Below are 263766 nucleotides of genomic sequence, written 5' to 3'. Positions count from 1 at the left end.
GCAGGAGCACAGCAGCCCTTTCTCAACTTCTGTTAGTTTCAATAATTTCTCTTTGTGCTTTCCATTTTTTCCATTTTTGTGCCAGCAGTCAGTGCAGGTGCAGAGAGCACCATATCGCCCTGGCCAGGCAGTGCCAGCCCTGCTTCACAGCCTCCTCATTTTACCTTCTCTCACTGGAGTGACTTGGAGGGCTCTTGGCTTTCCCTTGCAAACTCCTCTCCAGCCCACCCTCTGCTAGCTATCAGCTCATATCTTGCATTAATAATTGTCCTTCTCTATTTCCAACCGAACCATGGTGCCTCCCCACAGCCAGTTCTCAAGCATTGGTCTGTGCATGTCCTTCCAGACCCGGGGCAGGTTTCCATCAACATCTGCAAAGCTCCCTCCTGAAAAACTGGCTCTTGCTATGGTACAGAGGCTGCTCTCTCCTGCTTTTCTTCCTGGGCATTTTCTCTCACTCTTTTTTTGCCTCTCACTGTAGCCGAGTTTCCATTAAGCAGTTGCAGGCAGGCATAGATGTGTTACGAGTGCGGTAAATTAGCAGTGAGCCCGGCATAGAGGTTAAAACTGCTACTGCCAATGGTGGGAAAAGGCACCATTTATAGGTGTGATGGACATGGCTGCTGATGCACGTGGCACTTTGCGAAAGGCATTTGTAAGCTCCTGATCATAGGAATAAAACCTGAGCTCTCAGCACCGAGCAATCAGGAGCTATGACAACAAAATGACAGCAGTGAAGGGGAAAAAAAAAAAAAGTATTTCAAACTAGATAGCAAGTAGAAACTCCCTTAGGATAACTGTTTTAATGGAAGGAATGAGACTGAGCAAAACCTCCTCTTAAGGGCTGCTGAGAACAAGCCAGACATGAACCACAGAATCACAGAATCATTTAGGTTGGAAAATACCTTTAAGATCAAATCTATGGCCCTGGCCCATCTCTCCTCATTCCCTGGGCTGCAGCAATGGATTCCCCCCATGCTTCTTCCATGCAAAGGTTTCTGTTAGCAATACTTCATAGCCAGCTGTAGGGTCCTACAGGCAGAGAGAAATACCACCTATGAAACAGTATGCATTGCTGGCCGTAACTGAGGCACTCACACTGCCCTCAGGAAAGGTGCTGGAGCTTTAGTCTCACCAGGAAATGCCCTGCTGAAGATAAACTGAACCAAATCTGACAGCAGCAGCACAGGAAGAGCCTCCTTCAAAGCTTAGTGAAGTCTATGGGGAATTCTCCTCTGAATTAATCAAGCAAACACTGGGATCTAATCTTGGCACTTTTGTCCACATTATAAACTTGATTTTTTTGACTCTTCTGCACAAATCATCTCAGTATGAAGTCTCCTCTCAGATTTTGTTGCAGATTTCCCTCTTTTCTTACACCAGGCTCTCTTCAGTCTTGCTAGCCAAATCTCTTCCAGGCACAAGCCTCTTGCAAGACCTGGTAAACCACTCTGGGGATACAGAGGCCCAGATCCACCCTCACCTCCAGGCAGCCCAGCTTTCACTCAGAGCTGAAAAGTGGAGGATGAGCAGGGAGTGACTGAATCAGCTTCTGCAATCTGCTGAGTGAGAAGCTGGGTCTGGGTTTTGTTCTTTCTGGATGTGATGCACCCAGATATTCCCAGTTTTATTGAGATTATATACTGACTAATCTCCCTTCATCCTCACTTCACTACGGTCAGTCAAGGTTTTACCATTGACTTGCAGGATTTCAGCCTTTCTTGGGAAACAATACTCCAGTCCAAGCACCACATGTATTTTAGGGCAGCTTTACTACTTACTGGTGGAAGAAAAAACACCCTACATGAAATGCTCCAGAAAGAATATGGTTGCTTAGGCAGCAGCATGGCAGCCTGGGAAGGATGGTATCTCAAGTGTACTTTACTGAGCTCAAAATAAGTTTATTAAAGGAAAACAAAGTCTACATCCAACAAAGACATGAGAAGGATAATGGCAAAGAGATGAATCCACAACAAACGGGACCCCTTTTCCCAGATTGTATGCTGAAACCATAGAAAGGGTGAGGTGCTGCTACTGAGAAATAAAATGTTTTTATCAACTAAGTGTATTATAAATAATATTCTCAGGAAACCCTCGACTACAGCAAAGTTCGCATTACCAACAAAGAATTAAAAGAAAGGGTTACATCATATGAGCCCTACTCATGATTGTACTATATTCTTACACAATTAATCCTTGTGCTCGGGGCTGTTCCTGTAGTCTGTATTTGAGCAAAGCTGTCCCACACTTTCCCTGCAAGGCACATCTAAAATTAGTCACATTTGCTGGGTAACAGTTGCACAATCTAGCCACAAATTAGCAGATCCAGTGGATGATGCTTGACATTGTCCAAAAGTCCTTAGTTCCCACTCAAAAATAAAGCTGGTCTGGAGACTAGAACTTGGCAGAAAAACAAGAGAAAACTCAAAATAGTATGTGGCTGCATGCTCTGAGTACGGAAAGTGTTAGCTAAATTATTTAATTAGCTTGTGTTAATGAAAAGCAAATTTTTAATACTCTCTCCTCCAGATTTTCATCTTGCCAAATGTTAAGATAATGCTTTTTCAGATGCCTGAACTCTTCTTAAACCCCACATAGTTGGAAGCTTCACAGTAGCAATAATCACAGTGTCAGTACTTCATAGTCCTTCCATCTTCATCAGTGCAGGTTGTTCTCTGACACCACTCAGACAAACACATGTTGGAAAGCAACAGAAGAAACTATCTTGGTCCATGGTTCATGGTTGCCATTTCCATTGTGCTCAGTTAGAAAGATCCTTAATGCCCTGAATGCAGCCCTGTTTCAGCCTCAAACTGCTTTTCAAAATCAAAGCTTCCCATGGAGATGACCCAAACTGGCCAGCTAGTTGACCCAGCTGTCCAGCAAAACATTTTTCTGGGGGAAACTCTTCCTGGGGGAAAGCAGAGGGGAGAACACCTATGAAAGTTCAATTTATATTTTATTTCAGTGAGGGAAACACCCATTGCCTGTCAGTGCTCTGCCTGCACGTCTAGCCATGTTTCCATCAGAAGTAAGGGAGGACACATCCCTTCCCACCCAGTCCTGTTTTATCAAAGTCCATCTCAACTTAAAACAAATTGGGAGAAAAAAAAAATTGTTTTCTTTCAAATTAAGCAATCTGCCCTTGTTTTTTTTCCTGTCTCTAGGAGCGTCATTCTGGATGTGTGTTAGACTTCTAGTGACAAAGGGGGGGGGAAGAAGGGCTCTTCTCTCCTGAAAGCAATCGCATCTTTGGTTTAAAATGTCCAGGCAAATATGCTGAGAAAGTAAAGCCAAACCACTACAATGGGTTAACCTTTGAAGCCATTCCCTTTGTCTGCATTGCTGCGTTGCTGATTTGATTTCTCAACTATATATCTATGTTCAAAAAAACACCTGGAAAATATTCTCAAGAGAAGCATTCATGCCAAAAGAGTATCTGTATTGCAGCCAGAGCTTCTTGAAATCAATACAAAAAATAAATACCATTGGAAGCGTTTCTGAAAGGAGACACACTTTATAAGACAACAACTCCATTTCATTTCTAAGTCCCAAGTCCCTCACTAGCATTCATCTATGACAGTAGATTGATGAGGGTTTTTTTTGACAAAAAAAAATAATAAATTCACCGAATTGGGCTGCTCCCTATTATTCTGTTCTGATTGCCCCTTAGGTGCTTGTTATTAATGGAGAAAAAAGATTGTCCTTTTCTTCTACACAGAGTACTGGAAAGGCAGAAAGTTTGTATTTTTGATGCATACCAAATTCAGCAGAACAGGAGAGAATTTGATTTTTGCTTTCAGGCAACTTACACTATATCACAGTATTTTCATTTATTTGTGCAAGCAGCAGCTTTGTCTTCCATACTCACGCTTTGTACTTGCAGTTAATGTAAAGCAGAGAAGAGAGACTGTTTTAAGAGGCTGCAAACAAATTTCATTAAATCAATTAACACATTAATGAATTAAAGAGTGTTACCATTTCACATTTCTTCTCCTTGATAATGTCAAACAGTTGAATTGGAGAGCAAAAATTTTCATGGTTTGTTATTGCTGTGAGCTTTGCTAATTATTTTTCTTATGTTGTTGTCCCAGGAAATGGCCATCAAACAGTGGTGAGGAGGGAAAACACAAAGTAGGGCTTATTCACCACATGTATGAGACACTTGGCAAAACCCAGGGAAAAGGAGTTCCAGATGGGAACCAATACACTGAAGTCCTTCTGGGCCCTGTCATTGCCCAAAGTGTAGGAACAAGGATAGTGCTGAAGAAAGCAGCTAAGGAGCAGGAGGGAGGGAAGGAGGACTGACTTAGGAAGAGAGGCAAAATAACTGACCAGCGCTTGTCTACTGTATCGTTGTCATATTAATGAATTCTACATTGAATAAGTCAGAGGTGAAAAGGGAGAAGGCAGCTAAGCACAGGGAGGGATGCGGAATTCCTAATCCAAACACAGCTCTTCCAGCTACTCAGTTTTCTAATGACAAGGCTGCAAAATATCTGGAGAATCATATTTCCCTTCACTTTCCATTTGACTCTACAGCTTCCCTCCATGTATTTCACTGCTAGGGGTAAGCAGTGGTAGCAGGAAACCAGACTTAAACAGAAGGTTATTGCTTCATGACTCCTACAGACATTTGGAGCTTGAGTTGGTTGGGGTTTTTTTGTCTTCTCATATTTATGATTTTAAATAAATAAATAAAAATTATTTCAGTGCTTATAAGAGAGTTGTTTCCAGCTAGATACCCTGATCAAACTCATTCAGTGGAGCATCCACAAATGTTGTATTTCAGCTGGAAGTAAGATGCAGAGAATCCAGAGGGATTTCACCACATCATAATGTTATTGTCATTTCAGTGGACATATACATCATATCTATCATACAGATAGATTCTCCCTATGGCATTGAGTAAGATACTTGCAAGAGTCAATGACCAAGCAGCTGCAGAGATCTCCAGAATACGCACATAATGCTCTTACAGCAGTAACACAATACCTTTGTCCATCCCAGAGTCAAGGATCAGATTATACACATGCATAAAAGTGTATTAATTCCCTTTTACATCCAGGCATTACCTTTAGGTCCCCGTTTTTGCTGAGTGCCAAACTCAGAAGGAGCCAGGAGCTGATGTGGGAGAGGTAGGAGATACAGCAGAAAGATGTGTGGGTGGCTGTGGGAACGGAAAAAGGGGGCAAGAGTGGTGTTCAACAGTGTTTAATTTCTTCATCTCTGATTAAGACGCTTCTAGTTTCTATTACAGTTCTTTTAAATGGTTTGGAAGCTGAGAAGGGGGGAGAAGAGACTTCCAATAGCTATTTTCTAAAAATGATGACTCAGAACTGTCACTGGGGAATTTTGATTGAAAATTCTGCATGGCATAGCAGATTTCACTCAAAATTACAAGAAGAAAACCAAATAGCCTTACATTATTGTAGCAAAGCACATATCTGGTCTAAAAATGCTTCTTAAAGCAAAAACTCCAAATGAGACAGACTCACTACATGACAAGGAAAACACCTGCATTTGTCTTGCAGGTCTCCCCAACTCTTAACAACCTTCTACTATTTTATGTTCTTCTTGGGATCTTAGATTGCAAAATGAAATTTCAAAGGTTCATATCTCAAGAATATTAGAAAAGAACTTCAGGATTTCATGCTAGCAATAATGATCAAAAGGTCACCATTATTTTGTTGTATTAAGTTCAGTAGGCCAAAAATAAGCACTTTTTCTCCTGTCCATGCTGCAAACATTTCTACTTGCAGTTGTATGAAAAGCCAGAGCACCAGAAAGAAACTGCCCATGCCACGAACACTGAAGGTTACATGTGGGTGGGAGGGACACATTGTTCCTTGCAGCACAGGAGGAGTGCAGAAGCAGAGGAGATGGTAGTAGCAAGCAACACATTTGCCTGGCTGGATATTTAAGGGGCACAAGCTGTTAATACTGAGATGATGCAAAAGACCAAACATAGCTACAAAGATAGCTATTAATAGCAAAATATAGATATAATAAAACAAAGCTATCACACAGGTTGCAAAAGATAGGAAGGCTGTTGTACAGATGGGGGAACCTGTCAACTACCACCTGCAGACGCAGCAGGACGGTGCTGAGTGCCCTGGACTCCTGCACCCAGCCTGGGTACCTCCACACAGCATCTAACATAACACAGGTAGCACAGATTCCCAGCTCTTTACAACTGCGTGCCCCAGGAGGTAAGTATTCCCACCAGCAGCACGGCCTGACCAGCTTTGGGAAGTGCCGAGCCCTGTGCACAGGGGCAGTTTGCAGGTGCTGCACGCAGTTTGTTTTTTTGAGTAACGCTTCCCGCATGGTGAAGGAGGAGGAGAGCTCCCCCCCAGCTATTTTGATCACAGCGGCAGATGGAGGAGACAGGTTGTACTTTCTCAGGAAATGCACTTCAGCAATGTGAGGAAGGGTGTGATCCTGACTTATAAAACAAGGAGCTGTTCCTGAGCTGCGTAAACAAGGGTAAGGAGCAAGGCCCCGTCCTTTATTTTAGCAGGGAAACAAAATGAATCTTTCTTACCATTGGCCATATTGACCCTTCCAGGTGAGCTAACAAACGTTCTCTCTCTTGCAGGGGCTTGATATTCAAAGGCTTAACACAGGCCTACTTTGATACACGTAATACAAAATGAAATCCTTTTGAAAGGATTAGTGATTAATGGAATGGACTCAGCACTGCAGAGACCAGGGAGCAACAGTTACACATCTGGGAAGGGGGTCCTGGGCTCCCTGAAGATCAAGTTTGGAACAGTCTGCAAAAAAGGCCGTTTCTTTTTTGCAGAAAGGACCGCATCACCTAAAGTATTCCCATATACATATAATGTAATACATGTATATAAAAATAGGGCCAATGGGGAGGAAAAGGAACATAGATGCTTCTTTGGTGAGGAGAATCCATCTCATGTGCAGAGATTTCCTTCCCTCCATTACCCTCTGAAAACTAGCTTAACGTTATGCTTATCTGCTCCACCATTAGCATTTTAGTTTACCGAGGAGACAAAAATTATAAAAGTGTGAGAAATAGTTAATCAAATTTAAATTTAATTCGTTAAAAATGAGCTCTGAAGCAAAATTGTGTCAATTACCCCTAACTTCTCAATAGGCTAAATGCAGAGATAATTGGTGCTACAGCCTGACCGGCAGAAGCCCTTCTAGAAACCTGTGATTAAAGGCCAGATCCTGCCCGTCACTGCCCAGTAAAGATGCCTTTGCACACAAACAGGCACAGCGGGACCAGGACAGCAGCAATGCTTAGTGCCTCTGCTTCCGAGCAAACACCTCTGGCAGGGTTTGGGGCCCCACAGCCTTGGCAGCCAGAGAGGAGCAAATGGGAATATTTGCTTTGGCTAAGCAGGCTGGAGTGCATGGGTGGCCCCATGTTTGCCAGCATACCCCCCAAAAAGGAAATCTCCTTGTTTGTGTTCAAAATCATTTAGTTATGCTTCAAAAGAGCAAATATCCAGGAGTGGAAGGCTCTGCTGGAAAGGGCAACATACATGACCACAAACAGTCCATAGTGCATTAGAGAAAGCCAACCGAAGATGATAAAAGGTACACAGGACTCTCTGGGAGCAGGTTGCAAGGACAACTGTGAGATTTTTTTGTTTTTCTTTTTTTGCCTTACATCTGGTTTATATCTTAGAGGCATGGAAGCGTCCTGTGTTAATGTTAATGCTTCCACATGGGGGACAAGGGCAGATCACAGACCTGCTTGTGCACACACAAAGATCCTTGCTATGCCTGTACAGATGATGCCTTCCAAGAAAATGAAGGCTAGGAAAGACATCATGGCTTTTTTCAAAACAAAACCGAAAAGCAACCAGAGAAGAAATTTAAGATCCACCCCAAAGTCCTCAAAACAAGAGGAAGACTTTGGTCTCACCTTTGGACAGGTTTAATTTCTCTTTGCAACCCATGGACTAGCAACCCATTTCGCAGCTCTCTGGGCTTTCACCACAGAGACCTCAAATCTTACTGATGCACATCAGGCTTTTTAATGGGTGAAAGCTGCCATTAGAGAAGGCTGAACTTGCTTCCACTATACAAATTTTGCAGGCTCCTTTTCCACACTTTCCTCCCAGTTGCATGTATGATGCTACACCTATTGTCAAGGCTCTTATTAATAAAGCAGCACTGTTTCAAGGCTGCACAGTGGGGTACCCATCTGAGCTTTTGTTATCTCACAGTCCCTTAGGGCTCATTAAGGTCTGAATTAGCTGACTGTCCATGGCCCTAATTAGTACTTCAGCTCTCTGGGAAGCAGCCAGGGCTCTTTTAACCATAGCTCCTCACCCGTGGCATCAGCTCCCTTCTGTGATTTGGAGCATGCAATCTGCAACAGTTTTGAAACTAACTGAGATAGGCATTTAACCCCTTGCTCTGCTGCACTGCTCTTAATTAATTGTAATGGCCAACCCTGGAAAGTGCCCAGTGAGGGTGCACTGCAGGACACTATGGAAATGCAACTTGGTTTTGGTTTGTGAGGCTGTTGTCCCAAAGAGCAGAGGGAGGTTGTTAGGTACAAACTCTAGTGTGGTACTTCATGATGGACTGGGTGAAATGTGAGAAAGGCTTCACACAAGGCTATAGAACTCAGTCCTTGCAAACTTGGAGGAGGAAGTATTTGATCTGTCATTTCTTGTGGAATTCATGGAAAAAGCAGCTCTCGTAACTCCGCTGCCATTGCTGCAGTTAGGCTGATCTGCACACACTGGGATATGGACCCTGAGAGGTTTGGTTGTTTGCTTTGAAGTTGAGGTATGAAGTATTAATTTCACTCTCACTGCAAAATTTTGAAGAAAAATGAAAAAAGATTTAATCTGTGTTGAATATGGAAAATGTTGAGGCTTCTCTCCAAGGCAACCACAAGTACAACATCAAATATATCAGGGTTTGTGTGTGTGAGCGCATGCACACACATAAAACAAGTACATAATTCAGCCTAGGAAACTATTAAAATTGATCATTGAATGGATCTTGTTCTTGTCAATTTGACAGAGGGTCTTAGCAGAAATACCTCATTGCAGATCTAAGCCTCTCACTGAAAGGGTAAGACCAGGAGCCTCCCATGCTCAGAGATCTATAAACTTCTAAAAAACCACATAACATCTCTGTGCCATGATAGAAAAATTAGGGTAATAGCTCAACCATGATGCAGTTTGGCATCCCCAAACAGCTGGTCCTGTACTGAGATTCCCAAAGTATCACTGTTTTTCAATGGATATTTATAGGCAAGGGTAAGCAATACCTGCTCATTGACCTCCACAGCACCTAGGATAGCTGGGGGACAGGGGAGTCCTACAAATAAGATGAAAATCTGTATCTGTGATCTCATACACTTTAACAACCTGGAGACATGCTGGTTTCCTCAAAAGCATGTGGCAGTAATGCAGAGTGCTAAGGAGAGAACTATGCTGGAGGTGTTCAGGAGGTCTGCGTCACTCATCAGATCCAACAGGATGACAAACACCAGCGAGGTAGCTGGGCTTTATACTGAGCACAGCTCCAAGGCTCTCACAGTACCATTTTGTGCTGCTTCAAAAAAGTGAACAGGCTGTCAGTATCATAACATCTAGAAACAGCAGCAACCATGCATACTCCCTGCCTGTGCTCAGGGGAGAAAAAAACCTGATGGTTGAAAATAGCCATCACGGCAATAGCAGTATTTCCTTTTGAAATACAAAGTTTGACTCAGGAGCTGAGCTGTAGGATCACCTGCCCTAGCACAGAGGAAGACGTCGGTCTGATCAGCAGCTGAGGAGTGGGAGCCATAGGATCAAACAGTGCTTCTAACTGTGGGGTCATCTATTTGGGTAACAGGCACCATTTGCTCTGATGACAGCAAGCTGCAGTGGTCTGTCAGCTGCAGATGGGGCTGTCAGCCTGATGACTGCTTCCTACCAGAGCTGGTGAAAAGAACAGGCCCAGGCTGAGTTCCATTTATTAATTTGGATGCAAAACCTTTCCAGTTTTGCCTAAATCACTGCTACAGGCAGTGACCTCATGGCGTACCTGGCAGCCACCCAACAACACATTTGCAAACTGTCAATCCAAGTGAACCGATGTGCTTGGGCACTCCAGGATCAGAGCTATGCTCTGTCCCAAGCTCTTAGCAACCATCAATGAAACAAACAGCTCCTCTACTTAAAAGCCTTCCAAGCTTATTCTTGGAAAAAAGTCTTCAATTCCCCAGGTCCCCTTGAGTGCCATAATCAGAAAGTGATCTGGTTTCATAACTGCACAGAAAACCAGCTGAGCACTCATGCCTATCACTGCAATGGAAAAAGTGCGCCTTGCTAAGCATTAGGCCTGCACTGACAGACTGTTAAGAAATCAGAAAAATATTCCATATGCCCTCTGTCAATTTGAGAAAAGGCCTACTGCAAATACTATTTCAGGAGGAATAAGGCTGGTCCAAACTTGCTTTTTTTTTTTTTTTTCTTCTTGACACATCTCTGCCACACCAGAAAGACGACAAGTTTTCAGGAAATGTAGTGCAACTCTGGCACTGCTTACCCATCTGAGAGGATGTTCAGATCCTGCTGGATTCATAAAGTTCACCAAGAAGTCAAAGTACCTTTTACTCAATACCAGAAACAAGTATGAATGAAGACCTACATCCACAATCCCACTTTCTACAGCAGCACTGAGAAATATCAGGAAATGATCTGGGACCAGAACTTGGCTTCTCTTGGCTCTAACACCAGGGTGAAGAAAGACATACAAATCAGAGATGCAGACTTTCTCCTGTCAGTGCTTATACTCCTGCCATTAACATGATCTCTGCAGATCTGTCTTAAAAAGAAAACATGTATACTCATTTTTGAAAATAGCCTTGGAGGCAAATCTGTGTGTCCTGTAGAGGACACATCTAAGTAGCCCTGGATTCTTCAAGCAGAACACAGGATCCCTTTGCTATGGATCTTACAGTGTCTGTCCCATTTGCCTGGCAATCACTCTCTTGCTTTTTCACTTATTTGTAGTGGACAGCTGAAGATGGGGGCACTACTAAGTAATGCAAATTATTTATGTCTCTCTCTGTTAACCCTCACCTTTGGTTCATGAATTCGCTCTCTCTTACGGTAACTCTCCAAGACAGGAACGGATTTTTAGTGCAGTGCTTGCAGGACTTCACAAGGTCTGGCCCTGTCTGCAACTGTGGGCGTCACGGCATTAGCAGAGGTCAGAACAGATTCTGGACACAGCTTGCAGCATATGCGGTCATGGGCTCACATTATGCATACAGCTCTGATTATCACAGAAGTCTAGGCCTTCTGCAATCAGGCCAGCTTATAGCTTTAGGCTTCCCACTTGGAATTAAGTTAAAAATAGTTGGCCTTTGTTTTACTGAAAGCTTGGGCAGTGGTGACCTTTTGCGTCTGTTAAGCATCTCCTGTGACATGCCCCTTAACATTTAGAAGATGCGGCTCTCAACTCCAACGAGCTGCTCTCACTCTGCTCTCCAGACTCTGATGGTTTGTGGTATTTTCTTTAGGACCAGCCCTGCTGTGGAGCACCAAGCAGGCAGCGGGGAAACAGTCCGCCAGCATTTCCAGCACATGCAGGTCTGGGTATGGCACCTGTGCTGCTCTCCACACCAGAAGCTGAGTTTTGCTCCCACTACTTTCTTCTTAGAGACCTGTCTTCCCATATTCTCCTGCAGTGCAGAGTTCCTATGCATCCTTGTAGCTCCATTAGGGATAAGCTGAGGCTCACACTACTGAAGAAATGTGTTTCTTTCCACACTTTGTACTCAGCAGAGGTGGGCAGTGTATGGCTACACCCAGGACAGGCACCTAAGTACAGACCTATAGACACTCCTCCCTCCTCACTGTAGGGTTCACCCTGCCCACCCATCCCTCCGCAAACCAAAGACCTCCCTAATGGGAATTTTCGGCCTTTTATTTAATCTGATCTTCAAGAGATGAGCTGCCATGCAGAGAATATTCCATATACGAGCTGTTAATATTTAAGGTTTGGCCAAAGATTGATGTTAAACTTTCTTTTAAAAGAGCATTGCAGCACATCAGATTTCACTAACAATGTACACACTTTTACTGGCAGCACTAAAACCAGATGAACTATCCCATCGAGGCAGGCAGGAAAAGCTTGTGGTCTCAGACTTCACAGGGAACCATTGAGAGAGTCAGATGGAGAACACGGATATGAACAGGAAGTTGAACCAAAACATAACAATCCTCTATTTTCATTGACCACAGTAAGTGAAATGCAAAATACAGAGGCACAGAATAGAAACTGCAGACTAACACCAGCCACAACAGTAGCAGATGCCTTAATTGTGTTATTTTAAAACATCTGTCCGTAAGAAGAATTTCCTCAAAGAATCCAAGTCAGAGCAGCTTTTATGAAAGCAGAAAATGCAAGTCAACTTCACCATGTCCACCTACAGCCAGATTTCCCACCAGCTTGCATCTACTCAGAATAGTAGTCAGCAGGGGAGACTAAGACATATAGAGGTTTTATGTCCCAGAGCAAACTAACCTATTGCTAAAGATGGTCCTGCTTTGAACAGCAGGATAGATGAGACAAGCTTCAGAGATCCCTTTCAACCTGACAACACAGTTATCTGGTGAGGCTACTAGAAACTTGGTCTTTTGCTACTTCAAAATGTTGTGCTTGTCCCATGTTTTTCTGTTTCTTCTGTGTCTGCCCTAATGATAATACCAAGAAATTTGGAGTGTTGTTTCCAAGTAGTTTATGTGCTTATTCTCCCATTTGTGGGAGGAGGTGTCGCAGCCATCAGAGAGAGATGGGAGCACTGCATCACTGTCCTTCAGAGATGTTTTAACTGAGTTGTCTCAAGACACATGGAAAATGAACAATGCAGCCCCCATAGCCAGGCTCCTGACAGAGCAGCTGAAGCACCCTGCCCCATTCAGCCGACAGTGCAGCAGCACCTGCAGTATTCACTGCTGCAGTACTTGTGAGTCAAAGTAAAGCAGTGAATTGGGAATGACTGGGAGAAGGATTATGAGTGGCTGCAAATGAACTAATTTTGCTGAAGATTGTTTAGCTTCTCCTAGTCATTTAATTTGTAATCAAATGCACTGCAAAACAGTTCACACACAATCTTTATGGCAGGTTGAATCCAAACAATTCAGTATTTTTAAATTCTTTAAAAAAAATAATCACATCCTGTCTTTGAATGGGATCCTGACAACAACAGTGGTGGAAATATATCAAGCAATTTAAGATAATTCCTTTCAAAGAAACAAGGGTCACTTCAGTTTCTAGAACAAGCACAGAAATAATTCTCTGTGGAAGAAAATGGACACCAGTATTTGCTGTCGTTGATGCAGAATAATTTCCACAGTTACTCATACAGTGCATGTCAGTCATAAGTCAGCAAACAGCACGGATCACAAAAGTATTTCTAGCATAACTTCTCTGAAGAAAGATCTTAGATTTTTTTCACTCTTAAGTACTGAGAAAATATAAAAAATAACAGTGCATCTACTAGAGAAAATAAGTGGAACATAATAAAAGCAAAAGACATTTGATTGTAAAAATAAAAGAATCTCAATTAATTTTGTATTCTAATAGTACTGTTTTTCAAGAATCAGTGACAATGAAAGTGATACGTATTACTAGGACAAAGGTTAAGGCATTACATAGAATTTACTTACTTTTCTTTCAGCACAGGAAATGATTATGGATGTGGTTGAAAAGACATATTTTTCTCTGTGGTCACCAATGCCTTGAACCATGGAAATGACAAAGTGTGTTGGTACAGCACAGCTGAAAGTGGACAGATGCATTGTCTCCCATGAGGCTTCCAAGCATGTAGAACTGCAGGGATCTGCCAAGCTGCAAATGAAGCCCATGCATGGGGGTTGGGTTTACACAGGACACCCTCACCAGCAGCTTCTGGTCAGCCTTTAGTTTGGGGGAAACCAGATGTCATGGTCCCACAATGACAGCAATCTCTGCCCTTGTGTTGAAAGACTCACAGGTTTCCCAGATCCCCGAAGACCACTACAGGGGGGATGACTATATGCCCAATTGCAGTAAGGATGACAGAAGGGGAGAAGGTAGGGAGCCCAAATCCTTCCTAGCTATCCAGAAAACCTTCTGAACCTTGAAGCGAGAGCTGTACCATATCATTTATGCCAAAGTATAGAAGAACACATGGATTGCAAGACAAATCACACACAAGCAAGCAACTCAGAGCAACAGGTGAAGAAGTTTTTATCACTTGTGTTAAGTACTGAGAAGTGCACATAGCAAAGGAGAAAAACTGAGAAGAGATTCAATTTGGTGATGCAGATTGGTTCTCAACTACCTGCCATAATCCAGATTCAATCACTTCCACAGGGGGAAAAAGAAAACAAAAAAAAAAAAAAAAAGAAAAAAGGTGGTGTTCTGACCTATACTGAAAGGTTGACCCTTACCTGAAGCCTGGCCCTAGACTGTTTCTGAGGAAAGATGTACTGACTTCTGAAAAATGAAAAGAAGGACTGAGAGGTACACAAGCTGCCTCAGTGGTCATCTAATATCCAGTAGGATTTATCACAGCAAGATAGACCTGGGGACAACTGAATTTGAGGGCCAAAGCACGAAGAAATGAAGCATGAAGTTGTATAAAAACAGATGGCAATGCCTGCAAAGGGGAATCCTTGGTAGGTCCCTTAACATGAAGCACAGTCTTCTTGGGCCCTCCCTGGGCATCTACCAGTTGTTTGCAGCAGAGAACGGTAGCCGCAAAAGCCAAGGGGCCATCCTTTGCTGCCCCTGCAAGGGCCACATTTTTGCAGGGAGATAGATGTAGAGCCACGTTTTGGTCGCCAGCCCTTCACACACATTTGAGGCAGCTTCCCTTTGACCATCAACTACAAAGCATGGAGCCCTTCAGCTCATTGCCCTGTTAGAGGAGATCTCATTCTCTTTTTTTAAGCCAATGTCATGATTTTTGGAGAGGAGTAAGCAGTGAAGCAGCTGGCCTGGAAATGCTGGTGGTGGGCAATACTGTATTAAAAACCAAATGCTGTTAAAAACCTCAGTGCTCTTACGTGCACCACAATTCTGCCACTGTGAAAACTGCAAGCACTCTTAACTATTTCCTTCATCCTTGGATGCTTACTATAACAGCTAGATTATAGAAATCAGTCACTGAAACAATGAATCTCCTGCAGCAAATATATATAGGACTCAAAAGAAGTAGGAGGGAAAAGAAATCTCTTTACACACATCCTCTGAAAAATGTTAAGTTCAGTTTGCCCTACAGTTCCTTAAGGACATAGCACAAAAGACAAATATTTAATTGCACTCCTAACAAAAGCCCTTCTTTCTACCTAATCCTTTTTGTTCTATTCACATCTATCTGCAATTTACAATGGTTTACTTATCTTATTGCAATACCTGCCTTTCTATAAGCATATATCTCCTATTGCCTTGGGAATTCTTGAGCTCTCAGCACACTTTGTTTTCCAGAAAAGGACGTGAGGATTTTTTCAGACTCCTCATAGACTGGTAAACAGATGATTTTTTCTTTCTTTTATTTCCAAAAATGACTGGTAAACACCTGGTCTTCTGTCTTCTGGCTGGATTTGGAAGAATTTCTTAAATCTGATCTGAAAATCTTAAACCACTACTGTCTGAAAGAAATTCTCATAATTTTTATTTCTGTTGGACATTATTCAGGAATAAAAGCTGCTCTCCCTTGTGCTCCTGCATGATATTCTGTGCTGAGCTAACCATGGGAAGAGCAATCACCATGCTGTGGTCAGCAAGGTTGTTTCTGATTCACGGTGTTTTAATTATGAGCAGAAACTGGTTGATTTAAAATGGTAAGACTGCATTCTTCTAGGAACACCTAAGTGGCCTGTCATGCAATCTTGTCTACTAATAGAGACTTTTTTTGGTTACATGCTGCCTAGATGTGTTTATACACAGTTCACTGCAGTTTATCTAGTGTAGCAACAGATTGAATTTTTTTTTTTTTAGTATTGGCCACATTTTCTTGGACTATGTTCCTCTTACGTGGATTAAGTTAAAATATAATTTAGAATTATGGCAGGTCTTTTCATTTTTATCATGCCCTCACCTTCCATTTTCTCAGCAAAACACACTAGGAATAAAGCTTTACCGAAAGCTGTATTAAAGGACGGTTTGTTTTGCTCCAAGCGGGTATGACAGTCATTCAGTTTGTCATTAATAAAGATGGTTTTATACATCTCACTGCACTTCTTTTCAAGGAGGAGTAGCTATGGTTACAGTTGTATGGTAATGGTCATTTCAGGTTATGATTGCTAGCTGCAATTCCCCTTCCTCCAAAACATCACAGTTTTCTCATTTCAACAGAGCCTCTCTTGACTTTGCTGTTTAATGAAAGACAAAGCAAAGAAAACCACTTTCTTCTCTTTGGCCTTTGCTCTGATCCACCACTGACAAATGGCTTCGCATTCTGTGCGACTACATTTTTTTCACCATTGACTGTTCTTTTCTAAAAAACTTGGAAAACAAAGATAGATCAAGCTCTGGATTTGAATCTGAATTGAGCAGAAGCACCTAAAAACAGCAGCAACGTTCAGTGCTCCTGTTGAGACCAAGAGCATTCGCGAGATCACCATGGGGATTCTAACATTTCTATATTTAACAGCGTGGTTCAGAGGTCAGATCTGGTTATCAGGTTTCTTGAGCTTGCACATCTTCGATTTAGAAATACTCTTGAACAGTAGACCTGGCCAGTGAGTCACGACTACTAATTCTCCTACTCATCCTTTAAATCCACCCATTAATCTCAGAGCTGTTAGCTCTTTTTGAACTCGCCTCACCTTGTCTTTACTAAAGGAAATTACTCAGAAAAATTCTTAAACATATAACCGTAGTCTGTTCTACAAGTTTCCAGCATATAACTATGCTATAAGTAGATAGTGAAGACCAGTTCAACCTACTGATTACTAAAAGATTTTGTGATATGCTCTGATATTTGTTTACACTTCCATGTCTTTTTCTAGTAGGGAAACAAGAAACTTCCTTGAAAACAGTGAACAACCTAAAGCCTAATGACAAACATAGCAGTCGGGCAGTCCACCAAGCTAAAAATGCTGTTTTGCAGGAACAACTGCACAGGTTTTTCTAACACAGCCACTGAACAGCACAGTCATTTTTAAACAGTTTTTGCATAAATCTCTGATTTGGTCTACTAGAGGAAACTCCATGAAAAAGGAAGAAAATACAAGGAAAGACTAACAGCTTGCCAGTGAGCACAGTGTAAATGAATAGCTCTCCAGTGAGCTGGAGATTTTGAGCACACCGCCTTAGCACACAGGTAGCAATGAGTCTCAGCTCTTTTAAGTTGTGTAGAAATTGGCAGAAGCCAGATGAAAATACATGCTGCAAGCTACTAAAACAGTCACCTAAATTATGAATGTAGGAGCCCTTCACCCCCATGCTGTCAACACCCCCATACTGTCAGTGAAGAGAACAGAATCTTAATCTATCAAATATCTGAATTCCCTTTGCAGGTGCCCATCTCTCTTGAGTGCCTCAGTTAAGTATCTAAACTTAGGTAAGAGGAACCTGGACCTTAGTAAAACAACCATCTGCCAAGGACAGTTAAAAAAAGATGTCTGCTCACAACGATCTTGCAGAAAAAATAGCCACAGGTCATGAAAGACATTCCCGCAGGTATTACATCATTACTATACCAAGCCGGCCTGTTGCAACAGTGACAACTACCAACCCTGAAGTTAGTTAGATTAAACCCATTGTAGGTTTGTCATCACTCCACTGCTCACACACATCACCACATACCAAAATGCCTCACTGTTTCAGTGTACAGCACCTCACTACACCCTCCTGAGGTAGGGTCAGCCATGTAGCTCTGGTTTAGAAGTGAGGAAATACGGCTCAGCAGGACAACCCTCAGGTTACACAAGACAGCCATGATTCCTCTCATGGACCTCCAAGCCTCAAGCCAATGTCCACTGGCCCATGCACCTCCTTCGTGGTGTCTGTGATGTCTGGGTCTCTGAACCCACCCTGAATAAAGTGACATGGGACAGCCTACAGTGGAGCAGAAGCAGGAGTGGACCTCAGCCCTCCTTGTCACTTAGGCAGGTGCCATAGCACCACACCAGCCAGCTCCTCCGAAAACCTCCTTCAGGTGGAGAATTCAAGGTAAAATTGTAGAATACTTTGTTTTTCACTCTCAAAAGAGATTGTTAATGGAATGTAGAATTGTACCCTTGGGGTTCATTATTTGTTGAATTTTGAATCAAACACTTAAGACTTCAATGTTCAGCATCCGAACTGGGTAACAGAAAGCCTGTATTCAGAGAAACACCTGTGGAGACATACAGCAAGTGTGCAGAGCACCTGACATTTCCACTGCAGCAGTTGGCGATCTGAATGGATCTGAAATTCCACATGGAGCCCTGAATAATATCAGGAAACCTCCTGAGCACTAATGTCTCCATTTCAAATGATGCATCATTCCTTCCCTAATAGTTTATAGCAAAAAATGGCTTTAAATAGTAGGGGGTAGCAGCATGGAGATACAGCAGTGTTGCTCTTTAGTAGCCCACAAAAAGTCAATGATGCACTGAGGGTCTAATTTGTGTTCATCAGAATATAAACAGATATTTGTGCCTCTCAGTCTGACCCATGCTGGAAGAGGAGGAATTGTAGCAAATATTCTAAGCAAAATTGTAGATTTAAGACCAGATATAATATAGAAGGTCAGCATGCATTTGCAAGTATATAAAAATAGACAACAGTGACTGAAATGTCTGCTAAAACTTTTTCTTTTTCTGCTAGGAAGCAGTTTCTTCAACAAAATGCTGAGATTTTGGGGATATTTATTTACTTCAAACAGTATGTTCATGTAGATTTTGATATATAACAATGAGGTTTTCAATCTAGGCTGGTCATCTAAGCTTTGCTCTCTAGAGAGGGCAATGGCAAAGAAAAGTCCTAGGTTGAGAGGCAACTTCCAACCACCTATACTAAATGTTGCTTCAGATTTTTGTATTCAGTGTTTTTAAAATTAGAACTGAGAAAGTAATACATCAAATATCTGACACATCAGCTCAAAATGGTGCTGAGGTCAATTAATATTTGTACACTTTCCTTTTAAATTCATTTCTGACCAGTGTTGGAGAGGATAAGTATATTAAGAGAAATTAGAGGACATTTGAAGTTGTCTGGTGCTCAGAACCATATGCATTTGCACTCAGTCAGAGAATAGAAATAGTAATGGGTGACCTAAGCCCCCACTCAATATTAGCCACCACAGCAGAAAATCTAAATATAGAACTGAGCAAGAAAAGACTGGAATTACTCATAAAATTTATCTGACGAATAACTGGTACCTCCCAGAAAAGAATGGGTGTATTTGAGAAAACTGCAAGCTGTTCACTGAGCAAATTATTCATTCATTCTGATTACATTGTTTGAACTGATGCAAAACTGTATCCAAGTTTTAAGTAAATGTTAATTGTGTCCTATTTTCTAGCTTCACTTTACATTTTGCTAAGAAATTAAATGTCAGAATGTCCCTGAATGTGCACTCTGAGAAATGAAGCTCTCTTGAAGTCCTTTAAATTCCTAATCTTATTGCACTTAAATGTTATTCCTTCAACTGAAGGAATAATTTAATGAAATACAGTATATTTCAGGGTGGCACATCAAAAATGTCTATTTCACCAATCTCTTCTTTTATCATGTCAATTTTCTATTCCACTTTATCTTATTGGAACACTGAAAGTTCAGCCACTAAGCCTCTTGTAACTGTTATCAGAAATCAGTCCTAAAGTTTCTCAGCTTCTTGTTTACTTTACTTTTTTTTTTTCAATCAAGCAACAGCATCTGAAATATTTCTCCTCTGAAGAAATCATTGAGTGCAGAAAAAAAACATGGTTTATCTTTTTTGCCAGCGTCCATGGATACCATCAAAATGTATTTATCTTCAGGGTGTATGGTACCAGGACTGGTACCCATATCATCTGCACTCTGGGCATCTGTATGGGCTGTCACACTTACGAACAACACCCCGACTCATTGAAGGATGGAAAACTGGTTCTCCTACATTAATTGATATCAAACTGACTTCAAAGCCCCCAGGACAGGTTTGCATTTCCACAAACACAGTGTCTAATTGTGCCACTGGTGCTACTACTGGTCCTGTGGTTAATCTGTCTATATATATGCATTCCCCAGTAAAATCCTTATTAAATTTTAAATGCTCACTGTGAACTGCCCACCTGGAATTACTGGAATATAATTTCTGTGTCATTCATTCAGTGCCACGTGTCTTAGGATCAAGCCTGATTTGGTTAATGCTATACGTATTTAGGAAAAAAAAAAAAAAAAGAAAAGAAAAAGGAGAAACACTATTTTCTCTATCTCATTTTTTACATCTGTTTATTTAAGTTGGAAAAATTAACCAAAGAAGAATGCCAGGGACCTGCCTTCAGCAACTCATTTTTGTACTGCAATTTTTCTTCCCCCTCTCCTCTCTGCTCCTCAGGAGAGATCATTAATATGAAATGCTAGGGGACAGGCCAGCAATTCCACATTACTCACTCAGAGAGAGCAATTATTTCTACTCTAATCTGTACCTCACAAGCAGGGCTTGGTTTGCAGGCGGGACCAGATGGTTGAAGGAACCACATGGCACAGGAAGGTGCTGGGATTTATTCACCAGCTGCTCAACTCCGCCCGAGTGCTGTGTCCCGCTGATGGGTGAACGCATTTTTAGTTGGTGCTCAGCAAACCTTACCTTCCCTCCAGCATTGCCCATGCCAGGGTACTTCATGGTGTTCCACCCCCATGGGTGAGAAAACTGAGGCACAAAAGGCTTTAATCATGCAGGTTCTCAAAGCTGCTCAGGCTGTGCTATCCACGCACCATGTCCTACTGTTGGATCTCTTCTGATCCAACATGATGGACTATCAATTACCAACATCAGTTAGAAGAAAGCAGGGCAGATGCTGAGGAGTAAAAGATGAGCTAAAAGCAGTTTGCTAATGATCTGTGTCCCCCAGATCACAAAATATCTGTGTAAGACCAAGATGCAAGTACAGTGACATGATCAATTCTGGTACTGCCTGGCAGTGCTACAGCCCCAGCTTCTGCAGGAAATTAATGGGGGCAATCTCAGCCAGCACATGCAAGTGCATGGGAATCACTTGGAATGAAAAGCACTGTGTCTAGAGAGCTCAGCATGACCAACTGATTATTACTTATAATTACTTATTATTGCTATCTTACTCTGAGTTTCCACAATATTGTCGTCATCATCATCTGGGTAGAAATTCACAGAAAAATCATTAATAAATGTGATGAAAAAGCACAAAACTGCATTGAAGCCTCTGGTTCTACCTAAGTGCATTATCAGTGGAAACATAACCACGTTTCAACTCCTGTAACCCTCAGGATTTCCATGGGATAAGTGTTTACACTCTGCCCTTTAGCTGCTTTTGACTGCTCTCACTGTGGGAGGAGGCTCTTTCGGAAGATGATGCTGCCAGACCACAGGAGCTCACCACAGGCACGGGGTGAATTAGGGCAGCCCTAGGCAGCAAAGCATCTAAGAGCAGTCCCAAGTCAGGGGGAAGGCAGTGATGACCTTTCTGTTCCTGTTTAAGAGCTCAAGAACTGCATAGCAGAAGTGCTAAAGGCCACAGGAAACTCGGCCTTTTAGAGCTAAGCGCTATACACCCACATCCCTGCCCAGTTATCTCTGCATTTACCCTGCCCTAGGAGTGCCAAATGCCCCACAGTGTCAGCCAAGACTGTAGCCTGCTGTCTGCGTGCAGCAGACTCCCCTTCCCGCCCTGCCCTGCCCTGCCCTTGCTTCCCTCCAGATTCTCCATAGTTCATCTGTAAAATATTTCATGCATTTTTTTGGATGAGTCTCCACCCCGTCCTTGTTTCCTTCAGAGCCACAATGGAGCTGTCCTCGCAGCCCTTGGAAGGAAACTGGCAGCTTCACAATGAAGCTTTATCAGACCCGGACATGTAAATATTTCTCATAAAATGTGACCTGATGTCAGTTCCCACACCACGCCGCTTGGGGCTGCACTGCCTTGCTCTCCTTCTCTAAGTCAGTTCAGAGGCAATTTTGGGTTGGTCAGCCACCCAAAGGGGCACTCTCCCTAACATGCCAAAATTCAGTGTAAGGCACATGACTAACAAAGCACCCCTGCCTAGTTACTTTATTCAGCCATGAAGAAGCAGGAAAAATGTTGGTTGCTGAAATAAAGATGAGCTAGATCCAAAATTCATAACCAGAGCCTGTGCATGAGGGGATGGGAAGTTTTTTGCTAGCTGTAGCTTAGCCACCATCACATCCCCCACTGTGTAATGCCAGGTCCACCCAGGACGGAGCCCATATTGCTGCTGTGGAGAGGAGCAGTGAGGGACACCAAAGCTGGAGGAGGTCCACACAGGCTCCTGCTTCTACCCTTACCTTTCCTCTCTCACAACAGGAGCTGAACCTCAGCACACATTGAGGTCCCCCCTCTGAAAGCAGCACAGACATTACCATTTATTCCCATGTTTGATGGCACTTCAAATAATTTCCTCATCTGTTAAATGAAGTCCATGGTCCTTAAGCTGGGAAGGCTGTCCCTGGATGTTTCTTCCTGGCGGCAAACGGGGATGCACTAGTTAATAGTGGCACAGTGATGGAATTGCCAGACAAACGGGAACAGTTCTCATCATTTTAATGATCTAGCACTACTAGCAGTGCAGGTATAGATATTTTTAAAATGTGATTTTATCATGATGCCATCGGTATCAGAGAATGTGTTTATCTTGAGGCTAGACAGTAAAGAAAGGAAGATATTGGGTTTCCTTGACTACCTTTCATTTGCCTTAAAAACTATGTTTTTCTTTTATTAGCTGGTTTAATCGGTTATCGCAAGTAAAAGAACACATACTCAACCCTGTTAATAACTTGTATGTTGGTGGCCTCCCCACCTCCTCTCTCCTGTCTCCACATATGGGGAGAATATTTCCTCCTCTCTGTGCTCCTGGTTTCCTGCCCCTCTCCATGCTCCTCTCTCCTCACCCACCTCCATGTTTTTAAGCAAGAAATAGTTCTTGTTTGTTTACAAGAAGGAGGGAGAAAATATTTTTCAAGCAAACAAACCTCAACCAGATAGTGCTCAGGTGATGTGCAGTGGAACAGATTTTGGCTAGTTGCTTGGAGGGGACTCGTCAAATTTCCTAGAACATAAATTATTACATTTCAGAAGGAGCTGGCCTGGCCCTGAGTGGTGGCTGAATCTCCAGACCTGAGCTCCCTTCCAGCCTGAATTACGCTGTGATTCAATCATCAGCCCCACCCCATAAAGCCCCTCTGTCTCCAGGACAGACCCATGGTGCTGGCTGCATCCTGCTTGGCTCCACTCATGGCTTATGTGGTGCTCAAGCATCACTGGGTGCTTGGATGTAATACTTGCCATCATTTAAAAGCTTTTGGGACAATTTTTTATGATTTTGACATTTCAGGGCTCTCTCAGATGCACACATCAACAGGGAAACACATCATTTCGGGCTCTGTCTTATTCCCCATTGCCTTCCACTTCCCCAAAGCAAGTGATTATTTTGCATTCAGTCTTTCAATACCAGTATCCTAAACCATCTGACAAGCCATGCTTGACTCCTAAAATCTGGTTGCTTTTGACATGAAAATCATCAACAGCTTAAAAGCAATGCTGCGTAAGGACTTGCCTCAAGGAGCAAAGACAAAATGTTCTCTGCCATCATTGGTGTGGCTGATAACAGGAAAAGAAGGGGAAGATGCAGCAAGCTATGTCCTGTTGGCACATACTGAGCTAATTCAACAATACTATTGTGCATACTGGAATATAAAGGTATAATCTATTTTTTTGCTGCTGTTTTAGATGCAATAGTTTTAAATAAACATTGTTATTGCCCTTACATAATCATTATCTCCCTTTTTTATGTCTGTCACAAAATTAAGCTACAGAACAGTGCAGGGGACATTTAGAGGTCGAACACAGAGAGAAATGTATTCATCCCTAGCTGCTGGCCAGGCACTTATCTATCTGCTGTCCAAGCCAGCGAGCTCAGACATGCTGTGTTCACGGGACAAAACGGCAGGTAGACTCCAGTAACCTGTCACGTGGGAAAGAATACTTATTTTTGTCCTTCAGCCTGCAGGAAGAGAATCTGCAGGTCCACTGAAAATTACTTTTCAGAGGGTCAGGTCCTTCACTGTCAAAATTCTTGATGTTTTGTTCATTTGGAGGGGTGGAAGCAAACATTGGGTTTTGTACGTGCTCTGCTAATGCCAGTGCACTTGTGAATCTTGTGAAAATCAATTTCTGTCTAAAAAGATAATTTCTGCAGTTGCTATCAGCTCCTGCCATATTTCATGTGAATGAGAAGGGGCTGTCATTGCTTTCCACTGGTCATGCTGGCTCTTCCAGTCCCTGTACACCTCATGGTTCCTGTTCAAGCATGAATGTTCCAGTCCGTTTCTCTAAATAACTCCTTGGTCCCTCATCTGTTTGGCTCCAGGGACTCCCACACCTTCTTTATTTCTGTAGATAACTAAAAAAAGGTGCTGGTTTCTCACACAAAGTTGCCCGACTGTCCAGGATCACATCAGTGATTCCCAGCATAATCTTACTCCACATGGCATTTAAAAACATGATTATTTATAAACAACACAAAAATGTAGCCATTTTTTAAATATTTGCTCCACAACAGTTACTGATGAATCAACATTTCCCATCCTTCCCCTTCCAGTAAGTATCTTAGATAAGAACATGCTGCCCTTCCTGCTGGAAATCCTGTCATGTCTTTGAAGACCTTGTCTTCTTCCTTTCTCTCCAAGGATCCATCAAGAATGAAGGAAAAGTTGTTAGGATAATGAAATCAAGTTTTTCTTCATGTAGGGTCTATACTTTAAAATTGATACAACACCCCTGAGCCATATCTGTTGAGGTTTTTGTGCCATGCTACAGAACAAAGATAATGACGTTTCCTACCCAAACAAATAGAAGTACCACATTGAGGAGCTCCAGGTGAACATAACCCAGCTGGCCTGCATCAAGATACACAGACACAACAGGAGCAGGGGACATCCCCTTGCTGTATCTAGTAACAAGATGAAACTTGGCTACCATCTAGGGAAATTTCGGGGTCCTCAGGGCCAGCAGTGCTGACTAAAACAACTTCTCCTTCTCCTGTATCCCTCGCTTTACACAACTCACTTGACAAGGTCATGTCATCACACTAGGTACTGTGGCAGTGTTTATATATGCAAGAAGGAAAGCTGCAGAAAGAGAATCAGTATATTTGGCAAGTGGATTTGCTCATCTTCAGTCTAAGAGCACTTTAGCTGTCAGAGGACTCTCCTCAAAGGCTTATATGGCACGTTTTATATTGCAGTCAAAAGCACTTCATGCTGATTGCCGTAGCACTGAAATGGTCTCACATGAATCACAAGATGGAGAAACTTTCCTTCATAACTCAAAACCTGATTATTAAAAGAAAATGTGATACAGACACAACTGGAAGTAAATACAGGCAGATTTCAAGCCAAAGGTGAAAGTTGCTGAAGGAACTCCTGTGGAGTTGTTTTTAGTAAGCAACTTTTCCACTCAGGAAATCCTCATGTACTTTGTGACTAAAAATAGGAGTTGCAAAGTGCACTGCAGTTTGTGTGGGAATGCATCATCCTTGGATAGGAGGCAGGTACAAATGCAGATTATTCTTTTTGTAATTCTAAGATGGTGTAGCACAATTATGCATTTGATTTGCTCTTTTTAAACTTCCTGAGATGCTTTGTTGAGACTTTATTGAAATGTTATTGAGTTTCATTTGACCTGCTGTCACTGTACTGTCACATAAATTGGGAATAAATCTGACATATTTAAAATGCTTCAGAACAGCTTCTGCTTTCTAAGCCTGCAATTCCTCTGCAAGGTGATAAAACAACACACTGAAATCTGTGTTAATTTTTTTTCAGGGTGATTTCATGTAGATGGCCTGGCATGCACATTTCAAGCTTGTGTATTCTTTGAGCTGTCACCTAGGCTTTTCTCTGCAACTATGATGGCTAGAAACTTCATTTTACTGCTAAATAAAAACTGAGACTCTCATGAAACCTCATCTCTCCAGAAACTCTCACTACCAGAAAAACACAAATTATCACAAGGCCCTTCAATAAAAGAGATCATCAAGAGCAATGTACTTCCCAGTGAATTCCTCATTCAGGGTTTGATTACAAATGAAAGCAAACAGAAATGGAAAAGAGAACTCTTTAGTACGTCTGTTGGCTAGCCAGGTACTAGTGCTCTGCAGTTTCCTAGAAGTATGTGGTTGGGCAAATACCCTGCAATTTGATTCCTTGCTCCAGTTCTGCCCCACATTCACAGGGTGCTGGGTTGGGCTATTGGCAGCAGGTACAAGGCTGGTTTGGGAGACCCTGAGACTTTTTACAGTTACTTCACCCATCAGCTGAACACACAGGAGCCAGCCCCATTCTCTTCTAAAGGCTCCCTCTAGATCATCTGTCCAGTTTGATGTAGAGAGAGAAAGCTCAGCTTTGGGCTGCTGATCTTCTTTGGGTTGTCTTTAATTATAATTTTCTGGCTGGTAGCCTCACTGTCAATGATAACTGAGGAAGCAATTTTCACAGAAGGAGGAAATCCATTCCTGTGGTAAGTACAGAGGTAATAGAGCCAAAAGTTTTAGGTTCTCTTCCAAACTGCACTATACATACATTTCCTTTTTGCAGGGCAAATCATTTAACCTCTCTACCTGTTTGTCCTCATCTCTAAAATGAGGAAGGCAGAACTGACCCAGTTCTTATTTCAAATGGCGAATAGTTTCAAAGCATTTTGAAGTCATTAAATAAAAGCATTTCAAAAGGACAATGCGTTGTTCCTGTCACACGGCTATGTAACACGTAACGAGAGGTAAAATATGAAATCAAGGGAAGCTTAAATCCCTCCTGAAGCTTATAAAGGTTAATGCTCTGCCTTCAGATTCAGATGCGAGAACTGTCCTGAACATGCTGCATGTATTTAGGATGAACAAGGAATTGAGCTGACAAAAAAGCAGTTGCCTGTCTCTTTGCTTATAGAAGTTTTAACATCGTGATAAGAGCTTTTGCCTTAGTGACAAACAGACACACACACACTGGGATACATGTAGGTTTGGTGCCTTTTATCAAGGCTATGTCAGGTGAGGATCTGGCTCGAGTCCTTGTTCTACTTTTTCTTTTTCCTTCTCCTGTTAAAACTGAAACTATTTCACCATAAAGCTATTAATACTTCAAGAGGGAAGGGTGGTGACGAAAAGGCAGTCTCGAGGTACACAGGATGTAAGTCAGCTTTTGGACATCAGAGCAGAGTTCACATGCATTTTCTTTACAGGGTGGATTGGCTGATCTGTCATGCAGGCACCACAGCCATGATGAGAAAAGGGGCACCTAATGTTCTCCTTCAGGTTCAGCCACATCTGCCTCCATTTATCTTAGAATGAGGCATTGCTGTTGCCACTAGAAATTAACTCAGGGATGCATGAGTGCTACTAAGATCAGGGTCTGGGTGTGACACCAGATTATTGCCTTTTGTGCAGGAAAGAATGTCCTTGGAAGAGTTGGTAGGAATTTGTAACTGAAGGAAGCTAAGAGGAGCAACCCCAAGAGCCAGATTTTAACCTGAGAATGAAATTAAATAATGTATGTTCAAATAAAGTTCCTGAAATTCAGGATCAGAGGCCACACAGATATTTACTGCAAGCCCTGAAAAGAAACTTAATGTGCAGAGACTTGGTGAAGCTGCTCTGCAACAATTTCACAGAGGGAAAAAGCCAGTCCTAAAATACGGAGTTTGTTCCTGTAGACATCAGTGGGGATCTGCTGTTCCTATGTGCTGTTATATTGCCCACAGGAACTACATTTCTGACACATGAGTCAGACTTGTAGCTCAGAGTCCAACACATACCATCAGCATGGAGGGGAATGCCAGCCAGAGGAAAGTTTACAGGACTTTTTTTGTCGACTCTTTGAATACACCTAATATTCAACCTGACTGCCCTGGTACCGCACCTTGCATATGGCATGAACCAACCCGCTTGGCAAGCTCAACCACTGACCCGTTGTTTCAGTTCCCCAGACACAGCATAGTGGGTCGGGTCAGCTACCAAGAAGGCTCCCTCGCAGCAGGCTTATGATTGTCCTTGCACATATTCCTACATCAGCCCTGTCTTTTCCTGTATGTGGTGTGGGGCTCCTGTCATTCGTACACTCACGCGCTTCTGTAACAGAGCAGAGTAATATGATAACAGGGTTTTATTTGGGGCCTGTCTTCTCACTGCTCCCCTCTCTGCACAACCTCTCCAAACTCCCCACTAAATCTTCTGCTTGCTTCTTAAGCAAGGCTAGATTCAAGATAAAGAGATTTTTACTTATTTTTGTAAGGACATGAACCAAGTGGCCAGAGACACTCAGAGACTCAAGACAAGCCTGAGTGCATGAGGATGACACACAAATTTGGGACATATGACTGAATGTAGTGGGATCCTGGACATGTCTCTTAGGGCTCAGAGTTGGCCAAACTCTGCTCAACATGGGGTCTGAACGGAGAATCAAAAGGACCAAACCTCCTCTTCTGAATCCTCCAGAGATAACCTGTAGTCTAAGTACAACTTCCATATGGACACGGACCCCAAATCTTCAGTCTCTTGCCTCTATAGAGCCAAACTGATGTTTCTAGGTGCATTTAGTCCAGTAGGATTTACATTTTTAATACAGTTCATTGTTCTCCTGACAGAGGTGGGATTTCTAGCAGTAAAGTGTCCACTGATCCCCAGGAAAACAACTGTCCAGAACAGAGGAAAGAAAATTAAATGCCACATTGATACTGCCCATGTACCTCTCTCCTGGAGAAATTGTGCCCATTTATTCTGTGAGAATGAGGTGTGTTTTGTATTAATGTCCTAGATCCAAGCCATTCTTTCAGAAGGTGCTCCCTTGTCTCCCACTTCCCCTCTCCCATTCTCATTTATCAGTCAATGTCTTGCGTAGTAAAACATGTTTTATAGGATTCTCTTTTTTCTTTAGTAGAGAGGAAGACAGGACCATTTTGACTGTCTATACAAGATTAAAAGCTTTTCCTGTGTATTCCTGTATTTAGCTCACAGGAGGCTGTTTTGTTTAGGCTTTGGCTTTTTTTTTTTTTTCCCAGGATGTTCTGTCTGCCACCAGGGAATCTTGCAGACTGTGGATCACACAGTTTAGGTGCTCTGAAAGTTGAGCTGGAGTCATTTGGTTCAAACCAGGGGAGTTGCTTTATCCATTGCTGAAAGGATGTGTCATATATTTATAATCACTCAGTGCAACAGCAATCCCCACCCTGTTCCCATCAGTAAACATGGAACGGAGGGCAGTTTACCAAACAGGACCTGCCAAAATATAACCACAAGGATGAGTAACCTCAAAATATGTTTTTCATGAGAAATTTGCACGGTGCTGGGGTTCATGGTCTTGTGTTACCTCCCTATTACAAGTTCTGGTTAGCCTATTTGAGACAGGGCAGGGACATGTTTGGAGCAGGATGGAGAATAGCTACAGTCCTTGGATGAGGGTATTTTCAGAGTCTGCAGCAAGTAATAGACCCTGTGTCAGACTGTAGCCAAGTAGAGAGTTCCCTGGACAATTTTAACTTATGTTCAAAACCACTTTGATGGACAACGCTTTTTCAGTCCAAATGATTATTAAATTGTTGAGACAAAGTGAGCAAAGAATCTCAGATTACATTCCTGGGAGCTGGGCATCATATTGGCAGCTGGAAATCTGGCTTCTTCCAGTTAGTGTCAAAGCCTAATATTTATTTAAAGCTAGGCTTTGTAGTGCTCTTTATTGTATTTAGAATATTTTCTTTCAGTCTCAGGGAAGCTGCCAACTCATCTTAGCCAAACATGACTCCTGCAACCTAAAACTATTGCCTTGTCACATTCAGCCCATTTCTGGGGGACCAAATTAGGAACATATCAACTGATCTATATATTGCAGAGCCAGCCAGTTATCAGCCAAGGTTGATAAGCTGCTCTGCCCAGCAAGTGCTAACAGTCATCTATGCTGAAGCCAAAATTAGGACAGAGCTCTACCAAGGAAACAGAAGTAGCTTCATTACACTCAGGGGAGCTGAAGCCTGAGGCTGGCTGAGACACACAGGACGCCCACCCATTGCTATGAACCAGAAAGTTTGTCCTATTAACCCCCATCCCATGGGAAAATGGAAGGAGGTTCAGTGAGAAATACAAGGCCCACAGTTCTGTGAAGGAGCTGGATTATTACTGCTCTGCTCACACTGTCTGAACAGTCTTCTAATAGTTTAATGCATCTGAGTCACCATTAAGCCAGGAATGACCTACTAATCAATAAGCAATAGCCAACAACAGAGATGGTGACCATTTGCTCTTGGTGGCTACTGGAGAAAAAGACTAGAAGACATCAGCTGAAAGTACAATGCTGGATGGACAGTAGAAAACAGATCTTAATGTGTGGTCAAACAGCAGAGTGGGTTGATGGGTGAGATATGAGTGATGTCTAAGAACAGATCATTCCGGACAGCTGTCAACCAAACTGCAGAGCCTGCCCTAGAAACAGCAACTGAGCTTGATGATTAAATGAATAATTGCTTAATCACCAACACTGCATGCTTATGATTAATGTGGAATATCATGAAAAAAATTGTGGGGCAGGAAACAGAAGATGGAACATGTAAGTGGAAATAAATCCTTATTATTTGCTCAATATAGGCCTTGGAAATCACGTGTGCACTGAGCGAGCATTACAGACATGTTCCATATCTACATACAAACAGAAAAAAAAGAAGGACTATAGAAATATAATAGAAACTTAATATACAAATAAATAAAAATACTAAATAATAAACACTAAATAGATCAAGTACCACCCTATGGTGTCAAGAGATGTGCTGTAGTTTTGCAGGACCAATCCTATGGCTGGTACAATACTAAAAGGTCTCTCTGTTTACCTTTAGTTATAAGGATGCTGCACTGAGGCCATACTTTGAAGTGGTCTCTCTTGAAACTCGGAGATGGGGTATTGTACTGGTACAACAGACCAAAATCTCATTGTAAGGAAGGTCGGAAAGTCTGTGACTGCTATCACAACTTGAAGAATTAAGTGTTTATTCCATCTCTTTTTTCCATGTCAGTGATAAAGTTCTAGTATGTTTTTGAAGGAAAAGGAATCACATTGCCCAGATCTCCTTGACTGCCTTCTGGTTTTGCACTCTGTAGTCCCACAAAAGACATACAGGCACACACATACATACAGAGGCTAGAATCTACCTTGAAAAAAACCCAAAAGCCTGGCATCATCATCTGGCACATCCACTTAATTCCAAGAGCTTGGACTTTAAGGAAAATGCACTATAGTTGCCAGAGTCACTAACCCCTGAACTTCAGCTCTCACACACATGTGAGTTGCCCAGACAAATCTAGGATACTCGAGGTCTCGTAAGAAAAACGCATCCAACCCTGTCCTTTCTCTCATGCTGGTGTGAAGCCTCACAGCAGCTTCTGTCACAAAATGCATTTTTTCCAGTTCCTTCTAAAGCTGTAGGCAGAGAGCACAATATGAAAGTATGAGTTGCACAGCTAATCTGCAGAACTCATTACCACAAAATGACATCCAAGTCAAGGGCTTAGCAGTGCTGCATGCACAAGGGGAGGACCCATGGTTGCACAGAACTGTGTAAAAACCTACAGTGATAAGGGAACGTTATGCTGTAAGGTGTCCACCAATTAGCATTTGGCTCAGAATCTAATTGGCTCAGAGAGCAAAGCCCATTACAGGCAGATGACTTCACAATTTTTACTTAATGGAGTTGTCCTTTTCCTCCAAAGTATTGTTACAATATACCAACAAAGGTAGAACACTGGATTTGATATTGATCTCAGCCATTACAGAAATTCCTTTGTTTCTGTGTCTCAACAAGAATATCTGTGTATGTCATTTGAAGAATATCTATTTTATTTATTTCCCATATTCTCATCCCATTCTCCATTTTTATAGATCTACTGGCATAGAAGTTGGATGCTTCAGAAAATGAGGTTAACCTCTGACCATAAATTACTGCTCCCTCAGGAGGAAGTGGTAATATAAAAGGAAACTGCCACAACTACAGTGGAGGACAGCAAAGGCAGACAGACCAAGGGTTGTACAAATTACAAAACCACCAGTCCCTGAAACCTATACCAGGACTAGCCATGTAAATAATAAAGTGTGACATAAACACACACAAAGTTGGACTGAGTTTGGCCAGAACAATCGTTCGTATGCCAAGAAAAATAAGCATCTTTCCCATTTTCCCTGGAGTTTCCTATATAATGGCTCTCCGGGCCTCTGTCACATCAGAAACAACATGTGGCAATAGACCACAGGCAGCTGAAAAGAGAAACGATCAAATCATCTGTAGCATTGCTTTTAACTATCATATCATACAAGAACAGAGGACAAGATAGCCCTTGGTAACGGTGGCCTGTCCAGGATAAATCAGAGTGAATGCATAGATGAATGCACTACCAGATGCCCATCGTGATTTCTGTATCAAGATTGTGGGCTCATCTCAGTCTGTGATGGGAATTAATCCATGTGAATTTACATGCTTAACCTGAGACCTTTTAAAGGAATGAGAAAGAGATAAACATCTTCTTTACGATCAATTCTTCTCTAAGGCACCTCAGGTTGAGCTTCTGAGCATGGAGGGAGCTAAAATCACTGCCATTTGGGGGAAAGTTACACAGGTCAGTTGTAAGAAGGGAAAGGAAAGAGAGAATTAAATTCTACAGGGCTGTGGCTAGCGAAGACAGTGTTTCCGAATGAGTGGTTTATGGTCTTTGTTTGGGGGTGTCATGCACAGGTGGCTTCTTAAAGCATTCTGGTGAGAACCAAGCACAAAGTGTGATCGTGGGTGAAAACAAAATCTGAACTAAGCACAGAAATAAACACTCACGCACTTAGGAAATTTGTCTCAGAAAGGCTCCCTACATTTCCTAAATAGTTTCAAGAGTGCTTTCTGCTTTCCTTCTCTTTTTTCTTGGCTGATGGGAAACTCTCTATAGTTGTCCTAGAATATATTATGGGTTTATGGGGGGACAAAATCTTCCCCACCTCAGCTGACTCCCATTTCTGCAGGCTTAGCCTGTCCAGCACTCCTTGAGGCTTTTTGTTCCATAGGTGCAGAGGAACTTATTGGTTCTTTTATTACCATCAATTTAGAAACTGATCTCCATTGGAAAAGGTTAAAAAAATTAAGGTGATACAGAACAGCTTCAATGCCAGGACTGGCTAAGCAAACTGTGAGTTTCCAGTCTGGAAAATAGGGGAGGGAGGGAGTGGGATGATGTGCGTCTAGAAAATCATGGGAGTGGCATGAGGAGTGTGAGGAAGCAGCAAGAGCTGCACTGAGAAACCTGGGGAGCAGTAATGAAACTAGCAGGTAGCATGCTGAAAATAAGCCAAAGAAGATGTTTCTGCGTGCATCTTGCAGACAGACTACGGAAAACCTTGCTGTGGGTACTAAAAGCACACATGCCCTCAAGAAGAGAGTGGTTAAGGTCATAGCAGCCAAAGACACCAGGAGTTATTAAGCAAAAAGATACCACCTCTCAGTCAGCATGTGCCCAGATGGTTGCAGGCTGGGAAACTAATCCTGGAAAAGACTATTTCCTTGTTGCCTTCTTAAATGCCTCCAGTTTGAACCACTGTCAGACATGATGATGGAGCAGACGAATCTTTGGTATGATATACTACGGATGGTCTTATGTTCTAAAATGTTTTTGTGCTAAATGGAGAACATACAGGAAGCTGCTTCTCCCTCACTTATTCCTTTGTGCAGTTCCCAACTGAGCATCCTTAGATATGCACTGCCTCTCTGCAACCATTTGCAGGCAGGCATTCCGCAGGTTTTAAACCTACCTCTCTTTCCCCTCCTGTGCAAAGAACAGAAGGAATGTCAGTGGACAAAGAAAAGATTTGCTGCCTTTGCGCTCAGAGCAGCCTAGTCTTTGCAGCCATGGCAGCAGCCCCCCACTATGGTGCGCGAGCCCACTGCTGGAGGCACACAGGGACCTGGCTGCTCCCATACTGTTGGCTCTCCTCCTGATTTCCAGCTGCTAAATCGTATTAAAAGAAGGTAGGACTGTAACTGAATAATATGACTTTTCAGTGTAAGCAAGTACCATAGTTGCCAGAGGGATGTGGCCCATGGAAAGAAGGAAGCCAAGATACTCACCCAGGGGGAGGGAAGTGTTCAGTGGACACTCACTATTAAAATGAGATCCATGCTTTTTTTCCTCTTCTAAACCACTTTCCCTATCTTGCTTTTTGTTTGGAGGTGGTGGAGGAGTGAGATCAACATTGCTATGAGACTGAAGCAGTAAATAATTCTTTATCATCATAACATTGCAAACCATTGCAAAATCTCTACTGCTGTCCAGGCCAACACATGTAATAAGCTACTGCCAAACAGGATGGCAAAAAGCAAGTATTAGCAGCTGACCCTGGAACATTTTCCTTGTCATTCAGGGGCATTGCTTTCTTGACTCAAGGAAGAGGACAAAGAACAGTCAAATCACACAGAATTGAGTTAATATCAGAGCTGTAAAAATGTCATGACATTACTTCAGCTCGGGTTTCCGGGGCTATGAAAAGGGATTTGAAGGATGCTATTATTCAGCCATCAAGCTGTAGCATTATTTTGATATTCATGGGACTAAAAGAAAAACTCTTCTAGAAGAATGCTATATGCTTTAACACAGGCTAATAATTTCAGTCTACAGTTCGTGACCATACTCCAACAATCTATGGCAGACAACTCATTTGTTACTCAATTACATGTCACAGAAGGACAGACAGTGTATAGCAGCATAGCTCTATTGATTTTGCCAATATACACTAACAGAGGATGCAGCTTATATATTTTTAAACAATTTCCATAAAACAGTGTTAGATTTGTACGGAACCTTGGTGGTTTCATGCCTATTAAATTTTAATACAGTGCATAAAATTGGCAGAAAATACCTTATGAAACAGTCTTTGTTACATCTCTTTATCAATTTCCATTTGCCAGATTCTGCTACCTTTATGCATTTTGAATAGTCCCTTACTCCTGAAACAGTCCCACTGAAAATGATGGGTTTTCTGAGACCACTGCAATGTACCTCTAATGGAGTAACAAAACCCACTGAAATGGAGTAACAAAGCCAACACTGCTAGGGAATAAAAAGGTGTGCTGAATCCTACCCCACAGGTACACCTCCAATACAATTATATTGTCTCCTTGCAATTTTAAAAACCTGCACCTTGCCTCTTTCCACACGAACTATCATCAAGAAAGTGGGAGTGATATTATTAAGAAGTATGTTCCCTCCAGTTTGACCTGGGTCAAGCCTGCTACTCCCTAGAGCAGGGTGCTGCAGTACGTGTCAAACACAGAATAACACAATGGCTGTAGTTTGCTTGTGATGAAACCCAAGTAGCACAGAGTAATAGTGGCACTGTGCAGGGACACAGTGCCAGGGACAGCACAGTAGCTAGGCATAGACATGCAGCATAACTGTTCAAACAAGCAAGGAGGGTGAAAGTACAGCACTACCGGTAACACTACAAGAAAGGCTGACAGGGTAGGACAGGCTGTGAAGACAGATCAGGGCCATGCTGAAGCAGGAAAGCAGCAGAAGAGCTGGTGGGGTGGGGGGTGCGCAGATTGGTGACAAAAGGGGAGCAGACAGGTCACTGTGAGAGCCAGTATAACTTGAAAAGAGCTGGGAGCACATGAAGGGCTTCATCATGCAAAAGAGGATGGAGAATGATGTAAGAGAACTGAGGGGAAGATCTGAAAACATGTGATGAGGCCATGGGGAGCTGTGGGAGAAATGAGAGAAAGTCTTTTTGCCTTTAGCTGATGTGAAGGCAACGGTCAAATCTTTCTGAAGAGGCTCTGCTGTCGGTGTTGGTGCTCATGCCAGTTGGCTCCAGCAAGCAGCATTTGTCAGGGGGAAATAGGAAGCTTGGTTATGAATTCTGAAGAAAAGACTGAAAGGACAACTGCTTTCCTTAGTGCTCTGGGATAATGCTGGGAAGGAAGAGGCAGCTCTCAGCCTTGCAACATCCCCACGAACCCACTGGTGATGTCAGGATACCTCAGTGGCTCATCTCCCAAGACTGCCTCTTCCTTCAAAAGAAGCTGCTAGTTTAATCCTTCTGCAGGCTAAAGATGTCACCAGTAAAATCCCCATATCACCTGCACGGTGTCAGTTTATGGACTGCAAATAAGTCAGTGAAGTTTGCTCCTTTAAAAGTCATTTATGATCCCGTAGGAATGTTATATGAGTGCACAACGTCATGGAGTAAGGGTGACACACTGTGTGGACAGAGAGAAGTGCAATTCCTCCCTTCCTTCCCAAATTTTTTTTGAGAGATTTGGTCCTTTTTTTTGAAATCTGAGTCTGAACTGAGGCAAACCCAAAGCAGTCCCAGTGGAGCTCTCCTTTGGTCCCTTCCTGCAAAATGGCCAAAGCCTCCTAGGTGAGCTCCTCCATGCAGCATCACTGCTGCCGTGGCAGCACAACCTGCCTTCACGCCAAGCACCCCCATCTTGGATTAAGCCAGTAGCAAGGGGCAATAAATCCGAGGATGTCCCTTGACTCTGGAGAAGATGATGAAGTTTTCTGCAACCTACTAACTGCTGCCACAAATCTATGGTAATGAGAGACACGTAGCTTCAGAGCAAATGCGCAGTTAGCTGCAGATGACAATTTCTCCAGCAGTCAGTGTGGACTCCACGCTGTGCAGAGAAATGGAGCAAGTCTGGCTCAAGGAGCTTAAAGCTAAAAGAAAAAAGATTAAGCAGCAGTTTCATGCTTTGGTTGCATTTTTAAAACAGACTGTGAGTTTAACTCTCATCTGAAGAAAGTACTACCTTACACACAACTAAAAACGTTGCTGTGATTAGAGATCTCGATCCTAATTGCTAAACACACCGGCCAAGAGACTAAAAGACAAGTACTTGTACAAAGAAATGATAAGAGAAGCAGAGATGAGAAATGCACAAGTCAGTCTTCAGAGCCCACTTTGCTGATTTTTAAATCCTTGTTTTTCCTATTGAAGGTCCTTGCTATTCCCACCTCTGTCTTTTAGTGTATGAAATAAATGCAGTCAGTATTTTTCATTCTTCCTGATGCCCAGAAGCAGCTCTGTATAAAAGAGCCTTGTGGCATTGTTAGAAATATTAAGGCTTTTAAAAACCACCTGCTTTGTTCTTTAAATTTTAGTAAACAGGCTGCGAGATGGCAGGTGCATGGTCTCCAGAAAACACAATGTTTTAGTTTTTTTAAAAAGGAGAAGTAGCAATTATTTCTCACTTGTGAACTTCACTTGTTACTGAACATTATGGGCAGAAACAAGCAGAACTCACCTGCCATGGGATACAGGCTTTACTGTGCTGCAGTTTCAATTCAGCTTGCCAGGTCCAGTCAGTCTCATCTCTATGCCATGCTACCATAGGGTGCTGTAGTGACATTCTTCTCCCATTTAACCCTGAAGTACATTCTCACCTCGCTAGAAAATCTAGTATCTTGCCAGGCTAAGACTCCTTGTTCTGGTTAACAACAGTACTCGATAGCTGGTGTTACTGCAGAGTCTGTAGCACAGCATTCATGAGACCCCCATGCCTTTAGGATATATACTTAACCCAGCTTTACAGAAAGCATTGGAAGGACAGAGATTAGTGACTTTTCTAGAAACATACAGGTGAGCTTTGGTGGAGGAGCAGTTTGAAACATGCTATTGAACCAGAGGCTTATGCCCTGACAACTAGATCATTCTTCCCATGTAACTCTGACATCCCATTGAGTTTAAGAGACTTCAAATGGAGAAGCTTGGAGAAGGCAGAGCACCAAACTGGAAGAATATATCTGACTTCATTTACAGGCAAAATTGCAGAGTGCAGTTGCTGAGAATGGCAAGGTCTTGCTAGCTTTTTTTTTAGAGGAAACAGCATCCAAGAAGTGTATACTTTATCTCTGAAATTCATAGCATGGATTGTGCTGAAACAAGGGCCTGAGCTGTGCTCCCTGGCCGGGGTGGTGACTCCCAAGAGACAAAGGAGAGCCTGTTGTCTCCAGCTCCACACAGCCGCTCAGACTCGCCGGTCCTGAGCGCTATTCCTGGCCTTGCGCTGACTCACTCGGTGACCTTGCTGAGAAAGACTCTTAGATCCAAGTCTGCCTGCCTGTAAAAAGCCATCACGGTCTCCTAAGATCGGATTCTAGTTGAAGCATAGACGGTGAACAAATATGAAATATTTCTTCTGCTTTCCTTTCAACAGCCACCCCTGGGGTGAGCAGGAACCGGACAGATAGAAGAAACTGTCCTGCCGTCCTCCTATAAGCTCCATCTGCACCTCCTTCCTTAATTTTGCAATTAACTGTGACAATGAGTCTTGTTTTAGCAGTGCCCTATGGTGCACCAAGTCCTGTCTGCAGCCTTGAGGCAGGTGCTTACTCTCCTGAAGCACTTTCTGTTTATATTGACAGCTGTTCATAGCTGCCCTCTGTTCTCTTCAGTGTGACACCTCATCCTTTCCAGGTAGTGGTGGCTGGCCTTGGTGAGAGGACACCAAAGCTGCTAGCATGCGGCTGGGCAAAGAGAGGCTTTCTGCTAGGGGAGCCAGGACAGGTTTGGGTTTTCTGCTTTGAGATTCCAGCCTGGCAGCTGATGCTGCTGACCTATGCAAGGACAACATGTGAAGCTTAGATCTCTTATCTGATGTGGGACATAGCTACCTTTTGGAAAAAAATGCATTGTAAACAGATTCCCTTTGTTATTTTACTAATACCACTCTGTTCTGTTCAAGGTGATTTTTAAAATCTAGTTTAATCATTGCTAGTTATGCTTCTTCATCTAGGTTCAGAGCCAAACCTCATTAAAGGCAATGGGAATCTTTGCATTCACTTCTATTCGCTTCTGTTGGCTTTAGCTCAAGCTTTTATTCAGTCCCTCTTGGCTTGGACAATGAAGATCAGTGATGGCAGTTTCACTATCAGTGCCTTTGTGCCACCATGTCTCATTTCTAAAACCTTCAGCACAATGTCCATTTGTCTTCAGCAACTGCTTCCTTTCAGATTTCAAAAATAAATAAGTCCATGGAAGAAACATTTCTTTTGGCTCTGCACTGGCTGAAAGCTCATTTGCAGACATTTTAATTTTGGTAGACAGTGTCTCTTTGATTCTCTCCATCAACTCAGCACACCAGCCGGCTATTTTTGCCTCTGAGGCTTGGCTGCACTGAGTCATGTAGCTCGCTCTGGTTTACTTTGGAGTTAGTGTAATAAGCGTAATAGTGGAGTGCTAGTGATAATCTCAATGCTCATCCTATGGAGTCAAGAGGCATTTGCTTGTGAAATCTGACACAAAGGTGGCAGCTCAATGAAAGGAGTGCTGAGCATAGTCTTGCAGCATATGCAACAAAAAGAAAAAACAGAGTCATAATTAATGACCTTCACATCACTGGAAGATTACCACACGCTCTCTGACGGCTGGATTGTGTAGCTTTGTTGGGGCCTTGCTGGCGAGTGGGACATCTGGGGCTGTCCTGGCCTCTCCCAACTGGCCTTCCAGGTCAGTGCTGAAGGGAACATCTCACCTTGCTCCAGATGCTAATCTATGGTTACTTCTATCACTAGAGGTAGCAAACAGGGTGAGAAAATAGTCCAGTACAGGCTGATCCAAAACTCCCACTAAAGTTTGCACTAGGCAGCATGAGGAAGGGAAGGCTGGAGCAGGGTGTACCATTTATAACACAGCTTTTAAAAATCTTTGAACTAAGCATCAGTACATGGTAGGTCTTAAACGAGAAACTGGGGCACAGTGCCCCTCTGGTAGCAAGATAAAAAGCTCACAGAATAGGAGTCCAGCCTTGTACTATTGGTTGAATTAACCCTAACACTTTTGTGATCAATGTGGCTAGTGTCTTGATTAATGTGAGTGCTCTAGAATCACCAGTGTTTTTCTGTCTTGCCACTGTCAAGGACTCTCTGTGCTTTTTCTTCCTCTAAGGCTTCTCTCCCTCCACTCCAGTTATTTGAATCAGACAGGTCTAATTGGGGATTGTGCTTTGGAGATGTGAGCAGAAACCTTCAGTGTAAAGGGAATGTCTGCAGAGTACCATGGATATGAACTGTGTTTCTCATTCTCAGTCTTAGTGGTAAGAAAATCCTGCTTTATCCCCAAAGAGAGAGAGAGAGAGTAAGAGGGAATTAGAATCCAAAGAAAAATAAATAAAATGAGAATTCTTAGTTGCTCACTCTGAGAAGTACAGCTGGATGAAACCCATTTTTCTCACACTTTGAAGTTCATATTCTGGCGAGGGAAAACCTTTCACATGAAATCTGGCCTCTGTCTGAGGAAGGTCACTGCAGAGAGAAGATCTGGATGAAGGTACCTCAAAGGGATGAAATATTTTTCTTACCTCAAATGCTGTGTATGGATGAAACCTGGCTCATGAATTTCTTCCTCATTAGGTGGATATCTTTGTCTTTCTGCCACAGACTTTAGCAGAACAAAAATAGTGATCAAACCCTGTGCCTGTCTCCTTTTGTTGATGGCTATTTATTTTCCTTAACATTTCTCTTGTTTTGTACTCTTGGCTCAGAAGTCTGTCTACTGCTCCAAACCAGTTAATTCTTCCTAAGAGCTGTATGGGCCCAAGGCCTAGATGATATTTATAAACTGTAAGGATCTCCCCAGGCAGACTCAGTTATAAAGGCTTTGAGTCGAACAGCTACAAGGAGATGCTCAAAGACAACCTCAGAGAGAAAACACAAAGAGATGGAACATCACACATTTCCCCCATGTTAAAGTTTAAAAAAAGAGAGTACAGTTCAAAGTGCTGTATAATGGGAGGTAAGTAATCTTGATCCTTTAATCTTCCATGTTTCCAGCAAAAGGATGGAATATTCTGCTTTCCTCTGGCATCTGAACACATGTGTTTAAGAAGTTTTTTTGGCAGGTCCACACATCTTTGCACCAGTGCTAGTGCAAGAAAGACTGCATGAGGGAAGAGCAGCAGGGCAGGCTGGGACTGGGGCTCAGACAGCAGCGGATGCAAGCAACGACAAGCCTTGACTGGACAGCGAAGGAGAAGCCTGTCAGGATGCTAAGCAGGGATGGATAGAAGGTCACACCAGAGAAAAACTCCTCATTTTGACAGTTTTTAAACAAAAATAAAATTGCTTGCAGTATATTACTTTACTTTTGCTTTGTTGTTGTTGTTAAAAGTGACTGACAGGACTCTTCTAGCTTTGCTTTGTGGCTTTGGATAATTCATTAAACCCTTCTTTGTCTTGTTTTCCCTTCTTGTATAAAGAAGAAAGTTGCACAGAAACTCTGTTAATGACTCTGTGTGCTTCCTGTCCTTCCCTCTGAAGCTGCCATCCCACAGAGGAGCAGCACGTCAACAGAAACGTGTCCATGACTCTGCTGGCCCCACAACTCCCGCTATTAGGCTTCTAATCGCCTGCGTACTACTGTGTATTTGAACAAAGATGTGCAGGAAATGTTTTTCCCAGCTAGAGTAACATTTTGTTCCCATTCTGTGTGTGAGCCAAATGGCGTTTTGTTGTGGCCTTATTTTCTGTTTTTTTCAAGACAAAGGAATAAATAAGCAAACATGTCTGCAAGAAGCTGAATGAAACAATCAAAGGACAGCCAATGGACTTGTTGCACCGAGGACTCCTGCAAGATGTGAGAGTACAGCTCTCGGACCTAATTCAGGCTAATGTCTTAAAACCAGACCTGGTACACACCAAGTTGCAGGCAAGGCTGGGATGGTGCTTTCTTTCCCTAGAAACTGTATCCCTACCAAAAGTTATTCCAAACTGAGACTTCCCACAGAAGCTTTCTGTTTTGATAACATGCCATTTTCCAATGAAAAATATTTTCATCAAAAAGTTCCCCACCCTCTTTTCTCACAGACTGCCAATGTTAACTTGGCTTTTGATCCCCAAGAGACTAGAGGATGTGTGTCTATAAAAGACAGTCTGACCAGATTGTGGAGAGAGGCACATCCAGCTATGACTTTGTAGCTCTGCTCAGGACTAAGGCAGCTACCACTGGCAATGCTACCATCTGCGCGAGGGGATGTGGGACTTGGGATGGACTATGTATCCTGCCAAGTAATGGATTTACTTTTGTTTACTGGCTTGGGACCCATATATAGCCAGCACCTTGCCTGTCTTGGAGGTCAGCATATGCCTCCAAGGCACTCTATACATTAAAAAAAAATAACAGCTGAATTCATGGGACATGCACTGATTTATCCCAGAACAATGCAGTCAACTGGAAGGCACATTTGCAGTGTCCTGCCTGTTCCATCACCTCTTCTGGGGGCTTGAATTTACGGGACATGGAAAGCTGTCCATCCAAAGAGTGATCTAGGTCCTCTTAGGAAAATTATAAAGAACTTGATACAGCACACTGCAACGACAATTTACTGGCTTGCCAACTTACTGTCCTTAGAGGTATCCTTCTCCTCACCTACCAAAGATCACTCACACAAGAAAAATGTCTTTCAATCCATTATAGCGTTCTGCTTGCTTCTCTTTCTGCAGGCAAAGCTCAGTGCTGGAAGCCCAAGCTGGTGCTCACTAGCATAGCACACAGTTGTGAATACCATCTCTCTCCAACTGAAAGAGCATGAGCTGCTTTGAAGAATACATCCGATTTGCAGAACATGCCTCTGGTCAGGACTGTTTCCCTCAATCTGATAGGAAAGGCTGTCCTGGCGTCCAAGTGCCTCTACCTGAAGACACAGGGCAAAATTAGCCATCTAAGATTTAGGCTTATAGGCTAAACTTGTCTCTTCCCTCTGCTATTGTTGAAGTTCGCCAAGATGGGGTGCGTCAGAATAGCCTATCTCAGCAGTCACTAAGCAGGGCAGCCTAGATGACTAGCCCAGATTAGACACTTAATATTCGGACAGCTGTGTTTCGGTTAGACACATCTGACTAAGGCTAAACACAGCATGCAGTAGAGTATGTAATTCCAGGCCATGCTCTGATCAACAGCCATTCCCTCTGCTATGCTTCCTAGATACATGCTTACTTATGACGAACACTGAGAGGAGCAAGACAAAGCGAAGGAGTTCCCAGCTCTGGTATCAACCCCTGCTAAGGGGATAAAAGGGAAAAATTAATGTAATCCTCTATGTCAGTCTGATGTCATAAAGGATGGAAGATACTCCAAGGGCTGGCCAGACAAGTCCCTGGGTCACTCTAGTTAGCGCAGGTCTTAGAGACTACACTGCCTTGGTCCTACAGAACACATAGTGCTTCATGGTTCATGAGGCCATAGCCCTGATAATCCAGCCAAATTCTTACAGGTTATTGCTTTCCATCCCAGCTGTCTAGTATTTCCACCAGACAGTGCAATCTTGACTTCCATGTTATTATTATTTTATTTAGTTATGGTCATACTGATACAACTGCCAGGTGCCTTTGCACTTCATTAGGAAGTGAAATTACCTTTTCTAGCCCTACTTCAATTCCCAGGAGTATTGTGAGGCTAAGATACTTGTTAATGTTAGTAAGGTGCTTTGAGTTCCTCAGACAGAATTGTCACGGCAAAACAAGCTGTACAATTATGAAGAGGTTCTAGTCCAGTTAGCAAACCACTTTTCCCATCTGTCCATACAGAACATGCTGTTGTCTTAGGGAAGTCTGCTATGCTTTGGAAAAGCTCTAACAGGTTGCTACAGGCATATGAAGATGCTCAGGAACAAAATGTGCCATTCTTACAAATGAATTTTTGATTTTGAATATTTTGAGGGAGAAAATAAAGAATTAAAAATAGTTCCCAGGACCATTTGGCCAAGTTCTCCCATCAAATCCCTTGCAAAACTACACAAAATAAGCATTTCATCTCCATTAAAAGATCAATGAAGTTTATCAACAGATAAAAGACTATCTGGGGCATTACACAAACACAACATGATTGCTAGCAGCTGGTCAGTAACCTCCAATGAATTCTTAAACACCTGCCTGTAAGTCAAAAATAAACTACAATTCTACAATTAAGCTAGAATTTTCATTCTTCAGTTAAGCTTCCTGTAAGATTGGTCTTTACTATTATCCATAACTATTCAGAAGTCTGTTACCGCAACACAGATCTGGGGGGAGTTGTATGTTCTAAAAATTAATTTTAGGCACAGAAAATGCATTTGTCATCTGAAGAATGATCTGGGCATTGATATGAAAATTAAAAAAGCATTACCTGGTGACATCATTTGATGTTGAGAAAAGTGTTCCTGTGCGTGAGAAATGATGCTTCTTGTTCGTAAACCTGGAAATATCTGAGGCTATTCTATGTTCAATTTATTGTTTGAATTTTTGGACATTTCTACACCAGGTATCAATTCCGATCTTCTGATATGCCCATTTTGCTTGCAGGATAACATGGATTTGTAACCCACAGGACCATACCTATGTCTCACTTTGTTCTAATGCACTTTAATGTAGCATACATATTTGTTACATGCATTAAGAATTTAGAAAGATACTAAAAAGAGTCGTGAAAAACTTCTTAATACCCCGATCAAAGTTCAGTTTCACTAAAACCCTTGATATACGTACAATATAAGGTCTAATGCACCTGCTCCTTTTGAAAACGAACTGAGCAAGAGTAACAAAAAAATGCAAACCCTGTCGTTCAGCCATGGGGACTGCCAGTGCTTTACTGTAAGGCTGTAAGAGGTCATTTAACCCCAGTGTCTCATTTGTGGCATTATTGGGAATGTCAGTCTATGTGGGCAGCTGTAGAGCTTCCACCGCTCTCTCATTATCACTATAGCGTAGTGGTTTGTGTATGTTAAAAGCCGTATAACTGGTATGTGCGTTGCAATAGCACAGAATAGCTCCCTCCCCGTCACCTGAGTACCAGCTGCATTTCCAGAAGGGCCCCTTACATGTACCAGGACATCTCCCAGGACGCCTGGCACGAGCTAAGCACAGTTTCTAACCCTCACGGCTGAGGCTGCGCTGGCCCAGGAGGCACCTGTGGCTGAAGAAGCAGCCCTGAACCTGGAAAAGACTGTGCTCTCCCAGGGCCGAGGCGAAAGGGGAAGCTACTGCGTGTCCCCTGACAAAACCACGCTGTGCCCCACCATCTGAGGAGTGCTCACCCCTGCTGAAATCCTGCCAGACATGGCAAGAGCAAGGGCATGCAGACAGGCTGGAAGCCTCCATGTGTGGGTGGATCTGTCTACTCCCAAGAGCCTGGAGATAATGCTCAGGTGACACAGAAGCAGCTGCTATGAGAAACCCATGAGAGATCAGAGTGGCAGCTGTGCTATATAAATAATAACACCATTTAGGTTGCCTGAAAAATCCTATTCAAACAAGAAACTTTTTCTGTGCCCCAAGAGCAAGAAATACACAGCGGTGGCTGCTGTGAGAAGGGAGGCAGCAGGGCAGGGACGATGGAGGTGGCATTCCAGCAGTGTACACTGAGTGGCATAAAGAAAAACCCAAACTGCTAAATAACCAGGGGAAGGAGGGGAAAGACAGCGCTACTACAAGAGAGTCTGTTTCTCAGGTGGTGTCCCTCTGCACTCCCCCTCCCTGTGTCCTGGCACCCTGAGCACCCCGGAGCCGGGAGGGAGATGCTGACACCCTGGCCACCCTTCTGCCTTTGGGGGAAGCAGGGACAGGACTGGGGGAAGATGTTGCCATCTGATGATGCTCATATAGCTTTGTCTTTTCAGGGACAACCGATACTGGGAGGCAGCGCGGGACAACCCGGTTCATTTCTTTGCCCCATCTCAGGCAGCAGCAACAGGAAATCCAGGAGCTCTGTGAAATGACAGGGAGGGAGAGAGAGAGAGTGAAGTCCCTTGCCTCGGCTGGTGACGTCTCTCCTTCCTCCTTTTTTTTTTTTTTCCTGTCCCTATAAAGAATCTCGGGCTCGCATCAAACTTCCCAGCGAAAGCAAACCAAACCCAGAGGGGTGGGGGAAAAGGGAGAGAGAAACACCTAAGGCGGGATCTGGCCATGCCCAAGCCCCACTGCCTGCCAGCTGCCTGCTCCAGGCGCTGCGGGGTGCCCCCCCGCAGGTAGCCAGGCTGGGGTACCTGGAAGCTCCCTCTCATCCTGCCTCGCAAACTCACTGAAGTTGAGAGATTTGTTCTTCCTCCTGATCTCTGCAGCACCTGCACCTCCCTGGATAAATACATCTAAGAGGAGGCTTTTCAGTTCAGCCACCTCATCCCAAACTCCAGGCGAAGGACTGCTCGGAGCAGCGACTCACTGACTGGAGGAAACTTTTTGCCAAACTTTTCTGGTGCTTTGCTCTGCTTTATTGACCCCTTGAGTTACTTTGCACCACCCAGATGGGCTGGGGAGCCTTCACTGCTCAGGCAGAGTAACATCCCCCCCCCGCCCCCCCAGGCACCCCATGAACTACAAGAGTAGGAGGAAACAAGGAATAAATTTATCGTGAAGAGAGGGGAAAAAACCCAAAAAGCCTAAAAACTTGCACCTCGAGAAGAAAGGAAGGAAAACAAAAACTGCAGCCCAAGGATGAAGCAGTGAATGGAAAGAACAATTTAACTGGGATCAACAAGTGGGAATTTCTGCACGCCGTGCTCGTCCCCTCCCCTCCCGCTCCAGCCCGAGGGCTGTCAGAAACTTATCGCTGGCAAGAAAACTTGTCCCCGTTTGCGGACTCCTGCGCCTCGCAAGGGATATAGCGGTCACCCGCTCCGGCGATGGGCCCCAGGCCGAGCGCCGCCCTGGCCGTCTACGCCCTTCAGGGGCTGTTCCTGGTGCACGGTAAGACCCGCTCACACCTGGGATTGCTCCTTCTCCCCCCGCGCGGCTGAGTAACGGGAGCGCGGCGGGACCTGCCGTCCTCCCACCTGCGCCACGCCCGCGGGCCGCGCTGCTCCCCGCGGCACCTCGGGCCGCTCTCGCTCCCCGCGGCGCCTCGGGCCGGTCTCTCTCGCCCGCCGCGGTGCCTCAGGCCCGGGGCCGGTCCCGCCGCGGCCGCTCCCGAGGCGGGTCTGCCCGCGGTGCCTCGGGCGAGGGCGCGCGGCGGGCGCTAGGTGGCGCCGGGCGCGGGGAGCGCGGCCAACGGGCGGCGGCCCCGGGGGGTTCAGGCCGCCGCTGCCGCGGGTGCCCGGCGGGCAGGTGCCGCCTCTCTGGCCGCAAACTCGCCGACGGTGCGGGACAGGTCCGGTTTTACACCTTCGAGGGGTCAGGGCTTCATTAAAAGAGATTGGGAATTAAAGGGGGGAGGGAATCTCCTTGAAGTGGTGTTGTGTTCAGAGGCCATGGAGCACCCCCCTGTGAGGACAGGCTGAGAGAGTTGGGGGTGTTCAGCTGGAGAAGAGAAGGCTCTGGGGAGACCTTAGAGCGGCCTCCCAGTGCTTAAAGGGGCTACAGGAGAGGTGGGGAGGGACTCTGCATCAGGGGGTGTAGGGGTAGGACGAGGGATAACGGTTTTACACTGACAGTAGATGTAGATTAGATATAAGGAAGAAATTCTTCCCTGTGAGGGTGGTGAGGCCCTGGCACAGGTTGCCCAGAGAAGCTGTGGCTGCCCCCTCCCTGGCAGGGTTCAAGGCCAGGTTGGACGGGGCTTGGAGCAACCTGGGCTGGTGGAAGGTGTCCCTGCCCATGGAACTAGATTATCTTTAAGGTCCCTTCCAACCCAAACCATTCTATGAGTCTATGATGACATTTTTTTTAGCCCCTTGAGGCTTCAGCACTTGGTTAAAAATAGCGGGCCCTCGCATCTTTGGGCCTCTCCCCAGCATGGGAGTGCTTCAACCCTCATTTGATCATTTTAAACAGACCTGAGGGAAAAAAGGCTTCAAAAGCAGAAGCTGTGGTGTGTCAGGGAGCATAGGGCACTATCTTGCTTTCTTCAGGAGGGATGAGTGTTCATGTCAGAGCTGTGTGGGCATTGCAGGCAAACGCTTACCTTCTTTTGGATATTTCGTTTCTAATTCACGTGGTGGTTCTCCACTGCATTCCCCCTCTCAGCCCAGATGCTAGGTTCTGTTCCCTGTTCTCCAGTACTCATTTTACCCTGCTGCAAATGCACTCTTCCCCTGGAGTTACTCCCAGTTTTCACTGATATCAGAAAAGCCAAGAGGCAGGTTAATGAGATTTAGAAGAGCTTTTCCATCTGCCGTATGACTTTTCATTATCTCATTAAGCATAAGGATTTTGCTGGATTACCATGCTATTCATTCATGACGCTGCAAATTGTGTAAGGGAGATGGTCTGTTATTTACTGGGGAATTCCTTCTGACAGTAATGATGATTTTTTTTGTGTGTGATAGTGAATGTATTTCACAGCACAAGACTGTTGCTTCTTTATCGTATTATAATCTTTTCGTAGTTTAGTATCAAGAGGATAGCCCCTGGAAACACTGTGAAGCATCGCTGTCCTTGATTTTCTTGGATTCATTCAGGGATTTAATGTATTCCTTCTGCAGAAAGGAACTGATTGGCAAGCACTAGCCCCAGTGAATTTTACATATGCCCTACAGCACCTTCCCCATGGTTACCTACAGAATAAGTAGCTAAACCTGAGACTCTGCTCCAAAGGGCTTGTCCAGCTTTTCCCCTACAAAATGAAGCAGCAAACCTTAAGGGTAAAAAGGACCCCCTCCACCACAGAAACCCTAGCAATGGGCGGTAGCAGTGCCCAAGTTAACCCTGGAGAAGGCAGTCCCAGAGCACACCAGCACCCACACCTTGAGCTGCACCTGGAGCAGCAGGGGAAGCTCACACAGCCCTCAGAGAATTCCTGTAATGTGCTACATCTGGCCAACACGTGCACTAGCAGCCAGCTGCATGCTATGTTAGTTTTAATGTCTGAATAGTCTGGAAAAGCTACCCATAGAAGGCATGTGACCAGAAATCTAGTGTGAATTTCACAAATGCATAAATCACCAGACTTTCAGGGATCAGAGAGAGATAGTAACAAGTATTCGATAGGAGGGAGAAAACATGTTTTGCCGTAAGTGTTACTGTGTCTCCAGGGTGAAGCAGACAGCATAGCCCAATTGTTACTGAGGAGGTGGGTGAACTGCCTGGCTAGAGATACTAGCCACATTTCAGGGCTGACTTGGGTACCTACTTACCAAGTTAGTTTCCTAATAACTTTGGAATTTGGTCCAGATTCACTTTTCCATCCGTGCCAGGCACAAAGAAGGCAGAGAAAAGGCAATGTCTGCATCCTGTGACAAAGAAAGGGAGGCAAGCACGTCACTAACAGTCCCTGTAGGCAAAGGCTGATGATGGAGCACCATTATGGATGTCAGACCTTTGTCCATCATTAGGAAAAGATAATGTGTTAGCACAGTCTCTGCGTGCCTTAATTAGGCTGGAAGCCAAACTGAAATAGGGCCAGGAAGTTGGCGGATTCTGGATAGCACTGATGTTATTGAGGTATTAACTCCTCAGCCACCTTTCCCTCAAATATCACCTCCAGCAGTGAATTCAATGGAACTTTGTTTGACCTTCCAAGGCACAAGAGGTGCAGATCTATTTTGTAGGCTGTAGGTTAAACCTTCTGTGAGATCTTTGTGGTCAAAATTAGGCAGAGTTGCCCTGAAGAGTCTGACTCTGATTCAGATCCAAACAATTTCCTCTGCAGTGCAGATGAAGACATTCAGTACCTGAGGTGCTGAGTTTGGGCAGTGCAGCTGCCCAGCCAGGGGTACCTCCCAGGTCAGGACTTCCCAAGTGCCCAAGTGAAAGGAAGCTCTCTCAGCTCATACCAAACCTTAGCAAAGGACTCTGAATGCCCTCTCCTTCTCTACTAGTAGTTGATTGCAACTGCTGTGTCATTACCTCTTGCATGCTCCTCAGCAGCTGGCCAAGGCTGCCTAGGGGTGCTGTGGGTACCAGAGGACAGAAGTTAACCATTAAATTCATCCAGGTCAAAGGATGATCTCATTTAGAGAACTCCTAATTTATTTGGTGCTTTTAGTCTGTCAATGTTTAGCAGGGGGAAGAGAGCATGCAAACATCATCCCAGTAATTTCCTGCCTTATTATAAAACACAGCTTCAAAATATCTTACGCGTCTTTAAATTTCCTAAGACAGTTCTATAAGTATAATTTCTTTTTGCTTATTACACATCTTATGTTCAATTCCTTAAGAGTACTGGTTAGGGTCTTCCTGATCCTGATGTAGTAATTACTGTGCAGGTGCCAAAAGCTCGTGCATGTTTTGGGTATGAAGTGAGTTGGTTAAAAAACAACCCTCTAAAAAACAATCTGCAAATAATTTTTTACACTAGGAACACCTTGTATCTTGCATGAAAAATGTAGTATCTTTTACCCCTGACAGTATAATCAAAAAGTTTCTAATATATGAGCAATCCAAATAACTTTTCAGGTATTGGAATAAACTCAATAATTTCAGTGATTTAATACTGGAAAACTAACAAGATTCAAGAATAAAAATTGGGTCCTGCCTGATCCCTTTGAAATTAAAGCAGGTTTGTAATTGAAAATGTCTTTGTTTCATTTTGCAACCTCTTCCACAAATAGAATATACTAGGATGAGCAATTTAGCTTGCCAACATATACATTTCAGTTATATCACGTAGCAGTAGCTAAGTCAAAAGCTTCAGGAGCTCAGACTCCTCCTGGTTTGCCGACTAGGATGCTCACAGCGTAGAGCTGGGAAGACTGCAGGCTCAGTGGTGCACTGTTGCAAAGTCAGTGGCATTAAGGATATGCTTTTGCCTTTCTCTGAGGCAAACAGTGCTGGAAAGTTGAGGATTGGATAAGCTGGCAATATGGGCTGTCGATCAGTTCTAGTAAACCAAAAATGTGTCTTTTAATTGGTGTTATTCCTAAACATTTGCTTTACTGTGGGAAAATGTTATAAAAAGCAGAGAAGACATTTTAAGATTGTGATATATGAGCCTCCTGTCTGAAGCTGCCACATTCAAAACCAACTGGAAATCTCTTTACACTAATTCATCCATTTAAGGCAAGGAAAAAAATGTGAATTATTTCTGAATACTCCCTGAACTTCTAAAAAACAGCATCGTACCCAAAAGAATACTGAGAATACAAATCAGATTGTTTGTTGAAGGTTTCTGTTACAAGAACTTACCATATTTTCTTTGAAAATTTTAAAAAATATTTATCTGCACACATTCCACCATTGGTCTGCTAATATATATCAATCTAAATAAGAACAATGAGGTACATTTGAGTTATCTCTGTCCTTTTATACATTCTCTGAATTGTACATTTTATGATGAAGTATTTGTACAAAGCAATAGCTCAATCTACTTCAGTTTGAAGTAATATATCAAGTTGGGCTGAATATATAATATTTATGTTGCTAGTAGGTTTATGCACAAGGACAAAAGGTTTCCAACGACAATAGGAGATTTCTTACGTACAGTCAGTGGTAGGTGATCTCTGTTTTTCATAACTTTGTCTTCCAAATTGTCAGCGCAGTTTGAAGGAGGGTGGAAATCTGCCCTATGCTATATACATTCAGAGATGAAACACATCTTTTGCTTCCAAAGACATTTGCAAAGTATATGCAGCAAGAGTCACTTGATCATCAGCAAAGGACACGAGAAACAAAGGAGCTGCTTTCAGTTTACATTGCAAAACAGTTTTCGGGGCGGCAACAGCAACCTGCATTTTTTAAAACTACACAGGAAATTTCCAGGAGGCAGCGTTTGACTTTCAAAGTGAGTATGAGGACACTGAAGCTTAGCCCTACTGAAGTTCACATGCTTAGTTTGATATTTCCTCTGATCAACCTTGCTCCACCTTTCCTTTTTTCTCTAAACCAGCTTGATGTCACTGGAATGGGAATTACAAGTAGAAGTAATTAAAATATTTTTGGAATATCTAAACAACAGATAGGAACAAAATAGATCTGTCCCTAGTGTTTTCCTTCAGAAACCAGCTCAGATGACCAACAGGACATGAAGGCATCTAAGTGCCAATAAAGACATTTCTGTTTCTCCATTCCTCACCTTTGGGCAGAGCATCTAACTGTACTCAGTCACAACGATCAAAAATAAATTGAGTACCTAAATAACCTGGCATAGAATGTGTGTAATAAAGAACTAATCTCCTCATCAAGTTAGGCACTTCTTTAATTTTTTCTTTTTAAGGCCACAGAGAAAGTAGTAGAAGCTGCCAAAATCAACCAGCCAAGGTTATTATCTGGAAATGGCATTTAATATAAGCGCATGTTTGAAGCTTGCCCCAGGGAGCAGAACTTTAGCAGCAGAGAGCTTGCAATCATCAGAAGCAAGGCAAGATTAGAACAAATCATGTGAATCGAGGTTTTCTGTATGAGAGGTGTGACCTTAGAGAGTTGTCCATGAGCTGCTTCCTCAAGTGGGGAAGGAGGAAGTTTCAGACAAGGTGGGGAGTCAGATCTCATGAGGCTGTGATGAGCAAAACTGATGGCTGCCCATTTTGTGCAGATTGCTCGCTGCCCAAGTGCTGAACACGCTTGCACGGGAAACCCCAGCTTACCTGAAACCAGGTATTAACATAAATTTGGAACTTGAACTAGGCAAATATTGTGACTGCCTTTACAAGCTGATCATATCTCCTGCATTTGCCAATGACTAGAACACAAAACAGGAAAGAATCTCTTGGATCAAGTCCAGTCCCCACTTCACAGAGCTGAAGCTGGTGCTTTTCTTTGCCATAGCTGAGACGGGGCTTGCAGCACATGCAGCCATCACTGGCATCATGCTGTATAAACCAAAGGGACTATCTCAGCTCTGTGCTTTCAAAGGCTTTGGAAATGTAAGCAGTGAATTCACATACTAAGGTCAGCTGAGCTACTGCCCTGTGCGAATGTTGTTAACTTTTGTATTAAGCTTTAACTAACAGTGTAATACAGCTTTGCGCTCTGATGGATAGTGAGTAAGTCTGTGGTCTGCTTCTGAGGCAGTCCAATTCCCTCATCTCCAAGTCCTTGGATTAGTCTGTCTTTACAGCACATACTTTTTGTCCTCAGTACATCCTACATCCCTCTCCGGCTCCCCCCCTCTTTCCTGGACGTCTCCTAAACTGCCCTCAGGGCTCAGGATTCCTTGAATTTTTACATTAGAAAAAGCCAAGAGGAATTTCTCAGCCTTTCCATAACAGGAGTCTGCATAGTCTCTCCTCCATGTACCAAAATGAATTTTGCCTTTAAAATTGTGCCTGGTGCAGAGATTTTGGCAAGACAAAGTGGGATTGCCTGAGACCTGCAGATGAATCTCTCATTTTCTGCAAGCAGAGGCACTAAGTCTTTCTACTGTCGTTAATTTTACAAGAAGCAATTTTTGCAAGCCTTCCCGCCCAATATCTAGAAATGCAGGAGTCACAGCTAGTTCGTGGTGTGTGTGTAACCAGTGTTCAGGGCTTTTGTTGCAGCTCTGAGCAGTAAAGCTTTTAGCACTGAGGAGTCCTTGACATTACTGAACAAGAAGAAACAAACCTCATCTAACCCTTTGAATGATGACATGTTCAACGAGCCAGTCTTCCTTTGTGCCCTGCAGGGAATGGCAAAAGCATATGGTCCTCAAGATTTCAAAATTCAGCCAAAAACTAAACTGAGGCCCAGAATGTAAAGGAAATATAGGGACCAGCCTTCTATTTTCAGATCACTTGCCTTTGTCTTCTGCATTTCCACATAGGTTTCCTTAGATCTTCCTGTGTTTTTCTGAACTGTGGGAACATGATTGCCAAGGAAGTAGAGAGGGGAGTTTTCAGCCCTGCTGGGATTGTTCTTGATTTGAGGGTCAAGGAAGTTTGACCTAGTCATTACCTGTTCCATTTTTTACAAAATCGCCATGAATCTAAAACACCTCAGCCAAAATGTTAGCTTCCTTAGAGCCCGTGGCTCAGAAGTTGCACACCTTAAATTCTTCCTTACAGATACACTAAGGTCAATTTGCAGGAAAAGCATCAACCACCATGGGGCTACTTTGCCTATTCCTCTATAGCAGTGAGTAAAATGGGACTCCTTGTAGGGATACTCCACACAAATACACAGAAACAGCTATTCTGTGAGGCATTTATCCTGTTTATCATTAACTCATATCTCATTAACCGAAATCAGTGCTGAGTAAAATAATTTAGGAGTTAGAGCAATTTTCTCCCTGTCCTCAGAAACCCACAGCGGGTGATGTGCGGTGGGGCCTCCCAGAACCCCAGTCATGACCCTTGATTCCCCCACAGCTACTGAGAAGGGCTCACTTTGGCTCTTTGTAGCCATGGGGATCATCCCTGAAAACTGACACTGAGCCTGGACTTCCCCAGCTTTTGGGTTGGGTTATGCAGGGGGGCGGTGTTTCAGACCTTTAATGTGCAGATGCCTACTACAGCGTGTCCTCCAGGAGTTATAAAATGGTTTTTTCCTCTCTGCTTCTTCACTTGTTCTTCCAGCTGCCTGAAGCCAGCTCCCCGAGGGGCCATAACATATGCCCACACAGTAGCATCTGGAAACCCTTCTTGTGGGCAATCCTAATTACAGTACGCCTTCATACAGGAAATGGCTGTTGGAAGAGATTGCCCAGAAACCTTAACAGGAAGACGCTGTGTTTGAAAGGAGGGAAGTAAAGCACTGTGGATTATCAGTTGCAAACCTCAAGGTCTCTGTCTTTCCTTGAAGAAAAATAAATCCCCCAGGTGCAGTGTTGTCCAGCACTGGGTCACTAAGTACATCCCCCACCTCCCCTCAGGGAAGGGTACCCACTCCATTCACTGCTGCTTCACTGCTGAATTAATACTATCATTGCTAATTTGCATGAGCATCCACTAGTTAAAAGCACAGTCACTACTTTGCTCCTTAACCCATGAGGAATATCAGAAGAAATGATAATGCAGCACCCAGGTGTGAGGAAAATGCTTTTCCCAGATCTCTTTCTGGATGTATATGAAGCAAAGAAGTTGTATCAGCTCTTGCTGCATGGCCCAGCAGGACAGAGCTAAACAGCAAATTTGGCTAGTTAAAAGGGTTTGTACTGTTACAATTAAAGGATGATTCAAGTCAATCTAAACAATGATGTCACCCTGAGAACCTTTTAAACACAATTTAAGCTATTACATGGTGCGAAGCAGAGAGAATCGGCTAGCCTTTTGGCCTGCCACATTTTTTTCTCTACAAATGGATGATGTCTGGATTATTCTCATTTCATGTTCATGCACTTGGGACAAGCTTTTCTCTCAGTTACACAGGTTTAAGGCTGTAGCTTGGCTGAAGACAATAGCCTGTCTTTGAATTTGCCTTTGTGTGACCAAGAACATTTATTTTATTATGGTTGTTTAGCCATTTTGCGGTAGAATCTGAGTGAGAAAAGAACTGACTGAAAGCTGGTCTCTCACTGCATGCTTTATAAAGGTAGAGATTTTATTGATCTTGCTGGAAAATCCTGATTTGTTCTGGAAGTGAAAATTCACTGTGAGAAAGCTAAATAGCCTGCTTACCTTCCTGTGATGAAGGAAAGCCAGTGTATGGCCCCTGCACAAAGACTGCAACATCCAGATGCGTGAGGCAGCACAACAACCCCTACTGCTATTCCTGAACACTCCAGTGTACACTCTCACTTCACATTTATTTTGGCTTTAAAGATCCCATTCTGCTAAGCCTCCTGGAGGCTCTCATGCTTAAAACAACTTTCCTTCAGTCTTGGCAAATTTTCTGTTGAGTAAGGACAGAGTAACAGCTAAGGCAAGAGAACAGGGTTTGGCCCAACAGGAATTACCAGAGAGAGTAATTAATCCCCAGAATCCTATGTCAGCATGAACCAAGAAGAGCATGCAATGGGGAGGGATTCCCTGGGGCAGAGCTTCCTCTGGCCCTTGAACTCAATGCAGTTGGCCCATCTCACTCTGAAAGAGCTGTGTGTTTGTCACAGCTCATCATCCCACTCAGTGATGACTTTTCCAAATATAATGACACTGTGGGTCTCTGGGAAAGTAAGGCCCAATTGTTACTATGAAGCTGCTAATGATCCCGTTAACAGTTTTATTACTTAATCCACTAATAGATCAGGTTCTGACTTTGTCCAGAAAGGACATAAACCAAGTCTTCAGTGTGATGTATTTATTTGCTCTGGGGTTTCTAGGTTGTGGTTGTATTTGGACTGTTTCCTCATGGCTTTCTCACCAAGTCAAATAAACATTGGTAGCTTCAGTTTCTGGGTCAGTTTGGGCAATATCACCTTGCCCTAATGAAAAAGAAGTGCAGGTCAAAACTAAAGAGACAGTATGGCACAACTCCTGGGTTGAAGGAACAGTCTGGGCAAGGTGAATTCAGGAAGACAGCAGGCTACTGAGCAGGGTATGTCAAAAGTTCCCCCCACCCAGCTCCAGACAGTATTGTACACTGTAATCCCCAGCCGGAAATTTTGTCATTACATTTGAAGAAGGATGTATAGAAGGCTGATTTCTTCTTAGTATCATGGAGACATGGGATTATTCTGATCTGTAGACTTTTCAAAAAGAAAGACCAGTAGAATTGGTTGTTTATATGCTATGGCTTATATCAGAAGAGCACTGTTAGACTAGAAAGAGGACCTAGAAAGACCCCTAAAAGAAATCTGGGGTTTCACAATATAGTAATTGGACTATATATGAAGGATAAAAATATTTGTTATAAATTAGCTATGTACTTTGCCTTTTTATTGTTGTCTACTTTATCTTTGAAATGTAATGTTCAAACCTAAATGGTGAAACGCCATTATTAATTTAATTTAATAAATCAGGAAGTAGTGTGCCTTCTGGTTACTGAAGCTGATCTCTATTGAATTTTGTGCATAACTATGGTTGTTATATTGTTATTAAAAATAAATTACTACCCTTCTTTTCCTAATGTACTATCCAGCATGTCAGAGCTGGTGTACAATATCATCTAGGGCAGACAGCCACAAACAGGCACTATGACATCCCACAAGTCTACAAGCGCAGACTAATGCTCCCAAGAGAAAAGGTCTCCTTTTCCCATCCCAAGAATATGTGCACAGTTTGTTTTAACATTCTTCATGACAGTATCTTCAGCTTTTTGAAGAGTTTCTGGCAGGACAAAAGAAGAGAAAAGGAGACAGTTTTGTCTGGATATAAATCTCAGTTCTCATTTACCAAACCTGTCCTGCACTTTTGAGAAAATCAGGGCAGTAAAGCTGAAAATTCTGGGCTCAAAGTGGGATTAGTAGAAAAGCTGAATCTGAGCTAGTTTTGGTTTCCATGGAGTAGAGTTTGCATAGCTGCCATTCAAGGCCATTTGCTCTTCCAGTGTGCAATATCAAGTATCACTGTACTTTAAAACATTAATGTAGACTTTCACATACTACATGGATTGGTTTCTAGCAATGAGCAATGCAACCTTGACATTCTACCTTTCTGTCTAGCTATGCCTGGGATGTCCCTCAGTCTGACCACCTAAAAATTTTGTTCTCAACATCTTCCTGATTTAACGGAAATTTTTATATAAAAATCTTGTTTTCAATATAGTTTACATTAAAAAGATAAACATGTCTTTCAGAAACAGGCAGCTATTTCTTGGGAAAGAAGGAATAATCACTGTAAGATAAATGACTGGGTAGAATCAGTTTGGCCAGAAATACTAGACACAAAGCTGACAGCATGAATCTCTTACCAGCATAAATCAGATCCACTTGTAAACACAACTAGTTGGTCCACGACCTGCAAGTGCCCTGAGCAGCTTGCATTGCCTGTGCAATACTGCAGAATGTCTTTAGGGACAGGTTTGTTACACAAAAAAGCCACTAAAGATTTTCTCCCTGTGCAGAGAGGGGGCAGAGGGATGTACACCTTCTCTTCAGGTGGCTGCTGCTTCTTTCCTGGGCCACACCTAGTGCAACCACATGTTGTAACTGATAAGGTGGAAAACACCTTATTGATGAACTAGCCCTTTGCCTGAACAAAAGGCCAAGTGTAATCTTTAACCCCGAGTCCAGTGCTTGACAATCAGTATGAGGGAAATACTGAAGGCTTTATTCTACAACTCTGCAATTCAGGTTGTCCAGCTTCTGGACATTTCTGATACAGTGGTTAAACTCTTTCTGTGCGTTTCTTTTGCATCCTTGGAGCAGCAATGATAGTTAATATTGACATCATTAAAGCCATCACCATTATGGTTCATGATAAACACTTCATCTTGGTGAATCAGGTAGGTAATTCTTTGCAGAGCCATCTTTTTGGGCTGCTGATTGTTTAATTCCCAGACTGAACAATATATCTGGTCTTGTCTGGTGTCATCATGCGCAGTCTCCTTAAATTTAGAGCTAGGCTAACCAGACTTAAAAAGAGACCGTAAAAGGGGTTAAAGAGCATCATTAGGAGAGCCCAGAACAGCCTAATCCCTTTAGTCATCTTTCCTGTTTTAAAATCTTTCTGCTTATCTTGGTTCTGGTCTTGACATCTGCTAGTAGTGAAAGCAAAGTAGTGACAGTTGGGTGTGGTGGGGGTAAGGATGGTATCTCATACACTGATCTTGCAGTGTATACGATAAAGGAATTGAGAGGAATTCTCAACGTACATAGAGCAAAGGTGTCTCTCTCGTGCTCTTTCATTTAACGGTTGATGTCCTTTAGTGTGCATTGTACTGCTAGCCTTTGAAAGGCTGCCTTTTTGTTTTGATTCTATATTGTTCTAAGTTAAATAGTAGGAAAAGAGAAATCTCTGCCACCATAACATTTTCTTATAAGTCTATTCATTATAGATCCCAAGAGGAAACTGAGAGTTCCCCTGCACAATGGTCTGATATACAAACGAGCATACATTAACTTTCTGTGGTTGTATAGTTCATTTTGGCTGCATTTCCTTTACATTCTTAGGAACATGAATTCAGGCATAATTTGGTTTGATGTCTTCCTCTGCCTTGAACTGCTCTCTTGTTAGACATACTACATGTCAAGCAGCCTCTCTGCTGCAGAAGCCTGAAGTGGAAGTGCTTCAAGCAGACATGGTGGTGTGTGGAGGGACACTTCTGGAGTGAGTGGGGGGGCCACGAGCAGAGGAGACCAGGCGAGGTCTGTGGGCTTTCGGCTTGTCTGGGTGGGGGATGCTGGCCAGATGCCACACTCCAACAAGGATGTCAGGTGGATTGGACATAAGCCACGATGTTTAAGTAACTCGACTTCAGTCCCCTGTCGTTTGACAAACACCTTAGGGGAGCTCCCTCAGGTCATATCTGCAATGGTTTTGGCAGCACTAACTCCAGAACAGGGGCTGCAACAGAGTATGATACAGGAACACCCAGAATCTCTTTATGGGAAATGGCTCATGCAATTGCAGCGGTGTTCACTGTGCTAATTAGTGTGGACACTTTGTTCAGGACCACACCTCAGTTGCTGCATGAACTGCACTCTTCAGTTTGTAGGTACTCACTCACTCAGACCTCTAGTGCTTTAGGTACTTTGGCATTGCAGTCCCCTCTGCAGCACAGGGATGTTCTCTGCTTTTGTGCCGCTGCTTTTCTGTAAATCAGGAAGATTAGCACTTCCTCCCTGGAGGGTTGGGGCGATACATGTTTTGAAGAGAAAAAGCAGCTCAGGAACTGCAGTAGATTTACTTCATCTTTCACTTCCATCACCAGGGAAAAGGCCATTTGAAGCTACAAAGATACCGAGGCATTTAAGGTTGTAAGGATTAGGACTGGGATACCATGGTAGTCTTGGCCTGAACTGTCAGAAATGAATCCCTCTCCTGCCCTCCAGACAGACTGCTATAGAACTTGGGTCTGGCTGTTAATCTTTTACACTGACATGTCATGCTCTCACTTACTTTGCATGGGAACAGAGCCAAGCAGATTAGAGACTAGATCAGTTGTTTGCACTCTGCCTTCTGTAAACACCTTTGCACAGACTGAAGAGCGTGAAGTCTGAAATGCTGCCTATCCCACTCAAAAGGTGTGTCTAACACCCCACTCCCTCCTAATGCTGGCTTGCAGACCCTGTTCACACACCTGGGTGCCACCAGGTGCATGGCAGCGATGCACAGGGCTTGCAAGGCTACAGTTTCGTCAGGTTTGTTTTTAATACAGAACTCCCCTCAGCCTCTTGGCCCACACATAGGCAGTAGGTTGGTAGTTTCCTCAGAGGAATAATGAAGTGCATGTATGTGCACACACGCACACACATGCATAGGTGCAAATGACTGAAGTGTCACTCTTTAAGTGCAACTATATTCCAAAAAGCCTCTTTGTTTTCATTCTGTCTTCTGGCACAGAGAAATTTGCAAAGCTAATTTTCACCTCCCATCTAATGGATTCCCCTGCTGAGTGTCTGTTACAGTTAAAGGATTCCAGATTGAGAGTTTGTTCTAGTCTCCCCTGTGCCCATCTGTGTTGGAGGTACTTCTTGGAGAGCTGGTTAATGAGCCTGGAGTGCGACTGAGTGTTGGTGCTGACGTTCAGGAGGAGCTTCTCCCCCTTCTTGGAGGAAGGTAGCCCTCATATCCTAATAACCCATTTGTTTTCTTACTGGTTTTACCCCAGTGGAAATAAGGTGATTATAAGTATCTGCCTGTGCAAGGGATTATTTGATTTATCAAAGTTGAGAAGCAAGAGGAGAAATGCCCCTCACTAGGAGCTCACTTGTTCTGGAACTGGAACACTTTTGGGGAGGAGGAAAGAGCTGCCGTTGAGCAGCGTTCAGCAAGGGTTCCAAATACACTGTTGCACTCTTATTTCCTCCTTGCCATTTGTGTTTGCCTCATTGGCCACCCTCAGAAGAGAGAGCACTGTCATCCACACCAGATATTGCACTAGTGCGAGCTCCTTCCAGCTCCTGTGGAAACCAAAGAGAGCCTTCCCCTGGATGATCCTGCAGCTCAGCACAGAACCGGGACCCAATTTACTTGAGCTCTAATTCCTGCCTGCTGCAGGCTTCCTGTATGACATTAGGTAAGATAGGTAGCTGTCTTCAGTTTCCAGCAGTATTATAAGAGCAATTACTTATCAACCTCACAAACATGTTGCAAGGTTAAATCCCTTTGTAAGCCATCTCATAACTGATCTTAGAAATGCAGACTGTTATGATTATTTTTATTATTGCCATTTTTTTGCTATGACATCTGCATCTACCCAAACCTACAGCTAAGGTTTAAGTATCAGTTTCCACAAAAGATTTTCTCATTTTTGGGCACAATATATAGGATCTCCACCCCCAAAGGCCCTTAGAGGGTGGGCATAGCCATGTAGAAAACAAAAGATGAAAGGGGGACGCACATACAGAAAAGACAACTTACTTTGTGCATCTTCTCATACCTGGATATTAAACCTCTAATGCTTATTTTAATATTCATTAAGATTTTGTCTTGAGGAAGGATGGGAAGAAGGACAAAAAGAGACATTATTCAACTTTGGAAAGCATTTTGTTCTTCCCAAGCAGCTGACCAGGCAGACCTTTAAGTATTTATTTTAAGTGCACATTTCTGTCTCCAGCTGGTACAAAGGCATCTCTGCTGGGGCATCGTGGTAGGACAGAAGCCAATGGGACAAAAGGAGACCAGGTGGGTTCAGTGTTGGACCTGGGCACTGTGTAGGGTTAGGATTAGGGTCAGGGCTGGGGTTAGGATTGAGGTTAGGAGAGAGAAGCACACTGCCTGAGTGGGTTGTGAAGTCTCTGGCAATGAAGTGAGGAGGAGGCAGCAGAGACTGGCAGAAAGATGCCCCAGGAACCAAAATGTCTCTGTGTCGTGGTCTCTGGAGGGTAAGGGAGGTATCAAGATGTGCTGGCCATGCCTAGCTGGTGAGGGAGAACTCTGCCTCACAGGATGACTGTCACAGACACCTCTCAGTGCCTAAAGACTGAGGACCGGATAGGTTTATGGATGATGGTTGTCATGAATTCCTCACTCTGAAATAACGTACCTTTGTGAAGCCTGCCCAGAAAGGCTACTAAACACTTAGCACTCATTCAGCCACTGCTTTGGTTATACGTGACCAATAATCTGGCTCTTTTTCACGTGTAGTTAAGCCATCTAAAACAGATCAAATTATTGAAGAGGTAGAAAGTTGATCTTTACTGCCAGGCTAATCTAGAATTACAATTGCTTAATCTTTTACTGAGTGGTTTCACTTAAAAGGGAACAGCATAAATGAGTTTTCACTGGAATATGCTATTCTGGCATTTTAATTAAGTTGAAAATATATAGGTAAAACAAAATACCGGGACATTATCAGTTTTCATGGCTATTACTCTATTTGTCAGCTGGGGCAATCCCTTTGCTGTGTGAACTGCAGTGCTAAGGGTATGGTATCTTTGTGCTCGAGAGCAACATATTCCCAAGCATGTTGTCTTTGGCATGGCCAATATTTTATCTGCCAGAGCCAACGTTAATGAAAAATTCCTGAAAAATTCCACATTTCAACACAGCAACACTCTGATGGGAATAACAATCTCTTCTGACCTCGATCAAAAGCAGATATCGGGCAGGATACAAAGCAGAGGTATTCCTGAATCCCCCTACCCAGGACTTTGAGTAATTTGTGCTAAGTTTGTGATTGCTTGCCTGCCTTTATAAGTGATATCAAGACTGTCAGGTTGGGTACTCCCCATAGTACCTGCATCCCAAATCAGAATTTCTCAGAACAGACATGCATGCAGTCAGAAACACCAGTTCGGTGAAACTAAGAACTGTCTTCTAGTTTTGTTGCACAACAGTCTCATCTCTTTGAAACAGAGTGATGCAGCAACTTTATAATGAGAACATGTCTGTATAGGAGTGGGTTTCGCCTTCTGGGACAATGCTGGTGAAGTCATGAGTCTTTTTGATATGGGGGTAGGAATATTTGTGATCCATTACAGCCAACATTAGCCTAGATGATTTGTAATGTATGGGTTCATCTCCTCATTGCATTGGACAGTCTGGAAAACTAAGGTCAAGGAAATAAAGCTGTGAAATAAAAGCCCAGTCATGAGTAAGGTGACCTTAAATCGCTGTCACTGACTGCAAAGTGGCAGTGCAGGGAAATGGAAGGGACTAGTTTACTTTGATTTGCATGAATTGAATTCACACAGCCAGTCATTTCCCTTAGGAGTTCAGAGTATCATGTACTGTTGTTGTAAGCAGGATGCTACTAGAGGTTAACTGGCATATGGGCTGTAACACAATGAAATTGCTGACTTGAACAAGAGAAGAGCCACCCTGAATTTCTCCTTCAGTCCCTTCACTTGAGCCTTGCACAGCCAGACCATCCTTCCTGCTCTGAAAAGGCTTCTGTCAAGGCAGTCCCCATGATGTGGGCAGGACAGGCAAGCCAGAGCTGTGGGAATTGTGGAAGATCCCAAGACAGGAAAGAGAGGTCATTCTCGGGAGACCTTGCAACGAAGCAGAGAGGTTTGCTGGATTTATTCACGTAGTGTAGGTCACTCAGTAAGTAAGTGGAGAAATAAGTGAGCTTGTCAACGAGCAAGGAAAAACCCATGTATACAGCCTGTTCACACACTGTCCTACAACTGAAACCTTTGTGTTATATGCACATTTTGTGGACCAGAACACAGAGGGCAAAGGAAAATCAAGACTTAGAGCTAACAGGCATCCAAAGTCAGCTTATTACACACACATCCACACCTGACAAAAGGCAGGGCAAGCACTGTAATTTACTCCCTGCCTGTTGTCAGAGTTCATGATAGCATCTACTATCAACAACTGTCTGTCACGCCCTAGAGACAGGAGCACCCCTGACAGTACACAGATAAGAGCAGGTGCTAATTTGATGCTGTGGTCCAGCACATAGACACAGTGCTGTGAAATGCTCTGGTTTCAGGCCCTGGAAGGTCCTCTCTTGCCAAATTCTCCCCTCCTTTGGAGACTTTTTAAATGGCAGCTGCTCAGCCATCAGTGAGAGCACACCATGTTCTTCCTGTGTAGACAACATCTTCGATGCTCTCACACACTGAGCTGCTACCTTTACTTCAGTTTGAAAGGGGATGCAAAGGGAGGGACAGGTTCTTGTCACTCACAGACTTTCCTAAATATTTATCTCTGCTAAAAACAGTTTAGTTTCTGGATTTAGCCCAGGGTTGATTCTGATGAGAGGCATCAAACACAATATACATGAATCAGGGACAGCACATCTGGCACTGCCTGTGTGCTGTAGAAATATAAATAAAAGAGCCAGTAAACTCCAGCTGGTGAGTTATTTGTAGTGCAACAAGGCTGTCAGCTTTCTAATACCACCACCCAGTGAGAAGAGGGTGCCATGAATCACTTGGGGCTGCTCTGTGGTCCCCTGTTGGCACGTATCTTCTTTTTGCATGAGAGGACTCAAAAGCGAAGGATCATAAACACTTTTTTCAAAATGGTTTGCAAGAGTGCCGAAAAGAGTGGCGGGCCAAGCCAGCAATGCTGCCAATATTTAGAACACGATGATATTTTATTTTTGGAAGTATCTGATACAAATGTTCTTTTCCTGGAAAGATTCCCTCTCCTGCCTGCCTCCCCCGCCTCCCTCAGACTGCTGGTGCCAATATTTCTGTTGCAACTTCCTTGCTCCCAGCCGTTTCCTACTATAGATTTTGCTCCCCTCTCTCCTGGAGCTGATGGTCCAGGTTGCACCCTGCATTGTTCTGCTGGCCTGGAAGGAGGCAAATGTCAGCGCTGGATTCAGCTGCCTATCCAGAGGCACCCAGTGCTGCTTGGAATGCTGGCGGGTAACCCTGCAGGCTTCTAGCTCATACTGTGGAAGGGCACAAGCATCACAGAGATGCCCTGTATCGGCCAGACAAGGGAAGATGTCTCAGACAGCCAAGTGAGGCCTTGATCTTCTTTATAGTGGGAGCAGAACACATTCCAGTGCTGCAAGGCCTGGCGGGTGCAGGGAACACCAGAGCTCTGGACCCACATGCATGAGGGGCACTTAAGTACATGCCGTGTCTCACTCCTTTTCATCCTCTCATCCAAGGGGAGCACTGCTCTCAGAATTGATAGTGCTCACTACTGCCATTTACTCCATTGCTCTGCAAGCTGTAAGTACAACCTTTAGTTGGGTAAAATTTGGCACAGAGACATGAACAGAAGCCTTGAAGCTGAGGGTTAAAAAAATTGCCCAAAGAGTCATTTTGATCACTTTAAACAAAATCATCATGCAGTGCAGCCATGTAGAGAGACTTATCACATTACTTCCCTGATTAGCCCAGGACACCAATTTTAGTTACTGTAAAAACAGTGGAGGTCAAATTTACTATGGAGGGCAAAGACCAGTGATTCATTTTTCCTTATTCTTTATAGTCACTTTTCACCTTGAAGAACAAAAGGGCCTAAAGTCAGAGAACGTTTGTTCTTGAGTCTTGCCAAAGCCTTTTTTTTTTTTAATAAACCATCATTAAAATCTGGGCCCATTGCCTTGACAGAAGAAAAGAATATATTTGTGTATACTTAAGAGACGGGAAAGAGACTGTGCGCCAGGCCTAGTCACAGATAAAGGAATTCCGGACATTATTCCTTGTGCTCCTAGGGGTTGTGACATGGGATTTCCTTTCAAAGTGGTAAATAGCCCTACGGTTGTATGACAGGGTGGGGTGATCATTGGTTTCTTTAAAATGGGGAGAGATGAAAGCACATTATGAGAAGAAAGACAGGCTCGATACATGTGCACAATGAACCCCTGTGAATGAGGGCAAGGGGTGCAAATTCATCCCCACCCAAAGCACCAGCTCAATGCTTTGCCCTCATAAGCTTCCCATGGTTAGAGGTGCTACCAGCTGATCTCTGCTTTGGGAAGAATAGCTCATGTCACAGAGAAACAGATTTAACTCTTAAGAGGGAGCGAAAATCCTGGGGCTTGTCAGCACCCTACGTGTTCCTCCTAGATCTGCGGGAGACAATGGAACTTGTGCAGAAACTGGTTTATCTTGGGGTGACTCCTGATGTTTCTTGCCTCCTCTCAAAGCCATACAGCCTCTCACTGCACACTGTGGGACACTGACTGCCCGTCCTGGCCTGGTATGGGAACAGAGAAGGTAGCGAGGGTGGGATACCATAGCTGTGAGCCTTAGGAGGAGCCTCACCATGTTTTGGAACATGTATCAGACAGTCGAGGTGTTTCATAATCAAAAGCACCTTTTTCTCTTTTGCTGAATCCCACACAGGATTCAGGTGAGCAGTCTTCTCTTTTAGGAAAACAGAAGAGCTAAAGCTGCAGATCTTATTGTTTGCATTTAAATAGAAAACCATAAAACTTTGTACTTGGATTACTTTTTCTATTGGACTTTGCAGTAAGGACTCACCAAAGTGCACTGGTTTTGCCATGTTGGGGGGAGTCGGAAGGTGGGAAGAATGTGAATTACTTGATGAGGGACAAAAGCAAGTTGATTTTATATTTGAATCTGAATACAAAACTATTTAATTTCCTTCTTCTCCCCGTGGCTGTCCTGGAGGGTCAGCAAAGACTGCAGATCCTAAATCTCACAGTTAAAGCAGGGCTTAATGAGAAGGGGAAAATTTGCTGTTACTATTCTCCAAATCCCTAGGATTCAATTCTTCAATAATAAATGTTCATTTAACAAATCATCAGTGGAATAGATAAATTAGCATATTAGAGAGGTTTGCAAATGGAAGTTTCCTACATGAGCCTTCTTATTGCCTTCTATTTTATTGCCATATATGTGAATTACAACTCCGTAATCGTTCTGCCATGTAACAACACACCTGCAGATTTATTTTCCCTTTAAACTACAATGAGATCTCATGTCAGTGTAAGGACGCACATGATAAAATTGTAAAATCCAGTTTGTAAACTTCATGCAAAGTGAGAATCTCTAAGAGGTTGAACTGCTGCTTCCAGTGCAAAAGTCAGTTTGGATCTGCTGCAGAGGATCTTGTTCCACTAGTGAGTAAGACCCTCAGGAAGGGCTAGAGAGATTGAAGTCATAGCTGCATTCAGGCCCTACTGCAGCTCATCTGCTTAAGACATTGTGTCAAGGGGGTCTAAGTTCATACAGAACACATGGAAGATTCTAACCAAGTTCAGAACTGGAGATCTCAAAGGCAAAATGACAAATTCTCCTTCTTTCTCTTTGATGCCTTCCTAACATCCCACATTTTTCTGAAAACAGGGAAAAGAGAAAGTTCCCTTGTTCATTGCAACAATAAAACAGCACATCTTCTAAAATAACTATATGGCTGGGCGAAGGAAAAACAAAGACATCTAAATGAATCATACAGAGAGAATCACTCATACATCCGCATTTTCAAACAGTAAACAGGTCATGCTTTGCATTGTTAACTCACAAGCACGCCAAGCTGTACAGTCCACGCTGCTGCTCGTGTGTATTTGAGGAGATCAGGAGAAAATCAGTTGGTGCGCAGCAGTAAAACTGATCTGAATCAGGCCCTGGAATTGCACTAAAACATCAACACTTCTACTCTGTGGGTATATGGGGCTGTATGACAGTCACACATCAGGAGAGTACCGTCTGAGACCCATAACAGCCTATGGAATCATGCTTTTTTGATATCTTGGTACAATCACATTAAATCTCTTAAAATTAACTATATTTTCATGGCAAAAAGCCAAACAAACAAAACTCTCTGAAAAATAAACAGAGGAAAATCTTTAGAAGGATATTTTAAAAGTTAAATAGATCTAATACTTGATTTAGGGACTTGTAATTTTAAAATAGCTCTAACAAATCAAATAGCTCTAATAAATTAAGAATACCAAAATTGATCTGCTGTCCTTCTTCCCAGAGGTGATGTGAGCACATGAGATTTTCTGTTTCCTTGCAGTGGAAACTGACCCTTAATTATGGTGCCATTACCCCATGTCGTGATGTCTTTATTTTGGGCTGCAAGGTGGAGTCAGCCTGGGCTCAGAGGACTATTCCCACTAGACAAGATGTTCATATCAACACAACAGCTCTTGTGAAGAAAGTTTGCAGGATTACTGCTTGACATACAGCTCTTTTTACTTTCAAATAATATTTTTTTTTCTCCCGAAGCTGCTTACATCCTATGACCTTGCACTAAAGCCCAAATGAAATGCCTCACAATTTTCTTAAATACTGTCTTTATTCTTATGGCTCCTGTATGAACCACTGCTATGCAGTTAATGCTGTGCAGTTGTTGCTACCCTAAGACCTTTTAGCCAAGGGTTTATAGTTTGGCATCTGAGGTCTCAGCCTGAAAATTCATCTTTGTTTTTGTACTCTCCCCAAGAGTCTGTTTTAAAAAGATATAAACATTTCGATAGCTTATGAGTGCAACAGAATGGTCAGCCTCCCTTTCCAGCTGGAAAACAAGTGAATTTCTTTGGGTCAAAGTATTGCATGTTGTTGGCTAGACTAGTGGTTGGTCTCATCTTGGCTTGGTAATGCAGATCCAGGCATCTGCGTACCCTTATGGCACATCCAGAAAAAAAAAAAAACATCCAACCACCTTTACTTGACTGTGTAATACTTGCTTTTTCAACATATCTGTTTCTCTGTAGTGGGAGTTGCTTTCCCCTCTTCTCCTGATATATATTGTGCACAAATACCACCGTACTCAGCAAGAAATGCTAGGAACCTGTTGATTTTCTTCAGCATGTGGAGAAATCCCTCAGTAACATCCTCACATCTGCCAGACCAAAATTCATATGCCGTGCTAAAATTGTACTTACTAATTAAGACAAGGGGGAACAGACCTCTGAAAGAAGCAAGTAAGGACCTCAGCAAATGCTTGCTCTACCTTGATAAGCTGTTTGCTTATTCTGCAGTGTCTCAGATGTGGATTTCATTATTGGGATTAGTTCTCTGAAATCTTAATGCAGCAAATCAAGGCTGTATGTGTGGATTTAGGATGGGAAGGAACCTTATTAATTGTCTGCATGCATTTATGTTATTCTTTCATCTCCCACCTTGGTACTTGTCTCCTCCTGAATCCAAATGGTGACATTTTTTTTTCTGGTGACGTAAAGTTTTCACTTTACTTTCATTCAGTGCTCACTTAACTTTTATGATTCTCTTTTTTTACTCATTTTCATATAGCTCTGTATTTCTTAACCGGGCTTCTGAGACTCTGCAAGAGGTAGTCAGGAGAGAGCTCCAAAAACAGGAGCTGCTTTTCTCATTTCATTACTTTCAGAGTCATATTTGTTGATTTTGTAAACTATCCAGCACAAGAACTAATTTTATTGTTCAAAGGGCAACTGCACTTTTTGTCCATCTATAGGAACTGCAATAAACTTTTGGGCTGAATAGGTGAGATTTTTAGGAAAAGAACACCGTGGTGTACTTTTTTCTGCTCTGTTTGAAATCAGTAGTAAAAATAGAAACAATTAGGGGTTTTATAACGAAACTGCTTTTCATAGAAAATTACACTGTGGCAAAATTCCGTGTAGAAAGTGGCTGGGTTAGATGCAGTTTTCCAGGAAAGGTTCTCCAGCCAGGATGGTGTTTCCAGTCACAACTCAACAATGCCATGACCTTGGTAGGACCTCCAGTGTAGGATGCTGGAGACATCCGTGGTGGAATTAAGGCTCTGAATCTGTGTCTCCCACTACCGGGGGCTGCCCTAAATATCTGGCTATTTTTAGATAAGTCTTTTTCTGTTGCTGCTTTTCATAATAAGAAAAACCTTTGAAGGATTTGCGTTTTATCCCTATGCACAACAGGAATTAAAATAAATAAATAGATCTTAAATATTTAGACACGAAGAGAAGAATTTCCTGCCCAGCTTTTGCTAAGCAGCGTAGGTGGCTTTAATGCAAACCGGGTCTGCTCCTGGGTACCTGGCAATGTTTTATTTTCTTGGAAGTGACTGTGGTAAAACACCTTTAAAAGCAAGATCCCACAAAGCAAATCTGCTGTTTCCAAGGTCACTGTGCAATCATCTCCCCCGTGCCATAATTTTTCCAGATGATGAACTGATCTACTGCAGCCTAACCAAACTCTTAGACAAGGAATTGCTCTAGCTAAGGGGCTGCAGCAGCACGGAGGATATAGCCAGCACTGGGGCAGAAAGGCAGAGGAGTCCTTTAAGTGTCTGACCCCCCACGAAGCCTCTCAAAGTCAACCCAGAAGTCTGGATCTGGCACTAAAGAAGCAAGCTTAGCTCTGGGCATCACACCTGATGTATCACCCACCTGCTGCTCCTCCTCTGGGCTTGCCGGGGCCTGGGCCCAGACACCAGCAACTTTGCTCTTCCTCCGAACCTCCACAGGTCAAGTGAGCTAAGCTGGAAACCTGAGGGGATAGAAGAGACTTTTGTCAACAGGCAGCCATACAATGCAGACTTGATAAATATGTGCAGTGCTAATTCGAAGCAGATTCCTGCTTTGCCACAAGCAGAATTCCTCCAAACCCTGTCATCAAAAACATTATGTCACAGCTGCAGAGAAGCCTAACAAACAGGGGAGAAGTTGGGGTCATGTCAGGGTAACAGTGCGGTGGAGGCTGTAAGGAAGTGATTGAAGCCCTGTTCCACGGCCTGATGGAGTTTGTCATTAAGAAGGATTTCACAAGTGATTTGCAGCCAGTTCCCTGGGTCCGATTGGTACTTTCCAGCTTAATGCAAACCAGTGAGGAAACCAGCCTCCAGACCTAGTCAGGCCAAACTACCCAGGGAGGTTGCAAACAAGGGATAACATAGCATCGCCTAGGGCTGTGGAAATGTAACTGAAACTGGGATTGGTTTTTAAGGAGATGGTTAGATTCTCTCTCACCATCTCGAGCAAACAGCTTTTATCTCGTCTCCCAAAATAGCAACCTCCCATCCTTCAAAACAAATAAAAAAAAAAAAAAGAGGAAAACCTCTTGAGACAGGCACATAGACAAAGCTGACAGAAGTGGAGCACAGAGCTGATCGAAAACAGATTCCAACATCGTCCAAAGTCAGTTTCAGCCCATTTCTTCTTAATGGGTTAAGTTAAGAAACTGAGAAAACAAAGTAATTACCCATCAAGCAGATTTTACGGACACTAAGCAGTTACACATTTCTGACACATACGATCCCTACAATTTGATTAAATCCATCTCTGTTTAGTGCGGTGCATAAGTTGAGTTGATCTTGGGAGGCTGTGGCCTGGGTTTTTGTTCTGCTTCACTCTGACCATACACCTTCCCTGTTCTGATTTCAACTCCATCCCCCTTGTGGCCTTCCCTTGGCCTGCTCCTTTTGCAGGTCAGCGATTCATCACACAGGAGGACACAGATGTTCTTTACAAAGAATTGTTTCCATGCAAGCTGATATTTTTCCTAGAAAAGATGGCTGGGGATGAGAAATATGATGGGGAAGAGGAATTCACTGCTGTGTATTGCCCAGTTTCTACCAAAGTTTTTATGATGCCTATATGACACACTAGCAGTCCCAGGGAGCAGGGCTGACTGCTAGATTCACACCAGCAAGGCTCCAAGTAGGAAACCTTGGGGCATGTGGCCTGAGAAAAGAGGTGGTCTCTCTGAGCAGGTAATCCATAAGTATTTGTTGGTCAGTGGTCAGTCATCTTGATTGATGGCTATACTAGGATTTAGCTGTGGAGCATGGTTCGAGGTTGTTTTGCAAAACATCCTCATCATTCAGTAGAACGTCATCCAAATTCCTCTGTCAGCTCTTGCATTTCTTAGAAAACAGCCACAGTGCTCTTCTGAGGTCTAGTTTGTGGACACTTTTTAGTCCAAAGCTGAGAAATGCCATTCTGCCTTTGAATCTCAGCAGTGCTGAGGTAGCACCAAAAAAGTTTGGAAAGGGAAGAGACCTGTACCTGAAGTCAGGCCCTGGTAGGCCATCTCAGCAGAATGTTATGGCCCTGATACTGCCTAAATGTGGCAGCTGAAGATCTTAGAGATTACTTCATGTAGGTCACCAGCAAAAGTTTTCTGAAGGACATCTCCTAGCACTTTCTCTCATCTAATTTTAAATATTCCTAAAGATAGGGCTGGCATCATTGCTTCCTCTGGGAGATGAATTACACAGGCTGATACAACTCAACCTTGGGAAGATTTTCTCTCCCTAGCCTCTTACCAGCTGCAACAGAAAAAGCAGATAAATAGCTGCCCTTGGTATCAGATCTCCCATGATTACAACTCCTCCTGTTAAGCACTCCAATTTACAAAAAATTTGTTATTGTAGTATCTAAAGACCCCGTTACAGTGTGCTATGCAAGTATGAAATCTATCAAAAGGGCTCTTGGTCTTCAGTTTAAACAATGTGGCAAATAACTAGATTAGCAGCAAAAGGGATGTGGGTTTAAACCATAGTGACACTTCGCTTGAGAGATGGAAAACTGGCAGAACACTCATACAATATTAAGGCAAAATTGTCTATAAAAGCACCCTTGAGACCTGAGATGTCAGAGTCAAGCTACAAAACTGACATCTGGTTGCATGTATTTAGTATCTTAACTGTTCCCTTTCTTAGATTTGGGCTACTGATTATTGACTGAATATCTAATAACACAGGGGAAATGATACTCTAAAATAATAACTTGCAAAATGCAAGTAAACTCCTGCTTTCTTAAAAGCAAACAGCTCTGTGGCACTGAAATATTTTTGCCTTCAGTGAAGTTCAGACACCAGCTTAAATGTAGGGACAAGTTTCCTTATTCTTCCTTATGAGGAAGAATATTCTGTCCTTTTGAGGACAGGCTGAGAGAGCTGGGGTTGTTCAGTCTGGAGAAGAGAAGACTCCGGAGAGATCTTATAGTGGCCTTCCAGTGCTTAAAGGGGCTACAGGAGAGGTGGGGAGGGACTCTGATCAGGGGGTGTGGGGATAGAACAAGGGGTAATGGTTTTAAACTGACAGAGGGTAGATTCAGATTAGATACAAGGAAGAAATTCTTCCCTGTGAGGGTGGTGAGGCCCTGGCACAGGCTGCCCAGAGAAGCTGTGGCTGCCCCCTCCCTGGCAGGGTTCAAGGCCAGGTTGGACGGGGCTTGGAGCAACCTGGGCTAGTGGAAGGTGTCCCTGCCCATGGAACTAGATTATCTTTAAGGTCCCTTCCATCCCAAACCATTATATATGCTATGATTCTTTGGGTTGCAAGCCACAAAACAGGTTTCCTTACTGAACTCTGTGTGCATTGAAGGCTCATGCTAGCGTGTTTAGGAATGTGTTGATCTCATCTAGACAGTTTTCACCAAACCAAAACAAGTGAAGGGCTGTGTTAGTCTTCCTCTTAAGCGTCATCCATCTCTAACGATTCAGATCACTGAAAACAAATAATTTCCGTATACAAAGATTTCCGGAAGGAATGACAGGACCAAGAGCGGATCCACATGGCATATCCTAATAATTCCCATCAGTTGGGCTTAAAACATCTTTTTTCAGATCTTATAAAGGTCACTCTGTACTGTGCTTAAGGATATGGTACAGCTAATTTGGGGGTTTTCCCAACAGTCTCATGTACAAGTGGCTGATGAGACAAGAAGAAAGACTTGGCAGTCACCAATGTAGTCTGCAGATGGTAGAGGCGGGATGTGAGTGAGCATCTTCCTTTCATTTGATACATACAGGCAGAGGCTGAATGCTGGCAGAGACTGTACAATGCTTTCAAAGAAACACACTTTTTGCTAAAGCAGTTTCAGGAATTTCATAACTTCTCTCTATGCTTCTCTGGTCACTTTAATGTCTCTCTAGGGTATCTATCTTATATTTTTCCAAAGTCTTTTACTTAGGATGAATTATCATCATAGTTTACTGTCAAAGGAATCAGCTGACATACCATACAATAATTTAATTGACTCAGTAGTTTGAAATACTGTGTCACTTGTTAAAATTACCTTACATTACAGGAAAAAAAATCTCTGTTAATGCATGTTCTGACTTAGAACTTAAAAAAACAGGCTAGGTGAATTTCAAAGTTATCCTCCCTCAACAGCTATGTAAATATATGTATATATGGCAAGTGGGATTGTATTTTGGGTTAATACTGGCCAGTGCTTTAATTTGTGTGGTATGGCCAAGTGAAACTTCATTTACTAACCTCTTTAACTTGAAGAACTTTCATTTTCATCTGTTTCCTTTTAATCTATGTGAGTACTATTTTCCAAGCCCCCATGGTACCAAAGCTGTCTTTCAGAAACAAGTCTGACAGCGCTAAATTATTACTGAAAGTTGTTTCATGATTCTACTTTAAAGATGATGGGGACTAATTAGGTCTATGGCTCTAGCAGTACACTCTGGGTGCCTGTACAACCAGATACCAGGTCAGATTTTCAACATGTGTGAAACAAGCATTGTTTTATTGAATTCTAGCAAAACTTCAATTTCACCACTCATGGTCGTTCTTGATAGCAATTTATGGAAACCTAAGGGAAATCCCTCCATAATATTTTATGATCCCAGCTTAAAGTCTGACCTCTGGTGGCAGTCGGGATGAATTATAAACTGATGCATATATGGGTAATTGCATTGCCTCCTAAACATTGAACTAAAGGCAACGTCTTGCCTTCAGAAAAATAAGCCCCCCCTGCATTCTCCCTGTCTCCTGCCTTGTGAATGGATTGACTTGCATGAAGCTTTAATGTTGCCTTGGTGCCCCATGTTCCCTCTACAGGAAGTGCCACCATAGTATCACTGTATGTATTTTCAGTCTGCCAAGAAGTATGCAGTAATGCTGTGATTAACAAGTGAAAAAAACCCAACCATATCATATCCACACAGAAAAGAAAAATGTTGGTTGTTTTTTTTTTTTCTTAATCTGATGGTTATTGTCTCTTCAATAGAAAAAGATGAGAAGACCTATTGAAAAATTTATACTACTGCTCTAACTTAAAAAACCTCCATTCTCGGTAATGAAATATCCAGCCTGAGAGCTTTAGTCTTATCCTGAGTATGGGTAGCCCCTTTACTCCAGGTTAAAAGTCCAGTATAATTGTTGAAACTGGGTAGGAACAAGAGAGAAATCCCTGCTTGCATCAATAGAGATTTACTACTTGTGTTTTCATGAGAGGACCTGGCTTATATCAAGATAGATTTCAACAGTGAACGATTCTTTCTGTGCACATGAGCAGGTTAGGGAATAGTTCTTGGAATAGAGTCAGCACAACTGCTTTCATTATTTGCAGCTGTACAAAACAAATAAGTTTGAGAGAAATCTAGAGAGGTGCCAAATTCAATCGCATTGATGTGTGAGTGAACACAGTGTTTAGTACTGTGCTGTGACACACATGAAGTCTCTGAATTACTGCTGTTGACTTTTCAGCCTTACATGTCACCTTTGATAAATGAGCTAATCTGCTGATAGCTACTCAAAATAATAAAGTAATCTAGTTAAAAGAGTTTTAAAACATTCCTTCCTTAGCATCTGAAAGTTTCTAAGTAACTTAACTCACTGCAAACAAATGATCCCGCACTGAGCGATTCTGATTAGATTAAAAGGAACTAAACATAGGGTTTTGACAAGCTGGAATCATAACTTGATCCGTGGTTTACTGTCTGTATCTATGAGGAACTGTTGGGCTGACATGCAATACAGATATCCAAAAATACACAAATACGTTCCCAGGAATTCACCTGTGGTGGTAATTCTTGAGTTGACACAGGGACACAGGGAAGCCTGGAAAGGACCCAGTGGAGGAAGATCTAGATGGCCTTCTACTTTCCCATTTTCCTACCCAGTACTCTGGAGAAAGGGGAGAATCTTGGCTAGATTCACTTCCAGATAAATGCTACATAAAATCTGATGGCTGAGTAGCAGTAAATCCTCATCTGCTGAGTCCTCTGGGAGGAGGTGAAGGGCAGGCAGAACATGTGCTGTGGTGGACAGCAATGAGAGTGGAGGGTGGACCTTGGGGCCAAAGCCACCAGCCAAGAGGTATGTCAGGCTCTGGCAGGGGTGGATCCCCATGGTGGTTCATCCTAGAGGCCATTGCATGCCCTTGTTCCTCCTCTGAAGAATGTGCCCTCTCCTCAGGATGGTCAAGTCAAGGAAGAATGAAAGCTATGTCTGGAGCGCCTATGAAGTAATCCTGTCTGGGAATCATTGGAAACACTTGCATCTGCAACCCTAAAGCTTTTCTCAGGAGACCACGTTGGGGGAGAGGCAAAGACAATTTCATACCTCACATTTTTTTGATTTTCTTTCCCCCTAAAGTCTTTAGCACATAGCATGGTGTCTTTTTTGTGTGTCTTGTTCCCACTGGGTCTGCATATTTGTTAATCATGGAGATGTGCCAGGTCTTCTCTTTCCCAGAGGAATTGACATAATTTGGATCAAGAAATAACATTCCCAGCCTTTTTTCCATTGATATGAGATTACTGCATTTCCTAAATACTTTAAATTGTGCTTGAGTGTATGGCAGATGATTGCAGATGTTGCCACCTCCTTTCCCAGATTTCGTGTTTATTTTATGACTGTAGATCTAAGTTCTCAACTTGTCATCCAGTTGCAAAGAAAGGACATGTCCCCTCAGTACATAACTCAACATAAATACAGGGTGGTGATATCTCTGTCATTCTTTAGGACTCTACACTCTGCAGAGGGAAAACAATGGCTCTGATTAATGAGCTGCTGCCACCAAAGACCAAACAATTTTGACCTAGAGTTGCTTCCTGTGACCTCTTTCCATAAATCTGCAACTGATACAGTGATCCATGTCATGGACAGCCAAGAAAGCACATGGCATTGTATGTTCAGGGAGTTGCCGTTGGGCAGGTGTAGTTGGATTCCAAAGGTTATGTTTTGATTACAGAAAACCAGAGAAAGGTTCCTGTTAACTGACACAGGGTTTTTAAGAGTCAGCATACAAAGTAATAAGGTGGCCTTGCTGAAGGGTTTCTGCTGATTATAGAAGGAAGCCAGAGTGACCCTGTGCCACTTCATCAGGAAATGCTGATGCATCTGTGGGTGAGGAAAAGCCTTAGAGGAACAAATCCCAAGAGCAGGGCCAATGTCTTATCTTATCTTTAAACACTTGCTCTACTTAGCAGTTGTTTTTACTGTGCTGTTGTTGATGTCTCCTCCCCTTGAGACTAATGATTTAATTTTTTGTTGTCACCAGGATCATTTACACCCAAACTCCTGTCTCTGGCTGAGCTACACAAAAGTTCTATTTGTTGCCTGCAGAGAAGGAGAAAGGGTGTGAACTACTCCCCTTTCTCATGAGTCAGCTAAACAAATACTAGCTTCTCTGGCTTGGAAAAACAACAAAACCATGAAGCTTGTTGCTTTACCAGCAGATACTCTTGGGTTAACACTAGCATTCAGATATCCTGAAAGAATCTCTAGCCATCTCTCCTGATGAGTTTGTGATTGCTAATTTAATTTTGGATTAACTTCTATAACTTCTGTAGGAACAGAAGCTCTGGCTCTGGCCTACAGGTTGCTAGTTCTGTGCCCACACAAGGCATTTCTCTTGCAGGACCACTCTGGGGGATTCCTGGATATTTCTAGGTGGAAAACAAAAGGAAGATACGCTTCTTGTAACCATTACCCTTAAACAAATGAAGAAAATATAGAATCTTTGAAAGCTGACGAACCAGTTTCCTTAAAAATAATTCTGCTTGAACGGCAGCAGTGTAGGCAAGGGAGACAATTTTGGCAAAAGATAGTGATGGGTATTCAAGGGACCCTGGGTCCCACTGTATGTGGACTCTTCGCTCTTTAATTTTCTCACCTAGATGTGTTGGGCTTGCAAGAGTCAGCAAAGAGGAGCAAGATCCTGGGTGCTTTAGCACTCTGGAAGTGGTTTCCAGGTAAACCCTGTGCTCTGCTCATGCCTGTCTCTGAGCGTGGGGGTGGGGGGGTGGGGGGGGTGGGCACTTGCACCATTCAGCAGTCCCATGGGTGGGTTTCCCAGCTGGCAGGAAAGAGGGTGGTTGATCAATGGCCAAGTGACAGTGAGATCCTTGTCTCTGGGCAGTGGTATGAAGAAGCAAGCTGCATATGGAGCATGAGCTGATTTCCTGGTGGATCTGCAGCCCATTTCCCACACACTTTCCAGGGACAGGCTTTTCAGGGACATTATTTTTTCCCATTACAGTCAAGCTTGCTTCTTGGGTCCATTAATCATCTGCTTTCTTTGTGTTTCACCCTCCAATTATAAGATGTATCACATGTCTATGGTTTGTATTCCTCAGCAAAGGTGGTGGAACTGTCTTATTTTTAATTTGCCCATTGTTTTGGGGTAAGTTTTCTTGATTTTGCAATTATCTTGGAAGTATCATGTAACTGAGATATCCAGTCTGGCCATGTGGAGAATACTTTGGCTACCAGCCTCCAGCACATGAAACACTTGTTAAAGTGGCATTCCTACCTCGTGTGAGACTAGGACTGAGACATGCTCTAAAGACCCACTCATCTCCTCCTCTAAGAAAAGTAGTTCAGCTGGGAATAAACCAGTAACCTACAAGGGTTTGGCCTGCATCAGCACCTGATGAGGAAGTCACAGCTCCTCCCCCACATTAAGCGCTGTAGAGATGCACAGGAAAAGATGAAGGGTTAAATCTTTACAGACAAGTTAAATTATTATCCTTGATATACACATGGAGGATTGAGTCTTAAGAGAGCAAATAACCTGGTCAAAACCAACTCCTTGAGCAAATCAGGAGAGAAATGAAGTGGGAGGGTGGCAATCAAATCCCATTAGGTCTAGAGGGTAAGTTACCCTCAAACAACCTTTTCTGACCTACACATTCCCTATCTGCAGCCCATCACAGGGGCCTTTGGCCTCTGTACTGACTTTGTACCTGTCAGGTGGCTTGACAGAGCTCACCAGCCAGCAGAAAAGAAGAAAATTGAGAGGTTTGTTTCTGACTTACAGCCAAGATCTTTACCACAAGAGCATCCCTTCTTCTTTGCTGGAAAAGTCAATGCTAACATTAATATTTCATTTAGAAAATTTTGATTTTGAATAGAGCATAAGTCATTAATGCCAGTGCATGAGGCTAGCAGAATCAAAAATTGTATGTCCTTCTCTCACCCAAATTCATAACAAAAAGGGAGGGTGGTGGGGTTTTTTACTTATTTGCTACTGTCTTTTTAAGCCTTTAAAATAACAGAAAATTACTCGATTATAACAAGTGAAAGCTGATTCCAGGAGCTAAAGACAGTAAACACATCAAATATTGCAAGACTTGTGATACAATAATGTTGGCAGTACTGTCATGTCTTCTCTTTTCATAGGGGGTAACCTTGAAATAAATCCTAAAATGATTACAGGCCATTGGTTTAAATACACACAGCTTTTCAATGAATCCTTGAGCTTTCTAATTCCTGTGAAAATAGGATTTCCTTGGGGATATAGTAATGAAAATACCCTTTAAAAAGGGTACCTGTTCATTTTTCAAATGTGCTCACACTGTGTTCTTGTAATGAGGTACCCTGGCATCTCAGATGAAAGTGTGTTGTCTCTCTCCTTCATGTCATTTACTGCTTCAGACACAAAGTCATTTGGAGAGACAGCTTCACCAGTTTTCCGAGGCAGGCAGCATAGGTAACAGCTCTTCATCTGCACGATCCATATTACTGGTGATCACCTTATTACTGGTGACCAGGGCCACGCATGCTGCTCATACAGACCCCATTGATTCCAGAGTGTTTTCAGAGCACAGATTTTGCTCCCAGTCTAGGCTCTGACTCAGAAATGCTTTAAGGTAAGCATGGCTTACAAAACTATCCCCAATCTATTGCTAGCAATGAACAAAACAGTTTTAAAATGTTGTATATATGCCTCTCCTCTTCCTCCACTAAAATCAGCCCTAAAACTCTGATTTCCAGTCCTTTCTAATGGGACCTGATGTGTCCTAGGGCCCAGATCTATGCACGAGAGTGACTTTACACACATGAATAATCCCGGAGTTCAACCATGTGCAAAAAGCGATTGTGTGCCCAGGCCCTTGTGGAATCCTGGCCTTAGTCTAACCTGCTTCATTTAGCTGTCAACACAGTATTCTCCGGTTTGCCTAGCAATTATTTCTTTGTCATCTGATGCAGAGGTTAGGTGCTCTTTGATATTGTTTGTTCAGCTTTCCCCTCCTCTGTCGCTGCAGTGCCCAGAAGGGATATGTGGATCTCTTAATCAGATATCATATTGACATTAGCTGTCACTATGTGTACGATACTTAGATACGTTTGGTCTTACAAGCATTTGTGAGTGCTCTTTTGGGGATAGCTACTGGGTAGTTACAGTGCCTAGAGGATGCTTGAAGGAAGGCTGTTACAATAAGAAACAGTGATTATCCATGCTTACTGATGGTCCTAGCACAAACAATCAGGCATTCACTTAGCATGGGAGGGAACTCCCTCAGCCAAGTGAGATGGAGTTAGAAATCATCTGACAGAGAGGTGAGGGAGGTCACACATTACCCTCTGCCTGGGGATCCTCCCATGTTTAATGTTGGCTGTACTGCAAAATCAGATTATCCTAGGAAAAACAGTTTTTAATATACTTTTCTTCCCTGGATAATGTATCAGTCATCCTTTCATATTTCACCCCCAAAGATTTGCGTGTTTGTGCTGTGTTTGGGGTTTTCACCATCAAGAGCAGAATGTTAAAGTCTAAACTGAAGCTAAGAATGAACCCTCAGAATTAGAAATGGTGCAGTGAGGCTCTGGACAGGTCTGTCCTGACTCAGAGCTCTTTCTAGGGGCTATCTTTAGCCTGGTGACACTCTTGAGTCTTGCTGTAGTCAACTTGAATTGGCAACAAGTAATTGAGGGCAGGAACCTAACATCAGATGCAATGCGTCACTTCCCAGGAGGAGCCCGTCTTTCTCCCTTGGTTTACAGGAGGGATGTTGTGCTAAGACCTATTTGTAGCTCTGCACAAGGCAATGGGCTCTCTGCTAATTCTGGGGTATTGTCACTCTAGCATCTTACCATAAATCATGCCAGAGGATTTAAGGAAGGATGCTGCCCCAGGTTCCTCACCCCAACCAGGCAGCAGTGTTAGCTTCACAAAGAAAATACCAGGCACAGCCACGGTACTGATGCTGTTCCCTAGGCCTTTATACATTGTTCTGCAGAACAGAGCCTGCCAAGCTGTTTGTTCCTCTGCAGAGCTTTGCTATGGTAATGACATGGTTGGCGCGAGTACTTGTTTTTAATTTTATGAACCTTGTAGCCCTAGAGCAGGACCAAAATTATTTAGCAGAGGAGAATGTTATTTTAGGCCTGGACATTGTAATCTGAGCTGTGCAATGAGAGCACATTAGCTTCAGCAGGACTTGGTCCAGCAGCATGGGTCTCCCACCCCACCCTGGGCAGGTTGTAGGTCCTGGTTTTATAACGTACTGCAGAGTACTATCTCAGAGAGATGTTCTTCAAGTCTGAGAGTTTTTATATAAAGTGCAGAGTAGCTGTGAAAAACTTTTTTTTGATAAGTGCAAGACATTTCTTGATTAAAGCCATAAAACCAAATTGAAATATATTAAAAATGGTGAACATTCACATTCATTCTAAGAAGGAAAAGCACAGCAACTAAGTGACATGGCATATTTAAACAATGCTTTTCTATGGGATGCCAACATTGGGTTAACTTTGCCCTTCCCAGAACTAGATCACACCTGCCTGTGTTTCACAGCTCCTGCAGTAAAAAGCTTACCAGTAAGTAATGCACACCATGTTCCAGAAGACTCAGTCTTTGTATAAGCTAAACAGTATTTACCTCTATACCTCCATCCCAGTTTCCCTGTCACCACTGACCAGTGTAAATGGAAATACAAAGCTAAACAAATGCTAGGGTGCAAGACTGTGAGAAACAAGGGTATGCACTGCCAAGCATGATGCAGCCTATGTGCCTGCGTTTCTCTGCAGGAAGCTTCTTGCTGCATCCTAACATGTTCCTAAAGCAATCAGTCTCCTCAAATATATAAAATAAATACAAAAGTGGAGTAAATCCCTTTCTTCTCATCCGACATGCCCCAGGGCCGTCCCCAGCTTTGCCTCCAAAAAAGCAGCCATGGGAGGTTAAAAATTTTGTGAGGCATCATCCTGCCAGTTTTGGCATTTAGGCATCCTGATGTAGCACAGCCTAACCTCTTCCCCTACTACGCTCTCAGTTTTGCCCTCAAACTTTCAGGTCCTCTCAGCTTTGGCTCTGGTGTGCCAGAAGGGGCACATGCTGTGTTTATATAAACCCTCTGTCACCTGGCAGCAGCGATCAAATGTGTGTGTGGCAGAGGAATTTTTCCTCTTGTCCTCCATGGGGTGGAAAAGCACTGAAATTACACTTTGCTTATTCTTTTCTTCAGCTCCTGAAGCCAAAATAAACTTTGGGAAAAAAGTAGCTCAGAAGTATAAACAGAATAATTGAAAAATACTTCTCTTTCTTTTAGCAAAAACAGCCTCAAATATCATAAAAGCCCAAGGACTGCATTGCTGTCTGGTCACAATAGCAGCTCAGGTCTAACGCCAGCTGCCTGGCACTGTACTCTAGACTCCTCTGACAGTGTCACACTTGCTCATGAGAAGTAAAATTCAGGCCTGTTTAAAAAGCCAGCTTGAGACATCAGCTAAACCTCCCTAAGCCCTAAGAACAACTTGAAGTCACAGGAGGAAAGAAATAAAGGATTATTTCAAACCCCAGGATTTTCGAAGTCAAAGCAGCACCTGGCTGAAGTCACAGCATAAACAGAGCAGATCACGGCAGTACCTGTGTCTTCAGAGAGCTACACAGGACCCAAACAATCCCCAGCTAGGAAATTAAATGACACTTGACAAACATATTCAAAGCTGTTAGCCATTTTTTGGATTGTTTTTGCAGAGCTCAGCACATGGTCTTAAGAGACTGAAATACCTCAGCATCATGAAATAACACATGCCAAAGTTCAGCCCATGCTCAGTGTGAACTGGTTGTTTCTAGAAACCAGAGGGGACCCAGAGTCAGGTGCAAGGGCATGCTAGACTGATAGTGTCTCCTGTAGAGTTTGGGACTTTTTCTCTTGATTCTTTGATAACATGATGCTGCACCATGCACATGTCATCCTGAATGTGTTTAGGAATAATGGTACTTCTCAAAAGAAACAGGGGAACTGAAGTGCTGGAACCCACTGGCTCTTTTGCTTCCACGGCACTACACATAATAGCAGTTTCTAGGTAGGGCCGTGCTAAATAATGTCATGTAGATGCATTGGAGGGAGTTTGTGTTGGCCAGAATCCAACTTCTTATTCTGCAAAGGACTTTGGAGATAGAGCTATAGTGTCATAGCAATGCAAAACTCGGGGGTGGTATGGGGCGGGGGAGATACCTCTGATGCTGAAGCAATGGCTAGGACAACTTTAAAGTCTACAATAAGGGTCAGTATGCCTTCGAAGGGACTCCAGAAACATGCTGTCTGGGCAGGATTCCCTTTGGGAAGGATTCTCTGGTGCTGTGAGATTAGCTGGTCTCCACTGAGTTACTGATGGGAGTTTGAATGGCTCATGGAAGAAGCCAGACTCTGCAAAGCAGGAGTGATTCACTCTCCACACTGAGAGAATATGTCAGGCTAAGAGCATTTTATGCAAATCCAGCAAAAAAGAGATGAGAGTTGGGAGGTGGGAGGCAAGAAAATCACTGTTTCATCCAGTTGAAAAGTTAAACCCTAATATTTCTTTTTTTGCTAGACATGTTATCTCCACTATTCTGCTAGGAATAATGCCTCTGTTATAAGCCCAGCTAAAGATTTCTGGCTTATCAAGTTCAAGGCAAAGAAGAAGATAGAGATTTGAAGAGTGGGAGGGTAAAGAAAACATACGGCTTTAATGTCAGAGCTTTGGAAACTGAGATACTTATCTGTTTTCTTCTTTCCTTGATTATGTTACTTTGAATTTGGACAAGGAAACCAGCCTGGCCAACCTCACTTCTGTTTCTTCTCAGTTTCACTTTCTGCAAACTCTGTTGTCATAGATGTACACTCAGATACACATCTCACTGAGGACAGTTTCACATTTAGAAGATACTTGTTGAACTGGGAGATGATGATGAGAGAGACATTTATCACTACTGTCATTAAAGATCATTGTCATCAGAGACCTGACAAACCTTGTCACACTAGCACCGATGATGGTGTCCCAGGCACCACTGCAAATTTGCCTTGGAGCATTACATCAGTACACAGCCATGATGCCCACAAAGCAAGTCGCTCGCTATTTACTTCAAATGCAGTATTTGTGAATGGTGCTTTGGAAAACAGCAGGTTTTTGATTTGCTTTTAATGTAGCAGATGCTTCACAGTTGTGAATCAAAGAGTTGCTCCCCAGAATTATTGTTTCTCTTCTTCTATTGATTAAAATGTAATATATGAGCTCACACATCAAATTATTTCACAAAGACCTGACTCTTTATGTTTTTATATGTGTGTAAAATCCTTTTTAAACAAATCTGTTCTCCTAAATCTGCAATAATTCAGTAATAAAGCTAGCTCTAAATAAAAGGAGACAAAGACTATTAGCAGAAATGCAGGTGCTCAGTGTTAGAAGAGATAAATAAAGGACAATAAAAACAAACTAAGGGGATCTCACAACTAACTCCACGCTCAACTGAATTGCATTGGTATAAATGCAAGCACTGTGTGGGCCCCCAAATTAGGAACTATTTACAAAACAAAAAGCTTGTCTCTACTGTATTGTGCCTGTTCTAGCCACACTGAATAGCCAGCCTAATGATGATTTCTTCTTTATTTGGGTCAGGTCTTGCTGAGGAAGAATTTTTTGAGAAACCAACGCTAAGCATTGCCAAAGACGACATTGTCATCTTACCAGGAGACACCCTAAAAATAAAATGCAGGTAAGGATTGCTCTGGCAATGCTGGGTTTCCTTGGTTGTATTGATTACCTTGGCACAGCACAGCTTCTGGGTAGGATAGAGCAAAGACTGCTGCACAGCCAGCTGGGAAGCAGTGCTGTTTACCCTCACATGCATTTCTGTGTGGAGGAGAATCTGACAGGCTGTAATAGAGCACGGAGGAAAGGCTCAGGTCAGCATTCAGCTTGGCCAGATTCTTTATGTTGTAAAGGGGCCCAAGCAAAATCCTGACTCAGCACATGGGAAAGCTTATGGGAGGGGGATGTACCATGCTTAAGGACATGGCTGGATAATCCTTGTCTGAAAATAGGTTCAGATTCAGCTCCTCTGCAGCTAAAATCACTCTTTCACTCCCTGTCCATAAGTAAATGACAAACAAGATCACCAGGGCATGTCATTAGCTCTTTACATATATATAGATGAGCTTAAACTGCCCAAGCTCAAATACCATCTAGCCTATAAGGTGGCAGTTAGTAAAAAGAAGTTAGTATGTGTACCTTCAAAGACCCGACCTGTTTAAACATACCATATTCTTTAAACCAAAGATAACCAGGACTCATAAAAAGCCAGACTGACGATATTTTAAATTATGGCAGCTCTCCAGTTCTTGCCACAATGTGTAAAAATTCACCATGCAAGAAACAAGCAAAATGTTGGTAATGTGTTTACAGGGAGATTCCTCTGGAAATGGGGGATATAGCGTTTGGTCACAGCTGACTGGCACACAACTAAGTAGCAAATACAAAGAGTCAGAGCACTTTCTGCTGTGTCAGAACATATATTAGCTTGCTCTGTCACACAAAAGGCCTCAGACTGAGATGTACGTAGGTGTCGCTTGTTCTGAGTGTGATTCATACGCGAAGCTACTGTGAGAGGTTGTTTTTTAATTTCTTCTGAGAGTGTTGTAGGAGAGAAGGCTTAAGGTGATACAGACTATCACAGTTTCTCACACACACACATTATTTTTACACCTTCTTGCAAAGTCCTCCTGACTGTAGTCAAGACATAGATGGTTTCTTGCAATAGAAATTACTAGAAACAGTAAGAAAAAGCAGTGGGAAGGTAAATCTAAGCTGTAGTTTATGCTGACACATATGTCCCTTCTGATTTTTGCCCTAGTCTATTTAATTCATTGTTATAGTGAAAAGTAAATTGACTCATACTTATGCTGACACATATGTCCCTTCTGATTTTTGCCCTAGTCTTTTAATTCATTGTTATAGTGAAAAGTAAATTGACTCATACTGTGTAAATTTGTGATGTCTTCTGGAGTGTAAGAAAGTTTTTTTCCAAATACCTCCAGCTAGCCATGTGGCTTATGAGGTCAAAACAACCTTAAAGTGGTATTTTTAGCTTGGCAAGAAGCAAGTATGATGGCAATAAAGTTTAAATAGTCCTTTAAAATCTAGACGCAGTGCTTCATAAAACACGCTATGTGGCCATGAGTTCGGTGTAGTGCTCCAGGCCAATTAAATCAATACTTTCCAGCAGTTCTCCATCCACTGCCTTTTTAAACTGTAGGAACATCCTATTTTTCTCTTTTCACCAGATGAATAAATAGATGATTATTAGCACTTCAGTCCCAAATTGCTTTATGGATGCAAAGCAATAAATCCACACAACAGATCTGAGAAATAGAAAGGTATGGTAGCATGCTGCTGTGCTAGCATGGGAACAGAGGCCCAGAGCACTTCAGTTCTGTGCCTCAGGTCACACAGGAGCTGGGAATAGAAGATAGAAGTGTCATTTCTGCACTTTGAGTACGAGAATCCCTGTATCACGTCCTCTGTGGATGTCTGCCGTCCTGCCTCCTCTGACACAGCACTGTCTGCACACTCACAGATTAGCTCTGGACTGGCCCAAAGAGAGCTCTGAAGTCCTTCGTACTTTCCGGGGGCATTAGGGCTGTGTGGAGCACAGCACAAGGCAGCAGACTGAGCAGGTAGCTGTGGTAACTGTGTGAACATCCCTTCTCCTTTAAACTCCATTCATTTGAGATTCTTCTCCAGGATTTCCTGATTTTTGGCAGCCTGGCCAAAGCTACTGCTGCAACTCCCCTCTGCCAGGTGTGAAAATCCCAAAACAATAGCCAAAGTCTTCATCTTCCACCAGGATAAAATATGCAGGAGGAAGAAGTGGGCACATGTAAGGAAGTGCAAGCGTGTGAAATCCCTGACCTGCTCTGCAGAGCCACTGTTGCCGATTTCCAGCCCTGATGGGACACCAGAGGTGACGGTAGAAGGGCAGGGACATGGTGATATGCTGGGAATTGAGTGCCCGAATGTGATGTGGTATTGTTCCATATTCTAGGCCAGGACTCCCATTCCTTGACAGAAATGGTCATTTAATGACGTTAGCAAAGCAGGGAAAGAGCACTGGGTAGGGACCTCCGCGTCAAAAAATGTCAGCACCCTGAAGGACAGGAAGCTGGTATGACGAATGAGGTGGGGTGGTTCAAGTCACCGGTGCTTCCAAAAGTGGGCGTGAGGCTGTTCACCAGAGAGGATACTCACACTTTTCCCAACACTCTCATTCAGCTACATGCTGGGAATAACCTCAAGAGTTCAGCCCCACGTCCACATCATCTTCAGGAAGGCAACAAAAGGACAGGCAGAAACAGGGGCCAAGAGGATGTTTGTTTAAGTGTCACTGAATTTTCTGGCAAATGCATACCCTTATTGCATCTACTGCAACACTACAAAGCCACTGGCACAGAAAGAGTAGTTAAGAGTTATTAGCTAACTGGAAACTTCGCACAGCTTGCTTGTTGGATACATTCGGTATTAGCACCTCTATACTGAATTGATGTGTCTAGACCGGATTTCTCCCTGGCGACACTCAGTTGGGGAAATCCAGAGGTTCTTACTCCTTCCTCAGCTCAGCAAAAGTCATTGGGTCAACAGGGATTCACTGAGTGTGAAGGGTTGAGTCAATCCCCTGTCCTTTTGAAGAGTGGCTTCTCTCTGCAATCACATACAGAACTGCCTCCCTCTAATATTAACTTTTTCCCCAGAAAAATCCATGGATGATTACCCCCATACCCCACTATTTTCCACTGTGACCATCAAAAGACCATGACGAAAAGACCATAATCTTCATCTCACAAGCATGTATAGTATGTACTAGTACATCACCAGAGTCCTCATAGTGCAGCCCAAGCAGAAGAGAGCTCCAAGAGTGCTGGAGCTCTGTTTCCAGCACAACAGGACTAGCGCAGCCAGTGCCTGTTACTGAGCTAACTCAGATCAGTTGAAAGCTCTCTCTGAGTCCTGCAACAGGTTATAAAAAGTCCTTGCTTTTTGTTGGTGAACTACGTAGAATTGCATTTGACATTAGCTGTGATCATAGATAAGACAACAAATAGGTCAGGTGGGTGAAATGGTGTATCATCTGCCCTGCTAGTTTTATGTTCTGACTGCCGTGACAAGGCAAATTGAAAAAAAAAAAAGTGTCTTGAGCAGATATTCTAAGATTTTTAATCTGATTAGTTCCAGACCCTTCACAAAAATCAACATTGAGTCACTGCTGATTAAGCAAGCAAGGTGATGTGAAGTTACATAAATGTTCTCCTCTCTCCATGCAGCCTTAGTATAAGAAAATATTAGTTAATTTAGCTGTTAAAATATGCAAGGTCCTTAGGTAGGAAGAAATATATAATTTTATCTGGTGCTGTCTAACATTTGAAGTGGCTAAAATACAGTATTATAAAACCAAACTTATGGTCAGGAAGTCTGTGAAAATAAAAATTAATCTTTCCTCCAGAAGCTAGCTCGCTACAGTTCCCACAGACTATTTCAGGAATCTCCCCTGCTCTGGGGAAAAGTGTGGGGTGATCCACTTTAATTCCTTATGTGTGGAAACAAGCACCCAGCAAGCTTTATTCTTAATTTTCAAATAACAAGAGTGGGAACATTGAGAACATCAATAACAGTTGCCAGAGGGAAGCCCAAATTTTGTCTGAAGTCATGACTCTATCTTACTTTTACTGTGTTATGTTGACAGAGGAGCAACTTCTGTAAGCTGGCTTTTGAGGGCGGACCAGAAGGAAGATCCCCGGGTGTTCATAACTAATTGTCGTAATACCACAAGGCAAAGCTGCAGCATGCTTGTCATCAGGAAAGTCATAGCTAATGACACCGGTTACTTCACCTGCATTTATGATGACTCCCCATCTAATGAGGATCTCATGGCCAAGATTTATGTGTTTGTTAAAGGTAAGAATTTCACTTCTGTTATTGTGGCTTTCTGGCAATATAAGTTGTTTTCAACTGTGGGATCTGTCCTAGGTAGAACAAGCAACCCAATTCAGGTGCTTTCACACATACCACCGCCCCAGTGACCCAGCGCTGGAGCAAGCACCAGCTTTGACATTTTGAAAAAGCTGGATATATTTGGATTTTCATGACAGCTGAATTCACAGGGACAGAGATGTGAGAACCAGAAATTACCTATCTTGTTCAGTTCCAGGACTTGAAAACTAGATTGTCCCATCTAGTTTTGTGTTCCAAATAACAGATACACTGATTTCTTTAAACCTCTTTTCCTTTTAAGAATAAATTCTTTTATTCTGAAGGGCTTTGCTATCACAGTGTTTTTCCTAAGATTCATCCTGAATACCCAAGTCCTCTCTCTTTCCCTTCCTCCCGAGACATGAAAATCCCTGACAGCATTCTTTGCAATTCCTCCCTCTCCTACACATTTGTATACTGCTTTGTCCTTCACATCTGTGAGACATCCAAAACTGGATGACTGCATTATACAATTTTATTGTAAAAAATGGCCCATTGCTCATTTTTGTCCTCTTAGAACTGCCTCTCCCCCATGTGTTGGAATCATTGAGTTCAGAGCCAATAATAAATGGAAGCAGAAACTTCAGAAGAGCGTGGTCCTCAGTGATTAAGTGAATATGACATACTGAGCAACCAATTTTTCTTAGAAGAACATTCCCCCAAAATGCTGAATTTTTTTCAAATCTACTTGACAAACACATTACTAAACCACTGAATCATTTTGGATCTTCCAAGCTGAGACTGTGAGTAGTCAGATAAAGGAGCTGACTTTCAGTGCCTTTAATAGGGGATGACATGAACTCCATTGGTGCTGAATAGTCTTACTATTCAGTTCCCCACAAGTACTCATGAATGAATTAATTTAATTTTTCTAATAAATGCTAAAATGTGATTCTTTAAATCCTCTTACTAAAACAAATGCTAGAGAGGCAATGAGTTTGATATTATTTGAATAGTTCAGCAAACTTACGCATGCAGAAACCCCATGTGTTTGCTGGACAGCTCTGATAGTCTCATGGTATTGCTAATGATGGTGAACCATCATGAGGCGTTACTCCCATCCCAAGGGGACTGTGATATACCCACACAGCTAAATTCAACTTTTGCTCTAGTAGGTGAACACACCTGTTTGATTCATGTGGATGACATTTTCCTGTCTCTTTATGTCTGTTGAAAATAGTCCCTTTCTATCCTTTCCCTGCTTTCCCAGCAAGCCTTCCTCTTATTGGAAAGTAGTTTTTTGGTGTTACTTGTTAGTTCCTGAAGTATTTTTTTTCTCCCTTTCTATTTCCTTTTTTAAAAAATTTTTCCCTGTTACTCTAAGCCCTGGTTGCTTTATCCACCCTAGTTCTTGTGCTGAGCTGTTTCCTTTTCTCATTACACACTGCTCAGATGCCCCTCATCTAATATTGTTAACCCAGCCCAATGCCTACGCTTCAGGAAATAGTGCACTGAAAACTCAATTCTCTATCCTGATTCAGTGCCCTGGCTGGCTACCCAGGTCTTCATTACTCTATGGTGGGAGCACGTGCAGGAAATGTTATAGATCTTTTGGGACTGCCTGAGCATTTTCCTTAAGAAAATATCTCAAGTTATGAAATGCTTGCCAGCGACGCGCTTGGAACAGTGCTAATCTAAAAAAAATCGCAGGATGTCCTTTTGGTTGCCTAAGACTGCTGTGCCAAGGTTTCCCTGAAAACCAGCGCTGGATGGCTGTTTTATCTAAATCACCCTCCAAGACTGTCCTCACTCAGACACAATTTAATTGTGTCATACGCCCTCCCTGCTCTAAAAGCTCTTACTCAGACTCCTGTGCTTTAAAAGTTATTGAAGGAAAAGTGGGTAGAAAATGAACCAGCTTGGACTATGCATTCGGTGGGTGAAGTAGTGAGAAAGGCAAGTCAACAGGGATCCCTCCTGTCCATGTCCTAGCGAGCCAGCTGCTCATCCACCCCAAAGCAGAGCTCTGCCACAGCAGTTCAGTCCATAAGCTTGCAAGTGCCTGCTGGGATCTGGCCTGCTGGTCTGAGGATGCTGCTTGGCCTCAGTGAAATGAAGCTATTTATACCTCAGCATGGATGCTGTCCTCAGGGCGCTCTTCCTCCCATTCAATTCCTGTGTATATTTGTTGAAAGCCAGAAGGCTCTTTTGGGGACAAGAAAGCTGTTCTTCAGTGAGGGCTTTACACATTGTGGAGTTAAGTAAGGCATTCAGAAAATACCTACAATTTTGTTCAATATTTAAACATGCCTTTTTAAGGAAATTGGTCTGACAGTGTCTGGACATCACAGAGAAACCCATCAGTCGTCTTTAAGTGAAGAAGTTCACAGTTCCCTGTGAGTGCCAAACAGGGGTGAGGTCCAAAAGACATCTCTCCAGACATTTTGTGGAGAGAACAAGTGCTCAGCAGGGTGTTTATGAGACTGAGCCAGGTGGAGTGAGAAAATGTTGAGCCAGACCCTGAAGGCTGGAGATTCCTCTGAGGTTACAAGCCATTATTGCCAAAAAAGGAAGGGGAATGGTATTTTTTCCCTTCATTCCTGGCCTGCTGCTTGACACTGAAATGAGAACATGATTGTATCGGAAGCCCCGCTTATTGGTTATTATTTCCTGTGCTTGCTTCTGTTTTTACAGCCTCCCCAGTGGAGTTTCTAAGCTCTGTCAGAATCTGGCATTCAGCAGCTCTCCCCCCTGGTGCAATTGAGCTGTGACCCCTGCACATCAGTCGGATCATAAGGGACCCGAAGGCAGCAGGGTCAGCTGCCATGCCTCAGCTGTGCACTGACAGTCTGGAGGGAGGGAGAACTCAGGATCTTAATCCTGAATAATTGTTCCCGAGGCCTTTTCTGCTTCCCGCTGCAGCTGCAAGTCCCAAGTATCGTAATTAAAAAGCAAGACAACTCCCTCCTCCTGTTGCCCATCTCCTTGCTGGAAATACAACGTAGTTAAGGGCTGCAACAAAAATAGTTGGGCATTTTTTAATGGCATTGTTTAACTTCATTGCAATTCTGAGGGATAATCTCTGTAGCGAGATGCAGCGTCTGGTCAAACAGGGTGCTGCAGTGCTGCACAGGAAGAGCAGCCAAGCAAGCCTCTCGTGGCTGCTGTCAGAGAAAAGGGCGAACGGGGAAGCCCACCCTCAGTCCACAGAATAGGCAGTCTGCTGAGCCAGGTCTTGACCAGTAGCAGTAAAGATGGGTCTTCACTGCAAACTAGCTGCCCACATAGGGGCCCACGTCATAAAGTCTCATGTGGATGGCATTTCCACTGCAAATGCTGCCAAAGCCAGCTAGCCAATGTCATTTGCTTCTATCTATCTCCTGCAATTACCCTTCCCAACCAAATGGGTACTTCCCTGTGAGGAACATACACATTTATTTCAACCTTTGGGATCCCGGTGCCAAAAGAAAGGACAGGCTGTCTATTTTGTGTTAAAATATAGAGAGCCCTCTCTACAGTGTTTCCTAGGGCACATATAAAATTTAACATGGCTTAGAGGAGGAGGAAAAACAGATAAATCAAGCAAAGATTTGCTCCACCTTCCCAAAGGGCTATCCCAGACCCCAGCCTAGACAGAAGTCAGGACTTGCAGCTCTCAGCTATTTGAAATACTGTTACTGTCAGCAAAGCAACTGTCTCAATGTATAAAATAGTCCTCGGGGCATCAGCTGGAAAAGCTCTCTGTATCAGCTGAAACGCTGCCTCAGCTTTCGCAGTGATTTCCCCTTGCAGTCCTCAGCTCTCTGTAGCAGTAAGGGATTTGCTACACCTTTTTGTACCACTCAGTCAATGCATCAGTAGGAAGAAGCATAAGCTCAATTCTGTTTGCTTCCCTCCATCAGCAACTTGTCTGACATTCTTACTGTGGTAGCTGGAACTGGCCACATCTTGAGTGTCTATAAAAGTTCATCCAAGTTTCCATGTTGTGCTTTGATTCCTGTCCACACACACCAGTAGTACTGCTTTGCTAGAACTGTAGGGCTAAAGGAGGCAATCTCCTCGTCGCAGACATGGGGCAAGCAGGCCAGCAACAGACATCCTCTACTAATTTTTATGCAAAGCAGGGCTGTTATTCAGTTTCTTGAAATAATTATGGCCATAATGGGGCTGGTTCTCAAACACTTCAGGAACACAGGAGTCCCACCTCCTCTGACCATGATACTGTAATTGGCACAAAATTATGTATGTGAACCCAGTACATCAGTGTTGGCTCTCACACAAGGGCCCAAATACACTGGGGTAGCATCACCAATTCCTGTTTGGGCCTCATGTGGTTCACTCTCTGAATACATAGATTGGTGGATATTTTAAGTGTCTTCCCACACGGAGCAATTCATCTGCTGGTGTTTCACCATCTCAGTGTTACAGTGTGTTAGGAACATGGCAGGACTGAGGGAGTAATTTGTTTACAGTGTAACAGAAGATACCACTGCAGAGAATTTGAGTTCTGGCTCCTTTCAAAGTTCATATGGACACCATGAAGCACCAGCACTGCAGGCAGCACTGGAGGCTTGAGCCATAGTACAGTCCTGCCAGGATTCCAGAGCACAGGAACTGGAAATCAAGTTTGAAGCAAGACAGACTTTTATATGGGAACACTGGGAGCACAAGTCCTGTTTAGGCTGTTCTGAAGGAAAAAGGGGGATGCATCCAAGCAGCTTGTCCTGTCAGAGCATGCATCTCACTGCTTGTCAGGTCCAGCAGCAAGGCATCCCCAAGGAAGGGTATGATCTCTCCCTTGCTATTGCAAAGAATGAGAAGGAGAGTGGTACAAGTACTGCACGGGGGCAGAGTGTCCATCAACCACTGTCTCTTCTTTATCAAACTGTACAGCCCAGAGATGTGAAGCCGCATTTTCTTCATCCCTTCCCCACCAAGGGAAATCTAAAGAGGGTGGAAGGTGCATGAAAGCACCCCTCACATGAGATCATATTTTGGTTCTGATGTTCTTTGAAGCTGATTTCTGCCTCCTTAAATTCTCTTGACAGTTCACAGAGATAATCCAAATGTGAGAAGCAGAAATGCAGGGCCAGGGTGACAGCCCTGACTTGGGCTTTGGCTTGCTTTCCAGAAGATATTACCAGTGAGAACAGAGTTGGAGCTGCATTTCTTCTTTCTTTCATGCTGGAGACACCGAGACAGCTACACTTGCTGCCAGACACTCAGCAAGCTGAGATAGGCAAATGCTGTCCTGTCTGCTCAGCATGGAGCCCAGCAGATAAGCTGGCTGTCTTGCACAGACTGGTGGAAGGGTTTGGCACCATATCCTAGCTAACAGTGTTTAGGGCCACATGACATGGGAATACAGGCTATGTCGCTGTGCAGGACCCTCTCTGTTGATCCTCAAGTATTAAAGGCTGGATCCAAAGGAAAAGGAAGATGCTTTCCATTCTGAATCAAGACCTTCTGTATCTTCAAATCATATCCTAAAGTGTCACTTTTAAGTGGAGGAGCCTTATAAGATATGATGGTGAGAGAGCAGCAGAAGTTCCTGGCAGTAAGTCAGCAACAGCACTTGACATCCCTGCAGGAAGAGGTAATGATCCTCTCCTCCTAAATGAAGGCCTGGCAGCCAAAATCACACACACATTTCCCCCACTTCTTCCTTCCCATTTCTTATCCATTCAGTAACTGCTCGTTGCTGAACTTTACTCAAGGTCTGTGGCTGTCAGCAGTTAATGTGAGACCTGTTCTTAATGATGGTAAAGCTGGTCAATATTTTCTACAAAGTCTATGCCTGCCTAAAATCTAGTGTTGTGGGAGTCAGAATTTATGAATTCTTCTGGTGCTTGAAATGTAATTTCAGCCAAAGTATGGAGACATTTTTTAAAAAAATAAATCCTTACATGTTGGCTGTTATTTGTTTGGCAATGAGAAGCATTCTGCTTCCACAATTTTTGAAGTAACACTTTTTAAAGTAATATTTTTCTCTACAAATATTCCTGTGTTTGTAACAGCAATCTCTGGGGGAAGAATGTATTTCATTTGACCAAAACAGAATGCTTCGTGTTGACTCAGAATGTCTTCTGGGGGTTTTGCAGTCATTTTTGTTTTGCCTAAAGATTAAATACTCTGTTTTCTGTTTAATCTAAACATTCCACCACCAGTTCTTTTCATTGGCCTGCCAACGTGAAAAGTCCTTTATTTTCAAAGATCCAGTTTCAAAACAAGTGACTTTATATAAGTTACTCCTGTACCTAGAAGAAGCTTTGATGGGTTACCAGGAGAAATACAGCAGACCAGGCAATTGCCTTGTACAGCTTCCCAAAATACTCTGACCAACGTGTCACTTAACTGTTAATTGTCCTGTTAACATAAAGAACAGATTATAAACCTCCTCTCAGTGTTTTTGACCTTGATGAAGACAAACTTCATGGCGATTATGTCAAAATGTGAACTTAACCTGTGAAACTCTGCTCAGGCTTCCCAGCCAAGGTATGACAGAATGAAGAAAATAAATAGTGAGGGTGAGAGAATTATCTTTAGAAGGAACAAAGGAAGAAGCAAAATGAGAATGTTCAGGAATTTCACAGACATACATAGCTAAGGATGACTGTCCTCAAAGGCCATTTAGTGCTTATCATCTCTGTGGGCTGATGGATAGTATCTGAAGGGAGAGGTGATGTTATCTCCACAGCTTTAGTATAATGCAAACATCATGAGACAAATCGCCATCAAGGTGTATGAAACATGAGCAGCAATGAAAAGCACCCAAAATCCTGTACAAAATCCTGTCCCAGGAGGATGTTTCAAACACGCAGGCAGGTGATACGATGCTGAAAAGTAAAGAGTTGTAGGAGAGCTGGAGACTACAACATGCTGAGCTCGTGGGGTGCAATGCTGAGGGCTTTTAAGTCCCTTAACTTCATCAGCTGGCAAGATGGGACCCATAAGCACCTTTGGAGAGCGAGATTCAAATGGCAAGTGAGCATGACATAACTACAGACCTCCACCACTTCCTGGTAGATAGTCACCAACATTACAGATAACACTAAACAAAAGAACAGATGTCACCACGAGGCGAAGGAGTCCCATATCTGTGTTCGCATGCTGTCACTGTGGAGTCTTGAAGATAGAACTGCACATTCCCCAGGCAATTGCTATTACACTGCTGAGTTAAAAGGGACCCTCCCTAAATTCATCTCAAGCAGCAATTAATCTCCACCTAGACAAAAGAGAATCTAAACATGAAGGGCTTCACCGTCTGAAGGTAAACAATGTTCTTGTAGGCACTTGACCTTTGAGTTGCTTTTGTGTGCGGCATACTTGATTTTTCTGCCTGGCTCTGTCCCTATGGCTGGACAGCCGGCCCCCTTCCCCTCCACTGTCCTGCTGCCTCTGCTTCCTTCACTTTGCTGTTTGTGTTCCCTCTTGAGCTGTGCTGGGTAAACAGTAACACCCTGGCCTGGCTGCAGTTTCCTGCAAACTTCCACTGACCTGGAGAGCTAGACAGCCAGTCTGAGACCAAAGGGAAGGGGCCTTTCCCTCGCCTTGGAGCTGGTGGGGAGCTGATAAGTCCCTAACGTGCTACAGCTCTTGTCTTTCTTCACATATAATGAGCTTTGCAGCCCACAGTAAATTATTCTTTTTAATTATCCTATAGGAATTGATGGCTGCTTATGGGTAAGATTCGTAGGGCATATTACCTTCCCAACTCAGGAGGAACAGATGTGCCAAGCTATAGGGAAATACCCTGTTTTCATAAAGTGTTTCTTTGCTGAGAATTTTTTCACTTGGAGTTCAGTGCTGGTAACTGCAGAGAGGACGGCACCTGCATTTCCCATGCCTCAGCTCTCCAAATTGCAACAGTTGAGTGCAGCTGATTTACACCATCTGGAAGCAGAGATCTTCCTTGAGACTAAGGTTATCAATTTTAAAGAAAAGTGACCCCGTCCCTTTTGTTTCAAGAAGTTCTGTCTCTGGGAGACTTTTTTACAAGGAGTTAACTGATTGCTGATTAACTTAAGGTGGTGAACATGTTTGTAAAGCTGGCAGTGACACTCCCGATGTTCCAGCAGATCATTTTTCCATGCCACAGTCAGTCTGAACTACTTAGGAGTTTCATGAAGGATTCAGTTTTTTGTCTGCACAAACCATAACGAAGGTATCAGCTGACAGTTGATTAGTTCCCTATTCAGTATTTATTCTTTGTCATTTTGTTAAGATCCAAAGCTGAGCCACTTTATATTTGCTTATCTGTTAAGTGAACGCTCCAGCTGCCTGGAAAGTGCTCTTGCTCAGAGCGTCTCCTTCCCAATGCAAGTGGGGTTGGCTTGTTCCTGCTTATGTGGGATTTTAGACCAGCTGGACTAAAGCACAAGCAGGCTGCAGGATGCGTTGGGGTTTCCTCCATTGCTCTGTGTCCTGGTACTCTTTAGCACTTGATGATACTATTTTTGCTTTCGCACAGAGTTTCACAGTTAGGGAGACAAAAAAGCTTTCCTGGCCTCACTGACATGCCCAGGGTTACTTAGTAAGTGCTTGACCTTCACCTGCAACTGCCTTTTCCTTTCATTCCAGTCACTCTCCACTTGATGGCCAAAGTGTAGCCCTCACCTCATGTTTAAACTCTGATGTCAAAACTGTAGCAGTTTAGCCCTGCAAGTAGCTGCCACATTAGCATCTTCACTTTAAGAGTTGCTTCACTAACTCACACAGGTATCCCACCCTGTTTAGGAGCTCCAATATTGAAGGTTGGAATAGGGAGGAAAGGAGGCCTTCGGCAGATAGAGAACTCTCTTTAGGCTAAGGCTATAAACAGGATAAAGCACTGGGATAACACAAATTATAGCCATCTGCTTATTGCACAGGACTCTAAGAAACCTCACTTACTGTAGGAAAGAGAAGGACCCATAAATTATAAACCCTTTTCCTCTTTTTTTTCAAAACAGAGTGAGAATAATGCCCATGAGACCTGACATCCACTAGAGATTAACAATCAATTGCAGCTCAAGCCATCCTCCCCTTTCCCAACCTAATCTTTATAACCCAGAAACTGCCTTTTGCTGTTGTTAATTGCACATCGATTTTAAAACACTATCTAGATTTCAAATACTGGTGGTAGAAGGCTAGATTTATATATTTTGGCTTCCAGTTCAGATTGTAGCTTATGATCTGGGATAGTGTAATTCTAGCTACTGGCTAGACATATGGCAATTCAGGTGCAGACTGCTATTAAAAATCAATTAGGAATGAAATATAGCTTCTGCTACATACACTGTAAATTCATGCGTCCCATTTAGATGTTCTTCAGTAGTTTTGTACCACCATGATGAGTATTTGTCCTATTTACAGATGAAAAAGTAGATTATTTTTAGGTCTGTTGTGAATCTGAAAATGTGGTAGAGGTCAGTCTCAGAGGTAGGGAGAGATGATGGAGGAGAATGGGATTAAATAATTGGTTTCTCTCCCTGAACAGCAAATATTTTTGAGAAATGTTATTCTGTTTTGACTAAGATATTTCAATCATTGCATAATTCAATATTTTCTGACATTTTAGGATTATTTAACTTTTGCCTAGCTGCCTTCTTTTGATTTATGTTACTTTTTAAACAAACAGTGCTATTCTGAAATTACCTCTAAAAATATTGGCACAAATACTTTTAAATCCAGTGCTCCCATCTTTTCAGTCAAAACAATTAGTTAAAATTTGATCCAAATTTGTGAATAGTTTGGTATCAAGAAGCTACTTTTTCCACAGCAAATTTCCTCTTGCCCTATATTCTTGTCTTATCCCCCTGTCACATGGCACATTAGTTGTTCTTCCTTTTTCTCCATAGACCTAGAAATAGATATGAATACACTTCCCCTGACACCTTTTTGCACTCCCAGTGTTTGTTGAAAATACACAAAAATCTACTTTCTCTGCTTTTTCCTATAACAAATAATCCAAGGATCTTCTTTTAATAATCCAGGGTCTTCTTTTAAGTAGAAAGGCGTTTCATCATTTGCACCAGCTTTAAAGTTGGCTATAAAAATATCATCACATTTGATACCTCCAAGTATGGTTTAGCTGGAGAGAGCAAGACTGCAGAGGTATTAAGCAGCATTAATGCTCAGAGACAAACACTTAACACATTTTTGTAATGTGACTCAATAGAAGAATTTAGAATACCTGTTTGGGAAAGTGCATAGAACATTGGATTGACTAAATATTTCCTATTAGTTTTAGGGACTGGAGCAAGCTAGAGTTGTGGTCCAGAGATCAGGTTTCTCAGATCAAGGCTTGATTAGAACCAGTGTCTGCCTAACCAGAAAGTTCAGATGTGTACATGGAAACTTCCTACATGTGAGGAGATTATACATCTAATTTTTTAATTCCAATTAATTTCTCTCACATACTATTTCTTGTAATGCCCTTACTTCAAAGTATATGCTTTTTTGTAGACCACACCAGTCAGAATTAATCAGTGGCATGGCATAAAAGCTGACATGAAAAGACATTACTAGAAATGATAGACATCATCCACATTTCTGGTCTTTATCTTCTGTTTTACTGCCTCATGTTCAGTGCTACTGATCAGTTCCTTGTCACAGCTCCCCATGTGAAGCACACATCTCTTGTACTTGCATAGTGACCCTAGTGCCTTTTGTAAAACATCATCATAACACATGTGACCTTTTTGATACACACAAGGAGCTCCAACCAACATTTGGTCTCATCATGATGAAACATGTGGTACATTTTCTCTGCTAAGAATCCCATTCCCAGTTCTCAGAACTAAAAATCAGCTATCAAAAATACAAAAGGCAATGGTCTCAACCTCTGCCTTTCACCGTTAATTTTTTTGTGAGTGAAACTGGCTTGGGTTGTGGAGCAAAGGAACTCCAACTCTGCACTAGTTCTTTGAAAAGTAATTTCAAGTGACAGCACTTACGTATTTCCATGACATTCCTGAAGCGAAGACTATTGTTATTAGCCAAGAAATGAACATTGATATCCCCAGATGAATGAACCTGTTCCCATATGAGTTACCAGTCATGGTGAAATAAAGACAAAGCAAGTGAGATAAACCAGCTCTGTGTTTTCCTTTGTTAGTGGAGCTGTGGAAGAGCAAATCCAAATCTCACACTCCATGTTCAAACTATTCTGCAGGTCACCAATAAGCACAGCTACATCACTTACTTACATATATACTTCTTACCCAGAAAAATTCAACATAAATAAGCACTTCACCTACTGTTTAATTACAGATCCTCCAGCATGGAATACACAGCTCCCTGCTAGGGTCCAAAGGATGAACATTTGTTTTAAATTGAAAAATGGATCCCCACTGATTTGAAGCAAAAGTCTGTTTGCTAGGAATAGAGTATTGGGAAAGAAGAAAATTTGGAGAGTTTTAGTTTTAGACTCTTTATTGAGAGTAGGCAAAATGGCCAAGGAAGACTTGGAATTTTAAAACTCCGTGTACAGGATTCTTTTCCTCACTAGGTAAAGAAGTTAGAGGAATGTTTTGCCATCTTTTCATGGAGATTTTAGAGCTTTCACAGTTTTGCCAACAGATGAAGGGGGGAGAGAAGCCTGATACAGTAATGCAAGGATTAATGGGATTAATAGATAGTGTTACTGCAGAACACTTCAACTGGGGCTTTCTTCAATCGCCGAGCAACTGCCACAACAGTCTCCCCATATAAAATGAGAGTATGCATTTAGGTGAAAGGATTGGGGCCAGCTGGCCTGACACATTGGTGCTAAACCAATTGGTGGATCACACCATTCAGGCTCTTAAACACAGCCTGGGGCTTTGATTTTTGTCTTTGAGAGGTACCTGATCACAGCTGAGGCTATACGCAGCCTTTACTGGAGATACTCTCGCACCATGCTGCAGAGTCAGACCAATGCATGCTAAACAGAGGGGCTGTAAGACAGGAAGGGTGCTGGCTACTGCTGTGACAGTGTTTTGCCCCTGCAGAGGTACAGGTCATAGAATCACAGAAGGGTTTGGGTTGGAAGGGACCTTAAAGACCATCTAGTTCCACCCCCCTGCCATGGGCAGGGACACCTTCCACCAGCCCAGGTTGCTCCAAGCCCCGTCCAACCTGGCCTTGAACCCTGCCAGGGAGGGGGCAGCCACAGCTTCTCTGGGCAGCCTGTGCCAGGGCCTCACCACCCTCACAGGGAAGAATTTCTTCCTGACATCTAATCTACATCTACTGTCTGTCAGTGTAAACCGTTCCCCCTTGTCCTACCCCTACACCCCCTGATGCAGAGTCCCTCCCCACCTCTCCTGTAGCCCCTTTAAGCACTGGGAGGCCGCTCTAAGCTCTCCCCGGAGCCTTCTCTTCTCCAGCTGAACACCCCCAACTCTCTCAGCCTGTCCTCACAGGGGGGTGCTCCAGCCCCCCGGGCATCTTCACGATTTCCTCTGGACCCGCTCGAGCAGGTCCCTGTCCTTCTGATGCTGAGGGTCTGTCCAGATCTCTCTGGATGGCGCATCCCCTTCCTCCAGCGTGTCGACCACACCACACAGCTCGGTGTCACCGCCGGACTTGCCGCGGGTGCTCTCCGTGCCCCTGGCCGGGTGGCCGCCGAAGCCGCCGCGCAGCGCCGGGCCCGGTGGCGGCGGGGGTCGGGCGCGGCCCCGCCGGGAACTGTCCAGCACAGCCCGGCTGAAGCGGCGGCTCCTCGGCGGCCACCACCGGCTCTGCTCTCCTCGCCCAGCTCCCCCGCCGGCCCCTCGGCTCTGGAGAGCGGGAGGGCTCCCGATGATCTAGAAGTAGCATTGCTGTCTTGATTCGGTAGTGCGTGGAGTTTTTCATGTATTTGCACAGAGACGTTCCATTCTGGGCAATTTCTGGATGAACAGTGGGGTTAGATCCACAAGCAATAAGTATTTTATTTTTTTGCCTCTAAAAAATTCCTTAATATTAAATCAGAAATTAGAGATGAAACATGGCATGAGGATACAAGGGTAGTTCAGGAAGTACTTTAATGTTCTTCATCAAGAAGGACACTTTTCCTCATTATACAACATCAGAGAACAGGTTGCCTACACTATAGGTGTTTCCCTTTTCCAAAGCCCTAAAGTGTTGGCCATTGTTGAAGGCCTCCTACAGATCCATAGCGATGGATGTGTCAGCCCCAGCCAACTGAATTCATTACCAATTTAGCCCATTTGGGAGTAGCTGCGCGTTCTATTGAAAACTGATTTTAATTTCCTCATAGCACATCCATTTTTAAAGTACTGTCAGAATACTGTAGAGCACCATTTTGCAACCTAGATTGTTCACAAACCTTTCCTGTCAGCTATTTCCCAGGCTTTAGGTGAAGCCATTTCCAAAATATAATTGTGTAGAGGCAGGTCCCAAGCCAAGGATAAGTAGGTTGAGGCTATTGTACAGGGTGCACATCCTTTCCTGTCAACAGTATAATCCAAACCAGAAGTGGCTGACTACCTACACTGTGTGGTGTAGTTGCTATTGCATCAGCTGAATGGTATTTGAAACTTTATACCATAAGAATATCAAGTCAAAGCTTTTTAGAAAAATCTTGAAGGTTTCAGGACTTCACAAACATTATTTTAATTTTCTGATGAACATCACTGTATTCATACGATGAAAAATCAGTGAGACTCAGAAGCTTTATTAAGTTAAACTATGTAATTTTTTTATTTATTTCTCTTGTATATGTATATCCTGTCTGATTTATTGTGGCAGATCTGTAGAAAATCCCACAGTTCCCCAAGAGTGTGACCAACTTAATTCACTGTTAGGTTAAACAAATTATTCTTGCCTGAATTTGAATATGGTGGGTCTACATTCCCTTTTTGCATGCCTTCTTCATGTTCAAGAGGTCCTCACTTACAGGAAGAAGCTTTTTTCTTTTAATAGATTTACCTTAACTGCTGTAAACCTTTTGTAACACTTAACTGCTGTGGAATTCAGGGGTGCTGCAGTATAATATCACCTGTGAAAGAAATCCAGAGCACTGAGGCTGCCATGAAGACCAGTGGAGATGATTTATTAACTTCATTTTTACAGATGGAGAAGGGATAAGAAAAGGAATTTTTACAAGATTACACTGGAAACTGCTAAAATAGGGGTAGAAATGGGATATTCCGATTCTTGGTCATTGGCTATAATCCCTATATGACACTGACATTTGCAAACAAGCATGATACAGTGAGCAGACACTATGGGCAATTAGCTGCTCAGATTACAGTGATCTTCTGGTCATTGATCAGTAAAGGAGCAGTTTTGCAAATCAATGTTATTTTCCCTGCAGACTACAGAAATCCATTTGTGGAGATTCACCCGGAACATCCCGAAATAATCTACATTTTAGATGCTAACAGAACGGTTGTTATCCCCTGCCGAGTTACCTTGCCAGATATCAAACCTAAGCTTACCCAGGTAAGTGACTGTTTCAGAGAAACTCAGTCAATTCAGAGGTCTGGGCTGCCAACACAATGAGTAAATATACAAAACAAAATGTATGAAGCTAGGTAAATTTCAGGGAAAAAAAAACCAAAGATACTGAATATCCAGAAGCACAGTCCTGCTCTTCCCATGTATTACTACTGAACTGTGTACAAGAATGTTTTGGGGATTAGGCTGAGTTTATCACATATGTTTCTCATTTTGTGGCTTGATGTTCCCCCATCAATTGGCAAAGATAGATGACAATGCACTATATTTTTTCAAAAGTCTTTGTATAACACCTGGTTATTATCTATCCTCATGAAAGCTTCTCTCTTTTATACCTTGAACCTCCTCAAACAGTTGCCCGTTTTTGCTTGATTTAATAAATTTAAAACAAGTTTCAGCTTTGAGAATAAATGGCTACAGCATCCACCCCTTTGGCAGCAGTTACATCTGAATGTCAAGGTTACAGAACAGTCTGTGGAGGCCAAGGCCATTTTGTATAATAAAAATGGAAATTTAAGGTCTGGGTCTTCCTCAATTGATGGAGATCTAGTCACTTATATAAAGGGCTTTAGAATTGCTCTATAAAGAAGCCTATCATGGAGTGAGGAACAGAACATAGGTCTCCTGGCTCCAATCTTGCCTTTTACCTAATAGGTTATGTGCCTTTCCACTCCCCTGCTAGGCTGCCTGCTTGAGCTGTCCTAATGGGAACCAGAGCTCATCCTCTGCCTTGGCTCTGTTTCCACAGCCTGTCTGGACAGGCTGTGAGAGATGAGCTTGTTCTGCTGGATATGGTGTGATAGCAGAGCACCACAGACAGGCTGATGCTGTGCTGGTAGAGGGATCTGAGAACCTCTGCTCCTCTTTGCTGTTAGATGTCTTAATTGTTGGATGTCTCCTCCTCCTGGGAGACAGGACTTGAAATCACAGAGGCCCGAGACAGTGCTCCAGCTCCTGCTGAGACCAATGGCAAATTTCCAGTAGACGTGCAGAGGGACAGCACTGGACTTATTGCTTTAGCAGATCTCTATTTTTAAGTTTTGTTAGTAGGGATTAAAGGGGGGGTGGGGTGGGGGGGGAATAAGGCTCCTCTCCAGTTATAGCTTATCACTTTAGCCTGGATAAGTGTTATCACCTTCTCCTCCTTGGCTATAAAAATGAAACATCTCATCTTATTTTAGCCTACTTCAACCAAATTCATTGCTGGAGTACTGCTGCTGACTTCAGCACAGACACATGAGCCTAAATGGGGCCTTGGCACCTTGCAAGGTGCAGACCTCCACATTTATCCCCTTATTTATAGGGAGCCCTGCTCTCCCTGCTTGCCAGCTAAATTCTCTCCTGGTAATTTCTTCAAACACAAACTGAAGTCCTTTACCTTGCTGCAAGCCGCTGGTGGAATGAAATCTCCACTGAAATCTCCCTTTTGAATTATGAAGAAAATTGTCCCTAAAAAGATTTTTCCCTTCAAGAAAGAGCAGCCGGATTGCAGGGCAGGGATGTTGTTGTTGAGTGTGGCTCCCCAAAGGAACCCCTCTGAGGCCATGAGCTGGAGAGACATTACTACTCAAAGGAGTAGCTTCGGGAGGCGTGTGTTGGCTTCGGGTGCTGCCAGCCCTGGGCTCCATCTATGGAAAGTCACCGCTTGTTTTACCCTGTCTGGGAATTTCATAGCGCCCTGTGGAGCCAAGGTGGCGGCTTCCTGTGCGAAGAGGAAGCAGGGCGGGAGAGGGGTGGAGGTAAGGATGGGGGAGGAGAGGTGAATAAGGCGATCAGACAAATTTAGAACATCCTCTTCTTCCAAATTTAATCTCCAATAGACAACGAACTTCAAAGGGAGGAAAGCCACTGTGATTTCCTTCAAGCAGCACTGACGCTTTTGGTTTGATTGTTTAAATATATATTTTTGAATATTTTATGAAGATGTTTAATATGTGTGCAGTGTTGAAAAGGGCCTCCTGAGTAGGGTTATTTTTTCTTTCCCCTTCCCACAGCCATCAGGGAGCAGAGCTGCCAAACCATGAAGTTCAGCTTTATCACATTTTATTATTCTTGTAGAAAAAGTACTTTTTTCCACTGTAAATTAAGTTCCTTATGTTACCATTATACTTTAAAATCATTGCACTCTCTGGCCTTTAAATATGTATGGGGAAAGGTACCTCTTGCTAATACTAAACAGCTCCCAGCTAATGCTACATATCATCTTTGTTATTAATAAACCCATGTTAAGACACACAATTCAAACTTTTAATTTTGCTTAACATGATTTTAATTCTGGGCAAAAAAAGCATTTTCAGTCTTGTCAGATCTGTTTACTCACTGATCTGGTTCAGTGTGCATTTGCCATTTACAACTTTGACCTCCATGGGTGTTAAAGCATGATTAAGCCTCAGGTATCAGATCTCTTTCTGTAATTTTTCTGAATTTTCCTAATGGCTTTGAACAGAGATGCCACAGCTTGATTACTTTGAAAGTATTTACATGAAACCCATGTTTCCTATTACTGTCAGAAGAGAACTGCTGTTCCAAAAGCAAGCAACTGTCTTACTGTGCCTCCTTCCCCACAGCAACATCACCAGTCACTGACCCATGGTCAGAATTCCTTTGTCTTTGGTCTGTGCTGAAAATATAATAACAAGTGACCTAAACCAATGCCAACCTGATCAATTTTGTATTCATGTGAGAGGTATGAACATCAGCTCTCAAAGTCGGAAGCTGAAATTTCTTTGGAACAGGAGTATTATTTAAACTGAATCTCGTTTAAGCCACACTGCCATACAAGAGTACAGTTTGTTTGGAGACAGAAAAATAAAATGCATGCTGCATAACAACTACCAATCGGGGAAATTCCCACTTGTAGTCCCCAGTGCAGCCCTTCTCTTGGTTAGCTTCAAAAGCTAAAACAAGGTAGCTCTGAAAAGAAAAATATTAACTTGTGTCATGTTTGAGAAGCCAGTATCTGATAAGAAGGAGGGAGAAGCACTGTGGAAGTGAAGTTAGTTATCATGTGGCAACTGCAGGCAGAGTGAGGTTTGCCCAAATCCTTCATTTTTCAGCTAAAAGTGATCTGAGCACTCCTGCAGCACATCCTCAGTCCTAAAGCGCTTTCCTATGTCCTGCTGCAAAAGTCAGACCTACAGCCTGTGCCTCCATTCACCTGCCTGCAAATAGGCTGAAATGGGTGAATTTCAGTCATCTGCTCTTTTACAGACTCCTGAGCTATTTTTCTGCATTTAATTTCATATATTTCTTGTCTACATTATAATCCAGGATTTTCAAAATTATTGGAAAGTAAATTGCATTTTCTCTAGCAAATAGAGGATTTCCCTGTGTGATAATAATAATAATAATGATAATAAACAACTAATTATTCTCACCACCAAAAGCTAACCTGCTTGACATTGGTGCTGTCCAAGAGTATATTGAGGGTTCATTCTTATTAAATGAATTTTTGCTCTAGTTTATTTTCCACATTCATCTTTTGTATCCTCACTTCTCCCTCATAAGCAGAACTTACAGATACTACTTTTTCCAGAATGTCAGAACATTACAAGTGTTTATGAATTTAGGACAAAAAAAGTCTATGTTACCAAGTCCCCTTCTTTCTGTCATGCTATGATTTACCATCTCAAGTCATCCAGGCTGCTTCTGTGCTCAGTGGAAATCAATAGGCTGCTTTGAAAGTGTCTCATCCCTTTCTGTGATATAGAGACAATCTGATGACTAGCCATAGACCATAGCTTATAGATGACTGCCACCAGGTGAATTACTGACATGAATAAATCTGATCTTTTGAGGTCTAACTTCACACATTTTTAAAGTACTGTGAGATCTCAGGAAAACAGGTGGTAGCATTAGGAGAAGCAAATTCTGTTCTTAAAAACTTTCAAAAATATTACCCTGCAAAATTCATATAGGATAGGCATAATTATTTCCAGTAAAGCAATGAGGAAATAGGACCTACAATGGGTAGCATGGTATCTTGCCTAAGGTCTGAGAGGACTGGGGCTACTGAATCAAAAGCTCCAGTTATGATGTCCAAGTTTTGAATTTCAAAGACAGTCATACCTCAGGGAGGGCTCTTCTATTTGCTTATGTTGATGTTGCTTCAGATATGTGTGGAATGAGACCACCAACCACTCTGAAAGGTCAAATATCTACCCTGCCTCTAAAGCAGAACAGTCTTGGCTGGTTGCCTCTATGGTCTGAGGGGAAAGGGAATGTCTCACAAGCCTTCTATCTGTCTGTTCTCTTTCAGTATCCTCATTCTGTAGATGTGAACTACAAGGGGATGGTGTGGGACCCAAGAAGAGGATTTGTCATCCCCTCTCATTCTTTCGTTTACTCTGGAGTAGTCACATGCACTGCAAATGTCAATGGGAGTGTGTTCACCTCCTATTACCTAACACAGAGATTGGGTGAGTGACTGCTGTGTGCCAAGGAATGAACACAGTGTTTCTATTTCATAGCTAAGCCCTTGGGTATTATTTCTTGGTTAGCCTCAATTATATTTGATATATCTAATTGGTATGTATCTGTAGCAAGTCCAAGCTGGAAGACTAAAAGCAAACTCATTCGTCCCCTTTTTTCCTATTCAATAGAACTTGGATTTGATCCACTCCTGGTTTTGAAAAATTACCAAGTGTTGAGGTGGTACAAAATAAGAGTATTTTATGCAAATCCCCTCAAGGCTTTGTTTGCTTGGATTGAGCTATATTTACATTAAAACAACTGCTGGTTTAGGATAAACCAAACAGTAGCTTTCTTTTTGCTTCTGGTCATTAAACACATAAGATCATGGTATACAAAGCTCATTAAACTGCTAATTCAAACCTTTGCTTTTTTATACAGTTTCTCCTGGTGATTCACTATACCCTTTCCCTTGTATTTACAGTTGAGTTTCAGCTCAGAATTAAAATCTGAACTTGAAGCAACTAAATATTAAATTTTTGAGTGCTGGGGATTTATATGAAGCCAATTATAATTTATTTTTCCTTTGTTTTCAATGTAAGTTCTTTCTTTCCTCATTTATTGTATTTTTGACAGAGGATAGTTTACTGTGACTGCATTCCTATTAAATCATGGCATCCTTCTATACAATTAGCATTCAGCTTTAAACAACAGGGTTGTAAATTTGTATGGCAGCCAAATAAAACTCCTGTAATTCTCTCTCTCTCTCTCTCTCTTTTTCTTCATTGTTGGTGTAATTATTTTTTACTATAATCATGAATGCAAAGCTAAAAAAAACATTAGGTTATCCCTCTCTAGCCCAAAAAGACACAGGCAATACCTTACTCTAGAATGTGTTACTATACAGTGGTCAGATGTGTGGTATGGGACACCATAGGCATGATACAGGCTTCTTTCAGAGTTGATATATTTAGGGCAACAACAAATATATGACCAATATTTGGGGATCCCATTCAGAAAGGAAAGGTAGCTGGTTGTCAGAGAGCAGGAGAAACGTGTTTCATATTTTACAGGAATTAATCCTCTTGCAGATATGCCAGTGTTGAGGCACTCAGAAGGATGAGTCACTTTTGAAAAGTGTTTCTGAGAATGGCTGTGGAGCTGAGGAATGAGGGCTGGAGCCAAACATGGCAAACACAAGAAAAGCAATTAATAAATTACTGTATCCATATATGATCAGTTAGCTTGATCAGATGTTCAGGCGTATATACAACTGACCTAATGTTTCCATGTGTGGGCATTTCCAACGATTTACATAGAAATGACAGAAGAAGGTGAGCTGTTTATTTTGGAAAGGGTGAAAGGAACAGATGTTGGAGAGGCAAGGGGGGTGTGGATTCCATCTTAAATGTCATTGATGTAGAGTGTGCTGTGTGGTTATACCTTTGATTTTTTTCATTTCAGAGGTCAGAGCACAGAACCTGTCTCTGTCAGCAACTCCCAAAGAACTGCTGGTTGGAGAAACTCTCAATTTGAAGTGCACAGCAGAAACCTTCATCAACGGGCGCATTGAGTTTGTATGGACATGTCCTAATGGGAGAGTGAGTTGATGAAAATTCAGTATTCTGCTTTCATGCAGTCCCCTCCTACCCAAAAGAAAGATCTGTTCACAGGGCTGAGTAAACCCTAGCTGCTACTTATTCTGAAATATAGCCAACCATTTGTAAGCCTACAACTGACTGTATTTTTAGTCTGGATGAATCTAAAACTTATCTGACCATACTGAACCTGAAAATTAAACTGGAAATCTCAGGCTAAATATATGTTTGCAAGAAAAGCTAGGAGTGTATGTTTCTTGTTGGGAAGAATAGCTGTCTCATTTCTTCTGGCCTGTTGGTTGATCCCAGCTCACAGTGGCAAGTCTCAAAGGCAGCCATGAAGGTTGCAAATTGTCAATCTGTTCATCCAGCTTGGCATTTGCTAAGTAAGAAAAAGTGAAACAAAAGCCAATTGTATCTGTTGAAATCCCCACCAAAGAATGAAATTTAAATTCTGAGTGTAGGTTCTTGAGCTTTCTGTGGAATGTAATACAAAAATGCCAAATTTGAAGTAGAAACATGTAAGAGACTGAGCATTTGCTCCTATGTACTAAAACCTTTCAGTTCTCCTCAGAAAAAACAGAGGGAAGAAGGGGTACTTTCCATATCAGTTCATTTATCTGCGATACTACTCACGGTTCTATTTGATGCTTGGAATTAAAATTATTGCGCGCTTTTTTTTTCTTCTTTTTACTTCAGCAAAATATACATTTCAAAGAAGCATCTAAGCCTCTTGGAAAAGTGTAGAATGTGATTCCTAAAAAATTGATTATTTTTGACTTATTTTGTTTACTTAAAGAAAGAATGTCTAAATTTGTTTTAGTGAAGAAACTACAGAAAATAGAACATAGAATTTATAGAAGTGCAAGCAATATGGTGTTACTGAATTTCATTTCTAAAACCCCATATGACGGAAGAGATTTGTTTTTTTATGAACCCTCCTTAGATTTCTAATATTATAAATGTAAAATTTCTTGGTCAAATCTCTGGGATCAAAAATACTATCAGAAGTGATAATGCTTTCTAAAATTCTCCAGTAATTTGCACTGGCACTTGGCTGTCATGGTATATTGTATTTCTTTCATATTATATTTCTTTTAGAAAGTAGGAGTTTTTTAAGACAGAAGAATACTGACTGTGACCACCACCAACAAAAAAAAACCAAACCAAAACCCAAAGCACAACTCTGATCCTACAGGTGCTAATGGCAGTTTTGCCCTGAGCTCCCTGGGATTTTGTCGCTGAGGAGGGCTGATCTGTGATGCATCTCCTTATTTACCTGCCTGCCCAGATTTCAGTAGAGAAGTGCCACAGTTCCACTCTGTGTCTCTCTCTTATTAGACTTGATAATGAAAGCTCACACAAGAGCTCTTACTGCTGATTTGTCTTTTATATTATTTATTTCAGTGACAGGAAGATATGATAATTTTGATATAAATCACTGCTTTTCTTTACTGGCAGACTTTGAAAGGATGAACAAAATAATCCAGTTTATGCTGCTTTTTGACCCCTTTTTTTCTGACTTTCAGCACCCTTATCCTAAAAGAACAATGGACCAGAGTGATACGGTCTATAAAGTCGGCAGTAGCTTCAGAATTGAAAATGTCACCATGCAGGATGGAGGCCTGTATGTATGCAAAACACTCAACGTAACAAGGCTGGAGGCCAATGTCACAGTTACAGTATACGGTAAGTTCTGCAGCTAAACCGGAATACCCAAGAAACAAGATTGTTAAGCTTAAAGGATAATGCCACATTATTAAATCTGTTGATATGCAGATGGCATTAGGAAGAATGCCAACTAGTTAAAACTACCATTGATCATCTATGACCTCTAATATATCTATGGGAGAGACAGCACCCAGCACTATGTTTTCAAAGAAACTTTAGGGAGTTGAAGACTGAGACATTTTGGAGGACATGGATTAACTGGGAGCAGAACTGTTTTGAAAAAACTGGCACCAAGCGTTGCTGATGCCCTGGAAAATCTGGCCTGCTGGCATTCACATGGACGAGAGATACCCCAGGCATTTTCACACACTGCTCCAGGGGCAATGCAGATGCATACTCTCTGCTTTAAATATAAAGTCCTTCATTTGGAGACAGACCTTCCTGGCTGCAGCTGAGCTTTGCAGGGGAACTATGGTAACAGATTGTCATTCCCTTTGGTTGTCTGCAGCTTCTGCAGATCTGTATTGCAAAAAAAACAGGGTAGACACAACACAGTTCAAAGATGTGAGCACCGTACTGTGGCAGATCTGCCATTACTTGTCTTCATGTTCATTTCTCTTTCCAGACAAACCTTTCATTAAGGTTTCACATAAGAAAGGGCCTTACTACGAGGTTACATCAGGACGCAAGTCACTGAAACTAGCTGCAAAGGTGGATGCCTTTCCTCATCCAAACGTCACCTGGTGAGTACCATCATCTTAAGCAAAATCACGCATATGCAACTTTCTTCTGGGCTCCTGCCTAGAATAGTTTTTCACTGTTCCTTACCACACAGATAGAAGATGAGAGCTGGGAATGCTCATAGCTGTGGTGTCACAGTTCAGAGAAGATGTGACTCCTTTCTGTGCTGACATATGCTCCATGAAGCTGGCAAGACATCCCTCTTTCCCATGCTGTTTTTCTCTCCTAGTCATGCAGAAAAGGTCCCTACAGGAAAAAATGGGGATTTCACTTACCCTGGACACAGAACAGTTTGGGACATTTAAGTAGAAAGCTATTGAGGAAGGGCTGCCAGTTTAAGACCATTAGTGGTGGTCAGTCTGCAAAGAGGAAGTGCATAATAGAGGGCTGCAGGACACATTCCCAACATGAGACATTGTTTCTCTTCATAACTTTTAAATAATTTCTCCAATTTTGTACCACCAGCAATGTCAGATCCTTGCAGACAATGCAGTGAATCCTCCCAAGCAAACTAAAGGCTCCACCAGAACTGTAACGGATCAGCCTAATAGGAGGAGCAACATGTCAGCAGCTCCTGGAGATGTTAATTTCTCTCTTTACCCTTTCATCTCTTGTCCTCTCTCTTGCTACTTTTTCTATGCTTCATTCTACAGGGGGTCTTTAACAACCCCATCCAACACCTTATACATCTTTAACTGTAAGAAATCCTGTACGACAGCTGGCATTGGTTTGCCTGTCCTGGCAGAGAAGGTGGCTTGGGTGAGTTAGCACCTGCACAGTGCACTTTTCCTTGGCCAGCTGAGTGCCGCTCAGGGGGGCCTGGCAGCAAAAAGTGTTGGTCAGGAATGGACTTGCTGCATTTATTTAGCAGTGAAATAACATGAAATTCTGTAATATTCAGTCAAATCAGTGGAATCGGTGCTACCAGGAGGTATTTTAATTGTTGCTGCTATTTAGAAGATGGAAATGTTTTTGTGAATTGAAGTGGGGACCATCCCCCTTTTCTCTGCCAAGGCTTTGTTCTCGGGGCTCAGCGTGGAGCTGCTTGGTAGCTGCCTGGGACCACCAGAGCTGCCTTCCCTGCATGTTCGAAGCTACAGCTGTTGATGTTGGAGGTCTCTCAGTACAGTTGTTTAAATGACTGTAAAGGAGGTTTCCAGCATTCACAGGCAGTAGGACACATGACTCAGCTTCTCCTTCCACCAAGCCTAAAGCTCTGTGTGTGGCAAAGTCTGGCCTATTTCATAATCATAACCCAAATCTGCATATCGGATTAGCAGTGAAGAGGAGTCTGCTCATGCAGAAGCTACAATCCTACTCTTTAGCTAGTGAAGGTCCAAGGTTGTGAACTCCTCACTGACCTTCCTATCAACTGTAAATTCTTCAGGTCACAGACTTTAACTTTTTCAGAAACAGTAAAGGGTCATATATACATATTGAAAGACAATTCTGCATAATTATTATTATAAAACTGATAACATACATTTTGGCTAACCAATGATTTTCTGTATTTAGTATTGCACATGCAGCATAATTTTGGGGGCATCTAGATGTACATTTCTGATGTACATGAGTTGAGTATGTGAGAGGCATTGTCCATTCAGATCCATTAAAATACCTTTTTCTTGTTTGTTGGATGAAGCCATCCCAAGAACTGCAGATGCTACTCAGTTTTAGTGTGGAAGGATAAAAGGAATGTGTTTCCCTTGCTGTTTCCAAAGCTCTTTATCCACCCTAATATGCGTAACAGTTAGGTTTTCTGAGGGCTAACATGCGTGCATGCACATGATGAACCTTGATGGGACTTTCAAAACAGGTACAGAGATGGCAAACTGATCAAGGATAACCACACTTGCTATGAGCTAGATCCAGTGAAGTACAGACTGGGCATAAGAGACGTGAGACCAAAGCATGCTGGAAACTACACCATCGTCTTGAGCAATGAAATACATGGCCTGTATAAGAACCTCACCATGCAGCTGGTAGTGAGAGGTAAGGACTTGACGTTTATGACTTCTACTGGGTTCTTTCTCATTCTCTGTGGATCCTACTTCACCAGTTAGCAGGAATGGGTGACATCTCCCCATGTTTAGCTGAAAAGAGCTGATACAGCACTCCACATAGATTACCACCTTACTTAGGAACAACTGAAGGTCTACCTCATTTCACCACATTAAATCAAAGCAACAGAATGAAGAGCTGGTGTGAGGAGTTAGTCTGAAACTAGGTCATCTAAAGTTACTTTCCAATGAGATGTTGCACCTCGGAAATAGCCTGCAGGACCTTTGTGTCAGGACAGCGTCTCCACAGAGGGAAGCAGAAATGGCTTGAAAGTGAACAAACTTAACAGGACTTAAATTTTACTGGCAGTTTGGGAGCATATCTAGTAGTGAGGTCTTAGAGCTAGGGGCACAGTTTCCCAAGAGAAGTGATGGAAGTTTTATCCCTTGAGATTAAAAACTAGCTTGGGCAAAGCACTGGAGAACATCTGTTGGGACGGGAAAAGTCCCAATAGGGCTGATGGAAGGAACAGATAAGCTACCCTGTCCTTTATGTCTCTCCATTGTCCTGCTAAAAAATACTTTATCAGTGTGTATTTTATGTGTTCTCATTTATCTGCTGGGAGCACTTGAGAGACAGGTTCATTTTCAGGGGAATCTGGAGAAAACGGAAGTAAATGGTGGTGTGCACTGAAGCAGGTTCTCTTGATATAGAGGGAAAATAGGTACTGGAATCACATTAATATCCCTTGCTGGGATAATGGAAGACAGAGCCACATTGTCTCTTTGCACATCCATTGCCTCTTTTAATCCATTGAATTCGGCAACCGAGATTGAATCATGATGCCAAGTAGGAGTTCAGCAAAAGTTAGTTCTGCTTCCCTTTGTATTTCTTGAGGTTCACTCAGGCAGTGAGATAGATAAAATTATTAAAATAGGTTTGCTTTCTTTTCTGTGGTGAATTTTTTTCTCCTGATCCTCTTTACACCTAAAAAAATTCTCACTTGTCCTGTTTTGTATACTTATGTACTGCTGCACCATGTAACATCCAGCACTTGTGTTTTTCTCATGTCACCTTTCACCTTTCAGAAAGGAATAATGCCTAACAAATGGAGAACTTGTCACTTAGGCATATGTGGCCTATTAAAAAGGCTAAATAAGATACCTTAATACCACCTTAAACATTACATAAACTAATGTGTGATTTAGGAGTAGAGAGAGCTAAAAACATGCTTATGGACAGGTACTGCAGCTCAGCTGACAAGGAGAAATGTTTTAAACTGTGGTAATCTGTTCACTTGAGATTGTTTATCCATACAATGGTTGTGCCCTCTTGTTAAAAGAACAGAAACATTCAAAGGAAGAGAAAATTAAGAATGATAATAAACTATCTTGTCAAGGTAAATATTGGTGTTTGCATGCAAAAAGAATGTTTACTTGAAAAGCAGCCATTCCCCAAATAGGCATATAAAAAACAAACAGACTTTGTTTGTATCAGCAAGATGCTATTTCAGGATTAAACCATCCCATGCTCTTAACTACAGTACAAGCCTTTCATCTTTATTATATGTGCAAGTATGTGGTATTCTGTCTCTCACACACAGTGCATGCCTAGCATGGTGCTCACTGTTAGCTTTTCTGAGAGATCAGCCCAACAAAGACTTCAATCAGAAATAATTATTTAATTGCAAAACCACCATTTCTCAGGAGTCTGCAAAGTCCAGCAGCTGTAGGAATGTTACTGACTGGAGAAGGTGTTGCATGGTGAAACACAGGAAAAATGAACAGCAAAGTGTTTCTTTTCTCATAAAAGAAAGTCATCCCAGAAATCAGAGCAAGCAAAAGACAGTATCTGCCAAAGACTGCCATTGTTTTCTAGGTAAAGGCTGAAAACAATGAGGATATTTGCCTTGACTGTAAACAGGACTAACACAAAACACCTAGGAAATCTCTCTTGCCTTTGCCAGACTCTTCTCTACAGCACTTACCTGACATGCTGAAAGTGAAGCACTCAGCCCTAGGAGAGGGTCATTCTGCTGAGATGCATGTGGGTATAGACCAAAAAATGCAAATTTTGCTCTTGAAGCTTATCCAACAGCAGCAAACTGCCTTTTTTTCTTGTGCTTTCAGTTATAGTAGAGGGACTGCTTTTTAAGATCTGGGCATCATTTTCTTTACTTTCAAAAGAAATTCTGAAGCTCCAAACTGAATGCAGATGTGAATTTTTCCCTTAACTCCCCAACAAATAACCTGACACTTTATCTCCAGTCATCATGACTGATACCCTGGTATCGCACCTGAATAGATTAAATTGCTTGGAGTTTCAGCAGACGCTTAGACATGGAGAAGGAAACCAAAACACACTTTTAGCCATTTTATGCAGGGATTACCTTGTCCACAACTGAAACACAACCACCTCTGAGCTGGGAGGGGTGATTAATGTCTTTGCTTAGAACCATAGGCAGTCTGCAATTACTGAAGCTGGAATTTGAACACAGGGATTAGCAGACTTGATGGAAAAAATCCTCTTGGGCTTGCAAGTGAACACAGTGGTAGGAGCATCAGTTTTGTATCATGTCTAAAATGTGGAGCCTGCAGCAATTCAGTACCCGATAAGCCTCATGCTGAGTATATAACCATGTACCAGCTCCCTATTACCCAGCAGTAACATCTCTTTCTGAGTAACAGCATTGCTCCTCAAAAGCCAGGGCCAGTCTTTTAAATTTCAGAGCTGCATCTGTGAAAGTGAGAGAGTTCTGATCTACACTATTAAACAGAAGATGGAAAATTATTTAAATAGGCTTCTGAATGAAAAGATAAATGTCATTTGCATATGTTTACTCTTGCTGCAAGGGGACACTGCATTGAAGAAATTATAAGTAAGCATACAGCCCCCTCTCCTGTGAGTCTCTTCAAAATATTACATCATTAATGTTCCTGAGCATCACAGATAGTATAACTGGCAGTCATCATGCTGTGACAAACCCACCAACTGCAAATTTGAACTAGATGTAGAAGAAGTTTAAAGTTAATATTGTTGTGAACTGTTGTTCACAAACAAAGTATAAATAGCAGCAGGACTCATTCATCAAATTACACTGTATTAATTTTTGCAGTGTGTTTTATTCAATAATAATGGCAGAAGAAGAGAACCTTTTTAGCAGGATGAGAACAAGATAAGAATTTACCTACTTGAGCCCTGCGGGACTGGAGCTTATATGCAGCGTATCTCCTGACCTGTTAGAAGACCAGCACTGCTGCAGGCTTTCCTTGGAGTCACCTCCCATATACTTAGTTGGTAGCAATCACAGTAGTTCTGACATAAAACATACGCTGTATGGGCAAGGTATTCCACTCCATGGTAATTAGTCAAATATTAGATATTTTCCCCCCCTCCCCCAAGCTTGATATGGCCATAAAACTGATGAGTATCTGCAGAGTGCAGAGGTATCAGTTGTCTCACCTCCACAGAAGCAGGAAGGAGAAAAATGGGCAAATAGCTCCCAGAGCTGCAGGGTGGGAACTGATAGCAATGTCGGCCCGAGGCAAGGACCGGGTTGACAATATGCAGGAAGGAGCATGCTGCCTGGCCTGGAGGAGAATCACGATGCTATTCAAAAAATGTCTCTTTAAGAAGTGGCTTAGCTGTGCCTCTGGTCACCCGTGCTCCCACTGCAGCTGGAATTTAATCTTGCAGGAGCACATATCTCCCTTGTGGAGTCACCTTGGCTCATGGTAGGACTCAAGTCCCCAGGAGGTAGCTGATTGCATTTTCAAAACACTCCTTCTTTACATATTTACACATCAAACACTGTCCAAGAAGCGGCGGGTTGCTGTGGTTTTGTTTTGTTTGATTAAATTCTTATTGAGAAAAGCTTCAAGAAAATAATGTCCTGAAGAATTTGGAGGGGAGGGAGCAAGGAGAAGGAACAATCCTAGCAAACAGCTGGTGGCTGCACATCTGAGCCAGCCAAGAAGGAGAAATGTGGGAGAAAAGAGTTATTCCAGGCTGGAGTACAAAGCAGTTTCAGAAAAAAACATAAATAAAACCCCTCAAATCTATTTATGGCCAAGCAGGCTGCATTTCATTCTCACCCTTGTACAAGTCATGTATCAGGGTTCTTGCTGAGCCCTTATGGAGCAGTCAGCGTGCTCTGACCACCACGTTGTGAGTGAAGATTGTATTGAAGCATAAATTAATTCAAAAATGGGATGAATAATCTCCTTCACCACTTTGCCTTTCTTCTTTGTCCTAAAGTTTCTCTCCTGTGCTCTCTCAAGACTCTTACAGTAAATATTGTTTGGGGTTCCAGCCGCTCTAGTCAATTGAAATTACATTCCCTCATAGGCTTCTTGATCCCCCAAGCTCTTGTGTTGTATCTATTAGAAATGCAGGATTAAGTGCTAGAAATAGCCTCTACCATAAGCAGTAGTAATTCACAGGCTCCCTATGAATTCCCTCTCTCCTGGGCAAGGACTGGAATGAAAGGGGTGCATGGAGAATTCACGTGTGCATTGCTATGTGCTCCTTGTTATGTCAGCAAGATGACTGGCTATACCTCTGTTTGTTACTAGGGAGGATTAGCTCCAGAGCACTTAACGATGCATATGTTGCCCTACTCTGTAGTCAGGCCAGCTCTTCATATTTGGTTTAAAATCAAAGGCAAGGGGAGCTCTGTGCCTGACCTACTTTGGCTTGCAAGGGATGAGTTGACATTGAAGGAGGCCCCAGTGATCTCCATAAAAGTTAATAAATATGTGGTGATCATGTTAACAATACCTCATCACCTCAACCAGACCCAGAAAGAGTCTGAAGAGGGAAATGAGCCTTCAGGATGAGGCGGATATATTTGGGCTGTGCCAGTTCAGAGAAAAAGTGCTCTCAGAGTGATGGATCTCAATTAAAGCCAGTTGAAGACAGAGAGGAGACTCCCACAGTCTGTTGTGCATGGAAGGGCCACTGAAATCTCTAAGTTGGACATGGTTGCACTGTGAGAAACATTAATTTATTTGGATTATTAGTGCAACCCAACTGATGCCTAGGCTAAAGGACTGAGCCAGATATGAGAAGTGGGGCTATGTAAAATGATCTACCTTCACCTTGCCTGCATGCTTCAGTATCCTGCCAGGACTGGTTTTCCTTTGTGTATCATATCCATCTTCTGTGTAGCTTCTTGAAGGATGACCCATTCAGGAAAACTCAAAATAGAAGATCTAGTTTTCCACCTCCTGGGCCAGCCAAGCAAACTGGAAACCCCAAAATAAAACAGTCTGTCTCCATCCAACCGCTGCTCCAATATGTTCCTCCCCAGGCCCATTGCTTTGTTATCCTCCTGGGTACTAGCAGCAATGGTTGTGGCCAGTGTTTGGGTGGGTGGGATGCTCAGCTGAGAAGAGCAAGGGCAAAGAGATACAGGGCTCCAGTCTATCTCTCAAGTCTCATTTATCAGACACAGGCGAGAGAGAAACAACAGACTTCTGGAAGATAATTGAAAGAAAAGAAAGCAATACAAACAGATTGCAGTGGGTCTTTCCGGCATACTAATTATTAGCAAATTATAAAGAATTCTCTCACTGACATCATGCAAACCCTGCACACTTGCAGCTTTGCAGTCCAGTCTCCACTCAGCCTCTATGTGCTCCCAGGAGAGCCCCTAATGAAAAAATCAGATGAGCTATTTTCATTTTGTTGGAAGTAGCCAAAGCAATTTTAGGAAGAGGAAGGTGGGGGCCCACTGGAGTTTGCCAGAAAAATCTGAAGCATTCAACTCACGTCTTTGCAGCAGCAATCTCTCTCTGACAGACCTTAAAAACCAGAACGGTGGGGGTAAGTTGGAAAGTGGCAGCATGTGGTTCCCATGCTATCTTTCAGCCAAGCCTGCAGGTATATTAACTGTTGTTTTTCTCTTTTGAAAAGCAGGCAAAGGGTGCAGAGACAAAAATCCTGGAAAACTCCGTGCTCTGCTAAAAATTAAGCTCATCATTACCCAGTTGCTTTTGAACTCTGTTTAGCCACAAAAGATGGAGAGAGACAGACAAGAGAAAACCCTTTTATTCCCTGAAAGCTTGGCTGCCTTGGGGTTGAATGACAGATCTGGGAAAGGTGGTAGAGGGCTGGAAGAGACAGCTTTCTTCCTACAAGGATCCAAAAGTGACAGTACAAGGTCAGAAAAAACAAAACCAGCTGCACTGCCAATTTAACAACAAAATTCCCTGTAGGGTAGTTCAAGTACCCTGTCATTTTTCTTAATATCTGTTCATACAGTATCCAACTGCATGGTTTCTCTTCCATTTGCTTCCACCCTGCTGGCATTCCCAGCCCATAACAGCGAGTTACAATGGAGTAGCAGGGTGTGTGCGCTAGAGATTAGGTAGGCGACTGATAATTGGTGACCCTAATTTTATTCCTGGGCACGGTATTGACTCATGGAGAGATTTTGGCCACTCATTTCATCTTGGCATCTGCTTCCTCAGAAGTACTGTGAGGACAATGGCATGCACCCATTTCACTGCAGCCTTGTGTGTAGTGCTGCGCAAAATAAAACAAAAAAGCAAAAAGAATGAAACAAAGAACCCGAGACAAAATCAGCTGGGGTCAAACAATGTTCTGTTCAGCCTGAAACAAAGGTTTTGTTTTCAGGTCATTTAACTAATTTTTTCTTTCTTTCCTTTCAACAAAAAGAAAAAAAACCTCCACACACACACAAAAAAAGAACAACCAAACCACAAAGATCACTTGCAAGCTGAATATAGACAAAATGTTTTTACTTTGGGGGAAGTTTCATCCTCTTTTCCCCATACTGTTTGAGTACTGCAAACTTGCATTACTGCATTTCCTATATACTTTACAGAATATTCACCTAACTCACTTGCAGAGCTTATATTTCCATTAAGTACTGTACAAACATCAGATGAAAGACTCTAAAGTGCAAATTATTACAGCTTTTGGGAAACAGAAAGAATAAATAGAAAACAAGTTGCCACTCCATCAATATTTTTAACGAAGCCCCATGTCCAGCAAAGTACATAAGGTTGAGACTAAATGCTTCACTGGACCACTCTATGATGATGTTCTTAATGTGAAAAGATTTTTTGAAACCCAGTTTAAATGGTAGTGGGGAAGGTACATTAACAGCAACTCAGTCAGAGGTCACTGAAAATAAACCAAAGTTTTTTTAAAAAAGGCAGGGAAACTTCCTATGTGTTGTCCTCTGTATTTGGATGTTCCTTTGGGTGACACGTGTACAACCCCATAACATCTGCAATGAATTTAGAAATAGAAGAATATATTGCAGAAAGGGTAATGCCAGAGGGTTAATGTCCTAATCCTTATACGTATTATTTGGTCCTAATGCCACAGACTAAAGATAACATTAGAAAGTAAGGTGGAATTTACATAATGCTGATCAATTTGGAATTTACAGTAAGCAGAACTGCTTTTTGATTGCATTTCACAGTGCAGCAGCAGCAAAGTCTTTAGTTATTCAGGTCAGCTCTCACACCAGCAATTGCACCTCTGCAAAGCGAGCTGGGGATACAATCACACTTTAAGCCAGAGAGGATGAAAACCCATTTATTTTGACACATTTAAAGCCATCTGAACATTGTGTGTTCCAAACGCAGCCAGAGACGAGAAAGCTTTTAAGGTTTGTTTGGCTTCTGCTTGAGAAACCTCAGCCTGGGGAGGGCAATGGCCGAGGGATGGAAGATGGAGGCTGAAAGTAAGCAGGCAGATCTTGGTGTGGGAGGGAGTGGGAAGCAAGAAGTGGGATAGCGAGGGATACTTCAGGTCAGGAATGAAGTGTATTTAAAGATCATCTCTTGCAGTTCAGCACTACTGTAGCTGGCAGGACTGCAGGCTGGGAACAAGGCTCTACAGGAGGGTGTTCCATGAGCCCAAGACTAGGATAGCAGAGGGTGCTCTAGGTCAGGCTCTCCACACAAGAGCTTCAAGGAGAAAGGAGGACTCTGCACTGCACTTGCTGGAGAAGGTAAGGTGTATTGCAGGGTCTGTGCAGAGGCAGCTTGCTTGTTTACTCAACTTTTGTACTGCCATTAGTTCAAGGCCTGCTAAAGCTCTCCATTCCCAACAGTTTGGGGGTTTTTTGCATGTTTAAAAACCAGCAATACATATGCAAATGTATGTATGTTGATAAAATCCACTAGACGCACAATTTAAGGTGCAACCAGAAATATACTTGGATTTCGGCAGTGCTTACAAATGGATTTGTACTCTAAACCTTACCTCACACCTAAACACAAGCAAAGATAAATAATTTTGTGCATAATCCACCATGCTGCTTAGTAAGCAAACATGAAAGAGAAAGCAAAGCATTGTTTGGAGGAGGGAGAGAGTTATCTGAGAAATATGCTATGAGGTGTACCTTAGATAAGCACTGGCTTCAGGCTAAAAACTCCTCATCACACCAATGTGGAGAGCTTTTCTGCAGGTGAGACTGCTGCAGATGTCAACCCACTGAGCCAACTATCTAGTTATAGTGTGAGCAAATCTGAAAGGCCAGTACCCACCACAGAAGCCAGATAACTTGTTTCTATCACTGATAGATGCAACTTCTGTAAAGAGGATTTGGCCCAGCAGCCAGCAAAGTGAATGGAAAAGCTTTGGTTGCCTTCAGGGGCACAGTAAGCGGTAAAATGGCCATGACAGTGTACAGAGGTTTGGAAAGTTTTCAGCCCAAGAAATATTCCCTGGATGAGTACTCCACATTCCATATCGCAAACCTGCAGTGCACTGGGGCCAGTGCCAACACCCTTACAAGCACAAAGGTGGTGCATTCAAAACTGTGGAAGGGCCTCGCCCCCGCTGCGGTAGCACCGCAGTTAAAGAGTCATTTGCAGAATGACACCTACCACCATTACAACCTTTGCAGGGAAAAAGAGAGAAACTTATTAAAATCGCTTCAATTTCTGAGTGTCATGCCCTTAGTTTGCTATGACTCCACACTAACTGTGTTATAAGGCACTGTGAAAGAAATGATGGGGAGGCACTTTTAGCTAGCCCCTCAAGTTTTAAGAAAATAATTGCTTAAGACTCATAAATAATAATTTCAATTGATGAATCATTTTGACTCATTTTAGGTTTCAAGTAATATTTAATAGTGCCATGCAGTAAAGTAATTGTGGAATTAAGAAATCATTCGTCACTCATGTATGTTCTTATTTGAATTAGATTAAGTTAAAATTATTATTTTTTTTAGAAGGATAATTTAAATGACAGTCAACATGTTCATCATTTCACCAAGGGTATAGAAAAATTTACTATTAAAAGACACTAATTAAACCTTGTCCCCCCATTCTCTTTCACACATACAAAACCACACAAACATACTGTCTCCCTCCCCAAGTGTGTAAAGCTTTGTTCTTACAGCCCAGAAAACATAACACTTGAGTAACTTCTCACATAACACTTGAGTAACCTTTCACACTGAACTTAGAGTCTCCTTCTTCAAGTGAAAATCATGCTTTTGAGGTCAGTCCAGACATGCTGAACACAGGATTTGAGACTGAAAAGAAAAATGTCCAAGATAATGAAAAATGTGCTTCTCTCTCCAGGGAGTTTTACAAAATTATTTTTATAATCAGAATAGTTTACTGATGGGAAATTAGATGCCAGTTACAAGGAAATTCAACATAAGTCCCAGTAATTTTTCCTGTGAATTGCTCACAAATCTCAAAGCACTTGACCAGTGATACATTGCGTAACCCAGAGTGATGTGGTGCAGGAAACCCTGTGTCCATGTAATAGATGAGGATGTGAGTTTGAGAGACCCTAACCACAGTCTGAAGTACTCTCCCATTTGCTCCCTTCTTCATCTTCTCCACAAAAAGACAATCCCTGTCCCCCTCTGAAGGGACAAAGGAGCAAGATGATAGAACATCATCTGTAGGCAGATGGGAAAACAACACTCAACCAAAGGGGATCAAAAAAGCAAAAGGGAACACAAAAGCAAAAGTTGTCATTTGGATTTTTCAAGTGAAATGTTAATCAGGACCTAATGAGGGTTCTTTAAAGCAGCTAATTTTTTACATAGCATGGGAGTCAGGATATGGCTGAACCTACAGTCAATACTCCTTTCATGTGGTGAAGAAGGAAATGCTGATGTATTTTCAGGCAATGATGAGGTCAGAAGACCTTTCAGAGTCTGACCTGGCAGCCATGAGAAATGGAAAGTGAGGATCCCACCAAGACATGGGATCAGCCTGGTCAGTCCTCTCATACGAGTAGAGGGCTGGAAGGGAAAAAAAGAAAGAAAGGGCTCAAGATTGATGAGGTGGGCAGTAGCTCATATTTACATATCTGGGGCCTCCTTGACAGCAGAAAAAATAAGTTAACCTGAAAAATAGAAATCTAATCTACATTCACTTCCCAACTTGTCAAAAGCTCTCAGTGTAAAGCAGCCACACTTGGCTGCACAGAGGTGTTCCACAGAGGGACCCTGACCAATAAATCTGTTTGATTTCCTGTTATGAGAAGCAGACAAAGAGATATGGCTAGGGATGGGCAGAGCTGTCTGCATAAGGGAAGAGATTCTGCTTTCACCCCAAACTCAAACCCACCCTCTCTGAGGTTAGGAAAAGTTCAGTTCACTTTGGGGATTTTTTAGCATTATTTCTCATTTTCGCATGTTCCCGTGGGAGCTGGAAGTAGATGGGACAAAGCATTTCTTTCCTGCTGGCAACAACCAGCCCTGAAAGTGTCACACAAAAGTTTGTTCTTGAGAGATTTCCAGTCCAAGGGTGTGATCTTGCAACCCCACCAGATGTGAATAATGCAGTGACATTTTTAATGGTTTTGTTGGTGGTGAGAATTTCTTGGCATTACTCTACAAGTGTTTTCTCCCTACCACTTCTTCCTTGCTTTCTTCGCTCCTTCATCCAGTGCACATTACACATAAACAGAAACGGAAAGCAAAGTTTTCAGATCAAAAAGACTTATTTTTTCAAAAACCCTGGGGAGAACCTGCACAATGGTAACAACATTGCAGAGCAGCAGCTGTTTGATAAGGTTCCTCTCAGGAGGTGACATCAGAAGCTGAATGCTATTTTGCCCACAGTACATAGACTAACAGTCTGATCCTGCAGTCCCTGACCAATAGATGTTTCATGGCATAAAGTTCCCAGAAGTATAGCAGGTCCACAACAACATTTGAAAGCAATTAGGATGAATGTGGTAGCATTTCAATGTATTTTCTGAAACACCACAACTAATACCCATGTTTCTGCAAATACACACTTTCAGTACTGCTAATAATTTCCCTACAACTGCAGTAGCCTTACTAAATCTTCACTCAGTGATCACAGTGACAAGTTTCAAAACCTTGATGAAAACAGGACAATGACCACAGATGTAAATTTGCTCATTTGCATTTATCTTGTTGCTGTTTTTTTTTCTTTAGAGAGACCCAAAATCTATGAAAAGGAAACTGATTTTGATAAGATTGTGCGGGTGGAATTAAGAAGCAAACAGAAAATCCAGTGCACCACTAGCGGCAATCCTGACCCAAAGATCGAGTGGAAGTGGCAGCCCTGCAGCCTCACAGACACACTGTAAGTGGACATTCTGACAGATGAACATGTTGCAAAATAGTTCAGCAGTTTCAAGCTAGTTTTTCTTTCCAGTACATCTTATTTATCTTAGTTAAAAATCACAAGCAGTGATTCCCCACTTAAAGATCTCAAGGGTTATGAACTCAGCAGACATCTAGTTGGGAGTTATAAGCACCTTCTGTATTATCAGAATTGTGTCAAGTAAGTTTAAACTGACTAAAGATCAGGCTTGAATTTTCTTTAACTTGACCAGCAATGTCCCTCTGACTTACCAAAGTCTTTTCTTACACCTCTTGTATGCAGCCTAAATGCCTGACAAAGAAAAAACAGATAGGTGCTTTCTGTGTAGAGGTAACATGCTTTTTTTCCCCTGTAAGAGCTGTTGTCAGACAAACCTGCTAAAGGCTTGGCTTCATTTAGTTGCCATATGGAATTTATGCCACTTCCTAGGGGCTGCCTTCACCAGTGCAAACGGAGCCTGGGCTCCTGTGGCAGCATCTGTGTTGCAGAAGCAGGAAAAGGTAGCCAAGACTTCACGCTTTACTGAGGGCCCTTCTTTGCAGGAGGCAGCCTGAGGTGTGAAGACACAGAAGCAAGTCACTGAGTCAAAACTGTCAGAGAAGAATGAGGCAATTTAAAACATAAGATGCCTTTTGAGATTCACCTTATAGAAGCAGACATTTTCTTTGCTCCCGCTGTTATTAGAGCAGAGTCATCTATAGAGACAGGTCTTGGCTGAGGTCTGAATACTTCCCAGGGTAGCCCCAGGAGGCATACAGAAGCCATGTATAACATTTCTGCCTGCACTTCAACCCTTCCTGGCAATGAGAGGGCTGAAGTCAGGTGTTCCAGCCATAAAAAAATGAAGGTAGGTCTAGGAAGCAAGAGATAAACTTGCAGGATGGTTCCTTATTTTCTCACCATTCCAGTGCTTTTCCAAATGCTGTGAATGGCAAGCCATGAGACAGAAAAATCACAAAGAGAAGCTCCTTTCCCAGGTCCTCTGCTGCAGCAGTTGCAGTGCTGTTTGGAGATCTAGTCTCAGGTAGGGACTAAAAAGTGACCTTGTGTCCCTCCGCAAGGGAAGTAGCCCATTACCTCATTTAGGTAGTTACACTGCTCCTGAAGGAATAAAGTGGCAGAGATTTGTAGGCTTAGGTAGGGCTGTTATTATCACTGGTCAGCAGAAGGCACACAAGCTGCTGTTCAACAAGAGCAGAATGGAAACACCATAAGGAAACAGGTTATGCATTCTGTAGGAAAGCCACAGAGACGACCTGAAATCTTTTCCAGACCTTTCTGTTTAGAGGGAGAGAATTGGTCAAGAATGCCGAATTAAACCAGATTTGAACCAGTGACCTGGTGGCAAAAGACCTCATATAACCCTTGTTCCAGCTCTCTGACTTTCTGATCTTATCAATTTAAATACAATTGCAGAGTGGCGTCTACCTCTTTTGGCCTCCGGGGCAGCCTTATCTTTTTCCAGCAGAAGCTGTAGGAGGATTCCTGTGGGAAATGACACAGACCCCATTTCCTTCTGTTGTCTCACTTCCTCTCTCTCTCTCTTTCTCTCCCCCCTCCTCACTAGTGCACTTTGAATCCCAAAACACTATCATTGTTCCTTATAGCTGTGATGTGATTTGCTTCCTTTGAGTTTTTTCCCTTCATCCTCAAGACAGGATTGTGGCTTGCAGGAAGTCACTCAAGACATCTTCTAATTAGGCTCTTTTGAGAGCTATAAACCCTCCCTTGAACCAGGGTGTTACCCATGCATCTTGTGTGGATTTGGCAAAGTCACGGCTGATTTATGGATTAGTTTTCTGCAGCATCAGCCCTTGGTCATCACCTATAGAAGTCCATATTCATTTTACCTTTTATAATCCTAATCTACTGTGGTGGGCTCCAAGGCTGCTGGGACTGGCTTTGGGAAGCGCACTGCCTCTGCTGAGGCAGAGGAGGCAATATACACACTTTCCTGTCATGCACTGAAATGACTTGTGCAAGGTGTGACTGCAACTAGTTGTGGAACTGAAATGACTTCACTAACTTGCCATCACAGAGCCACAGTTTGTAACACCCAGCCATGCTGGACTGGAGCTGCACTGGCAATTTTAAAATGAAAGACTTCCTCAAGTTGCACAGCTGGCTGCGCCCACAGCCAGAATGCCTGAGGCTCCGGCCCTGCTGAAGACTTTGCTCTCCTAAACATGAGAAGACCTGCTCATTTATTCCAAGGACTGTAGTTAAAGAAGACAGAAAAGTCTTTTACCTTGGATGGTGCAGATATAACTTTCTGCATTATGTGCTACATACACTGCTCTTCGCCCATAAGTCAAAAATGAAGGTCAATAACTGACAGAGATATGGTTATCTTCTGGAGAATATGCAATATTAAAGGAGACTTCTGCTATTGTTATTCCAGTATTTATCCACTCTGCTCCCTCAGCCTGCACTTCATGTTGGAGAGCTGAGCAGATAGACAGACACACTCAACAACATTCACCTCTCCACAGTTTTGAATGACTAGCATTTTGAATTTTGAAATGCACTGCAATTGCTAAAAGAGCACTTAAGAAGCCACAACTGCATTGAGTTGGAGTATAACTCATATTAGCCAGATTAAACTCACATGATTTAATTAGTTGTCCAGTATTTTATATTTTCAATCTTTAGAAAGTTTGAGGGGTTTCCTTGCTGGTCATATACTGATCTTTGTCTACCTCTGTCAAGGTGCTTTGTAAATAAATTTGAAATGTTGGAATGAAGGAATACAGTAGTTTCATGAAGAGGTAACAATCTTCAGCAGCAATAGCTTTTAGGAGTTTTTAAGGTCTAAGATTATTGTCTAAGCCTGACATTATCTCTCTTTAATAATGCCTCCCTGGGTTATCTGCAGTCGGGTTCTTGAACACCATCTTTGCTTTTCTACCTCCAGATGCAACCCCACTGGGCAAAAAATTGTGGTTCAGGAGAATATGTTCACAGGCAACAAGATCAGAAGCATTGAAAACATAATCATGAAGCATGGGGATAAAAGAAAGGTATGTGTTTGATGAAAATCTGAGCAATGATGTCATGGAATAGCAGTGGGCTTTATGGAGGGGACACTGCGCTCACACGGAGCTCTCTCCCCACAGTTCCCAAGCTGCCATGGGTTGTTAGCATGCTTTAAATTCCACAGCCCTGGGATCATTTTCAGATCTCTGCTGTTTATAAATGCTGGGATTCTGGCAATGATGTCACATACACTGTTTAAAACTCTCCAAAGACTTCTGGGTCAAAAACCTGTCCGTCTCCCTCAGTCTTGAGAAAGTGTAAGACTGGTTCAGTGCAAGAGGGGTCCTGTGAAGCGGACACAACTGATAAGGACTCTGAGCTCATTAAAATGCTTAGCACTTAGAAAGCACTTTGTACTGCCGAGCCTTGCATACTCTCCCAGTAGCAGGAGTTAAACAGCTGTGCAATGTAAGAGGCCTATGGTGGCCAGACATAGCTGGCCTGATTGTCAGAGTATGTAAATGCCTGCAGTACCTGCCTGTTTCGGCTGGAGTTATCAACATTTCTTTAACCATTTGGGTTGCCAACCATGTTACCGAGCCAGTGCAGGTGGGAAGACCTCCTTCCTTTTACACTTCCTTGCCTGCTTCCCCTTCCAAACAGCACCAGGAGCACACTTCCTGCATGAGCTGCAAAGATCCCAGCCATGAATTATCTGTTCAGTGCCTCCCGGGTACCTGTGGTGATACTGACTGATATTGTTTACACACATCCATGCTAATCCTTGAGAAATTGCTGCAGCTTTTCTACTGTAGCTTCACAGACTTTTCACTATGCCTTGGAGAAGATGCTGTGGTCTGGCTCAGACAGTTGTTTTAGCTCTGTTGGACTTGCAAAGGTTTGTGGCTTTGGGAGTGGTTTTGCAGCTACAGGTTTCAAGGTGGATGCTCCAGATAGTTTAGTGCCCAGTCCTTCAAGGTGCTGAATGTTGTAGTTCATATGCTGGTACACCTTTAAGCATGTGGTAATTCTTGGGCTACTCCCATGCTTAAAGTTAAGCACAAAATTAAAGTGCTTTTCTGGATTGGGTCCAGACTAAATCAGCATCTGGCAGGATCAGTACCTTAGCCATCTGCTCTTTCTCATGGAGACTTTCCAGCTCTAAACATAATCTAAAACAGAGCTCTGAAAACATGGAGGTTGGTCTGGGAAGGAGAAAATCAGTATTCGCATTTCATTCCTGAGTTTTCCCCTTGCTGGAAGATATTTATAAATTGGATTTATTTAGACGATACAGTGCCCTTTAAGTTCTGATTTTAATGTATTCTCTAAGAATTTTAGGTTAGGTAAAAGCAACTACCTACAAAGTGCTAATTACTTGTAAGAAATGGAGGTTGGTGACATGTACCTACAAATTTCTTCCTTTTCTAAGACTTTCTGGTTGCTGCATGGACTGACAACAAGTTTTACAGCTCTTATGGTTATTTGTTCTCTCCATATATACAGTCTGTCTAAATATAAGATCTGCTGTCCAAGAGCTTAGTTTACATCTGATGATCAGTCTTAAAGTTATGTTAGTCGCCATATAAAAGTGAAAGTTTTCACAACTGCTGTGGTTGCTGAATTGTCATACATGCTGGGATAGTGAGACACCTCAACAACACAAAATTAGAAACATTTTTCTTTGTTTTATGCATATGTACATCACTCCCATTTCTTCTTCTACCAACTTTGCTGAGGCAAATACGCATCTGGGTGAAATGTAAGTCTGCTAGTGGACTTAAGATGGGATTTAGCTGCAGTCTCTGAATGAAGTGGTTTAGAAATGCCACAGAGCTCCTGGATCCGGTGGGGCACACTAAACACCTCCTCTGTCTATGTTGGTGCATGATTAGGGACATCCCAGCTTTTCCCTATCACCTAGTTTTCCCAGAAACAAAAGGTGCACTAATCTCCAGGTACAGCAATCAGAGGAGAAGTAGTGCTCTGTGCCCACAGAGGACACCAGAGCACCTACCCAGAGGTCAGTCCTGACAGCACCATGTGCCTGAGTTTCCTGCTTGTAGAACATAGTGGACACTAGAGTGCTTGGAGGAGGGAGGCATAACTGGGGAGATGCCTAGTGGAAATGAGGACTATAGGGGAACCTCGGTACAAGGACACCACACGGTCCTCAGAAGGACTCCTCTTCTTCCCAAAGAGCTTTGCTGCTGCTCACACCTTGAGTACCATAAACAGCCCCAAGGCTGCTCCTCACTCTGCCCTGCACTCCCAAGCATCCTGAAGTGTTAATTTTTTAGACATGTTCAAAAGCTTATCCCACAGCCCTTTAACTTAAGCTTTTACATATTTCATTATTAAAGTTTCATAATGGTACTTCTTTACACATTGCATAATTTTACAATTTATAGTATATTCATTATTTTCATCTACTGCTGATCCACTGGTGGAAAACACATTCTGAGGTGTTTCCTAATAATGTTTATGTCTTGATTAAGATTTATTCAAATTAATAAAACTAGATTTTATGAATCTCAGGTTTCAGCACTTTGTCTCCCTTCTTACATCAGCAGACAAGTCCTCTCCTTCCCCCTTTCTGAAGTCCAAGGCTATCTGTGTTAAGTGGAGTCTTTAGATAATAGAATATAATTCAGCAAAAGACACTGATGAAAACTCATAGCCTTCAGACTTTTCCTTGGTTTTTATCAGTCGTTATTCCCACCAGAAATGGAATAGACAGGGAACAGCCCAATCCATTCCCAGCATGTCCTAGCAAGTAATTCATCTGCATTGACTAGCCAGATGAAATAATAAAGATGTTGGAGTCTGACTGAGCATGGCTTTTATTGACTGTGTTATGAAGCTGGGATTAGTTGAGATTGGTTACTTTTCCTGTGTGATTTGAGCCTGTCCAATGATAGCTGGAGTCTCAGAGCAGAAGGTGGAATTTACCTAGTCTCTAAGATTTCTCAGCATCCCTAGAGTTTACCCTGGAAGAACTATAGCAATACATGCTGGTTCAGCGACATATGAAAAAAATGCATTAACTTTTTAGAGCTGCTAATAATATGAGAACAAACCCTCAGAAATTACCAGGTCCAGAATCTTGCTCAAAAGCTACCTCACAGGGCAGCAAGCAAGGATTTTTCCAGCAGACCACTGATTCTTGATGTGCTATTTGATCTTTGATCACATCAAGAACTTTAGACATCTATTTGACAAAAGTGGCATGTAAAATTGAGGTCTTTTGTCATCTCTGTCATAATGATTATTCCATTATTTTTCCACAGTTAGAGAAGTAAATTTCACCCTCTCCTGCCTTCTAAAGGCTGAGTCTCATTCCTTAAAAAAGCACGTAGTTATTGTTAACATTACGATGTACTTCACTGAAATTTTGGTGAAACAGTGGTTGAGGCAATTGCATCGTGCTAGTTTAATTCTCCCAGTGGTTTTGAGTCAATATTGAACTTTTCACTTACTGATTTAAACTACTGTGTAGATCTCAAGACTGCTTTTTAACACCAGGTGAAACACTCATGATGGCATGAATTGCCTGAATTTCCTCTTCAAGCTGCAAGGAGCTCGGTTGCTATTTTCTTTTCTTTCCTGTTAGTGTAGTGAACATACTGGTCTGAGCTTGGGAGAACAGGACATAGCAGAAAAGGAGAGCAAGTTCCATACATAATTCAGTCCTCACTGAGGGTTCTTTTCATCTTTTTTCTCCCTTTCATGTGTATGTGAGAGTGTGGCCTGGCCATGTAGATGATTCATACATCTCTTTTGCTAGTTAAATTCATAACCACTCAAAAAAATTGACCCCAAAATTCCAGGTTTAAACCTCTTGAAGGAACAAAAAGACTACAAGAGAGTAGTGGGATGCATTTGATGAAAAATACGTGAGCAACTCAGTCGGGCTGTTTAAATCTGTCACCCTATGTGGGTGCCCATTTCAGTGAGCTTTGTCACTGCAGCCTCTAGCAGGGGAAGGTGAACAGTCAGGCAGATGGGTTTCTGAACAAAGTATCCCCCCTCTGGGACACTATCCCAGATATTTCAGGCACTACCTAAGCACAGGAGCACATGGAATACCACAGTGTCCTTGGAAGGTTTAGAGAGCCTGGCTAGCAGCAGGGACATAAGAATGCATAAGAACCTTCCCTGCCCTCTTCAATTCATTAGCTGCAATCACCGAGTGCAAGGAAAAAGCATGAGGGTGGTAATTGCTTATGACTAGCCAGCACCTGCCCACCTGCCTGAGGGCCAGACAGTGATTAGCCTATAGATACTAGAAATGTATACTGGTTCCTCCAGAGGCACCTCAAACCTCTGGTTTTCCCCAGTTCCCTGCCCTGTCCAGCACCTTTCCTGATCACACTGTACTAGCATCAGCTCTGCCATACTCTGTGAGGAAGGCAATGATTGTTCTCATTTTACAGGGAGAGAAGCGCCCCCTGCCAGAGATGAGAGGAAACCCTAGAAGTTCTCAGTCAACTTACAGACTACTCTTGTCCTCAGTCCATCCTTTAACATGTTTTGAATGAATGAACTAAGATCATGGATCAGAATTGTCAGGCTATAAAAATAAGTGTTATTCTGTGCCATTCAAGTAGATGGATTGGGAGCTAGATGAATAATTTTTTTGTGGGGTCTCTGGTGAAGTTCCTCTAATTTCGTCTCCCTCTAGCCACCTCCACCTTGGCTCCACTAGAGTTAGACAGCTGAGAAGTTTTCCACCCACTTTTTCTACTCCTCGTTCTCGCCCACATATAGCTAACGAAGTGAAAGAGAGAAGAATTGTTAACTAAAGCCATTGGAGGGAGGGATTAGACAAAGAAAAGAGAAAGCAAGAAATAACAAGATATATTAATTCATGCTGGCTCCAGGTTAAAAAAAGGTCTTGCTGCTCTGTCCTTACTACAAGATGTCTTAAAACACTCATGGTATATGGCTGTGGAATGTTATTTGGCTGCTTCTAAAATAGCTTGTTTTTATCAGTTTGGGAACATTACAGTGCAAGACATATGGACTTTATTGAGCTATTCCATTATGAATTTTCCCAGCAGAAATCTCTATTTACTTGTCGTAGCTGTTCTTCAGAGATCAGTCATTTTATTTCTTTTCTTATTGAGTTTTAAACTTAGTTTATTCTTTTATAGTAATTATTTATTAGCTAATAATCCCTCCTTTGGCCTCACAGTACTGGGTGGCCTTTAGGTTAAGTAATAGGAAATGGAGCCCTTTACTTCCAAATTCAACAGAGGCAATCAAAACTGGTCCAAAGGATGTTTGGTGTTTGGTATGCAGTGAACTCACAGGATCCCAGTCCAGTTCCCACTAGGAAGATGTCTAGACATTACATGCCAATAATTTGTTATTAATTACCATTGGTTCCAACACAGTCTGCACAGAAGCTAAGGGCTGAACAGCCACATAGTTTGTGCTTACCACTTGTGGCTGGACTACCTTGGCAAGGGTTAACATGTCATTTATTCTGAACGGCTTATGACTAGGATATGGACTGGAGGATAAACTAAAAGGTGCATATTTCCAGGCTGTAAAGAGTTCATGAATAGTAATTTCACTGAAGAGAGAGAATGTTTCAAGGCAATTGCAGATTTCATAGCATCATTATTGCAATTGCAGATTTCATATCAGCATCATTATTTAGGCTTCGCAGAAAGTGCTGTGGTCTGTCTGGGAGCAGAGTTTTCTGAGTAGAAGGCATGAGAAACAGCTTTGATGTGAGCCCTGCTTTGAGTAAGAGGTTGGACAGGAGATCACCAGTGGTCCCATGTACCTCAGGTCTTTCTGTGATTTCATGAGTCTAGATGCAGCAAATGCCAACATCTTAAACTTTGCAGAATATCCTGGCTCTGATTCCAGGAATGGAAAATACTTTGTCAGGTGCATGGACTAAGCACACAAAGTAGATTATCCCCTCAGAATTTTTTCCACTCTATACTTAAAGGTCCCCAAATGTGGGGACTGTGCCACTCCACTGACAGAGAAAGAAGTCTGCTGACAGTTCTCACTGTTAATAATGGGTAAAGATTCCTGTGTTTGATTACTTTAGTTCAAACCATTTTCTCATTCAAACTTCTTTTAAGAGACTTTCCTTGAAATGGCTGCATTGAAAGTATAGGGATGGCATTTAGAAAACCAAAATCTTTATCCCTACCTGCCACTATGACCAAGTACAGACAAATTTCAAATTTTCAAATTTTCAAGTTTGTTCAGCTTGGGTTGCCTACAGAAACAGGTGATGAACAACTGCCAGCACATCAGCATTGCAAATACTATGGGGTTTAACACCTGGATTAATAGGGGTTACTTTTCAGTGGGAGCTCCTTGACTGATTTCAAGGGGATATCTTTGACCTACAGATACATCAAAAAGCAGATACCACTGCTGGCTTCCTAAATTTTTCTTTCAGGTTCTTTTTGGTAAAAGACAAAACTATGTGGTCTTATAGAGTGAAGGAGGATTTGGATCCCCTTTGGTATAGCATGTTAGTGTTATAAAGCATCATTCAGTTGAGGACTAAACCAGAATTAGGTTAGTTTGGCAACTGAGAACTTTGTTTAAGATGCTGGAAAGATAACTGGACTCCCAATCTCAGGGATTTACCTGGGAGCACACAGCTAGAGTGAAAGGCTGATGCATAATTATGTCAAGGGATTCATTTTATTACATGAGAATTACTCAAAAGCCTTCATTTCCAGTCCTGAAATCACATATATTTCTCTCCTGGATGCTGCTGCTTTAAAAGACACAATTTGGAGGACCCTGGGAGGTGCTAGTTCTAAGACAAGACAGTAAAGCACATTAGCTCTTGTGCTCAGGTGTGTAGCAAACTGGTTATCCAAGTGCAGAAAAGTGATTTTGAGCATACAAACAAGAAAATTACTTTCTTTCTTTTCCTCAGTAAATTTTTCCCAAGAATTTATCCTCAGATTGTATCCCACCATCATTTTAACAACTTTCTCACCCTCACATCTAGGCACAGTTGAGATTAGCTAAGATGAGGTCTCAGTATAGGTATTTCCGTTTGGTTGTTTTTGTTTTTTTTTTCCCACTACCATGTCAGACTTTTCTTGAGTTATGAAGTTAGAGGCTTTAGCATCTCTGTGTGTTCATGAGCATATGTGTGTGTTTACCTCTGGGCCACCAAATGCAGCTTGAGGCACTGCATCAGTTTTTAGAAGAGTTACAGTGTCACCCCTAACACTTTGGATGTATTCCAAGAGGAATCATTGCATTCCCCTTTATAATTTTAACTGGCTACACAGTGTTATCCTCAACTTCCCTTCTACAGCTGTCACTTAGCAAGACTAATAGCTGTTAAATAGCTATCCAAATTTATCCCCTTCTATCCTCAGCACATATATTTGTATTGGCTTTTTTTCTATTCCCAAATATAAAATTCTAAGATCATGAGAAGAAAGATCTTGGTCCTGATTCAGCAGTAATTCAAAAGGCAGTGTCTACTGCTTAAAGTCAGGGGTAGTGCTCTAAACATGTGCTTGTTAATAATCTGTGGCATTAGGCCCACTTCTACAGTAACAGAAAAAGGAGGAGGAGCAGACTGCTTCTCTGGGTGATTTTACATCCAAGTTAGAGCTATTTTCACATCATAAATAAAACAGAACTGCACAGCTCTTTCTTTGGTGGACACCAGAGGGAGCTGGGTTTTACTGGTCCCCTGTTTTCACCCCTGCATTTGGTTTGTTCCTACTCTTGGTTAATTTCTGTGTTTGGTGCCCATGAAAAGTAGAAACTTTTCCACTTATTCTGCTGAAAATGGTCCCCATTAGAGTGTAAACTGCACATGGGATCAAAACCTTTGAAACTCATTTCCCTACAGGATTTAAAGTGCCAAAGCTCAGAAAATCTTAAATAACTCTGACGATACATCCCGCACAGCTACAGACACATTCATGGTGCAGCTTTATGAGGGGTAAAGGAATGTCTTGTGTGAGTTTAGTTTAGGATATTAAAAAGAAAGTCCAGAGATGCTTTTGTGCACTTCAAAGTGCTCTCTGGAGATAAGGACAAAGGGCCAGAGGGTGTTACAAGTTTCGATTCGCAAAGTCCTTAGAGAGGACGGCAAAGAAAGTGATATTTGTTCCAAATGTGAGGGCTCAGAGTTCCTCAGGTGAATGGCTGCAGGGGAAGCAAAGTAATCTTGCAAGAACATCTCTGTCTTGGTGGGTTAGACCCTGCTGTTTACTAGCAACCCAAAGGAAGCACTAGAAATAATTAAAGCCATGACCTGTGGAAAGCCTCCATGGGCCTGTGATGTTGCATCCTGAATGGGACAGGGGAGTGCCATATGGCTGGCTCCTCATTAAGAAGGCCCTATACAGAAGCAGGGGCTTAGGATGTTTAAGGACACAAGTTCTTAAGGATGTGTTTAAATTCAGCCCCATGAGTAACTGAAACACTTCCTTTTTCTGTGTGAAGCTCAGGACAACTGTTCCTTCCTTCTCCTTCATGATCCTCCCTTTCTTTCTGCATTTGCCAAGTCTCTTAAAACAGGCAGCTTCTCCAGAGCTTCATTACTTACTGCACAAGTTCTGGTAAGGCTCTGAGGAAGGATTATGGAATCAAGGGGTTTCCAAGCACAATTTGTAAGAGTGAGCTGGGGCCCAAAGGAGCCACATCCCTTCCCCCCTTCTCTGGGTTTATAGCAAGGCAAAGCAAAGCAAAATCCTGCAATGTTCTTCATACCACATCCATATGAATGACCTGCTTCCCATGCAAATGTGGGCGTCCTGTTACCCACAGAAACCATAACTGAAAAGCAGAAAAAAAAAAAAAGAGTGGATGTGGGGCTTCATTTCCCGTGTCTTAGATGAATCTTCCAGGTCCTTCACTTTAGCTTTTTGCTGATGTCACACAAAGACTTTGGCAGTGTGTCAGAGGGAAACCCTGTTTTTCATGGGGAAGACAGGAAGAAAGGAAGGGGAAGGTTTAGGAATGAGGAGAGAAGAGACCCAAAACCTAATGGAAGCACTTGTCTGTTTGTAAGCTTCACTCCTTACTAGAAGCTCCTTTGTCAGCCGTTTTTCTACCACAAAATATATCCTTATCCACTACTCTCAAGCCTCTCTCCTAAGCCTACACTACACTGAAAGCCTTTACTTCTCTCTTTGTTTGGCAGATTGTGAGCACACTAACTGTGGAAAACAGCAGTGCATCAGGAATCTATTACTGTGTGGCTTCCAACAAGATCAGCAAAGAAGAGAGGAGCATTGAGTTCTATGTCTCAGGTAAACAACACAAGAGACACTACACAAAAACTAGATGCTGATGACCTGATTTACCTTAAAGTTTTATATGGCTGGTGAGTTCTTGTTAGAACTTCTGAGAATCCCTGCACTCCCAGTCACACAGTCCCAGGCTTTTCACCACATGAAAAGTTGGGTCCTGCGTCAGTGCACAGCGGAGTCTGACATGTCCAGCACCAGACCTGATGCCCCTTTTGCCCTCTTCCAGCTGCAGACACAGGCCTTGAATCTAGCTGCTTGTGTCTTAAAGTAACACTCATGACATTTGAGTGCTGTCCTCATGAAACCTCTATCAAAAGCTGAGTCCTTTGTAGTCTTCCAAAGGCCTGAAGCTTCTCCCTGACTCAGGAGAATGGTTGGTCTCCAATTAAGCCAGCAGACATAGCAAAGGTGAGCAAGGCCAGTATTCAGACCTAATCCAGGGCTGATATCACTGGGAGTTGTTGTGACATTGGATCCCTGCCCGAGCAATTAGCCTTTCCAGTGCCCTTTAACGGGGGAGGAGGTGGACATGCTATTTCTCCAAAGAACACAAATCCAAACAAATATCTGCTTAACCTTTCAACACAGAAATTCTTTAGTAGTGAGATCAAGACCTACATAATGCTTTTAGGAAAGATGGGAGTTTGAAAAAAGAGAAGAGTCCAAGGGACAGCCTTGTTCAAGTGCTTAAGTAGAACAAACTGAATCATTTCTGTACTTGCTTTCTGGATGAGTGGATGTTGGCTGATAGAATTTGCAACAAAATAACAATTTTTAGAACAAAGAGTTCAGAAGTGTCCTGGAAGGTAAATGTCTGATTCTCACTACTTGGTTTCTTCCCCATGAAGCAAGTTCGAGGGCAAAGCTCACTTGTGGCAGTGTTCTGCACTTCTCTGCCTCTCTTGCATCCTGTGTTGTTTGACTCTATTTCTCATAAGTAATTCAGCACATTTCAAATCAGGCTAACCAAGAAAGGGCTCACTAAACATTGTTACCATTCTTATTACACAGAAGTACTAATATGAAAAATGTCAACCACTGATAATCTAGCTGTTACCATATGGGGGAAAGGTTTCACCTCCATTTACAGCTTCTTTGTGCTACCCCAGTGCCTTATCAAGACAGAAGAGGGTTTAAGCCTCCAAAAGATATTTTCCAAAGCCCTTTTGTTTACTTAGGAAAAAGCCCTTCAAGGTACACTTTTAGGAGATACAGCTCAGACATCAGAGGTCTTCAAGATGTCCAAAGCAGGCTGAAAAACAGCTATTGATTTTACACTTCACCACTTCCAAGTGTTGAGTCTTCATGTGGGTTTGTTTCTGCTCTGAATTCTGCCAGCTATTATGTTTGGATGGGTTACTCAAAGCCGTATGTTCCCAAGCTATTCACAGTACTTTATGATACTTGGTGACTAAAACCAACACTGCAGCAACTAAATAAGCAACTAGCTGAAGGTCAGATTCAAAGGGTTAGAATCAATCCATGCACCTTTCACAACTATGTTTTATTTTAATAATAAAGTTACGTCGGGTTTTTTCCCCTGCAGTGAGCTAATATTTCAGATTTTTGATTTTACAATCAATCTAGAAATGTTTTGAGACACAAATGTTTTAATCATGTAATTTCAATTGTGAAGGAAATGAATCACTGGACAAAATTACTGACAGCAGTTACGGTGGAAATGCTTCCACCAAAACAGACCAGGAGGTGAATAGAGCTTGGCAAGACAGTTACATTCTTGTTTGTGAAGACTGTGAGTCTGGGCCATTCTGGGGAAGAGGCAGATAGTGAACGAGCATGACTGACTTTTTTAAGTGCTGTTTAAAAATAGTGGTGTTTATGGATTAGAAAGAAATGAAAACTTTCTAAATGCGGCCATCCTGATCCTGAAGTAGGTCATGTTGCAGTGGTAAAATAGCGGCAGAGTGACCTGCTGCTGGGTTTCTTTACGTGACAGTCCTCTGCTGAGTAATGCATATTACTACAACAAGTGGTCACTGCTATAAGAGCTGCTGCTGCAGGTCTGCCTCACAGGTGGAAAAAACCCACTGTCTTCTACTGGGGGCACTTGGAGGAGGTGGAGTGGCTGCCAGGTTACTGGCACCAGGAGTTGCCTCTAGTCTCAGTGTTGGAGGGACACTCAGGGACAGTTTGTGAGGTACCAAACAGGAGAAGTCCAAAAGCATAAGGCTCTAAGCAGGCCACTTTGCAATTGCTAAGCTGATTAATTTTATGCAGATTGAAACTAAAAGCTGAGATAAAGGTTGAGTTAGAGACGAAGAGCTCACAAGCACTAAGTGAGCCTTTAGGACAACATCTAGCAAATGTTCATAGCACTTCACAGTGCTGTTCTCTGCAAAACGGTTGCTAGTTGTGGCATTCCACAATCAATTCAGCAATTTGTTGATTTTAAAGACCTGATCTCCCATTACCTCCTGTCAACAAACAAGCTGGTGGATCCTGAGCTGCTTTCAAACATTTTGGCTGAATTGAGCTTAATTAACTTCTCCCTGGTAAGAAATCTGAAGATGATACAGAGCCTAAACTCAATTCTTCCCTCAAAACCTGTTCCACTAGGTTAGGGTTGAAATGTTTTGTCAGGACATGGCAGAGTGCTACCAGGAAACTTCATCAGGTGTTGCCTGGGCTGCACCTGCTTTCTGGTGACATGCCTTACTTCAGTCTGCTGTTTTCATCACCACCATATTAATTTCAGAAAAATGTATTTATCCCAGTGGAATAATGTCAACAGCCATTTTGTTCTTCCACTGCACAGCCCCCACAAAAACTCCCACAGACACTAGAAATAGAACTAGTATCTATTTTTAAATCATTTCTTTGCCAGCAGAATTCATTTCAGTGAAGGGTCAACAGGGTTTGGAGGTCACATTGAAACCAAACCATATAAGGGGTCCAATGTGATGAGAAATCTTAGCATTCAGTGACAGCCCTGAAGCCTCTCTGAGCTCTTTCTGCAGATGTCCTAACTGTCAGTGTCCCACTGAAGGTCTCCTAAATCTGTTCATGGCAACAGAAACTCCCATAGCAATGCAGTAGCATTTGTTATCCATGTTATCCATCATGCCCTGGCCTAACTCTTATTCCAGTATTTTTGTTTGGTGTAAATCCTTTTTACTGTTTCTTGCAGAAACAGAATCTGTCTCCTGCCTATCTTGTCTACCATAGTTTTGACAGATGTGTTCCCATTTAAGTCAGATGACTATTTTGTCATGGGCAGAGGCAATGCAGGCGAGACATCAGATGCTCAGAACTGTCTCATGTCATTGCCCACCACTGGTTACACACCAAAGGACAGTCAAGGCAGACTGCAACCTTCCTAGTGCAGTGAAAAGCTGACCTGATGTTTCCTGGAGGTATTCTCTGCCATGAACAAGTGTTATTTACCTTCTAATCTCTGGTCTGCACCTTGGAAAGGGCAACTATATATTACTGTAGGTCCACGGTAAATCAACTTCTAGCCTTTGTATGACTGTACTACATACAACAAAATATGATCCCACCCATGTAAAACCTCTGAATGTTCTTGGAATATAAATTAATTATGATAAGAATAACAAATTATAACAAAAGCCCTTTTTCAAGGCCTTACCTGATTGCAAAAACACAGAAAAACTGAGTTAAAGATTTCTACCAGTAATAAAATATTATATTTCAAACATGAGATAAAAATCTGCTATCAGATACTAGAACAATGTATGAACTGGGCTGTTCTACAACTGCTTGCCACTCTCAATTTGCTTATTCGTGACATGTTTACAGGATTTATGAAAAGGTCTGTGCTTTTCAGATGGTAGGGCTCACCCTTTCTTTCTCTCACTCTCCCTACATGCATATGCCTGATGGCAACCCCCCCACCCTGACAGGCACAGGGATGGAATTTGGGAAAAAGCAGAAGTTTTGAATTACACAGATTATTGTGCAAAGCACAGGAAATTAAAACCAATTAATTCCTTGTAAATACAAATGGAGCCAGACTTTCTTTTGATTTATGCTGACTTTTTACCTTCCCCCAATGGCTCATTTCCCTATTTTGCCATGGAATCCTGCACAGTTGAGAGTAAAATTCACGGCTACTACACTGTAATACAATATGAAAGACAAATGTTTGGTGACTGCTGATAAAAGAGAAAAGGCCCCATGGTGCATTCTTTTAGCCAACTTATTAGGAGTCTTATAAAACAGTGTATCTGTTCAGAGAGAAGGAAGTTAATAACTGCTCAGGTTCAAGATTGTGTAAGCAAAGTAGTCTAAGAGATGAACTGACTTATAATGTGCTCTCAAAGCTGCAGTTACTCCCCAGATAATCCAGGTAGGAGGAGAAAAGAGAGAGGAGAGCAAGAAAGACTTTTTTTTTCCCCTCTCTCTTTCCTTCCACTGCAATGAAAATCAATGAATATTCTATTGGAGCTGAAAGAGCTTCTTGAAAGGCTTACAAGATGGAAGAGAACAGCACAGGTCCCAGCTAAAAATATTCAAAATGCTAAATAAAAAATGTCAGTAGAAGAAACTGTAAGAAAAACAAGCCAGCCCTCTGCTCCCAGAACATTAAGATTCACCTAACACTGGTGAAATCCAGCAGCAAGGCAAAACTATCAAGCATCCTTCACAATTTAGGGCTTGGAAATTAACACATCAAATTAATTGGAAATCTGCACCAAAATGTCTAAGACCTCTGGGTGCTCCAGCCCATGCTGTCACTGCCATACACAAGCCAGTGCCTTATCCCAGGAGATGCAGTGTTTCCCCTGGGGTGGGCTTTCTCCCACATCCATTCAGGGAAACTCACCCTGCAAAATAAAAGGGGCTGCAAGTTGTAAGAAGAAATTCTCCTGAGAGGCAGAAGCAAGGATAAATGGGGCTGCCATCCTAACCGCTTAGCAGGTTTACCTTGCCCCGCTGATTTGCAGGGGTTCACTGTGTTCTACCCTGGGTAATGTGACCAAACTCCTACCTCATCACTTTACCTGGGATCCCTTTATACTTTGACTGAGACCTAGACTTAGGATCAAAGGATAATTCAGGATAGAGGGGATATCAGGAGGTCTCCCAGACCTTTGAGCATTTTAAAGAACTGAGTCTAACCGAAGATCCATCTACCTTAGTACTATAACTCTTGCTGGAGCAAATAGCAAATTTGCTTAGAAGAGAAACTAAGAAAAAACACAAGTTAAGAGGGCACTTTTTCCCTATTTTGGTTTGACAGATTCAGGAGAGATGCTGAGATGTTGTTATTCCACATTCCAGTATTTTCACTGAACCTTAATTGTTCCTGTTTAGAGAAGTTCTGCTGGCCTCAGACTTTGCCCCCTTTTTGATAGACATTATCTTGACATGCTGGAACCACAGGACATCAGATGTGAAGAATGGATGTATTACACAAGTCAGTTTGAGTGTACAGCTAGCACTAAGCAAGAAATAGAACAACTGAGCCTAACAAAATACTGCATAAAGTAAACTGAAATTTCATGAAAAGGAAAGAAAAGGAAAAAAGCAATTTCCACAGTTGTGGCCTGAGGGGTCTTTTCTCTTTTTGGTTCTTTTGTAAAACATTGATACCAGTCTTTAAAAACCATGAAACAAAGCTTATTCGTTCTATTCCAGATGACTTGTGAAGAAGAGAGACTTTTAATCATATCTGAAAGATCCTTCAGGGCTCTCTATATAATATATGGCTTCTTATAAGGCAGATTGGTTATTTCAATAGTCTCGCTATTTATGCCTAACTATAGCTTCGGCAGAACTTTTTGCAAGAGTTTGCAGTATGAACCTCTGGCCAAATTCCAGCTCCCATGTGGAATTTGTCAGATTGCAAGTGCAATGCAAAATTGCTCCCCTTTAACTTCTATCCTTCTCAAAGTACCATCCATTTCATCCTCACTTGAGAAAGCATCTTACTAACAGCTTGGTACTGAAACAACAATTTATGAGATTTATTGCAAACACTGTTGATATTCAGAAGGTAATCCAGAGCAAGTCCTCCCAAAGTGTCCCATCTCCGTACTACACCTGGTAAAATTTGTAAGGGGTTCCTCGTGACTCTGAGCTGCTTGATAATCCTGACCTAACAAACAGAATAATAATTCCAGGTCACTGGTTATCGGTGCACTTTCATTCAAGTCTGCTGGATGGATAGATCACTGAAACTAACAGAATAAAAAGGGTAAATAATATCTTTCAGACACAATTTAATTGTAGGTCTCTGGTGGCTAATGCAGTAATAGGAATGTGTCTGTAGGCCAGACTCTGGTATTCTACTCAGAAACATTTTTTCTTGTCTTCAAATGGATTCAGTTCACCACTTCAGGAAAATTGATTTTTTTTCTGGAGTGAAAAGTTACTAAATATATAGCAAGAAATAGCTTACTCTTCTATGGATAGATTGGATTCATGCCTCAGAGTATTTCTCTGCTAAATATAAAGGCCTCAAGGACTTACACATCATTAGATCAGTTAATCCATTCAGTGATCAAGTAAATATCCACCAAGACACATGTGATAAAAATAAATATTGGCATAGTTGAAATAAGGGAATTAGGAAGATTGTTCTGTTGTGAAGAAAGAGAGTGTTACTTCTGAGAAATAGGAATAGGTTTCTTTATTCTTATAAAATTATGCTTTCAGCCACTGATTGCAGATAGAAAGATAAGAGCTCACAAACACATTTGTCTACCTGAATAGAAATCTCTCTTGGTTAAACACTTAGTCCATTAACTACTTCTATTAACAAACTTCCAATTCATTACTTCAAAATGGAATTAGAATACTGAGGGATGGACTACCACAGGTCAGCACTGGGACATGAGAGGTACATTCAGTTACTTAATTCACAAGCACCAGTGCCTATTTACACATGCAAATGTGGGTCTCATTAAAATTGGCTTATTCCATTATGGCTGGTCTTTGAAATCTGACCATCAAGTTGCAGACGGACAGCCAAAGATTGTCTCAGTTGTGTCTTAATTGCAGACATGTTTTCTCTTCCTCCTAGATGTGCCGTTTGGCTTGAAAACAGAGCCACAAGTCACAACCATCGTGGGGAATGACGTCCAGCTGACCTGCCGGGCCTCCAAGTACATCTACAATCACCTGGCCTGGTACTACCCTTCCTCAGGGGTGGCTCTCAGTGACTCAGTGATTAAGAAAACTGACAACTATTCCATTTCTTTGACACTGGTCATTACTAATGTCACAAAGGAACAGAGTGGCCTCTACAAGTGCAGAGCCCAGAACCAGCACAACAGCACCGACACACTAGAACAGCGCACTCAGCTCCTTGTCAGAGGTGGGTCCTGCCAACGGAAAATGGCAGTGGGACATGCTGTCGTTCTGCTACTGGAGCAGAAATGCTGCGCATCTGGCTGCTCCCTTTGAAGCCTTTCAAAGCAGAAGGTGCCCAGCATTTCTTAGGGACCGTCCTAATATAGACTTTGTGCTCTGGTTTAAGGTTTTTTTTGCATTGCTGTATGCAGATTGACACCTAGCCATACATATTACTCATCCAGCCACTGCTGTTTTTTTTATAAAACATTTGCCTTGCACATAAAGGTGATTTCAGCTACATTTTATCTTTCTAACGCCATGCTGGGTGCAGATATAGTGTTGACTGAGGAGAAAAGGCATCACCCACCATGTTACTAACAGCACAACTCTTACCATTTGGGACTGTCACCCCGGATCTATATGATTTTGGTAGAAAACTCCACCCACTTGCAGCTGCTAGGATGATACCTAAATAGATTTGGACGCAGCAGGTGTAATCACAAATGTGATTAAGTGCATAAGATGGTCACGTGTATAATCAAGTGACATGTACCATTTATTCCGGGTAAGTGGGATTCTCTTTGTTGTAATAACAGTATTTTCTTACTTATACCCAATTCCCCAACTCTTTGTTCTCATAAAAATAGTAACACTACAGATCCTGATGCCTGGTTTCTTTGGCTATGTGAATATAAAGGGCGGGACACTTTTTCCAGTAGAAACTCATTGAAAATTAGTGAAGTTTCTTCTGCTTCACAGTGAAGAAAGTGAGTGATCAGCTCTAAGCCTTCTCAGAAGAAAAAGTGCTGCTGGAACAGGCAAATTTATTAGCCTGTGAAGAAAAACCCAAAGCACAGAAATGCAGTTGAATTGCGATGAACAGCAGCAAGCGAGGGTGCAGAAGACAGTCTTTCAGAAGCCAAATTAGACAGTGATTTTCAGATTGGCTTCTCCACTTACATTAATTGCTAATGAGACACTGAAGGGACAGCTATGCTGCTGTAAGCACTTGTCACTTTGGTAAAAAACAAGCCATGAAGCACTGGCCTCATCCTTGTTTAAGTGAACGAGCACATTCCCATGGAGTCTCCTACCCCATGCAGGCAACAACACTCTCAAAGGCCCTTCCCCCTCCATGCAGGCACACACACAAGGAGAAAATGCTCACCCACACCACAGCTGTGGCTAGCACAGCTCTGATACCTGAGTGGGAGGTGATTTATTTTAAGAAATGTCATGAGCACCTGCCTCTTCCTGAAGTGCGGAGGAAGGGAAAGAATCTCACCCTGGTATTACAGAGTGCTAGTGGTTTGGCTTGTCCCCACAGTCAGCACCGGAGCCACCTGTCAGCATCATCTGACATCGAGGCACTGGGCTTTCTCTGCACTCTACATTCAGGCAATTCACTTTTCTCTCCCCTGACAGATACTTTTATTCATTTAGTCAAATTTCCACCTACACAGACACCTACACATGATGGCTATGGGAAAAACACAGCTAAACTGGGAATACATCCATAGGAGAATTGGAATCTTGGTCACATTCTTCTGAAAATTACTGGGGTCTGTTATTGGCCTGGCATGGTCAGAGGCAATTCTTTTGGAGAACATGAACAGAAATGCCCCTCCAAACCAGCCCTCCTTTCCCTATACAAACAAGGTCTTTTAAATATACTAACACCCATCAGCTACAGTCCTTATTGTGGGTTTTATTTATTTTTTATCCTGCGCTTGTGATATTATTTGTTGCTTTCCTGTACCTTTTATAAATGAACATAAAAAGGAGATAAACATGCTTTGTAGTAAGTAGATAACTGCACTCATGATGGAGGACACAAAATTCTTAGAACTGTTTCCTCTTTGCTTCCTCCTTTCTTTTTCTGCATTCACTCTGAATTTGCTCTACCCACTCACTGTCCTCTGTTTTCTTCAGAGGATGAAAAACTCAGGGAGGTTCAATCTGAAGCAGAATCTAAGCTTTGTCAGTTTGAAAATAAGCCAAAAACCTCATCCGCTCCTCCCACAATCTTTTGGGGGATTTTGCTACCACTCATCAACCAAATGTTTGTCATTTCCAGCCCAGAGAGGCCATGCAGGTGGACAAAAGAGAGAAGATGGCAGAGCTGAGGGAGGTGCCTTCTGAAATCTTACTGTGTACTATTTTCCTTTGTGACTGTAGCAAAGGCAGCACCGTACGTGATACAAAACCTCACAGATCTGGAGGTTAACATCAGTGGCAAGATCATTCTGGAGTGCAAAGTCAGTGGAACACCAGAACCTCAGATTACATGGAGGAAGAATGGCTACCCCATTTCCGCAGCATCGGGTGAGTGTACTTGCTTCCCCAGCATGCCGCAGTATTGTATGTTACACAGGATAATGGACTTGCAGGTTCACCACAAACATAAGACCTACAACTTCACAGCTACTGCAAGCATGGTTGAGTCAGGATGGTATACACGACCTCAGGAAACACATACACAAATCCAAATACATCACACCACTGCAGTAGTCTCCAGCTTGGACTCTGAGTTCAAAGCTGCCAACCAGTTGCAATGCAATGCCTTATGCAGCTTGCCTTCCGCATGTGGCAGTGTTTGTGTCTCCAGAGTCAAGCAGATAAGCTGCATACATTAGCATAGTATTAGTAAGTCAAGGAGTACAGAGTGCTGCTGTTCAGTCTGCTTGTGTGAGACAAGAGTTTGTGTACAAAACTGAGACAGAGAGTGTACCTGCTTGTCAGGTGGGTCTGAAAACACACACCTGAACTGTCAGATGTCCTTGGGGCCTGACCAGAATATATTGCAGCAAATTGTGGGCAGTGACCTAACAGTCAGGTCCAGGGCATGCCATGGCATATTACACATCCGTTCTTTATCTCCCACCACATAATAATGAGAATGTGGTCTCAGATCACCTGGTACAGGTACAGTGCTACCATGGGCAGGGAGCATGAGCTCCCTTACCTGAGCCTGGAATTCCATTGCTGCTCTCTGTTGTGAGATCTCCTATAAATCACAGAGAATCCCATGTCAGTAGTAGTCCTGTGACTTTAATTTTGCATCTTGAACTAGGTAGGAAATCTAGGATCATCCATAATTCAGATCAGACTGTTCTGAGAGAAACTCTTTATAGCTACTGAAAATTTATAAATAATTCTAAAGGGACAAGCATGTAAATCATCCAACCAGTGGAAACATAAATAAACTATTTGGAAAAAACACCTCAGGGTAAATATTTCAGCACAGTGCATGGCAAGTTATGTGCAGTACTCTTGTTAACAACAGGATTCATAGGCAGAACACCCAGAAACTCAAAATGTCCTTCCCTTTTGCATTCAAAGCCTGACCTCTTTCCCTATTTCTGCCCCAAACATATCCTTAGTGAAACAGATGAGCTCTCAGTTTTGTGCCACAAATCAGGAAAAATTCAATTTGGAAAATTAATCAGGAAAATTAAATGTAGAAAAGCCTCACATAGATCATACCTAGGCAACCTCCTTCCTGCTCCACCTCTAATCCCCAGCTGCCTGTGAATCTAGGATTGTTCCACGTAGTGCTTTTTCCAGGGATGTGCATAACCTGATTTCCATGTTGCACATGTTGGAACTCCCATCACTTCCCACAGGCTCCAAGGCATCAGCTTTCTCCAATAATTTCACTGAGTTCTCTTTTTTCCCAGTGTATCTTATTGCTATCAGAAAACATATCTTCCCATCACTTCACTAACTTCCATAGAAGTTTTCCCAGGCTCTGTCTGCTCATAATAAATTAATAGCCACATTTGCTGTTGGATAAATGATCCCCAAGCAATTTACACAAGTATTGAGGAGAAAAAAATGTCAGGGAAAGGTTGTTGTCAGACCACAATGAAGAGCATAGTATTAAAAACTGTCTCCTAACAACAGTGCATACCAGGCCTGCATGGATGGGAGCTGACTTTTACTTCTCTGTCTCCTAAAAGCACTTGTAGGCAGGTAGGTTATTGTGATAAAATTAACTAAAATCCCTTACAACAGGAATTTCCATGGAGAATAATACCCTGGTCATTGAACGAGTGAAAAAGGATGATGAAGGGCTCTATGAATGCAAAGCATCCAACGACATGGGCCAAGACAGCACATCAGCCTTCATTAAAATACAAGGTGAGGTCCAAGCCAAGGCAAAACGCATATATTCTGTTGGACTGAGGAGAACTATTGTTCAGTCATGGACTTCGGCTACATTTAAAATTGGATTGTACATTTAATCTACAGGTTTTGAGGAGAAATCCAACATTGAAGTTATCATTTTGGTCTGCACTGGTCTAGCCGCTACCCTCTTCTGGCTTCTTCTGACCCTATTCATTCGGAAACTGAGAAAAGTAAGAGAGCTTCAATATTGCTCAGAGGTTCTGGGACTGGGCCCAGCTTATGTGTGGTATCAGAGTTTAGGGCCCGAATGCTTGGGACAGAAGGTACAGTACAAAGGCGTGCAAAACATTTCTATAAAACTTCAGTCCAAGATTTCTGCTGATAGTCCTTTGAATTCTTGAAGGATCCCTTGCACTTGTGCACATTTTCTATCCACTTCCATGGTATCATAAAATCAGGCTCCTCCCTCTTTATGAATCAAACTGGCTTGCAACATTAGGAAACCAAAAAAAAACCTAAATCACCAAGGGCTTGATTTCAGCACTTGTCCAATACGATTTCTCTCAAACACAGGTATTAAAGGGGGCCCTGTTTTAAGAAAGATCCTAGGATCTTTGCTCTAGAAATAAGCTCAAACAACACAGCTTATTTTGTCTCCAGGTCTGGCTATTCTTTCATCTCCTTTTTGTGACTCAAAAAGTAAAGTCTCAGTAAAGTTCCAAGGAATTTAGGTCTGTTTTTCCTAAAGCAAACAGTAAACAAAAAGGCAACCACAGCTCTCTGCTCTGAAGCTCACCAAACTACAGTTCCAGTGATGATCCCTAAATTTCCCCTGCTATTGCAAAAACAGTGATTATTGTTTTCCTCTTTGACGTCAGTTTAACAGAGTTGTGGACAACAGTGAATTTCCTATTACAGTTCACACCCATGCAAGTCTGCTCACAGGACCCACCAAATCACAGTTTCTCACTGACCAGCATTAGAAGTAGTAGTTTTCAGCAGCTTTAATTTTAAATTATAATAAGCAACGGCCATGAGGTGGATAACTTTGGAGAATCAAGCCTGCAATACGAAATACTATGAAAATACCAAAATGTTCCATAGAGCACCAGGAAGTGCAGCTCGCAGAGTTCCCATAGAAAAGCACTGTTTTCCTTTAATAGATGTAGGTAGAAGACACTGATAGATTTTGTGTCCTCAGAGTGTTTACCAACATTAATCAGTGACTCTTCCCAATACCTATGAGTGGCAGGCATACATAAACATTTATTTCTCAGATATAAAAAAAAGAGAAGCAGGAAGCTGAAGTGATGTACTCATGGTTCAGAATAAATTTCAGAGCTAAGTCTGGAATTCAGGGAACTCCCCAGCCAGCACTCAGTCTTGTAGACGACAGCTCTCTCCCATTGGAATTGCAGGGTAAATACTGTGAATAATTTCTCCACACCCTGTTTTCAGCCTGATGCCACAGATATTAAAACAGGATACCTGTCAATTATAATGGATCCAGAGGAAATGCCTCTTGACGAGCAGTGTGACCGTCTTCCCTATGACAGCAGTAAATGGGAGTTCCCAAGAGACAGACTGCGGCTGGGTGAGTGGTTTGGCTATTAATGTTGTAAAGAATGGTGATTTCTAATGCTCCTGAATTTCAGTGGATGTGTTGTATAACCTAAGAAGCAGCCTGTCATTTAGTGACAGTGTATTACCATGCTTGGGGAGAATTGGCAGCAAGTCACAGAATTCGGGATCATCCTTAATGGGGGGTGAAGCAAAGGATTTGGTAAGCAAAGCAAAAATGTTCACTCTCTCAAAATAGCTACCACCTGGTTTTCTTTCTTGGAGAAATGAAGCCAAACTCTTTACAGGGAAGAAAGGTATCTCCAGGTATGGTCCCTGCCAAAAGTATGGTTTCACACCCATAGAAAAGTGAAATAGAAGTATATCTGAAAGGTGACAGTCTTTCACTGAATTTTATCTTGAGGAAAACTAGCAAATAATCAATTCCTTGTCAATCTTTTGAACTTAGCATTGAGTTGTAAAGAGCTATCATGAAAAAATTAACCAAATTTCATTCAACAGCTCAGCTCACTGGATGATGGAATAAGAAAATGTAAAAAGCAGGTTGTGTTTGCATAGAGAAACCACAACATCTGTGTGCAATGATGAGTGTAGGGAATATAACTGTATTTGTGTATGCTCTTGGTGCTTTAGCTGGAAATCGTGGAAGAAGGAGGAAAACAGAAAAAAATAACAAAAAAATGAGATGATGGTGGGACATGGGGTCAAACTAGCAGAACCAAAAAAGCCAGACCATAATGCCCAGTGCACTCTGATGCATTGTGGGTCAGAGCCCTCAGGGCACACTAGGTAATACAGGCATGAAAACTCAAGGGAAAGAGAAAGTAAAGAAAGACTATAATCCTAAATTCCATTTAGTATAGCTTTTAAATCAAATAAATGTCAATAACTGAAGGGTTAAAAGGTTCTGACTGCCTGAGTGCCGTTGCTGGCTATCTCCATGACTGTGATTCATGAGACATCAGGGTTCCACAATACTATGCTTAACCCAAACTCTGACCTTTCTGGGCTTCAGGACAGCTATATGTAATGTTTTTACCCTTAAGCCATATATATGTATTCAGCCTTGCCTTCAGCTGAATGCAGATTTATTTATTCTACTCTGTTCTATCACATACTGTATTGCATTAAAGTCATATGGATATAAATCATACTATTTATACCCATATACTGCAAATATGTGATACAGGCTTCTATTGACTATTGGTCTACGTCTACGTTGTGCCTGGGCACTGGAGTCTTGTATTTCTTGCATAGCTGAGAATGCATGTTTCCCTCTTATCTGATGCAGACTGTCGTAAGTCCCCTTTGGCTCATTCTTGACTCTTGCTTCTCTAGGTAAAACACTGGGTCATGGTGCTTTTGGGAAGGTGGTGGAGGCGTCTGCTTTTGGTATTGATAAATCTTCAACCTGCAAAACAGTTGCCGTAAAAATGCTTAAAGGTACATATCCCTCTGAGATTCTCACAAGACTCCTCAGGGAACCTGGGGGCAATGAGGTTTCCAGTTCTCAGCTCCAAACCAGTCCCAAGTTCATTGTGTTCAGAAGGGAGTGGATTTGTCATGTGGGAGCAATTAGTCATTATACAGTGGATGTTAACATGTAGGAAATGACAAGCGGGCTCCATGCTGTGCTGCTGATTAAGTCTTGTATTCCTAAAGGAGGGAAACAGCAGCTTCCAGGTCTGTGGGGTTAGGAGGGAAACAGATTACAGAATGTAATTACATTAGATATTCTGAAATTGGATCTAAGCCTTCGATCACAGCCTTTCCAGATGTAGAACAGTTCAAGGGGTTGAAAAAGAAGCAATGCCAAGGGAGTGAATTAGAGACAACTTGCTTGCAATTATTGAAATTAAGGAAAGCTTTTACCATTCAATGGTGGGGAAGGGGGGAACTTGGAGACTATTCTTCAATATTATATTTACATATAAAGCCTCTGAAGGCAGCTTATGAATAAATGCATCAGCCAGTACATTGGGTTGGAGGTTTTCAACTGTTCATTTAGGATATTTTCAAAGGTACAATCAATGCTCACTGGATGGCTTTTCATAGCCCACATTGCTCTGCATTGCTGCTGCATGACAGTATTAACCCCTGCAATGCCATGATTCAGGAAATTCTATCATGGTATTTGGCTTTTGTTGCTAGCTGCCTCTCCTGATGCTCTGCTACTTCTCATTTCTCTGAAGTTTCAAAGATATCAGTTTATCACCTGTCTTGACCTCCTCCAAATCTGGTCTCCCTTCTCTGCATTAGTAGATCTTCAGATCATCTTCTCTCCTGCTCTTTCTTCTGTTTCATGCCCATCTCCAGATCCCTGAAATATCCTAGAAGCCCCCAATCCAGAGACACTCCCTTCTCCATCCGAAACTTACTGCCCTGGATAGCTCTGGGTTTTCATTCATTTCAACACTGCTTCCCAGCTGATCATCATGTCAACTCTAACCTGCCTGCACATATTCAGCAAACTATTTGACAGTTTCTCCATCATTTTACACCTTCCTTCCCCAGTGGAGGTAGCAGACTCCTGCCCTAACCTGTCCCTCCCCAACTAACAAGCCCATAATTCATCACCTGCCTGAATAAAGCAGATTCTCTAGTATGAGTCAATCCATTCAGGGGAAAAAAAAAAAAAAAAAAAAAAAAAAGCTCTGGAAGTGTCTGAATTTCTGTAATTCTAGCATTATCTGTCATTTCCATGAAGTAGGCTGGTATCAGTTCTGGGTTGAAGGCTAAAATTTAATATTTAAGATTATCTGAAACACTTCTGGGGCTGTTCTGTTTAGATTTTGCCAGACATGCTCCAGCTCATGCCAGCGTAAACCAGGAGTAATATCACACATGTACACACCCATCTACAAACATTGTTGGCTGAAGAAATCCTGGGCTTGGAATAGCTCCTTCTTTATGACACAACTTGGTGAAAGATTTTTTATGGAGAATTCTGTGAACAGATAAAGAGGTTACATTTGTCACATGAAATGATATCTTATATAACTGTTTCTTCATATTTAAATCTTATGTGATGCAAAGGCAAAACCAGAGGAAACAGAGCATGGCCCCTTTTATTAAAATACATCATGAAAGTTCTGGAAAGGCAGAGGAAACAAGCCAACATCTGAACAACGTTCTGGTCTGAGAGTGCCTTCCTTAGCTTTGGCAGCAAAAGAGAATGAAACTACAGTATAACTAGCTAGCCAGAGCTTTATCAAGTGTCAAGTTCATGGTTCACACACAGATATGGCCCCTTCTGCTTTGCTGGAAAATGTATTTCTCAGGTTGATGAGATCTCACGGGGCTGAGATTTAGTAATGCTGTACATTCTCCAGTACATTTTGGGACCCATCTTAAAGATGTGTTGGATTCCTCCATCACCTGCAGTGGAAAGTCACTCAGTACTGTGGAAAAATATATTCTGAGGTATTGTAAAGAATTACTACTAACGTGCACATCACCATTGTAGATGGAGGAACACGCTCTTCTGTGTGCTATCATTGCTTGGAGTTGTTGGTTGTTCCTTTGCTAAGCTTGTAAAATTCAGTCCTTGCAAAGGCTCTCTGGTATCTGATTTGGGGGGAGGGTTCTCCTACGGGACAGTTACCTTCCATAACCCATGCTAGAGAAAGGAAGAGTCACCCAAAAGATAAAGTGTTATTCCACTTCATAGAGGTCAACAGACAATGAAACGGATGAATTATTATCTGTTTAAGAGTCTGAAAAGCAAAGATACTGCAAGTAACCTGGGTGGTTTTGGTTTTCAAGTATAAACAGGATCTTGCTGTGTCCTGTTAAAAATATCCTGTTGTGTAAAGATGATATTTTTCCTGTTTATCTTAAGCAGAATGTGCAACTACTAATGAATGTAAGGCTTTAATGTCTGAACTGAAGATCCTCATCCATATAGGACATCATCTGAATGTAGTCAACCTGCTGGGAGCCTGCACCAAAGCTGGAGGTAAGAATTCCTCAGTAAATAAGGAGCAAAGAAGAAACACTTTTCAGATACAGTGGTGTTTTGGATGTATCTATGGTGGAGTCCAAGTCTCATGCACACGCAGTTAATGCAAACAAAAAACATTTCATAGGAGAGCTTCCGTTACTGCAGAATATGGCCACATGTCATCAATGGTTTCTGAACATCTTCTCCCAGCCAGCAGTGTCACTTGCCTATTTTCTTTTTCTCTGTCCTTTGTAAGCTTGATTACAAAAGGAAATATGGACTGAAGGGAGGCAGGATCCTTAATTACAATTAGGTGCCAAATTCCTCCACACAGGCACAACTGATAGTTTCAAAGGTTCTTCTCCCTCTTCTTCCCTGCCTTATCAGGAGGATGCACCAGGCTGATCACTTAGCTACTTGAGGCCTCCTCCTTTCCCAAGCACTTCTCTCTTGCCAGGCAAATGCAGACATATTTTGTGTAGTATACAGGAAGCCTGAGGCAGTCCAAAGCTGAATAGAGCGACAACATGGACTTCCAAGGGGTTGAGCTGACACAACTGCCTCTACATCATACAAAGAATCTGTTGCAAAGTGCAAACTTAAACAAAGGACTCCATAAATCTTAGACCTTTGTCACTAAAGCATCCCTTCCCATACCACTATACAAAGCATCCTTGTCTGTTTACTATACTGTGCTTTAACTTCAGGGTAACAACCCTCAGAGATGCCTCTTTACTGCTTACAATGAACCTTCAAACAATCCCCAAAGGATGGATTTAGGAGAGCTAAGGACAAAAACCCCTGAGTAAAATAAATGAAGGAGAAAGAGCAAGAGAGATGGTGCACACTTTTGTTGTCATCTGAGACTCTGAAGTTATCACTTTCCCAAAGAACATATATTTGTCCAGTCATGGGGGAAAAAGAAAACTTCGGTGAGGTAGATTTGGTAGGATGCCAGGAAAGAAATCTTCCATCTAGGAAGATAGTCCCAGTTCCTCAAGGTGCCGTTAGCAACCAACAATCACAGATACTGCTGTAATCTGGGAGCTGTGAACAGGGAACTTGCAGGAATTGTAGCACTACAGAACCCAAAAGCTTGTATGGGAAGATGGCCAGCTTTAGCTGGAGGATTTTAAGATTCAGATGCATAAGCAAGTAGCCTTTGCTTGGAACTGTGAACACAGGAAAAGTAACATTATGCATGCTAGTGATTCTCCTTTCCCGTCAAGTCAATGAGGTGGCTTAACACAAAGAGGTGCCTAAAACATGGCAGCATTACTAAGATGTCAATAGTTTTTAACCAAAGCACTAATTCAGCCCCTGAGCTCTAGTTACATAGAAAGTTGGTTTCTCGTTCTCCATCCTGCTCCATCCTGACTGCCCTCCTGGGTAAAGAAGAAACCCTCACTCTTCCCTGCTAGTTGCTTGGGAAAACCACTGACTGCTCTGGGGAGCAGTGGACAGGGCAGAGCAGTGCAGCACGGCCTTGCAGGGCACTGAGGGGCTGGTTTGTTTACCTTTGAGCAATGCAGCTGCAGACTAAAGAAAAATAGCCTTGAGCTCTCAAGACAGACACTGGGATAAGACTTACTATTAAAATGCCACTTCAGAATACAGTGCTTTCTCCTTCCTTGTTAGTTTTTATGTAACCATATAATGCTATTCCTGATAACCATATAATAATAATACCATATAACAGTGTTTTAACACCTTGGCTGAGTGTCTGATGTTAAGTAGTTCAAACTAACGCATAGCATATGCTTTACAATGAGGAAGTAAAATACGGAGAACCCATGCCTAGGAAGCATTTCAAAAACTTGAATAAGTCACTAACTGGAGCCTTGAGGCTGTACTGGAATCTGCATTTCCTCAAATCATCCATGAGCGACATTCAACTTGCGGTTCTTCAGAACAACGTCCCCCAGAGATCTCTTGTGCACTGCCAGATCCCAGCACTGCTGCCTTCCAGCCCAAGTGAGCAGTGTTGTGTGGTCAGCAGGAGAACCACTGACAGCTCTGATTTTGGTCCAGTTGTGTTTTTGCAATCACTGGTGCAGTGTACTCATGTGCTGAACACGTTGGAGCTGTAGTCAAAAGGAACTGGAAGACCTGAACAGCCTGAAGATGTGTATTCAATCTGGCAGTGCTACAGGACTTGTACAAATAAAGAGCCTGGCAAAAATATACAATGTTATTATCAGCAAGCTATTGGTTATTATTGCTAGGATTCACCAGATCCCTTTTAATGAGACAATCTGCTTCCAAACAGTATTTGTCACCTGGTCTCAGACAGGATGCAGCAATCAGAATCTCTAAGGTTCACTCTTCTGTCTTCAACCTATCCGTTCTCCCCGACAGCCCTGCTCTCATCCTTTTCACTCAGTATTTTACACTTCGGACTGGATCAAGGGGACAAACTGCGGTACAAGTCTGTGTGCACATTTCTGATATAGCCAGAGAGAAGCTGCGTCCTTCCTGAGTGGCCCAATGCAGTTCTCAGTACTTTTCCTTTGAAGTTCAAACTCCTAAGTCTGAACTATGGACCTTCTAGACAGAAAAAAGTTTCTGGACGTGAAAGTCTGGTCGCTTAGGATACAAGTTTATATGCATTCTAGTCCCATGATTTCCCCTTATCTTACATTTGATGAACATTTGATGATCACAAAAAGCAGTGATTATGCTAAAGATAGAGAATGTAGCTTTTTCCTTTCCTAATAGCTCACACTGAAACATAAAAGCATTTTCAAGCAGATCTTAAAAATATTCATAATTGTATAAAAGCAGCAATTGCACTGAACTCTACAGTAGTTTGCACAGAAATAAGAAAGGAAAAAAGTGATAGGACTTTCCAAGCTTTCAAAAACCTCAGACTAAATATTTTTGGAACTTTTAATTTATATCTATGATTGTGTATACTTTTATTGCCTGTAGTGGCATCAGCTCCACCCAAGACAAACAATTGTGAAAGCAGCAGAGAAAAATTAAGACTGTTCCATGCTATGGATCTATGTATTGCATAAAACAACCTTAATAGCATGTGGGATTGTATATTCTTATTTATCATTCTGAATTTTTCTTTGTTTATAAATAAGGAATAAATACCACCTGTTAACCATCTTATGAGGAAAACTAAGATCAGTACTGTATTTCCTTTTCTCCATATCTACTACTGATTGTGTGCTTCTGGAATGCCACTTCTGTTTCCTAATTTCCTCATCTGTATAATAGGAATGACAATATTTACTTATTTTGAAGAGGATTTGTGATGATAAGTTAGTATTAAATGCTTTGTAGTGCTTCAAAACTCATTTGACTTTCACTGTCTTTTTAGGTCCTTTAATGGTCATAGTAGAATATTGCAAATATGGAAATCTGTCCAACTATCTAAGAGGAAAACGAGGAGATTTCATTGCCTACAAGGTAAAAAAATGACAGGCTTCTCATAGTCAACAAGGCAGAGAATTAACAACCACTGACCACAAGCTGAATTTTTTTCTGCATTGGCACTGAGACAGTCTGGTATTTATATTTTCTCACCACATTTCAATTTGTATGAGCAAGAAAAGGAAACTTTTTCCCTGTAGGATCTCTTTCCCATCCTCTTCTTTCTAGCACCTAAAAAATTAGTTGCAAATATCCAAGCAATCTAGTGCATTTGAGAGAGAGAGGCAATTACTTGCAAGATATTACCCAGCACAAGGGGGGAAACCAAGTAGTAGTGAAAAACTGGTATTATCTGAACTAGAAGGTGAACCCTACCAAAATACAAGTCCAGTTTGAGGATTTTTGTTTCTAGGCCCAGCCCCACCCCAGCTACTGAAAGTAGCTCACCCTTCCATCATCTGCTCATTCCTATCTTCTGTGTTCTTCCTTCTTGTGTGCCAGCCTAAAAGTCTGTGCTGTATGCAGCAAACTGAATCATGAACATGGTCTGTGTTAAAACTAACCAAATTATTTTGGTTTCCAAATGGTTGTCTGCATCCACACAAACATTTGTGCTAGCACAAATTGGGCTAGGAAATGGGGGAAGACACATGAGGCTGGAAGTCAGTGATGGGGAGAGGATGGGACTACCTCCTCACTTGAACATACAGCATTGAAAGGGCTCTCTGATCTAAGCCCTGCCAGAAACTGGAGCCTCCCCAAGATTATTCTTCCAGAAGATTCTATTATCATTGTTGTTATTATTATTATAGCTATTGTGTACAGGCACAAAAGTACATAAGGTACTTTGTATAAGAGAAGGAGATTCTCCTGTTATAGTCACTCAGAATTTCTTTTCTGACCATTGTTTTCATGAGTTGCAGGGACAGGTTATGTCTCACTCCCCAGTACAGGGTGAGACGGATGCATTGCAGCGCACATCATGCACATACCTTGAACTCTGATTTTTAGCATGGTTTTCTAAGAAAGCAAGAGGTACAGAATTACAGTATCTCTCTGCTCATCTATCAGTCTCACCTGTACAGCTTCCAGCTAACTTTTATGTTGGAATATTGCTATCAGTAAAATGGAAGGCACTGTATTAATAAATAGGAAACCAGGCTTCATTAGTTCTGCTCTTCGGGGAACATCACGTTCAAACATGTTTTGAGCTCATCTTCAAGGACACTTTCTCCATATGCCGTTCTGTTACATATTTTGAATTCCCAGGCATTGCATCATCCAAAGCTAAAAATCAGTTTTATACCATTTCTAGTCCCAGGAAAACTCTGACCAAGCAGAGAAAAGTCTGGATGAGTCCAGCAGTGATTTGACCGAACTGATCAAGAGGCGCCTTGAGAGTGTAGCCAGCACAGGAAGCTCTGCCAGCTCAGGATTTATTGAAGATAAGAGTTACAGCGATTCAGAGGATGATGAAGAAGGTAAAAGAAACCTACCTAATCCCAGATCTTTTATTGTAAATATTTCTGTCACTTGACTAGTGCCACACACACACTGTCACACACTTTACAAGCCCTTACTCAGCTTGACTTGTTCCTGAAACTGCAAATTCCTTCTCTCGCCTGTGTCCCACTCCAAATTTCTCACAAAAAGAGATTTGCAATAATGTATGCATATAAAAGCTGCTCCTGTTGTGTAAGAGGAATAATAGCAGTATTTTACCAGATTTGTGGGGCCAGTCTGTCCCCAGTTTCATCACTCGCTTAAATAGTTTCCCTCGCTTTTATCCCCAAGATGTTATCTTCCCCATAGCTAAATGACATGATTAATGTTGGAGGGAACTTTTTAAATCATCTGATCTGCCTGCCAGGTCAGTGGTTCCTAAAATGGAGTTGTAATCCTAGCAGAGAATTCATGTAATGATACTCAGATACAGGGCTGGGGTCATCAGCATACAAGTGGCAGCACTGCCAAAAAAGTTCAGAGCTGTTGCTCTAGTGTTTTGCCATGTCTGTGATCTCTCCTAGATGCTGAGGATCTGTACAAGCGGCCCCTGACTTTGGAGGATCTGATTTGCTATAGCTTCCAAGTGGCAAAAGGCATGGAGTTTCTCGCCTCCCGAAAAGTGAGCTCATTAAAATGTCAGGGCTGAACTTCTTTCACGGAATCATGAGTATCTGATATGAAGAAATCCAAATATACTTTTGAGCCTGAGTAATCTGTTTTCTGCTCTTATATTAAAGTGTTGGGGATCACATTAGCTCTGGTCGTTAAGAAATAAGTAGCACTGAAGGAGTTGTAAAGGAATATCCATCATGTTCTTGGCTACAAGGACTGGCATCTGTAACATGAGAGTTTAGATAGAAGGAGTGAATACAAATTGTAAGACAATTCATGGAACTGTCTCATAAATAAAAGCAGAACAGGCTTCTCATAGAGAAAAATCCTTCTAGTGTGGTCAACAAAAGTACTACTGAAAAATGAAGAGGGAGTATCCAGCTATTTATTTAGCTTGTCAGCAATGTTGGAGACTATCAACAGAGTTAGCAACTCCTCTGGATACCAAAAAAAGTATGTTTGTAGCCTGTGGAATGCCTGCTTTTCAAGTAATTGAATGTAATACACATGCCAAAGTACAAAAAACTGAGAGCTTGCACTTAGCACACAGCTACCAGGGTAGCACACACAGAAATCAAGGAGCACAGTTACCCCAGTCTCACACACACTCATGGGAAGCTGCAGCCGCTTTTTGACCTCTCTCAAATTTCCCGCAGAACTATTAACTGGAAAATGGCACTACCTTCATCTCGTCATAACTGTGGAAGTTGTTTCACACAGAAAAATCAGAAAACTAAAAGTAATACTTGATTTGTTCCCCAAGTTGTTTTCTCTTTGGTGTATGACAGTATATTTGTGGCAGATTCCCACACATATTTTCCTTCTCTAACGTGCTCACATAAAAAGTTCATTTATGTTTCCATTTCCAAAGAAGGTCTCATGCTTTAAACTCTAGCAGGAGCTCGTTGTCCAGGCAGCCCCTCTGATACTGCTTGTCCTCATTCCTTCACAGTGCATTCATCGGGATTTGGCAGCAAGGAACATCCTTCTTTCAGAGAACAACGTGGTTAAGATCTGTGACTTTGGCCTAGCCAGGGATATTTATAAAGATCCTGACTATGTACGGAAAGGAGATGTAAGTGGAAGAAACTTGAAATGTTAATCTCGAGATTTTATTCCACTAGGGCTTGGGCAGATCAGTAAAAACATTTCTGGCAACATGTTGTGTCTTCTGCATTCTTAGGCCAGACTTCCACTCAAATGGATGGCTCCAGAAGCTATTTTTGACAAAATTTACACAACGCAGAGTGATGTATGGTCTTTTGGAGTGCTGTTATGGGAAATATTTTCTCTAGGTAAGAATGGTTTAACACCCTTTTCCCCCCTAATTTATGGCTCTATTGCTAAGAAAAGCTTTTAACAAAATGTGGTAACATGGTGCCATGTTTCTATTTCAGTTAGTACAAGTGCACAGTGCAGATCAGGTGTAAAATAAAATCACTGGACTGAAGTCATTAAGAACTCGACCTAGCAAAGTACATGAAGACAAGTGAATATTAGGGAGGGGGGAGGGAAACCAAAATACAAAATGCTGGACCTAACATTTGTAATAACTGAAACCAAGAGAGCACAGAGATAATACAAACGCCTGCTGCTTGGGAGTGAAATACTTCTTTGAGAGCAATGAAGAAGTTTCCCTGTCAAACCATATTTTCTGCTAAGCAGCCTGCTTCAGGAAACCACACAGCTCAAAGGTTGCAGAGGATTCCACTGCCGTTGACATAGTGGTCTGATGTTGCTAGTGACAGCCCACAGAACACAAGGGAGTTCACCCACATGACATTTTATCCCAGCTTGATTATCTTCCCCACAAAGTCAAAGTAAGATTTTCTAAGTAAGAAAAATGTATTGGCAGCAGCTGCCATCAGGTTGATACGAGAACCAGTGCTAGACTCTGCGTAAGTCATTTTGGCAGCAAACAGGTAGAATTCATACTCTTCTGGCCATATCATTTGTAAGCCACAACATTTTTGAAAGAATAGTAATAGTGTTCTTTATGTACTATAGATTTCATCTTAGAATGCTGTTAGAAATCCCAGCCTCACTGAGATCTGGTTACTGTCCAGCAGATAAAGCCCTGAAATTTAGACAAGCAGTGTTACAGACAGTTGGACTTTGCCGCTCTCAGATTGTCCTTGCAGACTGGCAAGTTTTGTTTTCCTGAGGGAATTGAGGCATGTGAGCTCTGGCTTTTTAATCAGCATTCACAGACAAAAGGAAACAAGAACCACTGTCAACTTAAACTGCTGAATTTTAAAGCAAACTCTGTAATCTTCTACTGCCTTTGGTTCATGGATCTGCTGAAATTAACAATTGGGCTCAAGATGCTAAGTCAAGATCTGGATGCTAAGTCTGGAGCTGTTTCTATCCTAATCTTATTTAGGGCTGGCTGCAAAGATTACAACCTGATTTCAGTCTGAGCCTTTCATGTGGACTTTTCTCTAGTTCATATCAGCATGCAAACCAGAAAGTTCACACTCAAATGGTTAAAACAAGTGGCAGTTACTGCTTTCTCCGGAGTTCAGTCCCATTTATTTAGAGTTTTGTTATTTTGGTGTAACACCTCCATGGCTCTGTAACAGCATCACCTGCTGCATGTGTTTTGAAACACAACAGAAAGACAAAGCTCCAGAAACACCAGCAATGCCCCAGCTCTAATAGATTATTCAAGAAGATGTATTAGCATTAGCATGCAGAGACACACTCAGAGGGGACAGTTTCTCCATTGGGTATCTCCAAGGAACCAAATGAACTGAATACTGATGAGTGGCAAGGACCACTGCAGAAGGCAAACTGTTTATATCATTCACAAAGGTCCTGACAGAGTTTTATAGATGTGAACTTTGCGTCATTGGGCTTTTAATACTGAAGACCAATAAAAATTTAAATACAGGCACTGAAATTCTGATTTTAACTATTTAAAAAAATAATTTGTCTGGTTTCTTTTCATTTTAGATAGTCTCTTTTCTTAATGAAGGTGCTTACTTGGAACAATAGACTGTCCTCTTCTGAGTTCAGAGGAATCTACTAAATTACTCCAAGGGCTGCCATCCATAGAGCAGCCTCTGCCCTTGCTATGACGTAGATCACAAACTACTTTCTTCAATCCATGGCACAGATTCAAAAGCAGTCATTTTCTCTAAGAGGGTTTTTCATACAGATCATCCAGGCATGTCTGTGGATTGGCACTACTCACATCTGCAGCTCACACGATAAATATTTAATTAAGGATTTGTGTCACTGATTGAACTCTCTTATATAAAAGTTTTACAGATCATTGAGAGCCAGGGCATGGAAGTTATTTGTCATTGCTACAGGGTATGTTTTGGCTCCCATTTACAACTGCTGCTTTTTACTGGGTCCCACAGACTTAGCACCCTCTAAAGAGGAAAAGATACTGATAAGCAAAATGCACAGTTTAGTTTGGACATGGGTCCTTTCAGAGTCAGAAGCTGAATGAATCACAATAGGCTTCCCCCAGAACGGCTAGCAGATTGAATTCATTTTCCACAGGGAAATCAGGACTTGAGAGGCTGTTAATTTTCATTTGGGGCTGAGTTTGCATTGAGCTTTGCATTATTTAAATGAGGTCAGCACACCTCGCGTCAGGTAATGCCAGCGGTGTTTAATACATCTTGAAATCACTTACATGGCACATTACAGAATGTTGGTGTCTCCTGAAATTTAAATGTGCACTGTTCAAAAAGCAATCAAAGATAATTATGTAAACAAGCAGTGCTTGGTAGTATAACATCAGCATCTTATTATCTTACTGAAATAAAATTAAGATCAAAAGAGTGCTACCATATCCAATGCATGCCACATCTTTGAGCATTTTGGAAGAGATTTCCCCTTAGGAAAATGTCATGTGTAGACCTTATACCACATGTTTCAGTCTACATTTTTTCAAGCTGTCTCAGCATCCCAAATCGAAGTTATTAGGTTTATCACATAGTCCAGATGAGGTACAAGGGTAAGTGGAGGTGCAAAAGGGAGAGTTCCTTGCTTTTGTGATCTGAGCTGCCTTCACCTTGTAGGAGCCAGCACCAGTCAAAATATAAACTATCAAAAGATCTTGCAATTAAAAATTATTGTTCTTTGCCTTCCTGTACTTGCTCTCACTAACATACTGCAGTTGATATTGATATGATCAATGATGTAATCAAAGAAAGATAACTCCAGTTGTGAGATCAAGTGGAATTCCCCATCCCTCCTCACCCAATTCTACTGTGTCGCCCTTAAAGTCTCAGTCCCAGCTGACTAGTCAGTTCCAAAAGACTAATTCTTATCAATCACCTCTGCTGTGCTCATGAGCCAGATCCAGCCAGTGATACTCAGCAAACTGAGGGGTTTCTTTTGCACATCAGAAAGGTCAGTGTAAAATGGCCATTCATCAATGGCATGACTCCATTCAGCTCCTCCTAATGGAAATCAGTGGGCCATGATGGCACAACAATTGCATAATGCAGTCAGAAATGAATGAAAAAGACTATGCAGCCCCTCTCTTCTCTAATGAGGGGGGTTGTTTTCAGTGTTGCCCCAGTACATTGTCAGTCCAGGGCTAACTAGATCAAGCAAGACTTATGCTCACTTCTCTTGAGAGTCTGTGCTGCTGCTAAACGGACAGGAAATCAACTGGGGAAGTTGCAAATGTTTTCATGAAACCTCAGTACCTTGTAAGAGTTTGTAAAGATAAGCCTGTACAGATGAAAAGACAACCTAGCGAGAGTTCAGGAGATGTACATGGACAGCACTTTAGCAGCTTGGACAAGCTACTCAGTGCCCCCAGAGACTGTTCCTCTCCTTATCATTTAGTCACAGTGTAACTGTGGGAAAGTGACATTATAGTTTATTCAGAGATATCTTGTGAGTTGATAGAAGCCTGTTTTGAGATCTTTGCTAATGGGTGATCCCATGTGAGCTGAACATTTAACTACCAGGTTATTATGATCATAATAACAGGCTAAAGACAAAATTAGGAAGGAAAATTGAGATATAAAGCAGAAATTATGCTACTGACTATTTCCGATCTACACAACTCCAGGAAACACTCTTAACGCTGTGATCTGATACTTGCACATCAAGGGAATTCAGATGGGCTGTGGCTAAGCATCCTTGAGCTCTGAATGTCATCAGAACCTATTTGCTGTGTTGGGATGCCCTCTTAGAAAGCTGCCAGGATCTTTGCTCCCCAGTGCATAGTTTTGCAGATTAAGCGGTCAGATTCACAGAGTAGAATAATTCTGGAAACAGCCAAATTTTGGCACTCTCTTCACAGCTTTTATCCAAAAGACTTCTACTGTGCTTGTTGTGCCCCCAAGTGCACAGCACATGATGGTGTTTCCAAAATGGAGGAAAAAAATGCGGGAAATAGGCAGGAATGTTACAGACAGTAAATCATACACAGATTCCCCAAGGGCTGGATACAGATCCAGATTCCATTCAATCCACTACATTAAGACTTGATTAAATTTTTTCCAAATTCACCATCCAGCCTCTAGGATGCCAAAATGTGAAAGATGAGAGTTGCACTGCATGTGAAGCCTTTGCTGAGAAGGAAGGGAGGAAAGCTTACAGATCTTTTAGGTCTATCCACAGTAGGTTCAGTAACCTTTCAAACTTCACTGTAGACATCTCTTGAATTTTACCTATGAGGTTTGGATAACTCAGATGCCAGAGCACTTTCTCAAGTTATATATTTGTTCCCCTTATTTATGGTGCATCATAAAGTGCAGGTGTCATACAACAAAGATCACAACCTGTGAAAAGCTCCCATTCACTCATCAGTTAAAAAACACATTCAATGCATACAGACATTTATTATAGTCATTCCTATGAAGATAACCATTTACGCAAGAAAGTGAAATGTCTTACTCCTCCATTTTGATGACTGCTAGGCCAACTTTTGTGCAAGCTAATATAATACTACCAGACCCTTTACAGAAGCCTACCTCTCAAAAGCAATTACAGTTGCCATGAACCGTCCTCCCAGGTTTCACACTAACAATTGAGTGGCCCTGAAAATAAGAAGTATTGAACAGACACTCAGAAAAGAAAACGAGGCTAAAAATTTGGAATGTCATTTTTCAAGGAAATTTTACCTGTAGGACTGCATAATACGTATACAGTACTAAATTGGTGAACCAGGAGAGAAGGACTACAATTCCACACCTGAGGTTGAACTGCAAGGTTCTCATGGCCTTCTGGAGGAGCCAGATGCCTACAGCTTTCTCTTGCACTTACTGAGGCCAGTGAGGCCAGAGATTCTAAATCAGTTAGTGATGAGCAGGACTTATTTACTTCATGGGTATTCACTTAGTGCAGGATACTGGCAGACTGACAGTTTGGAAAACAGTATGTAACCAATTGAATGAGCTGGAACTTTTCTACTACTGACCAAGAGATCATTTAAAGTCTCAAACTAATAAAATTCATTTCTCTTCTGTCATATTTTACCTTGGAGTGGTCCTGGCTATATCACAAATGCAGCAGAGACAGTGTGATTGAAATCTCTAAAGAGACAGAGTGAGTCTGTAACAGCTTTTGAAAAAACCCACATAGATAGTAAGTGACAGCAACCCCTTCTTTGCTCTAGCTTCTTCTACTGTCAGACGCTAGGTAATCTTGGATGCTTAGCAGAAATCACCAATATGCGTTTAATTCACTGGACTGGGAAATATGAATTGTGCCATACTAGAGCCTCTTCCTTATTTCTCCCATCAGGTGCCTCACCATACCCTGGAGTGCAGATAGATGAGGACTTCTGCCGACGGCTCAAAGAAGGAACCCGGATGAGATCTCCAGAGTACTCTACTCCAGAAGTGTAAGAGCTCCTGGCTTTGTACTGAGAACTGATACATGTCATTTATGTATTACAAAAGAGCTTGTATTTAAGTGCGGAGGAGGAAGGAGACCTCATCAGATGTTAGCTATATATTTTGTATTTTGTTTTCAGTAAATGTTGCAGTTGGGCATATCTTGGGTGTCCTGATATCACAGATGAATGCCAAAGACAGACCAAGTCAGCTTGACCTTTGTCAACAAGGTTAACAGATCTCCCTATGTCAGTTATAGTTCATGAATTTCAGTTCAGGAGACTACTGCATCTGCCTTGATTTCCAATTCTGTGACTAGAAACTAGGCATACGTAACTATGACTTATTTCAGCAATATCAGTGGGGCATAGCAGTCAAATGTTAAGTTAAGTGAAAATAAAAAAGTCAGTTGAGGCAGGAATATAGCAGGGAAAAGCATCCCACATGGAAACTAGAATAGAATTTCAGCACATGGAGATTTGAATCTGTCTTAATCCAAAACTATCTGAACAATGACCAAAACAAGCAGCAGCTGAATGGAACAGTTGGAAGCAAAGCTCGTATCCTTCTCCTTTCTTAATACCTTGTTTTTTATCTAGCTACCAGACAATGCTGGATTGTTGGCATGGAGTACCCACAGAGAGGCCTACTTTCACTGAGCTTGTGGAGCGCTTAGGAGATCTTCTTCAAGCCAACGTACAGCAGGTACAGCAATACAAACATTTCTTCAACAAATGTAGATATCAATGTTTATGTATGTGGATATGTGTATGCGTGTGCACAGATAAAGTCTGTGTTGAGCAGTAATATTAGATTTGACTTCATAACAGAGGTCACAAGGAAAATGGCTCCTGGGATGAGAAAAGAAAATGTTAACTATTCAAAGGGGATTATATTTTAAAACTAGATGTTTATCCATCCATAATAAGCAGAAACTTTCATTAATTAAAAAAATGCTCAGCTGTCCCTTAGAGAAACAATAGTGCTTTATCTCAAAAACAATTTTAATTAGATTCCAACATAGTAAACTGCCAGTAGTTGGTCTGAACTTTCTCTCTCATTTTCTGAGCTTATGTTCATCAGTGCTCTTAGGAGCTTTAGTGATGCAGTTTAAAGCTCAGAAAGTCAATTACATAATTATTAATTTCATAGTAGTTAAATCAGTTGTTGTCTTCTTCAGTAAAAACAACCAGACTAGTTATGTAACTGTCAATTTAATTTAAGAAGAAATCAGATATTCTCCTCCAGCTCCTTCCTGTTTGTAAACAAATTTAGTGAAGCTAAGTTGAACAGGGCCCAGTTTGCATTATGAAGAGCTTGTGAGTTTTATCCTATAACCAAAGTAAATTAAGGAGACATAAAAATCATGATAAGGGAATACAGCACTTAACTGCTTCTCAAAATTAAAAAAAAAAAAATCAAGCAAAGGGAAATTTGGACAAATAATTTTAGGACTTCAAGGCAGAGTCATTTCTGAAGATTACTGCAGGGGTTTAATGACAATGCAGAGCTTATTAGGATGTGTACTGAATTCCATTAAACTTGCAGCGTCAATTTCTCGTGAGGACAAGAAATAAAATCCTTTAAGGCTACCATTTTAAGGACCGACTCTTCCTAAGCTGCAGCTCCTTAAGTTGAACATAAGCAAATAGTCTATACATAGGCAATATTCTTTTACCAGTTCCAAAAATCTGTTAGCCTTATCAGCCATAGGGGCTTTGTGACTTCATGCTACATCCTCCTTTCTCCCAAACACATGGCTTAGACTTGGATTTAGGTCTCCTTGAGACTGGTCCCTTGGAATTCCCAGAGGCCAGCGCAATGACAATATATAGAGGACTGCTTTCCTGAAGTACAGATTGGTGAAATTCACTGGGGCAGAACAGCCACACATCTGGAATGTAGTAATGATCACAAAGAAATTGCTGCAAACTCATCAAAAATGCTGCTGTGAAAGTCAGCAAAGCCATCTACTTTTAAACCAGATGCACATATACTGACACCCTCAATACAACCGTCGCATTGCTGTGCCGTATGCGAGGGACATTTACAAGTCTTGTAACTACTACAATGATCGGTGAAGCAATAGCTCAGGCTGAGATGCCTGGAACAGAAAACATGGTAACTGCAGATGAGTACTGGAACATTAGAGACCATTTTCAGGCATTCTACGTTGTAGGTTGCCCAAAGTATACTATTTTCCACATACAAAGCCTCCTACACAGTAAATGTTGGGAAAAGCTATACATTCTAACTTCCACATTTGTAAACATTATAATTACTCTGAAGAAACATCAGAAAGTAAAGATAAAATAAAATCTAGTCCTTTCTCTGTGTAAAACTCTGTAGAATATAATAACCTTTCACATCTTTAATGAACTTTACCTGCTCTTTGACCTTTTATGTTATTAATTATATAGGATGGTAAAGACTATATTCCACTGAACATTACCTTGTGTCCTGATGGAGAATCTAACTCCAAAACTTGCCCTGTGGAAGAAAACTTGAACAACTGTGTTAATCGCTGGAGTGCAGTGGAAACTGGGTAAGAAAAATATATATGGGGGCAGGAAGGAAAGAAAGATTTGATGTAGCTGGGCAGTGTTTGTTTTCCTCTCAGTATGGCTGTTTTAAAGGAGTTGGACAGACAAATTTGTCAGGGTGTTGTTTATTAGTTACAAGAGATGAAAAAAGAAAACTGGTCCAGGAAACTGAGCTGTGTCAGGGATGTTAATTGAGCTACCAACTGGTGCAGCATCTGCTTGGATTTTATGCTGACCCCTCAACTTTCTTGCTTTCAGTAACAACAGCAAGAAGCGACCACTGAGTGTGAAGACATTTGATGAGGTGCCAGTGGAAAAGGAGAAAGTGATGCATGAGGTAAGTGAGGTGATTGCATCCTTCTCCACCAGGTTCACAGATCACTTGTCACCAGCACCAGAAACGCTTATTAGCACGTTTGAAATCTGTTTGGTAAGAAAAAGCTTTAAATCAAGCAGAAGATTTGGCCCTGGCATCTCACACATACGTCTGTGTGACAACAAAGAGGGACCTACAAAACAAATAATTTAAAGAGAAGCTCATGCATGATTATCCTGGCTTTGATCAGGCCAAGGGGCTTTATATTACATATTACAATATGTTTTTTCCACCATAAGAAAATGGCAGCTCATTGAAATGGAGCTGTTTGAAGGAAATATGTCCAGAACACATTCTGGCTGGCTGAGACAGCCAATAACTTGGTGGTGGTGAGGGTGTTCAGTTCTGGATAGACAAGAACAAGATTCAAGTTCCTGCTTTACTTGGTTCACACAGAGGGCTTTAACCTGGGATTTTCCTCACCCTAAGTGAACATATTTGTTGCTAGTTAAATGGCACTGCAGGGAGGGAGAGTGTTGAAAGGTTTCATTTTTACTCCAGTGGAAAACAAAAGCTTGTTTTGTAACAGAATGATGGTTCTGCTTGTTGTTCTACTCTGAAATTACAGGTTCCAAAGGTGGAGGGGTTTTTGGTTTGTTTTTTTTTTTTTCTTCCTTATTTTAAAAACAAACCCCAAAACCCCAACTAATTTCCTCTGTGGTTCAGGTACTCAGTGTCTGCAGTGCCATGTGCAGTCCACACCACTTGCCTCAATGACAAATTCTGTGCCACTAAGGAGGGATCTTTGTGACACATGCATGTTTGAAGCAGATTGAACTTTAGCCAGGAAGCATGAAGACCTCAGGAAACCTTCTAAGAGGAACAAGGCAGTCATCAGGTGGCTGGAAGCAGCAAAGAAAGATGTGTGCAGTTTTATAGAAACAAGACAGTCTGTCTATGCTGCTAGTCAGGGAACTGTCCCCCATGGTCCAGCCAAGGGTCTCTCTTGGACAGAGCCATTCCTCAGATGAACATTCTTGGGAAGGGTCAAGTCTCTAGCCACAACTTGTCCTGGACATATTTCATGTCCTTGACAAATAAAGCATATTACTCAACTGTTCTCTTGCTAGTATGAATTGATGCCCGTTATTCCCTAGTATTTTGCCAGATGTAATTTCTCTGCCTTTATCAGAGCATCTTAGGGATTAGAAGGCTTAGAATTTTCTCTGGGTCCTGCATCTTTCCTCTTGCAGGATAAAAATCTGTTCATCTGAATCACACAAAGACATTTATTAGATAGATGTGTTATCAGTAAGAGATTACTGCTGCCAGTATGAGCATTATTTTCCTAAATGCCCCCTCTTCGTGGCATTTTAAAGTTGTTACACGAAGGGGGAAGTTTCAAAAAAGGGTGATAATGCATTAACAGATCAGAAATAAATGTGATATTTCAATGAGGACCTTTTAAAGCAAAATTATGGTGTGATCTACTTTTGGACAAAGTAACTGCACTTGGGTTACTAAAATTATCTTAAATACCAAGACATTAATACTGATTAGGTCATTATTTTAAATAGTTGCCCAGGAATTCTGTAAGTGCTCTACCACACCTTCCTGCAATTGTGCTACTTATCTGTAGTCTCTGTTGACAGTCTTCTAACAATCCTTCTGTATACAAAATGCAAAGGAGCACTCAGATAAATTGTTTCTAGACCACACATTTTAAGGGGAAATGGTCAAGATAAAAAACAGAGAAAAAAAGCTGGATTATACGAAGGTTTTGACAGACCTAATTAATTTAGGATTTTACTTTATACTTTGAAAACTATTTTCTAGACTGATCTTATTAATAACTGATATATTACCAAAGCATTTATAGAAAGGCTTTTGCTTTTTAGTTGTTTGCTGGGATTATTTTTTCTGTTTTAATCAGTTTCACTGGTAAAATAAGACTCCTAGAGTTTCACTTCTCATGTTGAAGTCTTTTGCTTTCTTGGTTTTGACAGATAGACATGCAAATTTCCAGCATCATAAAATATTTCAAATGCAAAGGAACCCCCCCAAACACTAAATATTTTTTAAATTACTTAAACCAAGGACTGTGCATGTCTGTGAACTTGTGTAGCACTTAGTACAGTAACAGCTTGATCTTAAATACAACCTTGAGACTCAATTTTAAGTGCAGCAGAATCACAACCTCAACTTTTAAACTAATCAAGACAGTTTCATTGGACAGCTCATTAAAAAATCCATAAACAAAGTATAACGAGCCTTTTAGACTATATATCTTTGTAAAGCACTTGAATTTGCCAAAATGATACTGAACTTCCACTTCCTTAAAATTTCAATGCTTCTAATAGTGGATTTCTAGTAGGTATTTAGGGTACTTTTTCTCTGAGGAGCCAAGCTGGTATTATTGGATATATTCTTTATGAATTTCTGTCTATTCATATCTCAGTTATCCTACCTAGACGGTATCCATATGTCATGATTAATATCAATTTCAAGTTTGAAAATGTCAAATTTTTTTTTGATATGTTCATTTTAAGGGTACTCTTTCAAAATACATATCAAAAACTTTATCATCACAAAACCAAGGCAAATGTTCTCAGGCTAAATAGCAGCATTATCAGGAACAGTTTGACAAAAAACGATAATATAGGCCCTGATAACAAAATATTCTGAAGAATGAGCTTAATGTCATTCACCAACTGGACATATCTATGTGTTAAGCACTTAACTAAATAGCATACAATTGAGAGTTTTGATGCAAACATTTGCCATCCAGGTTGTTTGTTGGAATCTTGTGATTACGTAGAACAGCTGGTAGCTCCTACATTAGTTCCAGTACACAAATATAAGTATGTAACACCTATAGATGGCCACCTTGTTGGCAGTCTCTCCCTAATAACACCATAGACAGGGATTCCCAACCTCTACAGGCCACCGTGAAGAAGTTGCATTCTCCTGCCCTTGCTTTGTCTGCTCTGTAGCTGGAGACAGTTTTATAAGGTGAAATTCTATCAACATGCCTAAAAGCAGTATCATCACAAAATAAGATAGCCAGAATCTGGTATTCTAACTAGCCTCTTGGCTGTCCTTCTCTACTGACTTTAACAGTGGTTTAGTCTGACTGTTCTCCATGCTCTCCCCGTGGAAGCCATTTCTAAGTTAAAAGTGCTGTCATGATCATTTGTCACTTTGCTGCTATTCTCTTCCTTTTGCTACTCAGGAGTCGGACAGTGGGATGGTGTTGACCTCAGATGAGATAAAAAGCCCGAAGAGGCTGGAAATCCGTTCTTGGCCTTATGGGATCATGGCTCTAGCGTGAGTACTTTTTGGTATATCTTTTTAAGATAGTGTCCTGTTCAGAAAAATGCTTTCAAAATTTTCGATTTTGTTTCTGATTCCAAAAGGAAAACTGTTTGACTATCTAAACAAGCTAAAAGGAGAAGCAAATCTGGATTTCAGTCCTATGGCTGAAAAATGTTGATTTGGTGAATGTTGAAATGGTGATAAAAATGAAAACTCATTTCATCAGCTTTGAGCACATAATGTCTTGTCAATCAATTTAACTCTTTTTCCAAAATGCCAAGTTTCCTTGTGATCCTGAATCACATTCAAAAAAACCAAGAGAGTTCTCTCCAGTGAAGCTGGTGTCTCCTGCTCATGATCTTATCTCCTGGGGTAGAATATTCTGTACATGGCAAATGACAGGAGCAAAAGAGCTAAGAATATACACATCTACATTAGGTGTTTCTTGACTGCCTCTCCAGTGTTCTCATTTACTGATGGAACAAAGTTTGAAGAACTTGGTTTATTAATCCAGAAAATAATGCTTAAAATTATACCAGTGTCTAACAAAGCTATGTTTAACTTCAGACATACAGAAGCACTAGCACCTTTGCAACTGATGGAAAGTGAGAAAAGTTAAAAAGGCATGTATAGTAAAGAATAGTGTAAGCACTGCAAAGCACGTACTTCCACCAGAACCATGATTTCCACATTTGCTTTATCATAGCTATGAAGACAGTACTACAGAGAAGTCCCTTAATCCTACCACCTTCATGATCCCATGAATTACAGTGTTCATATTTGGTTTACAAATGAAGGCTGCAATAGTGTTTACTATATGTTTACCCATTCATGGTGCAGACAATCACAGAATAATAAAAGGAGGTATTTAGCTGTTAGCTAACAGTTAGCTCACAGTTCTGTATATCTCTGTAGCAATGAGGCACAGGCAGCTTGACTTACTGAAATTGGTCTTCTCCACCTTCCTAGAAAAGTATAACAATAGTAACCCATTTTGCTGATTCAAATGTCAACTTGTAGAATTTCAAAGAATAGCTACCCAAAATATTAAAAAAGAAACAATTCTGTAGCAAGGAATTCCATGTCTATTCAGTTATTTAAACTAATTGGACTTTTAGTGGATTGCCTAGTTTTCTCTGAAATCTATTGATGAGATTACTATTAGTTTCCTCTGTATTAAACTCTATGATCTTTCCCACCAGAGCAATTGCTTGTTCTATACCAAGTAATCATTTTTCTACATTAAAGAGAAATGATAGATGAGAAAAAAACAGTGCAATTTCTGCATAATATAGGAGAGTTCACATGAGAGTGCATAGTCAGAATGTAACAGTATTTCAGAGGGGCCAGCTCCTTCACTCAAGAGACAAAAACAAGATGCCTTCTCTTTTCAGGCTTTAAAACCACAAATTCTTAGATGTTTGAAGGTAGGAGAGGAGAAAGAGCTAGAGGGAAAAGGTTACAAAAGGAAGGCTAGAGAGCCTTGCAGCACTAAGAGTGAGCATTCAAATGCCACAGATTCTGCTGGATGTGTGACTTCAGGAATAATGTTGTTCGGCAGCATTTCCCCTGTAGTACTGTCCTGATGTTACACCTATTGGGGGATTAGGAGTGATCTAGATATGGTTCCATGTTTTTTATCCTATGCACATGCTGAGAGGATTTCGTCACAGCTCAGTGCATTGCTATGGAGACCAAATGGCACCAGCTCTTAAAAAAGATGCTCAAATGTCAGGAATTGCATTACTATGATGCTTTACCTGGCCTGATTTACCTCTCTTTTCTGCATGATGTCATATTGACACAAATCTAACACATGCCCACACACAAACAGCCTCCCTGGAAGGATTTATCCTTCTAAAGATTTCTGTCAATCATCTCTGACTTCTGTTTCCCCTACTGCATTTCTCCTGTTTGGATAAACAGTTGGCAGAAAAAGGTTTTCTCTCTCACCCTTCCAGGCTTTCTTCTGAAAATTAGAAAAATCAACATCCAGCCAGATGTAGAAACACAAAAAATCCATAACAGCCTGTTCTTTCGAGATTTCCAGGAAAACCTGAGCTGCTATCAGGCCCACTGGGAGTGAATGTGAAGTAACACAGCTCTGCTGGGTTCAGTGAATCTCTGCCTGACCTGCACCATCTGGGGCTCTCCCCATTTACAGTCAACACTTCCATAGGGATTCCATTCATTGCAAGATACCTGATACTTTCTGTGCCAGCCAGACTGCGAAAGACCATTTTAACAGACATCTGCTATAAAAGCAAACCCTGCAGCAAGCTGTGTTTGTTGTCTCCTTATTCCCAGGACCCTAGGTACCATTGAATGGACAGAAGTGTGTTTTTTCTTGGCCAAATCCTTCATTGAATGTTTGAGGTCCAGCTGAGAAAGCTATTTTGTCAGCTTCTTTTTTTTCTAATCTTGCAGACTATCATTGGCACAAATAACATTTTTAACATAGTTGCAGAGCATCCTAATGCCCTCTCTTTTGAGGACATGACACCCCTTGGCGCTCCTGCACTGCTAACTTGGAAAACAAGCCTCAAAATCATATAGAACAGTCTAGGAGAGGTCAGAAGAGAGTGCTGGTTTAATAGGGGAGATAAAGTCACCCTTGTTAATTGTGTATCTCTCTCTCTATCAAAAACATTTACCCTGGATCCTTTTCAAACAGACTTTCTTTTCTAAAACAAAACTGTTCAAAGGCTTAGCATGTTTTCTAAACCAGGGTGGCTACATTTATTATTTTTGCCAAAATCTTGCTGTTTATTTATCTTGCATTCATTTCTCTGTCAAACTTAAAATCTGGCAATACTCCACACCATGGAGTGTCAGCGTCAAGAGTTTATTGAAGATGAATCTGATACCCTGGGACTGGGACCACTGTTAGACTAGGCTAACCATTTCTGAGCTCTAAGCATTTTATACTGCTGAAGTACAAAGTCACAACAGTAGCTGTAATGAGAGACAGAAATATTGACTGGGATAATGACACTGGAGTTACCATTCAAGGAAGCACATTCAACATAGAGGGGGTTTAATGATGGGATGACTCTGGTGTCAAGTTTCATCTCACAGAATTAACAGGCTACTGCCAAGCACTGCTTTAAAATTTTCTCAGAGACTCTATAATCAAGTCATTGTTTAAAATTATAATAGGTTTGACATCTGCTCAGTTGTCCTCCCTCCATCCTTCCCTTCTCCCCCCACCCCAATTACCCTCAGTTGTTCAGAAACTACTTACCTGGTTTGGCCAAGTCCCATGACATCAGCTGACTAAGGCTCAGCTGATGCACTCTGGGCTCTAGATGCTGCATCCTGATCGCGTCACTGAGGGCTCTGCCTTTGCCAGAGCCAAACTGGGCCTAAGGCCAGTCAATAATATTGAAATAAACTGATTTTGCTCATGAGCATCAGGCACTCATGACCACATGCAAGGTGCCCAACAAAAATGCAACCCAGCTGATTGGTTTGGAATCATTTTGCACCATATCAGAGAAATGAGGCATGGAAATATGTTTGCTCCATAGAATAACTTAGTTTTAGATTTTTCTTCTATGATGAGCACACTTAGTTAGCAAATATACTTACTGTTGTGTCACGCAGCACCTTGCTCTAGGACCTGACTTGAGCTCTCCAAAATATAAGTAACTTTGAGTAGCTACTCCTTATGTTAGTTGTACTTTGTATTTAGAAGTGTTTCAAAACAATGAATTCTTGATCCTAGACTACTGACAAACTGTGAATCAGTCATAACTATCAGAAGAAAAAATAACCCTTTTATTTCTTTCATTGCAGAAAAATTTAAAAAATTTAATCACTCTTACTCTGTGCCTCTTAGACACCTATGAAAACTGTTATAAAGCCCTGAAGCTCCTACATGTTATTATGAGATGTGGTCATTAGACAAACAGCTGTACTTGGCCACACTCAGCCCAGTTCCTCATCCTTCCCTAAACACAGCTTCTGAACAAGGCCAGGATTTCTACATGGACACAACAGTCCATTAGTTTTTCCTATTAAGGGCAAGATACTTGGGCAGCAAATTGCAAAGGAGTAAGAGCTGCTTCACAGCAATGGGAATAAGTGCTGTACTTGATACTGTAGTTCCTCACTGGATAGGGTGATTTTCTTACAGTCATCTCTCTCCATGCTCCTCATCAAGTCATTGACCTTAAGTTTTAGGCTAATAAAAACTGGTTCCCTCTCACATAAAATAAACAGCCCCAGTAATGATTTCCCAGCTCTTTGACGATTTCAGTATTTTTCCACCTCTAACCAAAATCTCTGGTTCATACAGTAGGATGAAAAATTCTCATTAGGTCACTTAGGCCTTCTAGCTATTACAGGATTATCCTCTGCGGTATCTTCTAAACAACTTTGACACCTCTCCAAAAAACTTAAAAGAGATTGTGAAAGATCACTTAATATTCAGGCTAACTTCTCCTCCATCTAGTTTAATTCCTAGATTTTTCAGCTTCATCTGTACCAGGAAATCTGACATAACACAGTAAAAATGGAAACTGTTAATGGCTCTCACTACCCACAGTACCACACTCATCCAAGCTTGTGTCTGGGTCATGAGACCTACTAACTACATTGTGGCCCCACACAGACACACTACACGTGCATGCAGTAGCATAGAGCTCAAGCTCTGTGATAATCAGGCTGGTTGACACAGTCCTTTTTACAGACCTGTCAGGTCAGTTGTCAACACTGGGTCCACACAAGTAGGTTCCTCCACCTCATTTGGTTTCACATCTAGCAGACCCAGCACTGGCACCAGGCTCAGGGACACTACAGAAATACAGGCTGAAGTGTAGCAGGATTTGCTGGTAATTCTGAATGTCACTCTTAGTTGATTTACTGCTACAGATTTGCATTCTTCTAATCTTCTAGTATTGATTCATCCAGTGCTTTCATCACTTTCACACTTCCCCCCCCCTCTAAAAAAAAAACCAAAACAACCAAAACCAAACCTCCCTAGCTTGTAGGTATCTTTCTGAAAGAGAGAAGTCCAGTGCTGTGCTTTGGCCAACTCTATTCTCAGCCTATGAAACAAGACTGAAGCCAACCCACCACACTCTCCAAAACATGTTTCCCCAAACAGCACTCCACAGAAACATGCACATTATCTGTTTGAGGTCAGGAAATGGCAGTGTTCAGATTCTCATCTTCCCCCTTATCCTGCCCCAAATGGCACACATTCTTTCAAGGACAAACAAGTTTCCAAGTTGGTCACTGTAAAATGTACCATCTTGAGTCAGTGAGCGAATGTGTTTCAGGTGAATGTCATGATATTCACATGCTTAATCTTCAGCACTGTGCTGTGATGAGAATACTAACAGTCAAGGGGGACTGGGATGAGACATTCACAGTTATGAGCAGATTTATCAAAACTGAACATCTCTTTTATCGCCTCCTGCAGCTGCAGCACTCAGAAGTCAGGCAGAGGCAAAATCAGTAAGGAAATACCTTTTGGGGCAGCATAATGCCAACCCAGGAGAAACACTGAACCAAGTAATGGCTAGCTTTTAATGAAATTATTTAATTACATAACCATTATTAACTTCTGTAGCTGCATAATTGTGTGATCAATCAAATCTAATGGCTTCAGTCAGAAATTGTTTATTGGTGGGACTCAGGGAGAATGTTTCTATCTAGTACAATTGGCTCGGAGCATAAAGGGGTTTTTGCTTTCCTCTGAAGCATCAAGTACTGTCCACTGCTGGAGGCAAGACTGATGTCTGATTCAGCGTGGCAGTTTCTATGTAGCAGATGAGATTTCAAGGACAAATAGAAAAGGGATGTTGTAGTCTTGTTTTCCAATATACAGTCCAAGCATATATACAGTTCCCTGTTGCTGAGCATGAATGGAGTAGATTGAAATGTCAGTAATATAGAGCATTAAAGGGAAAAATGCTAAGAGCCTTGGATAGCTTTAATTTAGGAAATGCATTTAGATGAAAGGAATAGTTCTGAAATTTAATTGCATTTTGGTCTGCCGTGAGACAGCTAAAGACAAAACTTGCTTCTGACCTAACTCATCAGCTTTCTGTCTTTGGAGCAAGTATTAGATGTCAGCATTTAAAACTCCTTCTTCAAACACCAGCATGATTTAAGCGATAGGCAGTGATTCCCAGATATCCAGGCTCCTCACCTACAGGGGCAGAAACTTAACAAGAACACGTGCTGGGGGTCTACATGGGTCTGAAAATTTCCCATTGTGTGACCAATCTAAACCCTAATTGCATTTCTTTTTCTCCAGCACTCTGAGGTATGCAGGCTGGGGCCAAGTTAAACAGATACTTTCAAGTGTCCCTTTGTCTCCAGTGAGAACTTTAATACCTGGCAAATCAGAAGCCAGAGCATCCATGGAATTGTCTGACACATGCCAATAGAACTGAACAATAAAAAGAAAAATACATAAATAAACAGTGAAGCAAAGTTGTGGCTCCATTGCTCATGCCAGGGAAGAATCTATCTACAAAGAAAGTGTGTGTGTATAGAAAGGGACAGCTGCCAAATGCATAGTATACAGACAAAGTTTCCACTCACATTTTTCTCTGGACAATGAGGAAAAACTTAGATTGTGAACTCAGAGTGTGCTACATTTTTGTTGAAGTTCTCAGGGTTACTATTTATTTTAGAATTTCTGCTTTGTCACTCAACAGGTTTGGTTTCAATGCCTTGTGCAGGTCTAAAAGCACAGTAACATGAGCTTTAATCTATAACCTCTGTCTTTGCATTTTAGAAGTCACAGAACCCAGGTTTATTCTAGACATGCAGGACATGGTGCGCTGGCTATTATAACTCAGGGGTCCTGGATTCACTTCCTAGAGACAAAGGTGGAGATGCAAACATGCTGTGGAAAGCCACCACAGCACACTAAAATCAGGCCAGTTAAGTAGCAGCCAATCTCTCACTGCAGCTGATTAGAGTTGTAGCTGTTTGTTGTGTCTGAATTTATCTGACTATGATATGCAGAGCATCACCTACTCCACACAGTCCCCCAGGAAGAGAAGTACGGGGATAGATAATTTACAGATGGACCCTACAGGCTGTTCAGTGTGGTTGTGCACAGATCATAAATGTTCCGGTCTAGCCAATGCACTGCATACTCATGACCTTTCCAGAATTAGCAAAAATTTCAAGTGAAGTTACTGACAATAGTTCTGTCAGCCAGAATATCTGCAGCTCGTGGGAAAACTTTTGACAGGTTCCAGATTCAGAGGCAAGATAACACAACTTCTAAAGCCACAGTAGTGTAACCTAGCAGGACATATTTACCCTTTTATAGTTGAAAGAAGCTGGGTCTACTGTATATTCCAATTCTGTCATGCCAAGCATCACCCTGCTCTTAAGCCTGCAGTGGTTCCCTCTGCTGTAGCATCACAAAACCATGACAGTGCACACAGTTGGTGTCTTGGATCTGCTGCATTTCATTAGTTTTGTTCCTCTTTCTCCAATTACTGTAACTGTCTTTTAGCTATTGTTTTGTTTCCTGGATCAGGAACTGGATTTGCTTTCTTTCAAAAGCACCCCACTCTACATCCATGATCAACTACTGGGGACTGTAAGCACTGCAGCAGTACAAATACAATTAAGTGTAATGAATTATACAATTATTTGATGAACTGATGATTATTCAGATTTGGTTTAGGGTCATTAGAACATAGCTTTATGCTACTTTAAACACATACAAAATATACACAGAAAGTGCTTGAGCACTGCCTGACTTTAAATTCTCCCAGGCACATTCATAAGCCATTCTGAATTGAGACATGAGCAATGCCATAATCAGTCAATGAATGAAGTTTATCCCAAAGAGATGCACATGAAAATGTCCCTAAGCAAAGTGGAGAAGCTCTAAAGCCATTCTCACATTTGGATCCTTTTGAGAACCACCCCTAAATTATCCAGACCTCTTCCAATTAATTCCTCAGATGGAAGAAACTGGGCTTAACAGAACATTTTTAAGGCAGCCTGTGACAGAAAGTACCTTTTTTCTCCACACCAGTTGCAGTTCCTCAAGGTTACCTTAAGATACAAATCCTCTCCAAGGTTCTCCTACTTTTAATATTGAGGTTGCTTCATGTGATGCAAGTTGCTTCTCCCTCACCACCTTCATCACCTATAATAAGGAAAGACAGCAGAAAATTAAAGCTGGCTCCCTTTCATAGCATCAGTTACAGGCCAGCAGTTGTAACGTTGAAAACTGCTGCCCTTCACTAGCATACCACTCAGTAATTATAAAGGGCCAGAGAATGTAAGAGAGATTTTGCCCTATGCTGCAAGTATCATTTTAAATTAGTCTGTCATAGATTATTCATTATTTCATCCTTTATTATACTTAAAGAAGTCATAGCCTTCAGTTCTGCTTTCAGAAAAGTCAAATTTTTACTGGCTTGTGTCAGAACAATGAGAGGGAATATTATTGTATGTATAGGATAGATGCATTTATAACTGAGATATATATAGTGCACTGAAATGTGGTAAGCTAAAAAGACAGGGCAGCAGGACTCCTGGATTTACCCCAACATCCACTTTTAAAACACCAACTTATTTGAAATACCTAATTCAGTTCCCTTATCCAAACTGTAAAATGTCACTGTCTTACAGGATGCTGCAAAGGTAAATTGAAATGCTTTATATATATATATATATATTTATTTTTTTTTTAATAATTTTAACCATTAATTACACAGAGACAAAATCTTATAGAGACATTATACTGTTTGTTCTCAACAGGCGGAGAGCTGTTAGCAAGAGCAAGGAATCCATATTATCTGATCATGAGCGTGAGTCTGTCAAATACCAGCCAGCAGTACAGGCAGAAGAGGACACCATGGACTTTACACTGGAAGACTCTGTTCTCCTTCCTATGGATCCAAACCTGGAATGCCACAGCCCACCTCCAGATTACAACTCCGTCATTCACTACTCAGCCCCTCCGGTGTAATCAGCCTAACCTGACACAGGGCACCTTGCACCTCTCAACTATGCTAGATTCTTACATGCCTCCATGTCTGGATAAAGAGGCTGGGTAAAATCAGAAGGGAAATCTGACAGGACAATGGTTCATATGTTTCTTCTGGCACATCTATGATGTGAATAGAAACATTTTAAGAGCATCTTCTTTGCTGTCTTGAAAAGCCTATTGCAACATATGCAGTAAATCAAAACTCTGTCTATCAGAATTGTAGGTAGGAGCTATAACCCAGAACTGCTTCCATGCTTTCCTCCCCTAGCTGGGTCTATTCATTGGCATTTCCAAATATACAAATTATTTTACTCACATTTTACTTCATAAATGTCACCAAGAGTCATATCACGCTAGTTGTGAAAATGAGATTCATTCTACTGGTCCTGCACACATGCTATAAGGGATCAGTTGAAAACAACAGCCATACACACTAACGTTTTGGTATTAGAGAAAATCGAAAACTGAAACATCATTCTTAACTTGGGATCTCATCTTCCATAAATATTTCTGAAATATTTTGAAATCCAAAATACTTTCATTACAATTTGTGATTTAATAAATTCCACTGCCTATATGATACACTCCTAAAAATGCTAAGGCACAGAGAAAGCAGATAGTACTCATGTATCAAGAGCCAGGCTGGTCTTTTGGGACATCAGGGCATACAATGTGGTTAAATCTGTTTCCCTGTGTTTTTTCCTTGCCATTTATTTTGAAAACATGCAACGAGGAACCTTGATGGAGATGCATCTGTAACGATTGCAAGGCAAAATCACTGCCTCAAATAAGAACCTTCTTGAGCTTAAATAGACAGAATTTCCCAGCCCACATGCACATGATTGTGTGAATCTGCATAAAATATGCATTAACAACATGAGAGTTACACATAAATGCACATACACCCTTGAGGCACCAGCAGGGTAGCAGCATTTTTATGTTTCCTTTCTGCACACAGGCTATTGACTACAAAGGAAAAAAAAAAAAAGAAAAAAATAATTTCCTTTGGATTCTGTGGCAGATGCCCAACAGTTAGATCCTGGGTATACTAGCCATGCTAAACCATAAGCATATGTGGCACATATTTGTCTCTGACAGACTTGCCAAGGTAAATATTGGTATGATATGCAATGCCCTCTGCATCTAAACTGTTCATGAGTTCACGGTAATTCAAAGCTTGTTTTGCAGCCTAATCATGCAGGACTGAATGGATCACAAATTCTCACATTAAGAATTTCCATGTGTATTGCCCTCCACCTAAAAGTTGTGTGTGGCAGGAACTGTTGGTCTGCAAATATGTATACCCAAGTCCCATGCATATTCACAACAACTTCAAAAATAAGCAAATAATGCTTGTCATTTAATGTGCTATTGAACAATCAGAGTTGACTTCAGAAATATAGGAAGGGAAAAAGTATCTAGGTTGCAAGCAGAAAAAACAAGGATGAAAAAGATACTCATTGACAGTCAAAACGATAACCTCCTAAGTTATAAACCTAGATCTGTAAATGAGTCTCTGTGCGGTTTCTTCCAAGGTCTGCACAACCCTTTCCTTTTCTTCTTAGACTTGACACCGATTTGAATTCTTCAAAGAAAAAGAATTTTTCTTCATGATTACAAACTAAAAGGAAAAAAAAATCCAATACCTGCAAAACAATTATATTACTGATCAGTTACAATTATTACTGATCAGTTACAGTTGGTTACATTGCTGTAAACACAAACAAGCCTCAGGTATTATCAAAGGGGGAAACAAATCTTCAAACCCCACACCATGTTAACTGTGAATGCTAAAGCATCTGAAGTACGGGCTCTTGGGAAATGCACTTCTCATTCTCCTTGACTTCAGATTCAATGTATTAAGGAAATCACCTGCAGTAACTCACGAGCCCTTTCTTCATAGTGGACCTGCTAGATAGCTGTGGTCTGTAGTTGCTTTATGGTCATTTTTGCACTTCTTTGTATTTTAGAACCTATGTATGAAGTAGAGCTGGTTATATAACAGAAGAAACTACTCAGAAATAATTCATTTGATGATCCCCAGAAAGCTCATTGGAATCAGTTTTTCAAACAGTAAATTATCTATAGCTCTGATCAAAAACTCAATCACTTCTTTTGCAAATAATTTATTTACACTGCAAAGAGAAAAAAGGTGCAGACAGTTTGTCTGGCTCTACTGTTAACGGCAGCAGTGTAAGATGGTTTGTTATTGTGCCTTGTTCTGTAGGGTAAGAAAACAATGATGTTTAAAAACCTTTGCTTATAAACTTTAAAGTATATATAGGGGAAAAAAACCCTGCAAGTATGCTCTCTATTTTGAAAAAGAATGGGAAACACTGCTGGGTGAACTGTCTGCTTCTAAGAGAGCCAAGTAGATCATCTTTCCACTTTATCAAAGCTGAACTGTAGAGGTTTCTGCGAGACCAGAGGAATATAAAGCATGTTTCCTGAGTGGGACCCAAGCGGACACTCGAATGGAGGGCTGGTAGCCAGGTGCCCCTCTGGCTCCCAGTAACATCTGTCAGCCTTTCTGCATTGCACGAGATGATGTGAAAACGGAGTGCAGGCTCAAGTGCTCAAGACACATGTTAAAACACTGGTTGCATTGACAGCCCCCTGAAAACTGAGGGCTCCTCTGCAGTGGGAAAATCAACAGCTGTCTTGAGGGGTATCAATGGCCATTTCTTCAAAGAGCAAAGATAACCTCCAAACATATGATAATGGCCTTCAAGTGTTCTGGAAATGGCAAGTGACTGATATTTGGGCAGCTCTGTTTCCAATGTTTATTCCGGTGGATGATTTTCTTCTCCTTATAGTAAATGTAATAAGCAAAAGTATTGCCTGAAAAGTATTATTGAACATGTCTTATATTTTATTTACTAATATTTTGTTTGTTCTTTTCTCTCCTCCCTTAATTTAATTATTGTTCTTTTCATACAATGATGTATATAGTTTACCCAGTAGAAACAAATATAGTGATTCATATATATGGTAAAATTTGTAACATTTTAGTCAAAAGAGAGAGATACCCAGACATAACAGAGTTAAGTATTGTTACTAAACATTTCACTAATGCGTGCAGGCCAGGCTCCAGTTTACAGACCCTACTAGTGCCATTTCATAGCAGTTCTCCTCTTGGCTGCGAGTATCTCTGGCTCTCACTTATTCTCCACGTTATTTAGTTTCAGTTAGGAAACAGGAATGTGGAGGAATCTGGCAGGTTTATCTCATTCCTGGAAGTGTCACCATGCAGCTCACAGTAAAGGTGAAGAATTTCCACTGCCTCTGTTTTAATTGAAGGCTGGTGTATTGGCTAGAGGATCAGAAGGGGCCAAATTATTTAAATGATGTGATGTTTATTATTTTTTTAAACTTCTCAGGGATTCTTACTCGACTCCTGTCAGCCACCTGCTTTATCTGACTGAGCTCAGTGGTATCTGGTATTAACATATACCTTTGTTTTCTTTAATGGTGCTTACTCCTACTGGGTTTGTCCTCTTGTAAGCCCAGAGAATTATGGCAAAGGAACTCAGAGCTCACCACAGAAATGTGTTGTCTTCTCTCCAACAATCACCTGCCACGCAGGTGTCCAAGGATAAGTGCCTTCACCTGCATGTTATTGTTCAGGCTGGTGTTTTTAACAGTTTGGTTTCTTAACTTCTCTTTTCTCTACTTTTCATCTATTTCTTGGTATTTGTTCTTCACAGTCCCTCTGGATTGCTTTTCTCTGTCTTTTGAATGAGATCAGATATAGACCTCATTTCATTGCTATTTCCTGTATATTCTGCGCTTGCAGAACTAGAAAATCTAAAGCAAGCTATTCTCATATTAAAAATGTTTTTATATAGACATGGGAAACTAGTTTATATTGGTTTGTCTGGAAGACTCTGTATCCTTCTTTGAATGAGAGAAGCTTTTTAATCTATTGATTTTTCAATATTAGTATTTGGAACAAAACAAAGGTTGGTGACTATATGAATCTTATCCTTCTCCTAGTCCTTTCTCAAACAATGAGGTTTCTCTCAGGTTCTTCCAAGATATACTCACAAGAAGGGGGTCCTAACCAGGATGCTGAGCCCACACCATCTACTCAGGATATCAAGGAAGGTCAGAGAAAAACCTAAAGCCTGAGTAATAGTCTCAAACAAAACCACTGAAATTTGAACCCACTGAATGCTATACATGTAGATCTACACATTCAGGGCTGCCTGCAGGCATACACTGCTCTGCTTAAGACATCCCACTAATACCAACACTACTCTTCAGTTAGACTGCTTGGCAAATTCATAGGATGACCTAGAGCGTCCAGGCACTTCTCTCATCGTATTTACACTTTGTATACTGTAGAAATGTTAATCACCATGTCAGCTTGTAACTGGCCAGTCAACAATTTAAGACATCTTCTCAATGATCCTTCATGCAGAGCGTTGGCACTGCCTTGTCATGTCCTATCTTGCTTTACAAATTCGATCTGGCCCGATTCCAGCTGTGAGGGTGTGTGTGGTCCTGGGTCAGTGGTCTCTAGCTCCCACCAGCACCAACTGGACAACATCAGGAAATGTTTGCAGGGAAAAATCACTAGCAAATAGCTACATAACATGATAAAGCATTGTTGGGTTTTCCTGAACACAGGAGTTAGGCAGAATCAGTATCATGCTCAGAGATCAGTCTGTATTTTTTTTTCTTACCATAAAGTCAACAGAAAATACAGAAGGTAGCAGTAATTCTTTTGTCCCTCCCTGCAAATAGTAATGGCCAAGCCCTGGGATCCATTTTCCTGGTTTATACTATGTCACAAAAAAACAGAAAGAATTTTGCCAAAGTAATGACACCAGCACCATCTTACACAAGTAAAATTCAGGGAGGAATTTTGGATTTGACCCTATCAAGAGTCAATCACTGTACAGGATGTAAGTGTTGAGTCCAAGCTCTGGCTTGTTTATTTGACACGTGTTGTTTTCATATTGTGTTAACATAGAAAAGAAAACTTGCTGGACTGGGTCATTTGGGACCTCAGGCAAATACGCCGTAAGGGCCGTGGTTACAGGAAGACTAGTGTGGTATGCACTGAGCAGCGTCCCGTTGTCCTGCCTAATAGTCCTGTGCCACGAGAGCCAGCACATCCTTATTACTCAATTCATTTTTCCTTAGACCTTGAGTTGTAAAAGCAGCGAATGAAAACTGGGAAAACCCAGTAACTTAGGACTTAAAGAAAATAAACTAAGCACCATGTAATACTCAAAACACTAAGGAATGTTTGTCTGCCATGTTCCTGTCTGTCTGAAGAATGTATGCACTGAAAACAACGCTTTCTTATGTAGTCAAAAATTGTACTGTATCTATTAACCAAAAAAATAAAAAGATTCTATATTTATACAGCCCAGGGCTCCTTTGTGTCATCTCTTGGCTTGAAAAGTATTGTCCTTGAAGCAGAATATAAATAAATAATGCAACAGTTCTGAGAAATTTTTACAAGGCATAGATCTCATATGCATTTCTACAGGGTGTTCAAAACTTAGGACATAAGCCTGTCACACTCTCATTGCTTAGAGGTATCTAACCATTACATTTGCTTAAAAGATTCACAGATCTTGGAAAATGCTGGCCCAGTTTACTGAAGAAATACACAAATCTAGCTGCCACCAAGAACAGTCCATGAAACAGAGACACTGCTGTCTTGTTAAATTTAAAATAAATAAATGAGACGGAGATAGAAGATAGAATCAGAATTCTACATTCTACATTATACCTAAGACCCATGTTCACCAAAGCATGTAAGTACATAAGTCTGTGAAGATAATGTGCAAACATTGTAGCATTTGGGGGTTGTTCAGATTCAAAAATCCATAAATTGTGTTTCATTACTATAATAATCTAAAAATAACGCAATTAAATAAATATTTCCCAATACACAGCCACAATGATGTTATTGAATTCTCACTTGAATAAACTCCGCACTGTTGAAATTTAGAATATTCCATGTTCTTATTTTGTAGTTAAGGTCTAACATCTAGAAGACTGAGGAAAAAAATCTCCCAACAATAGTCAAGTGCAGCAGGCATACCATTTTCCTTACCAGATGGCTAATCTTTCTGAAATACTATTTCCCATTCCTCTTTCCATTTTGGAGGCACAGCAGGTAACTACTGGCAGAAAAAATATGAGATCTATGAAGATTTTTACAGACTGACAAATATTAGTTTCTACTTACGTCTTAAAATAAATACTGCTATTGGAAAAGTAGTGTGTTAGAGTTTAAGACATTCTTCCATTAGCACAATCTTAAAAGTTACTGGTCTGTGTATTTCACCAGTCACATTAAAAACTATGAAGCACTCAAGTCACTTCAAACATTTTAGTTTCTCTTCATTCCCTGTTCCAAACAGTCCTAGAAATAAATGTCTAAATTATACATGTCATTTGAAATGTAGCAATCTCCTTTCATCCACATAATGAGCAAGAACATTCTTCTCTGCAAACTATGAAATGTTTTAGTTACTTATATAACACATGAGTCACTGCATGCTAGGCAATATAGAGTCTCCTTTATGCGGAAACTAACGTATTAAATGGTGGAAGGAAAATATACAAAATTAACTCTGAATTGCTTTTAGCACAAAATGTGAATTATTAATCACATACAGCTTGAGCTGCACTTCTGGAAGGTACTGTTATGGTATACCTTGGGAAAGAATCTTGGGAAAAAAAGTATAACACTAGGAATCAAGAAATGTAAGCTTTTCTCTTATGTCTTGGCAAGGGTGTATAACTTTTCTGTCCCTGAGTTTTGGCATATATGATGTAAAAGATTTTTGGTTTTACAGCAGCAGCATATAGAGATGCAAGACCAAAAAATCTCAGTCTAAAGTATTGTAACTTGGTGGTTTGAGGTGATAAAAAAACAAGAAAAAAATAGGGGCTAGCAAGAGAAAGATTTAAGAGTGAGATAAAGAGATTTTGTGGTGGTCACATTAGAAAACTGAGAAGAGAATCCCGCTGATTTCCAGTCAGGTCCTTTTTCTTTCCTCTCGTAATGAGACTTAACTTATAAGGGTTTGAAAAGTGCTTTGAAAGAGCAGAAAATACTGTTAAATTTATATGCTTTCTACACAGTGAGGCCCTTAAGCAGTAAATAATTTTGTCTCAAAACCGATGAAGTAGCCCAGGACTTTCACAGGATCTCAGCATTTTATTGCTGGCTACTGCCTGTTTGAAGTGACATACTGAATGTCCCCTACTGACTGTACTGCAAGTTCATTACTTGCTCTGCATAAAGAGTAGATGAAGCCCTACCAGGGCCATAAATATAACCATTATTTTCAAGAGTACTGAAATCCGTTATGATTAGTCACAACTGTTACTATAGCCTGATGAGTTAGTATTCATTAAAATTGAGAGAGGAGAAACTAGTCTCTTTAAACTACTTCATTCTACAGGGACTTAGGAAATCATAATTCTGGTGGTTCACTTCATCTTTCCTCATCCACACTGATGAACAAAGTGAGACCTGTTTCTTCCTTTCCTCACTGCAGAGTCAGTGAATACTTACTCCATATCTGCACAAACCACAAGGGGAGAGTAACATGGCTTCTGAATATTCCTATTCCATAGTTCTTTAAGTGACCTTTAAGATAGGGCTGCTGCTCCCAGGCAGTAATAGGACTGAGGGGCATTTCAAAGTATAACCTATCATAATATCAAATGCCAAATGTTGAGGTAAGGCAATTAATGAGGAGAGCCTCCCATATTCTTCCTACTCATTTGTCACTGCTGGTACTTACTTACTCTGAATATATGATCTACGCAGAATCCCTTAGGTCTGAATCTAGCCTGTTCTTCACTGAGAAGAAATGATACCCAGTAAAGAAGAAATATTTCATCTGTGTTTAAGCTGTGAACCTTCTAGGTCCAGAGATTTTTCTTCAGAGTTTGGGCTGACCACAGAGGAGATAGAGGTGGTTAGTCTGTCAGCCCTTCACTGGCCAGTGAGCATATACATAAGTAGCTTTAGTTGAAATGAGAACTTACAACACATTGTGAAAAACAAGTAATGCATGTAATCCAGTGTAGGCAAATGCAATTGCTTGTCTTGCTTTAATGGCAGGTGATTAAAGCATGATTCTACCTGTCCTAGAAAGGGTAGGAATATATGTCTACTGGGTGCCCTTGTCTAAATCTATGGTAATGATACTAAAGGAGTAAATTTATCACTTGCATACTTTCTAGGGCAAACTGCAGCTACACAAGTGGTTTACTCAGTTCAGTGATTTCACTCAGAGTAGGCTTTGACCCTAACAAACAAAGAAAAAAAACCCCACTATTTCAAATACTAAGAATGACATTAGGAACCTTATGAAATTCAACAAGGACAAAACCTGCACTTGGGAAGGACTAAACCCTTGAAGTAATACATGCTGGGGACTGACTGGCTGGAGAACAGCTCTGCTGAAAGTCCCCTGTGGGTCTTCGTAGACATAAACTGAATACAAGCCAGGCGTGTGCGCTGGCAGCACGGAAGGCCAGCAGCATCCTGGGCTGCATTAATGGGATCATGGCCAGGGAAAGTGTTTATCTCTCTGCTTAGCACTCATTAGACTACATCTAGAATACTGCACCCCCCACCAGCACAAGCAAGACACTAATAACTGGACTGAGTTCAGCAGAGGGTCACCAAGATGGTCAGGACTCAGAGCACTTGCTCTGTGAGTAGATGCTGACGAAACTGAGCTTATCCAACCTGGAGAAAGGACAGCTTCAGGGGGACCTAGAAGCAGCCCCCACATGCCTATGACGAAGCTGTCAAGAAGAGGAGCCAGGCTCTTCACAGTGGTACATGGCAGGAGAAAGAGAAATGAGAGACAAATTGAAACAAGAGAGCTGCAGATATGGACATACAGAGGAACTTTTTCCTCCATGACAACAATCTAGAAGTGAAGCAGGTTGCCCAGGGAGGCCCAGACTGCTCTGTGCAGGACAGTTGACTACAGACCTCCTGAGGTCCTTTCCAACCTGAATTATCCTACAATCAAGCCTGACTCATCATTCCGTTGTACTGCTTGTCTATACAGTCAAATTACCAGCATAAAACCTCCACACCACACACATCTATCCTTTCAAAGTACTGATTAGTTAGTGATTAGGTTAGTGATTCACCTTGAACCTCAGCAGAGCTCTGGAACCATAGGTAACATGGCATCTGCCAATAGCTAATGACCCTTTTTTCTGCATCAAAACAAAAGATGTGGCAACACTGATCTCACATACAGAAGTGAAACTAATAGCATTCTTCTTGTGTAAATGTAAGCATAAGCTGGCTACTCTAAGAAAACTTAGAGGCAATTTTATCTTATAACTTCATATATACACTTTCGCATTTTATTTTTTCTTAGTGCTACTCCACTTGTCAGATAACAAATAGTACTCAGTGTTCTCTCATACCATAATTTATCCATTTATCACACCTAAATAGTGACACTAGTCATTAGCTAATCATGTCCACTGTATTAATTGTGAACTGTCCATTTCCTTCTTTCAGGGTCACATTCTTATCATAATCCTCTGAAAGGGAAGTCTCCAAAATCAAATCAAATTTCTAAAATCATTATAGAAAGTTTTTAAAAACCTTCACAAATGAAGCAGGAATTTTATTTCCTCCAGACTGTGTGGGGCAAAGAGGACCATGCATCTGCCAATAATATACTGTTCCTTAACTGAGTCACTTATGATGTTTCTCCTTTTTCCACAATTTTTTCTTTCCACAGTTGTTACTGTGAAAACTTTGTAATTTATAGCTTTTCTCTTCTAGCTTTTTTTCTTCCACTGTAACACTGCTAAGGAAAAAATTCAAACCTGGCAGCAGGTAAGATCAAAGAGACCAACAGCATAATGAAATCCTTGTTCTCTTCCTAAACAAAAAAAAAAAATAGCCTAGCAACTCCCATATGTAGCCTTCTGCCCTTCCAGGCTGTAGTGGATGAGCAATATTAGCATGACTTTTTTCAAAGCCAGGACTACATGTTTGGTGATCCTCAAGGCCAGCAGAATAAACCTGGGCACCTCTGGACACTCTGCTTGGAGTAGCAGTTGTTTATTTTTAAGCTGGACCATTGTCACAGTGAATTCCTCAAAAACTCAAAGGTTAATTTGCTTTTCATAACTATGTATTAAAAAATAAAAAATAAAACCACAATAAATTTACTCTTTCCTGGGAGAGTTTTGACCTTTTATTCCTGTATATTTTTCAAATCCTGTCTTCCACTGTTTATGCCCCAAGCTAGAATGTCACAAGCCATCTTAGCACGGAGCAGAACCACAAAGACAAGCAGGGGTAAGGCAAGGAGAACAGGTGGAAGGGGGTGAGAATCATGAATGTGGTGGATCAAGGTAATGGGCTTCCTTAATCACGTCTACTATAACATCTGGGATGTACAGAATTACTTTCCCGTCTTTCACCAAAGCTTCTGAAACAAGCAACAAACCATCTTCATGATACAATGTCAAGACAGAAGTGTAACATGACTTCACAAGTGAAAGTATAGGATGGTGGACTGAAGTATAAGCCGAAGTATTATCTCCCCAAGCACTAAAATAACAAGATCAAAATCTGAACATCACAAATTACTTATTTTCTATCTGAAATATTGTTTCTGAACAATCCAAGTTGTGCTGGAGGTTACATCAATAATTCATCATCATCATCATAATTCCTAATATTCTTAATAATAACTAATAATCATTATTAATTCCTAATATTTTCATGATGACTTGTAAATGGATCTGAAACCTATTGATTCAGCATCCCTCCACTGCTGAATGGTATTTTTTCTGTGCCGATGCAACACTGTTTTGCCTTGATGCTAATATTTGAATCTGTGGGATCCCAGATGTCTTCAGGATTTTGCAATAAATGGGACATGCCAACAGATTGCAAAGAAAAACTGAAGTAATCTTAATCTTCATTCCTTCCCTTTGTACCATTATTTCCTTCCAGAAAGGAAAAGCTAGGAATTGAGAAGAAAATATGTGCTCTTTTTCAAATGATGCTAAGGACAGTTTCAGAGCTGGCCGTGATGCATTGCTTCTCTCTGTTCTGTGAGTAAAGTATCAACTTTTTACTGTTGCCAGGTCCTGCACTGCTGCATCAAACTTCCTTAAGGGAAATAACTTCCACTCAAACACAGAGCAGTACTGATTTTGCAGTTCTCTACTCTTATGTTTCTGATAGCCTACATACAGTTCAGTCAAGGAAAGAAAGAATATCCCCAGTTGATAAAGATAGAAAACTAGATTCCAGATGTACCCAGGACAAAATTTACTTACTCAAAATAAATTTTCCCCAGACTTGAGCAAATCACAGCTCTTTAAGTAAAAAATGTGATGTAATACTGCCCTAAACCATGTTAAGCAGTTTCCCCCTCCTAACATTATCCCAAGAGTGGTACAATTAACAATAATTTATTTCCTAAGACTTCAGTTAGTCTTTAGGTGTCACGGAGTTTTTTTATTTAAGTAAGACTAATGACTATCTTTCTTTCTGTTTTAACCCCATTCATTAAAGAGCAATATTTTTAATAGGCTTAAATACTAACTACTAACTGAGTAGTCTGTAAGTAAAAAGATAAATGGAACAGAGTATGCAAAACCTGTTCACACTGCCCCATTCCAATCTGATACAATGGGAAAAGACCTGAAAAGGGAAAGCAAGTACTCATGGTAGCTTGAAAATCTATGCAAAGGTAGAAGAATCTTGGTACTGTGACACTAATAAATTTTGTTTGCATCAAGGATTTAGTTAAGTCCCCCTGACACCTAACAGACCAAGCTGCACTGATATCTGGATTAGTGTATAGTCAGACCACTTGATTCTCTCAGATGTAGTCCCCAGTTTGTCCTTCAGAAAATTTACCCCTTTTCTGTTTCTATGCAAAGTGCTCAGCAACAAGGCTACAGAAGAAGGGATGTAATCTAAAGCGAAAACCAGAAATATGTCCCAACTATTTCCTCAGCTGAGTATTCCTTTCTGGTTTGGTCCTCCTTGTCCAATAGCAGGGCCTTCAACTTAAACTGATGGCAGAAGTTTCCCAGTGCTGGCCAAGGACAGTGAAAAGTACTCAAAGAGCGGTTCAGAAGAGAGTACACATAAACAGAACCAGAGCATTTTTCCTGTTGGACTGTGGGAAAGTAAGAGACCAGCAACTAAACTACAAAAACAAACAACAAAAAATCCCAAACCAAAAAACACATTCATGCAAACATACTTATGAGTAAGTGGTGACTAAAGCTTTTTAGTTTGTGGGGATCTGTATGGAAAATTCTGTGGCAGACTTGTGCATATATGTCAATGTATAGTACAACAGAGGTTTAAGGACACTGTACAAAACCAGAACAGTATAGGGTATTCAGTATCAAGGCACCATTAACAAGACGAGATTGTTTAGTTTATCATACATCAGGAAACAAGAAAAAAAGCCCATTAGCTCATAAAGGGCCTTGTAATTTTCTCTAGAGAGCATTCATTTGAGATGAATGAATCTTCTCTAGAGAGATTCATTCTCAATCCAAGTCCTCCCATGCCCATCTCCATAAGCTTAAGGACGGTTTGCAAAAACTTACTAAGGGTACTTGTTGGTACATCATTATATGTTGCAGTTTGTCATGGACTGTATGAAGTTTCCATAGGATTTTGTTGTTTATTTTACTAAACAACATGTAAACATTTGACAGTGTTCTCAGGAATGTGCCAATTCAGACTGAGTGCAACAAGAGACACATAGGGGAAGATTACACAGTCCTTTTTACAAGGCAATTACTATTTTTTCGTTTTCCAACCTATAACATGTAAATATTCTTGTCCTGATAATGAATAACTAAGTTTTGTTTTGTTCTGTAGAATATTGTTCTTTCAGAAACTGAATTATACCACCACAGCATGCCACTACTAAGACAAAACAACAAAGAAAGATTTAAGTGAGATTTATAAAGCTCCAATAAGGATGGGCCCTATTATCCCCAAAGTAACTAGTATCCCTGTTATGTAGCATAGCACTTAATAACAAAGAAGCTCAAACTCCATCTCTGCCTGTCTATATTTTGTAAATTAAAACAATGGAAGACCAAGTACCTGGTGGCAAGTATCTGGTCAGCACCCATTGAGTAGATCTCTATATCCAAAATGTGAATACAAAACTATCTCTGCAGTTGTTATTGTCTTTAAAACTGCCAGCATAAACATGGAAAATGCAAGCTGAGGCCACTGTGTAAATCAGTTCCTAGATTTTCTTCCTGGTGTTGTTACTGGGTCTGGGGAGGTAACCACTTTCTCCAAAGTATATGGCAAAGATCACAATTGGAGGAAGACTAAAGACATCAAAACAAAGCAGATTATTAGACCATTTCATTACTCTAGTACCCTGCCATGTATTTGGGGGTTTAGGAAATTCAAACCAAATGACTATTGGGATGATGACTAGTAGGGAGCATACCTGATTTGCTTTAAAGGCTGCAAATCATTTTGTAAGCACAATACAAGTTATGTCGAAATGTGTGAAAAATTTCCAGCAAAGAACAGCATAAATCCCAAGAATTATTTGAGACCCTCCTTTTGTTTTTGAAGACTCTTCAATGGGAGCCTGAAATGTGGGAAGAAATACTGTATAGGCTGCATTTCATGAGAGTGTATTCACTGGTGTTTACATTCCCACACTTCAGATATCATTTCATGATTCCCAGTTACTCTGAGTAACTTGGGTCGGGCTAGGTCTCAGCTGTTGCTCTGGAGGGATCAGGCATATTTTTGGTTATTACAAACAGTTAAAACATTCTCTTCTGAACTGTGCTGATATTTCAAGCAAGTAAACTATATATAATACATAATCCGTATTCACATGCAAAAAAAAACCCCAAACAACCCACCAACCCAGGCATAGAAAAGTTTGGGAGGTTAGGAAAGACCTAGACTGAGGACAGTCCATTCATGACACAGGTGGCTTTTGGAACAGGTACAAACCAAGCTTTCAAAATACTGTCACTTCTGATGTGCAAGGAAGTTAAAATGCCTGAGGGCTGTCACAAAAGCAACGAACCACCAAAAAACCTTTTAGTTGAAGAGACAGAAGGTGAAATCACACCTGAGCAGTGCTACTGTTCCAAAGCAATACAAGCACAACAAAGAACTATAGCAGAACCCATCCAGGTCCCCATCTGCCTCCTTTTTTTTTTTTTTTTTTTTTTTAATTTTTAGGCTGTAATAGGCTATCAGCAGCTTATAGCAAAGTCTTGGGCATTTCTACAGCTGGTTAATTCTTTTCACCATCATCAAGATGCCACTATGAAGTCAAACCAGAATGAAATTATGGAAATGATATTGCAAAGACAATTGAAATTAGGTTGGCAAAGCCAAGTCTTATATACAGAAAGCAAAAGCTCTAAACTAGAATTTATGGCATTGAATGACAAAGCCATAAAAGAAAGTGATGTTTTTCCAGCATGGTTATATACTTATGAGGAAATGAGGGTAAGATATTCCAGATAAAGAAGAACTCTGATAAAAGGAAGAACTTCTTAGTACTGTACTTTTATTTTAAAATTTAAATCCCCAAAACTGACATGAAGCATCATATGAAATATTTCTAGTATGAAATTGAAAGAAAAACATTTCCCAGACAACTAAAAGGTTTGTCACATATGCCTGCAAAGAAATGCTCGTTAGGACTGTATTTTAATGAGGGATGAAAGGGATTGCAAAGATAGTCAATGAAATTTTAACACAGCTTCAATATTTACATTTACTGGTGAACATAATTTGCTCACAGAAAGATTGAAAATGAAATAATGACACCTCATATTTCAGTATTTTTGTTTGCCACACAGATAAAAATGTGTATACATTTGCAAAATCATTTCAATCTATCATCACTGGTTCATGTGTCTTACAGAGCTGAGAAAATGTGTAGAAACTATGAAAATTAGTAAAAAGTCAAGTCTGATCAATTTAGAGAAGACACTACTCGTAAAGATAAGGCACTCATCTTCACAAGATATAAAAATGACCATAGTTCTTTACTGGAAAAGTTTTTGGTTATTGATTTATGAAATTGCTAAGACTTTTGTAGTTTTTTTAAATGAAAGAGTCTGTGGATGGAATAGGATTTTTTTAGTCATGTTAGCTGGTGTCTGTAAGAGAAAAAGCCCTTTAAAAATGACTTGCAGAAGGCAAATAAATATGTGCTGAATTTTCTGAAAAAAAGATGTTAAAATCTTGAAGTCTTTAGGACTGAAAATCCATAAAGAGAATTGCATAACTGACTTTTTTTTTCTTTTAATATGTGTGAGGTTTTATCTCAACCACTTCAATGCACATCTAAAGGGAAAGATAGTCCCTTTGTATACACTTCAGTTGAACTATCTGCTTTCTGACAAGACAGACTCAAAAATCTGCCACACAACAGCTTGGACCACTTCATTTAAAACAGCTGAAAAATTATAGTAACAGAGATGTAAACTATGGGAAATGCTGAAATACAATTCCCTTTCTGTTAGACTCACTTGAGTGTTGATGTAAAGATTTTAAGGCATTAAAGAACCCTGTGATCTTGTGTTAGTCTTCTTCCCCACAGCTTCTGCCACAGATGTTGACAATTACACCCCAGATTAACATTTGGAACTGAAGAAGTGAAATGCTGGGGTTTCAACCCCAAGCCCCAAATTAAGGTTGACATCTGGGTGATTGCCACAGCCCTTCCCAAAGGGGGGGTGAGTTTACCTTTAGGCTTCCCTCCAGGGTGGGGCCGGCCTGGCAGACAGAGCCATTGGGTAAATGACCCCAGGGGTCCCACGTTAAGTAACCCAAGGTCAGGTGTCCCCCTGAGGGATAAAAGCTGGGACCGTTGCAGGCAGGGGCAGTGTCTGTGTGTGAGGTGGATGCCCTGTGCAGAGTTCCCTGTTGGGGAAGGACCTTCTGCCTCCCTGGGACTGGGCTCCAGTCAGGTCTGGCCTTTGTAAATGCGGGCTGTGTAGAGATTCAGTGTGTGGTTTCCTTGGTCTTATGTGTTTGGCTTGTTGACTCAGTTGTCTCCTGTCCCTTCTATGGGAGACTGCATTTCACCATTTATCCCACCCATTGTTGGTCATGCGGTGTCATTGTTGGGGTCAGTGGGATTGATGTCAATTATGTACAATCTGACTGACTTGTTTGTACCCCCAGTGCTCACCCATGTATTGACCCTTTTGTATCAAATACAATTTGGGTTTTGGTTCATCTTTATGCTGGCTGTGTCCTTTATGCTAGGCCTGATAATTGGCAAAACAAGAAGGCAGTTCAGACTGGGGTAAATTCACTCAACTCTATATATAATGTTATTGATCCAGGATATGCCATCGTTCTGGAAATCCCTCCCTTAAAACAGATTTTCCTCAGATCTATTATCTTAATTCTTAATATTTGAAGAGATTTTGGTCACTTATGAACACTTACTGCTGACTAATCTTCTTTACAACAAGACCATGGCAAAGATGAATCCAGGAGCCAACTATAGTGTAAAAGAATATTTCAGAAGTCCTCTAAATCATCACCATAATATCCTGATTACAATTATTTTCTGTTAATTATAGGGAAGAACTACGTGTCACTAGTTTTAGACATTTTACCAGTAATACTTGTTCTGATAATGAAGTAGCATAGGACATTCATCCCCTTTAACTTTTACTTAGGCAAAGATTGTTGAATACTTATATAACTAGGAAACAAAATAAAACAACTTCTTTGCAAAACAATAAGAATTTATTCTCAAGCAAATCTTTCTAGCTCCTATGCACAGGGAGCAATATATTTTTGCACAAGATTTCATTCACTTCCCTGCATGTGACATGTAAAGGTCTGACACACAAACATCACTCACATGAGACTACAGCACACTGTGGCTCAGCAGCTGAACCACAACAGGGTGGTTGACAAACAGGGAAAGCTGGCATTAGGTTGGGTTCTCAGTGTAAATTTGTTCACCTCCAAGAATTTCCTGATAGCGTGAGCAGGGTGTACTGAGTAGGTATTTTGAGAAATATCTGTGATTTCAACAGTTGTTTTGATTGAGCCAGGCCTTTTGTGGCCTGAATCTATTGCTGCTACTTTACTAGGCAAATGGAAAATCGAATAGAAATATCAGACACTCCTGTAAAGAGGAAGCATGTTTACTGGCACAGCACTGTTACCCCAGCTGACCCTATGGCAAGGGGTTTTATTCAAATATCCTATATGAGCTTGTTTTATTTTGGTGCACTTATGCAAGCCACTGTACCTACAGGGATATTTGCCCAGGCTGTTTCTCAATGTATTATTGGGAAAAAAAAAAAAACAACAACAACAACAAAGTCCCCCACACATTTGAGGAGTAAAAGGAAATGCTATATCATTGTTCTCATTGTCATCGTCTTAAGTAAAAGGAGAGATGGAATATCAAAAATATCCATAAGTGGACATGTCAAAATTTATCCCCTATCTACAACGTGCAAAAGCCAAAGAAGAAATTTACCCTCCAACAAATAATTATTCATAGTTTTCACACTATTAAAACAGGATGCTGGAAGTTTCACCAGTGTTGCGCTGTATCCCTCTTGTACAAACACAGGCAATATGGCTTAAAAATATGTACTGCACTGTAAAAGTTTAGGGCTTTAATTTAAGGAGCTTCCAGTAATCTGTGACATATCAAGAGTAAGAATGTACTTTCAGATCTTAAACCTTGAACACAGGAGTGACACAGACCACAAAGGAGTTGATCCAAAGCTTCCAGAGTGATTTATTTAAAGGGCATTAAATACTGTTTAAGATTCCAAGACAGCACAGTGGACACTGCAGCCTAGAAAGTGCAACCTCAAATTGTGGGACTGCATAGAACAAGGACCTTAGCAGATACCACAGGTTCAGTGGTTCAGTGACAGCTCTTAATTCCCTGATCCCAGATGTGAAAGTATTGGCAGAAACAGCTGAGAAGAAACATATCATGTTTCATTCATGTATCATTGTTTCTGCATTAAAATGCTGCAATATCCTCCAGAATACAACCCAGTGAACGCTAAGGTTCATTTCAGTCTCCCTCCGAGAAGCACCACAAATTGATGTCTCTGCATCTAGCACAACTGCCAAGGAAACCCAAAAGCGATACGGCCAACTGTGGGAACACACTGACATTGTGCCAAAAGTCAATACAGAAGTGATTGTTGAAAGTTTCAGCGATCTGTGAGGTGGAAATGGGTGATCAGGATGCAAAAAGAAAAATAAGAAATTTCCATTTCCTACTTCATGTGCATAGGGTACTGTACAAAACAATGCCTGACACCAGCTGGGTATATATGTCTGAAGTACTATGTCCCCGAAATGAACAATGCAAATGATACCAGACAGATAAACAGTGACTGTGACGACAAACAACACTCACTATCAACTCAGACACGGCTTACACACAAGAGTAGACACAAGAACCAGACAGGATTCTGGGGGATAGCCTGTAGAAAAGGACTCTTTTTTCACCCGACACTAAAGAAAGCACTCTTTGACTGTGCTTTATTCCTAAGGCAGAGTTTAATCCAAATAGATTAACCTTTTCCATATACTTTCCATAAAAGAATCTGCATATCTCAACTCCCCAGTGACTAAGAAAGTACTCTCTAAACTTCTTACACTGATGCTGTAGAAATCACTGCTGACATCAGCACAAGGTATACGCTGATTTTTCCACCAACTGCTAGACAAGGCAAATTCTGTTACCAATCAACTGTAACAACAAAACGTTTTATGCAAAACGCAAACTTTGCTATCAAAGCATTAAGCCATCAGCTTAATTAGCCAGTCAGACTACTCTAGAAAACCAAGAGGGATGTGTAGAGGAAACTGGAGGTAAGACTGTACTAGGGTAAAAGAGCAAACAAAACCCTAATGAGTCTATAGATGGCACAATAAATATTCTAAAAGTGCAAAGTATCTTAAAACTATTAATTTCTTTTAAGCATTTGGAAATAGGAGAAACTTGAGTGAAAACTTGCAGTATTTTGTTAAGTAAATTATGTCATCATTTCTGATCTTCTGCTGAAATATGCAGTCCTCTGCCAGGTGTCTTAGGATACCACCCACAGCATACAAATAACAAACCAAAAATATCTTTATAAAACGTTCAGCTGAGTATTCTCTGAAAAATGTTGACAAAAAGCACTTCTCTGTTCAAAACTGCAGTTAATACGGGGAAAGGGAAGGCAAAAATACCTGTAATCCACCTTTGCATTGTCCCTCAATTCAGATAAAACTATGACTTGTGAATTACTTGGGTGCCAGCAGCCTTAGGGCTGTTGCAACTTCACTCTGAACACAGAGGCCAGCATAATCCCCAGGAATGGCTAGCATGAAGCATGCAATGCATTCTGGCCTTTCTCCGTACACCCAAAATGACAGTAGATGTTGAGATGAGACAGTGCCAGGGGATTCCTGGTTTTTATAAGGGTCTTTGTGAAATGGAAAAATACTTTTTATTCATAAACTCAGAAGGCTGGTGTACACTGTGCAAGAATGGGTATAAGGGTATTATTTTTTCTTCTCTTTCTCAGTATAGTGTGCATATAGAGCAATGTCCTTGCTTGCAATCTTATTGCTGGCAATGCTTTTGTTAGGGTGCCTAGAGGCTTTTGTGCAGGAAACAGCAGTATGCCATTTTAGTATCAACTCCTGCCCTTGGAAATTATTAAAATCCAGCAAATCTTTTGAATGAGAAATGAAATGTGTTCTCCAGCAAACCCTAAAACTGCTCATGTTGCTGGCAGCTATGTTAAAACAAGGGTGTTCAAATAAAATTCCTATTTAAAAAAAAAATTGAATTGAACTTTTCAATAGAATTAGATTTTCCTGAAATTTTATTAGCTGGCAGGTTCATAAACTGCAACAGAAACAAAGGAGGAAAACCAAATCATTCTTTATGAGCCATAAAAAGGTTTCAACAGGGACCACAAAAAAGCTCTTTTTTGAAATATTAAGTCTATGAATGATAATTTTATCTCTTTCTGACAGTAAATGGCTCCTACAGATTTGTTAAGGTTATAAGCTCATAAAATGCAGAGTAAAATGAGCTCTCTACTCAATTTCAAACAGCACTCCCAGGTACATTCCCATCACAATGCAGGAGGGGATTAAAAAGCCCCACCAAACCATCAATACCCAGGCAGCATTTGCTTTTACCAAGACTCACAGAGACTGCAGGGTGCTCTCAGCAAACGTCATTGTCACTGACTGGGACTAAGAAGAAAAAGATGGGTATTCAGCTTTGCACAGCAAATCTTCTGTTAAGGAACAACAGTGACAGGACCTGCCTTGGGCCATTGCTTTGCATACTATTTACCTAAATACCCAAACTCATCTCAGGTCCTGGCCATTTCTTGTCTGAAGCCCAGCTGGTCCAAGTAACTCCATGTGGCAAATCACTTCACCTGCGTTGTCTAGGGTCTGCAATACACCAAGTCAGTCTAGATGATCTAATGGTCCTTCCTGGCCTTGTAGACCTACAAATGAGCACCTAGGCCTCAAGTGACCTCAAAGAACTTCCTTTTGACCCTTGCAGGATTATATCATAAGGGGTTATTTTGCCTTCCCTCCTCCTGCATTTCTAGCTAACACCATTTTCTTCACCTGCTCTCCTCAAACAACTGCCATGTAGTAATTCAAGTTACATTGCACTCTAGAAGAGGCTGCATTCCAGAGCAGGGCAAATTACCCATTTTTCTATAAGGAATTTTGTAGAGAAGAGTGCTTCAGTCTAAAAAGCACTGGAAAAATACATTGTTCTCAAAGACTTATTTGAAACTACTCTTGAAGGGCAACACCTGATTCAATGTCACCTTTACTCCACGTATTTCTAATACCTACAGGATAACAGGCTAGAAACACTTTCAATTGCTGCTCAGCAAGTGAACCCATTTGACTGAAACCTTATAGCAATATACTAAACAGATACAGCTACTTCTGGTATATCAGCTTGGCTATGTCTCTCCTGGAACTACTCAGCAAAATAATACAAACAGTGGCTTTGCCTTTGGGAACTGGTTGTCATAAGCAAAAGAAAGAGAAATTAAACAGGTCAGACAGTCCTTTGATCAGGACACAGGATCCAAACCTGTCCAAAAAAATTCTGTGTCCCTAAATAACCAAAATAATCTCTTAATCATTGTTTCAAATGTTTTGAAATTAAGTGAGAAGCTTCTAGTGGAAGCTATGAATTATGAAAGAGTGTAACTAGTCATTCAGCAAGGCTTACATCCTCTATCTATAGCCCTGTATGATACAGATAACTTTATAAGCTTCTTACTGTTCCATCACTAATAATATCATTAATGCTAATACAGATTAATATCTTTATTATGCACCTGAGCAGAACAGTCTTCCAGAACAGTCTGATCCCATTTGAAGAGTCATTTCAAGCCAATCCCTCCTATTCACAGATCCTGTGAAAGGTAATGACTCTGCATTAGCTACAGCTGCAGCTTTATAGGAGGTCCTCTGGGGAAAGGAAACCTGCAGGGCAATAGGAGATACAGATGCATTGCTGTTGACACTGAGGAGGCCTGTTCTGTGTATTGCATTTCCATTGCTCCAAAAGTAAACCCACTGCCTCACCAAACCATTTCTGAAAGGTAAATACATTTATAATTTCACATGACACTACTACATGGGATATCCAATAGAAAGTGTTTCTTTGAAGTAGTCCCTTAAAAGAGTGAATGGAACATTGCTGGGCTGGAAGCTAAGGGTCAGACTGTCCTAACTACCAACATTTGTGCATATTCAGCAATGACCCATGAAATTATGAGCCAGAGCTGGTGATCTGCAGGAATTCAGTATGAGCCAAAAGAGAACTGAACATTTGTGTGGGTAATTAGGACATCCACATTTAGAATGGGCCAAAGAAATGCAATGTTAGAGAAGAAATAGAAACCCACTGGGATTCAAAGTCAGAATACATGAAGGAAACTTCCCCAAAAGTTGCTTATTACATTTTCATCCTGTATGCAACTTTTTGCACCTTCCTCTGAAACCTCTGGTACTACAAAATGCTGGATACTAAATGTTGTGATGATTGAGTATGAGATAGCATCATGTTCTCGTGTAACAAGCAATTCCAAAAACATACAGTATGAAATGAGAACTAAGAGTTCCTCAATCTACACATAGAGAAGGCTCTGGGGAGACCTTATAGCAGCCTTCCAGTAATTAAAGGGGTCTACAGGAAACATGGGGAGGGGGTCTTGATCAGTGGGTGTAGGGATAGGACGAGGGGTAACGGCTTTAAACTGACAGAGGGTAGATTTAGATTAGATGTAAGGAAGAAATTCTTCCCTGTGAGGGTGGTGAGGCCCTGGCACAGGTTGCCTAGAGAAGCTGTGGCTGCCCCCTCCCTGGCAGGGCTCAAGGCCAGGTTGGACGGGGCTTGGAGCAACCTGGGCTAGTGGAAGGTGTCCCTGCCCATGGCAGGGGGGTGGAACTAGATGGTCTTTAAGGTCCCTTCCAACTCAAACTATTCTATGATACTGATAGAAATAGCTTTCTCAGAAGCAATTGTGAGTGCTCCATCTGTACAGTATCTGGGAAGAATCTGTAAAACACATAATAATCTAGATACATTCACAGTCCTACTGATCTGTAATACTGAAAGTGCATTTTCAGAAGTCCAGCATTATGCACTCCATTTTCCCTGTTACCACAGTGATATACACAATTTCTTAAGCATTATGCCCCAGAATTACTTCACTAACAGTTCTTAAAACTGGAGGTCACCTTTTTGATCATGGAAGAAGTAGAGCACAGGGTATGATGATATGTATTCCACCTTCAATGACAGTATGTTTCTGTGATTCACTTCTTTTTCCCTTCTGTTGAAATCAGGCATACAAATAGAAGAACTACACTGCGATTAGAAAATCTCATCTAGATAGTAAAAGACTCAGCTTCACAAAGGCATTTCAATATCATCTACTCTGTGGCATTTCTAGGGCTTGGTTCCAATTCAAGAATATTTCTCTAGTGTACAATTCAGATTTGCTTTCAAAATACAAGTAGGCAAACCAGAGAGACAGTCCTGCTCTTTCAATATTTACATGCCTCTCCTAGAAGCTGGGGCTTCTTCATGAGGGATTTGCCTAGAAAAAGTTGTTTTCCACATCCAAAGGCCAGCAAAGAAGGCAGTATCTTGAGATTTGACTACAGTAACCATTTTGTTAGTTCTTCTGAGAAGCTGAGTATTAATTTTGGCAGCTATCCAGGCACACTTGATGCAGTAACTACCATAATTGTGCATGATATAACTGCAATGTACTGATGCTCAGGAACCACTACAAATCATCTTCTTGATGGGTTTCAAGTTTTAATTTTTTTCCAAGGCACAAGAAGCTGTTAAGGAAATTGCTGTATCTATAATGTCTTGTACACAGCATTTTGAGGAAAGGGTCAATAAATGTCATTCAGCAAATCTCTATACCACAAATAGGAATGTGGGTGCTTTTCAGATAGTCGTCTGTTAAGGTAGCACACATAGTATGGTAATTTGGTCTCCAAAAATTCTCATACTGCGTTCATTAAAAAGTGATTCCCCATTGGGTTTTTTTTTTCTATTTCTAAAACTGACTTAAAACACCATTAAATAGAACAAAAGTACTGAGCTAAAATAGAGTTAATGGACTGCCTTAAGTTTGCAAAAAGTGTAGATCTGATTTCTTCTTACATCACCGTAAATCACAGTGTAACTTGACAGTATGCTTACACAAGCAAAAAGGAATCAAACCATCATTTTGGGTTCTCCTGACCATTTCTCCAATGTGAACACTTTTTGCAAGACCAACAATATATTACCTCGTTTCAGGCATTCTAATCAACTACATTTTGGGGTTTTTTCTGCTAATTTATTCAGTGCCATATAGTCTTCCTGTGGTTAATTAGAGAACTCACCCAAGTTTATCTAAAGATTTTATAAATATGAGCACGTTATCTCTTATTGTATCTCCTTTGCTTGCCTATTAGTCTCACAACAATTAAACTAAACACTTCTTTTTAAAAAAATAAAGGCTACTAGGATACTTCATGCTAAAAGGCAATAATTATTCCCAAGTTCATTCTTAAAGGAAAGAATAACACAAAATGTTACAAAACCAATCAACAAGTGGTAGAAAAAGCATGCCTTTGAAAACAAGGTGCTCATTTTATACCAATATAAACCTCACTGGAAGATGTGGCATTGCACCAGTATGAACATTAACCCATATCTTGAAAGAGATGTAATCCCATCTTGAATAAGTTACTCAACAATCACCCTATACTGAGAACTTCCATTAACTTTGCTCTTTGTATACCCAAGGCCTAGGTAAGCGGACCACATCCTGGAAAAACTGGAACAAAAGTCATCTATGGCTTTTTGTTGATATGAATTTGATTCTCCAATAACTCAGCTCTACTGAGAAAAAGTTTAAGTTCAAAGAGCTTTCACACCTCAAAACAGAATAAAATAATCAAGGGAATTTTTGGTTAGGAAAAAATCTCTGCTTATCCTGCACTGACAGTGAAACCTCCTTCAAAGATATCTGACTAAGGAAATGGTCTAGAAATTAGTACCTGATGGACCAAATCAATTCTAGTCAAAGCTCAACCCAGATGTAGGGATGATACCATGCATCTGCTATGACCCAGCACGTAACAGTGCTCATAGGAACTGAAATACTTCTGAAACAGCAGGCTTAGAAAATTAACACAGCAAATTCTGAAGGATGGTCCTTTACCAGCACATTTTATTAAAGAACACTGCATGGTTTAAGGAGGTATATGAGATAGGAACAGGGTAGGAAGTATATAAACAAACTAGTATCAATATTTACTTGCTCTTCTACAATTTAGTGGAGCAACACAAAGTAAATTTAGCTCTGAGAAAAGGTAATAGCTTCATACAGAATCCCACAGAACTCAATCACTCAAAAATATCGAAGGCCAAACTTTCTTAGGAATCAAGAACTATTGTATCAGTAAGGATAAAGATAAAAGATAACTAAATATTCAATCTCTAGAACATAATCACAGACAGTTGGTGGTTCATTTGATAAAACAACCTTTTCATTTAATTACAGTTTTGTGGTTCAAAGGATTCCTTGTGTGGTTTTCTGAGGTATCTAGTTTTGATCTCTCAGAGACATTTTAATGGAAGTGAGACCCAGAGGTCTCATACAGAATGGCAATTCCTATGTTCCGCCTAGCCTATAACGTCCCAGCATCATATAACAGAGTGCTGAGTGTATATAATCTTTCAGTTAGGCCTAAACAGAGTTCTGATCAACTGCATTTAAAAAAATTCCATAGACAAGTCAAATGTATTAAAGAGAAATGGCACTGAAAATTGCTACTTGCATAATTATACACTGCTTTTGCAAAATCTCCCTTGTGATTTTACATGGAGACAGAATCTTTCATCACTTCCTCATCTAAACTGCTGAATAGTGTCATTGTGAGCATTTTTCAAACACTACTGTGCCTCACTTCATCATCATAATGCACAATTCTTGCATAACCCTGTTTATCCATAGAAGACTTCACCTCACTGGTGAAATTAGTTATTCTTCTAGGTAAAATCAGCACATTTAGAACAAGGCCCTATGAAAATGCATCAAAAAGAGAAAACCCACTCGCTTCTCTTCTTGATTTTTGTGTTGTATTTTATTTGTCTGATTAGCATAAGCATGCAGCTGGCTGGCAACTTGGTCAAGATCATTTTTCCCCAGTGCCTAATGAAGATTTCTACAACACAAAAAATCCTGTTACTTTCTGGGAGTTCTGCTATATTAGATTTAAAGTCCTGGAAAAGAAAAAGAGCTTCAGACACAATCTTGACAGCAAAATAATAATGCCTAAGTTTATGTCTGCTACTTAGAGCCCACAAAATAAACACAAGCCTAATAATCTCATTAAGAACTAATTCCATGAGGTGGCCATTCTGGTGATGACTTCACTGATAAACAATTCCAAGTATTTATAGCCTACTTGGATGGTAAATTAGAAATATTAGATGAAAAAGGAAAAGAATAGGTTCAAATTACAGTGGCATAAGTTTAAATTCTACCACAGTAATCCTACTTTTCTGCTATTTTTACAATCACAAGAGCATTCTATTTCATTTTCCCCAAGGTGAATGGCACAAAGGCATATGGAATAAAATGAATTTGCCTTCTTTAGGACTATTTTATCATCTCATTTTAACAGGTGAATAATAGCAAATCTCTTATCTTCTGCACAGTAAATCTTTCTACCCTTTATTCTACATTACTATGTATATAGCCATATACATGGTCTCATACATACAAATTTAAACAGTGAGAATGATATTTGAAAAACCAAAGAGAAAAAAAAATGAAGTTATATAAAAATAGTCCTGATTACAAAGGCAAACAGCAACATTACCATAAGGGCAACATTCACTCAGAATGTACATTTATGTTAACTCATGTTAATAGATATTTCCTCCATTTTTTTTTCATTTAGAAAGTCGAATTTGAATTTGTTCCCGTGTTTGCTCATAGAATAAAAATTTGTCAGAATTGGAGCTCACTCTGTTAGTACTCGAGAAAATAACTGACATCATTATTGACATGAATGCGGACCTGTTACCAATGGCTTGTTATTAAGATGTATACCACTACACAGCTAATAGATCATTACAGAAACAAAAGCAGACAGATTAAAAACATACATATAAAGTATCCATGTAAAGTAACAAACCAGACTTGTTTTAGTAAGAAGACAGTTCAGGGATATGAAGCTGTATTCCAAAATGCCACTGGAATAACAATACTCTGTTAGGGCTTAAGTAATTTGGACAAGCCAGTCTCAACAGTGAGAAGTAAATGTTCACGTGATTACATGTTTAAAGGGAATATCTCATTTTTTCAAAAGTCCTTTGCATGTACAGACACCCAGAATGGCATCCAGCAGCCTTCAACTAGCAAACAGCAAGAACAACCAGAGGGCTTGTCCCCCAACTCCGCAGTGATGTCTCCCCAAGGGGGCATGAGGCATGGAAGAAGTAGCCCTGCATTAGCTTCTATCTCTAGATAAGAAAGCAAATCTCTGCAAATTGCAATCTGCAATCCTGCCCAGAACCTGCCTTTTTTTTTTCTCCCTGATGACCAAGTTCTGATACTTCCTGCACTCGGGGCAATCACTACATGCAGTAAATTTAATCCAGGCATACTCAAAAGGTGGTTGGGTATTATTTTTAAAATAATCACCCTTAGTACTTCTTATGTTCAGGGCATTAAATAGACGAACACGTATGAGCATTGAGCAAAGAAGCATTTATTAAACAGAGGTCCAAATGTTATGCACCTAAAATAATAATTAGGTAACGTTGGGACTGGCAGATACGTTTGCTGCTTTCCTGTACTCTCCCTTTGCTTCCCACCTGCACACCTCTTTGTGCTGGTCACCTCTCCAAAGCCCCATCTAACCTCCCAGGAGCTCTCCAGAGCTGCCACCGCGACGCTGGGTGCAGGTATGGCGCAGTGCTGCCTGCGTTACAAAGGCGGGACTGGATGGAGTAATGATGATCGGTCAGAGACATCTAATGGTGAAATTCGTGAAGTGAAAGTATTTCTGCAGCCCTGGCAGAGCTCTGGCTTGAAGATAAAAGGAGGAGAGCTTCAGAGCATGGATCTTTAGATACAGGAATCGCTCTGCTATTCTGAGATGGCAGAGAGAGTACTGCACAGTTAATGGGAGCATCGCATGGGCCAAAAAGAGCAAAATGAAAAGCACAGAAACATTTTTTATAATAAGCTTCCAGGTGCTTTGCTCAGCCTGAACAAACACCCAGGAATGTCCTGTACCCATAGAATGACTACTGTCCAAATGCTGGGGCTAGTTTTGTATGTTTAATTTAACTTATGCTGTCTGTATCACCCATGTAGTCTTCTTAACAACTGGTACTTCAACACCCTTTCAAAATTGTATTCCTATTCCACCAGGTCACTGCTCAGTCAACTGATTCAAAGGTGATAATTTTATTTTTCTTCATGAGTCACTGTGATCCAGACTTGAGATTAGTGTCTGGCAGTTCAAAAGAAAGAGCTGACAGATGATAGCCCTTCTTGATAGACAGAAATATTTTAAATAAGCAAAGAAAAGAAGTTGAGAAATCAGAGAAAGACAAGAAGCCTAACAGGATATCCATTCTACTTCCCTTACTAGTACTGATCTACTCAAGATATCTATTTCTGAATGAAAAAAAGTAAAAACAAAATTTAAAAAAAAAAAAAAAAGAGAAAGAAAGAAAGAAGGGTAGAATTAAGAATTTTAGCCTGTATTGAAGCAGCCCAGGGTGTAGCCCTGTCCTTTCTGTTCCTTAGCCCTCATTCAAACAAATTTCACCCACCTGGTACAGAGGCTTTATAGCCTGCTCCTCCCACAGTTCTGCACAGTACAGGCAGACTGACACTGGAGATTTAATTGTTGAAGAAGCTTTGTATCTGTCTCTTTTAAAACTTTTGTGAAAACAAGTAGGAATGAAATTATAGGTTTAAAAATACCTTCTTTGGCATTTTTTGCTGAACCAGTTAGAAAGTCCAGTTCCCTTCCTTCATGAGCATGCTTCAGTAAGATGGTTTGTAAGAGGAGAAAAAACCCAATAACCTGGTTTCCCCAGGATCAGGGGTGTTGCTGTGCCTTTCTTTTACAGAATTAGCCTGTGAGTGTAATGTTACAAGTATAACGAAATGTTTTGCTACCCAGGTGAGTAACTTTAATAATTCTATTCTATCTATGGCTAAATGTCCTTCTTCAAGATTGCAGGTGCCTATGTTACTATGGACAAAAAATTTTAAAAGGTAACCTCATCCCTGAACTTTATTAACCTCTAGGGCTTTCCTATAGAAGGGTAGAGAGGAAGGAAAGTTCTGAGCTTGTAGGAAAATAATTTTGTAATTCAGAAGGTATTTATGTTTTAAAGTTTGGTTTTTGACATAAAATATTATAAAATGCCTAACTCTTGAAACAGTGATTATATTTTATGAAAACCAGTTCAGTGTGATCTGGGACCTACCTACCTCAATATCTAATACTTGAGGAAATAAATTTTTCTAGTTAATTTTAAAACATTAGGTCAAAAAAAAATAAAAATCTGCAGCTTCAAAGAGAAATGACATAGCTGTTGGACCTGCATCACCATTGTAATCTGTGAGGTCCAAAATGGCCTGAATGCAAAAATTACCTGAAATGACAAACAAATAATTTTTGAGGCCCTGAATTCACAGGGCACTTAAATTTGTTGCATTTGTTTGGTTTTGGTGTTTGGTTGTGTTGTGGTGGGGTTGGGTTTTTTTTCAAAATTGCCCTCTGAATTGCAGAAAACTGATGTATAACATTTTATTTTCATGTTCTGGGATAGGATTTAAAAGTGCACCCTAAACTTAAACTAATACAGTTTAATACAAGTGTAGTCAAAGTAATGAAAATTACATCCTAACATGTGCTAAACTGGCTGAAGTTCAGGTGGAAACTGCAGCTTTCTACAGTTTACAATCAGCTTCTTTATTTAAATTTCTAAACTACTCTGTTCAGGACTATGAAGTCGTTCTAATGGAAGTTCATTGGGTCTAATCTCTGTGAAACTCCAGAGAAAATTTTTCCTCAAAGATTGAATGACTTAAAATAGACTTTAAGCAAAGCAGAGAAACTGAAGTTGACCGAGATAAATACAGGCCATCTGGAATTTTGAGCTATAATGGGCCTCAGAGGCTGGAAATTAACTTCCTCCCTCTAGAGAGGACAATGTGTGTTGTAGCCACATTCATTCCTGACTTAAGAGTGTTAAAGCTATCTGCTGGACTGACTCTACTGAAGTTGCAGAAATTTTTTTCATCTCTGGGACAAGTCAAAGCAGTGTGAGATGTGTTAAATTACTTCTGCAAACAATCTGTTTTTTCCATTCTTTTCTGGAACAGTTAATTGCATGAAGCCCCACTGAATATACAAAAGCTGATGCTATCTGATTTCCTCTGGGTTTAGATTTGAACACTACAGTTCTTAGCCTGTGCTCCTTAAGACATGCCTGCCTGCTGGTTGAGCAGTTTTTACTTTGGCATAGAACTGAACACTGTAATTTCCATCCAAACCTCACATTGCATACACCTGCAGCATCCAGATGGCAGGTGCTATTTTAGTATTGAGTGTACTACTTCTACTTCCATAGTAGATCCCAGATATGATGCTCTTCAAAGATAAGATTTATATGAAATAACACAAGCCATTAGAAAAAGAGGTTTTAAAACTGTTGGAGAACATGGACTTCATGTTAAGGGCACATATCTTAAGTCATGGGAAATGGACAGGTGCCACCTCAGCCCTTTTCCCTTTGCCTCCTGTCCCAAGAGCTCAAAAACACTTCAGTCTTTTTAGGTGCAAATATCGCTGGCTTTGTCATTTAGTTTTCTTGAGCACAAACTAGAGAATGCTTGTCAAGTTATCCCTAATCTACTTCGAAAAGCTGCCATGATTCCCTTAGAGTAACTTTTATATTAGTGTGATGTGGAGTTACATCTGAGCCAAGTTCTCAGAGGTAGAAGAACAGTTGGGTTCATTGTACTATCTAAACTGTTAAATAAATCACTGGTTAGCCTTTCATCTCTAAGTATGCAATTATATTACACATCATCTGTCCCTAAGGGAGAAGTCAAAGGGTTTAAGTATGCGCAAAGGCACTATAGCATGTGTGGCACCAGTGCTCTAGTACTTTGATGCTGACACTCTTCTGACAGTTTCAAGTGGTGTGATCTCCACGTGGTTAAGGCACATGAATAAACAGACTGAAAGACACTAGTGCTTCTGCAGAGCTTATGTGTCAGATGCTTAACCTGTAAATGCTTTGGTATATGCAGTTTAAATGGTCACTGTTTGATTACTTGATCACTTACTGGCTTATTTATTTTTTAAAATAATCTGGATCATTTTTTTAAGTTGCTTTACTGGGAAAATTTTGCTTTCTAGCCATGTTTGAACCCATTCCCTAATTGGGACGTCATGTTTGTCACTGCTTCATGCTGTGCCCTCCTAGGACTTGCTCCAAATAGTTAAGATAAACAAGAATTTTTGTGAACTTTGCTATATAGAATCTGAAAACTATGATTCTGATCTCTTTTAGTAAAAAGAAGAATGTATTTACAAATGCATACAAACCAGTCCACAAAGCATATTTTGGTACATTGGTAGTTCATGAAACGTTGCAACTTAGCTGTGACAATTATATTCATTGGCTAGCAAAAAATGAAAAAATAAGATCATCCACTGTATCTTTCAATACTGAGTAACTTCAAAAATACTTTGAAGGGTTTTTGTTGGTTTGTTTTTTCTCTAAAATTTGTAACTGGTATTAGAATAATTACATTCTTGCAACAAAGCAGTGATGAAAATAAAAAGAAATCACTTCTTTCATCAAAATACCTCAGACTATATCAGTGCCTTTTGCTGAAAGTGGAGGATGATTGCCTCTGTGTGGCTCTGAACAAATTAGTTTCATGAAAGCTTTGAGATGTTGAAGATTCTCTGTTTGATACTGTCCTCCTGTCATTTAGCAATTAATAAAAGTACGAAGGGTAGCTTAAAATTTTATTGCTTGAGTAGGAAGGCAAGGTCTTTTCTATAGAAATTGAGTTGTATTTTGGGGACCTGTGGTTTACAGTTCAAGTAATGAGATGGCATAACTCTTACAGGTGAATATTCCAGGGGTGGCTGTAGAATCGGGGAGAGATTGCTGTTTTTTCAGTGATTAATGCTGTCTTTGTACTTTGGAATGCTGATCTACTTAAACGTGTCTGACTTCTTAATTTAAATGCAAATGCTGCTATTGAAAAGGAAGTTCCAGTGGTATGCAATAAGTTTACCAGTAGTTCTAGCTGCACCCGTTGTGATGCCTGCTAATCAGGACAACTTCTGTACAAAGGTAAGTGTCTAGGCATCCTCTGGTGAAATCAAAATAAGTCGCGTAATTCCCCAGTGTTTCCAGGCACTAAGTTCAACAAGGTCTTTGTGAATTATATGATCCATCCAATTCGACAGTTTCCCTATTTCAAGATAAATGTTTTACTGAGAAAAGTTGCTTTATCTGGAAGCTTTTTACTATTACTCCCATTAATGATCTGAATTGCTTCCCCAGTTAAAAAGATGTACATTTTATGTGAACTAGCAGATTTAACATCCTACCAGTTCTCTTTGGATCATTTTTACTTCAGATTCAGCAAGGTGCAAAAGCAGATATTATATACTGGGTACAGGTACTGTTCTCTTCTTGATTATGTCCACAAAGAAAGAATGGCCTTATAATAAGGATATAAACTTAAATTTGGGGTATGAATTTCTACTTATGATCCTAGAATACTTAATTGACTTGACTAGCATCACTTAGCTGTACTGTTTATTTTGTGTCCCCTTCTGTCCACATACCCTTTCATTTATCAGCACTTCAAAGTAGTGACTGTCCTTTGTAAGTGCAAAGGGGTCCTGACTCTACCATATAGTTCAAAATAAAACAAATGCTGCCATATAAAGTAAAATTTAATAAGAATCAAAAAAGGTCCTCTTCTCCACTGAATATGGTTAAGGTCCCCATTAGAAGATGCAGTACCAGATAACAGATCAAATTCCTTCTGGAGACAGCAAGCAACAGGGGTTATTTCACCTGCTTATACAATTACTAAGTTTGTCCTAAATGCCTACTCAGAAGGTCTCAGCCTTCATATACTGACAGACTATCAGTGGTGTATCCTGGGTTTGTTCCCTCTGTGTTACTGGCCTAAGTAGGTGTGGTACTTTGAATCCTGGAGAGAGAGAGGCCTGATTCATGAGAGGTACCGTTTATCTAAGGCTGAAGAATGTGAATAGGAGAGAATAAATCAGAAGTCTAATGTTAATCGTGTAATTTTAAAAGGTAACTTAACTTTGATTTCCCAATGCCAGCTCATGGCACAAAAAGTTCATATATGTTCGGCCAGTACAATTACATGTAGTATCTTCTGTGCAGAGGCACATGATTGCTTGCAGTATTTGTAACCACAGAGTGGCTTTGTTGCCTTTCTGCTTACTATTTCAGACTCAGTGAGAGTGAATTGTTTCTGGATAACACATGTAAATTCCTTTTACATTAGCTATTAATGTGTTCATGAAACATTTATTCAAAGTGATCAGGAGAGGCTACTTCCTTATCCCTGCAAGCACCACAAATACAGAGTTAAATCTTTGAGAAACAAGATGTTGCTGTCACTTAATTGTTCCCTAGCTACTGGTACTCAAGCCTTCCCAGAGGCAAACTAAACCAACTCTGGAATGCTCCCAGACTCTACCAGCTTCTGAAATGATCCTCCTTCTAACATATAGTTTGTTTTCCATGGCTTAGCTTGAGGCTCTGACGTAGTAGAGACTTTAGCAATGCACTGAGTCATGCTGGGCTATGAAAACATCTTTGGGGTGCTTTCTTTGTGCCTCATGTTGCTAAACTGCTAACCAAGGATGATTGTTTATCAAGTTTCTGAATTGTGCTCTATGAGTTTTGGATTCAAGTCTCATAAAGAGAGATGGAAGGACAAAAGAAATCTTCTCAAGTGCAGACACCCAGAAAGGATCTAGGAGATAGTAAAGCCGAGGAAACAGGGGTAATTTCTACCAAAACAGAGGTTTAAATCACTCTAGTTTGGCCCTACTGATTACTCCAGTACAAGGTTTGTTTTGAAACATGTTGAAGGGATGCCTCATGAAAATAAAAGACTTTATAAATAATACTGATCAAAGGAACATGATAGAGATGCTTGAACGTTAATTTGATTCACAAATGCCTTCTGAGGTTTTTTTGTTCATTACTGGGACACAAAGAAACTCTGTGCTTACCTTCCTACTGCTCCAACTCCAGACTCCTAAAAGAGGTGACTCTCCCTCAAGTAAGGGAAAATGTTTTTAAATATTTATGCATGGAATGAACTTCTTCAGTTTAAACTCAAGACATCTGCTAACTCATTCCAATCTTGTTTATTAACAACACAACTTTAATACTAAATTCTGCGTCTTTGACCACAATGTATGATATAAAAACTAAACTGATTTTAAAGGAGACTATGTCATTCCTATTTTTGTAGTCTTTCACTTTTTGACAGTCCCAGTAATAACTGGCAAGATTGGCAATAGTTCTTTAAAGTTTTAACATTTAAAAAAGTAAATTGTTTTATAAACTAAAAGTATTTTGGATCTTAAATTACCATAAATCACCACTTACTTGACAATTTCAAGCGATCCTTGCCTTCCCCTTTAAAACAGTAGGGGAGAATCTGTTCATCTGGATGATGAAACTTTAGGAAATAAGAAACAATTTTTAGAAGTTATGAAGTTGACGGACTGAAATCACATTTATTATCAAACCAGTTCAATGGATAGAATAAACCCTTCAAAGTGTGTCAGTGCAGACCTGTATGTACCTACTTAGGCATGTCCTCTTTCTCTCTTCAACTCTAAGAATCCTGCTGTTTCCCACTCACCTGTTTTCCCTGCCTTTACAAACTAGGGGCGAGGAAAATGAGAGAATATAGAGATGAAGTTCTTAGGACTAAGCAGACTCAGTGTTTCACATTTCCCTTGCAGGGCCAGGTTTGGAATAGTTGAAGCTTCACTTCTACCACTCAGCAACTGCACAGCATTGTGCATGTTAAAGGTCATCTGGGGCTAAGACTTCTGAGATATTTCCAAATGGCACCTGAAGACCCCTCAGGATTAGTAGGATTTGTCCCTGCATCCCAACACTGAAGGCATAACAGGAAAAGGGAAAGTTATTTAAAGATTCTTTCTTGCAAATGTTGCAGGAATTTCCTCCTGCATGGCACCCAGCTGGCTCGCCTGCACAGGAGCACTAGAGGTGGGAGATGATGAGCTCTGCAGGAGGCTTCTCTGCCTGACCCGTCAAGAAGGAACCTGCTCCACCCACCACTGCACTGTTGCCTTTTGCTAACAGCAACCTCCAGAAACCTTGAGAGGCCAAAATTAGACACAGCAGTTTAGATAACCCTGGGAGATATTACAAACTTTTCCTTTGTTCGCTCACCATCACTACTACAGCAGGTCAGCTCCTGAAGCACTATATTTAGTTCAAGTTAATGTCATTTGGTCACACATGTGGATGCATTTTACCTACATACTATGTTTGGGAGTCAGATAAGCTTTGCCTCCACATCTTTCATTTTGTATTTGTAAACAGTTCTCTTGGTTCAGTGTCATTCCTCATTCAGCTACAGAGGAATGATAGAGGATTTCAAGCTGAAGAGTGAAACAGGAGTTTTAAAAATGCCTGCAGTCCCTTATTTCTTCCTCCCTCATCCAGGAGTCCTAACCGTCTTTGGCAGCTGTTTGGCCAGCAACTTGTTTCACTGGAGGAGTGCTGTCTCAGCCCAGTAGTGACTAAGTCAAAAGTATGGATGGGTGTTTAGCCTGTATAAAATAAGCTAGTGGTTTTGAGGGCAGGTCTTCACATCATAGTAATACAGCCACCAGGACCTCTGTCCCAGGAAAGGCTGACTTTAAGTCCTTTAACCTTAGTGCTTCATTACTTATTTAAACACAGAAAAAGGTAAACAAGTGATCCTCATTACAAACAGCCTTTTCTCTTGAACTGTCTTGTAAGGTCTGTGTCTTGCAGCAGTGCCCACTGTGGGTAATCACTTGTTTCCTGGAGTCAATGATTCAGAGTTTTCCTGGCATCTCTCTCAATCAGAGCAGCCTGGTGGCTCTTGCATTGCCTGTTTAGCCTCAACCAGGAGCAAGCTGATAGAGGAGGCAAGGCAGAGCCTATGCCTGCTGAAACAGGCCACCTTATAAAACTACCCAGGATTGTATATTCTATCAAAGCAAATGAAAAATAGTTATCAAATAAATGGACAAGGACTATCCAGGTACCAGGTTCTAAATTGCTCTAAATTAAAGGTTTATTTTCTTAATATGGAAAAAAAAGTTGGCATTCTGTAGCAATCAAAAGCGAAGCGGGGGCAGACAAGGGAGAGCGTTAGATCAACACACACAAATTTGACTGTGGCAACGTTGTTAAATGAAATGTAAGAATTCAGAATGGAAGAGAGGAAGAAGTCAGAATTTAACAGAATTTACTCAGATACCCTCAGGAAGAAGATTAAAAAAAAAAAAAGTCATACAAATATTCAGTCCTCTCACATCCGAAATGATCCAGTGTACTGCCTAGTGGGTTTGTTTACTCGTCTACTGGGAGAAGTAAGCGCTGTTCTGGACCTCTGCAAACTCTGTCCTGCTAAGGCGATTTGCTGCTGGGCCAATGGATTAGGATTTGTGCTTTGGGAATTCTGTTCTCTGTTGTGTTCCTGTTCTTGCTATGTAGTTCCTAAACGAAGGTCGTTACTGAAGCGCTTAGTCTGGAGAAGTACCGAAATTATTTTCCCTAGAAAGGATGGCAAACATTCCAAACAGCTCCACCTACAACATATCTGGCAATTACTACTGTCAGCCTTAACAAATGTTTCTCCAAAAGACATTATATCATGCATGGAGATGCATAAATCAGTGACCAAAATTAGCTTCAAAATGCTCAAGTAGCTGATAGAGAAAAATATTTCTTGCAGGCAGGGTCAGCATTTGACTAGGCCTAGTTCAAAATAAACTTAAGCAACTCATTTTACTATGAAACACTGGAAAATAAACTAGCTCCAAGATTTTGCTGTGTTGCACAGAAAGATCTAGCAATGTTTTTGCCCTGTACTTCCCACAATAAATCTGCTGTTTCTCATACAATTATTATGTCCATCTGCCAGATGTAGTCAGCTCAGGGAAGCAAGCAGATAAAGACTACACTGAAGAATACTACCTGCCAGCCAACATAAGAAAAACTTCTCCAGATCTAAGTTGTCTGTTTCAGTCTTGTAATGAAGATGTACCTGGTGTTACATACAGCATAAATTTTGCAGTGCTGATGCTTTTCAGCTAAAAATAGAGATGAAGTTTTGGGTTTGCTTTAAAACTGTATTGAACATGCTGAAATAAAACACCTTTCTTTTTGCCTCAGATGTTAGTTGTGACTTTCAGAGTTGTGGTCATCTTCAGTGGGACCTCCTCAGAATTGTGTGTTTAAGCATGGTTCAGGCTGTGAATGAGGTTTGAACTCTGTAACGCCTAAACAATTTAGTAACTGGAATTACCACACTACAACTTTGAAGAGCAGAAGGAAATAGATGGTTTTACCAAAGGACTTGACTGCATGGACTTATGTACTAAAGCCAAACACAGAGCAGAAGCAATGTTTTCTGGGCTGTGTATGAAGAGCAGCTCTATCTTTTGAATGGTCAAGAAAAACACTGAAACAAGGAATATGAAGAAGCTTCCTTGAGAGGAACATGTCTCAAGTATAGTATGCTGTCTTGTCTCTGCAGCAGCATAGCTACAGATTAGAAGAAGGCTTGTTAGCCAAAATGGCTTAGATTTGGCACACTACATGGAAGTAGAAGTTTTCAGAAAGAATATGACTCGGGAGTTCTGCAGAGAAAAGCATGAAAGGAAGATTATGTGAAACAAAACTATGCAGGAAAGATGGACTGAATGATCAGGGTAGAGGGTAACGCAGCAGGAGTCTACACTGTAACTGTCAGCTGACATGCATCTTATGAAGGATAAACAATGAACCCATAAAAATTGTAGAAATATCAGAAGTCTCCACTGTAATTTAAATACCGCACTGTTGACTGACAAGCATTCAAACCAAAACACTAGAAAGTCAATCATACTTCCTGTATGCTTGTCTCAGCCTGTCCGTGTGCTTCAGAGGACAGAATATAACATAACTGCAAATTTTAAGTTGCTGTCTCCCTCCACAAATACGTGCCAATGAAATGAAGACATATGCTGAATAATGAAAAATAATGTAATTTTGAAAATCTGTAACTTATTTTCTCCCTGTTCCTTAATATCTAGCTAAAATAGAGAAAATTTACTCTGCAAGTACTCTGATGTACTTTCATGTTCCCAGCAGTTAGTTGGTATTGTGTGTGTGGTTTTTGTGTTGATTTTTTTTGTGGTTGTTGGTTGGGGTTTTTAGCAAGGCAGGAATAAAGAAGTTTCTTCCACAGAGCTATTAGAATTCCTCACAAACATAAAGCCTCTATCCTGTCACAGAACTCAGTCAACATTCATAAGCCATAGTAATATGACACAGATCCACTCTACATACCACTGTAAGTAAATGCTTAATGAAGGTCCCTCTGCATACCTCTGCTGAAAACAGATTTTGATGGTCAGACTTCTCCTCTATTCAGCTGATAGTTTCACAGCCATCTGTAAGCGGTATCAGTAGAGTATCACCTGATTTTAAATACAGGTATTCTGTTTGCTTCTTGATCTTTAATTTAAATGTCAAGTGGAGGAGGAGCTGTGAGTCAAGTGTTTTTTTAACAGTTTTAGAATTTGCATATTGCTTTGAAAGTATGAGGCAATACAGCATGCCAATCCTGGAAAGACACTTCTGTAGCACTGTGAAGTATATGCACTCAATAAGGGCCAATCCTTGTTGGAGGACTTTGCCTTTGTTTCCTAAGTGCCTTCCATTTTCTTTCACAGGACATCAAATATCGAAATCAACTAAACATCACTGCCTGAACCAAACTTCATTGGGACAGATGATCATTGAGTTTGTGGTTTATACATCCTGGAGGTATACCGGCACTTGGAAGATGACAGTGATCCTACGTACCACTGTAGTGCTGGGGAACAAACCAGGTATGAAAATTTGTAATGTGTTGTTCTGTGTGTGATGTGCCATCAGCATGTCTCTTGCAGTCTGAAGATACCAGTCTGACATACACCCACTGTGATGTTCCTCAAGTCACAGTATTCCTCTTGGGAGCCTTTCAGCAGCTTTGCTGCCACATTAGGTCAGCTCCACTGCCAGCAAGTAGCTGCAGCACAGCCATAATTTCCCCACTGGCTTCTCTCAAAACATCTTCCTAGACTTGTAATGAAATGCCTTGTGAATGTGGCAAGTGGCTGTGGGAAGTTGGGTCCTCATGATCAATACTACACAACAGAGAAGAAAGGCAACTCGCTGGGAAACCTCCAAAAAGGGAGTTTGGGCCTTGTCAAACTGTGTAAAGATAGAAACTGTGAATTCTTCAGGCACAATGCTCTTGGCAATTTCTATTTCCTCCCTCCCAGAGCCTAAGTGCTGTTATACTGACATGACATCTGACTTTGAAGCAGCAGAGTCATGAGTGACATAGGTCTTTACAGCCCCTGACATGGACATTGTCATTATGTAATCTGTGTGCCATCACAAGTTTATTTTTACAAGCATTTTTGTGCCCTCTGTAAGCTCTTAGCAATTACTGGTGACACATGCTTCATGATTTGGGGACACAGGATTGAAAAGGACATCATTGGTTCACTGAGTGCAGTCCCCTGTATATAATCTTGTTAACAAGTTAATCAAGCTTTAATTTAAGACTAGGTACAGTGTTTCCCTCTGCTGCTCCTACCGAATGCCTGTTGTGGAGCCCCATCCCCGAGTTCAACACAAGATGTAACTCCTTGTCCACCTCTGTGAACAGATGAATACCGAGGCTGTTCCGCATAGGAGACAAGTCCTGTGAGCAATGCAGGGAAATGATATTGCCTCCAAAGAAAACACTTGCCTAAATGGAAAAAAAAAAACCTGTAGATCTTGCTTCCTGATACTCTTTGTCTCTATCATTTCAGCTGAACGGATCTCTACACTGAACAGCCAAAGCCTATCTGTACACTGAGTAGATATCACACAGCTATACTACACTGCTTCTTGCTGTTCTTTCTGCAGAGCCTTGCAGGTTTTCTAAGAGATGTATAACAGAAGATGATTCTGAGGAATGACATCACATCTTTGGTGGGTATTGGTGCCAAAAGGTAACATGAAGCATCTACTTCACAACTTTCTTTTTGTCTTGAGACTCAGAATTGATCAGAACAATTTTGCATAAAAAATTTATTACTTTATATCAATTTAATCAAATACTGATTTAAATATTTAAAACCATGAATTTTTAATTATTTCAAGTCTGAAAATGGCAAGGGTTTTTATGAGTATTTTTGCATTATTTTTTATATCAACAGTACTGGTGTTAAGAATAACAGATGCAAAGTGGGAAGCTGTTTCTGCATGCAAGAAGAAACCATCTTGCTCTAGAGAGAAAAAGAGGATATCCATCAGAATAAGTAGTGGACTTTGCTTAATCATTGTTTCTTTGTTACATATCAACTGTAATGTTATCCAAAAAAAAGTAAAATTAAAAAATACCTACACAGATCTTCAGTTTTAGTTGCATCTTTATAGAATCTCCAAAAAAACTTACTTTGTACTTGAAATCAACGTTCAGGTACAGTCCTTTCTACAGTTTGATTTCTCTTCACCTGAATTCCAAGACAGCCTGATGTAGGCAAGCATCAGTCTAAAGCCTGTTTTCAGATTCAGTGATTCCTCCTGATTAGACTTTGGGAGCAGTGCTTACTTACATTCACCAAGTTCAGACAACATGAAGAACATATCAGACTGCACAGAAGATTGTGCAAAACAGAAGATTTCTTATATTAAGACCAGAATTTGTTTTTCTATAAACTGAAAAAATTTCATAACCACATCTATTCTGCTAGAAATAAGATGACTGCAACTATGCTCCCATACTATCTGGGAATAAAACATAGTATTCCTCACGTTGATGAAGATCCATTTCACCACATACAAAATGATAGGAGTCAGTGGGGCTGTTATCTCATGGTGGAAAAAAACCCCACCTTTTAATCTGAAGGCAGGTTAGATATAAGCATTTATAGGAGTGGTACCAGTATTTTACAAGGTTTATGGCACAGGTAGGCAACAAAGGAGGCCACTTAAAACAGCTCACAACACTCGATAGCCATTTAGTAATAACTTTACCTCTTGAGATTTAATATAGGTAAATAAAAGTCTATGTTATCTACTCTTGAATTTAGGCCAGGACTTCAAAATTAAGTAAGAAAACAAGCTCCACTCACAGCAAAAAAATACCACAGTGTCATAACTGACCACAAGAGGTCAGAAACTCAGCAGTCCATCTTATTCCAAAGGGAGGATGGTTATATTTGATTTTCTATTGAAAACACTGAGTATCCTTAACATTAAACAAATGATTGTTTTTCCTTTGATTTTGTTTGGAGATATAAGAGGATTTAATGTGAAAGCTCTGAGGGCCTGACTTCTGCCCTGGGCTGGCACATTCTCTGTATACCCTCAAGCTAGTGATGTCCTTCCCACCCAACTCTTAGCTGATGCTTCTGTTCCAGCTCTACTGCTATTCTTGTAAGTGATACTCAGTAAATAATTTTCTCTCCTTTTTTTTTTTTAACTCCCACTTTTCGGCTGCATTATCTATTAGACTGTAAGCTCTTCAGCAAAAGGTATGAAAGTTACCATCTGCCTGTGCAGTGAGCAGCACTCTAAGATAAAAAAAAGAAATGCTTGTGATAGCTATATCAAAGGTAAAAGATCAATTAATGTTAAGGCAGGGATTCCCAAACTCATCCCAGCTTTGAATTCCACTTTTATCAGACAAATACTATAAAAATCCCTCTGAATTACTGGGGACCCTTCCTGAAACTGCCAATTGTTTCAGCTGCAAGTGCAATTTGTTAACCTCTCACTATAATGGCTAAGCACAATGAGAGAAACTGGTTCCTCTGTGGAAAGGACAAGGGAGACAAACACAAAGATACAATTGAGAAACATTACTTGAATCACTGTAGTGACCTCCCCCCATAATTACATAATAAATGTTTAGCAGAACCTCTACTCCATACAGCAAAAGCTACAAATGCTTCTCAGCAATCTACAGCAAGTTTAAGCCATATAATTTTTAACTCCAATGCCACAAACGCAAAAGTTCCAGTTACACAAGAGCACTGGATAAAATATTAAAAGCTATAATATATAATACAAACTATGTCTCCTGCTGTCTGCCAGTGTAAGGGTGTTACTAAGCCTTTCTGCACACCATTAGTACAGAGTAAGACATCACCAAGAAATTGCTGAAAAGTTCAGATGGTAGGCAGTTTTATTCTTTTTTGCATGTCCCAAACTAACAACTCATTGGAACAGAAGATGATGATAATAACACACATTAACTATTATTTTTCTGAGCTCAGTCCAGGGATTGGGAGCAGGGGATACAGGTCACAACCTGATTTGTACATTATTCCTTAACAAGCCGCAATTAGAAAGTCAAATATGTTTTTGGAATAAGGGTGGCAATTGCTCAAAGATAGATCTCTACATTTTAATAAAATAGCATTTCCCTTCAGCTAAGACACATACCATCCATATAGGTGAAATGAGAGAGGGAAGGAACAACAACATTTTAATACTTTTCTTTCAAAGAAACCTCAGCTAGAATTAGCACTGTTCCCATCTAGCTGTGTAACCAGGCAATGAAATCTTGTGGACTCAGAGCAGGCCTGCAAGATTGTAGGTTCCTGAATTCTGAAAGAGGCAATTAGCTTTTCTGTGCCTGAATTTCTACTACTTGAAAAACAGGATAAAACCTAATTGATAAGGAACACGTAAGATCAGAAAAGTTGACTTGCTGTAAGGAGTGGGAAATAACTTCTCAGTACATAAAAATTAGGCCATATTTGCTTTATAAAACAAGTGTCCAGAAACTACTCCTGCAAGTCAAATGATCACATCACAGCCACAAGTTCTTTTAAAATGAACATACTCCCACCCAGTCCACTCAGTTATGGAGGCACAGTTGGTAAACATGAAAAAACAGAGCGATAGTCCTAAATCTACCAGGAGAAACTGCTGCATTCATTTACCCATCAGGACAACTTCAGGTATCCTTATTTCCTAGCAAGGGAGGATCTAATAGGATGAGGATTAAAATGACATGGTGTTATCAAAGCATAAAACTTCCAGATATTAGATAAGCATCATTGCCACTTCTGTTTCTCTGATGATCAACAGGATTCCTGCTGGCTGCTCTTGACACTTAATTACAAGAATGGTAGACCATGCTCCCACACAAGGCAAGCAATGAGTCCATAAAACTGACCTTGACTGTCTGTTCCTCCTGGGTAGTACCAGAGGGGACACTGCAAAGGGATCTGATGTCACAGCAATGGCTGGTGGTCTGGAGCACTTTAATTTTCCAATAAACTGATGCTATTGTGGAATTCTGTTCTGTCATGTGCCAGCACAGGACCCTCTATTCTTGCCCTGTGACTTGCTTTCTGGTACACTCTTCAGTGGGTAAAGCATGGTACCCACTGAGCTCAGGGGAAGGAACCCCATTCCTCAGATATACTACGTAGTGCAATAAAGCATGAAAGAAGTCTCTAGCCCTTCCTCCCCCTCATTTGTGAAAAGATGGCTGCAAAGATAACGAACATAAAGAAACTTGCAGCAGGTGGTAGAGTGCCTGGCTAATTCCATCAACAACCATCTGCCCTCTAGTTGCAGTAAAACGAGGGGGTGGATGTGGAGGTGACTCAGCTGAGAAAAGCAAGTAGCTCAGCTGAAGCTGAAATCCTGCTGAGTTTAGAACAGTCAGATTATGTTTTTTAAAGGCCGTTCCCATGATGTGAAAATTTTTCAAGTGAAACTTGCTTTGGCAAGTATTTGTTACCAATAATACTAGTCCTCAACCCCATTTCTTGGGCTTTGCTGGCTACTCTTTTAAATCAAGCTTTTCCAAGCTCTGCCCTGAACTCTAGCCCTCATTGCTGACTTGGAAGATGTCATGACTGAAACCAGATAACAAGCCTTCCTCTGATCTGGAAAGGTACTAGATCTGCTTGTACATATTTCTTGCTGCTCACCCTGTTACTGCAAAGCAATAATGTGGAAGTAGCTTGCTCCCTCCCTCCCATCACATGGTGCTACATATCAGGACCTCACCACAACAGCAGTCCAACTGAAATTGCAACAAGAATCTCTGAGACTTAGACTTACACTTTAAATTTCTCTGAACTACCTAATTGTCAGGATGCTCCAAAAAAACCCACACAAACATAGCATGACTTGAAGTATAATAGCAAATAATTTTTTTGCCAGTACAGCAGAACTATTTGAGCACTGGTTTAGATTATACCGAAAAAAAACACCTCTTTTATAAGCTGTATTTCCAGTAGGCTACTGGTAGCTTGGTGTAGACAACAGTTATCTTGACAAACCTTCTAAGGACTGCTAAACTCTGAGCTAGAAGCAGTATTTTCTATATGCTGTGTTGCAATATGGGACCTGCAAGAGCCACTCTGCTACTGCTAGTTTCTTTACGGTATCACCAGAAGGAAGCAAAAATAGCTCCCATCTCCTCTATGATATTGCAAATGTGCAAGGAAAGCAATTCTGTTCTCTCTTCATCCTACTGTTGAGCTCTAATCACACAGAATGGAAGGGTTTTTTTCTAAAAGGTCATCAGAGTTTGCTTAAGATGCTGCTATTAATGTCAAACGAAGATCACTTCAAAATATTGTCTTTTATTTTCTTTGCCAATATTTACACCATCCCTGAAAAGAAAAATAAAGACAGAGTGGAAACAAAAAAAGGAAGAAACAAACAAGCAGTACGCAAAGGCTTAATTTCCTCTCTCATATACCATAAGCAGCATTTGCATTAGCTGAAATAACAAAGGAACATCTTGAAATAGTTTTTCCCCCTCCAGTCTGTTTCTGAGCAGTTGCACTGTGCAGCTGAGTTTTGGCTAGAGATACGACAGAGAGGACAACATTCGCACCTTTTAAAAAAGCTCTCCTTGTCATAGGTTTGCTTATTTATGGTAGGTTTTCTGTCAATATTGTAAAATCTATAGATGTATAGGCTGAAAAATAACGAAGTTATTATATTAAATCACTCCAGATTTTCTATATTTGAATTTCAATTTGACTACAGAGAAACACAGGGAGCCATTTTCTGAGTTGTGCACTCAAGTTGTGTTTCAAAGCTAGAAAACATCTTCATTTGACATGAATACTACCCAGTAACTGTGCCAAAGACCTACCTCATCACATTTATATACACCATTATTTTATGATTTCAGCATACAAAGTCATGGCCAAAGAAGTGTATGAAGCAGCTCATGCTGATTATTCTAGAATGAAGATGCAACAGTTCTAAAATTCTATATTACAAGCTCAGAAACCCTATCACAAAACAGTGTTTGATTAGACCTTCAATTGATGAAACTGGAAATAGCAGGAAGAAATATTTTAGTTCTGTTGACACTAACAAAACTACAATACATTCTTGACTTCCTCATTTAAAGACATCATGGCTTGATATATATGCTGGTTTTATACTTTTCAAAGCATTTAGTGTTAACCAGAGATTCAAACAGTACACTGGACTCAAAGACTCCTAGACCTCTTATAGTATTCTCTCATATAATGCCTATGAATGGAGGCAAAGAAAGCATCTCCTTTATCTCTTGCTATTGTATACTGACGTTTTACAGAATAATTTATAAATAAAAACCTTTCCCTTTGATGTTTCACCAGGTCTTTGTGCGTAAGTTTCTCTTCCTTGACCCATGAGGCACGCAGGATATGCAAAACCTCAGGGACCCTCCCCCATCTGTAATCTTCTCATTTTAAAGGCAATCCTTAATTTGCCATTATTCTTTGTAAATCTACATCAAAAACAGGTCTGGTTCTTTCTATTTCTGGTGACATCCCAATAGAAGAAATATTCTATTAACAAGTCTTCAGCAGGTCCTATAAACACTGAAACTCAGACTGCATCATCTGGCAAGAACAAAACTTCTATATTGGGTTTGGATCAAACCACGCCACTGCAGCTAGCTGAGATTCCCTGTTGTCTCATAGCAACAGGATCATTTGCTGGAGAAGCAGCACTGATCACCAGCTGGAGCATTTTTTGTTGTTGCTTATTCATAAGGCAAAATCAGATGTATTCAGTGGATCTGGAATACCACTTTGACATGCCTTGAAACCAAAGTACATGTCCTATAGTTAATGCATTCATAAATCACCAGTTACAAACAGAAGAAAGATGCAACTATTTTCCTGTTTCAGATAGGGATATTAGTAACATAATTAGCAATATTCATTACAATGACCCAGAAGTAGAAGATTCAGTTCCTTATTTGTCTTTCTCAGGACTACCTACACCTATCAAAGCATCTTTAATGTTTCCTTTGCAACAATTTCTGGAGCAAGGAAGACCTCACCATACTGCACTTGTGATGTATTTCTGTCCAGCAAGCAAAATTGGCAAGTTTTTCCTCAAACCTACTTTAAGAACTACATATATCTGAAAGTAACAAATTAACAAACAAAAAGGGTAATTACAAGCACAGTCAGGCTTGCAGAGATATTTCTATACCAGACCCTGTTTGTTTGGTTATGTGGGTTGGTTGGTTGGGTTTTTTATTAGTGGATCAGTTAGCAGCAGCAGGATCTAAAGCCAGCTTTTATAAAATGAAACTTTTTGGATAAGATAGAGAAAATCCTAGTTGTAATAAAATTTTTAAAAATTTTACATGGAAGACTTGTTCACAAGATGAGTTTTGGGATTACAAATGAAAACCCAAATGGAGGCACTCTGATAAATCGCAGTATTCTCATCATAAATTCCTGAGAAACAAGGCTGCTGATAAAGACTATTATTACTGCAAGGCAAGAAAACACCTAAATGTATGCAACTGATGAAATATCAAGATCCATGTAGCTGTACTGAGATATATTTCTGTGCAGACTGAGAGAAGCATGTTTCTAACTCAGTCTGCAGGTATGGCACCAGCATAATATATCTGTGCTAATGAAAAAGTAACTAACAGTTGTTAAATGTCATCCTTTGCATCTGGCTTGTTTTGATGAGACTGATAACATTTGACAATGGAGAGATTTCTACAATCTGATAAAAGACTTTGAAAATATATCCCTGTAATGCCACATCTAGTATTCCGTCATAGAAAAACTCCTACTGATTACATATAATCAAACAAGGGCTCAACGTAAGGCTGATATTTTCAATTGCTTTAAATGTTAAAATTGTTACTGTATAATGAAAAGTGATTTTATTAAAATGTCATTAAACGGATTCATATTAACATTTGAGCACCACCACTACCACAAACTTCCTCTGAGAAATCTACAGAGCAACAGGCTGTTTTTGCATGGGAGCTGGACAGGTACATAATCTTGACAGTTTCTCACAGGTATGACTGAATACAAAATTTGTCTGTGTAACAGGAAACTTAAGTTTCATTTGTAAAGACTAGAGACTGTTCAAGAGCCGTTTCTCAGGCTCTATCAAGCTAAAAGGAATTAGAAAAATAAAAGGTTTGTCACTAAAATGAGAAGATATCACTTTGAACATGTTTAAGGACTAGCTCTTCTGAGGAAGAGGCTTCTATTTTTGCCTGATTTACAGAGCAAAACTGTTTCAGCAGATGGCTCATTAAATTTTTGCACCATGACTGTAGTTGGAGAATAAAAAAAAAACCCCAAAACCCCACACAACAAACACAAGAATAAGATACATGGGCTGCTTGCTGCGTAATAAAAACTTTTTTTAGTTTTTATTCATGCACTGATCAGCAGACTTAATACCTAAACCTAATTTACAATAGAATTCTTCTCATGTTTACAAGCTAGTCTCTTTTTAAAGTGGCATTGTTTGCAAATAAGATATATCTTTAGACAAAACACTGAAACAGATTCCATCTAACATTTCCTGCTAGGATTTCTTTTCCTTAAAAACCTTCAAAAGGGAAGGTTCATGTTTTTGTTTGGTTCACCTTCTGCTAAAATTTGACATCCAAGTTTGGAAATGTCAGCAACAATCTTTATTGCCATCTATTTCTTGGCCTGCCCTTCCTGTTTTCCAAAAACAAAATGTTGTATTTATTTTGAAAATGGGATATCCTGTTGGAAGGCTTTGAGAAAAAAAGAAAGAACATACTGAGCCTGGGACCTCAAGTACTCCTTCCTGTACCTGAAGAGAAATAAAGAAATAGTTCTAGTCAGAAAAGGAAATATGGCAGGAAAAAACACTTGGAAGCTACAGTCAGAGGAATACTTCAGGAATAAATAGTACAGAAATAATTGTAATTATATAAATGAGTATTTCTTCATGGAAGTTCCTACCTACTATGTATAAAGCCCCCTTTCAATATTGTAAACTTGGAGTAAAACACTTTGACAGGAACATATATGAGCCCCAACCACTCAGAAGGGTCCTTTCGCTAAATCAGTTCAAAAATTTTTGAATCCTTGTTAAATAAAAGTGAGCTTGCTCCAGATAGCCATCTGTACAGTAGTCTCCTACACAGGGTCCTTAACTTTTATTTCAGTAGTATTTTTCCATGCTTTTAATAACCAAATCAACTTCCACATTAGCTTTATACAGCAAGACAGTGGATGAAATAATGACAGTAAAATGAAATCGTGAGGTTTTGCTCACATCTTTCCAAGTGAGACCCAGCTGCCTGAACATAGGCCTCTACTGCCATCTCAGACACTGTGGGGCACCCTCTTCAGCCTCCAGCTACCATTCTAGAGGAATGTAGGTCTTTTGCAGATTGTGTGTCATATATACCAGCCCTGTAGAGACCTTTTGGATAGCCTTAAGGGTACATCTACAGCATCAGATATTTACTTTAGTTTCCCGCTTCACCCTGTGTTTTTGTACCCCGATTATACACCACCTTTTGCAGGTGTTCGCTCATCCCAAGCTCCTTTGGAGTAAACCAATCTGGTCACCCTGAAATGCAGCTCTAAGGACACTTTCTATATCTTCTTTCTGTGGGCAGTAGGGATGAGATGAGGTCGAATCTAGCTACCTCCACCCTGCACAAGTCTGCCATGACTACCCCAGCAGGTGTTGCACCTTCAGATCACTCCATATGCACTCATGACACATGCAGAGCATGAAGCACACACTCTCAGCTTTAAGTCCTAAGATCTCACTCTGGCCAACCACAACACACTCCGTCCATTGTTTCAGGCAATTTGAACTGACAAGGCAAGAAAATAAACTTGCTGCTCCCTAATATTATTTGAGAGGGATGGGTTGGTTTGGTCACTTTTCAGTACACCCACAGTTCCATCCAGCTAAGGCAGAAATTTCCTTCAGTGGCATAGAGGAGGTAGTTAAAAGGCAGCTATGGCTATACCTTACTTGCTACAGCTGGGCTCAGCAGAACTTAACTATCAGAATTTATCTCCATTTCTCAGAATGGAAGTTACATTTACAACAGTTTCCCAAGTTCCTGGTTAGACTTAGGAGTCCACAGATGCTGTGCTAAGTGAATCCATATAAAATAGGGGGCAATCTACTCCCAAAGCTTGAAGTCAAAAAGGGGACGTGACATGACACTTAGGAAGGGATATTCACATAGCTAAGATAGAGACAGAAGAATTATTGACACTGAAACAGTCAAAATTATTACAGAATTCTATGAGTTAGAGCCTCAATATTATATTTAATTAAATCAGTGCCTTATAATTGCTAAGACTGCATCTTAATATCTCACTGTTTAAAAGTTACTGAAGCCATATTACGTTTGCAGCTTAAAAAAATCAAGAATGCACAGTATATCAGAATATAGGAATTAACCCTTGATGAACCCTTGATGTTAATAAAAGAGCTTTTTTAATTTAGCGAATTAAAAAAGACATTTAAATCAAGAGACCAGCTGAATTTTAGCACAAAGCCAGGACAACCATTACCCATTTGTCCTAATGTTCTTCTGAGTAATCACTATTTTGCAAGGGCTTATGTATGTGGGACTAGCAGAAATTCCCATCCCCATAGGAAAAAAAATTTAAAATCACAATTATTTTTTCAACAATCAGCATCATCCCCTCAAAACCTTTACAGTAACTGAAAAACACATAGATTGCTTACAAAGGATGAGAACATGAGAACACTAACACTGCTATTGTTTATTACCTGTACCATGAGATACAAAAAAGATCAAAAACTCCATGGTTATTTATAATGTGAAAGGAAAAAGAATTTTGTAAGCATGACACGTGCCACAGGGTCAATCTACCGAGGCTATTTAAGTCACAAACATGCACTAAGTAGCTCCCTAGTCCAGTCTGACTACCTGTGAAGATTCAGAGTGCTGTTACAGGAATGAGAATGACATTTTGACATATCATCTACAACTAAAACTATTCTAGCTACAAAACACTAGTTTTGCATTTTTCAGAAAACAAGGCTACTGGGTGATATTCACAGCTGAGTCCTCAGAAATTCTAAAGAGAAGAATAACTAGGACATGACTCAGAGGGAGTTGGGTGAACGTTCAAGAATTGTGTAAATCTGAAAAATTTCAGAAAGCAAATGATACACGAAAAAATATAGTCAGTCTACAGAGCAGAGTCAAAACTCCTGGGAAAATTCTCAGTTCTGTTCCAGAGTCACGGTGTGACCACAGGCAAATCTGAATGCCCCATTTTCCCATTTGAAAAACGCTTATGTCATATTAGACTTATGATGCTTATTCAAAAGCTCTTTAGAAGCTCTTGGATGCAAAGTAGTGTGTATTTAACACTTTGGAGACAAATATCACCCTTTACATATCTATGAAGGGGTCAGAGATACTTGGCCTTACAGCACTACCTGAGCAGTTCTCTAAATCAGTTAATAGAGTTATTTACCTGTGTCTGTAAGGTTTCTTTAATCTCCAAAGATAGCACATATTCTTTGGCAGGCAGACTACTGATGCCTTATACTACAAAAATATGGGAAAGGATCTATGTATCTGTGTAGCAACCATACATCAGTTACCTGCATGCATTTTCCTCTTGCTGTCATTGTCACCTAAAGCCAAGAACAGTAAACACCTGAGTAGAAAATCAGTCAGTGGGATACTCAGAGACCTGTACTGTGGTCTCCAAGCTTGTTTTTGGAAAAGCTTTCCCAGTGTAGTGATCATCACCTTTAAACATCACCTCGATTTTAAACCTAATGGAACCCTCCTCTCCAACCCCAATAGGGTTTTTCATTCCACCCCTTTACGAATCCCCATATATGGATGACTGCTCAGAGGACTCAGTTACAGACAACCAAAGAACTAAGCCAGGCACTTCCAATAACATTTTCAGTCCTAAAGCCTGAGTAGAACTAACGGTGCTGGTAAAATAATCCCGTTCACTCTGTATTTGTGAGATTTCCTCTGTATGACTGATGGCTATTGAGAAATGTCTGCCATAGCAACAGCAAGCAGTGTTTAGTCACATGGTACCTTTTGATCTCCTGCCACATTGGCAACAGCCCTGTAGTCCTGGTTTCAAAACTGAAAGGTATCTCTGCCTTACTCGGCACAGGACCTTGCCTGGCTGGAGTTGTAATATTTCATTTTAAAGCCTTTTGAGGCAGGAAAGGATTACTTCAGACCAACACACTAGAAGAGAAAGAACCTATTACAAAGTTATTTTATGCTATCTCATTAATACACAAGCAGCATCTTCCAAAACCTAAACTCAGGTGTCAGTCAACAGCTACTGAGATTGAAATAAGAGAATAAACTAAGGTAATTTTCACCTCCATTTAGCATTTCTACATGTAAATTATGCCAGCTGAAACTCTCTCACCAACTTTCAAGTTCAGTTCATTGAGCTGAATAGAATATTCCCTTCTTCTCCACAGCTCTGCACTTAAGTGTTGAAAAACTTGAACAGGCCTGCAGAAAGATTTATACTGCTTTAGATTTCCTTCAAATTTTACTGCCTTTATCTCTTGGAGACTCACCAAATGTGCAATCCAAGGAGTAATTAAAAAAAAAAAAAAAATATCTAAAGGGTATTATTTATTTATTTTCCAGAATCCATATATTAGGACTGTGTGTGAGTGTCTTCAAAAGGATTACTTGCAAAATGAAATTGGAATGCAATGGAAGAATTCTGACATGCCTTTTTTTTTTCTCCCAGTTCTGACATTGCCACTGACTTCATCATCAGAGTTGCCCTACTTCAACATATCATACACATCGGGTCATATGTTCAGTGATAATTTAATAAGTATAAAGGAGAAGAAGGAATGGCACAGTAGATAAGACACTGGGTTGTGCTTTAAGAGATATATTCCAGTAGTACTTAAAGTTCTTGCTGTACTGTTGGCTTCTTGACAGATGAATTCTCTCTGCTTCACTTCTCAATCTATAGGAAGTAAATATTACTTTGGTACCTACAAGTATTATTATGAGGTTAACCTGGTTAATGGTTTTGAGATTATCCTATGTTCCACTAGTGGTAGCTATGTAAATAACTAGATATTCAGGAAAACTGTATGTAGGACATTAAGTTCAGCAAACATGCAAATAAACATTGTTAGTCATGACACTTTATTCTCGACATGGCCTTACTCCATATAATTATGCCAAGGGATTTATAAATAGTTCATAGAAGTATCTATGCAAATAATTATCTACACCCAAACTATCTCATGCTGAGTTTAGCAGCCATAGAAGTCACAATGTAACAGATCAGATTTGAGAAAAAATACTTATATGGCTGCTAGAAGTATAAAGATAGAAAATATCTGCAAAATACTTTGATTGTCAAGAATATAAGGCACTATAAAATGTATTAAATACTATTATACAGCTGCAATAGTGGAAACAAGGATTGTTATGCAAAACAAATGCAATGATGCATTTATTCAAGTATACCGTCTTTCAAATAATCAGAACTTAAACTCAGATACTTCAAATAAAACTTCCGTAAACTACACACTACATAATTCTGGAAAACTACCCCTGACAATTGGTACCTTGAAGCACAAGGATTGAGATTATTTAAACACTGTGTTTCCTAAGACTCATGTAAATATCCAAATCCTTCTAAGGTCTTTGTTCTGAAAAATATCTTGCAGCAGCAAATTGCACATTCCATTTGTCCTTGCATAAAAACTAGAGCCACTCCCACTTAGCATCTTTTGAAGAAATGCACAGAGGAGTATCTATGCATTCTCCCTTTTAGAAAACATTTGCCACTATGTCTGTTTCCTTATTAACTCCCTTCCAGTTCTGAGGTACAGATCTGAGTAACAGCCTCCCAGCTATGGATCCTTTAGCACATTAAGGCTACAATCAAAAGGGTCACTCACTGGGCAGTGAAAGGTATGGTAGCTTACCAAATAAACAGATTCAGTGCCCACACACTTCTATTTTTAAACCCATCTTTTGCTTCAACATTGCAGATGATGCGCACTTTAAGCAACAGCTGTACAGTTATAAACCTCCCACATAAGATACTTCAGAGCTCCTTTCAGGGTGACATTGGAAGTTTTGCTTCTAACACCAAACTCAAATGTTTCCAACTCATGACCTTATACTGGGATTTGCAGGAATATATTCAGCTAACCAGTATAAGTGAACCAAAAGTATTTGATTTATTTTTAATGATCTCATCTCATTCATAACAAGTTTTAAATGATGCTAATTGCAAGCCTACTACTTAGAGTAGCTTCCCTCAAAAGGGCACAGTCAACAGAAATAGCTTAAAGGCTCTTTTTGGGTTTACTGAGTGATTTTGAACCCTATAAACCACTCAGATGACCACGTGCAAGCTTAATACTCAAAACCACATACATATCTCAGCTGAGAATGTACTTGCATCCTTAACAAGAGCTGTTGGAAGAGATGCAGTTCAGTTCTCTGATTTGAACTCATCTGTTTATAACTCCTGGTGAAGAACAGGATTTCATCATTGTACCCCTGAACAGTTCAAGATTCATTGTACTGCCATAAATTAAACAGATTAAATAATGTGCCAACAGCAAAACTGAATTTGGTGATCTGAGCTGAAAACTGAATCTAGGTTTCCTCAGCTGTTGTTCAATATCTTTATTGTTTCCGTTGTCACCAAACAGCTGTACATGCAAAATAAGCATGATCAGTAACAGTGAGCAGTGCCTACTCACGTTTATTAGCAGTGGGGAAATACAACAGTACTTCATTTTGGTTGTATCTGGCAGCTTAAAATAAAACTGGGGTTTTTTAAACAACATTATTACATTTAATTTCCAGGGAGAGAAAAGATTAGTTGGCTTGTTGCAGGGGCAGGGGAGGGGAGGGGCCGGGGAGAGGGAATTGGTGGGGCAGTGGAGAAGGCTGGATGCAGGGATTTGGAGGGGGCATAATTTCAGAGATAATTCTCTTTTATACCGAGTTGGGTGTGGGAATTTAATCAATGTTAGTATTAAAAGGAGCTGTGAAACTTGCTGCAGGCAGCACTGTGTTGATCCTTTTTTAGCTTGGTCAATTACTAACTACAAACTTGAATAGCAGATAATGGGGTACTTAATCAGCCATGTAGGCTTTGTCTATGCTATGTATTGAAAGTGCCACCTAGTGGAAAATATCTTTTTAATGAGAGGCTATTTCTGTGAGTATTTTTAATTTATGAGAGATCACTCAGTCACCTATACCAAGACACTCTGACATACCCAAGGATATTTTGCCTACAAAATGGGGGGGGGGGGGGGGGGGGAAGCAAGCACACTAGTTTCAGCAGCAACACCCCCAAAAAGTTTAAAATTCCTTGATGCTAGTTAAGTATTATATTAAAATAATCCACATACAGTCTGTGGTCAGCAGCTAACTCCCTAATAGTACCTATGGTGCAAAGAACAGAATATGCTTCTAGAGACGAGACCTGTGTTCACAGAGCCCTCATTTGACAGTATTTAGCAGCCCTGATTTAGTTTTGCCATATATTTAAAAATAACACAATTTTCTTTTAAGTTTCAAAGAGCTGCAGACATGCAAGTTTCCAGCAGCAGAAGAGTGTTAAAGATATATACACAAACACACAAAAAACAGAGTACTGGAATGCCAGATCACATTTTGCTTAACTCAGCTGGCCACTCAGTTCATACCAAGCATTCATCTCGCAGTCTGTGGGGGTTTTGTCAGGGACTGAAAACTTTCTGTTATGCATCAGGTCTGCTGCTGTGTCACATATGCACTGACCAAAGTGAGCTTCTTGTCTATGGAACAAGTTTTCCCTCCTATTCCTGTGGGCAGCCAAATGATGAGCTGAGATCCTGAAACAATGGCAGTATGCAAGCAGACTGAGGCAGTGAACAGGGACTTCAGAGCTGTCTTGTACTGTATTCTGGAAAGTTTACTGAGCAGACCCCTCTGGTTTCTTCCTATGTTTGGTGGGGAATTATCAGGTTAGGTTGCAAGAATTTCACCACTTTCAATCACATTGCGTAAATGACATGACTCACACAGCCCAAGGAGATCCAGCGCATTGAAAGGTGTCAAAAATTCAAAGCACAGAGCATCCTGAAAATAACAGTAAGGAAAAAAGATATTCTTTTTCAGAACTAGCAACATTTTCAGTGTTCTTACGAGCCAGCCATTTACTTTAGCCACCCTAAAGGCTAAACATATGTCAACATATGTTAGCCAATTGATTTCACAAGTGATGAAAGAAAGAATTAATGTTTTTGCACTCCTCGTACAGGATCTCTTTTGTGGCATTTATTAAATTCTATCATATCACATGAGGTCATGAGTGTTACTTCTATTTTACAGGTTAATATAGAACACACATTGTCTGGTTAGCTCAACTGTACAAACTAGTGGCACTAAGAATCATCTGTCTTGGTGTTCATTCTACCTCAGTTCTACATCTTGCTATCTACTCAGATATGTCAGTTCTCTCTTTACACAACCAAGCACTAAGCACATCCATCCTGGAAGCTGGTAGCATTCTTTTAAGAGCATATATACTGATTAACAAAGAAAATACATTAGAAACACATTTACTCCTTAAAGAATACAACATAAGAATACTACAGTCCTGCTCTTTGTTCTTCACTGTCCTCACCTCATAAGACATTTGTACTGGTGTGAAGCGGGTGTGAAATACCAGCGTTCTGACCAGATGCCATATTCCATTACATGAGAGGCAACTATCAGTGTAACAGAGACCAGCCCTGTATACACTCATACCGAGATGTATGTGGCAGCTCAATACACCAACTCTATATTGCAGCACATTTTAGACTTTTGAGCACTCTCTTAAGCAGAAAATTACTTGTAAAAGTTAACTTTAAGAAGCCTGGCATATTCCATAATAGTATTACTTCAGGTTTTAAAAGAGAGATGTTACAGTTAATTAAACAGCATAGCAACAATCCCGGCCACATAACCAAAACTCTGAGACAGGACTCCTCACTAGCTTCACTGCTTCCTGAATCTGGGCTTGTGACAGATACGTTCAGGCCACTTAAGACACTCCTTTTCCATATAGAACAGAACAGACCGAATAAATCTAAGGTCATAGTCACTGAAAAATTCACCAAAACATCTCCTTGCCATTCAGCCATCTGACCACCAGCTGTCCCCATTGCTTCACAGGAGTAAAGGATCAGTGTTAGAACCGGAACGAAACATGCCTCCAACAGCGAGTGCTGCTGCTCTTAGGGGAAAGAATGAAAACTCAGAAAAATTAAAACGGGCTACTACAATTCTGTAAGCCTGTACATAAGAAAATGATGTGCAGGAGAAGACGTACATCCTAGGACAGTGATGTGTTTACAATCTGAGACAGATTAGCATGGAAATCTTAGGATACAATTTTAGCAGATCTATGGCTTTATTACATGACAAAGGAAAGGTCTGGAGACCCATCCATGTAGCAGAATAGGAATAATCAAAGTGGACTGGAGCAGTTCTGTGTTCCTGCCTAGTTTCTGATTACAGCCATCATCATCTGCACTATCTGATAAAAACACCTTAAGAGGTGTTTTCCCAACAAGTATCTATGGTGGATGCTAATTCCTAACCTCAGAATATACAAACTATTCAAATTTAGAACTGGAAAAATGTATCTCAGAGAGGCCATAGGGTGAAGGTGTTTTAGGCTCATCTCAAAACCATAAAATTCTTTCCCCTCTTGAGAATTCAGGACTATTTCTCATTTTCATTCATCTTTTGGCTTCTCAACGTGAGCACAAAACACAGAATTGTCACCATATTTATTAGATCTACAAGATTTTGGATTTGGTCTCTTCACAAATCAACTTGGAGAAATCTTGTTTCATATTGATAAAGGTTGCCATTTATTGTCACATAAAGATGCTATTAAGAAGGCAGAATAATATTTTACAAGGCAATTAATTCCACTTTAATTGCTTTTTTAGCCTTAATGCTGCTACTCACAAAAGAACAATGAAAGGCTGAATGTTCTTAATAAAATTTATGTAATTAATTTGGATGCTATTTGTTGGGTTTTGTTCAACCTTTGTAAATCAGACCCATTATCTTCTTTTTATAATATTTGTTCATAAAAATCAAAGACAAGGCATTTCTAACGTGCCAGGCCTCCAGTACACCCCTCTCGCCAGTGAACCTGCTAATATGTCGTACACAGGCAGTTGTCACTCAAGTCAGCTATTTAGTTCAGAATCTACCCTTTTTCTTTGCTACATTACAGTCAAGCAAAGATGAGAAGGGTAGTAAAGGTTGAGAATACTATAATCTTCAAATTATAGTTATAGGGAAAACATAATCAGGAAAGAAAGACAGATTCCTGCTTTGTTACTCCAAGCTTCTGCTCTGGAGGGACAGAGCCACTCAGCCACTATCATTCCAGCACGTCAAACCGTAATGCACTAAGCCAAAATGTTTGCAGAAAGCTTTAGTCAGAACAGCAAAATGAAATTCAGAATTGTCAGTGCAGGATTAGCAGCAAAATAACATCAGAAGTAAAAGTTGAGTTCTAACTTTCACCAAGAGGTAGAGTAAGTGTTCAAAATTCAAAACATATTGGCATTTTTCTTTAATATGGGCTAAAATCCTGAACCAAAACTCCTCTCAGTTTGAAATCTACAATTTAGTTGCAAATTCTGAACTTTGCTGTATGTAGTATCAATGCACACAAAAATGTTGGGCATCTGATGTGCCACTAGCTACCTACTGAATGCCTTTGTCAACTGTGATTATTTTTACATATGAATGCACTGTGTTAGTACATCCTAACAGATTTTAAGTTTTATTCATCAAAATACTTAGCTCCAAATACTGTACACATATAGTACTATGTACAAACACTTTAACAACTGACTGGAGAAACTTCGGATTTTTTTCCAGAAGAAGCTATGACTGAAGAATGGCATTTTTATAAAGGATTGGGTATACATATAGACTGATCTCCCCGAGATGACACCTGTTGCTAATACATATTCTTGCTAGAAAGTATGAAAAGCAATTCAAATCCAAATTCCTTTATACTTTGTGTTTGAGAAAACATTTAGTTTTAAACGAACTACATCAGCATGTGATTATTCACATACTCCCAGCAGTCATAAAACACTTAAGTCTAAAGACTGTGGTTCAACTAATAGGTTAGATTCAAATTATACTAATGACAAAAACTTGGACTAACTGGAAACAGAATACAGCTTGCTGAAATCAGACCAACTTAGGGTACTTGAGAATCCAAAGGAAGCAGTTTCCTGCTTAGTGGTCACAGCATGTGGCCCAAGGAGTAAAGTATTGTCAGTTTAACAATCTTATATTGTAAAGTACTTTCTTTAAGCAGTATGGAACAAGAAAAACAGTCTCCTTCCATGTTGTTATATACACATATTAGTTGAAAGCATCAAAAGGCATTTTTACATCATAATGACTCAATCATAAAATTTTCTCATAAACATGAATAAACACTATTTTACTATTTTCAGTAGCTTCATGAACCAAATTATACCATTATGAAAAAAGTGATCAAAATATTTCTCATGTAACCATGCTGCAGTAGGATTGAGAATGAATGCACGACTATAGTCTGGTGTATCCAACATTCCTGAACACTGAAGAATGGCAGATCAAGATCCAAACTATGCAGTGAGGTCAGCCCTTCCACAGAGTTTTGTGCTATTGGTATATTAGGTAGCTAAGGCCTGCAGGAGAAGTTTTGTTGAATGAACGTAATTAGAACATTTTCCAAACAGCTGGAGGGCTACAACTAATGCTACTGTAAATGAGCAAATAGTGCTTCTTCCTCTCACTGATTTATTGGTACACCTGCATTCAGGAGAGGTATAGAAATGCTTAAAAGGGTGAGTCTTCAACAGTTTTGAAGAGGAGGAAAGGAAACTGAAATCAAGTTACAACAAAAAGCCATAAAGAATCTTTCTTTGTAACTATTTCAATACAGTCTGAACTCGAAAGCTACCAAGCAATCACACTGCTCTATAAACGACTGAGAAAGGGAGTGAAACACTGTAGTTAAAAAAAGAAAAAAAAGGTGTATATATAGATAATGCTACATTTAAATCCCATTCCATTGGTCTAGAGACACCTAATTTGTAATTAGACAAATATGATTTATTTTGCTGATACAGGAGAATTAAGCTGTTCAGATACATGATTATTAACTTCCCTAGATTTGAGGAGTCTATACCAGCAGGTATACTTGGCCATTTTGAATGGCTGGCTGTCACAGATGTGTAAATTGCAACTGAATAACCTCACATACGCAAGCAGAAGAAACAGTTTGACAACTTCCCCCCCACTAACGATTTTTAAAATACCTTTAAATACCAGCAAAACATTATCCTCCAAAAGCTCACAAGAAGCAAGGAGTAAATGAGCACAAGTTTTACCCAAGTGCACAGTAGAAATGTCTTAACAAATCCTCAAAAAAGGTAGCCTGTGTTTTTTCACCTCACTCTGAAATGAACAGTCAAAAAAAGTTTTTTCCACAACTACAGCCATAACCCATCTTGTGACTGCAGACTAAGGACACCATTCTCTCACAAAAGGGAACAACCGTGTTGTCAGGTGTGCAAAGTGACTCTTTACACCTGAGAACCAGGAGGAAGAACCTGTAAGTCTAAATGGTGTTAAAGTGCAAAAGACTCTCATGGAAAAAATACACCTCTGAACAAAGAAAAAGCTCATTATACTTTGCACCTGTTTAAGAAAAATACTTTTAACAAGTTGGTTCATTAATAAAGGTGCAATTAAGTATCACATCATTAAAGGAACAGGAATGAAAACAGTAAATTCTCATTAAGAGACAATGCTAAGGTATCCATCTCATTTAAAAAAAAAAAAAAAAAAAAAAGAAAGAAATCAACACTTGCTCTCCTCATTCCTGGTTACAGATAATCTCACAGGAGTTGGTTACTTACAAACATAGGATTGCTCCTGAAAGTTAGGAAATTGCTTTTTTGAGTTAAAAAGCTAGAATTTGTTACCATATTTCTAAGAAAAGTTGTTACTTATTGTGAACAAGCACAGCAATGAGAACAGAAAAACCTTTAGGGAAAACTACCACTCATTTCAATATCATAAGCATAGGGAAAGTGACAAATTTTGCATTCTCTCAATAACAGATTCTCTTTCTGTTAACATTGTAAGGTAGAACAGAGAAACTTCAATCAGTGGCAAGCAGCCAGCTCATGAATAGGCTTGCTAACATCAACAAGACTATTCGTATGAACAAATGCTCAAAATGACTATGAGACTTCTTGTATACCCTTTGTAATGTTAAAATCAGCAGGATTACTGTGGTTTCTGAGTGCTCTCCCACATGGACTAAGAGCTGAAGTCAAGAAGAGTGTTCATGTGAGAAACTATGTAAGAGCTGCAGTTAAAGACTGAACTGGTCCTTTGTTTTCAGTTTTAAAAAATAATATAGCACATTCTAACAAAAGAAGTACTGGACTAACAGATATCAGGCTTTAACTATAACCTAGTGCCTGAAGTTAGATTCTGACATATATTGCTCAAGAAAAATACTACTTCTACTGCCTGAACAGTTATTGGTTAACTATGTATGCAACTCTGCTTGAAGACTACAAGATTTCAAACTACATTCAAAAAGTATAGAACCGGGATGGTAATACATAAAGGATCTGTGAGAAAGGAAGCACTAGAACTAGCAGCAAGGTGGGGTTGCCTGCATGGTCAGCCCTTCATTTGAATGCAAATGTAATTTTGGGGCAGGCAGTTATCTGTGACATCAGGCAGGACCTTAGTAAACTGTTACCACCAGCACCTGGTAAAACCATTGTTAATCATGTGTAGTAAAGGGACATCAGGGCTAGCATGAGTCATTTATAGAGCCAGTCAGGGCTAGAAAAGAGAGAGAAAGAAAGAGGAGGGGAAGAGAGATCAAACAAACACTGTGAGGAGCAGGATGTCCCAGCAAGACAAAGCCAGGCTGTGAGCATCATGTATGTGAGTTATCTTTTGGATAAAGAAACCAGCATGTATCCAGGATCTGCAAGGTGCAGCAGCAACAACCTGCCAGTGCAAAACTTTGTGTCTACTCCACCCTATTCAGATTACATGGGATATCATCCTGTGCCAACTCTGGACACCCATGGACAGCCTGCAGGAACATGGGGATCGCCCTATGGCCCACAGAGGGAGGACTGGAACGCTTACGGCCCAGGACCTTCCAGCACTGTTGCTGCTGCACAGATCAATGGCTCGTCTCCTGGACAGGTCTCCTACAGTTCTGCTGATTACAGCTCCCTCCATCCTGCTGGATCTGGGGGGTTACCTCCTGTAGATACAATTAATACACAGCAAATCTCTCCCAACAGCCAAAGGCACAGCTCTTACGAATGGATGAGGAAAACGGTGCAATCTACTTCTACAGGTATGAGGGCACTGAGGTTTTATGCCAAGAAGAAATTCTACTTTTTTTTTTTCATTGTTGGGGTTTTTTTTTGCCATCTTCCCTGCTTAGAGGGAAGCATGCAGTTTAACAAAGAAAGATCCTAACTGCTAGCAGTTAAATGTTGGTTCGATTATTGGATGCTGGTTTTGATCAGCTGACCACATCTTATTTTTCCTTCTTGATCTTTAATGCTGAGCCAAGTGAAAAGCAATGTCCTTTGACAGCGAAGTATTTGCACTTCAGATATGGTAAAAACATTTGTGATATCAAATAATTGCTTTTAATAGGAGTCCTATAGATTGGAATGAAGCAGCATGTCTGCAGAAAGAAATTGTGATCAAAGTATCATATTTCTCCACTACCTATACTGTGCTTATTTTCCTCATGTTTTAGAGTACATACGAAAATTTCAAGTAAAATATATACAGTAGGGGGTTGGAAATAAGGTTTTGTATTAGAAACAACCTCTGTAAACCTTAGAACACTGAAATGAAATGAGATCTGAAAGATCAAACAATGAGTCAATGCTTTAAAAACAGGAATGATAAGGAAAGGCTCGCTTCACTTTGTAGTAGTAGCTCTCAGAATATGCAGGAATATAAAGATTCATGGTAACAAAATCAGTTAATACAACAACAGATCAGTCTCTGATGCATAATAGTTGAGGAGTACAAAACAATTCTTCAATCATATTTAACCTGTAAAAATAAGTCATGAAGCATGAGGAAAAGGTTCTGTTTGATTGCAGTTAAGAACAATAGAAAAAAATATATTGAGCATCCTTAAAACAAAAATCTGTACCTTGTATGAATAGAAAAAAAATTATGAAACAAGAAAGTGAAGAAGGAAAAGAAAGAGGAAAAACTGCCTGAAAAGAAGAGAGGCACAATCTGCTATATAAAAGTATCTGATCCTCTGAGGTGCTGAGCAGCTTTCACATGCATGGAGATCAGTAGAAATTAAGGATGCTCAATACCCCCCCTAAAGAGATGCTCACAGTATTTCAATATTACATCCCAGGAAGGTTCCCTTCCTTTCAGCCCTTCCTCCCACCCCAGCTCTGTTCCACACATGCCTATAAATAACAGTTTTCAAAGAAAGTACTGAATCAGTCTCCAATAGAAAAGTAATTACTTAAAACATTTAGAAAAATGAAAGCAACTACATAGAAAAATTGTCTGTATTAAAATAATGCATCTAATTAATATAGGCAGATGGAGTCATCTTCATTCCTGCTGAACACAACTTTAGTTCATAGAGAGTCCATAGAAGTCAACAGGACAATCAGAGTAGGTTGTTACTCTGTGTGAATAAGAATTTTGCCCCCCCCCCCCCCAAAAAAGTTTGTATTTTAAAAATCATATTTATTCTTCACTGTATACTATCTAAGAAAAAACAAAAGGGCCAGTCTTGAAAAAACTTACATCTTACATTTGAGTAGACCTTATGAAGGCAGTGAAATTCCTCACAAACTATATTAATTTACAGATGGCAGAATACTTGCTCAAAAAATCACTACATCTCATGTCTTCTTTACCTACCTGCCTTTAGCTCCTGTGAACCTAAATTGCAGCCTCTCTGACTGAAAGACCTGATGAGATTTGTCTGTGCTGTCCCTTTTATAGGGGGGACACTGTGAGACAGATAGATATAATAGACAATACCACATTCTAAGTGCCTGCATAAGAAGCATGCTTAGGGCTTTCTAACTTTCCAAATTTCAAGCCTGCAAGGATCAGAGTATTCACAGGTGTTGGGAGTCTCTCCATTCTGGAATGGTCCAAGAAGACATTAAGCATCTTCATCTCAAGGATATCTTAAGAAATCAGCATGTCATAGGATCATCTCCTCCCAAATGCCCATAGTCCAGTGTAAGGCCCTTGGAAGTTAGTGGGAATTTATCTATTCATTTAATAGGTACTGTCTTGTGCTTTAGGGAAATATCCAGATAAGTAATCATCCTGCTGATTCTTCCTCTCTTATTTTTATTGCTAGGCCAGGAATATTCAGTGCCAATAGCTCTGTTTCATTGGAAGTGGTTCCTTTTTCTTCACTCACTCCTTTTCCTCTGTTTAAAAGCAAGGGAACTTTTGGTTTTCCTCGTTTCCCCAAAAATAAAATAATTTTCTAAGATTTACCCTAACAGCAATGTCAGATCTAGCAAAGCACTTAGGTGAGTTTGGTTCTGAGCATGCAAGTGTTCCAAGTGACTTCAAATGCATGACTAGGCTAACTGCAAGTACCAATCCTGTTTTGGTGGGTCATGATCAAAATCCTCAGCATTTTCTTACATGGAAACCATTGCTTTTTACATCTTTAAAGCTGTATGCATACATTGAGCAATACCCTTCTGTCTCTCTGCAAAACCTTTAAGAATTTCAGTAGAGGTTTTGTATAGGCAAGAGTGAAGGAATCACACCTATTATTTATTAGCTTTCCTTGTTCTCCATTAAATAGATATGAGCCACTATTCTTAAAGATGGAAAAACTGAGGCTCAGACTCACCTGGATTGATCAGGATAGAAAATAGACAAATTAATTTTATTCTTTGTTCATTACTTGTTGCAAAATGCTAGTTACCAATAATATTCTCTCACTATGGAAACAATAATTATTAAGGCAGGTGGGTTTTGCAAGATATACTTGAAGATACTTGCAAGAAATGTTCCTGTAGTCTTATCTATTTAAGATCAGGAGAGATTCTTTCCAAAGGTTTACTTACATTGAGTAGTCTGATTTGTAACAGCTACAGAAACAAGGCCCAGAATCAATGACATCTCCATCTCCAGAGATTTCACGGTCAGCTTCTATTATAGGTGTTCTGTGGCCTCATGACCTGACAAATGACAAACAAAACACTTTATTGAAATTTCTACCACTGCCTCATGCCCTACAGGTGTTTTGATACTCTGCTATGTACACAATTAACCTGGAACAAAAGAAGAAATTATTTCAAGTAACTTCAAAAACAACATCCAACATAAACCCATGTCTTCAACTAGTGTAATGTGAAGTTTATGAGGTTGTGCTATTTGAAGCCACTGGAAGATCTCAGTAATTAATGTGAGACCATCATATATTGGTTTAGTGTTATTGGAATGCATTTCCCACAGAAAAGACCTACTAAGGCCTTCATCCATCATTCTCTCTCTGGTTGAAGGTTAACTGAATGTCTCTCCCTGCAGCTTTGGACCTGGAGAGAGTTGGGGCCTGATAGTAAATACAGTGCACATAGGATCCAATGCATAGTCACTGCATTCTTGAGGGTGTTCAGGATACAGAAGAAAGCAAATGTATTTTGACTTGGAACTTGAAAGGGGAAACACTGACTACTTAGTATTTTCAGCCAGGAACACTGATTAAAAAAGACACTCTCTAACCCTTGTACTGCTCCGGTCCCCTCTCCTAAACCCACACTTCAAAAGGGTAAGCAAAGCCAAGACAACTAGCAATTGTAACAGAGAACAGAGGATTGAGGTGGCAATTCCACACATATACTAAGGATAGTTACAGGCAAATTCTTTGATGGAAAGTAAAATAAACCCACCATAGAGCAAGTTACAAATCTCCTGTTGATTTCAATATTTTTATGGAGATATGCAGTCACTCAGACAGGAGTAGACTTTACTTTTTGCTTTCATGAGAAAACAACATACATCTGTGGTAAAACTCTGCCCAAAACAATGAGTTTGAACAGTTAACTGGTAGTTCTAGCAGCAATGAGAATTTGCTCACAAAACTGAAAGTACATCTTAAAATCTGCACTTACGTTAGCATAAAACAAGGAGGGAACGGGTAAACTATGAAGAGAGACTCTTCCAATAGATGACAATTCTTTTATCATTCTTGTTCAATAATAATTTACTCTGAAGACATAAAGACAGTTTTTCTGATACTGACAATAACAGGTGTTGATAGCATCATTACCAAATGTACTGTAAATGTATAACATCAAGTCTCTGAAGGAAAAAGTTATATTCCCTCAAATCTAAAGAAGATAAACAAGCCTCTTAACAAGCTATTCCTGCAAAATGTTGAATGCCTAAAAAACATACAACACTTGGAAAAAATCACTTGCTTTTTAGTCTATACAGTCATTGGCAATGGGATTTCCCCTGATCTTACCATTTAGAAATCCACCTACTTGTCTGGCAGAAGGACCCAACCTGCAGACAAAATCTATATAGGGCAGTCTGTCCAATCATTGTTTAAAGGTGAAAAAAAGGACTCTGCCTTGGATTCAGTTACTTCTGTATGACAAAGATGAAAAGTTTACACTATCAAAGTGAAGGACAGAATTTGGCCAGTACGTTTTATTACAGAATAGCAGAACATATACAAAATTGAAAACATTACCATTTTAAATCAAAGTCAACAGAACAGAAGGGAAAATTCTTCAAGTCTTTTGAAAGGTTGCAATTCTATGATCCTATTCTGTTCTTTTCAGCATGAGTCATCTGAACATGTGTAACAAGAACAAATGATCAAGACCTAGTAGAAAGTACAAACATGGAATTTCACCATGTTTCACAAACCTTTATGCATCCAACTCTGCAATAATGAATAGTCCTACTCATCACACCAAGACTTCTGGCAGGAATATTATTACTCACTTTATACAGGATTGGATCCATGTAACATTTTCTAATACAATGGCAGTGTGTGTTCTGTGGTGGGTTTTTTTTTAATTTAACTTTACAGAACATCATGTGCATCACAATGCCCATCTTTAAGACTTATTTAAAATTACTTTTTCTTCACAACTTCAATTAAATCAGTGAAATTACACTAGGGAGAATTTGCCCCTTTCTTTTTCTACACTTTAAAAGTGTATTTCAAGCTAGTCCCCAAACAAAACTCTGATGCCTGATTTCTGGCAGTCCATATTTTTATATGGTCAAAAACTAACTACTAATCTCTCTCTTAATACTAAATTAACATAAAGATGCAGATTTGAACTGAGCATATCTTCAGGCCAGAAAGCTGTTACACATTTCAAGCTGACTTAAGCTAACTTTCAATCATCAAGTACAGATCTTAACTTCCTCTGAAACAATGTCAGACTATGGAATCCATATTACAATGCTTTGTAAGTAATCCAACACTATTTTATACTATGACATCTTCTGTCTAAATTAGGTGGCTTCTGGACTTTATGAACGATGCCAGTTTCAGTAGATGAAGAATATTCCTTAAAAGTTAAGAGAGGAGGTACTGAAAAAGGGGCCAGGGCTAGTTCTAATGCTAATTTATTTTGCTTTGTAAACTAGTTGTGAGGTCTGATAGTGGAGGGTTTTTTTTCCTTTCCTGGGCTACATTGTCTGAGGTTTTGAGGCCTATCTGTCATATTGAGGCAGCAGACCCTTTTAACACTTCACTTTGCTTTGATATGCAGTCTTGTCTCTTCCTTCTCCTTCTTTTCTTCAGGAGTTATATTGCCGGAAAGGGTGATGATTTTCACAGCAAATAAAGAGGCCTTCTCCTAGCTTTATTGTCTTCAGAAGAAATACTCTGTGAATTTTATGACCAATGGGAAAGCCGTTCCCTTCCCCCAACTCAAAACGCGGCCCGTCACAAAAATTGCTAGAGTGGGTGTGATGGAACAGGATTGTTAAACTGTATCTCATAAAACGTTTTCTAAATGTGAAATGCCTTATTTCTTGTTACTCCAAAGCCACTCTTCAATAATCACTACTTGCAAGGGGTTTTGACAAAACTTGCTGTTCTTAAATAGCCTATTAAAACCAGGAAATCCACTCCCCCAACAAAGAGGCAGTCATACTGAAAAGGTAGTTGCTTCAAAGCTCTTTTGGTTCATTTTTCTTTCACACAACTACTAATAACCTCTTCAACCACTTGCAATTCCGTAGCATAACTGTCCATGATAGAACATATTTCCAATAAAATTGATACTATATTGCTGATTAAAATTATAAACTGTCACTAACAATAGATTAATTAAGATTGTGGAAACTTAAATGTTGGTAATTTCATTCGCCTAAGTGAGTAAAATATGCAGGATTTGACTAAAGAATGGGATTAAAATATTAACTTCTATCATTGCATCATTAAATTCTGCCATTATCTCCTAAAGAAGTCTGAGAAGTAAAGAACATCCTTCTGCTGTCTCTCCGGTGAATGCATTAGTCCTACCTCAAATTTTACTCAGGGAATACTTCTCCTTCAAATAAAGTTCATCACTGTAAACAAAACCAGCAGAAGGTCTGCAAGATTTGTCTCAGAGTGGATCTTTTCCATCTAACAGATGGAATTCAGAGGCTAAGGTCCCAAACTGTTTAGCCATAGGTTTTGTTGCTGCTGTTTGTTAACTTTGGCAAATAAAAGAAAAGTGTACTTTGCCTTTGAAAGGAAATGCCATATGCAGACTAATTCCAACCCAGCATCCAACAAAGGCATTAGGAAGACTCTCACTGACATCAATGAGAGTCTGGGTAAAGGCCAAACAGACTAAAACATGACTCTGCCAGAACTAAAAGGATCCTCTCAGAAGACCCTGGCAGATCTCAGCTCCCATTGTCTGTTGTCTCTCACAGTGGGTATTACTCTATGCAAAAAATCAAATTATTAAAGTCAAGATTTATATCACAGATCATAGAGAAATTTTCTCAGATAGCTGTTGACTTTTAGGAAGGAAATGTTCTCCTTTTGCTTTTCTACTTTTTAAATTATTCCCTTAAAGAAAGAAATTAGATGTGAAAGCTTCCAATCTTCCTTCAAAAAGAAATAAGGTATTATCATTCCTCCTAAAACCAAACTGAAAGCTAGTCATATGAAAAGATTTTATTAGAGAAAGTGCTGTTTTCCACATACATTTAACTTCTTCAGTTTAAAAAGAAAAAACCCCAACCCTCTCCTACTCAGATAATAAGGGTTTAAGCTCTTAAAACCAGAAACTGGAAGGTTTATCTCAAAGTTTACCACCTTGTTTTGGCAATAGAAGAACATTTGATATTTGTCTATGGCTTCTGAATGAGAACAGAGTTCAAGATAAGATCACCTTGTTGCTCTGTTGTGTACTCCATCTTAACAATACAAAGGAGACTAAGGAAGCATTTTAAACATTTTGTCCCATAGAATGACCCCAAATTCTCATTTAAAGAGGAAAAAAATCTAAACAAACCACCAGCTAGAGAGATCAAAAGTTTAAAAATATCAAGTGAGACATTAAAGCACCACAGGTGACCATATGTTAAACAAACAATTTACACTTCGAATGAATGAAAACAAATGTCCTAGTAGTTATGTGGACTGAGCTGAATAACTGCTGTTCTTTAAAGACTCTAAAATTCTTACCATAATGTTGCAAAATTAACAGCACTTTTCACTTGATTATCAGTGTAAACGTAATTGGGCTAATTCTGCTTTCACTACAGTTTCACAATGACAGAAATGCTACTGAAATGAGAATGTCCTGTATATGTACCCGAGCCAAGCACAGCACAGAAGAACCTTCACAAGGAAGATAACAGATTTATACCAAAGTGGTTTTGTCTGCATGGATTGAGCAGCGTAAGGAAGAAACACAACCATGCACACACCTATTTTCCCTATTGAAATATTCCAAGTAAACAGGCTGATGGCCTCAAGACAGTCGGAAAATGCCCGTAGCGTTGTAAACTTGATGCATAATTTTTTCTGAGGGTTTAACACCATGAAGCATGGAAGCTAAAGGACCAAATTCTGATGTAGACCTTGTTCTACAAGGCTGGGAACAGTCCTTCAGAAACCCTATCACATAGGGCAAACCAGTTATTAACAAGAACCAGAGGTGTAACAACATTTGTTTACAGCATTGCACTGACCAGGACTTCCAGTGCTAAACAACTCTGTATCTAGGATCTATATGAATAGTACAAAAAGGATCAATCATAGCCTGAAGAACACACTAATACAAACAATACTTTGGTGAGCCCAAAATTCTTACAGGTAGCAAAGTACTATCAAATGCTGGAAGAGAAAAAAAGTGATACAGCTCTTGAGCAATTACCGTACAGTGTATACAGCAAATGGAAGGCAATGTTAACTTCAAATATGTTCCACTATTAAAACAAAGAGGTACCACATCTCCCTCCACAGACTGGGGAAAAAACATTAACTCATGAAACCAAATTATGAATTAAGGGGTAAAGTACTTCAAGATTCTGCTTTAGTTCTGTACCCTGAATTCTGATTTTTGGGTGCTACTTAAACTTCAAAAGCAAGGGGAGTTGGAAGGAGGGGCTGGAAAGACATCAGGCCTTTGACACCACTGATACATGAAACCTCCAGTATTCTCTCCTGCAGGGGGGGGAAGCTGGTTTCTATGGGCGGTGTGCTGTGGAGACTGAAATTTTACCAACTCAATGCCTGAAAATCTACTTCAGTCCTCTCTATTCAAAATTAACTGCTCTTATTAGGAGTGCAAATATTATGAGTTTGGGGAACCTGTTTTTTGAAGAGTTCTGTAAGAAAATATGAGCTGTTGTATGAAGCTAAGCTACATCTGCAGCAATAGCAGACTGTTACATGCAGCAAGCCACAATACACCTCAAGTTTTATGCATCAAGAGAACCTGAATCTAAGGGGGCTGTTCTACTATAGTAATCACTAAGGACACAAAGATTCATAACCCACAGTACCACAGTGGAATGCACTGCAAAAAAAATACCCACTAAAAATACATACCCTGTCCCAGACAATTTACAGTCTAAATATATACATCTGAAGAATATAGACAGACAAAGCAGCACAAAAAAATGGCAAGACTAGTTAGCGAACATGCTAACACTAGTCTTAACACAATGATACAATCTTTCAAAAATGTAGGAAGACCTTAGGCTAGGGCTCAGGGGCCTTCATTTTGAGCAGGTGTTGATCTCCCATATATTCATTGCCTAATATGAACATTAACAACACAGGAATGGTGGATAAGAAAGGAAGTATCAGTAGCCTTTCCCATTCTCAATTTTCTTTCACTACTGCCAATACATTCTGTCCTCAGAAATTATCCTGAATGGAATCCATAAAATTTCAGCTCCTTGCATCTGTGTTCACTGACTCATGTCATTTGCCATTACCTTTTAACGACCCGGATACTGCTGGGCCATGTCTGCTTCAGACAGCTGTACCTACAGCTGAAAGGATGCAGCAGTGCTGCTTGCAAAAGAACAGATGCTGTAGTTCTACCATTGTTCAGTGTCCTTTGTAAAGTACTATTGCTTTCCTTTTCTCTTTATTATTAACTGTCACCTGAAAATCTATGTTACTATTCCCTGGGCTATTATCAACTAGCGGATAGACTGTGCCAGACTTGAAGGAAAAACACAACCTCCACATTGCAGTAACAATCACAGTATTGTGTTAATTTTTCTAGCAACAAGAAGTGAGGAACTTTGGAAGCTCTCAGTATTTTCTGTGCAGTAAAATATCACTCACAATTCCCCTCTGAAGCAGGTAGCAGTGTATCAGCTTTAGGGACAGAGAAACAAGACCAATTCAACACCAGGCAGGAAGCTTGCATCAGAGTTGGGAACAGAACCCAGGTTTCCTGGCTCCTTGGTCTTAACAAGGTGGTCTTCCCTTTCCCAAGTGATAACACAAGGGTGATAAAGAATATGAGAAGCAGCTTATCGTCTATTTGCTAAGGAGCAAACCCAAAATCTGACGGTATGAACCTCTTGTGTTGTAAATCAAGACTGAGTCAAGGGAGTTGCTCTGGGTAAGTGCATAGAGAATCAGGCCTAAAATACCCACAAACATATTTTCAAATGTAAAGCCAGATATTTTGTGTTACTACAGTTAAAAAATTCTAGCTTGAAGCAATGTGTTCTTCTTTCAAAACAGGTAAAACAAGAACAAGAGAGAAGTACCGAGTGGTTTACACAGATCATCAGAGATTAGAATTAGAGAAGGAATTTCATTACAACAGATACATTACAATCAGGAGGAAGTCTGAACTTGCTGCAAACCTAAGACTTTCCGAGAGACAGGTAGAGTATGGATCACCCATTCAGGATTTCCTTTGAATTTATTATTGCTGATGAGGAGACAACCATACTGGTTAAGAACACAAAAATGCTAATGCCTCCAATAACCAACCAATGCAATTGGGTTCCCTTTGTAGGAACTCAAACCGTCCAGCTGAATGGCCTGACAGCCTTGTTTGCACTCAGTTCTAAATATCCCATCAGCACCACTTCAGCTCTCATCGGGGAGCTGCACAACACGGGAAAAGCAAACATCAGTCTTACATGCAGTCCTGTTCTGAGAAATGAGAGTTTAAAAATATCAATAAAATCCTGCCTGGATTTCTCTCAGTTTTACTGGAGTAGTGGTATCAGGGAGAAATTTTTGCTGAAATGTCTAAAGCAGAAGTCCTTGATTCTGCTGAAGTCAATGGGAATTCTATAACTGATTTCAACAAGGTCAGTCTTAGCAGAGGATGGAAGTGATGAGCTCAAGTATGTTCAGGATATTTGAAGGTATTTGTTCCTTTGGCTGCCTTTTACATACTTGCTACTCCTTTCTCCTGCCCTTATTTCCTCTCACCCCCTTCAAATTCCACTTCTATACCTACAACATAAATCAAAACACAATCCTTTCTGGTCAGAAGATTTATACAATTTGCTCTGGAACCACTCTGTGCTGTGTTTTACAATCATGCAATTGTAATGCCTGTGCCACCCCCTCCCAAAGCAAAGCAGGTACATGGCCTCTGGCTCTCAAGCACTTCAGCTGGTTCATGCAAACCACGGAGATAAGATGCTGAGCTAGATCTCCCACAGAGACACTCACAACATTGGCTGGGCATATGTTCGGTCCCATTTTACTTGGGAGTTTCTTGATGCAGTACTAAATAAGCAGCGAAACAGAAAATTAAAAGCTTTACTGAAGGATCTCTCAGAATAAATTTCAGGACACAATATGCTCATTCACTGCCTCTTCTATTTGCAAACTATCACAGAACCGTTTTCTCAGTCAGTTATTATTCAGCATAATTCATTGAAGATTAAGACTGATTCACCATTTTTTTATGGACTTTACTGAGCAGGGATAGTCCACCTAGTTGTAGCACTGTTCATCAAACTTGTCTTACACAGCACATGCTGAAAGAGCTTACAAAAATAGAAAAGTGAATACCCATTTTGCAAATATTTCTCAATCTGCTGCTGAATACGAGTACTTAATTACTGAAAACTAAAATTATTTCAACCAGGTATAAAAAATACAGTCTTTTTGCTGGCTGTTAAAACCTTAATAACTTGACTTTATTACGCTGAATTTAAAAATTATGACCCTGCTTCTGTAAGCAACCAATAATACTTCCTTGAAACTTCCTCGTTCAGTGATAACCCAATAAAACATTTTGTTACTGTATTTGAAGTGGTGATACAAAAAAGACACGATACATTTCTTTGACATATATTGGGGAAACATGGCAATAGTTTTTGCAGTATTTGCTCTTAATCATCATCATCAATATATGTCATGAATGAAATTAATTCCAGTGCATAAAGCCTACATCTCTGAAGTCACTTTTGAAAATGTAAGATTAAGAGAGAAATACCTGATCTATACTCCCACTACTACCCTTTCATACAAATTAAACCAGCCCATGGTATGAATATGACTGAACACACACTGTCCTATCTCAAGTTCCACTGCACTTAGCCTGAAGCCTGATTTTCTGGAAAAGCTTTATTCCTGGCTATGCCAAAAGCCCATGAAGGAGACTAGAAGGAATATCTCAAGACAAAAGGAGCAAGAACAATTGTATAAACAAATAAAGAAAGATGTAAAATCTAATGAAAAAAAGAAAAAAGGCAAAGCAAAGCATTGCTAATATAGGAAGGATAACAGAAATAAAGGAGATTACAAGAACAAGAAAGAGAAAAAATTAAACTTCAAGGGAAAAGTAACCTGCACAACACCTGAATGGTGGGAAAGAAAAATACTGAAAGGAAAGAGGGCAATGGGTAAAAACCAAGTCAGACAGATGCAACTGACCATGGTAGCTTTTATCTAACATTACAGATCTGTATTTACTTGTAGTTATTTGATAACTGACATATGATCTCAAAGTGCCTATTAAAATTCTCTCTGGATCACTGCTGCAGATCTGTATCCCTAGTTTAGTAACAAGCCAGAACAAAAGTCAAAGGCAAGTGAGAACACTGAAACCAGAGGATAACACCGAAATAGATGTTAGTTTGGTTTTTTAGACTGTTTCATCTTTTCATGCATTTTGGCAAGTGCATGGGTGAAACTAGATTACCTCAGCACAATCAGAATGCAAGAGATCTGAGAGTATTTGAGACTGATTTAATGGAACATAATTTGGTAGTGAAATGATATTCCAGAAAGTAAGACAACAAAATGAATTGCCAAACATCTCAGATGATAGCCTGGGACTTAAGAGACCTAGTTCAAATTTTCAGCAAGCTTTGTATGTAGGATTTCACCAGTGTGTTTCTTTTAAAACACAACCTAGTAGCCACAGATGATAGCACCTCTTACTGTTTTCTCTCCTTTCTGGTCATCATTCTCCTTCCCTTTCTAGCTTCTAGCAAAGGACAACTAAACAAATCAGTATTTCTCAGCAAAACATTGATTTTAGTTTGGGTTATAGAAAATGGTGACAAAAGTGTTTTCTCTGCCATCTGAACACCAACAAGAAAACACAACATATCTGAATGAGGTAGTTTGACTTATTACACTGAGTAGGCATAATACAGAGCCACTTCCAAGGATAAATAGCTGGCATGCACTACTTTAAATCCAACATTGGGTATTACATCCAAAGATATTTCAGTTGCCATAGAACATTCACCCTTTCACACCTGAACAAGTCCTGCTGTTTCAATTGATCAATACTCATCAACTTCAACTCAGGTTCTCACTTGTTCTATCCTAATCAAAAAACATATACTCTTCAATAGTTGCTTCATTTCTTCCCAAAGATGACTGCATTTCTGTGACAAAGCAATGCCTACGGTGTAAAGCAGTGGACTGTGTGGGAAGCAGCAGCAGATTCAGGGTCCATCTATGCATGCAATAAAAGGCACTTAGCAATTAAGGCACTGCTTATACAATATTTTGAAGTAACATTGTGTACCAAGAGTAGTGCCCTGGTGAAATTTTGTTCAGAAGTGTATTTCCACTGGCGCTAACTACTTAATGTGCAGCATACAAACAGGAAAGCTTTTGTGCCTCATTTTATAGACCAGTAACATGTTTTGACTTGCTCTGACTAGGGCATATTGTTTTCAATGTAAAGATATTCTCAGATTCTTTTAGCCATTGCTAGGACACAGGAGATTCTGTTCTGTTATATTTTGGTTTTTTTTAAAAAAAAATCCCATTCCATAAACAAATATCTCCTAAAAATAAAAATAAAAGTAACACTGAAAAAACTCTTTTTTATCATTTATTATCAATATTAACATTATTATTCATCAATATTATTTATTTAAATATTTTATTACCAAATAGGAAATATTACCTGTATGAAAAACAAGTAAACATCTCTGTTGTCTCAGCTTGCCATTGCCTTTCTCACTGGTCCTTATGCAATTGATTTTACCTATGACTCTTGACTGTATACATAAAGGACCCCATTACACTCTCTTAGCAACTGAAAAAAACTTTCCTCTGCTCCTCTGCAGGTGAAAATCTGGTTCCAGAATCGCAGAGCCAAAGAAAGAAAATTAATGAAGAAGAAAATGACTCATTTTGATGGCAGCAATCTTGGCTCTATGCAGAGTGACTCTGGCTCAGTGAGCCCGATGCCAGTTCCTGACCAACAGACTCATTCGGAAATGCCCAGTTCTTTGTTCCCACCTCCACCTCCTCCACCTCCACTTCCCATGAATGGTTTGCAGCACAACGGGAACCTGCAGCAGGTAGTAGCCTCTCAGTGAGGCTGCCTGAAGAGCTACTGCATAACGAACACTATAAACTACCAGTACATGGAGCACTACAGTATGAAAGAGAGAGGACAGCTGTAGCTGTTTTGCAGGAGTCCCCAGCATGACACAGTTTTGTGCATATAAGCTTCAAGTACAGTAAACCAGGAGCCACTTGCCAGGTCTGCAGGATAGCACGAGTTTCCAAGGGCAATGGAAGTGCTGTGTGCCAGGAGTCCTAGTTGCAGGGAACCTCTGCAAGAGGATGCCATGCTGACTCTGTGCCACAAGGCAAGCATCCATCCAGCCATGCAGCAGGTGGGTAGGCACTGAGAGGGAAGAGAGCCAAGGACCAGATACGGCCACTTGTTACAGTACACTGCAGACAAAAAAAAGCACAAAATGGGCCACAGGCAATACAACATTGCTGGAGCAGTAACGGCAGCTGTACGCAAGTGCTCTGTCTGTCCCTCACCCCTAGGTAAAGGGTATATTACTTCTCCTTTGATCTCCACACAGGTTCCATGTACTGATCTATCTCTCATGGACTTTACGCATGGATCTTTATAAATTAAAACCTGGCTTACATGTTTTGACCCACTTGATGGAAAGCCTGGGTCATGGTGGTTGCACTCACTACATAAGGGCAAAGGTCAGGGATGAGCTTTGGAATTTTTTTGGTTTTGACAGGTTATGATTTCCAATGCTCCATACACTGGTATTAACATGCACTCTTTTATTTTACCATAAATGTCTCAAAAGCATTCTGGAATTGAGAATCTTGGCCCAAGTTATTTTTTGATAGAAGAAAAATCATGTCAGACTCATTTGGTATCTTAAAAGAAAGGGCAAAGGGAGGGAAATCCTTTTTAAAAGTGTAGGTATTTTTAAAAATTACTACATTTCATGAAACAGCATAGCCTATGGATAAAGATGCAATAATTGCATTCAACTAATTTTAAATTTGGTCCAGTTTTCAGAGCTATTGTGACACTAAAAAAATCTGAGAAGCTAATTTAATAGAAGACAAAGCAAACAAATATTTCATTTAAATATAAGCTCTCAGCATTTTTTAAGTGGGTCTCAATTGCCAAAGTGTTGATTCCTTCCATACTAAGCAGAATTTGGTAGGTAAATCAGTACTTGAGAATAATCCAGATACTTACTTCCTAAAAGATAACTAACAATTGCATGTGCATAATCTGTCCGTGAAGGGAAAATTTTTAAAGCACGCAAGTGTTTGGGAATTTATACCCTCATTGTCAAAAACAATTTAGAAATCTAGGATGCCTATCCTCACTAATTTTCATCAAGGTGTCCTAAATATCTCTGTCACTGTTGCAAATAAGACTTAGGGGCATTAAGTCATTTAGGCACTACATTCTTGTTTTTTTTCCTTAATTATAACAAATAGTACTATTAGGTCATCAAAATGTTGGTAATGTAAAATTACTTTGTATATAAAGAACTTTAAAATAAATGACTTTTTTCATAATCATTTTCCAATGTGGTATCAGCTACTGTAGCAAGTGAACTTGCAGATTTTCATTAGTCTGTTACTGAACTGTAATATCAAATTTAAAAGCAGGGTGATGGCAAAAAAGCTTAAACAAGTAGAGGAGAATGGTAAGACCAGGATGGTTCAGGGAGCTGGTAGTTTTCACTGTTTCTTAATTTTATTTATAATTTCATGGTTGTGAGAAGGACTCTTACTAAATAAGGGTAAAATTTCAACTTTAAATAGACACATATCTACATTGTAAAATGTCCACTCTTTCCTTTCACAATGCTGCTGCATTTGCTGGCAGCAGCAGTTTGAAGCTTGGCATAGGTAATACAAATGAGATGAAGAAACTGCAATTTGAAGTGCAGTAACAGAAAGAGTCCTACTGATTTCCACATATTATGAAAAGCGGAACATGACAAACAGCACATGAGCATAAAAGTGATTTATCATCCATATTGACGAGCAAATCAAAACACTGGTCTCCCAAAAGAAATATCTATTGGATACGTCCAAAAGAGGAATCCACTGGAAATACAGAGAACAACTATTATGCCTACGGAGGGAAATACTAGAGATATTTTATCTACAGTTAACACACACATACACATACATTTAACTTAATAGAGACTGAAAAAGGTTCAAGGAGAAAAGCATCCTCACATTAGCCAATTAAACAGAATTATGCTTGCATACTAGAGGGGAAAAAAAAAAAATCAATAAATATTTCCAGATTTAGACTTTCAAAATGTAAGAATACAGAGGGAAACTTTGTCTTTTGTACTGATACACAATAATTTAGGACCTAGTTTTAGCTAAGTGTACAGAACACTGGCTGCAGTGTTTTGCAGGATCAAGTTCATAGCTACCTATTTTAATCACATTTCCGTTATATAGTTTAATTTTGTCTTAAAATTTTTAAAAGGAAAAAGAAAAAAGTCCTTCAAGAAAGAAATTTAAGGAAAGAAATATATCTGAACACAACTTCTTTCTCTTTAAAATTATTTAAACATCATTCAAAGAGAGAGGGATCTGGCAAAACGACCTGTTTTATCTTGTTTACATGTAGAAGAGTTATTGAGGAAGATAAGTGACCACTTTGAAGATCTGCCTCATTTCTGTTCCAGTTTGCTGAAAGCATGCTTGCTATAGGTTGCTATGTGTTTCCAATCAGAAGTTGTTAAGTACACAAAATAAGGCTGAATTTTATTTGCAGAAGAACATGTTCAAAGGTTAAAATTTATTGCACCAAAAGCAGTATCTATAAACCAGGGCAATACTTTAGAGATTATTAACCTTCTAGTTATGCCAGTGATTGTTTTAAGTAGTACAAATTTTTGTAAAACTTAACCAGCAATCTACTCAACTAAGTATTCTCAGTGTGCTTTAATCCTTTAAACAGTTGCTCACCAAAACCAGAAGAAAGCTATTGTTCTCTAAGAAGCTTGTGTAGTGCAGTTCCTTAGATGCTATATTGTATATAATTAAAAATAAGAGAGACATAAAATCAGAGCCAAATCAACTGAAAATATTACAGTCCAACATTGTTAGTCATGAAATACTGGTGCCAGTCCTCAGAATAACTTACTTTCTTCCTGACTTTGGGTATATCATATAGCCTATCACTTTTATCACATCTAAAAACTAGGGACACTAAACTAGAGTTGCTGTGAAGATTGATTGGTTGTTAGCAAAGTGCCTTGAAGAAGAAAAGCATACCTTAGCCTACATCACAAGAATATCTAAGCCCTTAATCCTAATTGTGATTAAAAGAACGATCAAGGTATATCCAATTTTCAGAGGAATTCACTAACCTTTAAACCCTGTTACTCAGCAAGAATTGTCATCTATATGGTACAAAAAGATCAACAAAAGCATAGCAGACGGGGCCTTCTACAAAAACTTCATGCAACTAAGCAAGATATACAATTCAAAAGGACATTTTTAAAATGAAAAACTTAAAATATACAGTGTCTGTAACTGCTTAGGGGTTATGCAATCATTAAAGTACATATGAGAGAGCATCGAGTATGTGCTACCTTCTACCCAAGGAACAGATTCAAAATTATATTTATTCTGGATGTTAACACAAAAATTAAAAAGCCAGTTTGAACTTTAACACCCTTATTTGGTTTGCTGGTGCAGTATGGGCTTACTTCAACCCAAGCCTTCACACCCAGAGCGTATGCTGAAACAATGCATCCCTGCGAATGACTTAGCCAGTCACATTTTGGAATGACATTGGATGTTACTAGTTGGACACAGTATTGTGCAAACCTCACTATGTAAAATAATAGCCACAGGTTTATGATAAAAATGTTTGCCGGCTGTTTCCACACTCAAAGAGCACAAATACTTTCTTGTACATTTTGTAACAAACTCTGTTCTAAGAGGTATCATAATAAATGGAAATGCTCAATTAAGATACAGCCTGCATGTTCTTCATCTTCTAAGCCACAGTAAAATACAGTTGCTCTAATGCAGGACAGCCTTTATATAGACTTTATATCTCTCTTATCTGGGAGTATGAAAGAGGAGTTAAATTTGTGCAACAGAACTTCTAGTCTGCCAGGAATATAAACCATGCATATAGCAAGAATGGCAAACAGTAAAGGCAATCAATTCCTTTGTTACCTCATGAAAGACAGACCACAGGGAAGAACATCTCAAGGACTCAATAGTGAGCACCTAATAATCCCATCTAGCTATACTCTGGTGAGCTACAGTAAGTGGGACCCCTACACTGCGTGACTCCAAAAGGAAACCAAATAAATACAGTAGAGGATTTGCTGTTCATTTTCATGGTTCTGCTAAAAAGAATCAATTTAACCTGGCTCTGTAACTCCTGCCATACTATGTCTGCTTGTTGAGTAGTAAGACATACTCTAACTACTGTCAGGATTGATTTTGTAGAGGATGTTAATATATTTAGATTTAAGAATAATAAGACCCTCCTTTAGCTCCAGACCACTCTTTCCTGGTAAATGCAACACTGATGCAGATGATACTTGAAATACATTGTCACTACTTTTAATAAAATGAAAAAGTTAATATTAAGAAATGAAAGATAAGTCATTGTTAGCAGCAGTTAGAAAAACAGTAGATAGAAGGGTAAATACAATCACCACGCTTCCAACAAGTCACTTTTCATCATTTTTCAAAATGATTTCTTAACAACCAACATTTCAAAGCATAGAATTAAACATCAAACCATTGAGGAAGGTTTCACAGACAAACTGACATTTTAATGTCGACTGTTGTTCTCTTATGAAAAAGAAATACACACTAGGGATGAGAGACACACACTGTACGGAACTGAAACTTGTGATATATCCTTTATTCTTTCTCCCCAGGAGAGTTCAGTTCAGCAAGCGAAAATAGTTCAGCTAGCACTGCTCATCCAGCTTTCTAGGCTGCACCACATCTGTCAATAGGGAGATACAATTTGGTATGTGCTTGCATTACAAGCCCTGATAATGAGACCTAACTAGGGTGTTGCATATTAAACCAGCCCAATTTAAACAGGTAAATAACATTTCCAGAAGCTCTGTGTTTGTAGAAACTTCAGTGAAAGCAGTATCTTTGTGTTTTAGAATTTTTAAACCATCTGCCTTCCTTCATGACTAGTTAAGACTTTTTCCCACCAGAACTGACCTCAGCTGACAGCACGCCACATACTGACTGACCTTTTCTCAAGATTTATACAGCTGATTATTAATTTTAGGAGGAATGGGTGCATCTTGAATAAAGGGTCAATAACACCTCTGAAATACTGCATTAAAACTATCAGCAACAGACAATTCACTAACAAAGTCCTTAGCTAGCCATTCAATTGAAATTCCAAGCATGCACTTATAAAAGTATGGTAAAGAAGCATTCCTAAACCTGATGTAACTGCTGTATTATTAGAGTGGTCATCTGGAGGCAAGAAAATAAACATCTGTTCCTATCACCTTAGCCAGGCCCACCTGCTTTTTTTGCTTCAGAAACAAAAACCCAGATAGAGTCCATATAATTTTCAAGCTTCAAAGATGGACAGATTTGTTTTTTCTTAACTCCATACAAAAGAAGGAGTAACTTTAGGAGTGAGAGTTCCTAATAAAAACTATCACGGATATAAACACATTTATTATAAGTTATTGTTGTACAGGCCAGTTTTAATCTACTAGTAGTGCCTGAAATGGTAGTTACAATAGCTTTAATTAAAACATTTAATTTCATGTTTGTGATTATGTTATTATTACCCAGTTTGGAAATGCTCTTTAGAACAGCACATATACCATAGTATATCATCTACATTGCCTGTACAAGGAAAACTTTAATAGTTTCAATGGTTATCACCATGCTTGTTATTATTGCTAGATTTTCATCAGCCACTTGTTAGAAAACTAGAAAATTTTCTTCCCCAAAGATCTCTAAGTACATTTAATTTTACATACATACAACTTCACTTCACCAAACACTGAGACAACTCCTGTGGACACTGGCTAAGTAGATAAAATTATACACAGAATCTTAACAGGTGAAGGAAAAAAATCAGAAAATTATAACCTTGGGGTTCAGTTATT

At 40.8% G+C, this 263766-nt stretch overlaps 2 protein-coding genes across 4 annotated transcripts; both read left to right on the top strand.

The window, feature by feature from the left end:
• Window positions 1–46066: 46066 nt before the first annotated feature.
• Window positions 46067–187445, top strand: LOC141964428 (vascular endothelial growth factor receptor kdr-like). Of its 3 annotated transcripts, none has more exons than XM_074914785.1 (30): window positions 46067–46899; window positions 84630–84726; window positions 88747–88958; window positions 103258–103385; window positions 107659–107818; window positions 109275–109411; window positions 110938–111097; window positions 111705–111822; window positions 113637–113812; window positions 125238–125388; window positions 128324–128429; window positions 137549–137657; window positions 144667–144960; window positions 147117–147263; window positions 148956–149081; window positions 149193–149299; window positions 150528–150663; window positions 151989–152093; window positions 154495–154608; window positions 157925–158013; window positions 159293–159458; window positions 160005–160102; window positions 161048–161170; window positions 161279–161390; window positions 166819–166918; window positions 167510–167615; window positions 169331–169455; window positions 169712–169790; window positions 173002–173096; window positions 181836–187445. In XM_074914785.1, exons 1-30 carry the CDS (start codon window positions 46836–46838, stop codon window positions 182044–182046), a joined length of 3951 nt encoding a protein of 1316 aa, XP_074770886.1. In that variant the 5' UTR covers window positions 46067–46835; the 3' UTR covers window positions 182047–187445. The 3 variants fall into 3 exon arrangements, with proteins under 3 accessions (XP_074770886.1, XP_074770882.1, XP_074770887.1); XM_074914781.1 differs by having other exon boundaries at window positions 154492–154608; XM_074914786.1 differs by lacking the exon at window positions 151989–152093.
• Window positions 187446–243336: 55891 nt separating this feature from the next.
• On the top strand, window positions 243337–257709 carry LOC141964613 (homeobox protein CDX-1-like). The gene is made up of 3 exons (XM_074915222.1): window positions 243337–243769; window positions 253634–253779; window positions 257455–257709. The coding sequence occupies exons 1-3, from the start codon at window positions 243337–243339 to the stop codon at window positions 257707–257709; spliced, it is 834 nt and encodes a 277-aa protein (XP_074771323.1).
• Window positions 257710–263766: the final 6057 nt, after the last annotated feature.

Source organism: Athene noctua, chromosome 11, assembly GCF_965140245.1.
Source record: "Athene noctua chromosome 11, bAthNoc1.hap1.1, whole genome shotgun sequence".
NCBI lineage: Eukaryota > Metazoa > Chordata > Aves > Strigiformes > Strigidae > Athene > Athene noctua.
The sequence above is the reverse complement of the archived record's forward strand: the minus strand, read 5'-3'. Positions and strand labels throughout refer to the sequence as shown.

Excerpts from the sequence above, each read along its gene's own strand:
- LOC141964613 (XM_074915222.1), top strand. The coding sequence starts at position 243,337 with ATGTATGTGAGTTATCTTTTGGATAAAGAAACCAGCATGTATCCAGGA. Across the intron at positions 243,770-253,633 it reads GGTGCAATCTACTTCTACAG|GTAAAACAAGAACAAGAGAG; the intron begins GTATGAGGGCAC and ends CTTTCAAAACAG. Across the intron at positions 253,780-257,454 it reads TAAGACTTTCCGAGAGACAG|GTGAAAATCTGGTTCCAGAA; the intron begins GTAGAGTATGGA and ends GCTCCTCTGCAG.
- LOC141964428 (XM_074914781.1), top strand. The coding sequence starts at position 46,836 with ATGGGCCCCAGGCCGAGCGCCGCCCTGGCCGTCTACGCCCTTCAGGGG. Across the intron at positions 149,082-149,192 it reads AGCCTTCATTAAAATACAAG|GTTTTGAGGAGAAATCCAAC; the intron begins GTGAGGTCCAAG and ends TTTAATCTACAG. Across the intron at positions 161,171-161,278 it reads ACTATGTACGGAAAGGAGAT|GCCAGACTTCCACTCAAATG; the intron begins GTAAGTGGAAGA and ends CTGCATTCTTAG.